The 288,358-nt window shown below is 41.2% G+C and overlaps 1 protein-coding gene across 12 annotated transcripts; it reads left to right on the forward strand.

The window, feature by feature from the left end:
- The first annotated feature begins 71,172 nt into the window (after window positions 1–71,172).
- On the forward strand, window positions 71,173–225,529 carry ELAVL4 (ELAV like RNA binding protein 4). 12 transcript variants are annotated; one of them, XM_077277297.1, is made up of 8 exons: window positions 71,203–72,007; window positions 143,337–143,577; window positions 160,676–160,762; window positions 183,149–183,252; window positions 189,274–189,427; window positions 216,314–216,539; window positions 221,910–221,948; window positions 224,784–225,529. In XM_077277297.1, the coding sequence occupies exons 1-8, from the start codon at window positions 71,891–71,893 to the stop codon at window positions 225,109–225,111; spliced, it is 1,296 nt and encodes a 431-aa protein (XP_077133412.1). In that variant the 5' UTR covers window positions 71,203–71,890; the 3' UTR covers window positions 225,112–225,529. The 12 variants fall into 12 exon arrangements, with proteins under 12 accessions (XP_077133422.1, XP_077133412.1, XP_077133414.1 ...); XM_077277299.1 differs by having other exon boundaries at window positions 71,203–71,476; XM_077277302.1 differs by lacking the exon at window positions 71,203–72,007 and adding an exon at window positions 80,011–80,478.
- Window positions 225,530–288,358: the final 62,829 nt, after the last annotated feature.

Raw genomic sequence — 288,358 nt, forward strand, 5'->3', positions numbered from 1 at the left:
GAGATCTAGAACTCCACTGGCCAAACACATAGTTTCACATTAAGCTAAATGGCAAAGTAAAGTAAAATGAATGAAGATTATGACATCTGCTCATCGGGAACCTTAACAGAACATAAACATTTACTAACACAGGAAGACTTAGATCTAATTAAAGCCTGCATTTCAGGGTGCAGGAAACTCCACCTCTAAAGGTGAAAAATGATAATACACCACAAACATTACTTGATTGGCTATTAGTACTTAATTGAACTGTGTAGTGAAAGCAGCAATAAGCAGCAAGGCTTGATAAACTGTCATGCAGCCTGCTATCGATCCAACTTTCATTGCACTAATGATCTAAGGTGTGAAATGGTGGCGATTAATGAGCCATTAATCGCTGACATACTGATGCGAATTCAGGTTATTATAGAAAAAAAAAACATTCACATTCTCACAACCCTCAGCTGGAATATAGGAGTACTCAGTATGAGCCGGGGCCTTCTGAATACAGAGGCAAACAATGTGCTGAACCCACCCACGCTAGCTCCGCTACATAGTTGTGATGGATAGTTTTTGAGAAGTGTTATTTTTGTAATTAAAAAAAAAACAATTCATATACAAAATGTTACATTGTTTAATTACAAATAAATAGAAAAATAATAGGAACTGGCCACCAGGAACGGCTCAAGCCAACTCGAGGCTTTATTTTTATGTGCTATTAAAGCTGGTTTGTCAGCTAAGGCATTAGAATGTCACCTAAATGATCTATTAACCCCTTAGTGACAGAGCCAATTTGGTACTTAATGACCGAGCCAATTTTTACAATTCTGACCAGTGTCACTTTAAGAGGTTATAACTCTGGAACGCTTTATCGGATCCCACTGATTCTGAGATTGTTTTTTCGTGACATATTGTACTTCAAGTTAGTGGTAACATTTCTTCGATATTACTTGCGATTATTTATGAAAAAAATGGAAATATGGCGAAAATTTTTAAAATTTTGCAATTTTCAAACTTTGTATTTTTATGCCCTTAAATAAGAGAGATATGTCACAAAAAATAGTTAATAAATAACATTTTCCACATGTCTACTTTACATTAGCACAATTTTGGAAACAATTTTTTTTTTGTTAGGGAGTTATAAGGGTTAAAAGTTGACCAGCAATTTCTCATTTTTACAACACCATTTTTTTTTAGGGACCACATCTCATTTGAAGTCATTTTGAGGGGTCTATATGATAGAAAATAACCAAGTGTGACACCATTCTAAAAACTGCACCCCTCAAGCTGCTCAAAACCACATTCAAGAAGTTTATTAACCCTTTACGTACTTCACAGGAACTGAAACAATGTGGAAGAAAAAAATGAACATTTAACTTTTTTTTGCAAACATTTTACTTCAGAACCATTTTTTTTAATTTTCACAAGTGTAAAAACAGAAATTTAACCACAAATTTTGTTGTGCAATTTTTCCTGAGTATGCCGATACCCCATATGTGGAGGTAAACCACTGTTTGGGCGCACCGCAGAGCTTGGAAGTGAAGGAGCACCGTTTGACTGTTTCAATGCAGAATTGGCTGGAATTGAGATCAGACGCCATGTCGCGTTCGGGAGCCCCTAATGTGCCTAAACAGTGGAAACCCCCCACAAGTGATACCATTTTGGAAACTAGACCCCTTAAGGAACTTATCTAGATGTGTGGTGAGCACTTTGAACCCCTAAGTGCTTCACAGAAGTTTATAACGTAGAGCCCTGAAAATAAAAAATTGCATTTGTTTTCACAAAAATGATTTTTTCGCCCACAAATTCTTATTTTCACAAGGGTAACAGGAGAAATTAGACCACAAAAGTTGTTGTGCAATTTCTCCTGAGTACGTCAATACCCCATATGTGGGGGTAAACCACTGTTTGGGCGCACCGCAGAGCTTGGAAGTGAAGGAGCACCGTTTGACTTTTTCAATGCAGAATTGGCTGGAATTGAGATCGGACGCCATGTCGCGTTTGGAGAGCCCCTGATGTGCCTAAACAGTGGAAACCCCCCACAAGTGATACCATTTTGGAAACTAGACCCCTTAAGGAACTTATCTAGATATTCGGTGAGCACTTTGAACCCCCAAGTGCTTCACAGAAGTTTATAACGTAAAGCCGTGAAAATAACAAATCGCATTTTTTCTACAAAAATGATCTTTTTGCCCCCAAATTTTTATTTTCACAAGGGTAACAGGAGAAATTAGACAACAAAAGTTGTTGTGCAATTTCTCCTGAGTACGTCAATACCCCATATGTGGGGGTAAACCACTGTTTGGGCGCACCGCAGAGCTTGGAAGAGAAGGAGTGTCGTTTTACTTTTTCAATGTAGAATTGGCTGGAATTGAGATCGGACGCCATGTCACGTTTGGAGAGCCGCTGATGTGCCTAAACAGTGGAAACCCCCCACAAATGGCACCATTTTGGAAACTAGACCCCTTAAGGAACTTATCTAGATGTGTGGTGAGCACTTTAATCCCCCAGGTGCTTCACAGAAGTTTATAACGTAGAGCCGTGAAAATAAAAAAATCGCATTTTTTCTACAAAAATGATCTTTTTGCCTCCAAATTTTTATTTTACCAAGGGTAACAGGAGAAAATGGACACTAGAAGTTGTTGTACAATTTGTCTTGAGTACGCCGACACCCCATATGTGGGGGTAAACCACTGTTTGGGCGCATGGCTGAGCTCGGAAGCAAAGGAGCGCCATTTGACTTTTCAATGCAAAATTGACTGGAATTGAGATCGGACGCCATGTCGCGTTTGGAGAGCCCCTGATGTGCCTAAACAGTAGAAACCCCCCAAAAGTGACCCCATTTTGGAAACTAGACCCCCCATGGAACTTATCTAGATGTGTAGTGAGAACTTTGAATGCCCAAGTGCATCACAGAAGTTTATAATGCAGAGTCGTGAAAATAAAAAATATTTTTTTTTTAACAATAAAGATTTTTTAGCCCCCAAGTTTTTATTTTCACAAGGGTAACAAGAGAAATTGGACCCCAAAAGTTGTTGTCCAATTTGTCCTGAGTATGCTGGTACCCCATATGTGGGGGTAAACCACTGCTTGGGCGCACGGCAGAGCTCGGAAGGGAAGGAGCGCCATTTTGGAATGCAGACATTGATAGAATTGTCTGCGGGCGTTATGTTGCGTTTGCAGACCCCTAATGTACCTAAACAGTAGAAACTCCCAACAAGTGACCCCATTTTGGAAAATAGACCCCCAAGGAACTTATCTAGATATGTGGTGAGAACTTTGAATGCCCAAGTGCTTCACAGAAGTTTATAATGCATAGTAGTGAAAATAAAAAATATTTTTTTTTCCCACAAAAAAGATTTTTTTAGCCCCCAAATTTTTATTTTCACAAGGGTAACAAGAGAAATTGGACCCCAAAAGTTGTTGTCCAATTTGTCCTGAGTATGCTGGTACCCAATATGTGGGGGTAAACCACTGTTTGGGCGCACGGCAGAGCTCGGAAGAGAAGGAGCGCCATTTTGGAATTCAGACTTTGATAGAATTGTCTGTGGGTGTTATGTTGCGTTTGCAGAGCCCCTGATGTACCTAAACAGTAGAAACCCCCCACAAGTGACCAAATTTTGGAAACTAGACCCCCTAAGGAACTTATCTAGATATGTGGTGAGAACTTTGAATGCTCAAGTGCTTCACAGAAGTTTATAATGCAGAGTAGTGAAAATAAAAAAATATTTTTTTTCCCACAAAAAAGAATTTTAGCTCCCAAGTTTTTATTTTCACAAGGGTAACAGGAGAAATTGGACCCCAAAAGTTGTTGTCCAATTTATCCCGAGTACGCTGATGCCCCATATGTGGGGGTAAACCACTGTTTGGGCGCACGGCAGAGCTCAGAAGGGAGGGAGCACCATTTGACTTTTTTAGCGCAAAATTGGCTGTCGTGTTTGGAGACCCCCCTGATGTACCTAAACAGTGGAAACCCCCAAATTATAACTCCAACCCTAACTCCAACACACCCCTAACCCTAATCTTAACCCGATCCATAATCCTAATCACAACCCTAACGATAATCACAACCCTAACCCCAAAACAGCCCTAATCTCAACCCTAACCATAACCCTAATCAAAACCCTAAATCCAACACACCCCTAACCCTAATCCCAAACGTAACCCTAATCCCAACCCTAATCCAAACCCTAATCCCAACTCTAACCCTAACTTTAGCCCCAACCCTAACCCTAACTTTAGCCCCAACCCTAACCATAACTTTAGCCCCGTCGTCACAAAAAAAGTTCAATGTAACCTTTTTTTTGTACGTCGCGTCCGCCATTTCCGCGCATGCGTGGCCGTAACTCTGCCCCCTCCTCCCCAGGACATAGACTGGGCAGCGGATGCGTTGAAAAACTGCATCCGCTGCCCACGTTGTGCACAATTTTCACAACGTGCGTCGGTACGTCGGGCCGACGCATTGCGACCGCCCCGTACCGACGCAAGTGTGATAGAAGCCTAAGGCTACTTTCACACTAGCGTCGTACTCGGCCCATCGCAGTGTGCCGGGCCACGTACCGACGCTAGCGTTGTAAGCGCCGCACAACGGGTGCAGCGGATGCTGTTTTTTCAACGCATCCGCTGCCCCATTGTGAGGGGAGACGGGGGCGGAGTTCCGGCCGCGCATGCGCGGTCGGAAATGGCGGACACGTCGCACAAAAAAGTTACATGTAGCTTTTTTTGTGCCGACGGTCCACCAAAGCACCACGCATCCGTCGCACGACGGATGCGACATGTGGCAATCCGTCGCAATGCGTCGCTAATGCAAGCCAATGGAGAAAAAACGCATCCTGCAAGCACTTTTGCAGGATGCGTTTTTTCTCCGACGCATTGCGACGGAAGCCAAAAACGCTAGTGTGAAAGTAGCCTAACCCTAACCCTAGCCCTAGCCCTAACCCTAAATTTAGCCCCAACCCTAGCCCTAACCCTAACTCTAGCCCTAACCCTAGCCCTAACCCTAACTCTAACCCTAACCCTAACTCTAACCCTAACCCTAACTCTAACCCTAACCCTAACCCTAACCCTAACTCTAACCCTAACCCTAACCCTAACTCTAACCCTAACCCTAACCCTAACCCTAATTTTAGCCCCAACTCGTCTTCTCCTGCCGGCCGGCAGATGGCAGCAGATGGCGGGCGCACTGCGCATGCGCCCGCCATAAGGAAAAAGCCGGCTGTCAGGAGAAGACAGAAGAGGACCCAGGGACACCGGGTGAGTATGCTAGGGTCCCCGAATCCCCCTATTTCTCTGTCCTCTGATGTGTGATCACATCAGAGGACAGAGAAATACAGATCGCTTTTTTTTTTTTTTTTTTTTTTTGCGGTCGCCGGTAAACTGTTAATTACCGGCGATCGCAAAACAGGGGTCGGTGCAAACCGACCCCGATCATGTTCTTTGGGGTCTCGGCTACCCCCGGCAGCCGAGACCCCAAAGATCTTCCGGGTGCCGGGCGGCGGGCGTACTGCGCGTGCGCCCGCCATTTTTTCCCGGAAAAAAGATGGCGGCGCCCATGGGGACCCACGAGGAGCACCGGGGGAGGTAGGTAAGTATCGGGGGGCTATTTGGGGCCATCGGGGACCCTATTTCTCTGTCCTCCGATGTGCGATCACATCGGAGGACAGAGAAATTAAACGGCACATTGCGTTTTTTTTTTTTTTTGTTGCGACCGCCGGTAAACGGTTAATTACCGGCGATCGCAACTCGGGGGTCGGTAAAAAACCCCCGAATCATGTTCTCTGGGGTCTCGGCTACCCTCGGCAACCGAGACCCCAGAGAAAATCCGACTCTGGGGGGCGCTATTCACTTTTTCCACAGCGCCGTTAATTAACGGCGCTGTGGTTTAAGTACCCTTAGCGGCCGCCGTTAAAAGGCGTATCGGCGGTCGTTAAGGGGTTAATATCAGAGCGGTTGGGATCTGACTCATGGCACCGACAGCTGATTGAGAGGATCTTAGCTGATTTAAGTCACAAGCCCACGTGTGTTAAAGGGAATCTGTCAGTAGGATCAACCCTCCTATGCCTTCTATATGGTCATGTACATCATAGAGAGTTGAATAAAATGACACCTTGATATCTGCGATCCGATGTATTATTTCAGAGAAATAAACGTTTTTCTTAATATGTAAATGAGCTGTTAGGATCTATGGGCCGGACATAGATCTCCCCGAGAATCTGCCCTCAGAGCTTATCTAATATATAAAGCTGAATGTGTGTATGTATGTGTGTATGTGTGTATGTCCGGGATTGGCATCTGCACCGTCGCAGCTACAACCACAAAATTTTGCACAGTCACACGTCTGGACCCCGAGAGCGTCATAGGCTATGTTGTGAGGCGAAATTTTAAACCCGCGCTTTCCAATTCACCAAACAATTTGGCCCCTATCTACATACAGGGGAAAAAGGCAGCTGCCAGATGTGAACGAAGGGGACTTAAAGAACAAGAGCGATGGCACCAAAGAGTATATACCGTACAGTTGCTAAGGTGGGGCCCCGACATGGGATAATCACTACACCACCACGGGGATATGAACACACACAAAATGCGCCACACACTACCACGTGCTCGAACACATATACCACCCTCAGCGCACATTTCACCACACAAACACCAACCTCGCCACATAAAAGTCGAAACACAAAAGTCACCGCTCAAAACTCGCCACGAGCAAAACTAGGCTCACGCAAAACTCGCCACACGTGCAAAACTCACCTCATGGAAAACTCGCCACACGCAAAACTTGCACACGTGGAAAAATTGCCACATGCACAAAAGTTGCAACACATGCAAAAGTTGCCTCACACAAAACTTGCACATACTCAAAAGGCACCACACATAAAACTCGACGCGCAAAACACACTAACCTGTCACATGCAACTCGACACACAAAAAGTTGCTACATGCATGTCACCACACGCAACTCAACACACACAACTTGACACATGAAACTCGCCCTAAAACACACACAAGTCTGGTATTATCCTTCAAAAATAAAAATCTGATTAATAAGCAGAAAAACTACAAGAGCAACAAATGTACCATATAGGAAATACGTCAGCTGTCAGTCACATGACCTGTGTATTATGTGTATGTGTGAGCTAATATATACTGCCAGGGGGGAGGACTTCCTGTTCGCTGGCATTTATCAGTCTGCCAATAGCAACCAATCACAGCTCAGCTTCTACTTTGCTACAGTTAATTAATCTGAGCTCTGATTGGTTAATATAGGCAGGACATTCTCAGTATAACAAAGCTTGTGTGAGGTAGTAGCATGTTGTTAGGGTGTGTTGGTGGAAAGGCTGATGTCAGTCACATTACCTCTATGTGAGAGGATATAGAAACTGCCAGTTACAGACTATTTTTACCACAATAATGCCTCATAAGAAAAGGAATTCCATGGCACGAATGTCAGCTGATGCGAAAAGAAAAGCTGCATTACGGGCCAATGAAAAATGTGAAGACCGAGACACAGGGCTGACACACATGAGAACAGCAGCTGCTTCCTCAAGAGCCAATGAACTTTCTGAGCAGAGGGAAGCAAGGCTTGCAGACATGAAAACAAGAGCTGCTTCCTCAAGAGCCAATTAACTTTCTGAGGAGAGGGAAGCGAGGCTTGCAGACATGAAAACAAGAGCTGCTTCCTCAAGAGCCAATTAACTTTCTGAGGAGAGGGAAGCAAGGCTTGCAGACATGAAAACAAGAGCTGCTTCCTCAAGAGCCAATTAACTTTCTGAGGAGAGGGAAGCGAGGCTTGCAGACATGAAAACAAGAGCTGCTTCCTCAAGAGCCAATGAATTTTCTGAGGAGAGGGAAGCGAGGCTTGCAGACATGAAAACAAGAGCTGCTTCCTCAAGGGCCAATGAGTCATCTCAGCAGAGAGAAGGCTGACTTGCCCCTAAGAGAATTGCTATTTCTTCCACCAGGGCACAGGAAATGGTTGGAGATTTGAAACATGCTGCCTTTTGTTACCAGTCAGAAATAAACTATCAGGATAATCCTAAAGTTCAGATAGGAAAAATGGATGTGGTCTGCATGTACTGCAGTGCCCTAAAATGGAAAGATGAACCGCCAGGTTTATGCTGTGCAAATGGCAAGATAAAACTTCCACCTCTCCTGTCACCACCAGATCCCCTAAAGTCTCTGATGACGGGTACCAGTACAATATCAAAGCATTTCTTGGACAACATCAGGAAGTACAACTCCTGCTTCCAAATGACATCATTTGGTGCAACAAAAGAAATGTTTACAACAGGATTTATGCCGACATTTAAAGTTCAAGGACAGGTTTACCACTCAATTGGCTCACTGCTTCCATTACAAGGAGAAGAACCTCAATTTCTTCAACTCTTCTTCATGGGAAATGCAGAAGCAGAGGCTCAGCGGAGATGCTCTTTAATTCCTAACACTCGCCTTGATATTGTCACTATTTTGCAGCAGTTCCTTCACTCCAACAATCCATATGTTCAACTTTTCAAGACTGCACTTGAATGCATGCCAAATGACGATTACAAGGTTGTCATTCGAGCTGATAAAACACCACAAGGTGAACATCAGCGACGTTTCAATGCTCCCACATTTGATGATGTAGCAATCTTGATTGTAGGCAATGATTTTCAAAGCCGTGACATTGTGCTTCAGAAAAGGAACAATAGTTTGCAACGAGTAGCAGAAACTCACAGGTCCTATGATGCACTGCAATATCCAATCATCTTTTGGCAGGGACAGGATGGCTATCACTTTGGAATACCTCAGACAGATCCTACAACAGGCAACCCTTCAGGAAAAAAAGTGTCTGCCATGGACTTCTATGCATATAGGATCATGACAACATTTGCAGAGGAAAATCACATCTTGAAATGCAAACACCTCTTCCACCAATTTATTGTTGACATGTATGCAAAGATTGAGAGTGAACGTCTTTTATATATCCGACTAAATCAAAAGAAGCTCAGGGCAGAGGAATATATTCACCTTAGAGATGCTGTTGCAAATGATGCTGATCCAAAAGAGTTGGGGAAAATGGTTATTCTTCCATCAACTGTCACTGGAAGCCCACGACACATGCATGAATACACACAGGATGCAATGACTTATGTGAGAAAGTATGGCCGTCCAGATCTTTTCATCACCTTTACTTGCAATCCTGCCTGGGAGGAAATTGGAGGGCACCTGTTGCCGGGCCAAAAAACAGTGAATCGCCATGACCTTATTGCTCGGGTTTTCAAACAGAAACTTTCAAAAATGATTACTCTCATCACAAAATCACATATTTATGGTGAGACACAGTGCTGGATGTATTCAGTTGAATGGCAAAAAAAGAGGCCTTCCTCACGCCCACATCTTGATCTGGCTGAAGCAAAAAATACAGCCTACCGAAATTGACAATATCATCAGTGCCGAATTGCCAGACCTTCAGATTGACCCATTGCTGTTTGACACCATCACAAAAAACATGATCCATGGTCCGTGTGGGAGTCTCAACAAAAATTCTCCCTGTATGATTGATGGCAGGTGTTCAAAACATTACCCACGATCCCTGGTCCAAGAAACCCAAACAGGACAAGATGGATATCCAGTCTACCGAAGAAGAAAGCCAGGGGATGGTGGTTTCACAGCAAAGCTCAAAATGCGTGTTGGATCATCACTCCAAGAGATAGAAATTGACAACAGGTGGGTAGTGCCTTACAACCCTTTGCTCTCAAAAATCTTCCAGGCCCACATAAATGTCGAATCTTGCCACTCTGTGAAATCAATCAAGTACAGTATATCTGCAAATATGTCCACAAAGGAAGTGATCAAGCAGTTTTTGATCTCCAGAAAAATGGACCTATTATTGATGAAGTGGAGGCATTCCAGATGGGCAGGTACATAAGCAGCAATGAAGCTGTTTGGAGAATACTAGGATTCTCCATTCATGAGCGCTACCCACCAGTTGTGCATCTGAGTGTGCACTTGGAAAATGGACAGAGAATTTATTTTAACCCAGCAAACTTGCAGCAGCAGCTCCTAACACCACCTAAGACCACCCTCTTGGCATTTTTTGAGCTGTGTCAACAAGACCCTTTTGCAAAAACAATTCTCTACTGTGATTTACCAAAGTACTACACTTGGAATGCCTCCAGAAAAACACTGGAATGGAGGAAACAGGGGCTTGATATTGAAGGCTATCCAGGGGTGAAAGCAACTGATACGCTTGGTCGCGTCTACACTGTTCATCCGTCAAATGCAGAGTGCTTCTACCTGCGCATGTTACTTCATGTTGTCAAAGGCCCTACATCATTTTCTGACCTGAAGACCGTCGGAGGCCATGTGTGTGAAACATTCAGGGAAGCTTGCCAAAGAAAAGCACTTCTGGAAAATGATGGACACTGGGACATGACCCTCAGTGAAGCAGCAGCCACACAAACCCCAAAGCGACTAAGACACCTCTTTGCTATTATTCTAACAACCTGTAGCATTTCAAATCCTCTTGAGATTTGGACAAAGTACAAAACTGATCTCAGTGAGGACATCCTCATGCAGATTAGAAGGGAAAATCCTCAGCAACTCATCAACTTCACTGAGGAAATGTTCAATGAAACTTTAATGCTCCTTGAAGATCAGTGCATAGCGATGTCAGGAAAAGCCTTACAGTTGCTTGGTTTGCCTGCTCCAATAAGAAATCCTGAAGGCATCCAAACGTGTAGGGAGATTTTCATAGAAACAAACTACAATATTGATGAACTGACAGCATGTGTGTCTCAGAACGAGCCAATATTGGTACCAGATCAAAGGGACGCCTATAATTATATTTTAAGTTTCAGTGAAACCAACAAAGGTGGGATTGTCTTCCTTGATGCTCCAGGTGGAACAGGAAAGACATTTGTAATTAACTTGCTCCTGGCAAAATTTCGACAACAAAAAAAGATTGCACTTGCAGTGGCATCTTCTGGAATTGCAGCTACGCTTTTAAATGGTGGCAGGACAGCACATTCGACATTCAAACTACCACTTAACCTGTCTCATAGTGACAGCCCCGTGTGTAATATTGCCAAGGGATCAGGACTGGCCAAATTGCTTCAAAAATGCAGTGCCATCATTTGGGATGAATGCACCATGTCACACAAAAGGGCTCTGGAAGCAGTGGACAGACTGCTGCAAGACCTGCGTAGCAACAAATATATCATGGGAGGAGTAGTTGTTGTTTTGGCAGGTGACTTCCGCCAAACACTACCTGTTATTCCAAGATCAACCCCTGCAGACGAACTCAATGCCTGTCTCAAAGCATTGTACCTTTGGAGAAAAGTAAAGAAAATGTCACTGAACACAAACATGAGGGTCTACATGACAGGCGATGTTTCTGCTGGACTGTTTTCGAGCCAGCTGTTGAATATTGGAGATGGCAAGGCACCAGTAAACTCAACCACTGGACAGATCACCTTCCCAAGCAACTTTTGTTGCATTGTGACTTCCATTGAGGAGTTGAAAGCAAAGGTTTTTCCAAACATTCAACTCCACTTCAAAAATTCTGGCTGGCTGTGTGAAAGGGCTATTCTAGCTCCCAAAAATGACAGCGTCAACAAGATCAATCTTCAAATTCTAAATCTCCTTCCAGGTGTGTGCACAACTTACAAGTCAGTAGATACAGTAATAGACCCTGCTCAAGCATTATTTTATCCAACTGAGTTCCTCAATTCCTTGGAGCCACAAGGACTTCCTCCTCACAACCTCTTTCTAAAACCTGGAGCACCTATTCTGCTATTGAGAAATTTGGATCCGCCAAAGCTGTGTAATGGAACAAGACTCTTGATTAAGAACCTGTTTCCACATGTAATTGAGGCAACCATTTTGACAGGATGTGCCACAGGAGAAGATGTTTTCATTCCAACAATTCCTCTCATTCCATCTGATTTGCCTTTTGATTTTAAACGCCTCCAGTTTCCTGTTCGACTGGCATTTGCTATGTCCATCAACAAGGCTCAGGGACAGTCCTTGAAAGTAGTTGGAATCGATTTACAATCTCCATGCTTTTCTCATGGTCAACTTTATGTGGCCTGTTCAAGAGTTGGAACAGCCAAAAATCTGTTTGTCTTTGCACCTGAAGGAAAAACTAAGAATGTTGTTTATCAAAAGGCTCTCGAATAAGTAGTAGAAGATTACTTCACATTACTTGGCCAATTTAGTTAAATCTGTGTGGAATATCTCTGGTGTTGAAATATATGTTGTAAAATGCTTCTATTAGCTTAGTTTTTGCCTTTTAATAATGACATTTTTATCTATTTTGTTTTGTGTTTTTTTTGTGCAGAATAAATTTTTATTAACACATTCTATTTTGCTAACAGCAGTTATTACCCCGGGCGAAGCCGGGTAGTACAGCTAGTTATAAATAAAAGGGGAATTACCAGTGTGAGACATGGAGATCAGGAAAACAATACTGATATCTGAATGTGTTAGAGCAGAGCTTATTATAGTATTTCTAATATTATTCACCGGCGCTGTCACTCAAAGAGGAGAGAACAACCTACTAGAAACCACGTAAAATCTAAACATGGTAAAACCAAGAACCACCAAAGCAGAGGATATATAATAAAAGGATATATCTTTATTCGAAATAAAATTATTAAAAAGGCAACAATAGAAAGGCACAATGTGGATGCGCACATATCAAGACATATATTAAAACATATGAACAACATTGTAGAAAACATTTTTTATATATAAAAAAGACACTGTATATATATATATATATATATATATATATATATATATATATATATGTATATATACAGTAAAATCATAGGGTGTTACTGGTGTGCTTATCTACTAGAAACCAGAAAGTAAGGAGCCTGCATAGCTCTGAGCTGCACAAGGGACAACTTCAGAATACCCCTTTGAGGGGTTGTACAAGTAGTGGAAACCCCTTTAAGGAAAGGTCGTCAGACTCGTCAGTATCAAAGATCCAGAAATAAAAAACAATATATAACTCCACAAAGAGAGTATTCTAAAGAGTCACTGGCTGCCAGTATTTGCTGTTGATACTTTCTGAATGTTTAGTAGATAGTTTTTCTGGTGAGAGACTCTGGTCCTAAAATGTTTGTTGTGTACTCACGATATATAATGTATAGCTGTCATTCCCTTTATGCTTATTGACCTCAGGGCTGAAATACCCACAGATTACGCATCATGGAACAAAGAAGGAATAGGACTCTCTTGATATAATACAGGATCCAGAGAGCAGGGATCACATGTGTCAAGGTGCGAAAACCCTCCCTAGAAAATCCATATGACATCCATACAACATTTCTCAGTATGGTCCATTTTCACATTCTCGGTTATTCCCTATTGGGTTTTGTAAATTCTATTTTCTTTGACTTATGTCTTCTGACATGGTGCACAACAGGATTGAAGCCTAATGTACACAAGGTCAGGTGTAGATTGCTATGTATTGTCACACTCTTTACAACATTTTGCTGTACGTCTACTTGCTGGATCTTCTTATCTTTTTAGTTAAGATGGTTTGACCCAGTTGTTTAAAATTTGTATCACATTTTATATCTTGTACTCATTGATAGGGCTGGATTTCTAATATCCAAGATCAGAATGAAATATGTTGAGGACATTAGAGGAAAAAATAATGTGAAGCCTCCTCAATCCGTACATTACTCATCCATCAACTTTGCTATATGATCAAGAGGTGAAAATTACTTATATTGTTGAATCAAACCGTAAGAAATACATGGACCCTAGTGACAAGTCATTGGATTCAAAGTTGCTTTCAAATTGGGTTCTTTTCTGATGGATCTTCAAAGCCAACTGTTATGTAAGAAGATAGCTTCACCGAAGGATCTTCCAGAAGACCAGTCTTTCCCTACAAAGTCCATGCACATAGTTGACCCTAATGTCCTACCACAACGAAAACTTTTCTTTTAAATAAAGGATTAGTAATAGATCACGCTTTATCCAGCACTGATCACATTAATACTCTAGAACAATGTTCCCCAACTCCAGTCCTCAAGAACCAACAACAGGTCATGTTTTCAGGATTTCCATACTATTGCACAGGTGATGGAATTATTGCCTGTGGAGGTGATGCAATTACCAACTAGGCAATACTAAGGAAATCCTGAAAACATGACCTGCTGGTGGCTCTTGAGGACTGGAACTGGGGAACACTGGTCTAGAACAATGTGCCCCAACTCCAGTCCTCAAGAGCCACCAACAGATCATGTTTTCAGGATTGCATTAGTATTGCACAAGTGATAATTCCAAGTGAGCAAATTGATCTATAAAATGTAAATTGCATTGATTTGAAGTTCTGCTCACTATGGATTTAGGAGTTAATTGTGTGGTTTCACTTAATGATTGGCAGCCTGTTTGAATGAATGCTACCAATAACGGAGTAAGACCACCCACTGGACTCTTAAAGAGAATGTCACGCTGCTGCAATGCAGGTAGGTGCAGGCTCTACTAGATGGCAGTAGAGTGGAAGCAGGACTGCACCTAAACAGAGCTGGCCTTCAGTGCAGCAGTGAGGCTACAACAGGTGGCAGCAGAATAGTCAAACAAGCCGGGTCAAATCCTAGACTGTAGTGCAGTACCAAAGGAATAAGCAAACTGACAGTTAGAGACAAGCCAGGGAGTCAGTAACGGTCAGGAGCGGATAAGACAAAAGACAGAAGCCGGTCAGGATACAAGCAAAGTCAAAACCACAGGGAGTCCGCACACTAAAGGGAAACATGGAGTCAAGACGGGAATAGGGGAAAACAGAGACACAAGTTCGACAGCAACGCAGCAGGACAAATCAGAGCAATCAGAGTCAGCTACAGCAGCACTAGGCAAAAACTATAACTGACACCACCTGCAGGAAAAAGCGTCGATAAATAGCCAATCTGAACCCAGACAGAGGCTGAGAAAGGTTAACTCTTGACATGACCAGACCGGAAAAAAGGGAAAAACAGGACTCAAAACCCGGTCTGGATCATGACAGAGAACTATACTTTCAAGTAACTTTTCAGAAATAGCACGTTCTGTTTGTATATAAGAAATAACACTATTTTCTGCTATTATATGACTTGTAGCCTGCATTTAAACCAGTTTTCCCCTCTGGTGGCTCTCTGTCTAATTTTCAATTAACTCTGAACTAGTAGGTTGAGACAAGCTGCCATGATGACTCTCTTACACCAAACAAACAGAAATAAGGATTCCTGCTATTTTTTTTCCTTTGGTAGCACAGAGAGAAACAGCAGCAGCACAGAATACATTATTCAGTTGTACTAAGCTGTGTGGCTGTGAATCCAGCTCCCAGGCAAGATATATTATTTGCTAGAGAAGCTTCAGTATGTACAGTATCTGTTTCTCTGCTTGTGTCTCCCTGCTCTTCACTTCTCCCCCTCTCGTCTCCATAGAGTATAATAGCAGTTCAATAGCTTTATTAGAGCGAAAGAGCAGTTAAGGAATAGAGGGGAGGCGATAATTGAATTATAAGTGGAGAAAAAGCAGATTTGTTTGATAATTTATGTTACAAAGTTTTTTGATTTATGCAAAGTTAACTGAAAGTAAAGATACCAATTAATCCAGGAGGGAGAAGGAATCAAATCAATATATTACAAGTTATACAGTTATACTGAATTTATATATTGTTCACTCATCTCTTATTGCTCTACTCTACAATATGCTTTTTGGAGATTGGACAGTATGGTCAATGTGTCAGGATCCCTTTAAGAACACGCTTTAAAAGTGTTTCTATATTCCCCCAAAAAGTATGAAAGAAAAATCGTTGTTAAGTATAGGGTATGATTATTAATGACAATGTGATCAATGAAAACTATAAAAAAATGAATTTTCTTTCCCTGACTAAGGCTAACTACTGAGAAAAATGTTACAGAAGAAACAGCTAGAACAGGACATGGAAGAGCGCATATCAAAGGCTCCTTACAAACGCATGTCACCAGCCTGACCTTACTGTAACCTAAAGGGGGTGTCCAGCCTCGGGGTTCAGGTCTGCAGTCACTGTGTGCTGAGAAAGCACTTCGCGAGCCAGCAGTGTCAATCACCAGTGAGGGTGGCGTGGCATGCAAAATCTGTGGGCAAAATGGTGCACTGAGCTTCTATCCTGCATTGAACAGGGGGTTGGACACGATGACCCTGGAGGTCCCTTCCAACTCTAACATTCTATGATTCTATGGTTGTTGGTCACGCCTAGGGTACACTGAGGACCCACTAGCACTGTCAATCATCAGTGAGGGAGGTGGGGCATGCAAAATCTGCGGACAGAATGGGGAAACCGAGCTTCTTGGTCACACCCAGGGTACACTGAGCACCCACTATGGCTGTCAATCACCAGTGAGGGAGGTGGGGCATGCAAAATCTGTGGACAGAATGGGGAAACCAAGCTTCTTGGTCACACCCAGGGTACACTGAGCACCCACTATGGCTGTCAATCACCAGTGAGGGAAGTGGGGCATGCAAAATCTGCAGACAGAATGGGGAAACCGAGCTTCTTGGTCACACCGAGTGCATATTGAGTACCCACTAGGCCTGTCAATCACCAGTGATGGAGACATGGCATGCAAAATCTGTGGAAAAAAGTGGTGCATTGAACATCTTGGTCACACTGAGAGTATACTGGGCACCCTATAGCACTATCAGTCACCAGTGAGGGTGGCGTGGCATGTAAAATCTGTGGGCAGAATGGCGCATTGAGCTTCTACCCTGCATTGAGCAGGAGATTGGACACGAAGACCCTGGAGGTCCCTTCCATCTCTAACATTCTATGATTCTATGGTTCTTGGTCATACTTAGGGTAGACTGTGCAACCACTAGTGGTATCAGCCACCAGACAGGGAGGTGGGGCATGCTAAATCTGTGGACAGAATGGTGCACTGAGCTTCTTGGTCACACCCAGGGTACACTGAGCCCCCCACTAGGGCTGTCAATTACCAGTAACAGAGACATGGCATGCAAAATCTGTGGACGGAATGGTGCACTGATCTACTTGGTCACACCGAGAGTACACTGAGTGCCCTAATATTTTGTTAATCTTGAGTTTTTGTTGGTTGGAGGTAGCTATAGAGACACTAAAGTTGCACATTTTAAAAGAGCTATGTCCTCTACAAGGCTATGCGCTTAGTTTATTATGGCGGTTTTATCTGACAGATTTCCTTTCAGTCAATCCTGCTCAGGACACCTCTCTATGAATCAGAGCGGGGTGGGGCATTTACATGGAAGGCCATTTATTGCAAAAAAATTAGGGAAGATCGGCTTTAGAAGACCCTCCTAGAAGTACAAAGAAGAAATAGGAGAATGTTGTAACATTTTTATAGGACCCGTATTATATATTATTTTATTACATTTATTTATTATCTATCTATTATTGGCGCTCGTTACTTTTAAGCTCAGCAGGCGCTGTCTTCTATGTACAAAAAACCGTCTCTGATTATCAATGTAAAAGTGTCTACAACTTTCATTGGATTTGTAATGCTCGTCCCTAAAAATCCCAAATCCTCACCTGGTGAAAGGTAAATCAAGTCCTGGGAGGAGCGTGTCTAACTTGTACTGTTACAGGCGGGCCCATCCTAGACAAAGAAGCAGGTGTACTTGTGTGAGGCCGTGAATGCAGGAGTCCCTGATTACACCCCATCTTCTCAGAGTATTCCTGCTGCACCCATGTAAGTTCCTCCATTCATTCTCCTTACAGTAGTGCTCCCGGCGTAGATGACATACGTTCATTTTGGACTTGTTGTATTTGTTGACAGAATGATTATCCCATCGGTTGTTTTCATGAAAAGCACCGAGAACACATGGTTATTGCTTATCATTATGACTAACACTTTCCATGTGGGAAATGGTAATGCTGCGCGCAGTTTTTTTTTCTTCTTTCCTTTATACATTCAGAGGGATCCTTGCACAGTTTTGTCTGTATATCTAAGATTGTATTTCAAGGCTTTATTCTGGGTGCATGTAACTATGTAGCGAAGAAGTGATATATACCAACCCATATATATATATATATATATATATATATAAATACATATATATGTACTGTACAAACACACAATATATACATGTATATAACTTCACGCCTGATTATTATCTATTCTGTATAGTTCATATCTATCTATTAAAAAAGAGTAGGCAACACTTCAATAAATTGTGCAAAAAGGGGGACATTTTATTTAGTCGTCCAAGTGCTAAAAAAAAAGTCCTCATATATGCACAATTTATTGGAGTGCTGCCTACTTTTTTCTTATTATTTTGAACTAGAATAGTATGTTATCATGTGTCCAAGAGACTGTGCAGCTATGTAACTATGTAATGTATTGGCACTGCTCCACTATCTATCTATCTATCTATCTATCTATCTATCTATCTATCTATCTATCTATCCATTATCTATCTATCTATCTATCTATTATCTATTATCTATCTATCTATCTATCTATCTATCTATCTATCTATCTATCTATCATCTATCTATCTATCTATCTATCTATCTATCTATCTATCATCTATCTATCTATCTATCTATCTATTATCTATCTATCTATCTATCTATCATCTATCTATCTATTATCTATCTATCTATCTATCTATCTATCTATCTATCTATCTATCTATCTATTATCTATCTATCTATCTATCTATCTATCTATCTATCTATCATCTATCTATCTATCATCTATCTATCTATCTATCTATCTATTATCTATCTATCTATCTATCTATCATCTATCTATCTATTATCTATCTATCTATCTATCTATCTATCTATCTATCTATTATCTATCTATCTATCTATCTATCTATCTATCTATCTATCTATCATCTATCTATCTATTATCTATCTATCTATCTATCTATCTATCTATCTATCATCTATCTATCTATTATCTATCTTTCTATCTATCTATCTAGCTATCTATCTATCTTTCTATCTATTATCTATTATCTATCTATTATCTATCTATCTATCTATCATCTATCATCTATCTATCTATTATGTATTATCTATCTATTATCTATCTATCTTTCTATCTATCTATTATCTGTTATCTATCTATTATCTATCTATCTATTATCTATCATTTATCTATCTATCTAGCTATCTATTATCTATCATTTATCTATCTATCTATCTATCTATCTATCTATCTATCTATCTATCTATCTATCTATCTATTATCTATCTATCTATCTATCTATCATTATCTATCTCTCTCTCTCTCTCTATCTCTCTCCATCTATCTCTCTCTATATCTATATATCTATCTAAAGTCATAAATATTATATACGGTAAATTGAAACCTCTTTAACACAACCACCCAAAAGTGCATTAAAAAGTGACCTTCGTGTGTGGAATAATCTTCTCAGACATAATGGCCATGGACATGTGGCGGAACGGAGATTATATCATAGGAAATCTGGCCTGAATGGTGGACTGGCCTTACATACATGGTATTTTGGACTGGTCTTCTTACATACATGGTCTTTTGGACTGGTCTTCTTACATACATGGTCTTTTGGACTGATCTTCTTACATATGTGGTCTTTTGGACTGATCTTCTTACATATGTGGTCTTTTGGACTGTTCTTCTTACATATGTGGTCTTTTGGACTGGTCTTCTTACATATGTGGTCTTTTGGACTGGTCTTCTTACATATGTGGTCTTTTGGACTGATCTTCTTACATATGTGGTCTTTTGGACTGGTCTTCTTACATATGTGGTCTTTTGGACTGATCTTCTTACATATGTGGTCTTTTGGACTGGTCTTCTTACATATGTGGTCTTTTGGACTGATCTTCTTACATATGTGGTCTTTTGGACTGGTCTTCTTACATACGTGGTCTTTTAGACTGGTCTCCTTAAATATGTAGTCTTTTGGACTGGTCTTACATACGTAGTCTTTTGGACTGGTCTTCTTACATACGTAGTCTTTTGGACTGGTCTTCTTACATACGTGGTCTTTTAGACTGGTCTTCTTACATATGTAGTCTTTTGGACTGGTCTTCTTACATACGTGGTCTTTTAGACTGGTCTTCTTACATATGTAGTCTTTTGGACTGGTCTTCTTACATACGTGGTCTTTTAGACTGGTCTCCTTAAATATGTAGTCTTTTGGACTGGTCTTACATACGTAGTCTTTTGGACTGGTCTTCTTAAAAAAATTACCTGTGCTGATGCCATTGGCCATCGATTGATTGCTGGGTCAATAGACTGGTGGTTCGGACTTCATCTCAACCAGTCTGACAGATATAGTTGGAACAGCAGTGATGGCGCTAAGGTTCCAGAGGAATCCAGTCCCAAATAGTCTTGTAGTGACCCCCAAATAGTTCAGTATGATGGGATTGGCTTCTATAGACAGAATTCAGTGATTTGTGGAAGTTTTGCAGCTTGAAAGCATATAATATAATATGATGCATGATATTTGTACAATAATTTGAAACAACTTGAAACAAAGCGTCATCATGAGGCAGAGGCTGTGGTCAACGCTGCAGACCCTGATCCCTCCCTGAAACAAGGAGTCATCAGTGACGCTCATTTCAGGGTCTTGGCTAGTCTCTGTGAGATGTGTACTGTGCGATTTGCACAGTGACAGTGCACTCTCTCTTTCGCCAGCTCAGATCAGCGATAACGAGCGTGTACCAGAGCGTACTGTAAGTGTACGTTCTAAATCTACCCAGAATGCAGAGACCAGCATCAACCCTGCAAGTGACATCATTTGCAGGGAGAGCGTAGCTGGTGTCTGCATGCTGGGTATTCTGTGTTGCCAGCTCGTTTCTGCTAATCTGAACTAGTGAGAGGGTGCACTGTCACTGTGCTTATTGCATAGTTAACATCACTCAGGGACTAGCCCAGTCTCTGAAACAAATGTCAATGATGGCACTTTGTTTCAGGGAGAGGGAAGTGGTTGCAGCAGTGACCACCATCTCCTCCCCCCTGATGACACTTCCTTTGAGCATCCCAGCATGCACTGGGATTTTCAAACAAAATGTCATCAAAGAGGAAGTAGTAAAAAAAAAAGAAAAGCAGTTAGATACTGTAGTTAGGAAACTGTTTGGAATTTTTAATTCAAGTGTATTAGGAATTAGTTTAGATTGTGGCATGAAATATATAGGTATTTAGAATGAAGATAATTTGGTATGTTAGACCACCCCTTTAAGTATCCATAATGCCGACCTTATCTGCAACCTATTATAGGTCACATGCTCTTTATCTGCCTGTCCGATGCATTTCACGGATCGTGTATGTCAGTGGTGTTCAGCTTGTGACTTTCCAACTCGTGCAGAACTACAACTCCCAGCATGCTGTAACAGCCATAGACTATCTGTATAGTATAAGTGTATCACAGACCCTTCTCTCAGCCGGACAGATGCTGAACAGAAGTTGCAGTTCTACAACAAAGGCAGAAATTAGTGACCGCTCATATAGTGACAGTTATTTGCTAGTGGTCATAACCTTGGATATCTACGCTTCTACAATGCACTGCACATTGTGTAAGTGACATAGCTAATCAGGAGAACTATACTACATTGCTAATTGGAGGTATTTGCTAATGTTAACATATTGGGATAGGATCTTGGAGATGAGAATACCTTTTTTAAGGTTCTATCTAACATTTCTGCAGTACTGAAAAAAATGCATATAGTAGGAGACAATGCCTATAAGGCTCTAGTCACATATACATTGGAGGCTCTGGTGGGTTATTCAGGGTCTGCCATCATTCTAGGAGCTAGCACAAGTCTGAACAGAGCCTTATTGTAAATCTCGATTTTAATCTTAGATTTACATTTCTTTGACCAACGTACAGATCTTTTTTGTGTTGTTCTGTTTTGTCTCATTATCAATCATCCCAGAGGAAAATGAACATAAATAAAAGAAAATAATTGTATGAAGGCAATTATCATATCAACTTTCCGATGTTTAGAAGCTTGCACATGCCATGTAATTTTAGATACCCGATCTACCACAATCCCTTTCCCTGAAGACGAATGTAGTCCCAAGAGATAACGCCAGGACGGGTAGAGACATTAAAAACAGTCTCTTACTCGGCAGACGGTCGTCAGACCTCAGGTGGGAAGAGGAGACGTAATTCTTCTAAATTACAGATTTAAAATAAGAAAGTTATTAGGTAAAAGTAGGCTGGAAACTGTGCAGCTGTTAAAGATAAAGTTACTGTCGGAGTATGTTATGGCCAAGCCTTTTATCAAATGGTTAAAGAAGTCTTTTAGCACTTTATATACCGTATATATGGCTTATATCGGAGAGGTAGGATCACAGCCTGTCAAAAATTAGGTGTCTTCTGACCTCTTTCCTTTTTCTAAAGATGTAAACTTCCATACCTTTCCTCATAGCTGGACGTAGCCTAAGATAATCTGTTGACTTTGGATTACGAGAGTTTGTAACAAACATAGCTGGAAGGTAAGACTGGATACAGCGGTGTAACTAGAGTCCAATGGGCTCCGAGGCAGAAAAATTTGGACCTGGGCCCCCACCTGCATGTTGGTCAGATATATGGATCCTTGTAGCATTCTAGAACCTATAAAAACATATGTGTTCTCCCCCACATAATAATGTTTTCCCTTCCTGACACCTTCTTGTGATAAACTCCTTCATCCTGGGCCCTTTCCAGTAATAATGCCCCCATGCTACAATATTTTCCCCCATTTTGAGCTCCTTCCTGATTTAATGTCCCCCATCCTGGTATAATGTCCCCATTTTGGTATAATGTTCCTTACTGTGGTATAATGTCCTCCATCCTGGGATATTGTCCCTATTCTGGTATAATATCCCCCGTACCGGTTATAATGTCCTCATCCTGGAATAATGTCCCCATTCTATTGTAATACCCCTCATTGTGGTATACTGTGCCCCATCCTTGTATAATGTCCCCCATTCTGCTGTAACGTCCCCATCCTGGTATAATGTCCCCATTCTGTTCTTGTTCCGTTGTTCTACAGCACATTTTAAAACAGAAACAAATTATTAATATCAACTTCCTCTGCTCCCATGCCATAAGGTGTCCTCTCTCTTTTGGAGCTGGCACAGGAGATGGCAGCTGCCTTTGGCATGCCGGCACGGGCAGCGCATGATGTCAGTGCCATGAGCCATGCATCAATGGCAAGTTGACATCTGCTGTTGGTCTCTGATTGGCCTCTGGCATGTATTGCATCATATGCAGCCATTGGATCTCTGCAGCGCAATAAATTTTACCTGAATGTGTAACTGAGGATAGATAGATAGATAGATAGATAGATAGATAGATAGATAGATAGATAGATAGATAGATAGATAGATAGAGATAGATAGATACAGGTGCTTCTCACAAAATTAGAATATCATCAAAAAGTTAATTTATTTCAGTTCTTCAATACAAAAAGTGAAACCCATATATTATATAGAGTCATTACAAGCAGAGTGATCTATTCCAAGTGTTTATTTCTGTTAATGTTGATGATTATGGCTTACAGCCAATGAAAACCCCAAAATCATTATCTCAGTAAATTAGAATACTTTATAACACCAGCTTGAAAACTGATTCTGAAATCCGAAATGTTGTCTTACTGAAATGTATGTTCAGTAAATGCACTCAATACTTGGTCAGGGCTTCTTTTCCATCAATTACTGCATCAATGCGGCGTGGCATGGAGGCGATCAGCCTGTGGCGCTGCTGAGGGGTTATGGAAGCCCAGGTTGCTTTGATTGCAGCCTTCAGCTCGTCTGCATTGTTAGGTCTGGTGTCATCTTCCTCTTGACAATACTCCATAGATTCTCTATGGGGTTAAGGTCAGGCGAGTTTGCTGCCAATCAAGCGCAATGATACTGTTGTTTGTAAACCAGGTATTGGTACTTTTGGCAGTGTGGACAGGGGCCAAGTCCTGTTGGAGAATAACATTTCCACCTCCACAAAGCTTGTCGGCAGAGGGAAGCATGAAGTGCTCTAAAATTTCCTGGTAGACGGCTGCGCTGACTTTGGTCTTCATAAAACACAGTGGACCTACACCAGCAGATGACATGGCTCCCCAAACCATCACTGATTGTGGAAACTTCACACTAGACCTCCAGCAGCTTGGATTGTGGCCTCTCCACTCTTCCTCCAGACTCTGGGACCTCGATTTCCAAATAAAATGCAAAATTTACTTTCATATGAAAACAACACCTTGGACCACTGACAACAGTCCAGTTCTTTTTCTCCTTGGCCCAGGTAAGACGCTTCTGGCGCTGTCTATTGGTCATGAGTGACTGACACAAGGAATGTGACACTTGTAGCCCATGTCCTGGACACGTTTGTGTGTGGTGGCTCTTGAAGCAATGACTCCAGCAGCAGTCCACTCCTTGTGAATCTCCTCCACATTTTTGAATGGCCTTTTCTTAACAATCCTTTCAAGGCTGCGGTTATCCCGGTTGCTTGTGCACCTTTTTCTACCACACTTTTTCCTTCCACTCAACATTCCATTAATATGCTTGGATACAGCACTTTGAACAGCCAGCTTCTTTAGCAATGACCTAGATAGATAGATTAGATAGATAGATAACATACAGATAGATAGATAGATAGATAGATAGATAGATAGATAAATAAATAGATAGAAGATAGATAGATAGATAGATAGATAGATAGATAGATAGATAGATAGATAGATGAAAGAGATTCCAGCTGGTGACTTTAAATCTCTAATCCTCTCTGTATTCTGCTGCCAAAATTGTGTGACACTTTATAAGCCATGATTTCCAAGCTGGAATATAGACCGTGGTGTGTGATTACACCGGGGTATCACTTATTAGTTATTTTGTTTCTTTCGGTGTTAGGGGGTGTCCTCCCCTCCCCGCTGCTAATAGTCTGTTCAGATCTGGGAGTATAAATATATAAATCCCCATAATCCCTTAGTGTTGCTGTTGGCAGCTGCAGTAGAATTGTCATAACAGGCCTTTCTTGCAAAGAGATTAGCCTTATGGGAATCTGTTGCTGTCATTTATGAATATGCAAGTACTTTTTGTGAACATTTTCAAGTCTCAAATATATAGAAAAATAGAACAAAGGAATAGTGTTACAAAATTGCACTTTTTATGTGCGTGGTGCTGCACTCAGTCTCTGGTGCCATATGCTCCGGTGGGTATGAGAAGTTACCCACCAGTACAAACCTTTGTTACATACCATTAATGGGATATCTGAACTTATCAGAGATGTTTTGCGCTGGCATCCCAATCTCATACTAATTAAATTACGCAAAATAAGCCAGAATTATGTGCAACATTCTGATTCTGCCAAATGAAAGTGACTTTTATTTCATTTTCATTTCTCTCTTATGTCGTTATTTTGCTATGAACTGAAAAGCAAAGCATTGTTCAATACATGTTACATTGTTATTTGCTCCAAATGTTTACTACAAACCTCCAGATTTCATAGTGGTTTGCCTTGGATCTCACCTGTCCTTACAATTTTGGACGATCTAAACTTTTAAAATTCAAATTTGCCCAGTCTGAGGAATTTTCCCCCAAAATTTGATTCACAGCAAATCCCAGGTACTCCAATTGCCCTGAAAAGATCTGTATACCACTCTAAAAGTCTTCTACTGTAGAACTTTAGACAACTCCTTTCAAGCTGTTTGTGGCACCCCAGGAGTCTGGTTGCCACAGTGGCATTGCCTCTCTCACAGGGAGTATTGTCATGCCTGGAAGCAAGGAGGAGTCCCCTTACCGGGCGTCAGTAAGAGAGAAGTAGAGCAGAACCTGGAAAGTGGAGCTGTGTTTAATCTTGCCCCAGAGCTGAGCGCTAGGAACCGGATACCGGAGTCCGTGGTTGCGTGGGTACTGAAGTCCTGGCAGCTAAATCCGGAGGGCAGGGGACTGTAGGTCTCCTGGCCTGATCTAATACCCGGTGTCACAGCAGCATACCAGAGCCTTGAGCCGACACAAAGGAGCGGCACCTGTGATAGGCTCGAGCTGCCTGCCATGCAGGCAACGGTTAGTTTTTAAAAACAGAGAGAGACAGTTAGCAGCAGGAGGGTGAGCTGTTAGGCAGCAAGAAAAAAAGAGAGGACAGGACAGAAGGAAGGCTCCGTACCTACCTGGCCAGGTGTATCCAAAAATTGCTTCCAGGCTGCCCAGTTCTCTTTTACGATCTGCTACCAGTACCCTGGTCTGTACTATCAACCATCAAGTAAAGGAAAAGAAAACTACAGCCCTTGTGTCATTCAGTGATCTCTTGCGCCCTGAGTCCTGCACTACAAGGTACACAAAGCCTGACATAAATGGGACCAGTAGCCCTGGAGCCCCGCTCCACCTGTGGGGAGCAGAACTATCCCAGCCCCAGCAGTCTTCTTTAGCAGTGTCGGCCATCCGTTGCCAAACACCAGAGGTGGAGTCACGTTAAATCCTATATACATATTCCCCATTTTACAGCACAGCCAGGGCCACAGAGTCAGGTCATGGCCCCGTGACTTCCCCAAAGAACTGTCCGACCCAGTTAGGAGTATCCCACTGCTCTGGTGGGTGTGTCATCTTTACTACAAACAGAGCCTTAATGTCGAAAAGACCTTTCCACAGGAATGGATGGTAGCACGATAGTAGACAACAACCCATTTAACAAGAAAGTGTACTGACAGACTTTTCACTTTATTTTTTTAATTGAAAAAAGTCCAAAAATTATCCTTTTCAGTCATTTGTGAGCAGGTAGATCATTCTATGGAGCAGAACACTGACTCAAACTGATGGTGTCGCTGTCAGGGGTAACATCATCCTACTGTGACTGAGACAAGTGATGTGCCATATTTTCCATTACTCCCGTCCAATAGTACACTTGCTGGAAGCAAAGGAGACCAATTGTGGCCTGCATTTGGTAGTACTACTGCCTGTACGACTGTTGACAGTGGTGGTATTAGGGTTTCTGTTTCTGCTAACATCTCCAGCATTCTTAGCCCTGCTTTGTTTTTTGTTTTTTTCTTTTACACTGACTCATGAGTTGCCATTGCAACTATTGTTTTTCACCATACATTACATAATTAATCATTTCAACCCCAATTATTCAACCCTTACCATAAGGATGTAACAAGAAATGCTAGGTAAGTACTTCAAGATGGCCACCGGATAGATTCTTGAGAAGAGATATGTATCATCGAGGTTGGTAACCTCGGTGATGTAGTCCTGGGAAAAGCAGGCTCCAGCACATATAGTGCTGAGAGAGTTAATAGGGCGTATCAGGGCCGGGTTTATGAGTAGTCAAATGTCTACATTGTTTTACTTTTTTTTCATTCTTTTTATCAAATGCAACTCCCTTCCTAAAAATCACATAATTAGAAATGTTAAATAGGGACAAGACCATAAAGTCAGCACCATAAAGTCAGCAGTGCATTATTCTGGTGCAGCATCTATGGATGTAAAATTTAACTAGTAAAACAGATGTGCAAAAAATTTTGGGGATTTTTTTTAATTTTTAAAAACAACTATTTACCTCTTTACAAATAGGTTTGCACAGGAAATGCAAAAATTCAGTATAGTCACATGTGACAAGCAAGAACATCGTTTCTGACTGACACTGATTTCAGACTTTTTTTATGGAAAAAATATGATGATGCATTGCTGCAGCTTTCTAATGCATTAAAAATGAAGAAATAAAATGTGCACGATATCACTGATTAATCACACCAAAGCTAGCATCTCTCCTATCTCTCACCTTTCCTTTCAATTTCATTTCTGTATTATTCACAGACTACTATACTCATCTGATTCGCTGCTGCTGATGTGCAACACATCACTGTCTGGAGTATTTGTCCAATGTTTTAGGGCTTTCTCTTTCTGTATCCAATTGCTGAGCTCTGGTGTCCTATCACTATTCTAATTCATTCTAAAATTGCTGCTCCCTTCCCTGCTTTGGCTTTTTTACAGGCTCTAATAGTCCTTTCTGAAGGGCTGCACTATACAATATGATGTAATAGCTGCAAATTATTATGGGGAAGCACGTGCAGTCACTGAAAAAATACATTAGCCTATTGTTTGATGCTGCAGCAGTGTGGGAAATGGTGGCGGGCATTTTTTTTTCTTATTTTTGCGAACAGCTAATCAAATCTTAAAGTGTTCAAATTCATGTGAAACCCCGATTTCAGGAAATTCGACTTGGATCAATCTGCTCATCTCTACTAGAGCATAATCCCCTAAAAGACTCAAAGTAAAAGTACATCTGATATAAGAGGGTGATCCTATAAAAATGGTACATATGTGTATGGATCTCAAAAGATGAAGTTAGTGTACACATTACCAAAGGACAGGTTCAGCGCAAATAGCATGAAGAACCTGTAGGAATAAAGCACCAAGGAACCAAAGGATAGAAAAATAAAACTATTAATTCATATTAAAAATTGTACAGGGTGTTATAGACAACGGCAATGACAAATGAAAGACCAACGGAATGGCACCACAGTAAGACAAGTCAGTTATAGATATATAAAATAGATAATGCAAGTTGTGTGTACAAGTCGCGGTGGCCACTCACCTCTGGATGATACCCTCTTTCGACATCCATCAGCATTGAATGCGCCAATCCATAGCAACATACCTTCAATAGGTTGGATAATGCCTCCTCTCATTGGCTCAACATAATGATTTAAACTCTACTTACCATTGAGATGCCACTTCCCCAGAAGAAGGCATGCCAGCAGAAACGCGCGTCGGGGTGGTGGCACCGCAATATCTTATAAAGGTAATTTATTATTAGTACTCACACATATGCTTCTGTAAAAGTGATATTTTTTCTATATGTGCATCTTAACTAATTAGGATTTTGGCTTCTCAATTTTAATTACACACGTTCATTGTGTTGCTTATAGGTGTTTTGCAGCCATCTATCCATGTCCTTACCCATATTTTCAGTGTACACACCTCTTACATTATCTATTGTATGTATCTATGAACTGCCTTGTTTTACTTAGGTGCCTATCATTTGTCATTGCCCTTGTCTATAACATCCTGTATAAATTTTAATATGAATTAATAAATATTGTTTTTTTTCTTTCTACCCTTTGGTTCCTTGGTGCATTTTTCCTATATGTTATTCATTTCTACTAGCGACAGATTACGCTTGACAACAGGCAGTAGACAACAACTTCAACAGATATGGAGGTACTTGGTGGTGGGAGGCACTTTGTACTAGTTACGACAACATAATTATAAAATTAAATGATTTGTTTATTGTCTATTTATCACCCTATCTATCAAATGAGATCAAATTGCCTGAAAGTATACTGACCATTTAGTCTTTAAATGACCACATTTTGGAATTTTGGAACTTTTCATCAGAAAAAAACCCTACATTCTAATCACTGCTGTAATAAGCACAAAATGCTGAAACTAAAAATAAAATGATGTCACCGGCAGACATTCAGTTCATCAAGCATGTTTGTGAAGACAGTTTGTAGTAACGATAAAAATTCACATAAAACTTCCATAATGTTAATCACAAAAGGTTACAATAAATTAGCCCCCCAACATTCAGTTTTCATTTTCTTAAATCCTATTATCTAGATATTTGTCAGGGGCACCTTGAATTAAAGTACAGAATAAAATAACTTCCATTAACACAGTTTCTGCCTTTAAGATTAATGTCGACAAATCAGGTGTTTTGATCATAAGAGGATTTATGCTCTTTAGCCCCATGAAGAAGTTGAGTGCGGTAAAGGCAGATTTAAGTCTCAGCCATGTAGTCTTGTTAAATAGAAAGATGGCTGAAAGTGATTATTAAAATATCACAAAACTAACTTTCACTCATATATCCATCAATTTAAATGTCACCAATACTGGTGACAAACAGCTCAGAATGACAATGACTCATGGGCTCTTTTTTTTTTTTTGCATATGTTGCTCCTGCAGAACTTTTACATTAGTTATAATAATATAATAATAATCTTTATTTTTATATAGCACTTACATATTCCGCAGCGCTTTACAGTTTGCACACATTATTGTCGCTGTCCCCGACAGGGCTCACAATCTAAATTCCCTATATGTCTTTGGAATGTGGGAGGAAACTGGAGTACCCGGAGGAAACCCACGCAAACACGGAGAGAACATACAAACTCTTTGCAGATGTTGTCCTTGGTGGGATTTGAACCCAGGACGCCAGCGCCTCAAGGCTGCTGTGCTATCCACTGCGCCACCGTGCTGCCCAGTTCTTTGCTGTCTTTCTATATATATTATATACATTAAATTCATGTATTAAAACAATTACCCCAGGGTTCTTCATGCATCTTTATATGTACAGTTGTGCTCAAAAGTTTACATACCCCTGCAGAATTTTTGCTTTCTTGGCCTTTTTTTCAGAGAATATGAATGATAACACCAAAACTTTTTCTCCACTCATTGGTTAGTGGTTGGGTGAAGCCATTTATTGTCAAAGTCCTGTGTTTTCTCTTTTTAAATCATAATGACAACCCAAAACATCCAAATGACCCTGATCAAAAGTTCACATACCCCATTTCTTAATACCGTATATTGCCCCCTCTAACATCAATGACAGCTTGAAGTCTTTTGTGGTAGTTGTCAATGAGGTTCTTTATTTTCCCAGATGGTAAAGCTACCCACTCTTCTTAGCAAAAGCCTCCAGTTCCTGTAAAATTCTGGGCTGTCTAGCATGAACTGGGCGCTTGAGATCTCCCCAGAGTGGATCAATGATATTGAGGTCAGGAGACTGACATGGCCACTCCAGAACTTTCACTTTGTTCTGCTGTAGCCAATGACAAGTCGACTTGGCCTGGGATATATGTCTCCATTCTGTCGGCAGCGAGGAATATTGTCCACTAAATCCCGTTACAATCTGATGTTATTCTTGCATCAAGCATTCCCACTACACTATCGCTTCAAGCACCCCCTCTTCCTATCACTATAATCCTATGTCCGGCCTGATATTCATTTAATTTATGCCTCTACCCCTAGGCCAGTATATGTGCAGCCACATCTGCTCTTCTATGTTGAGGCTACCCATAAACATCTCTATCTGGAGACCTGCTCTTCATAGCTGTTTGCTAGATCTGGTGCTAATTCACCAAGATGGCAGACAGCCGCGAACCACACACCATGGTCCCGCAAGCCACATTTTGGGGATCTCTGCTGTAGGACTTGCTGCAGATCCCACCCGCTGCACTTCTTGGTGGTGCTATCTATAGTCACCGTCAAGCATTGTCAGCACATCATGATTAAAAGATAATAAATCAGACTTTAAAATTGCAAAATAAATGGTTTGAAAGTCTTCAGCCAATGCATCTGCTATGGGATTCCTTAGAATGGAGAACGGCCAAAGAATACTTGCTCTATTTTCTTTTTCTATGTGTGGTATTCATATAGAAAGGACTCTGCCCCAATATCAATTTTCTCCTCAATACGAAGAAGTGTAAAATGCCGAAATGTAACGTTCTCTACATGTACCACTGCATGGTCCCTAGCAGAGGTGTTACTGTACAGAAATTAGGTTCATCCATAGGTTCTTGTTTACGAGACCAATGTACGAGACCACAAAGGATAAAATCAGTGCTATAAACACCACATAATGCTTTGAGGCCCCTGATGCAGGTTTTGCATTGAATCACGGAAGCTCAGGTTACGCCTTTCAGTTTAGTGGAGAGATCACGGTACCTGGAATAAAAATTCTTCAATGGTAAAAAATTAAAGGGTCTATTACACCACCACGTTTCAACACCAGACTGGAGCTTTTTTCAAGGTAAAAAAAACAAATGGTGTTTCAAATTTGTTATTTTTCATTGAAAAAGATGTCAGTCCAGGGTCGAAACGTGTTTGAGTAAAAAAAAAATGTTTTCATTATTGCAGCCCAGGTTCTGTGATGTCTCCACCAAAGTGAATTGCTACCTGGAAGACTTTTTCCTCCAGCCACGGGGCTGCAGCCATGGATGCTAAAGCTGTTATAGGTCTTGTGTCAAATAATGAAATGTCCACTGCACTATAGTGCAGAGAAATACCAAGTAACAAAACATATGGAACAATGCAAAGGTACATGAATCCGTGTTAAGAGTAAAGACAGATTTAGAAAACATGTAAATGTTGAAACATGCCACAAAATGGAGCCCGCAATGCCCTCCTGGGTCAACCAAATATTGAAGACCTAAGCGAAACGGGTGGTCAAAGGCAAAGTAATTTTCATTCTAAATCCCTATCTATTTAATGCCATAATCAAAACTATTTTGTAACATATTTTTATTAAAAAATCCCTATCCTTCCCTAACCACACTATCCAACTGCTTTTTTCCACTGCCTTTTTGATGTTGCTTTGTTTGAGAATTCCAGTGCAAATGAGAAAGCATTATCAGATGTCATCGCTGCAGCTTCTTCACCCTCTCTGAAATGAAGCGTCATCAGTTATGCTTGTTTCAGTGGCTGGTCTAGTCCCAGCGTGATTGTGCACAATGACAGCGCGCTCTCTGTTGTCGTCTCAGATCAGCATAATGAGCAGTGTCAGCATACCTTGCGTGCAGAGACTAGTGCCACCCCCACAAGTGATGCCACTAGTCTCTGTACATTGGGTATTCTGACACCGCTCAGTTTCCAGCTTGTTACTGCTCATCTGAACTAGCGAGAGAGAAAGAGAGCGCTGTCATTGTGCACATTGTACTGGGACTAGCCCAGCCCCTGAAACGAATGTCACTGATGATGCCTAGTTTCAGGGAAGGAGCAGAGGCTGTCACAGTGACCGCAGCTTCTGCCCCCTGATGATGTTTTATTTGAGAATCCTAGCATGCACTGGGATTCTCAAATGAAGCGTTATAAAAAAAAAAGTAGGACATAAAACAGTCAGGTAGTGTAGTTAGGGAACAGTAGGGTACTTTTTAATGCAGGTATATTAGAAAATGGTTTAGATTATGGCACTAAATAGATAGGGATTTAGAATGAAAATTACTTTGGCCTTCGGACTACCCCTTTAAGGAAAAATCCAAGGAAAATGTATATGTTCTGTTTCCTGAATATGTTAGTAGTTTATTGTTTATAACTGCATTAGTTATAAGGATTTCAGAGTTTTATCCCTTATAATGACGTTTGGCTGTTTGGAGTATAAAGTGCAGATAAACATTTTTCTAGCGCTTTTTATAGCCAATGCTTCGGTCTCAGCGAAGAATGATTCCATACTGCCTGCTATTCTTCCTGAGCCTCCGCTTCCCCTGGAAACCTGATGAGCTATCTGTGGATTACAGTGTAAAATTAACTGGATGGGGAATAATCTCTGTAACTCTCTCTAATGCAAACTTTAATCCACTTGAAAAGCGCATCCTCCGAAGCTTTCTATCCTCTCCTGGGATCATTAAACAAAACAAACAGATAATATGCTCTTCACAAAGAAATACATTAGTCACATAAGATCATTTGTATATGTGGAATCAAACCTATTTAATGGATAATCCCATTCTATCCCATCCCCATATTTTCCAATTGTTACTTTGTCGCTGTGGTTATTGCTTCAGGTCTGTAATTTGCCAGCGAAGCTTACTGATATTTATATATGAATTGCGTGTAAACTATATGCATGGAGCGAAACGACACAAATGGTTTTTTATAGCCAACCTGGAATATTCAGTGAGAATTTTTATTTATGGCTTTATTTACGGGCAATCCATACTTACAATTATAATTCGCTCAGTGCTTTGGTTCAATCGCTCCGTTGGATCGGAAGTCGCGACGTCCTGACTACCGGTCAACTGACCTTGCAGGTAATCAGAGACCACAGTAGTCAGGAAACTGGGTTGGAACTGCCTTGTTTCTTTCCCTTTAAATACATTTCGGAACATAAGGAATGGAGTAAAGCAAAAGATGAGACCACCCAGGTTCTAGATCAAAGCCCCCCTAACTTTGTTGCCTTTTTCTCTAACATTGCCTCTCCTGATCAGGCATTGTATTTGGAGCTACAATACAGTCTTATTTAGGGGAACAGGGTCGTATTTCTCTTGTCTGACCTTAGGGTACAAGTCTGCAGTCAGGCAATGTGACTGCAGACTTGTGATTCTTCACAGCTCGCACACTGCACACTGTAAGGATTCTCCAGCACCAAGAGTGGCAGGTGTGTGACCGCAAGTATGGAATTTACATACATGGGGTCACATGCCGTCTAGACGTGTGCGGCTTTGCTCAATAGAAGTGCATTGAGTGAGCCAGGAAAAAGTCTAGTCGGAATGTGTCAGGAAGTATGCAAACTGCATACTTGTAGTCACATGACCGGACACTCCTGCCACAGACAAATCCTGAGAGTCACATAGTACCCCACATTGTACCCAAAGGCCTGATAACCCCTTTAAGTTTGAGATTTGAATTTTTAAGGAAAAAAAGCCTTTTTTTAGTCATTGATGGTGTCCCATACCATTTTGCGTTCTTATATGTCTCCTTTATTATATCAAGTGTTTGAATGATAGATTACATGATAATATACAAAACAGTGCAATATTTTATTTAAAAAAAGTAATCAAAATTGCTTATTAATATCTATAAACAATAAAACTTTTATCTATGTACCCAATTAGGACCTTGGGAGGGAACTAAGGGGCACTTTCTAGGACACAACACTTATAGCTGAGCGCTACCATCACCTTCACCCCATTTTGTTCCTTACGGTACTGCCCTATCTGTGCTCACTTGTCCTGTTCAGATTTTCCCAAGTTTTTAGCTCTAAACATAAAACATTATTTCCATGATTCATTAATTAGTAACATTTTTTTGAATTATTTTTATTATTAAAATTAGGTAATGGTAAACCAGCAGTTAACATATTTTAACTTTCCATTATGGTGCTGCCCTTTTATTCAATATCATACCACTATCACCCTGACTTTTTCATTCCCTGCAAGTTCTTCAAACACAAACTCCATAAACTTTGTTTCAATTTTTTTTTTTCTTATTAGAAAATAGAAAAAAAATCAAATAAAAAAACACTTTTTTTTCCGGATTTGCAGCCTTTGAAGTGATGCATTAGTTAACAGGTCTCTGTATTGGTTTTTATTACTTTGTTGTAATTTGTTGCCTTGGATGTCATGTCAAATAACACAAAGACCGGCTGACATCTTTACATTCCATTTGTGTTGGGAAGACAAGTGGCCCTACAAAGCCTCGCTCCAAGAAGAAAAAATAAAGGACGCTTCTTCCTTGTTTCTTTTTCAAACTGATAAAATCTGACATTCAGACCTTAAATGGCAAAAGCCATAAAAGCAATTATTGGTTTTGTCTGTTGCGAACTGCCTATTAAGATGAAGATACAATGTGCCCAGGGAGATTTTTTGCATTGATCAGAGGCTCCATTTAAAAAAAACGACAATCCAAGATCTGTGGATAAATATAAGATTATCGTTGTTGCGATGCTATGTCTTTATCCTGTAAGATACATTGAGAACCACCACAATCTGGCATTTTACCATCTTTCTTGAAAAGGACATGGTCGGTCCATTCTTCCAGCCATTGTTTCCCACTAAATGTGGTGTTTGTTTAAAAAAGGAGCATCATTATGAAAACATTAACATTGTGTTTGTCCTTGGACAGATCCGTATCCTGCAAGAATTATGGTTTTTGTTTCTATAGTGGAACAATAAAAATGGAATTCCGGATGTTGTCGTAAATTTCGTCTTACCTGTTAACATAGCCATAAAGACATGCACCATGTGCCCAACGTGTGCACTATATTTGTTAGATTGGATAGATTGTTTAGGTATCGTGTCTCTTATCCCAAAGTGATCTGGTTACTGTAATTAAAAGTAAAGGCCGAATAAAAAAAAACTTCATTCATGATACACTTTATTTGAGTAAAAGGGTTTTCCTAAAATCATGTTATCCCTTATCCACATAGTTGGAATCCGCGAGAAAGCAAAGTAGAAACAGACATCTTGTAGCCTCGTTGTATTCCCAGTGGATGTTCCCAGGCAGAGTTGGTTTATCGATGCAAGAGGTTTAGGGTGCTTTCACATTGCATATAGGGTCACGTTAGCCGGTCCCGTTGGGGCCTACGTCCAAACCCACACCAAAAACGGAGTTCGGACGCATGCGCCGACTGGGCCATAGACTGTAATGGTGAAGGCATGGCGAACATGCTCTTTGCCGTGCATCATTTTTGGGAGTACACGTTTACAGGAGGCGGACACCCACTGTCTGCAGAAGGCCTCAGTAGTTTGCTTTGCAGACGAGTGGCCACCTCCCCCGCTGCTAATAGCCATACCTGGACCTGAGTGTTGATATACTTCCCGCTGGCTGCTTGCAAGAGCGGGTTATATTTCCATTTGCATTTCCCTGTTGAGGTTTGGAGGTGTAGCAGTTGGCTATCATCCTTTTGGAGTCTGGAGGACGTTGGTGTTTCTTTGGGAGTCTTCTCAAGCTAAGTTTTCCCTTGTTTTGTTTGTCTTTCCCAGTTGTCTTTAGCTGTAGTGAGGATTGATTAGCGCCTATCCTGTCCTTCACGGTGCAGGGCTTATCACCAGGGTCAGGCAGGGATTAGGTATCCTGCTTGGCGATAGGTGCAGAACCTATATAAGGACGATAGGACAGACAGGGTGACGTTATATCTGTCTAGGGTTCTCCACTTCTCCACTCCTTCCTTCCCTAGTGTTTGGTTCTCCTTCCCTTATCCCTTTGTGTTGCACTTAGTCTGTCCTACACTGTGCATCACACAGGGCCGCTAAATGCAATGTGAAAGTACCCGTACCCAGTGATGAGCAACAGGTTAGCAAAGCTGGGTTTGCAATGGAGTTTAATTACAGAGCTGGCATTGCCATATGACAAAGTTAACCCAGCAATGAGAAACAGGTGCATCAGTGTTGGGCTTCCAATCAACTGCAATAGCACTGTTGGCACAGCGATATAGCAGAGATAACAAGGAACAAGTGTAGTAGAGTTGGGTTTGCAATGGAGTTCAATAGCAGAGCTGGCACAGCCATATAGCAGAGATAGCCCAGCAAGTAGAAACAGGGGTATCAGAACTGGGCTTGCAATCAAGTGCAATAGTAGAGCTGGCACAGATTTATAAAAGAGATAACAAGGGACAAGGGTAGCAGAGCTGAGTATGCAATGGAGTTCAGTAGCAGAGCTGGCACAACCATATAGCAGAGTTAACCCAGCAATTACAAACAGGTGTATCAGAGCTGGGCTTGCAATCGAGTTCAATAGCAGAGCTGGCACAGCCATATAACACAGATAATGAGGGACAAGTATTGCAGAGCTGGATTTGCAATAAAGTCTAATGTATAAGTGCAGGCTTTACATAACAGCAAGATGCCTTGCCCACAGTAATGGCAATGATATCAAGATATCAAATACCTGAATACTCAGGCAAAGCTACGCTAGGCTATGTTTCAGGAGATTGACCGCACAACCAAGCAACCCAATTTGCAGAGGAACTGAGGGATGTGGCAGTAGGAAACAGGCTATGCTGCAGTTGCCTCTTCATCAAGGAGATGTTTAGCCCAAAACTGTGAAAAAAATATTTTATAGCCAGTTAAGAACTTGGAATGGTGAATGGAAATGGCTGAATTAATTATATAAAGCTTCGGTGATGTGATTCACTTGGACAGTGTGCAAAAAACATTGTATACCAAATCCAAGAAAACAAAATTAACATGCAAGCTGAAAGCGCCATCTAAAATGTTCATGAATCTCATTAAAAATCGAGACAATTAGGAGCATTTTCTCAGTTGACTAGTATTTGCATCAGTTTTATTATTTCAGATAACCCGAGAAATACATAAACCAGGATTATAATGAAGGTAATTAGCAAAAAAATAATAATAAAAAACAATCCAACGATACCTTTTTTTTTCGTTTTGACAGTTTGCTAATAAAGGGACCGAAAAGCAGGAATGTGTGTCATGCGCCTATGATTTATAATGTGTCTACAGGCATAAAAGGCCCATAATTTACTTTTGAGCAATAATTGTATAATTAAAATGTATTTGTGTCTGCGATGCATGTTTTGTAAACTGTTCACCTCCCGTATTTTTTAATTGAATAGCAATTCTCACTTGTTGGTGGGTGGATTCCTCTCTGTCTTCAAAACATTTCCACCGATCAGCTTTAATACGGGCTGATCTTGTTAGTAATTAGTGCTCTTGTGTAGAAATGTGGTTTTGTTTCCAACCCGGGGGAGTATATTGTTTATGTACAAAGGATACTTTGTTGTAGTAAATCGAAAGGTACGAAAATTGCATTTTTAGAAATCAAATTTATCCCTTTCAACCATGAAGTTAACCCACTAAAGAAACTACTTTCATCAGGGATATGATTAGGTATCAATGAAACATTCCAGAATAAGATTTCATTGTTACATACATTCTAGACTTATCAAAGTCTAGTCTTTTCTATTTTGAGAATGTCCTCTATTGGTTATCCCTGATGAAGGCCCTGGTCATAAGCCGCAACATATAATGTTTATTATTAAATGATGATTAACAACAAGACTTCATTGATTCCAAGCTTAGGGCTCACTCACACGATCGTATACTCGGACGAGTGCTCTCTGACATTTTACACTCAGACCAATGTTATACTTTGGGGCACTGCAAATCTGCTTTCTGCTTTTTTTTTCATACCGATTCTGCAGGAAAAAAAATTCTAAGAACAAGTTCCACTGATACATATCAATCAAAAAATCACAGGGATATACCCATAGATTGGACAACCATTGAATATTAAGGATATCACCTCTACCAAATATATCCTACAACAAAACTCGGAGCATATAATCCCAAGACCATTTCTTAAGAAAATGTAACAATTTAGTTTATTAAAGTAACCAAAATAAATATACAGACTTCATAGATAAGGTACAAACAGAGCTCGTATACGGAGGACAGAAAACACTGAAATTGCAACCTGGGTACAGTCTAACAAAACACTATGAACATGTCATACTGAATACATATATAGTAAACTATTTCAAAAAAGTGCATAGTGCCAGATAAAGTGCAACAGTGCATGTTCATAGTCTGGCCATATCAATGTCTTGTTGTGTAACCTATCACTGGTCAACAGCATTTTTGGTGCCAAAGATATTTCATCGAATTTAGGGTATTTTTGGGGTGCTGATTCTGAATATGTCATCAGTTTTGCCAGATTGGCTCAAGTTTTTGAGATTTTTGGTATCTTATTTATAGCACTTGTTGGTAAATGCGACGCATCATCTCATTAATTTCTTTGGATTAGTACTTGAACTGAGCAGTTCTCAATATAGTTTTGTGTTAATTAGTGTTCTAAAAGTTTGTTCATAGCTTGATTTTTGCACTAACTTTATGTTGTTGTCTGTTTTCCAGTGAAAAGCATGAACTCATCAAGAAGAAGTTGTCTTAACGATCCAGACTCATTCTGTTACATTTGTGGTGAATACACACTGCCAAAACATAGAAGAAACATAACAGACTTCGTAAAAAAAGTGTATTTTGCCTATTTTGGGGTTATGCTTGGGGACCAAGACAAGTTTTGGGCACCACACATAGTGTGCAAAGCATGTATCGAATTATTACGAAAATGGAGCAAAGGACAAAGAAAAAGCTTCAAATTTGGTGTTCCAATGGTGTGGAGAGAGCCAAAAAATCATCATGATGACTGTTATTTATGGTAAACACAGGTACAGGCACATCTTCACAATGAGGGACAGGCCTTCTTGCAGATTCCATGTTACTCCCATTTTCGTTTCTTATGCTTATTGAATCCTTGCACTTGCACTGCACAGAAATAACAGTCATCATGATGATTTTTTGGCTCTCTCCACACCATTGGAACACCAAATTTGAAGCTTTTTCTTTGTCCTTTGCTCCATTTTCGTAATAATTCGATACATGCTTTGCACACTATGTGTGGTGCCCAAAACTTGTCTTGGTCCCCAAGCATAACCCCAAAATAGGCAAAATACACTTTTTTTTACGAAGTCTGTTATGTTTCTTCTATGTTTTGGCAGTGTGTATTCACCACAAATGTAACAGAATGAGTCTGGATCGTTAAGACAACTTCTTCTTGATGAGTTCATGCTTTTCACTGGAAAACAGACAACAACATAAAGTTAGTGCAAAAATCAAGCTATGAACAAACTTTTAGAACACTAATTAACACAAAACTATATTGAGAACTGCTCAGTTCAAGTACTAATCCAAAGAAATTAATGAGATGATGCATCGCATTTACCAACAAGTGCTATAAATAAGATACCAAAAATCTCAAAAACTTGAGCCAATCTGGCAAAACTGATAGCATATTCAGAATCAGCACCCCAAAAATACCCCAAATTCATTAAAATATTTTGGACACCAGAAAAAAAAATTTTTTTTGTTGACCTGTGTAATAAATCCTTACATAGGAGAAAAAAGAGATAATACGGCCATGTTAATCTCACCCATAAAGTCTGTGCCAGTGCCTGTCCAGCAGCCCCGACGCGCGTTTCGCGTTGGGCTTCCTCGGGGAGCTGTGTGAAAAAAGAAATTGAAGCACGCGGCAAGTGGATCCGCAAATCGGTTTGCAAGCACTCATACAAGTTTATGGGTACGTGTATGTCATCTGAGTGCAGTGCGATTTCTGCAGACTCTGACAATGGAGAAGATGGAGAAATTAAGTACTCCATCTTCTCCACAGTTGTGGTTTGCAAGAAAATCGGATCGCACTAAGCTGACACTCGGATCAAACTCAGAGTAAATATTGAGCAAAATGTAATTGTACATAATCGATCCAATACTCTAGCATAGAGAATATACAATTATGTGACCCCTGGCCTTAAAGGGAGTCTGCCTGTAGGATTAACCCTCCTAAGCCATCTCTATGGGCAAGTAGGTCATAGGAGATGAATAAAATGATACCTTGATATCTGTGATTGGATGTCTTATTTCAGAGAAATCCATGGTTTTCTTATATAGTTGTTCAAGGTAATTTTGAGGACACTGATCAGCATGAGAATCTGCCTGCAGATTTTCTTTTTAATAAAAGGGTGAGTTACCAATGTCAGACATTTCTCTAACACAGAACAGTAGAACTGAACTTTGTCCTCGTACAAACCCAATTGCTGCAGCTCTCACAGCTCTGGACGCTGCAGATGTGTCAGGTATAATCACACACAGCTCTGCAGTGGGAACTCATCAATTTTATTCCAAAGTCTTCGCAGTTTTTGGGGCCGATTCATTAAAGATTTTTGGACAGGGAGGAGTTGCACAAAAATGTTTTGACTTGTGGCATTTTCACAGCAGTTTCTTACAACTCCGCCAAAATGAGCAGAGTTGGGGTGGGTCAATGGCGGTGGAAAGCCACAGCTTGACTAATTCATGAGAAGCTGTGGCGTTCCTTACTCCAGAAATCTTACTCTAGTTCCTAACTGGAGTAAGACTTCTGGCATGGCGCATGAAGGTGCATGCTACTCATCAGCCGATCCTGATTCATGAAGATATTTTGAGTCCTGCTATGCATCGGCCATGGATAACAATTACATTTTTGGAGTAATGATCTGAGGATTCCCAATGGGAAAGGCTATAACTCTTTCAGGAATTCAAAGTGTTGAATACGTAACCATGTGTTCACTGAAGACCCAAATTTATTCCAAATTGTATTCTCGACCCAGTGGGTTGACATTCCCTGTTGGACTCATTACAAAGCTGTTCTCATTAGGAATCCATGAATCTAAAATTTTGACCTGATTTCTTCACATGTTATGTCTCCTAAGGGAGACAACCATACCCCTATGGGCACATAGAGTGCCTATGGCTCTGTAATTATTAGTTCTTAATTAGCATTAGGCTACCCACCTTATGATCCATTCCGACCAATAAACTTAGCCATTTTACACTTTATGTTTAGTCCTTAGGACATGTATTGATGGCACCCAAATGGAATGGTAAATGATATATATACAGATGTGTCCATTCTTGCGTTTCCATGAATTTCGCCAGGGACTACAATGTCTCATGATACAAATTAAACACACTATTATGATATTATAGTAAATCTCTCAACAGCACGCAACTCATATCACAACCACCGGGTGGCCACACAGAGGCACATACAGCATAAACATCTCTGGACAAAGTATCACGCTTTGTTTTATTTTTTAACGAGCTGGTCATCTTGCTTCATTTGTCTCTGGTATATATTGAATTATGAGGACAGATAAGAAATAACACATCATATGTCAAGCAAAGTGACCAAAAGTTGAAAGTATCTGAAAAATCTGAAAAAAGAATATATACTGTGCATACAGGGTGGGCCATTTATATGGATACACCTGGGTGGGCCTTGTATATGGATACACCTAAATAGAATGGGAATGGTTGGTGATATGAACTTCCTGTTTGTGCAACATTAGTATATGGGAGGGAGAAAATTTTTCAAGATCGGTGGATGATCATGGCGGCCATTTTGAAGTCGGCCATTTTTTAATGCAACTTTATAAATGGCCCACCCAGGTGTATCCATATAAATGGCCCTCCCTGTATATATATATATATATATATATATATATATATATATATATATATATATATATATATATATATGAACCTTTTTTAACTAGAGTTCACATTTTTTCCATCACATTACAGGTCCTTCTCAAAAAATTAGCATATAGTGTTAAATTTCATTATTTACCATAATGTAATGATTACAATTAAACTTTCATATATTATAGATTCATTATCCACCAACTGAAATTTGTCAGGTCTTTTATTGTTTTAATACTGATGATTTTGGCATACAACTCCTGATAACCCAAAAAACCTGTCTCAATAAATTAGCATATCAAGAAAAGGTCCTCTAAACGACCTATTACCCTAATCTTCTGAATCAACTAATTAACTCTAAACACATGCAAAAGATACCTGAGGCTTTTAAAAACTCCCTGCCTGGTTCATTACTCAAAACCCCCATCATGGGTAAGACTAGCGACCTGACAGATGTCAAGAAGGCCATCATTGACACCCTCAAGCAAGAGGGTAAGACCCAAAAAGAAATTTCTCAACAAATAGGCTGTTCCCAGAGAGCTGTATCAAGGCACCTCAATGGTAAGTCTGTTGGAAGGAAACAATGTGGCAGAAAACGCTGTACAACGAGAAGAGGTGACCGGACCCTGAGGAAGATTGTGGAGAAGGACCGATTCCAGACCTTGGGGAACCTGAGGAAGCAGTGGACTGAGTCTGGTGTGGAAACATCCAGAGCCACCGTGCACAGGCGTGTGCAGGAAATGGGCTACAGGTGCCGCATTCCCCAGGTAAAGCCACTTTTGAACCATAAACAGCGGCAGAAGCGCCTGACCTGGGCTACAGAGAAGCAGCACTGGACTGTTGCTAAGTGGTCCCAAGTACTTTTTTCTGATGAAAGCAAATTTTGCATGTCATTCGGAAATCAAGGTGCCAGAGTCTGGAGGAAGACTGGGGAGAAGGAAATGCCAAAATGCCTGAAGTCCAGTGTCAAGTACCCACAGTCAGTGATGGTGTGGGGTGCCATGTCAGCTGCTGGTGTTGGTCCACTGTGTTTCATCAAGGGCAGGGTCAATGCAGCTAGCTATCAGGAGATTTTGGAGCACTTCATGCTTCCATCGGCTGAAATGCTTTATGGAGATGAAGATTTCATTTTTCAGCACGACCTGGCACCTGCTCACAGTGCCAAAACCACTGGTAAATGGTTTACTGACCATGGTATTACTGTGCTCAATTGGCCTGCCAACTCTCCTGACCTGAACCCCATAGAGAATCTGTGGGATATTGTGAAGAGAAAGTTGAGAGACGCAAGACCCAACACTCTGGATGAGCTTAAGGCCGCTATTGAAGCATCCTGGGCCTCCATAACATCTCAGCAGTGTCACAGGCTGATTGCCTCCATGCCACGCCGCATTGAAGCAGTCATTTCTGCCAAAGGATTCCCGACCAAGTATTGAGTGCATAACTGAACATTATTATTTGATGGTTTTTTTGTTTGTTATTAAAAAACACTTTTATTTGATTGGACGGGTGAAATATGCTAATTTATTGAGACAGGTTTTTTGGGTTATCAGGAGTTGTATGCCAAAATCATCAGTATTAAAACAATAAAAGACCTGACAAATTTCAGTTGGTGGATAATGAATCTATAATATATGAAAGTTTAATTCTAATCATTACATTATGGTAAATAATGAAATTTAACACTATATGCTAATTTTTTGAGAAGGACCTGTAAGTTTTTCTATGGTTTATCAATATTATATAGAAATTAAATACAGTTATGAGGTTATGAAATTATGTTGTTGGTGGTAATTAGTCCTATTGAAGAAGCAATTATCCACATGCACAGCAGGACTTACATACCTGAGCTTCTTCACCTACTTACACAGTATCTCAGTCTGACCCGAGCACATTGCTACTTCTCAGATGAATGCAATAACGTAGTGTTCAGTAGGTATGTCTATTGTACAAGGAAAAAAAGCATGTTTCTATGCCGCTGCATTAAAAAGAGCCATTCACATATTGTCTCGTATTTATAGTATCCTTCATACTATCTAAGGACAAATATTTCCTACACACTTGAAATGAGTTTGCTTATGTTACTGAAGTAAATAGCTAGAGAGGAGCATTATGTACAGGCTCAGCGTAAGATGGAGATGTGACAAGAGCAAGGCTCGGTAGTCTTAGTGGACACAATGGCAGCTCCGCCACTTAAAGGGACTCGGTCAGCAGGTTTTTACTAGGTAATCTGAAGACAGCAGGAGATAGGGGCTGAAACACAGAATTCAGAGATGTGTCACTTGTCAAAAGTACGTGCTGTTGTTTAATAACTGTGAAGGATTTATCAGTAAGGGATTAATACTGCTGAAATAGTCCGGCAACGCCCCCTCCTGTGATAAGCAGCTCACTGTCTATGGACTTTGTGCATGCAGAGCCTGGTGTGGGCGGGGTTAGCTTTCTCAGCTCTGCTTCATTCTAAATCTAAAAGCTCTGATTGTGTCTCAATAATCTAAGAGATACATCGTTGGATTCAGCTTCTCTTTGCCTACATCATGCTGCTCTCAGATGAGGTAGCAAAAATCTGCTCGCAGATTCCCTTTAAGATGAAAGTAGTATTGTTAAAGAGAATCTGTCACCACCAGGTGTTTGTTCCTGCATCTGAGAGCAGCATGATGTGGAGACAGAGACCCTCATTCCAGTGATATGTCACTGGGCTTTTAGCTGTAGTTTTGATAAAGCACTGTTTTATATGCTGCAGCTCTGCTAGTCCTCTCAGTGATAAGCTCATTCTAACCCGTCCCATCCCGTTGATTGGCAATTACAGTGTGCATAAGCAGAAAGTTGCCAATCAGTGGAGGGGGATGAGGATAGACAGAAAACATTCTTTGAGAAGGTAACCAGGAATGATGCATCTCAAATGACTAGTCCAAGGGGAAGGTTCCCAGCAGTTTCTCCCCTGCCTGCTCCCCAAGACTGACAGGTCTCTTCCTATGTATGTGTAGAGTGAGTGTTAGTCTTCGGCAGCAGAGCAGGAAGAAGCCACAGGGGATCTGTCTCAATCTAACAATCCAAGACACATAATTCCTGTTCAGTTTCTCAAAGTATGTTTCCTCTGAAACACTGTAGTATTTCTTAGTGAAATTACAGAGCTGCAATAACGCAGCTAGTGTCTGATTCATGCTGCCTGTGGTTCCAGCAACATGAATCAGATGGCAAGTTCCCTTTCAATGGAATGTGCTGTGATTTTTATTTTTGTGTTAAAAAATTATTGACTATATACCGTCTATACTCGAGTATAAGCCAAGATTTTCAGCCCAATAAAATGGGCTGAAAGTGCCCCTCTCGGCTTATACTCGAGTCATGGTCGGCGGGTGAGGGGGTGCGATGCCTGTCAAATACTCACCTGCTCCCGGTGCTCCTGACGCGGTCCCTGCATGTCCTACGGTCTTCGGGCACGGCAGCTTCTTCCCCTGTTCAGCGGTCACTGGTACCGCTCATTAAAGTAATGAATATGGACTCCACTCCCATAGGGGTGGAGCTGCATATTCATTACTGTAATGAGCGGTACCATGTGACCGCTCACTACAGGAAGAAGCTGCCGCACCCGGAGACCGTGGGACATGCAGGGACTGCGTCAGGAGCAGGTGAGTATTTCATATTCACCTTTCCGCGTTCCACCGATGCTGTAGTCATTCGTCGGCTTCCAGGCAGCTTGTGCGAGTGCTGTCCCGGCCGGTGACAGACGCGCGCGCGGCCTTTGTTTAAAGGTCTTTGCGCGGTGCAGCAGGACCTTTGATGACGTTCGGGTTACGTGATCATCAGTCACCTGATGCCCTTGGAGAAGCTACAGATCGCAGTGGGAGCCACAAAACCTCTGCTCCTAGCAATCACATGGTATGTCTTTCTGTCTGTTACTGGCCGGGACAGCACTCGCACAAGCTGCCTGGAAGCCGACGAACGACTACAGCATCCACCCCTTTCTGCCAGCTGACGGAATAGTACGTCAGCTGGCAGATCCCCCGCTTTGAGGTGGGCTCCGGCGGTGAACCCACCTCAAAGCCGCGACATGTCAGGTGTTTTATACAGCTGACATGTGCGCGCAATGAGCGCGAGCGGAATCGCGATCCGCCCGCGCCCATTAACTAGTTAAATGCTGCCGTCAATCGCTGACAGCGGCATTTAACTAGCGCGGCCGGAAGTGCTCGCACCGCTGACCCCCGTCACATGATCGGGGGTCAGCGGTGCATTGCCATAACAACCAGAGGTCTCCTTGAGACCTCTATGGTTGTTGATGGCCGATTGCTTTGAGCGCCACCCTGTGGTCGGCGTTCAAAGCAACCCTGCATTTCTGCTACATAGAGGTGATCTGTGCTTCACCTCTATGTAGCAGAGGCGATCGTGTAGTGCATGCTTCTAGCCTCCTATGGAGGCTATTGAAGCATGCCAAAATTTTAAAAAAAAAGTGTTTAAAAATATTAAAAAAATAAAAAAAATATAAAAGTTCAAATCACCCCCCTTTCGCCCCAATCAAAATAAAACAATAAAAAAAATCAAACCTACACGTATTTGGTATTGCCGCGTTCAGAATCGCCTGATCTATCAATAAAAACAAAGGATTAACCTGATTGCTAAATGGCGTAGCGAGAAAAAAATCAAAACGCCAAAATTACGTTTTTTTGGTCGCCGCGACATTGCATTAAAATGTAATAACGGGTGAGCAAAAAACATATCTGCACCAAAATGGTATCAATAAAAACGCCAGCTTGGCATGCAAAAAGTAAGCCCTCACCCGACCCAAGATCACGAAAATTTGAGACGCTACGGGTATCGGAAAATCGCACAATTTTTTTTTTTTAGCAAAGTTTGGAATTTTTTTTCACCACGTAGATAAAAAGTAACCTAGACATGTTAAGTGTCTATGAACTCGTAATGACCTGGAGAATCATAAAGGCAGGTCAGTTTTAGCATTTGGTGAACCTAGCAAAAAAGCCAAACAAAAAACAAGTGTGAGATTGCACTTTTTTTGCAATTTCATCACACTTGGAATTTTTTTCCCGTTTTCTGTTACACGGCATGGTAAAACCAATGGTATCGTTCAAAAGTACATCTCGTCCCGCAAAAAATAAGCCCTCACATGGCCTTGTTGACGGAAAAATAAAAAAGTTATGGCTCTGGGAAGGAGGGGAGCAAAAACCGAAAACGAAAAAACGGAAAAAGCTCCGGGGGTGAAGGGGTTAAAGCTAAGTACTCTGCTCTACAATTATCGTCTGGCACTCACGGACTGTTTCTAACCTATGCTATTGCATCACAGTCCTTGTCCCTATATAATCTTTGATTTGATCTACATGAAAACAAAGCAACTTGATTACTCTCTCTACCAAACAGGTAAGCAAATACCGCCAGTACTTGTCTAATGTTTGGAAAACAACCGTTGAATCCGAATTTGCAAAATTTATGTTTGACGATCATTTCTGAACATATTCGCTCATCTGTACTCCCATTGACTCCAATGACTTTCGGCCATGTTCGGCGAATATTGCAAATACAGCGATTGTAATCTGAACCGAATATTGAAATATTCGCTCATCTCTACTAGAGATGTAGCAGATTCATGCTAACCATGGTGCCTAGGGAAGCCGAAAGATTTTTTTGCCACCTAAGAAGACATCAGTAAAATATTAATTGCATGTACCGTAGTATGTGGAAACCATGTTACGGAGTTTGCATTGGAACCCAAGAGCAAGTTAGTCCCTTAGAATTATGGTACATGTGACTGAAATCATTATTGATGAATATTTTCTGCAATGTGTTAATAAAATGATACAGATACGCATGTGCACATAGTTCTCTATGTATGTCTGTGTGAGCACTCCATTAGATGATGGTTCTTGCGTCCAGCGACGGAGCATAAACAGTGACAAAAGCCTGCATGCCATGCTAGCATTACCACACAGGCTGTATGTGCAGCCCTAATCACATCACCGAGCTGTCTGCTAATGTAATGCAATAATGGATGATTAGAGCACGCTAATAAGATTCATTCTGAGCCCACATGCAAGAGGAGAAAACCCATGAAGATGCTCGAAATTAGCAGATGACTGTATGTATTAGGCTCCAAACTGCTTTAATGCTGATTGACAAAATGCCAGATTAATGTATATCATACAGATGTCTGCCTTTACCTTTCTGTAAATTTCACGAAGGACTCCAATTTCTCATGACACAAATGTGATACTTTGTTGCATGACTCATATCGCTTAAACAAAACCCAATAGATTACTATGATGTGTTGTTCACATAGCTGGTCATTTTGCGTCATTCATCTAAGGCCGGGATCACACATACGCGAGATACGGCCGAGTCTCGCAGGTGAAAACCCAGCTCTGGCGCCGGCACTCCGAAGCTGAGCGTGAAGCCGCACAGCAATACATGGAGCTGCACGCTCCACTCCAGAGTGCCGGCGCCAGAGGAGGGTTTTCACCTGCGAGACTCGGCCGTATCTCGCCTAAGGGATATTCTCAAGTTTGAAAGCCTGACCACTGAGACACCCACCGATCCTGAGAACCCTTGAATGGAGCGATGGTCGATAATTCGCACCGTTTAGTGATGAGAGAGTATACTCATTGTTCAGGTTTTCCAGAGCACGCTCGGGTGGTCTCTGAGTATTTGTGACTACTCGGAGATTTAGTTTTCATCGCCGCAGCTGCATGATTTGCTGCTGCTAGACAGCTTGATTACATGTGGGGATTCCCTGGCAACCAGGCAACCCCCACATGTACTCAAGCTGGCTAGCAGCTGTAAATCATGCAGTTGCGTCAACAAAAACTAAATCTCCGTGCAGTCACAAATACTCGGAGACCACCCGAGCGTGCTCTGGAAAACCTGAACAATTAGTATACTCTCTCATCACTAGCACCGTTGTTTCATTCATTCTTAATGGGATCCAAGCATCGGCTGGTATTTAGCTCTCACATGGGACTGAATGGAGGGGCAGTGCACTTGGGGTTTCTCGCAGCCCTGGTTCTCATTATTAGTGGGGGAGTTTCAGAGATCGGTAAGTTATCCCCTATCACTGGGATATGGTATAACTTTAAATAAATTGAGGCAACTGTTATGATCGTGTACACACTCAAACACAGGTAAAGGACATAGAGAAGTTCCACCACTGGGAGACGTTGCACCTACACCCAACTGGTCACTGTACAGACTACATAGGCCCTAGTAGCACAACCAAAAACACCACCTCGGACCTAACTCCCGAAAAGGCAGCCGAGGGGTTTCTCGTACCTCCTGAGGAACCATGGGGGAGGCCAAAACACACTGCCAACAAGGGGAAAGGGAACTGTGAAGAAAGATATCAAAACCCAGGCTGAGAAACTAAAACACATTCATATAGAGTAGAGAAGGAAAACTAAGGAGAACCAAAATAACAGGAACAAATAACCTCCCAGAAATCTAACAGTGGTAAAAGGAAAAGGTGCTGGAAAGGTAAACAAACAGACTCACTGCAGGAATACAACAGGAGTTTACCTAACAAAGTAAACCCCTTAGCTGAGGGCCTGGAAGTCCTGAACACACATCCACCAGGAGGTATAGCCAACAAGGAAGTGCAGTGAAGGATGAACATATAAAACTCCACCCAGAATGTTATAGGGCAAACCAAAATGGGAAAAAACACTTGGAGAGGAGCAAACCAAGAAAGGAAAAAATAGATGCTTGAAATCCCCAAACTGAGGCATAACAGCAATTGCTTAAAGGAAGCACACATTTGGACTTCACCACTTGGACAGTGATTAGCTGCAGTGGTCAAATATACACATGGACCAACTCTATATATCCTATTCTGGTCTTATATACATTTGACTGCTGCAGGCAATCACTGGCCGCATTGGTGTTCCATCACATGGAAGAAGAGGAAGAACAAGAATGACTGATGGAGGACCCAGACTACTGTAGAAAACCACCAAAGGAGGGATCAGTAAATTAAGCTTCAACATCTCCCAACAGAGTATTACAAAATAATATTTTTTTTCAAAGCTGATCCTCTTATCACATCTGAGGCTATATGAAGCCAAGAGAAGAACACAATATGGCACGTGATTGTGCATGATACAATTTCTTTACTCAAAGGTTTCTGCCAAATCAGAAACATACAGAAGTAGACCAAAAGGCTACTGATCTCCAATCCGGCCATGTGCACGAGCCCTTAAAGGTAGAAAACAGATCTGTCTCTTTTGTAAATGAAGTCCATTGTCTACAGCACATAAAATGACATGTGTCCTGCCCGTACGCCATCACAATGCCAATCTTCAGACTTCCTTCCGTAGACAATCTTAGACAGTGAACATTAGGGATGACACATTACTTTCTTTGTTTCCTCACACAGCTGAAATTCATTCTGAATAGGAAACAAAACTTGTCCCATGTGCGTATTTGCAATCAGACAGGAAGCACGCTGCTATTTATCCTAATTTATTAGAAAAGGACTATTGACCCGGTGGTTACAACCCGGAGAGGCCATTAGTCCGAGTGGACACCAAGGTTAACTATTTGTCATGTATTCTTCACTGATCCAGACGTTCTTATCACAACCAATAGGTGACTCCAGGAATATTAATTGGGGTAAAGGGTAAAAGGTTAATAATTCATAACGTGAAGCTTTTCATGTGGCGGTACTGTACTCCTGGCGTCTTCCCACTAGAGATGCATCCCTGTCATTTACTGTACGAATGATCTATTACAGGACAGAGCTTTGAAGTGACACGGAAATTCCAGAGGGAAATGTATAATGCAAATGTGCAGGAAAAGGGGGTGCAAGGAACCAGCAGAATCATCATGCACAAAACAGGGATGTAGTTATAGAGAGATATAATGTTATAGGTATGAATATGTCTGAATAGTTTTTAACCAAGAGCCTAATCGGTGAGTAACATTATCAACAAACCACAGGAAAACCAATACAAAGTCAATGAAGCAAAAAAATAATTATATTATTAGCATACAAGTATGAAAACTGTGGGCAGACACACAGACATAGGAAAAAAGGGCACAAATCACATAAGGGTAATAAAACAAAAATAAGACAGGAGGTAATCTGCATAATTAATAGCAAAAATGCATGCCAGCTGAGTAAGTGAGCTATAGATGGTCAAATGAATATAGGTAAGAAGTATATAATAATGTATAGTAGTACAAATACATAATTATTCATGCATCTATACACCACCACATAACCAGCAATATTAAACCAGTGATAATGGTTAACACATACCAGGATAGCAGCAGGACCTCCTAAGTGGTGCGCACACCCTGACGCGCGTTTCGGAGATGCCTTTTTCAGGGGATGACCAGAAATAGAATTAATGTGTTCTAAGTGTTTAGAAATTGAAGGAATTTGTCATCAGTAAATGATCTATTGTTTCAGTCAAGTTTTTAAATCTATATTTTTTTAATTGTTCATTTTTTTTTCAGTTTTTCAGGTCACTATCTTTGTTCAGAAAAACAAATCTTAAAAGTTTCACATTAAACCTAATGCTGGATTCAGACTGACTTTCTGTCATGACCCTGGATGGGCTGCTTCTGACTCCGTCCTGGTCAGGTCTGGGTTAAATTAGTCCGCCTCTCTTTGGTTCTGGGGCGGCTATTTAATGCTGGTGGTTCCTGGGTTCTGAGTCGGTTATACTTCCGCCTACACGGTTTGAGGTAGCTGACCCAGGTTATTCATCTGTAATCGTTGTTCCTCTGTGTGTGTGTACCTTGCTGTGTTTGACCCGGTGTGCCCCCTGACAACTGCCCCTGTTTTCTGCTTGATACTTCTCTGTCCTCACTTTCTGACCCCTTGGCTTGTCTCTGACTAATCATGCTGTTTTGCCCCTTGGTACCTTGCTTCCGTCTGTCTCCCGACCTTCGGCTTGTCCTTTGACCACGTCTCTGTCTTAGTACTCTGTGTCCTGCGTTTCTTGCAGACCCTCCGTTCCTTGCAGACCCTCCGTTCTTGTGTGGTAGCTCCACCCCATCGTCCCTGCAGTGATCATGTGACCAGCCTAGTTCAGGTCCTGTGTGCTCTTTGTGCCTCATTCTTCTCTGTGCTCCCACTAGCGCCCCCTTAGACTGCCTTTCTACGACATCAGGCAGCGTCATTACACTTTCTACCTTTTTTGTACTGATCACTTTTTCATCAGTCATTATCATTCCAATAAAAGTAACAACTCAAAATACAGTAGATAAAAGAGGATTCACCAGTTACAATAGGTGATGTCACAGCTCACCTCCTCCCCCTGTACAATGACTGATAACACATCTATATACAGTAGATAACACAGGATCCACCATTCACAATAGGTGATGTCACAGCTCACCTCCTCCTCCTGTACAATGGCTGATAACACCTTTGCATAAAGTAAATAACATAAAATCCACCATTTACAATAAGTGATGTCACAGCTCACCTCCTCCTGTGCAATGACTGACGATACATCTCTATATACAGTACATATCACAGGATCCACCATTTACAATAGCTGATATCACAGCTCAACTTCTCCTTCTGTAAAACAACTAATAACTTCTCTATATACAGTAGATAATAGGATCTACATTCACAATAGGGGATGTCACAGCTCACCTCCTCCTCCTGTGCAATCACTGATAACATTTCTATATACAGGAAATAACAAAGGATCCACCATTCACAACAGGTGATGTCACAGCTCACCTCCTTCTGTACAGTGACTGATAACATCTCTATATACAGTAGAGAACACAGGATCCACCATTCACAAAAGATAGACCAATCACAAAAGGTGATTTCACAACTCACCTCCTCCTCCTGTACAATGACTGATAACACCTCTATATACACTAGATAACACAGGATCCACCATATATAAAAAGTGATGTCACAGCTCACCTCCTCCTCCTGTAGAATGACTGATAACACCTATAAATACAGTAGATAACACAGGATCCACCATTCACAATAGGAGATGTCACAGCTCACCTCCTCCTCCTCCTGTACAATGACTGATAACACCCTTATATACAGTATTTAACACAGGATCCACCATTCACAATAGGTGATGTCACAGCTTACCTCCTCCTGTACAATGACTGATAACACCTCTGTATACAGTAGATAACACAGGATCCACCATTCACAATAGGTGATATCACAGCTCACCTCCTCCTCCTGTACAATGATTGATAACACTGCTATATACAGTAGATAACACAGGATCTACCATTCACAATAGGTGATGTCACAGCTCACCTCCTCCTCCTGTACAATGACTGATAACACCTCTATATACAGTAGATAACACTGGATCCACCATTCACAATAGGTGATGTCACAGCTCACCTCCTCCTCCTGTACAATGACTGATAACACCTCTATATACAGTAGATAACACTGGATCCACCATTCACAATAGGTGATGTCACAGCTCGCCGCCTCCTCCTGTACAATGACTGATAACAACTCTATATACAGTAGAGAACACAGGATCCACCATTCACAATAGGTGATGTCACAGCTCACCTCCTCCTCCTGTACAATGACTGATAACACCTCTATGTACAGTAGATAACACAGGATCCACCATTCACAATAGGTGATGTCACAGCTCACCTCCTCCTCCTGTACAATGACTGATAACACCTCTATGTACAGTAGATAACACTGGATCCACCATTCACAATAGGTGATGTCACAGCTCACCTCCTCCTCCTGTACAATGACTGATAACACCTCTATATACAGTAGAGAACACAGGATCCACCATTCACAATAGGTGATGTCACAGCTCACCTCCTCCTCCTGTACAATGACTGATAACACCTCTATATACAGTAGATAACACTGGATCCACCATTCACAATAGGTGATGTCACAGCTCACCTCCTCCTCCTGTACAATGACTGATAACACCTCTATATACAGTAGATAACACAGGATCCACCATTCACAATAGGTGATGTCACAGCTCGCCTCCTCCTCCTGTACAATGATTGATAACACTGCTATATACAGTAGATAACACAGGATCTACCATTCACAATAGGTGATGTCACAGCTCACCTCCTCCTCCTGTACAATGACTGATAACACCTCTATATACAGTAGATAACACTGGATCCACCATTCACAATAGGTGATGTCACAGCTCACCTCCTCCTCCTGTACAATGACTGATAACACCTCTATATACAGTAGATAACACTGGATCCACCATTCACAATAGGTGATGTCACAGCTCACCTCCTCCTCCTGTACAATGACTGATAACAACTCTATATACAGTAGAAAACACAGGATCCACCACTCACAATAGGTGATGTCACAGCTCACCTTCTCCTCCTGTACAATAACTGATATCACCTCTCTATACAGTAGATAACACAGGATCCACCATTCACAATAGGTGATATCACAGCTCACCTCCTCCTCCTGTACAATGACTGATAACACCTCTATATACAGTAGAGAACACAGGATCCACCATTCACAATAGGTGATGTCACAGCTCACCTCCTCCTGTACAATGACTGATAACACCTCTATATACAGTAGAGAACACAGGATCCACCATTCACAATAGGTGATGTCACAGCATACCTCATCCCTCTCCCTTCACAATGACCTTTGCCTATATCAGAACATACCCAAAAATCACTCTAATACAAGTCAATGCATCAGAGACAATTTACATCTGCCTATGTCCATGTAGGTGTTGAAAAGAACAGATTAATATTAATTTAATATTAGGATTCGACACCAGTGTGGAAATTCACATTTTTTTTATATAGTGATATGGAATATTAAAAATGTTATCTTTTTTAATGCATTTAACATAGAAACCTACTTTAAACAATAGGTCATTTTCCGATTACATGTGTCCTTTGTCTTAACACTGCATTTTTAATTTTTATTAAATGGAAGTTTTTTCCTTAGGAAATAATTCTACATCTGAATGACCATATACATATCAAATGACCGCATTCAGTCCATCTGCAGAAATCTTCAACTTCCTTCCTTTCCAGCACTTCCCATAGTGTACACTTTGCTGGAAGCATAATAGGTAACCAAGAGGTGTGGAGATGTTTTTTTCTTTTTTCGGAAAGAAGTAGTCATGTTTTTTCAATCTCACCAAATATTTGGAATCCTTTGTTTCAGCGAGTTTTGCCAATTTCTGTAATCTAGCAAAACCCAATCTGGATGAGATCCTGGCGCAGATTACGCGGTGTGAAGGATACAATCGCCTGCAACATTTCTTTTTTTTTACCACTGGTCTACGTCTTTATCAGTGAGTACTGACCCCGTAGGCATGACTAATCTACACTAACAGGCTGCAAGGGTCACAGATGGCAATGAAATGAACGTGAAAAGCCTCATTTACAGTTTTATAGCCCGAGAGCCCAGTTGTGTCTCTTTACTGGAAATCCATCCATAGGTGGACAATGGGGAATGAAAGCCGAAACGACGGCATATGTTACCGGAATGTAAGTCTGGTCTGTCTGGGAGAGGTTGGGAAAATCCTCCTTTCCTTGAGACTATGATTAAATAAATGATGAAACGAATTAATGAATATATTGGGGTTTAGAAAATGGGTGCAGACATTGTGGAAAAAAAAGCTACTGTGTAAGGTAAAGTGGACAACAGCAACAGAGTCATTGCAACGCCATTCCAAAAATGGGGAAATATCCTGGACTCTCCTATTAAAGGGTCACCCTATGTACATCATCAAGGGGGGTCTCAAGTCAGGTTCCATCTCTTCACCTTGTCTGATCTGTTCATGTATTGCATGAATGGCCAATATTTGGAATGGAATGCATTACTACAGAACCCATGCGGCTAGCTGCAATGTTCCTCCTTGATAACAAGTCATTGTGGATTTTAGGCGGTTAGGCCCATGGCGCAATTTTTAAAAAGAACTGTCATGGTTTCACAATCTGCCTATAAAACAGTGTGGGTTTGCATTACCCTAAGAGTATGTGTCCACGTTCAGGATTGCATCAGGATTTGGTCAGTATTTTACATCAGTATTTGTAAGCCAAAACCAGGAGCGGGTGATAAATGCAGAAGTGGAGCATATGTTTCTATTATACTTTTCCTCTAATTGTTCCACTCCTGGTTTTGGCTTCCAAATACTGATGAAAAATCCTGACCAAATCCTGATGCAATCCTGAACGTGGACACATACCCTAATATGCTGAGAATGTCTGGGCGCTCATCAGATGTCCATATTGTGCAGCCATTTGAAGGAACTGCAGAATAAGCAGTTCAATATGTTTATTGATTCTTTCTGATATCCAAACGTTTGGGCATCCCTGATCAAAATTACTGTTATTGTGAACCATTAAGCAAGTTGAAGATGAAATGATCTCCAAAAGGCCTAAAGTTAAAGAAGACACCTTATCAGGTTATCATAAACTTGATTTATCAATTATTTATTTTACTTGGGTAAGACCCTATTTGCTCTTTTTTTTGCTCTTCGTTTCTTGAACACCACTTCCTTATGTCACTGGAATTATATCTCTCATAACTATAGGACTTTTGCCTGTCACAAAAATTTTATTTTTTCATAACTGGAATCCGATGTCGAGGAGTCTACCATCATTGGCCAAATGTTGCTTTGAAGACAGGAAAGTTAGCCATACAGGAGGGAAAAGTCTCACCTCCCAGCCTCTTGACTCCCCCCTGACGAAGGATAACGGTTTTCCGAAACGCGCGTCGGGCGAGACGCAGGCACAGGCTGTATCCCCCTCAGGTGAATATACTGCTGCTATATAGGCTATTTAAACACGTGGATTTAGCATAGGCTGTCACTGTTTGCACCTATTGAGTGGTTTGCAAACTCCTTTTCACTTTGGCACTTTAAAAACGATTATATTTGGATTTAATGCACTTGGCCACTTTATTTATGCAAATAGTTTTGCACCTTATTATATATTTGTTATTTATTTCTTTGTTTTCACAGATTGATTATTTACTAATAGATTTTACCACGTGAAATGGAGTGTTTTATATGTAGCATAATGGAGATTATTCTGATATAGGAGGGGGAAAAGGAATATTAGACATACCTTATAATCCTGGTGCCGCGCCATTTTTTATAATTTTTATAAATAATTGTATTAATTGTAAACATATGATATATAAATTCTAATAAATTTTGTAACCATTGCCGCACCCATAAATAAAGGCATATTTTAATAATAATTTTTGCCTTGGTTTCTTCATCTGGAGTTAGATTCTTCCTGTATTGTTTTGGTTCTAGTTCTTGTACACACTTTATGTCTGCTTTTCTTCGAATAACCCACTTCAATTACCTGTTCGCGGCAGGGGGTCACAGCTGTACATTGATTAGATGAAGTGTTAGAGTGCTAGCTCCTGTTCACTTTACAAGTTCTGGTGAAGCCATACTTCAATCCTCTATATACGATATATGATGTAGAGATTGGTCCTATTTTACCATTACATTTATGACAACATTTTGGATTTAACTCTTCGTCAGACTTTAGAGAATTACAGAAGAAGAGGTTATGGAAGCGCTCTGGTGGTGTGAGGGAATGTAAATACTTGTGTGTCATGCTTCTGGATACGAACCCTCGATTCTGTGTTATGTGGTTGGAGTCTCCTTCCGCTGAGCCACAGAGCATACTCCTTTTCTTTGGATGTTTTAGTTCTGTTATCTTTGTTACTGTCAGTTTTGGGTAACAGTTGTGTTAGGGGTCGAGTTCCCGCCTCTGCACAGGGGGAATCTCGGGCAATCTCCGCTGCGGTCTCCCATTCTTCTTCTGCCGCAGTGGAGCCTGCCCAGCGGAGACGTCAGTCCCAGCGTCTCGCTCAGTCTGACTCTGTACAAAGAGTTACTGCTGCTTTTCCTGCTTCTGCCATTGAAGTCAGTGCCGGGCAGCGGCGAGCAGACGCTTCTGGGACTAAGTCCTGCTTTTCTCGTTCTGAGCATGCCCACAGTAAGATCTCTCAGTGGAGATCGAGGGTCACATGATCAGATTCTGCAGCTAAGGCCATTGGTCCTTCAGGAAGGTCCTGTAGGTTCTCACGCTCTGTGGAAGCCTCTCATTGGTCCTTCTAGGAAGGTCCTGTACATGCTGCAACTATTTAAGGCTCGCATGGCCACACGGCCATGCGCTAGTATTGTTCTATGTTATGTGCTTTGCGCCAGTGTGGTCATGTGAGTTTGTGTTCAGGGACCCGGCTGAAATAAGCCCCTAGAATGCTGGCACCTCCGGCGAGGAGATTTTGTGTGAATGTATTCAGGGACCTGGCTGAAATAAGCCCCTAGAATGCTGGCACCTCCGGCGAGGAGTTTTTGTGTGCATGCATGACCACTGACTGCTCTCAGTTGAGTAGTTAGCCTGTGCCACTGTGAAGTCAAATAGGGCGCAGTGCTTTGAGTTTCGGCTACTCTGTGATGTAACAGGGTAAGCTCATACCGCCATATAGTTCCGCCGTTTGCTAGCAGCAGGTTCTCCTGCACGGTGGACCCCGGGCTGCGAATGCATCAATTATAATAAAACCTCTATATTTACTCGGTGCGTTCCGCTAGCCCTAACAAGTTGTTTTTTATTTACTCTGTTTTTCTGTACTATCACCTTTCAGGTGCAGCTTTAAATACCTTCCCCTACTGGTGTTTCATGATGGTGATAGACTTTGTTGGATTCATTCACTTTGCTGCAGTTTGTGCTGGTTGCAGTAGTTTTGTATATTCCTTAGGGAACTGCTGCACTTGCGATCCTAGGAGCTGCTAAGGACATTTAGGGTAAGCCGCCATCAGAGCTGGGGCGCCATAACGTTGTCTTACGGTGCCTAACTCTGTGGTCAGGTAGGGACAGACCAAGGTCAGAGAAGAGTTTTTTCCTACTCTGAACAGGGACCTGTAGGTTCAGACATTTGTCTTCTTGGTTTGTACGTTACCTGTATTAAAGTCCAGGGTGGAACTCCCCAATGGTAGACTTCGAATTATCACGCTTCCGGTGTGCAGAACTTTATCATGTGCAGATATAGAAAAAAACATTGGTGCTTAAATTCTAAAAAAAATCTGCTTGCTCTATTTAAAATGAAAAACATCCATGGAGTCTGTCAGGTTCTTCCACTTTTTGGGCAGCACCAACCTTAGCCTCCCAGACACTGATCAGAGCTGACTGTTCGCTTTCACCGTAAATCTCCTGTTTAATAAAGGCCCAGAAGTTCACAATAGGGTTTGGTCCAGTGGGGAAAGGGCCGTGTCTAGTGTTGAGCATTCCGATACCGCAAGTATCGGGTATCGGCCGATATTTGCTGTATCGGAATTCCGATACCGAGATCCGATACTTTTGTGATATCGGGAATCGGTATCGGGATCGATATTAATGTGTAAAATAAAGAATAAAAATAAAAAATATTGATATACTCACCTCTCCGACGCAGCCTGGACCTTACCGATGTAACCGCCAGCTTCCGTTCCTAAGAATGAGCGCTTGAAAGACCTTAGATGACGTCACGGCATGTGATTGGTCGCATTGCGGTCACGTGACCACTCCGCGACCAATCACAGGCTGCGACGTCATCTAAGGACTTTCAAGCGCTCATTCTTATGAACGGAGGCTGGCAGTTACAACCAGGGCGCGTCAGAGGGTGAGTATATCAATATTTTTTTTTTTATTCTTTATTTTACACATTACTATGGATCCCAGGGCCTGAAGGGGAGTTTCCTCTCCTTCAGACCCTGGGAACCATCAGGATACCTTCCGATACTTGGTGTCCCATTGACTTGTATTGGTATCGGGTATCGGTATCGGCGATATCCGATACTTTTCGGGTATCGGCCGATACTATCCGATACCGATACTTTCAAGTATCGGATAGTATCGCTCAACAATAGCCGTGTCATTATTCTTTCATCTTTAAGGTCTTCACTGACAGCTGCAGTGGAGACTTTGGTGCTGCATTGTTCTGCAAAAAATCATGTCTTTTTTTAAAGATGCAGACTTTTTCCTCTGCCACTGCTTGAACAAAGAATTTCCAGTAGATTCAGAAACCAGTTTTGCATCCATCTTCAACAAGAAAAGGTTTAGCTAGCTTATCTTTAATAATCCCAGCCCATAGCCGAACCTACTTCCACCTCACTGGTATCTGCGTGGAAGTCGAGGTTTGTGCCCATTACTGATCAGCCAGGGACAGTGACACCAGCTCTTCAGTCCATGAAAACGTTGAACAATCTGTCTTCAGATATTTCTTGCCCAGTCTTTACGGTCTTGACAGTCTTGATTTTAGCCTAATCATCTCGGCGGTGTCTCTGAGCACTGCACACCTTGTACTTATGTGTCTTGCTCAGTGGTGGTCGGGCTCAGCCTCCTCACCTTGGCCCTTGGCCATGTCTCTGAGCACTGCACACCTTGTACTTCTGTCTTGCTCAGTGGTGGTCAGGCTCAGCCTCCTCACCTCAGCCTTGTGTCTGAGCACTGAACACCTTGTACTTCTGTCTTGCTCAGTGGTGGTCAGGATCCATCTCCTCACCTTGACCATGTCTCTGAGCACTGAACACCTTGTACTTCTGGACCTCCAGGGAGGATGCAATTCTGGAATATAACAGCACTGGAGGATAATGGCTTCCTGGTGGCTTAATGTTTGATTCTCCTCCCATCTCGGTCAGTTAATGTGTGACTTTTTTTCAGCACGTTTTTTGCGCCCTGATGATGACTGTCTGCAAAAAAACTTTTGATAGTTCTGTGATTCCCCCAAAGTCTTAGCAATTTCATGAGCTGCACACTCTGTAAGTCAACGAAACATCTTTTTTGGCCCTTTTTGCACAAAGAAAGAAAGCTGTCTAATAATTCTACACCCCCTAATAAAGGGTGTTGTGTCCTTAGGCCACACACCCCTCATTACTCAAATATACATCACCTGATCTGTTTCTTCCAATCAGCATTCAAGGTAGGTTAAACGGTGTGCAGGGCCAGCGTTAGGGGTAGGCAAACTAGGCATTTGCCTTGGACCCCACTCCCTCAGGGGCATGCCGCTAAACATACGGATTGGAACCATACTCAGGCATCTCATCTATCTATATCATAGTACCTTTTATGATTTTTATATGATATTGTGTGGGGACAGATTGATCTACTAGTGATCTTTCTGCCCCCATCATTCTTCCTCAGCCAGTGTAAAGAGGCCGGGAAACATGCGTAGAATGACTACAATATTGTCGATCACACTCATTTAATGGCCTGAACTCAGCGCATGTAAAAACAACCAAAATGTTTCTGTGTGATGGTGCAATATGTCAGCATTTGGGGTCCCATTTTAAACTTTTGCCCAGGGCCCCACTTTATCTTGAACCGGCCCTGACAGTGCAGAGTTGGAAAATCTGCATAAAAGTCCATTAGTTGAGATCATGTTTGCACTAAAAAGTGAGACCTTTGTAAATCTCAACAACTCCTTCTTCTGCTCTCGCATTAGTAGACCAGATGCGACACGCTCTTCAACTAGACGTCCGCATGAAGCCCATTTCGAGTCAAGTGATTTTTCCATTAAACTTGAAAGACAATCACAATGGACAGGGTGCCACTCTTTTTTATTTTTTGACAGTGCGACAAGTCCGCGACCCTGATGTCATGGGATCCATCCTTTCAGTCTGCTGAATCTTATGTACAATTTGCTAAGTGGGGCTATGACTTTAAGAGGCTGAGATAAGTCTCTTTATAACAGTTGAGTTGCACTTAGCACTAGAGCGAGGCAGATGGTGTAATGTCAATGGGGAATGGTTATTATTGATCAGATAAAGCATCCTGGGGGTGCGGAGGAGAGGAAGACATTCGTTTTTGGAGGCTCTTTTTTTATGCACGTGTCTTTCTTTCATTATGCTGATTAATTAACCCCTTGCTCCTTGGGAGGGACAGTGCAACGGTGCTGTCAAAATAAATAATCAGGAGGGAACTTAAGATATTAGATGCAACATTAACACTTGGGAAGTGTTTTAAGCAATCTCTCATCAAAGCCTCCTTTTTCTATTTTGTTGTGCTGTTTTTTCATCTCCGGATAGCTTTCTCCAAATACAAGGCGGGATCATTTAGTCTTATTACATTTAAAAAAAAAAAATAGGACAAAAGTTAGTTTAGAACTTTGGGGTTTAAAATGTTCCAAAAAAAAGCTGGGAATGATGTCCTGTGACAAACTTGTCCTACACTTTATAACTCTACTGGTTGTTTTAAAAGTAACAAAAAAATTGTCCGTCAGCTTCACAAGACTGAAGCTCTGATTCATCAAAACGGGCAATTTTCACGTCTTGGTGAGGAGCATGTTGGAATAAGACGCTACTGATTCATTAAAGAAGCACTCCTCCTCCCATCAAAGTGTTTCTCTTCTTAATATATTGCATTCACCATATCATATAGCACGGTGTACTTACAATTGCTCTTTTTGCCTTTTTACCCAGATAATTCTTCTCTTTTCCATTAGGTCTATGATATGACGTGATTAAAAACAGACTAACTGAATCCTTCTTAAGCGCCATGTAAAAAAAGGTGGTTAATTTTCCCTGCATGGGTCATGAGTCACTGCAAAAGTCCCTGGCAGGGGAGAATAGAGGAGCATCTGGGTCAGGAGTTGCAGAGGGAGATGACTCATGCAGAGAAAAGAGACTTCCAGTTTCTACATAGAGCAGAGAAAAGAGAAGAATTAGCTGGGTAGAAAGGCAAAATGAGCAATTGTAAGTGCACAGTGTTATATAATATGATGACTGCACTATATTAAGAGGCTAAAAACTTTGATGAGAGGAAGAGTGCTTTATTACGAGATGCGCACTTCTTAATGAATGAGGCGCATCTGACGAGTGGAGTGGACCTCCATGCGCCTCACCACAAATCTTAAGTAAATGGATCATATGCGGCACTCTAATAGAAGGTGATGTGGTGTCGAGTAGGGATACAATCCATGATTAATAATAGTAAAAAAACTCAGCACTTAATTGGATAATTTACAAAAGAATGTGGATTTTATTGACAAACATGAACAGTCCATAAAAAAGCAGGTAATGACATTTTGGTTAATTGTGGACCTTCATCAGATATTCGCTCTATTGTTATTTGTGAGAATGCATAACCAGGTGCTGGTAATGATAATGCGGACAGCACTTGTTGAGAAGATAAACGCTGTCTGCGCTGGTGACTGGTGACTTTGGCCATAGGGGATGGTGCTAGGCAAGCCAAAATGCTAGATTACTTTAGATTATCATATGACTAATTGCTCATCTATAGTACATTAAGCCAATGTAGTGCCAGTGCGAACCTTTAACATAATTTTGTACAGGAGATTCTCAAGACAATGGGTAATAGTGGTGATAGGAAGCAGAAACCTCCTGCATATTGAGACTTTATAGGAATCTCACAATGGTACTTTGTAGGTAGACTGAGCAGGCACTGAGTTTGGAAGAAGTTGAGCCATTGAACAGATACATTTTGCATACTGAGACTTTATAAGAGTCTCACGATGGTGCTTTGTGGGTAGACTTAGCAGGCACTGAGTGTGGAAGAAGTTGAGCCGTGGAACAGGTACATTTTGCATACTGAGACTTTATAAGAGTCTCACGATGGTGCTTTGTGGGTAGACTTAGCAGGCACTGAGTGTGGAAGAAGTTGAGCAATGGAACAGATACATTTTGCATACTGAGACTTTATAAGAGTCTAACGATGGTGCTTTGTAGGTAGACTGAGCAGGCACTGAGTGTGGAAGAAGTTGAGCCATGGAACAGATACATTTTGCATACTGAGACTTTATAAGAGTCTAACGATGGTGCTTTGTAGGTAGACTGAGCAGGCACTGAGTGTGGAAGAAGTTGAGCCGTGGAACAGATACATTTTGCATACTGAGACTTTATAAGAGTCTCACGATGGTGCTTTGTGGGTAGACTTAGCAGGCACTGAGTGTGGAAGAAGTTGAGCCGTGAAACAGAAACATTTTGCATACTGAGACTTTATAAGAGTCTCACGATGGTGCTTTGTAGGTAGACTGAGCAGGCATTGAGTGTGGAAGAACTTGAGCAGTAGAACACATACAACTTTGGCAGAGAAGTCAAAGTGTGCTGCCTCATGGACAGAGGCATAGCTATCGGGGTCCAATCAGGGCTATGCTACTTTTAACTATATCAATATGCGCAGTGCACCAATACAATTAAACTCTGCAGTAGAGCATTGAGACACTATCTCCCTGCACTACTGCCAGTGGTGTCAGGCTGTGCAGCCGCTATGGTGCCCATGAGCTGGGGATGTGCTGGCACCAGATCTCCCACCGTCATTGCAAGTTCAACTGTATCGGCATTCTGGATGCCTCGGTGTCTGACATCTCAACACAGCGGGCCTGTAAGGTGGTGGCCATAACTCATATCGGCCAAACCTGGTCACAAGTTCGCTTTAAGTCAAATAATGGCAGATAAAAGTTTAAAAGATCACCGATGGAGATTAGTGTTTCATTTAGGATGTGATGTCAGAAAGTCGTGCTAATAGAAGTATATTGATAGGACAAGGTTATTAGGTTGGTGTATCCACTAATATGCACATAGAGTAGCAATAAGTAACGACTGCATGTATAATCGGGATCTCTCTCTTTGGGTATTGCATATTCTATATATTGAATTTAACAAAGCAGCATTACTCATGTTTTATACCTCAGCATTATGCGTTTTTAGTGAGAACCCAAAAGAGAATCTGATGTGAATATGCCCTAAGCTGGAAAAGACCACTTTGTGAGCACTTTACCAGGGTTAAACTTATGTTAAAGCTTTGTGCTAGTAATAAAGCTATTAACTTAGTTTAGACCATTATCAGACACAACACACAGCCCTTGAGATGCACTTAGCAGTGTGATAAGCCCTTTGTCAGGTATTGTCACATCTCCAGGAAGAAGTACTTACTGTACAGTGGAAAGAGATCTCTGTATTGTTCTAAAGAACATAGAAATTCGCACCACCCTTGGCTATGTGACAAAAAATGTGCATTAATGGTGCATTACTTATATAACACTGGTATGGGTACAGGAGTTCCTTCCTTCCCATCTGATCTAATAATGTAACATATCCAGTACATTAACATGATTACATTATTTTCTTTCCAATACATTCTTAAATTTGTCCAGTGACAAGCAGAAAAAAAGTTGGACCCACTTTGGTGTCCAACTTTGCAAACCAAGGCCATGATTTTGGTTTCTACAATCCATGACCCTTGGGCTACCTCCAATATACTAACAAAGCAGTTAATCTACGAATAAGAAAGTTCTAAGAAAATGGGAATTCTGCATACTGTTGATGCCCACCATCTAACTGCAAAGTGGATGGTCCAAGGTGGTCCTCCAAGGGTCATATAGCAGCCACTTGGTTTACCTCTATAGTACATACACTATTATAGGACTTTAATTCTCTAGCTTTGGATGGTATTCTACAGTAAGACAAATAGAATTATTTTATCATATTCATGGATGCTATCCTTCTAGACCAGAACACATTTGAGATGAACAGAGACGAACTTGAAGTTGTAAAGGACTTCAACCTACTCGGATCAATAATAACTCGAGATGCAGTGATGACTACGGTAGTCAATAAGACAATAGATATAGGCAAATCAACAATTAAGTCTCTCGACAAACTCTTCAAATAAAGGAACATTTCACTGGCAATGAAGACATGGCTCGTACATAGCTTGGTCTTTTCTGGCCTATCATACGGATGCGAAACCTGGACGATAAAGAAACAAGACAGCAGAAGAGTTAAAGCCTTCGAAATGTGGTGCTGGAGAAGGATATTGTCAATAATGAATGGCAAGAAGAACAAACAAATCAATTTTGGAACAAATCAAGCCAGACATGTCACTTGAAGCAAAGATCACCAAGCTACGATTTGCCTACTTTGGACTCATCATACGAAGAGAGCGATCACTGGAGAAGGACATCATGGCCAGAGAATAGAAGAAACAAGTCAAAGAGGAAAATAGATAATCCGATGGCTTGATACAATCAAGATAACAATGGAGAAGATCCTGGTGGACCTATCTAGACTTACACAGGATCAATCTTCCTACAGAGCGTTCATCCATCAAGTTACAATGGCTTGAGATCGAGCCGAAGGCTGTTAAATAAATAATAAATCCTTCTAGACATAGATGTAACTAGAATTCATGGGGCCCCAAATGAAAATGTGATGGACCCCCACCAAAAAATTAATGGTAACATTATCAAAGGCATATACAGCCATAATTAAGGTATGGAAAAGCTTAGCGCTAGGTAGCAGAAAGCCACCAACTTATACTTTCCCACAGAGAGGCTGAGCCCCCTCTAACACTGGAATTTTTGTCTTGGACCTTACTTTTCGTTGCCCTTCTAAAGGTAAATTAAGACATATTTCATAGTATTAAGCAATCTCATCCTATAAAGGGTACCATATAGCATTCTCATGGTATGCCGTTATGGTGCATAAACACATCATTAGACTTTAGTTTTGGTTGGAGTTCTATCGTCAAATGAAAAGTTGTAATGTCATTGTGGTCAGCCACCTTGTCCTTCTAGAGTTTAAATCTAGATTCCTTATCAGTATGTCTTTGGAGTGTGGAAAGAAACCGGCGAACCCAGAGGAAGCCCCCGCAAACATGGGGAGAACATACAAACTCCTTGCAGATGTTGTCCTTTCTAGGATTTTAACCTAGGACCCCAGCGTTGCAAGGCTGCAGTACTAACCAATGAGCCACCGTGCTACCCAGTATAGTACTGTCGAGAGATGCGTCCTACCAGAATATTCATGTAAGTTTTATGCAGTTCTTCGGAGTGGTACAATCACATCATTTGGCATTTGGACCAAAAAAAGGTTGCACACCTCTGATCTAATGCGTATTTTGGTGGAGCAACTCTCCGAGGTGGAAGGAAGAACCAGGCATATTGAATTTCAACATGCATGATAAGCCAAAGCTAAAATTATCTGGCAGTGACTTGTCTTAATTTTCCCACTATGAAACCTGTACACTGTGCTCAGTGGAATAATACTAAGGCAAAATGAATTTCAATATTGTTTCTAATCACATTTTTTAGTTTATTGAATACCAAACTATAAGATTCAGTATATAATAAGCTTTAATCACATAATACAAAATTTTTCATACCTTTCATGAAAATCGCGTGCACCATTTGCATCTCCTGGTCTCATCAAATCGATATATATTGCCAATCAATTATTTTAGTAAAACTCTTCTAGAAGAACTTGGATAACTTCTGCCCAATCGGTATAATTTGGACTGCATCAGAGGTATCAGTTTTCAGATGATTACATTATCTTTTGACGTCTCCGCTTCCGTCTTGTCTACTTTGACATAAACACAAAGACCCGGCAGGTGAAGACGCCTATTAATGTTGCAGTATTTCAAACATGTAATACTATAGATGCCTTTACACACTTTTTTTTCTGCATTGAATATTTCATGTGGCATAAATAATTTCTGTAAATGGTTTTGATTAAAACGTTTGAGCAATTTTGTTTCTACAGCTTGCATGTACATTGCAAGCTGCTCTATTCCGTTCACTGTCGCTGCTGACAGTGGGGCTCTGCCTGTTTTCCCTTTTTCCCTAAACTTGAATCTAAGCTGAAATCTAATAAAATTGACTGAAGACAAATCAGATTTAAGCTTAGAAAGGAGAGAGAGGGACTAGAGAAAAGGCAGCCTGATGTCACAATTAAAACTGTACACAATCAAGCAGCTTGCAATGTATTGTAATACGTGCAAGCTGAAGAAAAGAAACAATTAAATTTTTATTACATGATACAGTAAAAAACACTTTCCAAGTCATTTACAGTTTCTTTTCAGAATAAGATGTCATGTGTGTACACGAGGAACAAGAATATTTGTCTTCTACATTTTTTCACCAGTTGTCCACTCTGCAGGCCCGTCTCTACTTTTTAATTGTCTCTTAGATAGAAGGTGCAGATTAACTTCTTTGAAGGCTCCTATATATTGCACACGCAGACAGAAAAAATTCTGTTCTCTTGCCTATATGTTGCACCTAGACAGAAGCAGCAGTACTGAGCAGTGTAGATGTGAATTCAGCATTGAGATGAGATAAATCATTTACTACAAAGTTACAGCACCGTTTGGCTTTGTTTTTCCCTCTGCTCCTCCCTGATCCCTTATTGTGCTGCCAACCCACCTTGTTTAGATCAAGGCAAATTTTAGGTGTCTTTTCCCAAAGTGAATGATAAGTACAGGAGGAGCAAGTGAGAGAGGAGTGGCTCATAAGTGGAGAAAGAAACATATTTCTTTGATAAGACACATTGCAAAGTTTGTTATAGTCGCTTGTACTATTGATTCATGCAAAGTTTGATCGTTAACATTCAGCACCACCTTGTAGCTAACATTGCGGCTTCTCTGGGGAGCAGTCTTGTGCTCAGGCAATGAGGATGTAACTAGGATTATGCCCCATATCACTTCAACCAAAGAAAACCAACAGCACACAGCTGAAGGCTGCACGCTCCAAAGTCCAGGGATCCAATGGGACCAATACTCACAATAGATAAAGAAGGAGCAGCAACCATTCCAGGTGAAAAAATGTCCAAAGTCTTTATTCCGCCATAGTAAAATTACAACGTTTCGGCCATGATGGCCTTTATCAAGTATAAAATTAATCACATGTGGCCATCTTAAATAGTGTGGAGCCTATACAGCCACCAATCACCACTAAGAGGCGGCCTTTATTAAACATGTTAAAAGACAATATAATATACGTCTGCACCAAAGTTCAAGTGAAGTACATATTAAATCACATTTAATTACATGCACATCATATAAAAACTATATCTGAAATACATAAGGGAAACATGTTATCCCAAAAAGAAGCGCTGAAACTCTCGCTATCCAATCATCACATACCTATATGATAATGTCCATGAGGCAGCGCACGCCAGCGCCTGCGCACACACAGACACCCGGCAGAAGATCACATGACCACCACCGGAGTGCGCCGAGCGCATGCGCCGATCGTCGCCTACCTAAGCGTCATCACTGGGAGCGCCCAGCCGGGTAGACACGTTTCCCGAGTGAGCGGTTCTCCGCCCCCTGGTGGATCACGTGTCTACCCGGCTGGGTATCATATAGGTATGTGATGATTGGATAGCGAGAGTTTCAGCGCTTCTTTTTGGGATAACCTAGGATTGGCTAGGGGGTTTGTTTATTGTATCCACGGCCAGGGATTGGTGGCATTATCACCATAACAACGGAGGAGCTGTGTTAGGATTGGGGCAGCGATGTGTTTACGTTGATAACATGTTTCCCTTATGTATTTCAGATATAGTTTTTATATGATGTGCATGTAATTAAATGTGATTTAATATGTACTTCACTTGAACTTCGGCGCAGACGTATATTATATTGTCTTTTAACATGTTTAATAAAGGCCGCCTCTTAGTGGTGATTGGTGGCTGTATAGGCTCCACACTATTTAAGATGGCCACATGTGATTAATTTTATACTTGATAAAGGCCATCATGGCCGAAATGTTGTAATTTTACTATGGCGGAATAAAGACTTTGGACATTTTTTCACCTGGAATGGTTGCTGCTCCTTCTTTATCTATTATGCCCCATATCAGTCATATGTTTGTTATGATGAGCGGTACGACTACGGACGTGGTTGTATACATCATAGACGTTGAACAATAAAGCTATGCTTTCTTTTCAAACTGGATGGATCACAGTCACTAAAGGGATTTTTTTTTTCGATTCGCCTACATATTTCCAATTTATATCAGTTTTAACACATTTTATTTTTAAGGTAAAATGCCATTAAAAATGAAGAGCAAAATCTTTGCTTTCTTAGGGTGCTTTCACATCGCGTTTAATTACACACTCTATGGCCCCATCATGACATACGTCCGAACTCCCCCTCCAAAACCGGATATAGATGTATGCGCCTATGGGGCCATAGATTATAATGGTGGCGGTAGAGCCAATGTCCGCTCTGACATGCAGCATTTTTGGGCACATACGCCTACTGGAGACAGACACTCAGACGTAGTGGACTGCATCTGATTGTCTGCCTCCAGTTGGCGTATACGCCCGAAAATGATGCACGGCAGAGGGCACGTTTGCTCTGCTGGCACCATTATAGTCTATGACCCCGTTGGCGCATACGTCAGAATCCTGTTTTGCAGGGGGGTTCCGGACATAATCCCCGACGCTGAACGTAATGTGAAAGCACCCTTAAACTTTTCACAATACCAGCTCAGTATCTCTTCCGGCACCCCTAACATAGTTCATTCCAGGAACATCCATAATACTGACACTATATACACGGTGACGGATTGTCATTTCTTTTTTTTTTTAAGCAGTAACGCATTCAGCATGCTATGTGACGAAGCAGGGCCGAAGAGTGATCTATTCTATTTGCATCTCCATCATTTTACGCCTTATTTTGTGCCGTCTGGTTTAATTGCGAAGCTCGGCGGACTGCAGGTGCAATGCAACCATTTGCGAGGCATGCATCTGCTCGCTCGATGGAATTAACCTCCGGAATCTACGGAGACTGCGAGCAGTTTCTTCTTCGGGGAAAGGAAAGGGTTGGATAGCAGTGGGCAGTGACGAGTCATTTAGTATACAAGGGGTGATTGGAGGGACAGCCGGCAGGGGTGCATACTGCTAATATACCTGTTTTCGCACATCCAACCAAGCTCCAGGTCCCTTTTTTTTCTACCCAAGGTTATTTGCATGTTTGCTCTCAAACCACCTAGTGGATATGCTTTGAATTGTTACTTTGAAAGAATACTTTTAACACCAGCCATGTTTGTAGCAGTGTAACCTTGCAAGAGAGCAGTCCATGCTGCTTTATCCATCTGTACTCTGTGCGCTTGATCAGGGGGAAAATCCACCGAGCCGAATAGAAGCTCTGATGTGCGAACTCTAGGGAATCTTCCTATTGACTCTCTTGGAAAAAAAAAAAAAAGAACAATTCGGACAGACCCTTTGCAGACGGAGCATAAGCAAAGGCTCCTTTTTCTTACTCTCTGGCAAGATGTTTGAAATCACCAGGACCCTTAATGCTGCTTTATTAAATAACGAGGTAACAATTTGACACTTTCTAACCTTTTTGCGTGCTGACTTTAAACTGCTGTAATGAAGAATTATTCTCAATTTTTCTCCCAAATGAAGACAAAATTAACCTGATTTTGACATTTAAAAAAAAAAAGGTTTTGTTGTTTTGTGGCTTTTACGAAAAATCAAGATTTTTTTTTTTTTGCCCTCCTGTGATCTTGAAACCTCTTTGCAGCCAAGGGGGCTTCTTCCAGTGTATTGCGTTCCTAGTCCTTTTGACAGCGTAGAGGTTAATGAGTGCGTCAGTCGCCTGCTGTTGCCTATGGTAGTACGGAGTATGACTTGCAAGCTGCCCAGAGTAGGTGTTTATTAATGCTGAATTGGCTTGTGGTGTAGCCCATCTGGACTATAAGAGACGCTGCAGATTTCTTGTGATGTTAAGATGTCCGTACCATTTGGAAAGGATGTTTGCTGGAGACAGGCTGAGAGATACGCTATGAATCCGTCCCTTTTACATGCATCTGCTGCCGCTAATGACTTACAAGGCTGCTCATTTAGGGTAAGGCAATCTAATCACCTTTTGATTTGATTTCGGAGGAATCGTCTGTGCACGAGTTCCTCGTCTCTCTCCTTTTCTCTCTCTCTCTCTCTATACATATATATTTTTTTATTTTTGCAGCCGAGCTGATCTTAGCAAATGTAGATTCCTAATATTTTCCTATATGTTGCCAACTTTATACGTACGGGGGCTATCCTCAATGTCAATGCAGAATTTTGTATACAGAGGCTTGCAAGTTACGGGATATAGACAAATATTATGATAAATGACGCTTTGCTACAAATGATCTTTTTAAGATATATTTAATATCATCCATTATGCATCAAGGAGGGAAAGTTGTACATTTAACTTTTAAGATCAATCGGAATATATACTGTATCCCTAATGTCCCGGGACATTTTTTTTGACAATTTTTGGATAAATTAAAGATCAGATCAAGGTGTGTTGCATTTTTGTTGCATTGTCCCAGTACATACTTGCAAGCTGTATCTATACAAAGTATCCATTTAATGCTATTCTTGATATTCTTACGATATTGCATTTCATGTGCTCGTTCCATCGTGTGTCTATTGGCGTGCTCGTTGTATTGCTATGTGTTTTGCCATAATGTCATGAATGGTGATTATTTCTTCTGGCTACGACCAAGAGCACCTATCGGGTTAGCTTTAGTATGTGTGGTCTTATTTCACTGCCTCGTGGAACATTTAGGGTTAACAGGGTTAACTGATAACTTTCAGACTGGACTGATAGCGCCCCCTCACACTTTATAAGGGCACTTTAATTCTGGTGTCACTCGGGGGTGGGGATGATGGAAAGCAAAGTACGGCCCATGATTAAAATATTCAATCTATCGTATGAAGGTTTCATCGTAAATGAATAGTTTCCATATTCAGAGCAAGTACTATATGGCACAGACTGATTTACTGTATACACATAGCATCTGCATTGCATGGCCAGTTATGGTGGTTATGTAATATTTACATTGTGTAATATCACGTTTTACATCATCACCATCACCAAATCTTGTCTACATAACCCAGAGGAATAATATGGCTGTAAACACCTGTGCATTGCCAACAGCGATTGCCGGAGCCCATACCGCCATCTTCCAATAGCCATACTGTCGTCATAGAATGGTTATGCTTCAGCGGTTGTGTTTTACTTTCCGATCATGTCTACATACAAATGTGAACTGCGCCACCTTGACTAGGGCGTCACTCGCCAATCTTCTGAGATTGCACGGCAGTGTAGACCATGGAAGGAAGAAGCTGGATGGTTCTTGGAAGAGTAATGCAAGTTGTACTGTTAAGGAGATAGATAGATAGATAGATAGATAGATGGATGGATGGATGGATGGATGGATGGATGGATGGATGGATAGATAGATAGATAGATATGGGATAGATAGATAGATAGATAGATAGATAGATAGATGATAGATAGATGATAGATAATAGATAGATAGATAGATAGATAGATAGATAGATAGATAGATAGATATGGGATAGATAGATAGATAGATAGATAGATAGATAATAGATAGATGATAGATAGATAATAGATAGATAGATAGATAGATAGATAGATAGATAGATAGATAGATAGATAGATAGATATGGGATAGATAGATAGATAGATAGATAGATAGATAGATAGATAGATAGATATGGGATAGATAGATAGATAGATAGATAGATAGATAGATAGATAGATAGATAGATATGGGATAGATAGATAAAACAAGAACAGCACCAAAAAGCCACAAGTTGGGTGCAAAGCCCCCCAGGCAAAGACCAAACCTTATGTAGAGATTAAAAAATTGGTGTCAGCACACCATTCAGAGTGAAAAAAAGAGGATCTTCTGTTTAATAGCCCATCATGGCGATGTTTCAGTTCAAGAGTGAGGCTTGAAAAAGGTTCTCACTCTTGAACCGAAACGTCGCCATGATGGGCTATTAAACAGAAGATCCTCTTTTTTCACTCTGAATGGTGTGCTAACTCCAATTTTTGAATCTCTACATAGATAGATGATAGATAGATAATAAATAGATAGAATGATAGATAGATAGATAGATAGATAATAGATAGATAGATTGATAGAAAATAGATAGATAGAATGATAGATAATAGATAGATAGATACATAGATAGGTAATAAATAGATAATAGATAGATAGATTATAGATAGATAATAGATAATAGATAGATAGATAATAGATAATAGATAGATATAGACAATAGATAGATAATAGATAGATAGATAGATAACAGATAGATAATATATATATATATATAGATAGATAGATAGATAGATAGATAGATAGATAGATAGATAGATAGATATAGATAATAGATAGATAATAGATAGATACACTCCCTGACAGAAGTTATGTCGCTTATCCATGTTATGTAAATAAAAGCTTATAACCTGACGTTAAATTCATCCATTGGTTGTATAAATTATTCTTTTGAAAGCTGAAACCCTCCAAAATGTGGTTTAGGTTAAGAAAATAAATTGGCTTCAATGCAGAAATATTGATCAGTTAATGGACACAGAATGGTCAGATTTTGGCAAGACAAAAGTTTTGTCGCCTGGTCATATAATGCACCCAATCCTAGTTTACATCCTCACCTGTACTCTTTAAATGATCGGTTAATTAGTGTGTGTGTATAAAAAGAAACCGAGCACCCCAGACCTTAACTTGAACTGCAACTTGAGCTCTGACAACATGCCAAAAATCCACCCTGCGACCAAAGCCTGGATTATCAAGAGGCTGAAGACCAGATCCACTGCAGAGGTGGCTGGCACCTTTAATGTGTCTCAGTGTCAAGTACAAAGAATTAAAAAAAGATTTGAAGAGACTGGACATGTGTTTGACAAGCCCAGGTCCGGCAGACCCAGCAAGACAACTGCTCAGGAGGAACGTTTGTTGGTTAGAAATTCCAAAACAAGCCCCTCTTCCACTGCAGCAGAGCTCCAACAGGCCTGGTCACCTCAAGTCCCTGTGTCAACTAGAACAGTTTGTAGGATTCTGTCTAGAAATGGCCTCCATGGTCGAATCAGTGCCCAGAAGCCAGCACTAAACAAAAGGCAAATAAAAAACCGTGTGGCATTTGCAATGTCCCACAGCCTACTAAACAGATGGACGCTGGAAAAGTGTCAGAAGGTGGATTTCTCTGATGATTCTTCAGTAGAATTACGCCACAACCACCACAAATACTGCAGGAGACCTACTGGAGCCGTATGGATCCAAAATACACCCAGAAAACAGTTACATTTGGTGGTGGAAAGATCATGGTCTGGGGTTACATTCAGTATGGGGGTGTGCAAAACATTTGCAAGGTGGAAGGCAATATCAATAGCCTAAAATATCAAGAAGTATTAGCTACCTCTTATATTCCAAATCATAACAGGGGTCCAATTCTGTAGCAGGATGGTGCTCCATCTCATACATCCATCTCTACAACAAAGTTCCTCCAGGCAAAAAAGATCAAGGTGCTCAAGGACTGGCCAGCCCAGTCACCAGACATGAACATCATTGAGCATGTTTGGGGTAGGATGAAAGAGGAAGCTTGGAAGACAAAGAATCTAGATGAACTCTGGGAGGCATGTAAGACTGCATTCTTTGCTATTCCTGATGACTTCATTAATAAATTGTATGAATCATTGTTGAACCACATGGATACAGTCCTTCAAGCTCATGGAAGTTGCACAAAATATTAAATATGACTCTAATAGCACCACAACTTCATTCAACAATGTTATGCAACATATATTTGTATTTTAAGTTACTTATTTGATTGAATATCACCTTACTTTCTGTGGGCGACAAAACTTTTGTCTTGCCAAAATCTGACCATTCTGTGTCCATTAACTGATCAATATTTCTGCATTGATGCCAATTTATTTTCTTAACCTAAACCACATTTCGGAGGTTTTCAGCTTTCAAAAGAATAATTTATACAACCAATGGATGAATTTAACGTCAGGTTATAAGCTTTTATTTACGTAACATGGATAAGCGACATAATTTATGTCAGGGAGTGTAAGCTCCTCTTTTTTCACTCTGAATGGTGTGCTGACTCCAATTTTTTAATCTCTAGATAGATAGATAGATAGATAGAAAGATAATAGATAGATATATAATAGATAGATAGATAGATAGATAGATAGATGATAGATAGATAGATAGATAGATAGATTATAGATAGATAATAGATATATCGATAGATAGACAATAGATAGATAATAGATAGATAGTAGATAGATAAATAATAGATAGTTAGATAGAAAGATAGACAGATAATAAATAGATAATAGATACCTAGCTAATAGGTAGATAGATAATAGATAGATAGATAATATTTAGAAGATAGATAATAGATAGATAGATGATAGATAATAGATAGATAGATAAATAATAGTTAGATAGAAAGATAGATAGATAGATAGATAGATAGATAGACAGATAATAGATACATAGATAATAGATAATAGATAGATAGAATAGATAGATAATATTTAGAAGATAGATAATAGATAGATAGATAGATAGATAGATATAGATAGATAGATGATAAATAGATGAATGATAGATAATAGATAGATTGATAGATAGATGATAGATAATAGATAGATAGATAGATAGATAGATAATAAATAGATGAATGATAGATAATAGATGATTGATAGGTAGATGATAGATAATAGATAGATAGATAGATAGATAAATGATAGATATATAATAGATGATAGATAGATAAATAGATAGATAGATAGATAGATAGATAGATTGATAGATAATAGATAGATAGATAGATAGATAGATAGATGATAGATAGATAGATAGATAGATAGATAGATAGATGATAGATAGATGATAAATAGATAATAGATAGATAGATAGATAGATAGATAGATAGATAGATAATAGATAGATAGATAGATAGATGATAGATAGATAATAGATAGATAGATAGATAGATAGATAGATGATAGATAGATAATAGATAGATAGATAGATAGATAATAGATAGATAGAGCTTGTGTAGACATTGATGCTATATGTGGCACTCCTAGTATTGTCGGTGTCGTTACCATCCTGTGCCCCGTATACGCGCTGTATACCTCGTCACCATCGCCGGCCATGTGGCATTGCATTGGCAGATGTTATAGCTGAATTGTATTTTTCAGTGATATAATGTATCAATATAATTTAATCCATTGCAGGAATCAGAGAGACGCTGTGGCTGTTTTGTCGCCTTCCAGTCCCAGTCCCAGCACCGGTGTGCCTTGTAGCTCTCCCCCATTAGCGGAGTCCACGCCCGCTGAGTAACACACATGTACCGCCGTCTTGCCATCCAGAGCGGCCATATAATTCATAAGTGTATCTTCAAGTCTTCGCAATGTACTAAATGTTTCCCTCCATCACATCTGACTCACTAATTTAGTGGAAACGTTCTGTGCTCTCAGCATTTCTGCACCGTAATGACTTTTCTCTCAGTTTACATTAATCAATAAGGAACAAAAAAAAAATCCCTTAAAATGTTTCCTGCACATTATGGAGCTTCTTATATTTGTGTCTCAAGGGAGAAAATACAAATGTATCAGGAAACTAAAAAAAAGTAGAAGCGATGGTGTAATGTTACAATAACTCGCTTTCTTCTAAGCAATTTGCTATTGATCCTCAGATCAGTAATATCCAAGAATTGTCCCGAGATCCTTCCTGTAAATATGAAGTAACTAATGGACTCAGAAGTGGAGGCTTTCTCGTGAAGAGCGGCTCTGCGCTCGGGGTCACAGTTCACTTCTACCACTTTACATAATGCATGCCTGAATAATGCACTCTATTGGATACTGTATATAGCATTGGGGGCAACACGACCCATAAATTGTACGCTAAGTCTCATCGATCTACTTTATAGAATGAGAAGAGATACAACTTATTGGGAAATTAATCTGCATATTAGACTGGTCCATACTCATGTTTTTGTCTTGCATTTAGGCCATGTCCATCTATGGATGTATTTACCATGCAGGCAAACTAGGCACATGCCTAGGGCGGCAAAGTTTAATTCCTATTAAAGGCTACTAGTTCCACTTAGCATAATATATGTGTTATCGATAACGAAGGTGATGTAGGATGATAGGGCATAATAATATTGGGTTTTTTATTTAATTTAAAGCCCCCTTTATTCCTTTTTGCTGCATATATTATATGAATGAGGTGCAAATCAGGCTTTTGTACTCGGTACTTAGGGTATTTCTACATTCACCAGCTCTTACCTCGACTATCACTTACCATCATCATAATCGTGGATGAACTATGCATTGGCCGCCCAATCGGTCCCGCACCCACCCTCAACGGGGTTTGTACAGTCACTCTCGTCTACGGGTTTTCTGTGAATGTTAGAGGTGGTGCGTCTACATAGATCAAGCCCAAATATTGTTTTTTTTTTCAGTTTTGCATTGAGTATATATGTATTCAATCCTCAAAGCCAAAAAAAGTGGCAGAAAGACGGATGACCTCCTGTCGAAATAATTCCCATTATGGTCGGTTGCCCCATAGTCACTATATTGGCCCCATGGATGAATCACGTTGCTCCATGCACAGTCAGCCGATTTCATCCACCTTCCATTGTGGTTTTTTTGCTTTCTTCTAGGGGGTCAGTCCCCCTCTTGATCTGCACAGATGATACTTTACCCCCAAAAAATAATCCTAAGATGCTTCCATATAACACACCCAAGTACCAATACCAAAAGGAAACCATAGCGGACAACTCCCACCCACAGGCTCTTCCGGAATTTACTAATAGAGTAAAAAAAGAAAACCATTACCGAAGGTCGGAGGACTGACTTATGTTACGCCCATTGCACTCTAAGGCGGCTGATGCAGAACATCTTGGCATGCAAAGCGGACCTTAATAATTAAATAGTCAGCCTATCACATGACATCAACAGCTTGCTACTCCTTAGGCCACATTCACACTATCAGTATTCGGTCAGTATTTTACATCAGTATTTGTAAGCTAAAACCAGGAGTGGGCGATAAATCCAGAAGTGGTGACGTGTTTCTATTATACTTTTCCTCTGATTGTTCCACTCCTGATTGTGGCTTACTGATGTAAAATACTGAGCGTGTGAACGTGGCCTTAGATATAAAAAGTATTAATAAAAAATATTTTTGTTAGTCGAAATACATAAACAACCTAAAATAATAATAATAATGACAATGTAATATTATTTATTAATAATAAAAAAAATAATAATAGTAGCAATAATAATAATAAAATAATAGTAAAAGAATAAATAGTAATAGTGGTAATAATAAATAATAATAAAATAATTAATAGTAGTAGTAGTAAAGAGAATAATAATTAAATAAAAAATAATACATAAGAATGAATTATAGTAGTAACATAATAATAATAATAATAATAATAATAATAATAATAATCTAGTTCTCAGTTTTGAGTCAGGTGACTTTTTTTTTAATCTAGACCTAATTTATTTTTGTTGCAAGCTTCTAAAAAAAATTTTCTATAAAATCATCTCATTTTTCCCCCCTCCTCCCCACCATCATTGTCCTGATGATTTTTGTTGTTGTTTCCTTTAACCCACACTGTAATGTTAAAATCAATAAATTTGGATCAGTACAGACACTTTGCATGCTGGAAAAGACCCGTGAACTAATACTGTGGAGGCAAAAGCGCCCAGCTGGTCATTAATGACAAAATACAAAGCATATTCCAGTGACCGTCACCGAGCCATTAACCCCCGGGGCTCCAGCAGCAGCGTATTGAATAGAACCCACAGCAAAGCCTTCTGCAGCAGACAAAGAGTTAAGCTCCCTAGCTGTTAGAAGGCAATTTCAATAGCACCTTGCATAACCCCGCCTTCCCCAGCTCCCTCGGCCAATCAGAGGCAGCCGTTATCTGACAGATAGTCCCATAAATGCATGCAAGCAGCCAGCCAATTTTCTAGCAAGGCTCTATCCAATTTTCATATCTACACCCTACTTTCGAGAGGCATCGACACAGTCTCTTTCTCTCTCTCTCTGTGTTTTTTTCTTTTCTTTTTTTTTTCTTTCCTTATTTTTCTTTTTCTTTTTCATTTCCTTTTTTTCCCCTTTATTTCAATTCTCACAAAACACCCGATATAGTTTACTATTTATTTATTTATTCATTCATATATTGCTTTATTATTATTATTATTATTATTTAGCTGGATATCTTGTTGGGTTTTTTATTTTTTTTTTTTGCTTTTTTTACCAGTGCAGTTCGTGGATTTAGGAGGAAAAAAAAAAAAATAACAACAAAATAACAAAAAAAGACATCAAAAAATACACAAAAACTTTTTTTTTTCTTCCAAAAAACGTACAATAAAACATTCTCGAAAAATTAACTGTTGCAAGGAGAAAAGTCGGAGGTCGCGCGGCGCGAGAAAATTTTAACAGTTTAAGAATGGTGATGGTAGGTATGGCAATCTCTTTCTGTTCTTGAGTCCCTTTTGCTGTGTCGATATGTTGTGTCTTGCGTCTCTTGTTCTATGGGCATGCTGGTGTTGCTGCTGCTTTTCGTGATTGGTATTGGTGGGCTGATTTATTTATTTATTTATTTATTTTTGGTTCCCTGTGTGATAGTATCGGTGGGCTGACTTATTTATTTTTGGTTCCCCGTGTGATAGTATCGGTGGGCTGACTTATTTATTTTTGGTTCCCCGTGTGATAGTATCGGTGGGCTGACTTATTTATTTTTGGTTCCCCGTGTGATAGTATCGGTGGGCTGACTTATTTATTTTTGGTTCCCCGTGTGATAGTATCGGTGGGCTGACTTATTTATTTTTGGTTCCCCGTGTGATAGTATCGATGGGCTGACTTATTTATTTTTGGTTCCCCGTGTGATAGTATCGATGGGCTGACTTATTTATTTTTGGTTCCCCGTGTGATAGTATCGATGGGCTGACTTATTTATTTTTGGTTCCCCGTGTGATAGTATCGATGGGCTGACTTATTTATTTTTGGTTCCCCGTGTGATAGTATCGATGGGCTGACTTATTTATTTTTGGTTCCCCGTGTGATAGTATCGATGGGCTGACTTATTTATTTTTGGTTCCCCGTGTGATAGTATCGGTGGGCTGATTTATTTATTTATTTTTGGTTCACCGTGTGATAGTATCGGTGGGCTGATTTATTTATTTATTTTTGGTTCCTCATGTGATAGTATCAAGGGGCTGATTTTTAATTTTTCATCTATTTTTTATTATTTTTTGGGGGGGTCCTTCGAGTGATTTAATAGGCTGTATTAGAATGCATATTATTGTCAAGGTCATTCCGGTCTTAAGACAAAAAGCACCCTACGTGCTGGGTATAGCATCGCGATCATCTGTCTCCATTTATCCTGTGAAATTGTGTGTGTGAGGCTTCTTTTCTGTCATTGTGTTCCTGCACAAAGACTCTTTGGAAAAAAAAAAAAAAGAGAAAAAAAAATCCCTTTAAAAAAAAAAAAAAAAAAAAAATCTCGCCCCTGCTGCTAATTTCGGTTGGTCCTCTCCTTTCCCGAATGGTAATCTTTCATCGGAGTAATATATAGAGGCTTGGTAAATGCTGCATATTGTATTTCAGAGTTTCCTGCCGTGACCTCATAAAGGAGGAGGAGGCTGGCGTGTGGTTGAGCGCGCACTCTGTGTATGTATGTGTGTGAGTGTGTGCGCGTGTGTCCTTCCTAGCATCTCTTGCCAGCGGTACTGTAAGGAGGAATGTCAGTTTTTACATAACGCTCTTTTTGGTTTTGACACTGTGACAAGCTTGAAGGCTCCATCTCGATAGTCACAGATGGAGTGGAATGGCTTAAAGATGGTAAGTGCATTCTATCCATTGCTATTCTTTCTCCTTATTTTATTTTTTTTTTTGGGGGGGGGCGATTAATTTGAAATGACGTCTGCAATTTCTTCCGGCTTTGGATTTTTTTTTTTTTTTTTTAATATGGGTAATTCACGTCGAACGCGTGACTCGCCGTGTTGCCTCCAATCTAGGATAGGACCTTGACAACTATAATGTCAGTGCACGTCTATCACGGAATTACTTGGTGCTGTGTAATCTTCATTTGAATTACATGAGTCTTTGGCCGTGTCGGGATTTTTTTTTTCTCCCTGCTTGCTGCTGCTGCTGCTGTGATTGCCTTAAAGCAAAAAAAAAAAAAAAAAGCCTCCCTTTAAAAAAAAAAGAAAGCATTTGCCGCAGAATGCCCATATGTTTAATAAGTGCAGCTGGCTTTTCCTTCCTGTCCCCAAAACACTGAGCATGTAGCTCCTTGACGCTCCTTTTGTGTGCGGTTCTCACAATGGGTGTAAAGTGCCACACTCGAATCTTTGCAGTCGTGACCTGCATGGCATTTCATTGAACGCTGCAGGGAGGCAAGGGCAACAATGTAACCTACGGTTTCCTCCAAAATCCCTTTGGAAGACGTGGACCTTTAATGCCCCCCCCCCAAAAAAAAATAAGCACTTTCCCTTTCCTTATAATTTGAGGATTCTTCATCTCCTTCAAACGCCTCCTTTTTTTTTTCTTCATTCCGTTCTTTAAGGAATTGTCTTTGTCTGCTTGTTTTGATGGGTGTAAAACAAACAAGATTAGATGGAGCATTCTAAGCGAAAGCTATCGCTCCGAGGGGAAGCCAGAGAAAGGTTGCCCAGGAAACGACTAGGGAAAGAGCGGAGATAGGGGAGCAGGTGGCAATCATTTGGGAATATAGCAAGCGGCGTGAAAAAAAAAAGGACTCGGGGTTACCGCTATTATCTGCACTGCTTTAGAGCAGTCACAACTTTAATTATTCTGTACATATAGGTGCTAATTACATCTCCGCACAGATGAACGGTGAATTTGCTAACCACTATTTTTAAGCATCTGCCTCTCTGTGGAACCGCGTTTCTTTTTATGCGTTATGCATACTGAGCAAGAAGAGCGAAACCCTCGACCAACAATGTAGCAAGCACCTATATTTATTTACATGTTTGTAAACGTATCAATGTTAAACGTATCGTAGGTGGTTACATCTGTATACGTCTCGATCATCTACTTTTAAAGGGCATCATCGGCTACGTACGATCAAGGTGGATCTTCTAGAGCAAAATAGTGATTTTAGATATTTGAAAATGGGCTTTACGGCACCAGCAGGGGGTTGAGATGAAGCGGCGCATCCCCCCCAACACCCAGTTGGTTTTAAGCCGATAGCAGAGAATTGTAGCAACCATCCTTCTTCAAGGAACCCATATATTACCTTATGGTTAGGGTTAGGGTTAACACTAACCCTAACCCTTTCACTCACTTTAACATTAGGTAGGAATGGGAGGTAAGAGGCAGTCTGAAAAAAAATGGAGAAAAAAAAAAGAAAAGACATTCGGGGTCTACGCCTTGCAACCTATAGTCAGAAAGTACTGTAAGAATTAACATATTCCGATGCGATTGTCCTTTTTCCGTAGAAACATTCCAACTCGACACCATTGGGTTTTGTAGGGGACAATGTGATGATGCTTTGACGGAATTTTTCTAGGCTGTGTTTTTGAAAGTTAAGAAAATAATGACATTTCGAGTCTTCGTCGTCTTTGTTGAGTAAGGAAATACATTCATACACAAGTACAAGGGGACGTATAAACCCTGCAATCAAAATATATGTTTTACTGCAGTGCACAAAACACCTCAATTTTCCATCTTGACTAAATGAATAATGGGATAGAAAGAAAGTCTATAGTCAATGGAGAGACAGCTGATAATGGAAGGGAATTGTTACGTCGTATTCCTCTGTGCGGTGCAGCACATCCTATGTTGCCTATTTGTGCACAATACTAGTTGTGCGTGGTTTGTGCATTCTGGTTATCATGTGTTTGGGGTGTTGTGCATTGTTGCACTTGGTTTTGGCCTTCGATATGGATTATTTTGTAAATCGGTCATTTTGTAAATTGCAATATTACCATTTCCGGTGTATTTTAGGAGGATATATGCTACCTTGTGTCACAGGTCTAAGGTAACAAGCTCAATGTGGCTGTGAGTAAGTTACCATCACCGGACTAATACTTCCTGTTTGTCCATTACATTGCCCAGAGCTTCCTGGAGAAAAGGGGAAGAAACATGGAGTGATGGCAACTTCTACGAATAGAAAAAAAGCTGTTATTACTTATTGAGATTGGACCTGGTTGTGCAAGTGGCTTAGGTTTCAATGTTGCTGGCTTGTCCTTCAGTGTGCTGGGCAAGAACCCTCAATCACATACTCCATGGGAGGTCTGATCAAAGGATGTAATATCAAAGAACTGGAGAGTAGATGGAAAACAATGCAGTAAAAGTCTTCTCCAGTTTTAATGCATTCTCTGTATATGTTGGTTGTAGTTTTAGTGCACTTCCTATTTGTGCTAGTTCTAGTTTTAAGTGTAGTTTTAGTGCATTTTATGTATGTGCTGGTTACAGATTCAGTGCATTTTATGTATGTGCTGGTTGTAGTTTTAGTGCATTTTATGTATGTGCTGGTTACAGATTCAGTGCATTTTATGTATGTGGTGGTTGTAGTTTTAGTACATTTTATGTATGTGCTGGTTACAGATTCAGTGCATTTTATGTATGTGCTGGTTACAGATTCAGTGCATTTTATGTATGTGCTGGTTGTAGTTTCAGTGCATTTTATGAAAGTGCTGGTTGTAGTTTCAGTGCATTTTATGTATGTGCTGGTTGTAGTTTCAGTGCATTTTATGTATGTGCTGGTTGTAGTTTCAGTGCATTTTATGTATGTGCTGGTTGTAGTTTCAGTGCATTTTATGTATGTGCTGGTTGTAGTTTCAGTGCATTTTATGTATGTGCTGGTTGTAGTTTCAGTGCATTTTATGTATGTGCTGGTTGTAGTTTCAGTGCATTTTATGTATGTGCTGGTTGTAGTTTCAGTGCATTTTATGTATGTGCTGGTTGTAGTTTCAGTGCATTTTATGTATGTGCTGGTTGTAGTTTCAGTGCATTTTATGTATGTGCTGGTTGTAGTTTCAGTGCATTTTATGTATGTGCTGGTTGTAGTTTCAGTGCATTTTATGTATGTGCTGGTTGTAGTTTCAGTGCATATTATGTATGTGCTGGTTGCAGTTTCAGTGCATGTTATGCATCTCCTAGTTGCAGTTTTACTTGTAGTTTTAGTGCATTTCCTTTATGTGCTGGCTGTAGTTTTAGTGCATTTTATGCATGTGCTGGTTACAGTTTCAGTGCATTTTATGTATGTGCTGGTTGTAGTTTTAGTGTATTTTATGAAAGTGCTGGTTGCAGTTTCAGTGCATTTTATGTATGTGCTGGTTGCAGTTTCAGTGCATGTTATGCATCTCCTAGTTGCAGTTTTACTTGTAGTTTTAGTGCATTTCCTTTATGTGCTGGCTGTAGTTTTAGTGCATTTTATGCATGTGCTGTGCTGGTTGTAGTTTTAATGCATTTTATGTATGTGCTGGTTGCAGTTTTAGTGCATTTTATGCATGTGCTGGTTGCAGTTTTAGTGCATTTTATGCATGTGCTGGTTGCAGTTTTAGTGCATTTTATGCATGTGCATGGGTGATGCACAGCAAAGCAGAAGCAATAATCCTATACTTTGCTGGGGTCGTTACAAGACATAAAGACAATTTGGGATATTGTGAAGGTTTGTGCAGATAACAATAATTACCCCTGTCGATTTACAGCGGTGACTTGCAGAAATCCAGGACGTAGAACAGTTCAAATCCTTTCTGAATTCCTTGGTTGCTGCAAAGGTTTATATATTGTTAGAAACTCACAGTTTGCCATGGACACCTCGGCAAATGATCCCATACCGTTAACAGTCTATTGATGCCCTCCATGTGAGTGAGAAGATAAGATCCCTACATTGTTTTTCCTATAGATTATTTTGGCTTTTCTTGATGTTCACAGTTCAGCACCTTGGTCAGCAGCCTTAGGGCCTAAGTATTCTTTTCGAGTCTTCGCTACGTTGTGTTTGCTGTCATCGGATCCATCTTCTTTCGTGACTTTAAAATCCAATTGCTCCCATTCCCTTTGTTCTGAAATGATCAGTGTCTCTCAGCCGCCACTGATTTCCATGAAGCCCCCCTCCTCCCTTTTTATTCTTTACCTCTTTGTTTGCCAAATGCACAGAGCATCGACCATTGCAATCTTTGCTTGTCCTGCCCGGATCACCACCACTACCTTTCCGCTGTGGACCGTTGAGTGGAGTAGTGTCCTTTCCCCGATGTGTGTTTAGCCTCTTGGCTTGTAACTAATAGGAAGGTGCCTGAGCAATAAAATAAATATATATGAGTAATATAGGGGTGGGGGGGATATTATGATACCACGCCTGGCTCGCTCTTGGAGCCGCATACCTTTCACAAAGTCATTTGTCTACGGGACAGTAGAATGTGGAGACGTATTGAATAAGTGCTGCAATGCAGTATTTTTTTTTTCTTCAATGTCATTAGGGTGGTTAGGGTTAGACGAAGAGGGTGGTATTTTGGGGGACGTCGTTAAAAAGCATGGCTAATTTCAAGCTGCCTGTCAAATGGGGAGAAGCGGTGGAGGGGGGGACAAATCCTCAAATTTCTCCTCCCTCCGTTTTTTGTTGGCAAACGTGACCAATTATCCACAAAGATGACAGCCAGTGAAGGTTAAACTGGGGGATTATCTGCTGCTAGTTTATTATTTCCTAAAAATGTCATGGACCCCTCCAAATAAACTGATGACTTCATCATTGGTCCATTATTTGATTTACTTTGTAGCAAAGTAATACAAAGTGTCAAATGGATTACGAAGCGCCAATAGTGTTACCTTTAATTTTCCATAGGACCATGGATAAATATATAGTATCAGCGATCACACACCAATTAAGATATGGGAATGAATTATGTGTAAGAAACCCCCCAAAAATATTGTAGATTATTATATGTTATAAATGGTTATTTCGCATCGTCAAATCCGCCTCTAAGAAAAATCTGAAAAGTTATGGAATCCGTTGCACTAAATGAATGGAATCCCATCCGGTTATTCTGTTTCCAATATTTCCATCCAATGATGGAACATAATAAAAAAAAAAAAACAGTGCCGGAGAAGAAGCGCTGCAGACGTCTGACAAGTGGGCCCCAAATCCCCTATAAGGGCCGGCAGGTTAAAATAAACGCTTTATTGAATAAATTAGACGTTCTTCTAGTCCTTCTAGCTCCGGGCTCCGTCTTCCATTGGGGACAGGCTTTATGTATTGCGTAGTCAATTGTTTCTCATTACATTGATTCCAAGGGACTTCTAAATGTGCGCTCTCGTAATGACCCCTGACCCCGGGCTCTGTCACATTTACGGCACCGTAAAGGACAGTCTTATAACGCTATAAACATAACTGTTTGGATGCAGCCATCCGGAAAACAAGAAAGAGCTGATGCATAAAGGGAAGGATTAAGATGCAAATATTTGCAGCTCTATGACAGCTCGTAAAAGGGAGGAAAGACTTTTGTCAAGTCAAACGGACATTTCCGACAATGTCTGCTGTATTCTGACCCATAAATACAAGGATTAATAGGATTGGGGGGCTAAGAAGAAAAGCAAAAATCACTACTGTATAATAGGCCTATGGGAAGAAGTAGTTATCAATACCCCACCTTATTTATAAGACCCCCATATGATCATGTGACAGCAGAGATTGCCCCCTCATTCCAAAATGATTGACTATAATAAAACTTACAGTAGTTTTCTACTTAATTAAAAAAGTTGTCTAACTTTGGGAACTTTTTTTTTATACTTAAATGCACGTATATGGGGCTAAAATCATTCTTGCAATCAGGGTTTCGTTAAAAATGTTGCATTGTTTCGCTTTTACAGGCTGTTTCCTTGCATATTCAATTCTGAAGTGGTCTGTGGTCATAAATCAGCTGAGAGAAACTCAGAAAAAGACGGATAAAAAGTTAGAAACTCCCCCGAATGAGCTTACTGGTGGATCCCCAGTTAACTCATTCTGCAGCCAACAATAGAAAGTGCGGAACAGAGGCTACAGGAAGCAAACGGTGCAATATTTTTAAAGAAACTCAATTGCAAAAAATAATTTTTTAGCCCCAAATGCAAGCATTTCGGTCATAAAGAAAATTGTCATCTTTATTTTTTTTAGTTATTAAAATCCATATTTTAATGTTTTGAGATAACGGAGCAGAGTTGGTGAATGGCTATGAAGAGTGTCTCTGGTTCTAGAGGATCTGGGATGTCCACGCATTTCTTCAGGCAGTTTATTCATTTTAGCGGAAGTCACGTAATACCTTATTTCGCCTGTGGGGGTGCTGCAGAAGAAATAGCTGACTTTAAAATGTTGCAATGTTTTATGCTTTTTTTCCAGGCTCTTTGTTTCTCTATCTATTCAACTTAGGAGTGATCTGTGGTCATAAATCAGCTTAGAGGAGCTCAGAAAAAGACAGATAAAGGAGTAAGAAGCTCTCCCATTGGATTATGAGAAAGAGCTCACTGACAGATTCTCAGTTAACCCGTTCTGCAGCCAGCAATAGACGGTGCAACACAAACCCTAACCCATATATTACAGCTGAGGATCACAGCAGGAGAATGTAATTCAGCTATAGACCAAAAAATAATTAAGCTGACCCTATATGTTCTGCCGGAAATGTAGACCATTACTATGGTAATCCTCCATGATATATAGGAATTCATTAGCTATTGGCTGGTTATATATCCCCGTCCTATAGCAGACACAGTTTGCAACATATGAATAGAATCTGCAGGGACACTTGTAAAATGAATCTGTTCCTAAGTAATAAAATATTAATATCTTTATCGTACTAGTTAGTAACGTTGATATCTGCGCAGGGCGGTCAGTGTTACAAGCAGGACGCCTGGTAGGGAAATTGGCAGCATCAAGGAAATTTGGAATTTTTTTTCTGTACAGATGTGACAGTAACAATAATAATAGTCATCGTGTAAGAATTATTATTATTATTATTTTACAATTAATATATTATTATTACGTTAATTATTACTTCATTGCTTTACAATTCTTATATCATTATTATACTATTATTTTATTTTTATATTTTCACTATTACAATATTAATATTACTTACCTCTATTGTACATTATTATACAATTAACTGCAATTATTGTCACAATAATAATAATAATAATAATTGTTATTTAAAATAATAATTATTATTCTTATTATAAAAAATATAAATTATTATTATTATTAATATTGTAACAATATAAAATGAAATAATTAATAATATAATAATAGTAAAGTAATGAGGTGATAAAAAATATAATGATTATTATATATTAATTTTAAAATAATAATAATAATAATAACAATAACTTTTTCTGCTTGGCTATTGAATAAGAAGAGTCATTGCATAATATAAGTGCACTTTTACTATGTTGGTCACCTACTACCTACCTAGAACCTATCTAGATCCATGTTTGTCATACCCACTATGGCTGAGATTTGCATCATGCCTTGAAACGTGGGACCCAGACATATGCAACTTTATTGCATCTGTTAAATCACATTTGCCAATGACTCACGTGAAGAGGAAAATGCTAATTTTTGTATATACTCGTAAGGAGACCACTCAAATGCGCCCAGGCCTATATATACTGACTTATACTGGCCAGATATGTCAAAAAAGGGGCACACTTTTTGAGAAATGTCCAGCTAATGGTAGTCTATGGGCACAGTAGATGTTCATTTGGTAGCATCTGCCGCCAGAGGCGCTGGCCTGAAAATTGACCCAATCCATTGTCATGTATAATTGAGCCACCTTCATTATAACTACGTTTAATGCCATCATTCCTACCTGGGGAAAACATATATTATTAGTTTTTTTTTATATTTTTAGTACCAAACATCTGCCATATATATACATGTGCTGGTGCATTATATAACCATTCCTAAAAAAAAAAAATTAAAAAGGGCCACTGTTTTGCGATATGTCCAACTAATTGTAATCTTGGGCCAAAGAAGATGTTTATTTGGTAGAATTTGCCGCCAGAGGCGCTGGCCTGAAAATTGACCCAATCCATTGCCATGTATAATTGAGCCACCTTCATTGTAAGTTTAATGCCGTCATTTATATGTGTTTAAAATACATATTATTAGGTTTTATTACGTTGTTATTACCAAACGTCTGCTGGTACATCATATAACCATTTCTTAAAAAAAAAAGAAAAAAAAATTCCCTCCTCTCACATGAAGGGGCAATGAGATGCTTAAATGGCCTTTCATTTACTCGGCCTTGCATAATTTGTACCCAGACTTATTTCAAAGAAGAACTGGAAGCTCGGAGTTTCCCCCTGCCCTGCTCCACCATCCTTCATTATTCTGCATCCCCAGAGGATCAGGTGATCTTGAAAGGCTGCGGAAATGTTTAGAAGCACACAGAATCTTTAATTAAATCGGATGGAGACATGGCAAAGGGTGAATGTGCGCACTGCGAGGGACGGGGGTAATAGGGTCGGAGAAATGGATGTGCACGCACATTTGCAAAGATGTGACTGCAGCACGGTACAAAATGCAGAGCCAGCTAACCAAATGCTGCCCTGCACTCGCTCTGCCGCAGGAAAGGTTAACCCTTTACCATCTGATCTTTTTTTTTTTTCCCGCCTAGATGCACTTTCTCTCCATCACTGTATTTATATAAGATGCCGTACTTCCTTACGCAGTAAAGTCACCTTACAGATGGATCAGGGCCGGAAAGCCCATCGGGCTGTGTCGTTTGTGCATTGTGATTCCTCTTATACATTTACCTGCAGTTTTCGGATTGACGTAGTGTGATATCGCTATACCGAGCCCCCTCTCGGCTCTCCTGTATCTCTGATATACAGTGCTGAGGCTGGGTTTTTTCTGAAAAATATTCCGATTTTTAGCTCACAAATGGCCTACAATTCCTGCAGATACATTAAACAGATGTTACGTGAATTATCTAGGGAAAGGAATGTTCTGTTTACGGAGGCATGGCAAGGCTCAATCTCCGGGGGACTAGTTGCCACCTGGGCAGTGAGTGGTGCTTGTTAAGAAGGGGACATGGTGCGGGAAGATACTGTGTGTCTATTAGTATAAGTGCAAGACAATGCATATATATATATATAATGTCGGACTGGGATGCCAAGGGTCCACCAGTAGCCAACTCCAGGGCCCCACTTTACAGCTACACGCAAATGTGACATTATCCTCAGTCACAAATTTATATAACAAAGTATTGGGTAAATTGTTAGATGAATAAGATGTCGCCTCTGTCTGTTCATAGTGATTCAAGTATATTGTGCCAAGTACTGCTCATATAAGAGGGTGATGGCCCACCGGAGGATTCTCCTGTTCTCCGGTGGACCAGTCCAGGCCTATTTCTCTCTCTCCTCTGTCTCTCAAAAAGAACCAGCACCGACACAGTCTAAGGCCTCATTCAGACGTCCATGTTGCGCGTACATTTTGTATACTTTTTCTTGACAGATACCCCAAGTACCCATCAGAGCCTATGGTGCTGTGCACATGTTCGTGTTTTGGCATGGACTATGTGTCTGTGCAAAACAGCCAAAGACATGTCCATTTCTTTTCCGGCAGCACGGATGACAAGGGCCTAATTCAAGTCTATGGGTCTGTGAAAAACCCATAAGCACACGGTTGACACGCGTGTGTCGTCTGTGTTTAACATTGCAAGGTATAGGGGAAGCTTTGTAATTTATTTCTTTATGCATACTGGAAAAACACTGATGACACACTGATGGGAAAAGCATACACACGGATAACACATTGACCCAAAACACTGATGATAGCAGTACTGCTTTCATGGGTGTGTGAAGAAGGCCTAAAGGTGCAAATCCAAGTCTGACCTCAACCAGGTCCATGATAGATAATATCCAAAAAACAGCAATACTTCTCCATTAAATGAAAAAAATTAAGTGCCTATAATAGTGCATATCCTATAGCATTACACTTATGAATTCTGTAATTTTCAGTTACTTTGTAGATGGATACATTTTTGTTCCACGGGTAGCATAGAGCTTTTGACAGAGGCATAACTCTTGTTAGTGTGCGGGTTGCCATTACATTCGAGTCCTGTAGCCTAGAAGAGACATAAAAAGCCCCTTTGACCTATATGTGTCACACTGTGACGGTCTTCGGTAACTAAGTGGGGCCTCAAACTAGGACTGGGACCCTAACTGCCCCTATCCCGGGGGTACTCTTAAAGGTAGAGAGGCCTGAGTCTCCGATCTTACTGTGCTCCTGTTAATATCCTAAGCTGTCCCCTCCCAGAAGGCCTGGGACAGATATATTAATGCATATACACGTAAGACAAACAGGAATAACAAAAAGCAACTTACATACACAAAGACTCACCAAGGGTAGAGAGGAATAAAGGGAAGAATAGGAAGGTACAAACCAAATGGGATTAGGATAATGGAGAAAGCATACACCCAAAAACAGCAGACAACAATCTCCAGCAGCAACTACAAACGCCAACTTCAGCATACCAACTCCAGCAAGGAAGGAAGCAAAACTTTCACAGGCAAGGATGAGAAGGTTTGGCCAGGTTTTATAGAGAGACAAAAGGAGCAGGTCAGGAACTGCTGTGAGTTGGAGCTGCATGTCTCTAACCAGCATACAAAGAGTCGTTAACATCTTCACCACCACCAAAGGAAACAAAGTCCATTTAATATGAGAAAACACACAGGCTAAATGTAAAATTTGCAATTCACAGTATGTTAAGATCACCTAACCCCGTATCTCCCAGGGGGATGTGACACATTTGTGACAATATAAGAGCAGTACTCACTGGGGGACACATACAGAAGAGGCCCCTGTGCAAAAACATTATTTAGTCCTTTTGTGCAGTCCAATAGTTCCTCATAATGCACAGTTCCGGGGCCCATATGTGGCAGCACATGTTGCAGCAATGATATGTCCGCTCCTGGCAATATTATTAAAGGCTCTAGATTTGGGGATTTTGCATTGGTATCTCTGAGCTTTAAGTTATTCCTCAGCCCTTTGATGTTTTGGTGATGGAGTCGGTACTCAAAGCTCTTGTATAACTTCTTTGTAGACCACTGAGCGTCTTGATCACATTTCATGGCCTGGTGTGAAAGGTTTCTGTAATTACAAAGTTTTACTACTAGTAAGGTTGAAAAATACACAAATCCATCAGTTCCAACCTAATTGATGAAGCATGTTATTCTGTATACTCTGCTAATGGTCCATCCTCATATATCTACTACTACTTTGCTGCTTTGATATAAAGCTTCACGCACACAGTGGTATCATAAACCTGTGCTAAGCAAAGATGTAATACGGTGCCCGTGGCTTGCTATAGTCCTACATTGTACCTCTAGGTTTTTTTTTACCAAATTGGCGCAAAATATCACTTGCCATATTTCAGAGGTATTCTACTGCACAAGGAATGGATACAAAGGCTGGTGCCTACAGCGCAATAATATGGAGACTCCAAAGGACACTCCTCGTGAAGAAAGATCCATAATATAACAAGTGATGGAAGGTGACACGATCCCAGATCTGCAGACAGTACCGCGGTCCCATAGCACTTTACCATGCTGATGTTAACCATAGATAAGTTGAGGCTATGTTCTCACCACTATCTAATGCATGCACAAGGAAAGGCTCCTGATCCATCACCAATAGACTCATGCTAAAAAAAGGATCCATTTAATAAATATATTTTCTTAATGGATCCTGCAGAATGGGAAAGTGTAGTCTACTTTGCTTACTTTTTTTTATACCGGCCAAGCAAAAGCCAAAAAGACATTTTTTTGGTCTCCTTCTGGCTAAAGAGCCCTGTGGACAAATTAGTGTCTACATCAGCAGTTTACCTAGTGTAAAAGCTAAACGTAAGGCAAAAATGCAGTATGAATATGATCATGAGCAAAGCTAAGGAAGGAAGGAACCTTGGCGGGAAAATTGTCTTGTGGTACTTCTTGATGGTCTATCCATTAAAGAATGCATTTATCATTCATGAATTAGAAAAATTGCATTGAGGAAAGTTTTCTGGGGTTTTATAGGACTTTAATATTGATAATTAGAGTTGGTATAACCCGATTTGCCCATCCTAGTCTATTGGTTGCAACAGTAATCTGTGGCCACTGGAGGTGAGCAGGAGAACCTCCTCCTAACTGATGGCACCCATGGATCTTCTATTGAAAAAGCCACACTTGTGACGTCGTGCCTGGCTGACTAATCAAAAGGAGGGCTGCGGATACCGTCAGGTTAAGTCAGGTCTCCTGCTCTCATCCAGCGGCCACAGACCGCTATCATGGCCGATAGAGAGGGATGTACAAAATGATTCTCACCGACTCTATCCATGACTCATCCTTACGCTAGGGTCAGACAGCAGTATATTCTCTCATCCAAGAGAATCCGGCCGATAATGCAAATTACACACTTATCAATCTGTGATCAAAGTATGATCATAGTGTTCTCCAATTTTCTCGGATGTGTAGAAGATGGAAAAATGAATTCTCCATCTTCTCCATTGTGTTAGTCCATTGCAATCGCACTGCACTCAGTTGTCATCTGAGTACGGGCCGATGGTTTCCACGGACTCATTGACTTGCCTGGCCGAGTGCCATCCGAATATCGGATAAAACTCACTCAGACATCTAGCCATTATTTTCTTGGACCATCTCAGTCCGAGGAAAATATCAGACATGTGTACAGACCCATAGAATGTTTTGTCAATGTTTTGTCGAATTGCACTCGAACCAAACATACGGCCATGTGCATGAGCCCTAAGGATAAGTATTAATATCAGATCAATAGGAGATCACCTCCATACTACCGGGGGTCTGACTATTGTCACCAACACCAACTAGCTGACTGAAGGTGCTGGATCTTTCCCAGCTACATATATTGTGTTGTTGCTACAACTACCACTGCAAGTTCTCTCCTATTTGCTTGCATGGAAGAGAGAGTACCAGTCACGGCCACCAAACAATGTCCAGCGCTGAGCCTGCTCCGATGTGCCCTACCACCTACCGTCAGCAAATCAAAAACCCTTTCAATATGTGTCGTACTGATCTATTCCATGCCCCGTGATGAATGGCGCCACACATAAATTTACTCTCCTAGATATGTCATATCTAATAATCCAATTTTCCAAACTACAATATATTCTTTTCATCTTGGTCCTTTGTAATCTTAGCTATAATCTATCTGAATAAGATGTTTTTGTTTTGCCAGATCGGAACTCTCAATGTTCTATCTGCCGCTCAGGCTCCATTTATCACTTTCTGTACAAATACCATATATAAGAATGCCGGTATATGATATCGTGCTTTTTCTCCTCGCAGTATGTGAGGCTTAGTTATCAGCTAATTATTATCTCTACATTCACAACAAAGATGGAGCAGGAGTGGGAGAGAACTGGAGTCCTCTGCTTTTTTAGCTTTCTCTCAGTATGTTTCTGGCTTCACCATCCACCAGCTTGTCCTTAACGTAGTCATTAAAAACAGCAGAACCGTATTGAGCTGATGGAAATGTAATCAGACGCTATAGGGGAGACAGTGGCTGATGGAGGCTTTTTTCAGGTCTATATTGTCTAGCGATATAGTATTTCTGTCTCATCGCCTCCACGGTATTGAAGGCCGAGCAGAGTAAATTATTAGTTTCCAAGCTAATGCAAATCATTTGTGTGCAATCTGAGGAAATATTGATGTTGCAGGACCCGATTTGTCAATTAATTGTTGTGCATCATGCTAAGTGGCCGAGCAAAGCTCATACATATGGCACAGGAGCCTAGAGTATGGAGGAACGTAGATTGCCTTCATAGTATTGAGGCGTCTCATATACGGCCGTATGGTGTAGGACACCTTGCAGGAGGTTGATCTTCCCTAAAAGCAGCCTGAAAACGGCATGCCATAGCCCTATAGGCTGCTGTGGATGATGGATTGCTTCTAAAGGGGCGCGTATATAGAGCCATAACATGGCCATGGACAAGAGCTTTTCTGGGATCCTAACAAAATAATGCAAAAGGAGGGATCATTCTAACTCCGTAACTCAGCTGCCATTTCAGTGGGTCCTATTGGTCTTTGTTTAGTTGACTTCATCCAAGTCGTCCATCTCATTCTACCAGCTTAAGCCAGTACTGAGTGAACCCAATTAAGTACCCATGGTTTTTGGGGGAATTACTCTTCCCAGGTATGAATTTGTGACATCTGCCGTACATGTAAACACTGTGCAAATGGAGTGGACTTGGGATCTGAGCCTATTGCGTACAGCTCGGATGCCGGATGTGTTATACAATGGGCAACCGAGTCTAACCGCTAAGATCAGAGCTGGCTCTAATTACAAGGGTTTAGATGCCACGTCAATCCTGACAGCAGCATTTAAGAGGTTTAAAATGGGGGAAGATGTCTCCTTAAATGTCCGTCACCAATACTTTCCCTCGCAAAATGATTGGCATTCTCATGCCCCCATGTCAGCTATGCTTGTACACTTGAGCCTTGGTTCGTAGGAGACTGGTAATTTTACAGTACAATGAAATATTACCGCATAAGAACAGACAAAGCAATCAAATAATTGAGGCTTCAAGTCTCCTTTGGTTGCTAATAAAAGTAGAACTAAGAAAAAAAAGAAATAAAAATTATATATATATATATATATATATATATATATATATATATATATATATATATTATTTTTTTAATAAAATTTATAAAAGTTCATATCGCCATCCTCTCTCTTTTTGCCAGAACATAATGTTAGTGAAACTTAAAAATAAAAAAAGTTAACTTAATTAGTATCGCCAAGCGCGTAACTGTCCAAGCTATTAAGATATCACAAAAAATTTACGACAACATGAAAAAACAAAAATCAAATTGGTCATTTCACCTCCCCAAAAAGTGGAATAAAAAGAGATCACAAAAGACATATGGACCCCAAAATGATCGTGATAAAAACTTCAGTTTTTGGCGCAAAAAAAACAATCCTTGATATAACTTCATCAACAGAAGAATAAAAAAATATATATAGTTGCTCTTGGAAAGCGAGGAGGAAAATCGAAAGTGAAGATTGTCCCACGAAGACTGTGTTGTGTAAGAGCTTGCATAAACCGGGAACCGAGTCGGCAGCGGTTCACTGGCCTCGGCGGTCTTTTGCCGTACTTGCTGGCCTTCCTGATAAATGATTGGCTGCAGCCGTCATGTACGTAGACGAGGAGATCTTCAGAGCTGTGGCTCCTGAGCAGGAAACAATCTTGTTGGTAAGCACAAAATCTCAGAAAACCCTTTCTGGGTAATGCGTTGGCTACCGGCAGCTACTTACAGATGGGATGATAAGTTGTTGCATGCTGCAATAAAAGCTCAGCTCTGCTATATTTGGAGAGCATGGGGGTCAAGTAGCAGATCAGCTATGTGCACTCTCCAGTCTGTTTTTTGCATTATACCATTAGTTGCTATAGATATATTTTTTTTGAACAGGAATCTATTTGTCAACTTGATATCCTCCAGGTATACAATTATTAGGCATTTGCACTGCGCTAAATCATCACCCCCTGAGAGTTTAATTAACACTGTGTTCTTAATATTTCTATGTTTTATTTAATTTTCAAAGACTCCTTTCCTGCTAGTTTATTCATTTCAAATTAGCATTTTTTTTTCTTCCCCAGAATATCATTTGGTATTATTAAAAAAAAAAAAAAAAACAGATTATGTATTGGACTGTTTTTCATTTCATATTGAATTTGTCCTTCCGTGATTGAAATTTCAAAGTATTGTTTGCGCTGCATAAATTAGTTTTAATTGCATAATGGTGTGGATGTTAATTACGGGTGGAGGAAGCAGTTGCCCTATGTGTTTGTATTTTATTTCAGGGAAATAATCTGCACTAAGTGACGGTCAGGTCCGGGTTCTTTTGGTGGGTTCACATGGTGCGGTCTTCATTCGAGAATGTAGTAGTCATCTTAGGATAACAGAAGTGTTGGATTGTTGTGAATTTATAGCCATAAATGTGGGTTTCTTCATTTCTTTCTAATAAATTGTGAATCATTCTTATGCATCAGTTGAATCGGCCATTAAAAAATGAAAAATAATATTGATAATTGGCTTGAAAGACCATAGATATGTGTTGTGGTCGAACCCTGGCTTGGCCAGTCCAAACTATCTCGGCATACATATGAAGACAAATACTATAAATGATTCATAGTAGAAAGGGACCGGTTACAGATTTGACATTGGTAGCCGGATTTTATGAAGCTTTGGATAGTGCTGTTGACTTTATGTTGTAGACCAGTGATCCCCAACCTTTCTTACCTCGAGAGCCACATTCAGCTCTGAGAGAGGGTGGTGAGCCACATCCAAAGTCCACCCTCCCCACTCGTATAGGGATATCATGCTCCTGCCTCCCCAAGAGTAGTGACACCCAAAGCCCCCATTATCTACATAATGACAGCCAGGGCCGGACTGGCCATCGGGCAGTTCTGGCAAATGCCAGAAGGGCCGGTGGCAGTAGTGGGCCGCTCGAGTGTGCCGCTGTCGGCACACTCTCCCCGCTGTCGACGCACTCCCGGCCCCGCATTCAACTATACCGGCGTCATAGACGCCGGTACAGTTAAATGCAATGATGGAGGAGAGAGCGTCTGCTGACGCTTCCTCTCCCATCATTCCCCGCTCTGCCTGCCGCTGACACTGCGGGTGCGCGATGACGTCATATCATCGCGCACCTGCTGTGTGACCGGGCGGGCAGACTGCGACTGCTGAGACCAGAGCCAGAGCAGTGCGGGGCAGGAGGAAAGGTGAGTAGAGTGTTTGTTTTTTTTTATCAATGAGTGATGACTGGATTGTGGAGCTATTGGGGGGGCTGTGCTGCATTCCATTCTATGGGCCTCTGCTGCATTATATTCTATGGGGCTGTGCTGCATTCCATTCTATGGGCCTCTGCTGCATTATATTCTATGGGGCTGGCTGCATTCCATTCTATGGGCCTCTGCTGCATTATATTCTATGCGGCTGGCTGCATTCCATTCTATGGGCCTCTGCTGCATTATATTCTATGCGGCTGGCTGCATTCCATTCTATGGGCCTCTGCTGCATTATATTCTATGGGGCTGGCTGCATTCCATTCTATGGGCCTCTGCTGCATTATATTCTATGGGGCTGGCTGCATTCCATTCTATGGGCCTCTGCTGCATTATATTGTATGGGGCTGTGCTGCATTATATTGTATGGGGCTGTGCTGCATTACATTCTATGGGGCTGTGCTGCATTATATTGTATGGTGGCTGGCTGCATTACATTCTATGGGGGCTGTGCTGCATTACATTCTATGGGGGCTGGCTGTATTACATTCTATGGGGGCTGGCTGTATTACATTCTATGGGGCTGTGCTGCATTACATTCTATGGGGGCTGTGCTGCATTACATTCTATGGGGGCTGTGCAGCATTACATTCTATGGGGCTGTGCTGTATTACAGTCTATAGGGGCGTGCTGTATTACATTCTATGGGGGCTGTGCTGTATTACATTCTATGGGGGCTGTGCAGCATTACATTCTATGGGGCTGTCCTGTATTATAGTCTATGGGGGCTGGCTGTATTACATTCTATGGGGGCTGGCTGCATTACATTCTATGGGGGCTGTGCTGCATTACATTCTATGGGGGCTGGCTGTATTACATTCTATGGGGGCTGGCTGTATTACATTCTATGGGGCTGTGCTGCATTACATTCTATGGGGGCTGTGCTGCATTACATTCTATGGGGGCTGTGTTGCATTACATTCTATGGGGGCTGTGCTGCATTACATTCTATGGGGGCTGTGCTGTATTACATTCTATGGGGGCTGTGCTGTATTACATTCTATGGGGGCTGAGCTGTAATGCTGGATACAGCTGTGATTATATGTTATATAGTCGTGTTACACTCCCCTCACTACTTGTAGCCTACAAGTGTACAAAGATATTATACAGTCACCATGTGACAAGTGGGCCTGTGTGACTTCAAATGCCAGGGCTGAATTTTAGTCCCAGTCCGGCCCTGATGACAGCCATGGCTTCCCCACAGAAAGCATGCCAAAGCACAAGGGTGGACATATCATTGATGAAAACTGATCAGCCACGCAGTGACCCAAGAGTTAAGGGGCCCACTACCACTTTCAAAGCAGATGGAATTGGGCATTACGATGAGCTATTGTACTGCAAAGGTCCCATACGCTGTTTTTGCACAGGACCCTCTTCTATCTCTGTCCACCAGTGCCAAGTCAGTTTACGTACATCCAGAGGTTCCCACATTACCCTCATTCCTTATTCAAGCATTCCCACCACACTATCACCTCCAGCTTCAAGCACCCCCTCTACCTGTCATTATAATCCTATGATCAGCCTGGTATTCATTTAATTTATGTCTCTACCCCTAGGCCATAAATATTTTTATTTTTTTTACCTGGTATAAATGTCACTGTTCTCCTGAATCCAGTGATATTTTTCTTTGTTCCTGTGGGTTTGATCTTTAACTCTTCTGCATGGGTGTCTTCTTGAGGACCACATCCAGTTGGCTAAAAAGACCAAATTTTATATGCAAGGAAGAGGGGACCATGTCTCAGAAATGGAGAGGCGCAGGAATAAAAAAAAAACAACAATGCCGGATTCAGGAGAACAGCGGAATTTGCACCAGGAAAAAAAATTATATACTTACGACAAGTGATAGGTCCTCTTTAAGGTCAACCAGTGGAAATGGTTTTGGATCACCACCCTCAGTCTTTACAGAATGAGTCTATAGCCACTACTAATGGCATCATAGTTGTATTGTTATCATTGCATATAAAAAACCATAATGAATCAGTGCAAATAGATTATTTGTGAGTTAGCTATATGAAAAAAAGCCTTGTTGGGAGAAATTGTCTGTAAGGTCATCTCCAAATGGGTTTGACTTTTAAAGCCTTGTTGCATTAGGGGCTCATTATCATGCCTGGCCTAGCAATTTGAGGATTTTTTTTGTACTTTGGTCAACCCCAATACCTCGTGATAAAGGTATCAATGACTACATGAAAAAAACGGTCTATAAAATCCACAAGATGAGACCTTCCTTATCGTTCCTTTGGCTCAAGATATCCAGAGATGAGTGTTGCGACCGAATTTAGTCTGTGTGAGAATGTATCAATTTTGTTTTGTAAGAGTCCTAAGGCTAGGTTCACATTGCGTTAGGGCAATCCGTTTAGCGCTAGCGCTAGCGGATTGCGCTAACGCAATGTATTTGTAGGGGTCACGTTTAGGGGTCGCGTTAACGTCCCCGCTCTCGCAGATCCCCGATCTGCGAGAGCGGGGAACGGACCTCGGGTGCGCCGCGGACGCTGCAAGCAGCGTCCGAGGCATGCCACAAAAGAACATAAGAATGGCACATCGCTAGAGCGAGCCGAAAAATTATAGACGTTTTGTTAAATATTGACTATTTTTTATATCTAAGCCGCCTTCCTAGGAAGTTGAATATCTCGACTTGTTTTAGTCTGAAGTCTGATGTGCCAGATCCTGGAATAGTAAAGTAGTTATCACATCCACACGGAAGTTGTCCTATCTCCGAGCTTTCTCCAAGCTCCCGATGTCTTGCAGAACAGCCTGGAGCAAAGCAAAACTCAGTTTTGGATACTTGAGAGAGGAATGATTCGAAATTTATTTACCAATGAGAACATCCAGTTTTCTTCCCTAAAACATTAACCATTGAGGTTCGACAATGGCATGATTTTATGTTACTGACCCTCTGTGTTTTATTACATGGAATGTGAGCTTTTTGTTTAAAGGGAAACTGTCACTCAATTCATGGTGCCTAAACTATGAGCTGCATGAGTCAGATCCTGGCTGCAAGATTGGAGCCAGGTATATTTTTCTGTCAAATGATCTGGAGTTTCAGAGAAAACATGGTTTAAAAAGAGAACTAGTCTGGTGCCGCCTTCTCCTGCACAGTTCCTGGTGATTGATAGGTCTCTCCCTATGTACACACATGGGAGACACGTGTCAATTAATTGGAGAGTTCCAGGGCCTGCACCAAGCTAGTTTAGTCTCTCCCAATAGTTTCCGGTTGGCTTTTCAATCTCTGTTTTCTCAGATACAGGAAAGATATATATATATATATTTTTTTTTTTTCTCGTTAGCCACTACATAAGAAAATATTAGGATTTGAGAGTCCTCAGGATTCTCAAATTTTTATATTTTTCTGTTTTCTCTGAAACACTGTAGTGATTTAGAGAAAAACATACCTGGATCTAATCATGCAGGGAGGATCTGATTCATGCTGCCTATGGCTTGGGCAGCATGGATTGATTTCCAGGTTCCCTTTAAGTTTTGTGCTGCTTACCTAAAACCAGAAGACCCCAACAATTTACAGGTGGAGAACCACTTTCCAATAGGAAAGGTGGTGTTTAGCCATAATGACTATTAGAGGTAATGATCCAACAAAATGATACACATACCTTTTTATTCCATGTGTGTAATGACATATACAGCATTTCATGGCCCCATGCAAGAGTTACAAAAGCTTGATGTCTCTCCTAAGTCATTGGAGAACATTGTGGTTTCGCTGGCTCATTCCTTAAGGGCAGGTGCAGGCGGCCGTAGATTCTTTCATCCGCGAGAATTTGACCGATTATGCAAATGACACACTGATCAAACTCTGATTACAGATTGATTCCTATGTCAGCAAAGTACGATCCAGTTCTTTCGAATGAAAGCATCGAAGCACACTATCGGAAGAGGGAGAACAACATTTCTCCATCTTCGCCATTGTGTCAGTGCGCAGAAATCGGACTGCACTCAGATGTTCCCATAGAATAACATTGGTCCGAGTGCCACCCATTGTTTTGTCGGATCGCACTCGAACCAGAAATACAGTCATCTACATCAGTCCTAAGAAAAAGTTGTTAACTTACATAATGGAAGCAGTGCCTACGTCAGATCTCCGCTATGGGTCTTTGTCCAATCATTGACTAATAATTGACTAATGACTTCAACATTACTTTTTCAATAATTAAATTAATAACTCGAATTTTAAATTATACCAATTTGATGCATTATTGTGACATACAAGCAAAACCCTTTGACAGAGCGCAACTCATATCACATCCAAAGGGTGGCCATTGATAGGCACGTATAAACCTCTCCTGACACTATCAGAAAATCGAGTATTTTTTTTTCAAAACTGATTATCTAATGCCACATCTTGGGATATTAAACATCAAGAGAGACGATAAAAAGAACACTGTACATAACAAAATGAGAACCATATCAATTCATAAACTTCATATGAAAAATGAGACCGTCCAGCTAAATATGCTAAAGTTAAGAAAGACCCCAGTGTGCTGGGCGGAAACGTTGTCCATTAGTGAGTAAAATATTCTTACTTCAGTATTTTGTATAGTCACAAAGAGACACTGATTCATTAAGGATTTGTGCTTCTTTCTTATTATTTTGCAATGCTACTTTGTTTTTTAGCAGTAAATTAAAAAATTTTATATTTTGAAAAATAAAATTATTGAGTCCAAAACTAAACTCCGGTACCCTTACCATTGGTGAAATGTATGGTAAATGTGTGGTCAGTTGTTCTTATGTACTTGAGTTTAAAACTGGATCAATGGTTGACAATGAGTATTGTTTTTTGTTCCTTTGTCCCTTTGGTGTTGTAGTCTAAGGGGTAACGTTTCTTGTTGAGAGTGACAAACCAAGCCTGGCATGGCAGAGTGAGGAGACTTATAGGCCACGCATGCTCCTCTGGGAAATGAAATATGCAAATTGTCTCTTCAGAGAGGAAAAGGACTAGAACTCTAGCGCCACCTATCGGAAACAGCTGAAATGTTCAAATATGAATTACGGAAATTAGAGTATTAGTGGAGAATAAAGAAAGGTTCCAGGGCTCGGCACATTTGGGCGTTGCATGGACATCACATTGATTTAAATAAAGATTGTGTAATGCGTTATTTATTGTAGAGGCTATACAATGAAATTGAATATTTATGGCCAGGATCCTCCTTAAGTCATTCATCCTATTGTCTAGGAAAACTTGATTATCCAAAGTATGACATCCTTTAAGGCGCAGTTCAGACCAAGTCTGTATCCTAGCTTATGACTCCATTGGGGCTACCAACTGATTCCCAAAAAAACAGAATTCAATAGAGCCATTGACTTTGATCAGCCAGTTACCTATGGCATTGTTTCCAGATTTTCCAGAAAGTAAAACAGTCTAAAGTTTAATGTCTCGTCCTCAGTTTGTCTAATAGAAGTCAATGGCTACGTAGGGAAATGTCTGAATCCCATTTTTTGGAGATTCAGACAAAAGCCCTGAATCTGATGGAATCATAAACTGGGGCTCAGACGAATTCTGACCCAGTCTTAAAGGGTATGTCCAACGAGACAAAATCTAATCCCCGTATTCATCTACCATCTCATCATTATTTACCATGGTAAATAATCAGGTACCAACCAAAACATGAACATGTACATTTGTACAATTTCCTATTTAGTGGCTTCAATATTCTACTGAAATAAATGCAAATCGAGTTTGACAGAATGCAGTGTGATATTTATTTTGATTATAATGGAAGAACTGAATGCATCGGAGTTTTCTATTTTATGTTTCTTGTTTTATACGTAAAGAAATAAAATAATCTGTACATATAGACATATTTAGAAGTTCATGGAATGTGCATCGTTTTATGCCGAGTGAGATGTTTTATACAACACCTTCATCATTTTATTATAATTTTTTTTACTATATTCTGCAGAAAAGAATATACACAAAACATTATATATGGTATATATATATATATATATATATATATATATATATATATATATATATATATATATATATATGTATATATATACAGTACAGACCAAAGGTTTGGACACACCTTCTCATTTAAAGATTTTTCTGTATTTTCATGACTATGCAAATTGTACATTCACACTGAAGGCATCAAAACTATGAATTAACACATGTGGAATTATATACTTAACAAAAAAGTGTGAAACAACTGAAATTATGTCTTATATTCTAGGTTCTTCAAAGTAGCCACCTTTTGCTTTGATGACTGCTTTGCACACTCTTGTCATTCTCTTGATGAGCTGCAAGAGGTAGTCACCGGGAATGGTCTTCCAACAATCTTGAAGGAGTTCCCAGAGATGCTTAGCACTTGTTGGCCCTTTTGCCTTCACTCTGCGGTCCAGCTCTCCCCAAACCATCTCGATTAGGTTCAGGTCTGGTGACTGTAGAGGCCAGGTCATCCGTTGACAAGAACGGAGGGATTTTTAATTGTATTATTTACTGATCGTTACGTAGATTAATGGACACTTCTGTTCTGTATCAGCAGTTGCCAGTGTCCTGGACAATGAGTTCAACGCTGTCAGGCTTTTTGCTATAGAACTTGTAAGCGCTGCTCTGAATCTTGGCTGATCACTGGATCCAGTCAACTTCTTTGCACTTCTTATCCTCCAATGCTGCAGAGACAAAGTCCATTAGGAGGTGTAGAGTGGTGCAGTCCCCTGAACGGCAAGATAAAAAAAAACCATTTAATGTTGGTTATAGGGTACTAATATATTCAACTTTGAAGAACCTAGAATATAAGACATATTTTCAGTTGTTTCGCACTTTTTTGTTAAGTATATAATTCCACATGTGTTAATTCATAGTTTTGATGCCTTCATTGTGAATGTACAATTTTCATAGTCTTGAAAATAGAGAAAAATCTTTAAATGAGAAGGTGTGTCCAAACTTTTGGTCTGTACTGTGTATATATATATATATATGTATAAGCAGCAAGGGCACTGTCAAAGGATACATTCATACGTTCAGTATTTGTAAGCCAAAACCAGGAGTGGATGATGCAGAAGTGGTAGAATGTTTCTGTTTTACTTTTCCTCTGATTGTTCCTCTCCTGTTTTTTGAGGGGCTTACAAGAAACACTAATATAAAATGCTGACCAAATACTGAACGTGTGAACGTGGCCTAAGGGTGAAAATCCAAGTCTGACCTCAACCAGGTCTATGGATAATGTCCAAAAAACGGCAATACTTCTCCAATACTGGTAAAAATATAAAGTGACTTTATTAGTGCATATTTTGTAGGAGTGCTGTGTTTTTTGGGGAGATATATATATATATATATATATATATATATATATATATATACACATATAGTCTCTGACTGGCCCACAGGAGAACAGGTGAATCCTCCGGTGTCTCCAGTGTTTGTCACATGATTCACTATGTACAGAACAAGCCAGGATCTCATGATTCATTCATTCATTCATTCAACAATCTACCCAGCTTATTATTATATGGAAGCACACTGTACGTAAATTTGTGAATGAGAGTAATGTAATATTTGCATGTAGCTGAACAAGAGGCCCCCAGAATCAATGTTAATGGTTGGTCCTTGGCATTCCAGTACAACACTATATATATATAAATATATACATATATTATTATTATTTATTATTATTATAGCGCCATTTATTCCATGGGGCTTTACATGTGAGGAGGGGTATACATAATGAAAACAAGTACAATAATCTTAATCAATACAAGTCACGACTGGTACAGGAGGAGAGAGGACCCTGCCCGCGAGGGCTCACAATCTACAAGGGATGGGTGAGGATACAGTAGGTGAGGGTAGAGCTGGTCGTGCAGCGGTTTGGTGGATCGGTGGTCATATATTATATAATATATATAAGTATATAATATCCACACTGTCCCCGATGGGGCTCACAATCTACATTCCCTATCAGTATGTCTTTGGAGTGTGGGAGGAAACTAAAGAACCCAGAGGAAACCCACGCAAACACGGGAAGAACATACAAACTCCTTGCAGATGTTGTCCTTGGTTATTATATATATATATATATATATATATATATATATATATATATTGTGGTAGACTTGCTCACTCGGCTGCTCACAGATGTAGGCACAGGAACATTTCTCGTCTGAATCTTCTACTGGTTTATTAAAGTACAGCATACGTCAAAAGAAACACAGCCTTTCTGGCATAACGGGGAAACACAAGATAATGCATAGTACGGTCCATGTGGTTGTGGGTATTTGCCCGCCCAGGAACAACAGCAGAGTTCAGCTCAGTATAACATAACAAAGCTCTGGAGCTCAGAAGGCTGACTATTTACCTCCTAAACCACAATCTGGGGTGGAGATATGGTGAACAGCCTCCCATCCACTCTTCAGCTGTTCACAAAAAGAAACCTAGCCTTTATAATGTCCGATTAACCCCTTCTCAGCACTTCGCGTGCTGGAGCATTTTCCCTAGGTTTGTATCACTGAGTCTAGTAACCTCAGTGATACATAATTGCCATCCAGAACTTTACCAGTGACTTTGACACTATATATATATATATATATATATATATATATATATATATATATAAAATGTATAAGGGAAAAATAGTATATTGTGTGTCTATATGTAATGTTAACCTCCAGGCATCATCTTCTGAGCAGCTCATGTTAAGCCTCATTTAGAAGTCAGTGATTTTTTTTTTCATATGCAAAATACTGTCCGAGTTTCATTAGTGTTTTTCTTTGGTCAGGATCTCAGTTTATACTATCTGTTTTACTCAAATGAAAAATTTTAAAAAATGGAGGTTTCTCAATCTTCTCCCATCAAACAGTCCATGAAAATTGGACAGCACATGGATGGTGTGCTGTCTGATTTTTTTTTTTAATGAACCCATAGACTTGTATTGACTCAAGATTGGTCCGAGACTTGAATCAAAATTGGACTGATTTTATGTGGACCGCTTGATCCGCAAATACGGACATGTGAACGACCTCATAGACTGTAATGGGAACATGCTCTAACCGTGAAAACCACAGATCGAACTCGTAGGCAAAAACTGATGTCTGAATGAGCCTATATAGGTGTATGTATATATACATACATATATACAGTATATATACATATGTAAGCAGAAAGGCTGCTAATGAGGTCTATAAGGCCGTATCTGTAGGTAAAATGCACATTAGCTCAGAAGCCTTTTACACTCCTGGTTTAAAAGATTATGTTAATAGAAATGCAAATTCTACTTCACTAAACAGTTTCCTCATTAATATGCATTTTTTTTGTTACCATTTCTATTTTTATATTAACCTGAGGCAACTTTACCAATAATTTTGATTAAAAATATCCTACTGTTTTCTGTATACAGCTCATATACAAACCTATGTGTCTCCACGGTTACAAACAAACGTGCAGACATGTAGTGCTCCTCCACGGTCTCCTTTCACTCTTCTTGTTTTCTTACGGGAACCCTTAGAATAATGAATACATGGAACTTTAGTTTTGCTGGAGGTTCTCTTTAGCTGTTTTTATTATTTAAAGGGGCTGTCTGGGACTGACAAATTAATGGCTGATCAGAAGGATAGCTAATCAATATGAGATCGATTGGGGTCGGCAACCATACCGATCAGCTCGGATGTGTTCCAGCAGTAGCTGGATGTTGCGGTAGATAACCGCAACACATGCCTGTTTGTTTCCTGCAAAACATGCAGCCGCAGGGTCTCAAATATATTATCCGGGCACGCCGAGATCCTCTAATAACACCTGAGCATGCTCGATAACCCGTTATCCGATCATATTCGCTCATCACTAGTCTCCATATCTTTGGCAACCTCTAATCCCATCATTCTACAACAGCAGTTTTGTCAAAAATTACACATTTTTCTCAACATTTTTCCTTTTTTGGTCTTTTTTGGTACCATTTGTTCACTTTTTGACTCCATGCCATTTTTTTTTACAAAATACAGCATACTCTGGGTGTAGTTTTTCTTTTAGGCTTCTCTTTAGGTAAAATAACTCTCAAAAGCGTGTATGTTAAAAACACATGAATACAAAAAAAAAGCAGCAAAAAACCTTTTTAAAAAAAGAAAAAGTGGGAGTCTATTAGTACAAAATGACTAGCCAAACCAAGCTCAGGTACTTGGTGCACTGCACACTAAGCTTGGATTACCAGCTTAAAGGGAACCTGTCACCTGAATTTGGCGGGACCTTTTTTCGGTCCGATGGGCGGTGTTTTCGGGTGTTTTATTCACGCCTTCCTTTCCCGCTGGCCGCACACTGGCTGCAATATTGCCTTGAAGTTGATTCGCTTTCCTCCGTAGAACACACCTGCGCAAGGCAATCTTGCCTTGCGCACGCGCAGTATGTTTTGCCCAACTGTGGGCAAAGCCGAAAAGCATTAGTGTGCATGCGCCGGCGCACTATGTCCAGGAACACAGCGAAATACTTCCAGGACTTTTCGGCTTTGCCCGCAGGTGGGCAAAGCATACTGCGCGTGCGCAAGGCAAGATTGCCTTGCGCAGGTGTGTTCTACGGAGGAAAGCGAATCAACTTCAAGGCAATATTGCAGCCAGCGTGCGGCCAGCGGGAAATGAAGGGGTGAGTAAAACACCCGAAAACACTGCCCATCGGACCGCCAAATTCAGGTGACAGATTCCCTTTAATGCATCTTCGCCCTTACTTATTTTCCCATCTACCGCCATCTTTTTTTTCTACAGCTCTAAAGTTACAGGAGCCAGAAAATGGTGGAGAAAGATTAAAAACAGGAAGGTGCACTCAAGTGACCGAGCGCCTGTGCTTAGTTTGAACAGTTGTTTTGTGCTGACAGAGACTTTTTAAAAAAGACTGCAAACAAGTGTTTGTGTATGAGTGTGTATAAGACACCTAAAAAAAATGTTAAAAAGAGCTGAATTATTATTAAGTTTCTTCCTATTGTACTGGTAAGTCCACATGGGCCAGGGTGTCATGTCCTTGATGCATCTGAAAAAGGGCACCGTCAGAAGGCCGAATAAATCTGACCGACATCGGAATGCAGTGCACGGACTGGCCGGCGGCTCTTCTGCCCCGAGTGTGTCAGCTGCACAGAAGTGCATGAAGCTGTCACACTCAGGTGGGGAGAGCCGCCGGCCAGTTCGTGCATTGTGTTCCGATCTCGGTCAGATTTATACGGCCTCCTGACTGTGGCCAAAGGCTGTAGAGTTTAGTCGCTGATTTGATGGGACGGATGCATTATTTTGCCAGAAAACAAATGTTTCACCTGTAAAACTGGACTGGAATTACAATCAGTTGGCCGTTTTGCGGTTTACAGTCCTTGCATCCCCGTCTGTTTTTTACCTTTCAAAAAAAGTCTTTTCTTCTGCTCCTACTGATGGAATCATACTTACGTCAACGGGTGGATTTTCAGATAGTTATATAAATTGGCACTTTTTGTATTTTATCCTGTCTCCATAGTACTTGCTCTACTTACAAGGTTAGATGCGGCGTATTAGCAAATGAGCGTCCCTGGCTTATAGTAAAGCAGTACAAATAATTTCTTTGTCATCCAGTTCATTCCACAGTCCTTTCTTCTCTGTGAGCTAGTTTTGTCTTTACCTCTGTCCTTATATACTCGAGAAGCACAATAGTTTCCCCGTCAAATTATTCATGTGACATTTGGAATACATGTGGACTTCCAGCGAAGGAATCGCGTCGGACGCATACGTTATCAGCTTATGTATCATAACAATCACCGATTCTTCCCACGACAAAGGCTTCCATCAGCACCGCGATATAGATCCGAAATGAGAAAATGTAGCGTCCTCCTAATGTGATGAAAAGAAAGGAGATATTTCCCATTGTCATCATTTACGGGTGTATTGTGTAAAGCATGGAGTTAGCAGTGAACGGTTACAGATCTAGGCGTTAAATGACCTGTTTAATAGTCTTAAAGGGATTGTTCATGCATATGACCAAATTATGGAGCCTTACGACCTTTGTTCTAATTGAACCAGGAACAGTAAATACCGAAACAAAATATTATGGAAGAGTTACACATATTCTGTGCTTAGGTTTTGCTTTTGAAACTCGCCCATGTAAAGTGGTCTTAAAGAGCAGGGACGCCTGTTAAGCTAAGTTCATTCAGCTTCTTACTGGCAGCAATGGAGTTACCAGTACCTTGCAAATGGAAGTATTCCACCCTTTAGTACCAGTGTACACGTTGCAGATTTTTCGTGTTTTTTTCTGTGCAGATTTGTCGCGAAACCTGAAGGCTAAGTTCACACTAGGCGTTTTTGCAGCATTTTTTTTTCTGCGTTTTTTTTAATGCAAATTTTCAGCTGCATTTTACAGTACCAGAAAAGTCTATGACCGACACAGGCGATGCAATGCAGTGATGTCTTTGCACCGCATGCCCAGAGAAGCCAGAAGTCCAGGGCGCATGCCCAAACATGGATCTTCGGTGCTAGAAATTCTATTCTCTTGGGTTGCAAATTTCAGGGAAAAAAAAAGAATCTAGTACTTTTTTTTCTTTTGAAATGTTGCGGCTCTAAAAATTTTGGGGCCGATGGCCAACACCCTTGTTCTCTTCCCTTCGTGCTCCAACACTGGCTGTCGGACCAGCCTCATGGAAAGGTATTGGCTAAATGAGGCAGTAACTCACAGTTCGGGGGGGGTTAGCAAAAGCCAGAAATAGAACCAGTAAAAAGAAGCAGAGATTGTTTCATACTTCATATTGCTTATTAATTCATTTCTGGTTTTAAAAAAACTATGTCAAAACTTCATGTGTTATTCCAACCTTAAAGGGGGTATCTGGTAAATCCAGAAGAAATTTCAAAATGAAGAAGAAAGACATTTGCAACAATAACCCACCTGTTACAGTATATCCCTATCACTCCAGTCCAAATGGTTTCCTTCATTATTTGTTTACTTGCCTGCAGTGGGGACATCTGCATCCATTGACCACTGCAGCCAATCACTAGCCTCAACCCTATCACTGCTCTGACTGTCCATGATCATAAAGCATATTACATATAGGATCCTATCACTGCTCTGACTGTCCATGATCATAAAGCATATTACACATAGGATCCTATCACTGCTCTGACTGTCCATGATCATAAAGCATATTACACATAGGATCCTATCACTGCTCTGACTGTCCATGATAATAAAACATATTACACATAGGATCCCATCACTGCTCTGACTGCCCATGATAATAAAGCATATTACACATAGGATCCCATCACTGCTCTGACTGCCCATGATAATAAAGCATATTACACATAGGATCCCATCACTGCTCTGACTGCCCATGATAATAAAGCATATTACACATAGGATCCCATCACTGCTCTGACTGCCCATGATAATAAAGCATATTACACATAGGATCCTATCACTGCTCTGACTGTCCATGATCATAAAGCATATTACACATAGGATCCTATCACTGCTCTGACTGCCCATGATCATAAAGCATATTACACATAGGATCCTATCACTGCTCTGACTGCCCATGATAATAAAGCATATTACACATAGGATCCTATCGCTGCTCTGACTGTCCATGATCATAAAGCATATTACACATAGGATCCTATCACTGCTCTGACTGTCCATGATCATAAAGCATATTACACATAGGATCCTATCACTGCTCTGACTGCCCATGATCATAAAGCATATTACACATAGGATCCTATCACTGCTCTGACTGTCCATGATCATAAAGCATATTACACATAGGATCCTATCACTGCTCTGACTGCCCATGATCATAAAGCATATTACACATAGGATCCTATCGCTGCTCTGACTGCCCATGATCATAAAGCATATTACACATAGGATCCCATCACTGTTCTGACTGCCCATGATCATAAAGCATATTACACATGGGATCCTATCGCTGCTCTGACTGCCCATGATCATAAAGCATATTACACATAGGATCCTATCGCTGCTCTGACTGTCCATGATCATAAAGCATATTACACATAGGATCCTATCACTGCTCTGACTGCCCATGATCATAAAGCATATTACACATAGGATCCTATCACTGCTCTGACTGCCCATGATAATAAAGCATATTACACATAGGATCCTATCGCTGCTCTGACTGTCCATGATCATAAAGCATATTACACATAGGATCCTATCACTGCTCTGACTGTCCATGATCATAAAGCATATTACACATAGGATCCTATCACTGCTCTGACTGCCCATGATCATAAAGCATATTACACATAGGATCCTATCACTGCTCTGACTGTCCATGATCATAAAGCATATTACACATAGGATCCTATCACTGCTCTGACTGTCCATGATCATAAAGCATATTACACATAGGATCCTATCACTGCTCTGACTGCCCATGATCATAAAGCATATTACACATAGGATCCCATCACTGTTCTGACTGCCCATGATCATAAAGCATATTACACATGGGATCCTATCGCTGCTCTGACTGCCCATGATCATAAAGCATATTACACATAGGATCCTATCACTGCTCTGACTGCCCATGATCATAAAGCATATTACACATGGAATCCTATCACTGCTCTGACTGTCCATGATCATAAAGCATATTACACATAGGATCCTATCACTGCTCTGACTGCCCATGATCATAAAGCATATTACACATAGGATCCTATCGCTGCTCTGACTGTCCATGATCATAAAGCACATTACACATAGGATCCTATCACTGCTCTGACTGTCCATGATCATAAAGCATATTACACATAGGATCCTATCACTGCTCTGACTGCCCATGATCATAAAGCATATTACACATAGGATCCTATCACTGCTCTGACTGCCCATGATCATAAAGCATATTACACATAGGATCCTATCACTGCTCTGACTGCCCATGATCATAAAGCATATTACACATGGAATCCTATCGCTGCTCTGACTGCCCATGATCATAAAGCATATTACACATAGGATCCTATCACTGCTCTGACTGCCCATGATCATAAAGCATATTACACATAGGATCCTATCGCTGCTCTGACTGTCCATGATCATAAAGCACATTACACATAGGATCCTATCACTGCTCTGACTGTCCATGATCATAAAGCATATTACACATAGGATCCTATCACTGCTCTGACTGCCCATGATCATAAAGCATATTACACATAGGATCCTATCACTGCTCTGACTGCCCATGATCATAAAGCATATTACACATAGGATCCTATCACTGCTCTGACTGCCCATGATCATAAAGCATATTACACATAGGATCCCATCACTGTTCTGACTGCCCATGATCATAAAGCATATTACACATGGGATCCTATCGCTGCTCTGACTGCCCATGATCATAAAGCATATTACACATAGGATCCTATCACTGCTCTGACTGTCCATGATCATAAAGCATATTACACATGGAATCCTATCACTGCTCTGACTGCCCATGATCATAAAGCATATTACACATAGGATCCTATCACTGCTCTGACTGTCCATGATCATAAAGCATATTACACATGGAATCCTATCACTGCTCTGACTGCCCATGATCATAAAGCATATTACACATGGGATCCTATCACTGCTCTGACTGCCCATGATAATAAAGCATATTACACATAGGATCCTATCACTGCTCTGACTGCCCATGATAATAAAGCATATTACACATAGGATCCTATCACTGCTCTGACTGTCCATGATCATAAAGCATATTACACATAGGATCCCATCACTGCTCTGACTGCCCATGATCATAAAGCATATTACACATAGGATCCCATCACTGCTCTGACTGCCCATGATCATAAAGCATATTACACATAGGATCCTATCACTGCTCTGACTGCCCATGATAATAAAGCATATTACACATAGGATCCCATCACTGCTCTGACTGCCCATGATCATAAAGCATATTACACATAGGATCCTATCACTGCTCTGACTGCCCATGATAATAAAGCATATTACACATAGGATCCTATCACTGCTCTGACTGCCCATGATAATAAAGCATATTACACATAGGATCCTATCACTGCTCTGACTGCCCATGATAATAAAGCATATTACACATAGGATCCTATCACTGCTCTGACTGTCCATGATCATAAAGCATATTACACATAGGATCCCATCACTGCTCTGACTGCCCATGATCATAAAGCATATTACACATAGGATTCCATCACTGCTCTGACTGCCCATGATCATAAAGCATATTACACATAGGATCCTATCACTGCTCTGACTGCCCATGATAATAAAGCATATTACACATAGGATCCCATCACTGCTCTGACTGCCCATGATCATAAAGCATATTACACATAGGATCCTATCACTGCTCTGACTGCCCATGATAATAAAGCATATTACACATAGGATCCTATCACTGCTCTGACTGCCCATGATCATAAAGCATATTACACATGGGATCCTATCGCTGCTCTGACTGTCCATGATCATAAAGCATATTACACATAGGATCCTATCGCTGCTCTGACTGCCCATGATCATAAAGCATATTACACATAGGATCCTATCACTGCTCTGACTGCCCATGATCATAAAGCATATTACACATAGGATCCTATCACTGCTCTGACTGCCCATGAGGGGAGATGATGCTGACTTTTGGAGAAGTAGACACTGTAAGTTTTGGCCTGGATTTAGCTTTGCTCTGATATTAGTATTATATATTTAAATGCCTTCCTTATGGCTGGGTGTAAGACATGTTTTCATTAATGAAGAGCACAAATAATAGGAAATCAGAGCTTATGAATAGTTCATGAGCGCAATTTACCACAATCTCTTTTCCTGGCACAAAGGTGCAGTGAACAATTTCTTATGCAGAGATAATATTTTGGACTTCTCCATGCTGCTAGGAATAGCAATCTGTTCTCTGAATCGGATGGTAACAGCATGTTTTCTGTCTTTCCCCTAATATTTAACTTCTTTGGAATTCTGTTCGGGTGATATTTTCCCAACAAACTAGACTTGGACACTTATAACTAGATGTACCCGTGTCAGATGCACGCATCACGATTACTATACTCTACTATAGACAATCAGTTATCTATATGACCTGTTATACATGTACCCACCTCTGTGTTTTGGCACGTTGCTCTTTTTGTCATGCATGCTAATTTGGCCACTAGGGGCACTATTACATTGACATATAGTCCCTCTTTTTTTTTAATTATAGTCTAGTTTTTTTACATTAGTATATACCATTTCAGGATGATTAGTAAGGCTAACAAATCAGACATACATGTCAGTCCTGATTTCCTGCAAACAGAATAGACAACGTTCAACATGTGCTTTGGAAATGTAACCAAAGGCCCCCAATTCACTCTACAAAGACTAAAAGAATGTCCTTTGTCAAGTTAGTGCCATAGTTTTTTTTCACTGTATATGAAAGACCGTGCAATTCTATATTGTAGGCCAATGGAAAAAAAAACATATTCAACACTGCATATTTTTTTGCTTTGGCCAAAAAATTCCATTCTATTGCTATAGGAATTGCAGGTTTACGTGTAGGAATTTTCCCAAGGTCTGATCTATACCCCAAATGCAATAAATATTGGGCATGACAATATTGGATTGGGTGCAGGGGAGTAACTATATTAGATGCAGGGGATGCAATCTCACCTGTGCCCTGGAGATTAGAGGGCCCAAAAGGTCACTTTGCCCCACATGAAAAAACTAGTACTATTAAAGACCAGTGTGAGTTGGAGGCCTTGTTTGAGATGTTGCATTGAGGCCCACAAACTTCAGGTTACGCACCTGGTTGGGTGATGTACCATTTTATCATTTCAAAAGACGCCTTGGATTTTCTTCATTCACCCTTAGTATTTGTATAATGGATGTGTCAGTCATACTTGTCTATACGGAGGAGAAAGTTGTACGGTGAAGTGTCGAAAAATCCTTTTAAAGTCAAGTGACTTAAATCCATATAAATTAAGATGTACATAGTTATCAGTGGTCTGTTTAATGCCAAATTCATGTCTGAAATGAAAGGGATACAGCCCATGGACAAGAAGGGGCACTTTTTCTTGTGGAGGGTAAGAAGTGTTGACATATGCAACAGATTAGGACTTATTATAAGTGAAAGGAGGACTTTACACTAACCAGACAGCAGATGGCGATAGTGTGTAAAGTTATATACTTGCTGTAATGTGGGGAGGGAAACTCTCAGTTGTTGGTTGTTTTTCTTACTTCCTGATTATTCTTTCTTCTTCTTGAATGTGTTATATGCCTCAGTGCACGGATTGTGTGACACTGAATTGTATCTCATGTTTATCCAGTATGAAGTAAATACTGTTTACTCAAGATATCTTGCTGATTGAAGCTCTCGTAACTACAGCGTGACTGCAAGAAGACGCACTCTGCAACAAAAAGATCATCTGTATTTCAATCTTAGCCAATGCCCCAATGCCTTTAATTTTCTTTTACCAATTTTATTACTCCAAACCCAGAGTTGTTGAATTGGGAGTCTTTTATGAGGCCTGTTTGCCGAGTGTCAAGTCAAAGCTAGATTTTTCTTCACCCAAGGGAAAAGATTCATTTTTTTTTTAACTTGAAGAGTTTTCCAACTTATTTTGAGAAGTGAGTAGAGGGAAGAAAGAAAAGGCTTTCTTACTTGTCTGAACTCTCACCGCTTCAGCATTACTGCTCCGGTGGACTCCGCCAGAACTCGAACTGATGATACCCATTCAGTTGCCTAATTACTGAGGCAGCTGATTGTCGGGAGGGTCCGGGGGCTAATGGACAGGATGGCATCCCACCAAAAGTAATGTCCCGTCTATCAGTTATACCTGACCCTGCAACCAATTAGCAGCTTTAGCAGTCTACATCAGTTCTTATTCCTGTGGAGTCCATAAATCTACTATACTTCTAGCCCCTTAAAGAAAAATGAGTAGAAAACCCCTTTCACTCTAGATCTAAATAGCCTTGCTAAGAGCGCAGCCAGACGGACATATAAATCCTATCGAGATCAGAACGCAGTGCAAGGACTGGCTGACCGTTCTCCTGACCCAAATGTAACCGCCTCATGTCTTTCTATGCAGCTCTCACACTTGGGTCTGGAGAGCCGCCGGCCAGTCTGTGCACTGCAAACTGTTCTTGGCCATCTGACTGCACCCTAAGGCAGAGTGTTTTATCGACTCACCCAGCGGTATGACTATAATAAGGGCAGGGATTGCAGTTGCCTACAGGCCCTGGACCATACAGGGGTCCAAAATGTCCCTTTGGCCCATATGAAAGGGCTAGTTATGAAGACCTGTTGGAAATTTTGCATTAGTGCCCACAAGCTTCAAGTTTTGCCAATAGGCACTCAGCCTCCACGACTCATGCCCAGCCAACATCATCCTTCAGATACACATAAGATATGAAGTAATGTAAAAAGTAAAGTGTATGGAGGAATTTATCATTCGGTTCCTTTACATTGCCTCTATTTCTACTTTATAGGAAACTCATCCTTATCTCCGTGCAGCACTCTTGGCATATGTACATAAGTATGAGTCTGATGTTCGGCACGACTACAATGCTCTATGCTTAAGACTTGGGTAGAGATGAGAGTGCAATCTACGATCTGTCACAGATCAAACCGATTTGCCTGCTTTCAGAACACAATTGTACATTCGTTGTCTGGCAAAATTCTTATTTTAGTTTTCTTCCATTTTAAAACACAAGTGTTTCCGAATCATTGCCAAATTTGGTAACATAGAAATGTATTTAACTCGACTTGTGTGAGCATTTGCATAAAAAAAAAAGCAATGGAAGTTGGTGCCATCTTATGATTACCGATGGAGACTCTTCGAGTTGTTTCTTACGACAATAATCAAATTTAGATTACAGTTGGTGCCAATCACTTTGCAGGACCCGATCCATCGGCAACATCAATATTCTGCAGCCATTGGACGGGATCCCTGAGAACCGTCGCTTGCCTGACGTCATCCCTGACTCCTGTATTAATTAAACTTGCCCAATTTCATCGATTTGCACCAACTCTAATTTAGATGCATTGTGTCCCATATAGTAATAAAACCCAATGTTCCTGATTTGTGATTTGCAAGTATTTTTTGTCATTTTATTTGTCTCATCCTTTTTTTTGTGCAGACAACTTTTAAACCAAATTCTTCAAAATGGAAGCAAAATATTTGATGAATTGATGCACATTGTACGATGCTTATTTGTTGGCTTTTTTGAGCCTTTTTGGAGTTAAAATGAGAAAATACAAAGACTCCCACATTCATATGTATCCTATGGACTGCCAAGTACATATGTGCTATCAGTAGGGAAGAGGAGAATAAGTTGTTACCAAAAACCTCTGGCAGCCACCTATCTCCCTTGAAAACAAAGGATTGGGCATGTTGAAATTGAGCATGCCATTTTTTGTATCTTCTGCCGGACAATTTGGTACACATTAGATGTCCATCCAGTCCTGTCCAAATCAGCAAGTTCAACTGACCTTAGTCTAATCTAATCTAATCTAATCTAAGTCACACGTAAGAAAAACTCCAGCCAGTATTTTTGTATTTTAAAATTTTAAGGCCCCCTATACACATTAGACAAAAGTCAGCAGAACCCTCTGTTTTTGACAGGATTGGCTGACAATATAATGTGTACTGAGACCTTCTGATTCTCCCCAGCAAATAATGTCAGGGGAGAGAAAGATCCGGTTTGTTGAATTTCAGTGGCCGATCCTTTTGATCAATGCAGAAAAAAGTTACTCCCAGACCCTCTCATAGAGAACACGGGAACCCTGGGCCAAGACAAAAGTTCCTGTGTAAGGGAAATTCGGTAGAGATAATTTTCAGTTGAATGATTGTTTGGCCAATAATTATCTAATGTGTATGGCCCGGTTATAGGAAATATATCAGCATGTTTTTGTTATGTAATCTGAGAACAGCATGAGGTAGGGTGTTGTGAATTCCGTTCTCGAACTCCCTCCTGTGGTCATGAATGGTACTTCAGTGAGTTCTGTCCGTGGACTCCCTCTTGTGGCTGTGAGTGGAGCTGCTGGTTCTGAGATTCCTTCCCCACCTGCCCTCGTTTAGGACTAGGCTGGATTCTCTATTTAACTCCACTCAGATCGTTACTCCATGCCAGCTGTCAATGTTCTAGTACTGGTTCAGATCTCTCCTGGATCTTTCTGAGGACCTGTCTACTCCAGCAGAAGCTAAGTTCCTACTTGTTCATTTGTTTCATATGGTTTTTCTTGCTAAGTTCTAGTCCAGCTTGCTGTCATGAAACTGCCTGGCTAGCTGGAAGCTCTGGGGGTGCAGAGTTGCACCACCGCACCGTGAGTCGGTGCGGGGGTATTTTTTGCACACTCTGCGTGGTTTTGTAGTTTTTTGTGTTGACCGCAAAGATCCCTTTTCTATCCTCAATCTGTTTAGTTAGACTGGCCTCCCTTTGCTAAAGCCTATTTCATCCTGTGTTTGTGATTTCCTCTTAACTCACAGTCAATATTTGTGGGGGGCTGCTTTTACCTTTGGGGAAATTTCTCTGAGGCAAGTGAGGCTTTGTTTCCTTTCTTTAGGGGTAATTAGCTCTTAGGCTGTGAAGAGGCGTCTAGGCAGAGTCAGGCACGCTCCACGGCTATTTCTAGTTGTGTTTATAGGAGTAGGGTTTGCGGTCAGCAGAGTTCCCATTTCCCCAGAGCTCGTCCTGATTCCGTGTTTAACTATCAGGTCATTCCTGGTGCACCTAACCACCAGGTCCATAACAGTAGGGGTTAAAACACTGATTTCAATCATGTGTCATATGTCAGGGTGTGTGGTGTTGTTTACTTAGAGTGAAGGATTTTTGACCTGGTGGTCTGGACTACAGCAGCGCATTCATGCTAGTCCGACTCCACCCCTTCTGTGATAAGCAGCTCACTGCCTATAGACAATGGACACAGAGAGCCTGGTGTGGGCGGGTTTAGCTTTCTCAGTTCTGCTGCATTCTAAATCTAAAAACTCTTGATTGTGTCAGAATTGCTGTACCCAGTAAACTAAATAATACATTGTTGGATTCAGGGTCTCTGTCCCAACATCATGCTGCTCCCAGATGAGGTGTGAAAAAACTGATGACAGATTCCCTTTAAGATATACACGTATGCAGGGATGGACATATTATTGGTGCAACCTGTGCAGCCACACCGGGACTTAAGTGTTAAGGGGGCCCATTTTTAACTCCAAAATAGGTAGAATTGCGCATTACAATGAGTTATTGGACTGCAAAGGGCCCATTTACTGTTTTTGGCTCCTGCCTGTGTCCACTAGTGCATGCATGTAACTGATAGGGTACTGTTATGATTTTCCCAATGGCAGGGAAATCAAAATAACAACGGACTAGCTCTCAGGTGATGGGAACTAAAGTGACCGTGACCTGAACCTGACACGACACTGGAAGTAGCCGGGGAGTGTTTCCTACGATGCCCTAGACACCACGCGCCAGCCGGAGATCTAACTACCCCTATCAGAGGAATATACAGGCCTGCCTTACCTCCAGAGATGAACCCCAAAAGGAGATAGCAGCCCCCCACAGATATAGACGGTGAGTCAAGAGGAAAAGACATACGTAGGATGAACAGCAGATTTAGCACAGTGAGGTCCGCTTACTAGATAGCAGAAGTACAGGAAAGAGTCACTTCACGGTCAACTTCAAAACACTACTCAAAAACACCATCCTGAAATTACTTTAAAACTCCAGTGACAACTCATGCCACTGGAGTGGCAATTCCAGTCCACGAGAGCTTCCAGCTACAGAGAGTCACATTGCAAATAGCTGGACAAAAATAGAATAAACTAGAAACAAAATTCAACTTAGCTGAACAGGATCTTGAGGCAGGAGAATGCAACAGAATGCTACTGATACATTGTTGGCCGGCATCAGACCAGCAGCCAAGCAGCCTTAAATAGGAAACTCCCCTAATGGGTGTCAACAGGTGATCAAGGATAGAAGAAGGCAAATAAGTGGCACTACCATAAAACACCACCGGGGGAGCCCACAAACAGAATTCACAACAGTACCCCCCCCTTAAGGAGGGGGCACCGAACCCTCACCAGAACCACCAGGGCGATCTGGATGAGCACTATGAAATGCACGAACCAAATCAGGAGCATGAACATCAGATGCTGTCACCCAAGAATTATCCTCCTGACCATAGCCTTTCCACTTAACCAGATACTGAAGTCTCCGTCTGGAAACACGGGAGTCCAAGATCTTTTCCACCACATACTCCAACTCACCCTCAACCAGCACAGGAGCAGGAGGATCAGCAGACGGAACAACCGGCACCTCATACCTCCGCAACAATGACCGATGAAAAACATTATGAATAGTAAAAGATGCTGGGAGGTCCAAACGAAAGGACACAGGATTGAGAACCTCCAGAATCCTATAAGGGCCGATAAACCGAGGCTTAAACTTAGGAGACGAGACCTTCATAGGAACAAATCGAGAAGACAACCAAACCAGGTCCCCAACACAAAGACGAGGACCGACACGCCGATGACGATTAGTGAACTGTTGAGTTTTCTCCTGGGACAACTTCAGATTGTCCACAACCTGTCCCCAAATCTGATGCATTCTATCAACCACAGCATCTACTCCAGGACAATCCGAAGACTCCAATTGACCGGACGAAAAGCGAGGGTGAAACCCTGAATTACAAAAAAATGGAGAAACCAAAGTGGCAGAACTGGCCCGATTGTTAAGGGCAAACTCTGCCAATGGCAAAAAATCAAGCCAATCGTCCTGATCAGCGGACACAAAACACCTCAAGTAAGTCTCCAAGGTCTGATTAGTACGCTCAGTCTGGCCATTAGTCTGAGGATGGAATGCAGACGAAAAAGACAAGTCGATGCCCATCCTGGCACAGAACGCCCGCCAAAATCTAGACACAAAGTGAGTACCCCTGTCAGACACTATATTCTCAGGAATACCATGCAAACGCACAACATTCTGAAAAAATAGAGGGACCAGCTCAGAGGAGGAGGGCAATTTGGGCAAAGGTACCAAGTGAACCATCTTGGAAAAACGGTCACACACCACCCAGATGACGGACATCCTACGAGAAACAGGAAGGTCAGAAATAAAGTCCATAGAGATGTGCGTCCAAGGCCTCTTAGGAATAGGCAAGGGCAACAACAACCCGCTGGCCCGGGAACAGCAGGGCTTAGCCCGAGCACAAACATCACAAGACTGCACAAAAATACGTACATCTCGAGACAAGGAAGGCCACCAGAAGGACCTAGACACCAGATCCCTGGTGCCAAAAATTCCAGGATGACCTGCCAACGCGGAAGAGTGAACCTCCGAAATAACTCTACTGGTCCAGTCATCAGGGACAAACAATCTACCAGGCGGACAGCGATCAGGCCTATCCACCTGAAACTCCTGCAAAGAGCGCCGCAGGTCTGGGGAGACAGCTGACAATATCACCCCATCCTTCAGGATGCCAGTAGGTTCGGAATCACCAGGCGAGTCAGGCTCAAAACTCCTAGAGAGGGCATCTGCCCTCACATTCTTAGACCCAGGCAGATATGAAACCACAAAGTCAAATCGAGAGAAAAACAACGACCAGCGCGCCTGTCTAGGATTCAGACGCCTGGCTGACTCAAGATAAATTAGATTTTTGTGGTCAGTCAAGACCACCACCTGGTGTCTAGCACCCTCAAGCCAATGACGCCACTCCTCAAATGCCCACTTCATGGCCAAGAGCTCCCGATTTCCAACATCATAATTTCGCTCAGCGGGCGAAAACTTTCGAGAGAAAAACGCACATGGTCTCATCACTGAGCAGTCAGGACCTTTCTGCGACAAAACTGCACCTGCTCCGATCTCGGAAGCATCTACTTCAACCTGGAACGGGAGCGAAACATCAGGCTGGCGCAACACAGGAACAGAAGAAAAGCGGCGCTTAAGCTCCCGAAAGGCCTCCACAGCCGCAGAGGACCAATTAGCAACATCAGCACCCTTCTTGGTCAAATCAGTCAAAGGTTTAGCAATGGCAGAAAAACCCGCTATGAATCGGCGATAGAAATTAGCAAATCCCAAGAATTTCTGAAGACTCTTTAGAGAAGTAGGTTGTACCCAATCACAAATAGCCTGAACCTTAACAGGGTCCATCTCCATAGATGAAGGGGAAAAAATATATCCCAAAAAGGAAATTCTCTGAACCCCAAAAATACACTTTGAGCCCTTCACAAATAGAGAATTAGCTCGTAAAACCTGAAAAACTCTCCTGACCTGTTGAACATGAGATTCCCAGTCCTCCGAAAAAATCAAAATATCATCCAAATACACAATCATAAATTTATCCAGATATTCACGGAAAATATCGTGCATAAAGGACTGAAAAACGGAAGGGGCATTCGCGAGACCGAAAGGCATTACCAAATACTCAAAATGGCCTTCAGGCGTATTAAATGCGGTCTTCCACTCATCCCCCTGCTTAATCCGCACCAAATTATACGCACCACGTAGATCGATCTTAGTGAACCACTTCGCCCCCTTTATGCGAGCAAAAAGATCAGTCAGTAAAGGTAACGGATACTGGTATTTAACTGTAATCTTATTCAGAAGTCGATAGTCGATACAAGGTCTCAATGAACCATCCTTTTTACCCACAAAGAAAAACCCTGCCCCCAGTGGAGACAAAGAGGGGCGAATATGACCCTTTTCCAAAGATTCTCTGATATACTCCCGCATAGCAGTATGTTCAGGTACAGACAAATTAAACAAGCGACCCTTAGGAAATTTACTACCGGGAATCAACTCAATAGCGCAGTCACACTCTCTGTGAGGAGGGAGAGAATCAGTTTTAGGCTCCTGAAAGACATCATAAAAATCTGACAGAAATGCTGGGATCTCAGAGGGAGTAGATGAAGAAATGGGAACCAAAGGTGCATCCCCATGAATCCCCTGACATCCCCAGCTCAGCACAGACATTGATCTCCAGTCCAAGACTGGATTATGAATTTGTAACCATGGTAATCCAAGTACTAATACGTCATGTAGATTATATAACACAAGGAAACGAATAATCTCCTGATGGTCTGGGGACAGATGCATAGTCACTTGTGTCCAATATTGTGGTTTATTGCTAGCCAAAGGTGTAGAATCAATACCCTTTAAGGGAATAGAAACCTCCAGAGGCTCTAAATCAAACCCACAACGCTTGGCAAAGGACCAATCCATGAGACTCAGAGCGGCGCCAGAATCCACATAAGCATCCACCGTAACAGATGATAAAGTACAAATCAATGTCACGGACAAAAGAAATTTAGACTGCAAGGTACCCATAGAAAAAGATTTATCAACCTTTTTATCAACCTTCTTTATGCGTTTAGAGCATGCTGATATAACATGAGCTGGATCTCCACAATAGAAACACAACCCATTTTTGCGCCTGTAATTCTGTCGTTCGCCTCTAGACAATACACTATCGCATTGCATATGCTCTGGTGCCTTTTCAGAGGTCACCGCCAAATGATGCACAGGTTTTTGCTCAGAAGATACCGCCATATGGTGCACAGGTTTTTGCTCAGAAGATACCGCCATATGGTGCACAGGTTTTTGCTCAAAAGATACCGCCATATGGTGCACAGGTTTTTGCTCAGAAGATACCGCCATATGGTGCACAGATTTGCGCTCCCGTAAACGCCGATCAATCTGGATAGCCAATTTCATGGCATCATTCAGACCTGTAGGCACAGGGAACCCCACCATGACATCCTTCACGGCATCAGAGAGACCTTCTCTGAAATTAGCTGCTAGAGCGCACTCATTCCATTTAGTAAGCACCGACCATTTACGAAATTTTTGGCAGTATATCTCAGCTTCATCTTGCCCTTGAGAAAGAGCTATCAAGGCTTTCTCAGCCAAAATCTCTAAATTAGGTTCTTCATAAAGCAACCCCAAAGCCAGAAAAAACGCATCTACATTTAATAACGCAGGATCCCCTGGCGACAATGCAAATGCCCAACTTTGTGGGTCACCCCGCAATAGAGAAATAACAATTTTAACCTGTTGCGCAGGATCACCAGCAGAGTGAGATTTCAGAGACAAAAACAATTTACAATTCTCTCTGAAATTCAAAAAACGGGATCTGTCTCCGGTAAAAAATTCAGGCATAGGGATCTTAGGTTCAGACATTGGAGCACGTATAACAAAATCTTGTAAGTTCTGGACCTTTGTAGCCAGGTTATTCAGACCTGCAACCAAACTCTGTGGATCCATGATTCAAACAGGTGTAACCAAAGCCATTCAGAGATTAAGAGGAGAGGAAAAAAAAAAAAAAAAGGCTGAAGACTGCAGTTTAAGCAAGGAGTACAAATAAGCACTAAGGTGCACTTTCCAAACACAGAAGGAAAAAAAACCTTTTCATATCCTTTCCTGCTTTAGTGCATAGTTTTAACACATGTGGGTGGCCGGCCAAACTGTTATGATTTTCCCAATGGCAGGGAAATCAAAATAACAACGGACTAGCTCTCGGGTGATGGGAACTAAAGTGACCGTGACCTGAACCTGACACGACACTGGAAGTAGCCGGGGAGTGTTCCTACGATGCCCTAGACACCACGCGCCAGCCGGAGATCTAACTACCCCTATCAGAGGAATATACAGGCCTGCCTTACCTCCAGAGATGAACCCCAAAAGGAGATAGCAGCCCCCCACAGATATAGACGGTGAGTCAAGAGGAAAAGACATACGTAGGATGAACAGCAGATTTAGCACAGTGAGGTCCGCTTACTAGATAGCAGAAGTACAGGAAAGAGTCACTTCACGGTCAACTTCAAAACACTACTCAAAAACACCATCCTGAAATTACTTTAAAACTCCAGTGACAACTCATGCCACTGGAGTGGCAATTCCAGTCCACGAGAGCTTCCAGCTACAGAGAGTCACATTGCAAATAGCTGGACAAAAATAGCATAAACTAGAAACAAAATTCAACTTAGCTGAACAGGATCTTGAGGCAGGAGAATGCAACAGAATGCTACTGATACATTGTTGGCCGGCATCAGACCAGCAGCCAAGCAGCCTTAAATAGGAAACTCCCCTAATGGGTGTCAACAGGTGATCAAGGATAGAAGAAGGCAAATAAGTGGCACTACCATAAAACACCACCGGGGGAGCCCACAAACAGAATTCACAACAGGGTACATTTTAATCAAAGATCTTGCCAAATATAAGATTAAAGGGTCTGCTGTTTTTTTTCCCCCCAGAAATAGCGCCACTTTTTTCAATGGACTGTGTCTGGTACTGCAGTTCACTATAGTAGGGACAAGCTAGAATGCCAGATGGAAAAGGTGGCCAATATTTCTGGAAGAAAAAAAGCAGATTTTGTTTTCCCTAATTCTTGAACCTTTTGATTAAAGCTCTATGATATAACTTGTAATGATAAGACAGTGCAGCCTTCCTATAGAGACGCTTACCCCAGAGATCTGTGTGTGAGCTAATTTGGGATGCGGTTGGCAGCAGAGCCGGCTGGTGACACACAATTCCTAGGGGCGCCCTAAAATAAAAATCGTGATCAAGAGTTAAATGTTTCTTTGTCAAAGATATAAAATGTAGTATTGTACGTTAATGCGGTAGAGCATCTTTTTCCCCTTTTTTTTAGCTTTTTTTTTTTAGATTTTATCGAATACGTGGTGTTATTTTGAGATTCATGCAGTGAAAGGTGAGGGATTCAAGATATGTGGTGGGAATGGATATTAGTTATAGCCGCAGGGGTTCCTTAGTAGCATTGAGTTGGGTGAGTCGTTTGATCACTGTTTGAAGAATCATGTGATCCTGTATATTTGGGTCACTAGTTGCTTGGCACTGGAACAATTTAGCACATTTGGAAAAAGGAAATGCAGAAATATAAAATGGCTTTATGAATATAGTGCTGTCACCGAGTTAGACAGCTAATAAATGGACCTTGTTGCGCTGGGTGCATTAGCCACAGAGTTTGGAATATATTATTACTAGCAAATTGCAACAATTGTGTTTTCCATTTCATATGTTTATATACTGTCATAAGCAGTAATTGTGTTTACTCCGGCTGGAAATGAACTCCTGACTCCCCAACTCTTTAGATGGTCACTTTATTTTCTTTTCGTCTTTTGTATTTGAAGCACAATGGATTTAATGATGTATTAGTGTAAACCAAGCTCTACTTTACAGTACATTATTTCAGATGAGAAAGGAGACGGAGATGGAGAGAAGTGCACTTTATTAGGCTAGTGTAGACTACTACAATGAAACCTCTTCGAGAAACCCACCCCCTTATCCAGACCTGATTTCCCGTTACAGATTTTTAGTTCTAACATGTAGTGTGCATACAGGCGTCTACTATGAGAAGATGCCAATCTAGAAGACCACTTTTCAATGACATTTTGGCCGGTCGTGTCAAGATGATTTGTATATTGTGCCATCATTTATGGCAGGGCTAGGACAAGGGATAGGCACAGATGCCGGCCACCACAAGAAGAAAGAATGACAATTAACAGATTCATAAATTGACCATAAATCTTTGGAGAGATGGGGTAATTCATTTAGTAGTTGTCTATCCAACATCTATTGTGGTTTACTTCATGATCCAATGGTGGTTGGGTGCCTTAAAAATCCCCTTCCTTGGTGACATGGGTGCTCGTCAATATATGAACCAAGTTGTTGGGTTTCAGCCAGTAAAGTAGCTCAATGCCAGTAAAAAGATATTTCATAACAATAAAAGCCATAGTATTCCTATGTTAAGATAGTCGCATAGCCACAATGTGCTCATACCGTACTCCAAATATAGTTAAAATAGTGACTCCATAACAGTATCATCTGCCATGCCCCAATATTAAGTCACAGCATCACAATGTCAGTCCAACGCTCTTACAGGAACCAGTCCTTGTAGCAGTGATGCACCCGAGTGCCCTCATGGTGATGCCTCCATAGCAATGCTGCCAACAGCAAAGTCTCCACTTTATTACTTTTGGGAATGGTCTATAGATGATCTCTTCCTTAAGTTCAGTGGGGCTTGGGAAACATGGCAGTCACATAAGTCAGTGGTTGGCCATAAGTGACCATATGGATAACAATCATTACTCTTTGCTAGTGAACAATCTCTGTATTTCTCCTGAAAAAGAAGTTGTCATACTTCGAAACGGGTTGAGGATAAAGCGCACTATCAATACTTTCACTTGATTCTGACCTCTTGATCGGATGTACACCAGCAACGTAGGTCACCTCTTATTTTCTTACTACCCACAATCATTACTCTTGGCTCAGTTATGTTGTTGGTCTTATTTCCATGCGTCTGATTTTGGAATTCTGAAAACTAATTAGTGATTGAGCAACATGTACTGTATTCCACATAGATATCCCAGTGTACATAGAATTGTAGGGAGTAGGATACTCTTATAGATGGCCGTATTCCATTATCCACAATCATATTCTGTCTATATGTTTTCATGGTGAGGGTCATATTTCTATTATCTGTTACACTACTGAATAGCATATGTGATGGCACTGTAGACAGTTCTCTTCCTAGTGAAGCAGATCTCTTTTTCTGATTATGAGTGAAGAGAGCCAGATTATTATATATTTATTGTTCAATTTTTTTTGTCAATATCAAAATAAATCTTATCAAGCAATGAAGCCATATGCCATATAGAAGGCAAGCTGCCTGGTTTTTTTTTCAGCATATCATATCCTTCCCATTTTTGTCAACTTCAAAGGGAAGACTCAAGGGAGTGTAATGAATTGAATTTTCTGAAATACCATTCACAAAGTGTGTTGGTTTTGAGCATAAAGCAGTTTTTTCATCCAGATTGGACTTTAATTTGTTCTGTTGATCTTAATGGGGATAATTGCAACATGGAAAACCACAAGTAAAAATAGTGATTGTGGTTTGTCTATACAGTACTAGAATGCTATATTCTTCATATTTAATAGTGTTAGGAATATTTTCAAATTTTCCAACATTTTCTGGAATTTGTTATGGTACCGTAATGGGGCATGCTTCTATCCCACAAAAGCGATACAATGGTTCCATAACATGAACTCGTAGGTACATCAATGGGCTGCAAGTGGTGCTTCTATGGACCATTACCCCCATGATATCCAATTAAATGCCATAATTAATATTATCACAAATCCAGTAGGAGGGCAATCTTTAATATGAAATTGGAAGCACTGTAAAGGTATTTATGTAAGTATATTTTACAGATCCATGCAACTTTGATCTCTAATAAGGTAATTTGCAGGGGAGTGACTATTAATATAGCAGCCATAATGGCTGCTATGGGGGCCCATGGTGACATGAGGACCCGGCTATGTAACACTCAAGAAATGTAGAATGGAGGCTTGGCGTCATAATTTCCATTACAGCATGCAGCCAAGAGCACAACTATAGCCATAGAGGCTGCTTTAGGGTCCACAGTCTCACAGAAGAGACTGGTATAATGAATATGCAGGAATAACAAATGTATACTCATCACTACTGGGCTTCCTTGAAGTCCCACTCACTCTAACATCCCTTTCCCCGTTCATCACCACCAGGTGGACCAGCCGGCAATGCAAGTATGGGGTGTCAGAGTGGACAGCACTGTGCTAGAGCTTGGTGGCGATGAAGGGGGCACCATTTAAATTTTTGTTATGAGGGCCTGGCTCTATCAGTTAATACCCTGGTCATTTGCAAGACCTTACTGCAACAAACTCACATACCCCTGGATACATTTTCTCTTGCAGCAAAATCGTCTGCATTTATTGCCTGGTCTTGTAATTTTGCCGTAGTTTTTCAGTTGCATCTTTGCCATCCACCTTTGTCGGCATATAGGAACATAGCCTTGTGAAATGCAAAGAATGAGCAGTGCATTGTTTTCCGGTATATAAATTGCAAAGAGTACCTGTATTCGTAAAAATCTATTTATTTTGTATGAAATGCAATGGGCAATTGCTAAATCTAATTCCAGATAGATGTAACTTTTTAAAAAATGATTTCAATATATTTATTGTAATTAATCAGCTTTGCATTTTAAGTAATAAAAAGGTATGATTCAGATTTCCAGACTGCGCCGTTTCCTGCATAAATAATTCAAGTGTAAATTAGAGATAGGGGTCATGCCACAACTTAAATCATTAGCTGCTAGAATTAATTTGCTTTTTTTTTTAGAAGCATTCAGACACGGAATAATTTGTCTTGCAGCCTAAAAAGCGGTGTTCTGTAGGAAAGTGGGAAGAAGGGAATAGAAATTATAGCAGGCGGCGCACTGGCTTACGTGCTCGAACGTTACTAACCGATAGAAAGATTTCTCCAAATGAATCATAGTAACGAGATCAAGAAGTAGAATTACTGCACATAAGAGGCTGCTTTGTCTGGAGCGGGATGACAATTTATCAATGTTGAGACAGGTTCGTCTTAAACCCTGGAATCAAACGCATGTATTGACAGAGCTGTTGATTTGTAAGGCAAGAGACACATAAATGTTTCTAAAGATAAAAGTAAATGTAGCTGCTCACAATATGATGTCTCATTTAGATGGACACATGCTGATTTTGGTCAAAACATGATATTTCACTATAGCACAATTATGGAATACTTTTTCATTCTTCATTTTGCAAAATTACCTCAAATCAGTGAGATCAATAACGTGCAATCCCAGATATACATGGCAGGTGGATAGAACTGGCTGCATGAATCCACAGACGGGATGTAGAGGAGGGATGAGATTAGATTACAGACGGGATTTAGGGTACCGTCACACATTGAAATTTCCATCGCTACGACGTTACGATTCGTGACGTTCTAGCGATATCGTTACGATATCGCAGTGTCTGACACGCTACTGCAATCAGACACCCTGCTGAGAATCGTACGTCGTAGCAGATCGTTTGGAACTTTCTTTCGTCGCTTGATCACCCGCTGACATCGCTGGATCGTTGTGTGTGACAGCGATCCAGCGATGTCTTCGCTTGTAACCAGGGTAAACATCGGGTAACTAAGCGCAGGGCCGCGCTTAGTAACCCGATGTTTACCCTGGTTACCCGGGGACTTCGGCATCGCTCCAGCGCCGTGATTGCAACGTGTGACCGCAGTCTACGACGCTGGAGCGATGATTATACGACGCTGCGACGTCACGAATCGTGCCGTCGCAGCGATGAAAATTTCAATGTGTGACGGTACCCTAGAGGTGGGATGAGACTGGAATATAGTCGGGATGTAGAGGAGGGATGAGATTGGAATATAGCAGAGATGTAGAGGAGGGATGAGACTGGAATATAGTCGGGATGTAGAGGAGGGATGAGATTGGAATATAGCAGAGATGTAGAGGAGGGATGAGACTGGAATATAGCAGAGATGTAGAGGTGGGATGAGATTGGAATATAGCCGGGATGTAGAGGTGGGATGAGATTGGAATATAGCCGGGATGTAGAGGCGGGATGAGATTGGAATATAGAGGGGATGTAGAGGTGGGATGAGATTGGAATATAGCAGAGATGTAGAGGAGGGATGAGACTGGAATATAGCAGAGATGTAGAGGTGGGATGAGACTGGAATATAGAGGGGATGTAGAGGTGGGATGAGATTGGAATATAGAGGGGATGTAGAGGTGGGATGAGATTGGAATATAGAGGGGATGTAGAGGTGGGATGAGACTGGAATATAGCAGAGATGTAGAGGTGGGATGAGATTGGAATATAGCCAGGATTTAGAGGTGGGATGAGATTGGAATATAGCCGGGATGTAGAGGTGGGATGAGACTAGAATATAGACGGGATGTAGAAGAGGGATGAGATTGGAATATAGCCGGGATGTAGAGGTGGGATGAGATTGGAATACAGCAGAGATGTAGAGGAGGGATGAGACTAGAATATAGCCGGGATATAGAGGAGGGATGAGACTGGAATATAGCAGAGATGTAGAGGAGGGATGAGACTGGAATATAGAGGGGATGTAGAGACGGGATGAGATTGGAATATAGCCGGGATGTAGAGGCTGGTTGAGATTGGAATATAGCCGGGATGTAGAGGCTGGTTGAGATTGGAATATAGCCGGGATGTAGAGGCTGGTTGAGATTGGAATATAGCCGGGATGTAGAGGTGGGATGAGATTGGAATTCAGACAGGATGTAGGGGTGGCATGAGATTGAAATTCCTTTTAAATGGTACCAATTATTTAATTTATTTATTTCTATTTTTCTATTTCCTTGTTAAATTGCCGCAGATCGGTGGTGGTCCGGATCCTGAGACCCCCAGTGATCACTCAAAAAAAGTTCTGCAACACACTACTAAGCAGGCCGAGGTGCTGAGCTCCTGCATCGGAGGGAAGTACTGTCCCATTTACTTCTGTGTGCACTTGCACAATAGAGGAGCTCAATGTTTGTGCCTGGCAAGCAGCTGGGTGCAGAACATTTTATGAAGTGATCGGTGGAGGTCTCAAGTCCTGGACTCCCATGGATCTGCTGCACATGTTAGGGAGGGACTAGATATTAAATTAAAGATAAAGCAATAGGTTCCTTTAAAATATATTCTATCTATTGAGGAAAAAACAAAACATTTTTTCCAGAAACAGTGCCACGCTTATCCATAGTCAATGTCAGGTATTGCAGCTCATCCCTTTACCTTTGAATGAAGCTCAACCGAACCCGCCGATAATGTGCATAGAGGATGCCAGACAGATGATGTTGGGGGAAATAAGGATCCGGTGTGTCCAATTTCGGACTACAGATCCTTTTGTTCTCGGCGACATAAGCCGCCAAAAGAGGAGTCTGGAGCGAGTGCTCCTGTGTGTGGAGGTAGCTGGGGAGATCGCTGCCGGTCAAACGATCAGCCAAACCACCAATCCTTCAACAGTGTTCTATAGTGTATGGACCCATTTATTAAAACTGATCACTATCAATTTGAAAGGTCAAAACTGATCACCAGAAAGGTCAATTTGGGGGCAAACAAACCTTTCTGGGCTGTATAATACACTGGATCCTTCACTGATCTCCACAATAGGGCTTTGCATAGTCTCCTATAAATGGAGCAGAAGTCAAGTATGCACAGGGTTTTTTTTTTTATTTAAAGGACTGAAACACAAACTCCTGCATATACAGTATATACGATAGATAGCAGCACAGCATATGAGTGCATGACATAGACTTCGAGAAAGAGAAATATGATATGTCATGGATTTCTGTAGACCCCACCTTGGATGTCCACCCCACATTCCCGATCCCTATTCCCTACTGTACACTTGTTTTGATAAAAATTAATGTGTATTTAGTCCTGCAAAATAAAGCTGCTTTGAATTAGATAGATAGATAAATAGATAGATATATGTGCACTTTGTTGTTTCTGAAGGCCATGGGGTGAGGCACAATGTACCAGCAGTAATTTAATCTGAATTATTAGGCCAGGACCAGACAGCGATTGTTAAAATCAGTGAAGTTGTGGACATGACGGCTCCAGTGGCTGCCCCATACTCCCTTTGTCATCAGTGTTGGGTGCAGGAGGTGCCCCCAATTTCATGCGCTATTCTTGCCCATGGGGCAGACCGGTCATGATCCGCGCAGACAGTTGCTTGCGTGCACTGCTAATATCGGTCTGTGTGCTGTCCGTTGAGCTCGTGGTGTTACACGTATGATATGACATGGCTGAGACTCATACTTAATGATGACTCCTCGGGTTTAGGTGACATTAGATGTCAGTTCAGATTCTGGTAGAAGAAGACAGACGGCCATTTCTACATTCACAGATCCTTCTTTATGCTCAAAGGTCACGAAAACAGGACGCCACCTGGCCACACGGCTCCAGTAATGCAATGAAGGGGTTAATAAATAGACCTTAAAAAATAAATAAATCCATATTTCCAGTAATATGTTAAGCATTCATAAGGGCATGCACATATATACCGGGGGTAGTTAAGGGACCTCAATCTGTCTGAGAGGATTCCTGATATGAAGCGGCAAGCGTGAAATTAGCAGATCTGCAGAGCAGGTGCGAAGTGGCACCGAGTGTCATACACACATTGAAAGATTTGTCTTTCCACACTAATGGAGGCGGCTTCACAAGTGCCATTACCGGGGATGGTGGGCAGCCAAATAAATGCTGAGGTCGGTGAAGTGAGAACCAGGGAGGGGGTCACGAGGTGGCTGCCCTAGATGCGGGTGGCTCTGGATGAGCCCTAGTTATCACAATGGCTGGAATAGACCTGCCAGGGAACCGAGGAGATGTGACCGAGCTGCCGTCACTTCAGATGCTTCTGGGAGGATTTTTCTGCATGATGCATGACAGCAAACGAGAGCGCATTTACTATTTCTGGGAAACGAGAGCAGTCTGTTACTGTGGGAACTTTACTTCACAGAATACGGCCTTAAGCCTGAAGTCAAAATCATTCCTCTGATATAATATGACACCACGGCTTAAAAAATGTACCTGAATGTTATTATATATATCTTTCTGTAACACCTATACGGCAGTGGGTGCATAGAACAGGGGATGTAGGTTTTGTAGACTTCATTTTTATTTCTGCTCTTTATATAGAACTAGGAGCCATCATACCATAGGAGCAGCAACGCAGGGATGGGTCCAGAAGACAAGGTCGCCCGCCAGCACCATAGAAGATATAAAACATATGAGTGAATCGATTTCACGTGAATAGAATTGGTGATTAATTTTTAAATTTGAACAATTTGCGATTTGCTCTAAATAAATCACCAAAAAAGTCAATTTTACATATTGCACAAGATTGTATCAGCCGGAGAACGATCACATGATCTTTGGTGGGCTCCCCCAATAATGCCTTGCAGCGATCAAATCACATGGCCATTGATCGAGGAAGTATCGTAGCGCGTAAAAAGAAAAGCAGAAGTAGGAAATGTGGCGAATCTGAATAGTGAGAGGATGTCCCTGCTCACAGCTTAGCCATAAAGATAGGGAGTAAAAGCCATAAAATACTGAAGAAAACTGTACAGTGAGTGTGTGTGACAGCAGAGCAGTAAAGGAGATTAGTGTGTGAGGAAAAGAGAATATTGTCAGGGGTGTCTTTTCTTGGCAACTGGAAGTTTTCCAGTACTTTCGTATTCATGGCAAATTGATTCATCCTAAATAAAATTTACTGAGAAAATCTGGCAAAGTTTTGAATAGCTAGCATATTTCCCAACATCTTGGTTGGCTATATTTTTAAGTCCTGCTCCCTGAACCATCCCTAAAACACCCCAACCTTCACGGAAATATCAATTTTACCTAAGTTCCAACCCTTTCCAAATTTAGATATGACCAAATATGCCAGGATTGTTTTAGAAAATTCAGGACTGTCAGCAACCATGAGCTTGGGTTTCCTTCACCGGCTGGGGAAAAGAAGTCTACACACTGTGGTCAAGGCTGAGTGGCTTGTTGTTGCTCCCCTCACACCTAGGACACATATGCCTCCAAACCCCCTATCTGTAGCCCAGAATTGTGCTTCCTTCTAGGTTGTATTGTTCCCTTGGCTCACAATGTCTCACATTGTCTCATGGCTCACAGAAGAAGGATTTGTTAGGAAAACAAGAGAGATTCTCTTGAAAATCAACTGTGAAGGACCTCACACCCATCAGATGAAAATAGACTAAACCCGCTGATTTTTGTAGGAGTGGACAACCATCTTATGTGTATGGGGCTTTCTGACTCTTCTCCCCGACAAATAATGTCAAGAAGAACTGGATCCAGGCTGTAGAATTTCTATAGCGAATTTGGTGGGACCAAGGCCATTGACCAAGTCTGGCAGAGGCTATCCCATAGGAAGCACAGAAACGCCAAAGCCAAATGTCAAAGTGTATGGAGAGCTCGAAGAGATATCTGTTGACCTGACCGCTCACTTGACCAACAGCTACCTAACATGTATGTTGAACAATAACTGATCCACCAAGGGATGACAATACTGTAATGAACATCAAATCCCTTAAAAAATATATTTATTGCAACATCTAAAAAACACACCAAAGAAAAAAACCTGTGCAGGTGTATGACCGTGTATTATTAAATTTATGAAAACTGATAAAAATGTTGACAGTCAAAAAAAACCCCTGTATAATATTATCCTAAACCTTTTGCTGTGACTGCCTACCATCTGAAGTTGGCACCCTAAGATATGGAATAGGCTCCTCCGCTCGTTGGCGGCTCTCCCACAATTGCCTAGTATTATCCTGTCACTAGATATAGATAGGTAATGAGTTGAAGAAAGAATAGGTATACAAATGGCTATGAGTCTTAGGTATTAATAATGGTATTGAGATAAGATAAACACTTCAATTAGTCTTTGTTACTTGTGTGCGTCACTCCTTGGCTCCCACCCCACCTCCTATAGTGCTGATATAACAGAAAAGAAGGGTGGAAAAAGACATGGAATGTGTATACATACATAAATACTGACTCAATAACGAACCGCTGCAAATATGGATATCAATGCATCCATCGAATCAAAAAGAAAGACACTTATCGTGTTGATAAATTGCCTTGACGCATTTACCCATAGTTTTGGTTCAACGGGAGGCCATATGGATGACATTGAAAAATTGAGTGGACTGATGAAATTGCACTTTTCCTTTCTGCCGTGCTTGGAATGCACCAAACAAAGATTTAAATATGGCTCCATAATTAAGGCACTAAATATACGCATAGGCACATAATGACAACATCTACATCATAGAAAACAAGTATAAGACAACGGCTCATTGAGGCCTTTGGGGGATAGAGACTACATCCGGAATATCCACTCAGATTCTCATTTAAGGATAGCCTTGTCCAAGTTTCCCCCCTAATTTTGGCTTTAATCAATTCAATCATGCAAAAAGAAATGTCCGTGAGACGTCCCCCATGACATGTATTAATGTGGCATGCATGTTTATTATGTACATCGCCCAGGTGTTCTCCTACCCGCTTTCTTAACTCCCTAGATGTTTTCCCAATATAGTCCAATGGGCAAGTATAGGTAGCCTTATAGATGACATCGGATGTCTTATGATTACCAAAATCTCTTGTAGAGAAGACCTTCCCAGTAGCCGCATTCTTAAAGTAATCATCCACTCACACCTGCTACAATTTCCACACTTGAAAAATCCACAGGGTTTTCTATCCAACCAGGTCCTCGATCTCATTGGTCTCAGGTACAAACTATGTACTAACCGATCACCGATTGATCTCCCTTTTTATGTATGTGATACTTGGGGTTGATTCAATTTACCTTCTCAGATTTGGATTTGCCAGTAGGATCCCCCAACATTTCTTGAAGATTCGATATACTCTTTCTGCTTGATGATCATATGTCCCAATCATTCTTGTAATATGAGAGTCTTCTTTGACCTTCGTATTAGTGAGAAGAGATCGTCTTTCTGTGTTTAAAGCATAGGAATACGTTTAATTAAGGACCTAGTGTGGATATCCCCTATAGAGAAACCTCCGATACAGGTCATTGGCTTGCCTTTTGAACATTCCAGTGCCTGTGCAGTTCCTCTGAATGTGGAGGAACTCACCCTTAGATATTCCCCTTTGTTCAATGTAACGTGTCTGCCCAGTTTTAGATCTGTAAGGAGGCCTTCTTCTGTCTATGTCAACCACTGTTTAGAACAGAGACAAGGGGCGTAACTACAATATATGCAGGGGTTGAAATCGCACCTGGGCCCTGGAACCTAAGGGGTCCAAAAAGTCCATTTGGCCTATATGAAAAGATCAATACTATGAAAGACTTTCTATAAGTGGGGACTCCACTGGAGCTTTTGTATTGGGGCCCATGAGCTTCAAGTTACGCCATTGAACAGTGACGTACCTGTTCAATAAGCTCCGAGTCCCTTATTCAAAATCTGTTTCCAGGGCCCTTCACCTACCATGTGATAATATGATAGAGAGTCACATGAGATCCCTTAGGCACCAGGGCCGAGGTGTCTTCACTCTCTAGCTCTATCTTTATGACTTTGATGGTCTTCACAGTCTTTTTCTGCACTACTAAAACACGATATCCAGTGCTCCAAACGGATCCTACAGAGAACGTCGACATTCATGGTCTAGAGCAACATTGTTGATCCCTGTATTGTTTGGTTGTGTCATAGTGATAGTCAATGGGGATTATTGTTTCCAATGCCATAGATTTGTATTGGCTTCGGAAACTCTATGTGTAAAGTTCTTATAGCTGAAGTGCTCTTATGGTATATAACACAACTGCATTTCCTATGAAATACTATTTGTAACCAGGTAAGCCTCTCAATAAAGGGAATTTTAGCTGGTAAATAGTCTGATGGACTTCCCTGCTTAAATAAAAGGAATATGTGTACATTTTATAATGTATGTATTCGTTCAATAGGCTGACATGTAAATTACCTTATTGAGGCTGTCAACAGGTTAAGTGTGGAGCAGATAACTAGCAGTAATATTCAGTGGATGCAACACTAGAGTTCATGGATTGGGGGTGAGATTTATAGAAAAATTAGATGAGTAGAAAAACTCAAAAATTATTTGTAGATTAACTCTATTAGATTACAATGTATTATTATTACGGTATTAGTAGTAGTATTTATTATAGCGCCATTTATTCCATGGCGCTTTACATGTGAAAAGGGGTATACGTAATAAAAAACAAGTAGAATAATCTTTAACAATACAGATATATATGGTTATGTATGTCTACACTCATCCATAGATGCAAACTTTTTCACCTACATATCTACAAATTTCTTTTTGGTTGTTATGTATATGAATACAATTGTAATGAGTATATGTTAAGAAGAAAAAAATAATTTTATATATATAATGTATATATGTGACATTAAGTCTAGTCCAGTCTAAAGCTTTACGATCAGTCCTTTTGATTAAAAGAGTGGTCCGAAACAAATTACTTTTTGATCAACACGGCATTCCAAATTCTGATGCAAATTGGATTTCAGTGTCATAAGGATGTAACTTTTTGTTTTTCACATAAACTCATGGATGGTTTGTATCTCGAAGCTTTTTGGATCACAGAAATCAATCTCAAATCCCTGTGATAATTAGTTTCTTAGATGAGCCCAATTAAAGGAAAACTACTTAAGATGGATGATCCTCATTATTAAGCAGGCCACTGGTTTCAAGCATAAAATAGCGCAAGACCTTGGACAAGGTATGAAAGCATTAGATAGTTCATGAAAATGTAGGCTTGACCATTGTACTGCGAAGAGATTTGTGGCTGATACAAAACACAGACTGGTTCATGCAGATAAAGGCATAATGAGGAAGGTTTTTGCCAGACAAATTCTTTGGTTGAAGAGAGCAGCTGCTAAATACCATTACAAAGAAGCAAACAAGTATTTGAAGCTGCTGGTGCTTCTGGAGTCCCACAAATCTCAAGGTATAGGATTGGGCAGCATGGTGGCTCAGTGGTTAGCAGCCTTGCAGCGCTGGAGTCCTGGGTTCAAATCCCACCTTGGACAACATCTGCAAGGAGTTTGCATGTTCTCCCCATGTTTGCATGGGTTTCCTCCGGGTTCTCCGGTTTCCTCCCACATTCCAAAGACATACTGATAGGGAATTTAGATTGTGAGCCCCATCGGTGACAGCAATGATAATGTGTGCAACCTGTAAAGCACTGCGGAATATGTTAGCGCTATATAAAAATAAAGACTATTATTATTATTATTATTATCCTCCAGAGGTTTGCATTTGTGCATAAACATACTATTCGGCCACCCCTAAACAGTGCTCACAAATACAAAAAGTTGTATTGGGCCCAGACATACATAAAACAGTGTTGTCTGCTGATGAGTGCCGTTCAACCCTGGATAATCCAGGGAGTAGTGGATGGTTGGTGGATGGCCACCAGGTCCCAAAATGGCTGCAAAGGCAGCAAGAAGGTGTCATGTTTTGGGGCGAAAGCTGGTGTACCCCTTTAGGGTGAAAATGACCTCAGCAAAGTATATAGAGTTTCAGACTGACCACATGTCCCAACAAGGCTGTGACATCAGTAAGAAGGTGGCAGAGTCATGTTTTGCGCCAGAATCATGAGAAGAGAGCTGGTTGGCCTTTTTATGGTCCCTGAAGATGTGAAATTGACCTCGGCAAAGTATATAGATTTTCTGACTAACCACTTTCTTCCATTGTACAAAAAGAATAACTGTGCCATCCATAGCAAAATCATCTTCAGGAATGACAAAGCACCATCTCATGCTGCAAAGAATACCTCTGAGTCATTAGTTGTTATGGGCATAAAAGGAGATAAACTCATGGAGAGGCCTCCATCCTCCCCTGACCTCAACCCTATAGAGAATTTTTGGAGTATCCTCACGCAAATGATCTGTGAGGGTGGGAGGCCGATCACCTCAAAACAGCAGCTCTGGGAGGCTATTCTGACATCATGCAAAGAAATACAAGCAGAAACTCTCCAAGTTCAATGGATGCAAGAATTGGGAAGATGATATCAAAGAAGGGTTTGGAAACTCCGTTGTGCAGAATAATTTGAATCAGTGCATTTTTACTTTTTTTTAGTTTTGAAAAAGATCCTGTTATCATTGGAAGTTTCCCCAATAAAATGTGATTTATACTCTAACAATTGATGATTTCAACATTATACTGACTCGTTTGGATTGACCATTAAGGAAAATCAGAGAAAAATAGCATTTGCATAATAATTTGGTATGCGATGTGAATGCCTAAACCAATTTTATGCCATAATTTAATCTATTTTCTAATATACTTGAATTAAGCTGGGCTAGTTCTTGCTCTACTGAGCATATGTCAGTTGTCAATTGTGTTGGGTGCTCAGTAGATTTATTTCACTGTGCGATGTGCACAGTGACAGTGCGCTCTCCTGCTCTAATCACAAGTAACAAAATGACAGCAGAGCGCACTGTCAGGGCACGTTGTAAGATGATTACTCGGCTCGCAGAGCTCACGCAAGGGTCTTTTGCTTCAAAAACTCACCATGAAGTCATTCTTTTTATAAGTAATTTAAAGGGGTCATCTCAAGATTTTTCTTCCTGTTTGCCGGTGGATGGATTGACGGTCCAAATTAGAGGCTTTGTCATGCCGCTGACCCCAAGATATGTGCTCTCCAATACTGCAAGGAGGCAGCTTTAATTTTGCGGCATGAGGAAGGGCAGGGATCCAACCAATGAGTAATTATCACTTTAATTTCAATGCAAATGAGGCAGTAAGTGCTCTGAGCATGAGACTCTGCCTCCCTAGGTTGTTCCTTTGCCCATGTGTTATTTCAGGCACTAGGTAATGAAATCATACAGTTAGCTATCAAGTCAACCTAAAGAGGTTGGTGCTGGGCAGGGAAACAACCTGGGGAGGTACCGGTTCCTTAAGTGCTCTGTCATACCTGGAGCACCTAATTCCTCATTTGCACATGAATAAAAACGCTGATTTCTTGGGAATGCAGCAACAGATAAAAGATGTAAAGGAAGGTGGCGATGGATTTACATTTCAAATATATGCATGCACATATATGTGTATTGGGGGTGTTAAAATTAGTGACAGATTCCTTTTTTGAAAAAACAGCAATACTAAAATGCTGCTCACAAAAAATATAACCAGACCGGTCATTTAATGTTCTCTGTCTTTCCCCATTTAATCAACCTCATGCTGCTTCTTATATAATATCACCTTATTATTGTTTATGTGGCTAGATTTCGCTACAAGAATGTCTTATTCTCAGGAAAGTCGGCATATTCAGTAGAGGCCATTTATTTTTATCACAGACTGTCAAGGACAGCACAAAAAAATGCATATTGGTTTTGTAGAATTAATGCTGTACTTGCATTTCAGGTCTGTGGCTATATCGAGCAGACAGTGCATTGTGCTGATTAGCTGTATACTAGTCCTCAGACTCAGGGCTCGGGAGTTACAATCATTTGCATGAGAATAACCTATTAGTAGCCCAGTGGGTTGCATATAAGAAAAGGAAAAAATAATACTGATGGTTTACAGATCGTTGGCTTAGGTCATTTGAAGCGTACTTGTCCATGCCGCACATTGTCAAGTTTATTTACTACTTTCTATTAAATTCAAATATTTTTTAAGAATTTTTTTTTTTCTATACAATCATTATCTAAATTAAATATTTTTTTTAAAAAAAAAAAACTAAAACCCATTGAGCTCAAGTGGATATTTCCTGTTCTGGAGACATCACTTTTCAGCAGTCTCATTATCATCACAGTCAGGACTGCAACCTATATAGATAACACACAAAACAGTATTTATAATAGGTTATTAATAATAATGTTACTAATACTATTATTAATAATACTAATATTAATAATATATAATTTTAATAATAATATAATATATTATGGCCACAGCTCACCTCCTCCCTCTGCCTGCACAGTGATTTCTGCATGTCCCATAGAAGTGAATGGATAGCTCCAGACTATTGTTTTTAATGAACCATGTAGATGCTGTAAAGCATATATCTAAATGCTGTAATAAAAAGCTTTGGTAATAAGTTTGTAGAGAAAATGGAATAAAATAACAGCTGCAGTCAAAATATATAAAAAATAATAATTGATAAATAATATATTATATATATATATATATATATATATATATATATAATAATAATCCGTTTCATATCCTTCATTGCAGATAATTAGCACCATGGAACCTCAGGTGTCGAATGGCCCAACTTCCAATACGAGCAATGGACCATCCAGTAATAGTCGGAATTGTGCTTCTCCTATGCAGACAGGGGCAGCTACAGATGACAGCAAAACTAACCTCATAGTCAACTATTTGCCGCAAAACATGACGCAAGAAGAGTTCAGGAGTCTGTTTGGCAGCATTGGAGAGATAGAATCCTGCAAGCTGGTGCGGGACAAAATCACAGGTACGTGTACGGTTCACTTTCTGATTTCTTCCAGGTGTTACATCGACAGTAAGTACCAGCAGTAGAGTGGGAAACCATTGCCATTTCCATTCATGCTGATGTGATTGACTGACTGTAATATCTTGTAATCGTTTCTTTAGAATTTTGACCTAAAATCATCTTAAGTCTTTATATTCGACTTTTATTTCAAAGCATCTGCCAATAAATATATAGGGAACCCATGATAGGATAATAGTTCCATCCATAACTGGAAGAAAGCAAAATTTGATTGACTCCATCCCTCGCTCCCGCAATGTGTTTCCACGCTCTTAGTTTCTCTGACAGCCTTTCCTTACGCATTTATGACTGGTTCAGACAAGCGGACATACCGTATGTTCTCAGATTGGAAAGAGAAGTAAGCCACATCTGGTGGTCTATTCCAAGTGAGAACAAAAAGGATGGGGCATGTTGAAATTTAACATGCCCATCCATTTTTTTTCCCGTGATATTTGCCATTGGAGGAAAGTTGACACACCCCCATACACATTGGTTGGCTTCCAATCAGAAGGTTTGACCTACATTCATTCCATGTGTATGTCCACCTTAACTCTCTGGCTTAGCTAAAATCGAATGTTCTCTTCTACAGAGAAGTAAGAGGGAGTATCAGCAAAAAAAAATCCTCGTTAGTTGCTTTATCCCCCAACAGCAAACGTCACATGGGGATTCTTACACCCTTCATACATATTGGAGGATACCACCAGTAAATGGCAGTCTAATGTATTGGACATGACCACGTGAGGTCTCAGAGTGTGGAAGAGCTACTTTTGGCCAAACAAGTCACAGTGAGACATCTCTCAAAAGGAGTCTGCCAACACAAAATGACTGTCCAAACCAAGCACAGGCACTGGGTGCAGCCTTGGCGTGGTCAAAAAAAGCTCATTGCACCTTCGCACCAACTCTATCTCCACCATCTTCGGTCTCCTATAAAGATTGCGCTGTCAATCCAGGAAAAGGAGGGCAAAAATAGACGGACAACAAGTAGGTGGGAAGTTGACTGAACTGTGCGGCCACACCAAGGGTGCACCAAATGCCCGTGTTTCATTCATCACTTAGTGCTCACTCCCTTTAACTTTTTAAGACACATTTGTGTTTGTCTCGAGTGTCATTGACCCCACAAGTCCAGTAGATGGTATCCTAGTGCCGATGGCGGACTTACCATCGGTGTAAGCCTGGGGTGCCGGTAAATTAATGAAATGAGCCCTCACAGGACCCTGATGCCTGGCCCTTGCCTTGTACTATGGGCTCTTTCAGCTCTGCGAGGCGAGAATATATGTCCACACAACAGGCTGAAGCCAACACTAAGAAGCTGCGAGATGATTAGTGGTGAAGGGGCCCCGGCGGTGATGTTGAGGTTATTGGGAGGGAAGATCCTGGGTTATCAACCACTGCTCCTTTATGTCATCTCAGCCTGTGATTTATATAATTCTAAACTGAATAGTTGGGTAAATAAATGATGAGTTGCTGTACACCCCCTCGGTCTGCAGACTGCTCACGTAGGTGGGACCGGTGCTGGGGGCTCATTTATGGACAGCACCCAACGGGGCATTTACCTGTTCCCCCCATGCGTCAGTCCTAGTCTACTTTCCGTCAACATAGTTGCAGCCAACAAGCTGCTAATTACAGTAAAAGAAGGCGATATGACTTCAGGAGCCCCGCTCAGAGCTATTGCTTAACGTGTTATTAAGTTGTCACCATTTATACAATAGTTTAATATATTAGTGCAGGTGCATATACTTTTAAGTTAAAAAAAATTGGGAATTGAGCTGAGAACCAACATTGAAGATGCCACATAGAGCGGCGAGGTACCTTCTCTATTTTTTTTTTAACTATTGGATCCATAAACGGAACAGCAGTAAGATTTTGGGTATGGACCTATGTTTCTCACATGGTTTTTGGAGCGTAGGGGTGAAAATGGAAGTAAAAACTTCTCACCCATTTTAACAGCGGAAGATCAACTTTAGGCCCCAGATTATTCAGCCCCGGTTGTGAAAACCACTTTGACAGTGTCTTGACACTTTTTGAAGAAGCTTCTGTGCAGATTCAGCTCGGAATTTGTGATGGGACTTGCATTTTCCTGTTGAATGGGGCTACTTCTTTTGTAAACAGTAAGGACTGCAAATCCTCAGCTGAAATCCGGGGGTCCGATAGGGTAATTAGTTTCCGTCACCTTTGGGGCCCGTGAGGACGATCGTATTTTTGGTCTGAGTGGGATCGTCCTCGGACTGGTGTAATTCTATGGGGCCGTGCATATGTCTAATTTTTCCCCAAGTTGCAGCATGCACAATTTGCCTCCGATCATGGGATTGCGCTCGGCCAAGAAAACCAATGGGTCCATCAAAAAATTCGGACCGCACTTGGATGATATCCGAGAGTTGTCTGATTTTCGCAGACTGACACAATGGAGAAGATGGAGAACATTTTTTTTGCATCTTCTCCATACCCTAGAACATCAGATGTTGGTGAGAGTGTGATTAGCGCAATTGACCCAATTGGACCAATACGGATGTATGACCCTAACCTTAAAGAAACAGCCTGACCAGACGGGACTGATGTATCCAGATCCCTCCGCTCATCTTTAATAATTAAAGCCCCCACTGGACGAAGAAGCACTGAATGCAAAGTAGACAACTGGTGTAAAAAAAAAAAAAAGCCATTAGTCATGGGTCAAAAATGATTCCCTTTAAAAGCAATGAGTTCCATTAAGACGTCAAGTTCTGTCCCTGGCGGATAATGGCAGGCGTGAGACTAGGGATGAGAACATGGTTGTCGTGGAGGTTCTGCTTTGTGTGATGATTTCATTATAAGTGGTTTAATGATATTGTTAATTGGCGGATATCTTAGCATTTCCCATTTTGTCACTTAAAAGACGTATATTGAATCCCACCCGCTGTGAGCTCAGCCCATCAACAACCAAGACTACATAAAGACACGAGAAGTAATGGACAGGGATAAGTGAAAACAAACGCATCAATGCGACAAGTGTGATTCATATCGGGTATTGTCTTGTAAAGACGCTGAGATAGAACAGGCAGGAAAGACACAATGTAGCCATAAAGTGAGCTTATTATAACTTTCATTTCCACAACGTAATTAATTCTGGCTTTTTAAACTAACAATAAAACTGGTCCCTCCAGGACCCTTGGCGTTGTACAGAGGCCAGGATGGAAGGAGATAAACTTTCTTACCTGTTCAGCAGAAATTAGATGATTAAATGAGGCCATGGTGAAATGAACAGGCGCTGGGTCCTGGCTCTTCATAAACTTGCCTAATGGGATTGTAAAGGGGCCCATACGTTGGAGAATGTACGTAGTGGGCCCATTGTGATAACCCAGAACCACTCGCGATGAGTTATAAAAGCTAAATTTACCATTTAAAGGGAATCCGTCATGAGGTTTTTATTCTATGTCATCTGTGAGCAGCATAATGTAGAGGCTGAGAACCCGATTCCAGCAATGTGTCACTTGCTGGGCTGCTTGCTGTCATTTTGATGCAATCACATTGCAGATCTACAGTGCTTAGAATGCTCAGCTGTGTATAAGCCCGCCCACATCACTGATTGGCTTAATGCTGCCAATCAGTGGCAGGGGGCGTGCTTAACACAGAGTAGGAGGACTAGGAGGCCCGAGGCACCTAGTCTTCTAGTGATAATCTCCTGCTAAAACACTAATTTTATTGAAACAGCGACACACAGCCCAGTAAGCGACACATTGCTGGAATCAGAGTCTGAGTCCCTACATCATGAAGAACTCAGATTACATAGCAAAAACCTGGTAACAGATTCTCTTTAAGTATTTGAGTCCACTTGAGAACTGAACATGGTTATCTAGGAAAGGAAAAAAAAGATATGTTCCCCCCCCCCAGGAACAGCACCACATGTGTTCAATGCTGGTATTGCAGCTTATCTTTATTCATGAGACTAGGGTAAATAAATTGAATCAAACACATCCCATAGAAAGAGGAGGCAATATTTTTGAAAAAAAAAAGATAATGCTTTTCAGATTCTGTTCGCATCTCAGTTTTGGCTACATTGGAGGTGGGGAGTATTCCATCATGTCAATCTCCATAGGCCATTAAGCATTTCAAATATGTCAAAATAGCATTTTTTGCCCTGCACTGGGCTGAATAGCAAACTGTAGTTTACTGTGCTTTCCTATACTGATGGCATCAGCAAAATAAAGGTATACCGCCTGCAGACATTGTTCTGTAATGGTGGTCAATGGTCAACATGTATCACTGTATGTTTATACATTGGGATTAGAGTTTCACTGTAAGGTATATTTTGGGAAACATTCCCGCTGTATACCTCCAATAAAGCCAAAAGTATGTAAGGTTGAGTTTATACTGTCCAGAAAGCTCATTTCCTGAACAGACCACTGACCACCTGACAAACGAGCGAAACGCTCATTTCTTGAATGAAAGCACCTGACAAATGAGCGAAACGTTAAGTGAATGCAGGTGATGGGTTTCTGAGAACCACAATATTCCAATAGGATCTGTGCACACGGAGGCGCCTGTCTAAATAGACTCTTAAACCACCGCGGCTTACATGTAGCCATTTGACAGCCTCAATCTGCCAGTGTACATATGCCCTAAAATATTTCGATTTACCTGCAGCCCTAGGAAAATCCGTAATGATACATCTACATCTATAGCCTCACTTTATTAAAACTAGTTACGTGCAGTTACTAATACCAGGCAGGGATGGCAAGATATTAAAACATCAGACATCTAATAAAATTCACCTTTACAAAAAATAATGACTGCCCAAACCAAGCAGAGAAGCTCGGTGCACCCTTGGTGTGGCTGGGTATTTCAATGCACCTTCCCACCCACTTGTTTTCCATCTATCTGTGCACTCCATTGGATCCTGTAAAGACAAAAAAATAATTTAAAAAAAAAATCTACGTTCTCCTTTCGATCTGTCCTCGACAATCGGATCCGAATGCGGTCTGATTTTTTTTTTTCAAGGACCCATAGACATAAATGGGCGAGTGCCATCCGACTTTCGGAGGCAAATCGTGCATACTGTGACTATTTCTATGGATCACTCGAAAAAAATCAGACATGTGCCCAGCCCCAAAGAATAACATGGGGATTAGTGCCGGCTGTGCTTGGCTTTACTGAAAAGAGCTCAGTTTCAGTAGGTGCAATACCCAGTATAGCCACCATAAAATGTATGGCGCTGTTCCTGGCAGGCAATGAAAATTATGTGGACTTCTCCAGTTATCTGATTGGTGGCTGGTGAAAGTAGTCAGACTCCTATCAATGTAAACCCTTCACCTTTGAAAACTTTTTCTTTTGCTTAAATACATGTATATGGGGCTAAAAATATTTTTTTACTATGGTGTTCATTAAAAATTTTGCACCATTCGCCTTTTATAACCTCTGTGTTGCCCTGTCTATTGAATGAGCTACCTGAGAATTCATCAGTGAACCCACTAAGACGATCTGTAACTCTTTTATCTGTCTTCTTCTGAGCTCCTCTCAGCAGTTGAATCTGCACAGAAAGAAAGTGCCTGGAAAAGCCAAACGGTGCAAAATTTGTAATGAAACCCAATGGCAAAAATTATTTTTACATGCATTAAAAAAAAAAAAATTATCCCCTGAATGTGGAGAACCCATTTAAATCACTTGCGTCACCTCAATCTAATCCCATGTTCCCATCTCAGACATCCATAGAGGTTGTATATGCAGGGTGGGCCATTTATATGGATAGACCGGGGTGGGCCATTTATAAAGTTGGATCCAAAATGGCCGACTTCAAAATGGCCGTCATGGTCACCACCCATCTTGAAAAGTTTTTCCCCTCCCATATACTAGTGTGCCGCATACAGGAAGTTGATATCAAAGACCATTCCCATTTTATTTAGGTGTATCCATATACATGGCCCACCCAGGTCTAGCCATAAAAATGGCCCACCTGTAGACTGGCTTCCTTTTCATAGTAAAGACCTGACCTATTCAGTAGCAAAGCATGAAGCTTGTGGGGCCCGATGCAACATCTCCAAGGGGCCCCTATTAGTATAGGTCGTTAATAGCATTAGTCTTCTCATACGGACCATAGGAAACTAGTGGTCCCTCATTTGCTTCGGGGTGCAACGGCAACCCCCTGCGCCCAGTCCAGCTGTCCGGACAGCTGTTCTGTACGGTGCCGGTTTAAGCATAAAGATTCGCATTTAGGGAGAACGCTTTTCTTCTCTAATGCTGTATTCAGAGATAAATGCTGATTACATCCATGCAAGAAAACGCCCTGTAATGAATTACTATTGTACAAGTACCCTGCAATATCCTGCATCACTCACGGGAGACCTGCAGACATGTGATGTAGATCTAATGAGCTGCTTTCTCAAAGAGAATTAGAATCTATACATTTCCAGAGAGCCGGAGATAAAGCAATATGCAGCGTCTGTGCCAGTCAGCATCATTTGCATAGGAGGGGGTAGGGAAGGCAGCTGTCTAAAAAAAAAAAAAAAAAAAGCCCCTCGCCCCCCCTCCCTAATACACACAAACACAAGTGCTGCTTCAGGGCCTGGGGGTGGCGGTGGGGATGAAAAGTCTTTACATTGCCAAACAGCTCAAGTGACAGACAGTGAGCGCGAGTCATGTCTGATCTGGGTTAATAAGCAGTCTGCATCGCTGTACCTGCTGCACCACGCGAGATGAATGCATGACAGTTAGGTGTTATCTGAGCATGCTCTGGTGCTAGTCAAGCATTTCGGCGTGCTTGAAAAATATGCTTGCGTCTGCCTGTGTCACAGCTGTTCGACAGGCGCAACACATACAGGGATTGTCTAGCAAGCAGGGAATCATTGGATGTAATGCAGCTATCGAACAGCCGTGGATATGCAGCCATCGGGGACTCGGGCATGTTTTTTTGAGCCCGCCAAAATGCTCGATTAAGACACAAGCATGCTCGGATAATAACTTATCCGAGCACACTTGCTCATCACTAATTGTAATGCATTCATCTTGCATTTTGCAGCAGGTACAGCGCTTGCAGGCTGCTTATAACTGGTGATGAGCGAGTGTACTCGTTGCTCGGGTTTTCGGGTGACCTCAGAGTATTTTTTAGTGTTCGGAGATTTATTTTTTATCGAATGATTTACAGCTACTAGCCAGGCTGAGTACATGTGGGGGTTGCCTGGTTGCTAGGGAATCCCCACATGTAATCAAGCTGGCTAATAGCTGTAAATCATTCAGCTGCTGCGATGAAAAATAAATCTATGAGCAGTCATAAATAATTGGAGACCACCCGAGCACACTCGCTCATCACTACTTATAGCACCTTATCCGAGCACGCTCGCTCATCACTATTTATAACACCTTATCCGAGCACGCTCGCTCATTACTACGTATAACACCTTATCCGAGCACGCTCGCTCATTACTACGTATAACACCTTATTCGAGCACGCTCGCTCATTACTACTTATAACACCTTATCCGAGCACGCTCGCTCATCACTATTTATAACACCTTATCCGAGCACGCTCGCTCATCACTACTTATAGCACCTTATACGAGCACGCTCGCTCATCACTATTTATAACACCTTATCCGAGCACGCTCGCTCATCACTACTTATAACACCTTATCCGAGCACGCTCACTCATCACTACTTATCACACATTATCTGAGCACGCTCGCTCATCACTATTTATAACACCTTATCCGAGCACGCTCACTCATCACTATTTGTAACACATTATCTGAGCACGCTCGCTCATCACTATTTATAACACCTTATCCGAGCACGCTCACTCATCAGTACGTATAACACCTTATCCGAGCACGCTCACTCATCACTATTTATAACACCTTATCTGAGCATGCTCGCTCATCACTATTTATAACACCTTATCCGAGCACGCTCGCTCATCACTACTTATAACACCTTATCCAAGTACGCTCGCTCATCACTATTTATAACACCTTATCCGAGCACGCTCGCTCATCACTACTTATAACACCTTATCCGAGCACGCTCGCTCATCGCTACTTATAACATCTTATCCGAGCACGCTCACTCATTACTACTTGTAACACATTATCCGAGCATGCTCGCTCATCACTGCTTATAACACCTTATCCGAGCACGCTCACTCATCACTACTTATAACACCTTATCCGAGCACGCTCACTCATCACTATTTGTAACACATTATCTGAGCACGCTCGCTCATCACTATTTATAACACCTTATCCGAGCACGCTCGCTCATCACTATTTATAACACCTTATTCGAGCACGCTCGCTCATCACTATTTATAACGCCTTATCCGAGCACGCTCACTCATCACTATTTATAACACCTTATCTGAGCACGCTCGCTCATCACTATTTATAACACCTTATCTGAGCACGCTCGCTCATCACTATTTATAACACCTTATCTGAGCACGCTCGCTCATCATTATTTATAACACCTTATCCGAGCACGCTCGCTCATCACTATTTATAACACCTTATCCGAGCACGCTCGCTCATCACTGCTTATAACACCTTATCCGAGCACGCTCGCTCATCACTGCGTATAACACCTTATCCGAGCACGCTCGCTCATCACTGCTTATAACACCTTATCCGAGCACGCTCGTTCGTCACTGCTTATAACACCTTATCTGAGCACGCTCGCTCATCACTGCTTATAACACCTTATCCGAGCACGCTCGTTCATCACTACTTATAACACCTTATCCGAGCACGCTCGCTCATCACTGCTTATATAACACCTTATCCGAGCACGCTCGCTCATCACTATTTATAACACCTTATCCGAGCACGCTCGCTCATCACTACTTATAACATCTTATCCGAGCACGCTCGCTCATTACTACTTGTAACACATTATCCGAGCACGCTCGCTCATCACTGCTTATAACACCTTATCCGAGCACGCTCGCTCATCACTGCTTATAAAACCTTATCCGAGCACGCTCGCTCATCACTGCTTATAACACCTTATCCGAGCACGCTCGTTCGTCACTGCTTATAACACCTTATCCGAGCACGCTCGCTCATCACTGCTTATAACACCTTATCCGAGCACGCTCGTTCATCACTACTTATAACACCTTATCCGAGCACGCTCGCTCATCACTGCTTATATAACACCTTATCCGAGCACGCTCGCTCATCTCAAATTACAATCTATGCCAAGCCCAGCACGTACATTACCGGCCATAACCCTGCTACAATGTTGCATTTAGTAGCAATTTTGCATATGGAGCTTTTTATGAATAGAAATGTGCAAATCCCCAAAGATGTAACAGTTTTTCCTTTTTTTTATTACAATGTAGCGAACAACCATTAGCGATACTTTAATAGAAGGACTAAGTGTTATCTTCCCCAGCGTGCAGATTTAGCTATAGGAATGTACCGTAGTCCAATTCTACAGAGGGAAGGACACAAATGGTGGTCTGCATCAGCCCCCTGCAGAGACCGGAGCCCGGGAATCAATCTGACTGTTCCTTTCAGCACAGTCCCACTCATTCATTGAGATCACGTCGACTGATCCCACTCACAAATACATGACGTTAGTAGGAATATAGCGATAGATATAGTCCAGCGCATATACCGCATGGGGACCCAATATTCAGTGCGTGGTTTTATCGTTATCAGTGGATCCTGTGTATTTTACTTTTGCAAGTTTTGATTGATATAAACCCTTTTTTCGAGGGGGGGGGGGGAGGGCTTGTTTTCCTCCGAATGAGAGGTATGGACACAACATGTAACAACACGTGCTAAGACAGGGTGTAAATTTGGAAGTTTGCTAACAGTAATAGAATCATATTTTTAATAAATCCCAATTACACGATGTATTCAGGGATGTTAATTGCAATTATACTAGAAATATACATTGCCTGAAATTTAAAGGGGTGATCCGAATCCACTTACTTCCACATCAGGAGGCAAGCGGGGCCAATGATGTCGTCTCTACTGTTACCTGCTGGCTCCTTTTAGAGTAGGACAGATGCTTGATATCCGCCACTTGGGCATTAGAATCGGGCATCATTGGAATAGGACAGGTGCCCGTTACCTACCACTGGTGAATTAGAATAAGGCATCATTAGAATAAGACGGGTGCACCTTTCCTAGCACTCGGGCGTTAGGACAGGTGTAAGATACCTAGCACTCAGGCATTAGGACAGGTGTAAGATACCTAGCACTCAGGCATTAGGACAGGTGTAAGATACCTAGCACTCAGGCTTTAGGACAGGTGTAAGATACCTAGCACTCAGGCATTAGGACAGGTGTAAGATACCTAGCACTCAGGCATTAGGACAGGTGTAAGATACCTAGCACTCAGGCGTTAGGACAGGTGTAAGATACCTAGCACTCGGGCTTTAGGACAGGTGTAAGATACCTAGCACTCGGGCGTTAGGACAGGTGTAAGATACCTAGCACTCGGGCGTTAGGACAGGTGTAAGATACCTAGCACTCAGGCGTTAGGACAGGTGTAAGATATCTAGCACTCAGGCGTTAGGGCAGGTGTAAGATACCTAGCACTCGGGCGTTAGGACAGGTGTAAGATACCTAGCACTCGGGCTTTAGGACAGGTGTAAGATACCTAGCACTCAGGCGTTAGGACAGGTGTAAGATACCTAGCACTCAGGCGTTAGGACAGGTGTAAGATACCTAGCACTCAGGCGTTAGGACAGGTGTAAGATACCTAGCACTCAGGCGTTAGGACAGGTGTAAGATATCTAGCACTCAGGGGTTAGGACAGGTGTAAGATACCTAGCACTCAGGCGTTAGGACAGGTGTAAGATACCTAGCACTCGGGCGTTAGGACAGGTATAAGATACCTAGCACTCGGGCGTTAGGACAGGTGTAAGATACCTAGCACTCAGGCGTTAGGACAGGTGTAAGATACCTAGCACTCAGGCGTTAGGACAGGTGTAAGATACCTAGCACTCAGGCGTTAGGACAGGTGTAAGATACCTAGCACTCAGGCGTTAGGACAGGTGTAAGATACCTAGCACTCAGGCTTTAGGACAGGTGTAAGATACCTAGCACTCGGGCGTTAGGACAGGTGTAAGATACCTAGCACTCGGGCTTTAGGACAGGTGTAAGATACCTAGCACTCAGGCGTTAGGACAGGTGTAAGATACCTAGCACTCAGGCGTTAGGACAGGTGTAAGATACCTAGCACTCAGGCGTTAGGACAGGTGTAAGATACCTAGCACTCAGGCGTTAGGACAGGTGTAAGATACCTAGCACTCGGGCTTTAGGACAGGTGTAAGATACCTAGCACTCAGGCTTTAGGACAGGTGTAAGATACCTAGCACTCGGGCTTTAGGACAGGTGTAAGATACCTAGCACTCAGGCTTTAGGACAGGTGTAAGATACCTAATAAAGAAAAAACCTAGCACTCAACTGATGCTTATGTGCAAATTTTATTGTAGTACCCAAAAACGTTTCGGTCCCTCAAGCGGACCTTCATCAGTTACGTACTAAACTGAAGCTCGGGCATAAGAGACAATATTGTCTCAGGGCACTTGTACCTGCAGCGTCTTGGCAGAACGCTGTACTGGATAGAATGCTGTGGAGGATCAGGCATGATGTGCTTCTGTCAGACGCGGTGGACAGGTGTAAGATACCTAGCACTCAGGCTTTAGGACAGGTGTAAGATACCTAGCACTCAGGCTTTAGGACAGGTGTAAGATACCTAGCACTCAGGCTTTAGGACAGGTGTAAGATACCTAGCACTCAGGCGTTAGGACAGGTGTAAGATACCTAGCACTCAGGCTTTAGGACAGGTGTAAGATACCTAGCACTCAGGCTTTAGGACAGGTGTAAGATACCTAGCACTCAGGCGTTAGGACAGGTGTAAGATACCTAGCACTCAGGCGTTAGGACAGGTGTAAGATACCTAGCACTCAGGCGTTAGGACAGGTGTAAGATACCTAGCACTCAGGCGTTAGGACAGGTGTAAGATACCTAGCACTCGGGCATTAGGACAGGTGTAAGATACCTAGCACTCGGGCGTTAGGACAGGTGTAAGATACCTAGCACTCGGGCGTTAGGACAGGTGTAAGATACCTAGCACTCGGGTATCTCGACACTGAGACCTTGATTCCAGCCATGTATCACTTATGCTACGTTCACATTTACGTTTGTGCGGCGCAGCGTCGGCGACGCAACGCACAACGCATGCAAAAGGCAGCTTTTTGTGACGCATGCGTCCAATTTTGGCATGATTTTCGGCGCAAAAAAAATGCAACATGCAGCGTCCTGTGCGCACTGACGCTTGCGCCAAAAATGACGCATGCGTCACAAAACGCAAGACAACACATGTCCATGCGCCCCCATGTTAAATATAGGGGCACATGATGCATGCGCCGCTATGCGTCGCCGAACCTGCGCCCGACGCAACGCAAATGTGAACGTAGAGTTACTGAGTTGCTTCCTGCAGTTTTGATACAATCTGTTTTCTCTGCTGTAGATCTACCAGTGCTTTGACTACTGAGCTCTGTATGATTAGCTGATTAGCAGCTTTCTCTGTACACTGTGCATAGGCAGAAAGCTGCTAATCAGTGGTGTGGGGCAGGGTTATACAGAGCTCATGAATATGGAGGACTACCTGACTGCAGGCTTACTAGTCCTCTAATGATCATCTTTTGCTGACAAAACCGTGATTTTATCAAAACTACAGTAAGGAGTCCAGTAAGTGATACTTCTCCGGAATCAGGGTCTCTGCCCCTACAACATGCTGCTCTCAGATTAGGTGGCAAAAACCTGGTGACAGATTTATTTTATCTTTTGACATATCATGTTATTGCAATTACAGTCTATAGACACTGCTATGTACTGCATCTGCTGTAACGGGCACACAGAAAAGAATGACGAGGAATCCCTAGCCGGCAGCAATGGCGTAAATGCAGCGAATGCTTGTATCTCTCTAATGCATGCAATGCATGCCGGGAAATCCCCGTCAATATCTGCTCAGGATATAATTCATGCTAAGATGGTGGAGCATCTTACAGAAGCGTTAAGCTTTGTGATCTTTTCCTTGATGCATGAGATGAGGATGAAATCCTGCAAGGCCCAGTCTATTGCTTGTGATGGAGCCTCCATTGGCAGCTATAATTGCCAGACTGCTCGTCTCCGCTCTCCTTCTCTCCCCTCCTCCCCCCCATTCTGCATCTCAAAATCAGGCTTTTTTTTCTTTTTCTTCTCAATCACAATCAGATGTGTTTTGTTCCCAAGTGTGGGACATTACAAAAGCACAGAGGGGCTTGTGAAGGAAATGGCAGCTGTCTAGATCCTTCTCCTTTACGACGATCAACCATAAGATCTTCATAACAAAAAAAAAAAAATCTTCCCGTCTTAAATGGGTTTAAGGAACTAAAAAAAAGTGGTCTGCATTTTTTTTTTTAGTAGAAACAGCCACCACTGCGGGCTGTGACTGAGCTGCAATACCAGACATAGCCTGCAGACGAGATGGCGCTATTTTGGGGAGAAAAATATACACTTCTATTTCTATAGTGGTATAAGCAACCCTCTACCCTGGCACTGGAAGTATATATTTCACATGCAAAATCACCCCATCCATTTGCCTCCCACTGCCTCGTCTGTGGAGTCCGAAATTCCCATCTTTCTCCATCCAAGATGGTATGGAAAGTAGAGCGGTAAGCCTGGACTATTCATCGCCTCCCTGTTCCTTTATGTTGGAGGCGATGATCAGACTTACCACGACTCCCTACGCCAATGCGAAAGCCGGATGGCCTCAATGCCAGTCTCAGTGGGAGGCAAAAAGAAGGCACCAAGGAGGGTGACTACATGTGGCACATATATAGTCCCATTTCAGGGACTGTCCCTTTAAATGTTTTAGTGTATAGGCATTCCCAAATATGAAATTATAAAGTTTCATTCCCAAAATGTATGAAATTTGGCGCTGGAGAAAAGGGTCCTTGCCGTATTGCCAAAATATCAAGATTCTCTTTTAGAATTGCCTATATAATAAAATAAAAAAAATTGTGTCCGATTATCCTTTTGTTCTTATGGAACCAAGATCTTACGCAAGCAGCCAAAGAAACCACCAAGCCATCAGTCTGTGTGATACTATTCCAATATTATCCTCCAGCCCCTTTAAGCAAATGTAGCAAGATGTGTCCTTGACATGAATAGCTGATACATCTGTTTTCTGGTATATGGTAATATAATGTAATATGTAAGTCGATGTGTCTTTCCTTTTCTTTCCTCTTAATGTGAAATATCCCAAGGTGATGAAAAAAAATGTTTGGTATAACTCCTGTCGGGAGTCGTTTCTGCTACATGTGTCTGGAGCACAATGTATCAGGTTTATGTTGTGAGACATTTGTGGGAAGGTGAGGGCTGACACATCAATAGGGGGTCAATGTTTAATTAATGGTGGATCATTTATTACTTGTTTCTAGTCTTCAGATCCATCGTTTTCCCCCAATTATTGGATCATTTATACCCAGTTTTCTACTTTCCTTCGCATTTAAAGAGGACCTGCCACTTTTCATCAATATGTATTTGGTTTATCTGTGCTAAAGGGAACCTGATGGCTGATACATGGTACCCGAAGCACAGGAAGAATGTATCAGAACGAAGGCAAAGAAAAAATATCACATCAGCTCGCCCTGTCCAGGTATTGTCCAATCTAATAAGAGTGCGGTGCACGGACAGAGGCCACGGGCCGCTCCAGGTGAAAATGATCAGGTAGAAGGAAGGAAGACATCCAGCAACCGCAATGGAAAAGACTCTAAAAACATTATTTATTAGTAAACACTATACCTATGGGTTTTTAACACTAAGACACTTTAGCACACTAGTCCTACGCGTTTCGAGCACCAAGCCTCTTAATCATAGCCTTTGATTAACAAACTAGTCCTACACATTTTGAGCACCAAGCCTCTTAATCCTAGCCTTTGATTAACACACTAGGCCTACGCGTTTCGAGCACTAAGCCTCTTAATCATAGCCTTTGATTAAAGCACTAGTCCTACGCGTTTCGAGCACCAAGCCTCTTAATCATAGCCTTTGATTAACACACTAGTCCTACGTGGTTCAAGCACAAAGCCTCTTAATCATAGCCTTTGATTAACACACTAGTCCTACACGTTTCGAGAACCAAGCCTCTTAATCATAGCCTTTGATTAACACACTAGTCCTACGCATTTTGAGCACTAAGCCTCTTTATCATAGCCTTTGATTAAAGCACTAGTCCTACGCACTTTGAACACCAAGCCTCTTAATCATAGCCTTTGATTAACACATTAGTCCTACACGTTTCGAGCACTAAGCCTCTTAATCATAGCCTTTGATTAACACACTAGTCCTACGCGTTTCGAGCACCAAGCCTCTTAATCATAGCCTTTGATTAACACACTAGTCCTACACGTTTTGAGCACCAAGCCTCTTAATCCTAACCTTTGATTAACACACTAGGCCTACGCGTTTCGAGCACTAAGCCTCTTAATCATAGCCTTTGATTAACACACTAGTCCTACGTGGTTCGAGCACAAAGCCTCTTAATCCTAGCCTTTGATTAACACACTAGTCCTACGTGGTTCAAGCACAAAGCCTCTTAATCATAGCCTTTGATTAACACACTAGTCCTACGCGTTTCGAGCACCAAGCCTCTTAATCATAGCCTTTGATTAACACACTAGTCCTACGCGTTTCGAGCAGCAAGCCTCTTAATCATAGCCTTTGATTAACACACTAGTCCTACGCATTTCGAGGACCAAGCCCCTTAATCATAGCTATGATTAACACATTATTCCTACGTGTTTCGAGCACCAAGCCTCTTAATCATATTCTTTGAATAACATACTAGTCCTATGTATTTCGAACACTAAGCCTTTTAATCATAGCCTTTGATTAACACATTAGTCCTACGCGTTTCAAGCCCTAAGGCTCTTAATTAAAGTTATGATTTACACACCAGTCCTACGCGTTTCCAGCTCTAGGACTCTTAATCATTGCTACGATGTAAACACCGGTCCTATTAATTTTGAGCACTAAGGCACTTAATCATAGATACGATTCACACACTAGTCCTATGCATTTCAAACATTAGGCCTCTTAATCATAGCTATGAATAACATACTATTCCTACGCGTTTCGAGCACTAAGGCTCTTGATCATAACTATGATTAATACACTAGTCCTATGTGTTTCGAGCACTAAGGCAAGAGCCTTACTTACAAGGCTGATCCCCAGTGGCTTCTCCCCCTGTTCCTCTTGAGTGACTGGTTTCTATATAGGGAGAGACCTGACATCATTAGCAGTGATCTGGGAGAAACCGCAGAGGATCGGCCTTTTTGACTAGTCTGCTGTGCTATGAAATGCCGCAATGTTTCAGAGACAAACATACCTAGCTGAAATCATAAAGTCAGTGTCCGATACACGCTGCCTGTGGTTCGGGGATCATGTATCCTCTGTCAGGTTCCCTTTAAATGGCACTCTTCTCCTGAATCTGTCATTGTTTTCTTTTGTTCCTGCCCCTCTCCGTTCCTGAGATACGGCATTCTCTAATCTTGTTGGGCAAGTGGGTGTCGAGTTCAAGAACACGCCCACAGACAAGAGTTAAGGACTACGCCCCTTTGGAAAACATAGGATTAGGGAAGAAGTGACTATAACTCAGGAATGGGGAGGCGCAGGAAGAAAAGAAAAACAGCGCCAAACTTAGGAAAACAGCGACGTTTACATTAGATAAAAATATATATTTATGGCAAGTAATGTGTCCTTTTAAATTGGGTGTAATTTTATTAGCAGTCTTCCACCATCAATAAGGAGCAGTGCTAAGCTAACCTTATTATTATGCAGGATCAACCTTACATTGACTCCAGAAGGTAAAGTCTAGAAATGATACGTATGAAATAACTATAGAGAGAATGTATATGATGGTTTTCCTGTAATATACGCTATTGTTATATTTTCGATTCTCCTGTATTTCTGGAGGAGGACTATGCTCCCGAGTGTTCGTATTGTGCATGCATGAAATATATATTAATAATATATACACTAAATATACCAAGCTGTAACTGTTATTGGGCCCTATTCACTAAGGATTTTTGCCATAGGCCCACATTTGGAGGAACACTTGAAGGATTTAGCCACTGGCACAAAATGGAAATCCCTTACTGAAGAGGGCCCTATCTTTGGGAAAGGTCAGTAGTGTTTGTTACTGCTTTTTAATACAATCTAAGCTTGGTGACGGAGGGGTCTACAATGTACGACACATTGAAGGCTCCTTGCACTCGGGGCCGTTATGTGAATGTGATACTAAATCGAGCATTTCATTGTATTCATTGAGCTCGTAGTGAACTTCTATTGGAGATGACTTACATTTCGTTTACTTGCTCGTAGCATGGCAATGCTCAATGCTAAAAGAGAAGTCCTCCCAAATTTGGTCCCTTATTCTTTCCCCGAAAGCCAAAAAAGTGGGGCTTAAAAGAAAAAAGTCTGAATGACACCACTGGATCTCCACAAGTTTGTGCAAATGCATTGGTGTCCCTGATGAATAATCACTTGTTTTCTTTTATTTAGTTAGGAATTTATATGAAATATTGTAATCTGACCATTCTTCTTCTTCTTCTATCAATTTACCAATACTAAAATGTTCATTTGTTTATTCCCATCTCTGCAAGTTATCACCTTTCACATGAGCTTGATACCTGAACCTGACAAGTCCCTGTTCAGACTAGAAAAAGCCCTTCTCTGACCCTGGTCTGTCCCTTCCTTGACCGCGGATGTTGGCACCCTGAGATAACGTAATGGTGCCGCTACTCGACGGCGGTTTGCCCTGAATATCGTTAGCAGCTCCTAGTATCGTTAGAGTAGCAATTCCCTAAGGAGTTAAGGAATCACACACAAAACAGCTGCAACCAACACTAGCTACAGTAAAATGAATGAATCCAACAAAGTCTATCACCACCAGGAAACACCAATAGGGAAGTACTTAAAGCTGCACCCGAAATGTGATAGGACAGAAAAAAAGGGCAAATGAAAAACACTTGTTACCCAAAACCGACAAACAAGGATAACAGATTCTCTTAGATGAGAGAATTTATGATCCTCTGTACTTATTCTATGGATCGGTGATAACTTAATAATAATAATAATAATAATAATAATAATAATAATTATTATTATAATTTTATTTATATAGCACCAACATATTCCACAGCGCTTTACAAATTATAGAGAGAATTTGTACATACAATAGACATTACAGCATAACAGAAATCACAGTTCAAAATAGATACCAGGAGGAATGAGGGCCCTGCTCGCAAGCTTACAAACTATGAGGAAAAGGGGAGACACGAGAGGTGGATGGTAACAATTGCTTTAGTTATTTGGACCAGCCATAGTGTAAGGCTCGGGTGTTCATGTAAAGCTGCATGAACCAGTTAACTGCCTAAGTATGTAGCAGTACAGACACAGAGGGCTATTAACTGCATGAAGTGTATGAGAACGTGATGTGAGGAACCTGATTATGGTTCAACTCTTTTGAATGGGCCACACAGGGATAGTTAGGTTAATGCGTTGAGGCGGTAGGCCAGTTTGTGCAAATGAGTTTTTAGGGCACGCTTAAAACTGTGTGGATTGGGGATTAATCGTATTAACCTGGGTAGTGCTTTCCACAGAATTGGCGCAGCACGTGTAAAGTCATGGAGACGGGAGTGGAAGGTTCTGATTATTGAGGATGCTAACCTGAGGTCATTAGCAGAATGGAGGGCACGGGTAGGGTGGTAGACTGAGACCACGGAGGAGATGTAGGGTGGTGCTGAGCCATGGAGTGTTTTGCGGATGAGGGTAGTAGTTTTGTACTGGATTCTGGAGTGGATGGGTAACCAGTGTAATGACTGGCACAAGGTAGAGGCATCGGTGTAATGGTTGGTGAGGAATATAATCCTGGCAGCAGCATTCAGTATAGATTGGAGCGGGGAGAGTTTGGTAAGAGGGAGGCCGATTAGTAGAGAGTTACAATAATCCAGCCGAGAATGAATAAGTGAAACAGTAAGAGTTGTTGCAGAGTCGAAAGTAAGAAAAGGGTGAATTCTAGAAATGTTTTTGAGATGCAGATAAGAAGAGCGAGCCAGTGATCGGATGTGGGGGGTGAATGAAAGCTCGGAATCAAGTATGACCCCAAGGCAGCGGGCATGTTGCTTGGGAGTAATGGTGGAACCACACTCGGAGATGGCAATGTCAGGCAAAGGTAGGTTAGTAGAGGGAGAGAACACGAGGAGTTCAGTTTTTGACAGGTTCAGTTTCAGATAGAGGGAGGACATGATGTTAGAGACAGCGGTAAGACCATCACTCGTGTTTTCTAAAAAGGCAGGCGTGAGATCAGGAGAAGAAGTGTATAATTGGGTGTCGTCAGCATAGAGATGGTACTGGCAACCAAATCTACTGATTGTTTGTCCAATAGGGGCAGTATACAAGGAGAAGAGAAGGGGGCCTAGGACTGATCCTTGAGGAACCCCAACAGTAAGGGGAAGGGGAGAGGAGGAGGAACCAGCAAAACATACAGTGAAGGAGCGGTCAGAGAGATAGGAGGAGAACCAGGAGAGAACGGTGTCCTTGAGGCCGATGGAACGGAGCATAGTGAGGAGGAGCTGATGATCCACAGTGTCGAATGCTGTGGAGAGATCCAGGAGAATTAGCATGGAGTAGTGACCATTAGATTTAGCTGTTAGTAGGTCATTAGAGACTTTAGTGAGGGCAGTTTCAGTAGAGTGTAAAGAGCGGAAACCAGATTGAAGAGGGTCGAGAAGAGAGTTATCTGAGAGGTAGCGGATAAGACGGGAGTGGACAGGCATTCGAGGAGTTTAGAGATGAAGGGAAGATTAGAGACAGGTCTGTAGTTAACGGCACAGTTTTGATCGAGGGATGGTTTTTAAAGTTATGGATGTATGATGGCATACTTAAATGAGGAGGGAAAGATACCGGAAGAGAAAGGTTGAATATTTTTGTTAGGTGAGAGGTGACAGCCGGGGAAAGGGACTGGAGGAGATGTGACGGAATGGGGTCACTGGTGTAAGTGGTTGGGCGAGAAGATTCAAGGAGCCTGATTACTTCTTCTTCTGTAACTGGTTCAAAGTCAGAGAGTGAACTAGATGCAGTGGAGGATGGAGGACAGTGCATGGTATGAAGAGATTGGGAGATGATTTCCTGTCGAATGTGGTCAATTTTTTCTTTGAAGTAGTTGGCCAGATCGTCAGCACAGAGATCCACGGTTGGGGCCTGCTGTCTTGGGTTGAGTAGGGAATGAAAAGTGTCAAAGAGACGTTTAGGGTTATTTGACAGCGAGGTGATGAGGGTGTTGAAATAGGTTTGTTTGGAGAGGTGAAGGGCAGAGTTGTATGTTTTTAGCATGAACTTATAATAGATGAAATCTTCGGGTAGATTAGATTTTCTCCACAGACGTTCGGCGCACCTGGAGCACCGCTGCAGGAAACGTGTTTGCAGCGTGTGCCACGGTTGTCGCCATCTGTGTCGAGTTGCTCTATGTATAGGAGGAGCAGCTTCATCCAGGGCACTTTGCAGGGTTTCATTGTAATGCTTCAGTGCAGAATCAGGACATGAGATGGAGGAGATTGGGGCCAATGAGGACTGCAAGTTCTTCATAAGTTTCTGGGTGTTAATGGCCTGTATGTTTCTATAAGTGTGGAAAGTGGGGGTGACCTGAGCGGGATGGCAGTTCTTGATAGAGAATGAAAGAAGGTTGTGGTCAGAGAGCGGGAGAGGGGAGTTTGTGAAATCATCCACTGAGCAAAGCCAGGAGAAGACCTTGCTAGTCTTTGGGGTCAGACCTCCGAGTTTCCCACTGATCCAGAGAACTGTATCTCAAAATTGTCTATGGGTCTTACAGAGATACCTGATTGCTGTATTCAACCATTAGGGCTCGCTCATACAAGCGTATATATAGGACTAGTGCTATCCGATGTTTTATCGTTATCACTCGGACCAATGTTATTCTATGGAGCAGTACTGATCGGCGTTTATTCGCTCATGCCAATTTGGCATGAGAAAAATGTTGTAACACAAATCAGATGGCACACATCCTTTCATGTCTATGAGTTTTTGGAAATGAACAGGCTGCACTCGGATGACATCTGAGTGCAGTCTGATTGCAGCACACTGGCAGAATGGAGAAGATGTAGAAATGTTGTTCTCCATCTTCTCCCCACATGCTGACATTGATCAGAGTTTGATCGGAGTGTCACTTGTACAATCGGCCCGATTTTCTCGAATGATAGACCCTACGGCGGCCATCTGCACAAGCTATTAGTTCCAAAAACAATGAATGGAGAATAGGCTCTATTCCAATATTGTATTTCAGAGCCCAATTCTCTGGATCGGTATGGGGTGCTAGTGGTTGGACTGCCATCGATCAGCAAGTTATTACCTAACTTGTTCACACTAGCAGTATTTGGTCAGTATTTTACATCAGTATTTGTAAGTCAAAACCAGGAGTGGGTGATAAATGCAGAAGTCGTGACGTGTTTCTATTATACTTTTCCTCTGATTCTTCCACTCCTGGTTTTGGCTTACAAATACTGATGGAAAATACTGACCAAATACTGACCAAATGATGTCAGAGGCTTATATGGGTGCGTGTGAGCCGAGACTCGGTGTAAATCGCAGCCCAGAAAACAACCGCTGATGTGAGCTGCCCCATAGATGAATACTGGCCTGAGCGCTATGCGATGTTTTATCGCATAGCGCTCGTCCTTATTTATCGCTAGTGTGACCCTCAACTAAATGTGGCTCTTGGTTAATGAGGATGCATGAATAGTCTATTGGGGCTGTCTCTAAGTCGCCTATCGTGGTCCTTCTAAAAGGGGACACGTCATAGTGCCATTCTCCTTTAATTCATGAGCATGCACAGGAAAGGATAGAATAGATGATTAGGCATTATCCTGCACAGATCTGCTTGATTGCCTTAAGTATGTGCCTGGCCTGATCTCTGCTCAGTCCTCTTCCTGCATGTTCTACATAACTACATTTGATGTGATGTGGAGGCTGCTGTTACTTTTAATCAGTATAATTAATAATTATTTTTCCTAAGCAGAGCAGTTCTATTAGAAGCCAGTATCATACACTGCTACACTGTGCCAAAACATAATAAAAATAGATTACATCATTATATGTGTTTTTTTTTTATAACACAACCCATAAGTTTAGAGTGAACTAATGACTTCAATGAGATGTAAGGTCTTATGTGTGTCTTATGCATGAGCAATATGTTTTTATTTTGTTTTTTTGTCCTTTTATTTATACTATTCTTTTGTTTCAATGTTTTTATTTTGCTTTATGTCCTTTTATTTATCTTATTACTCTTATGTTTCAATGTTTTTATTTTGATTTATGTCCTTTTATTTATCTTATTTTTCTTTTGTTTCAATATGTTTTTATTTTGACTTTTTTTGCCTTTTATTTATTTTATTATTCTTTTGTTTCAATGTGTTTTTATTTTGCTTTTTAGCATTTTATTTATTTTATTATTCTTTTGTTTCAATGTTTTTATTTCGCTTTTTATCCTTTTATTTATCTTATTATTCTTTTGTTTTTTATTTATTTTATTACTCTTTTCTTTAAATGTGTTTTTATTTTGCTTTTTTTGTCCTTTTAGTTATGTTATTTTGTTGTTCCAATGTGTGTTTAATTTGCTTTTGGTCCTTTGATTTATTTTATTATTCATTTGTTTCAATGTGTTTTTATTTTGCTTTTTGCCCCTTGATTTATTTTATTATTCTTTTGTATCCATGTGTATTACTTTGCTTTATGTCCTTTTCTTTGTTTGGTTTATTTTTCTTTTCTTTCTTACCTCTAGCATTAGTTTTATTTATGTTAGCCTTATTTAATACTAGTATAAAGATCCATTTTCCAAAAAAAGCAACACATCCGCACAGACCCAAATGAAACAATGGCGACTATCAGATTTCTGCTATTTTTGACTCAGTAATAGCTGTACAGACCTTACAAAAATTGCCATCAAAATATCAGAAGCCCCTGTGTTGGAAACCTATGAGTGATAGCTTAAAGCAGACCTGTCAACTGGTTACATGTGACAAATTTTTGCTCATATTTTATTCCTTCTGCTCCCCTGAGAATTCCGTATTCTTCATTTTAAAATCCGCCATACGGTCCCAGTGATATAGGCTTTTTCATTCAGTGATCCATTTTATGGTGTTTGGCAATGGGGCGTGGCACACAGAATTCCCAGGGGGCGTGTCTTTAGGCTGATCTGTAGGCACACCCCCTTGTAAAAAAAAACATTAAAATTAGCACTTAAAAAAGGCTCAGATCTCTAGAACCCTATGGTAGATTTAAAAAAAAAATAGGACACTAAAAAATAGAATACTTGGGGGGCATCAAGCAAAAACTGGCCACTTTTGACCTGGCCACGGATCCTCTTTAAACAGAGCCTCATGACATTCGTTTTTTATTAACGTATTGTCAATAGTTGACTGGATGGGTTGGCATCATGTGGCTTCACCCAAGTTCATTTATGAGACCCTCCGAAATTAGCTATTTTTGGGTGATTATATAGATAACCATTAGTTCTAAATTTGTCATTGTCCCAATACAATGAATTCGAGAGGTCCTTCTACACCAATGGTCCTTCTATACCAACCGCAAGTATGGATATAGCAAATATTAACTTGGAAAGTGATACATTAAGCGGCATGATTGTGCAGACCTTAACTTGATATTTTCAATTGCTTGTGCTGTGATAAATGTCAAGTTCAGGTTCACCGCCTTATATTATGTTAGCATGCTGAGTTTCAAATCAACACTTGCTAAATCCGTATATCTCCTTATGGTACAGCACTTTAATTAAACATCTACAGATTTAAGATTTTAGACTATTTTAGATGTTGGTTTTAAAATATAAAACTGTTTGAAAAGTTCTATTTCTCCTCGCGGAGAATCAGCTGGTGTAGTGAGGCCTACAGGCTAGACCCTCTGGGAAAAGTATGTAAAATAGCTCTTGACCTTTTACCAGTCTTTTTGACTGTAAGACTCTCAATGCCACCTGGGATTCCGCAAAGACAACTAGAACCTTCTTCTAAGAGCTTTTTCAGCCAGCCTTCCAAAACCCTACTTTGCACTGATGAGGAGTAAAAAATCCCTCTGAAACAGCGGTCTACAGCTGGTGCCTCAGTCATGGTTCCATTATGGGTGGAATATTGGCCTTCAGGGATGATACTTTCAGATGGCACTAATGACACGGGGGGGGGGATTTCATCAACGATTTCTGGCATAAAATGCTTTTAAATGTCATAAAATGGTTGTGCAACAAGAAGTTGCACACAAATTGGGTGACTTTTTGGCACTTTCATGACACTCTGAAGCAGCTCTGTCAAAGAGAGTTGGAGAGGAGCCTGGTGGTATGGGGGGCATGGATCCCCCATTAAACTCTGTAAAAGTGTCTGTGATTTTTACCCCAGAAATGCTACTCCAGTTCTTGACTTGAGTAGAATTTTTGGCGAGGTGCACGGATTCACCGAATTCATTAAAGGGGTTGTCCCACGAACAAAGTTCCTTTAAATCAATAGATTTTTGAATAATAATTTTCACAATTGCATGTGTTTAAATAAAAAAGTTCCTGCTCTGAGATAATCTTATAAATGTGCCCCTGCTTTGTACGGTGTAATGGTCATGCCCGACCGTGCAGGAACATGGTCTGATCATACGCTCCTGGGCAGGGGAGGATGCAAAAGAGTATACAGACATTACAGTACGGGATCCCAATAATCCTTTTTTTTTAGGTAAAACATTTTTTGAAAAGGCAGGAAAATGCTTCATCTCACAGCTGTGATCTCATGCTGTCCTGTCTGTATACTCTTTTGTGTCCTCCCCTGCCCAGGAGCTGTGGTATGATCAGACTATGTTTCTGCATGGTCGGAGACGACCATTACACAGTGCATAGCAGGGACACATTTATAAGATCATCTCAGCACATGAAATTTTAAACACATCCAAGTGTGGAACTTATTATTATTCTGAGATCTATTGATTAAAATCAACTTTAAAATTAACTTTGTTATTGGGAAAAACCCTTTATTGAATTCTGCACATCATATTCCAGAGATCCCTTTATTAAGAAAGGTAAGAGCAGCACCAGTCTTAATGTATACCCCCTCCCTGCTTTCTTTTATAAAAACTACAGTATATGTATGCTTTTTACTACGGGCGAGCCAATGAGTTGTAAGTGAACAAAATCCAATTCACAAAATTAGCAAATTCTAGTGAATCCAAATTTTTGGAAATTCAATTTGCTCGAATCCAGCAAAATGCTTGTCAGTTGCCTACCATTTTACTTTATTCATACACCCTGTGAAGGGGTTAATAGATAATAAGGAGTCATAGTTACTTACCCCTCACCTGTCTCTGTCACCAGAACTTTCGCCTTCTCTTCAACTTCCTATGCCCCCTCTTCGCTCAGGCACCAGTCTACTCTTCGCTCTCCACTGGACCTTGATGCACGTTCGGACGCCATGACATGTGTGACCGTGTGGGGTGACAAACATTCTGACATTATGATGTCAAAAAACATGCGTCAAGACCTAGCTGGCACCAGAAGAACTGACAAAAATGAAGATGAGACTGGCGCCGTAGGTAGGCAGGGGTTTAGGATGCCAGCAGTTGACTGGCGATGAGCTGCAGGGACAGGCGAGAGGCTAGGTTAGTATGATTTTTTTGTGTTTTTTTTTTAACCCCATTCCAACCCATCCATCCAGTATACTTTAGGGTCGGGAGATCTCAGAGCGTAAAAAAAATGGCCTTTTCATTGGCAATTGGGGCTTTTTCAATTTGCATCAAGCGGAATCTGAATTTTGACAGATTCGCTAATCTCTCCACATATATTGGCATTGTATGCGGTGCGCATTGTCCGCTTGACTATGTGTCACTCAGTCCATCCGTCCTAGGTTGACCTAAGTCGTGTAGAACACGTTGGATGATACTCATCAGTAACAATACAGTGTAGGCCATTTTTCTCCCACCCATTGTCTTGCATTGTGGTCAGGAGGACCGATCTAACACATAATATTACTCAGATCCATTAGGTGAAGTGTGCGCAGGTCCCGTTTTCCAGCATTTGCTTTTATCCGTGTGATGAGTCGGACGCTGAGAGCCACCAGTCTGCTGCCGGTGACATTGGACAAGGACTGTGTGTTATCAGCAGAATACAAGGGAGCGGCAGAATGAATCTGAGTCTGCTGTCTCTGCGTTAGAGCAGGGTTATTTTTACCGTTTGATCCCTGTGGATTGCATTATTTTAACCTTAGAATTACACTGCTGACTCTTCTCTATGCACATCTGCTGCCGCCGCCTTCTGCACGGCATGGGGCTTGCATTATTCATGAGCGAGGCTTCCATTTGTGCAGCAGGAATCCAGTAATAGCCAATGTGCAATGTATGTTCTGCGCCTATAGAGATGCACATAGGCCATACTGCTCATGTACAGTCACGCTTGTGTTATACATAGGGGTGTGCCGAAATGTATATGAGAGTATTGAACATATGCAGACAGTAGATCAAGGCTAATAGGCTATAGATGCCCGAAAGACACAGCTGTGTCCTTACAAATCTAACAAATCTCAAGAGATTGTCCATTGTGTGTACCGTACTATATAACTTCTTGGTCATAAGAGTCTTAAAAGTAATATACACCCTTAAAAAAACATTTTTTTTATTTTTTTTATTTTGTGCTGATTAATTTACTATTTAATCCTTATGAGTTTTTTGTTTTTTTTCTGATAGCGAACTCCAAATTTCCAGCATAGACAGAATTAAATTCTAACATTTTTTCTGCATACAGTACAACCACTAGAGGGAGCCGTGGAGCTAATTGCATACTGTTTTATCATTGACTTCTATGTAAAAACAGTATTCATGAAGTCCCTAATCTCCCTCTAGTGGGAGACAGAAATGTATCAGCTAAGGGGTTGTTGTCATCTTCTTTTCTTCAAGGGTGCACTGCTCCCCTGCCTCTCGGCTTCCTGATTGCTGGGGGCGGTGCGATTCTGAGGATTAACAGTTCTGACCAGCACCATGCAAGTTTTTTAATGCTTCAATTATGCAGGCAATTTAAAGATCCTTATCAGCAAAAAGGATTTCCAACCTATGGACACATTTTGGACACATTTGACATTTTTTTGCAAATTTGTGGTGGAATTTATCACATACTGTTGGAGCTAAAAATAATATCATGTTAAAAAATTGACATATCCTTTAAATAAGTTCAATAATTGCTCATATGTGTCCACCTTTACCTTTCTTTCGATTTGGTTGAGAGCTCATTATACAAAATCCATACATCATTGTGACATATTAGCAAAACCCTCAACAAAAACATATTATAACCACTGATTTGCAACATATAGACACATATAGCATAAATATCTCCCAATTTTATCAATTATACATTTATGTTATATAAATTTATTAATTTGATATCAATAGGAAAATCTATTTTCTCACTCAAAATGACTTATTGTTTAAATCTGGAGTTTTTTGTGTGTTAAGTGTATTAAAAATACATACACAAAAATAAAAATACATACACAAAAAATGTTTGGCAATTTTTTTTCCCCCATATCAGAATCTGTATTAAAAATAATAAATCAAAATTTAGCAATTTTCACACTGGCCACTAGGGCATTTTTAAATTCCAACTTTCTGTTCTTTCAGGAAATAACACGTACATTAGCAGCAGTGCACAGACTCTGACCCTATCTTTTGTAATAAAGCACCTAATGAGTGTGTGCAAAGGTCATTGTGAAGGGAGGGAGAAGAGGAGGGTTGGCTGGGACATCGCCTATTGTGATCCCACGATCCTGTGTTATCAGCTGTGTATAGAGGTTTTACTTGTCATTGTAATCCTCTGCCTCTGCTGATAAGGAAACTGCTGTAAACTCTTCCTGAAAGGGCAGGAAGTATGAGTCTAAAAAAATAAAAATAAACAGTGGCCAATGTGAAAATTGCAAGATTACTAATTTAGTTTTTAATTTTTTTAATTGCTTTTTTTTTTAACTTTAGATGATAAATGTCTGGGAGGTCCATGTTCCCGTGCAGCTGTCAGAGGCAGACTGACTCCTAGAGAAGTCGGAGATGGCTTATTACTGTCTCTGCCTTCCCGATTGCTGTATATGCTGACAGCACTTCCTTCTCCGGATCCAGTGATCATATGATTGCGGGGTGTAGGGATTGAGCAGGAACTGCTGGGTCCTAGGAGACTCAGTCAACTCCAATATGTAGCCAAGAAGCTAAATTTCCACTGTAACTGGGGCTAACATACCAGCCTCCTTCACAGGGGAAATCTGATTTAAAAAATGTATTTAAGTGTTGAATTGTCTTTTATGACTTTATAGGGGGGCGCAATGTGTGAAATAAATAATTTCAAAAAGTAGCTAAAAAATAAATTAAATATATCCAATATATCAAATAATTGTAACCGGAAAGCACATGTATTTCCATTATTTTCCCACTGCTATCGGCACAAAAGAAAGCTGTATGAAAATAATTTAAAAATTAGGTCCTACGGATCAGGAAAAAAGTTACAAAAATTATTTGAATATCCAAAAAATTTTTTCCAGATCTTTAAACTACATGTGCGAAAAGAAAAGAAAAAAATGTGCCCGGTCAAGAATGGGGGTAAATGGGTTTGTCTTCAACTGGTTAAAAAATACTGTAATGTGAAGAATAAAAACATTGCCTTTTTTTTTTTCTTTAAAGACAAGTCATGGCCACCATACACATGAAATGGCTGTTGGCTGAATTATGCCATCCTTGAGATGACTGTATTTTCGGTCCAAGTGCGAAAACACTGGATCGAACTCGGACCAGTCTCAGCCTATGAGGCCGTGCACATGTGTGATTTTTTTTTATCAAAGTCTGTCGAAGGAAAAAATCCCAGGATGATCAAGTTTGATTTGATATTCGGATCACACTCGGCCATGCAAGTCAATCAGTCGGTGGAAAACATCCGACTGCACTCGGATGACACCTGAGTGCAGTCCGATTTGCACAGATGGACAGAATGGAGAAGATGAAGACATTTTTTTTCTCCATCTTCTCATCCGAGAGAATCAGATCCCAAAAACTTTGATCAGAGTGTCGACCCAATGAGAGGATATACGGTTGTCAGCACCTGCCCTTAGAGTGTTGGCTGAAACCTTTAATATTGGCAGGTGTGGTGTGTATGGGGGTCGTTAGACAAGAACCTGATGTAAACAATAGGAGGATACATTCCCTATAAGAAGGGAGACCTCTGTATGTTGATCTTCGGCCCCAAAATAAAGACATATCGAATTTATAGAATTGTTGGGTCTATTATCTCGTAGAAAAGGGACAGTATAATCTATTGGCATGAAGGGTGGTTCTATTCTTACGTATAGTTTATAGACCCCAGTAGGCGTGTCCCTGAGAAGGTTATCCACTGACGGGATCCCAGTCTCTGAGGACTGACTGCCTTACCCGATATCTTATGGTTGGCTGGATGCCACTACATGTCCTTTTTTCTTTTGTTAATTCTTTGGCTAAAATGTAGGTGGCATCACAGGAAAGTAAATATTTATTTCTGATCTTTGGCGCATTGGCGGTGTTATAATAACACAGTCACCTTCAAATAACAATAGTGTCATCATTTTTTGTCCTGCACATCCTGCAACATTCACCAGATACGCGGTTTTAGCTCTATCAATGCCTATTTTGCCTTTCGTGTTTTCTTTGTGTTGCCCTTGGATACCAAGCTACAATTCTATTCACTAGACCGAGCACAAGGAGAAACCGAGTTTCCGAATAATTTGGCTTCATAATGTTAATGTGTGATTGAGGTGCATGGAAGAAGGATGGAAACGTAGAGCATTACATACAGCAAAAATGCAAATGTTTTGTGTTTGGAAGCTGTCAGTAAAGCTGCAAATATTAAGCACAATAGATCGGTTTAGGATTTGGCATCATCGGCCATGTTTAGTAGAATGACACGTGTCTGCACACAGCATGAGGGAGATTTATTATCGTGATTGGGCCTTATTATCAGTTTTATCGTAAGTAAAACTTTGTTGCCCATGACGACCAATCACGGTGCAGCTTTCATTTTGCCAGAACAGTTTAAGAAATGAAATCTGAGCTCTGATTGGTTGTTATAGGCAACAATAATTTTATCAAACTAGTGAATCTCCGATAGACAAATCTCTAACGGGGCCCCCTATCATGGATCTTTAACAATACTGGTCTTCTCATATGGGCCATTGGGACCTTTTGGGCCCCTCTAGGCTCCAGGACCCAGTTACACCCCTAATAAAAGCATTCTCAGAGAAATGCTGTTTGTTGCCCATGGTGACCAATCACTGGGCAGCTTTCATTTTAGCAGAGCTGTATTAGAAATGACTTCCGAGATCTCATTGGTTGCTATGAACAACAATGGATTTATCGAAACAGCGTCAAAGAAAAACTGTTCTTGTTGCCCAAGGCAACCAATCATAGTGCAGCTTTCATTTTAGCAGAGCTGTTTTAAAAATGATAGCCCACCTCTGATTGGTTGCTATGGACCACAAAGACTGTTTTGATAAGCGAGGCCTACGGTATTCATTGGCGAAATGTGTTATGGTCATGCTCATAAGCAAGGTCGTGTTAGGACTGGAGTTGAAGTGAATCTGTGAAGGGTGTAGTCTGGGGCAGACGTATCATTGGTGCAACCTGTTCAACTTCACAGGGGCCCAAAAAGTCAGAGGACCCAGCTGTACTTTATGATGATGAGCAAAGGGCCCATGTACAGGGGCCGTCTTCTGTCTGTGTCTGCCAGTGGGTGTAGTAGGATTTAATCATGGTTGGAATGGGTTGGACATAGTGATGAGCGAGTGTACTTGTTGCTTGGGTTTTCCCGAGCACGCTCGGGTGGTCTCCGAGTATTTGTTAGTCTTCGGAGATTTTGTTTTCATCGCCGCAGCTGCATGATTTACAGCTACTAGCCAGCCTGAGTACATGTGGGGGGTGCCTGGTTGCTAGGGAATCCCCATATGTATTCAAGCTGGCTAGTAGCTGTAAATCATTCAGCTGCGGCGATGAAAACTAAATCTCCAACACTAACAAATACTCGTAGACCACCCGAGAGTGCTCAGGAAAACCCGAGCAACGAGTATACTCGCTCATCACTAGTTGGACAGTGTAAACTTCATGTGTAGGGCATAAACGAGTTGTATTATGTTCATTTACGTTGATTGATCGTCTACGTGTACTGGAAAGTAATGTTGTGAGGTCTAGCTGGACATTGTAGTTGCATTGTTTTTTGATCATGTATAGTGGTCCGGTCTTATACGCTAGGCCTCGAAAACCAGAACCATGCTTCCATTGAGTAGTTTGCACTACAAGAAATGCTGGTAGTCCAAGTGTCCATCCATGATCGTATCCAGCAGTCAGTTACAATACCCCCCATACTTCTGTTTAACCCCTTTCTCTAACCCTTACATTACACTGCTGACACTCGGTGACTTCATGTAAAGTGATTTCAGTACAAAATGATATGTTGTTTTCCGGACGTGCTCCAGCTGGGATAATTTTTTGGTGTAAATTTCCTCAACCTTTTGCAATCGTCTGCAACAATGATGTTGTTGTCTATTTATTTTCTTTTTATATTTTGGTGAGTTCGGTGGGGTTTTTTTGTTTTTTTTATTTGTGCCACATTCACCTTTCCATTTTGAAGTTTATTTTATATGCGTTTGCCTTTGTTTTTTTTTAGTTAGAGTCTAGAGATTCAGTCTTTTCAAAAAGTCACTAAATTTGTCGTAAATCAAATGTAATCCAGTCCCCCTTCCTGGAGTTATTTTATGTATGCCAGGTACTTTGGTACAATTTTTGCAGCAAGTTTTCACAACTTACAAGGTTTTGCTCAAAGGCTGGAATCACACTAGCGAGTTTTACGGACGTAAGAGCGCAGAAAATACGTCCGTAAAACTCGCCAAACAAACGGCACAATTATTCTCAATGGGTCTGGTCCTATCAGCCGTATATTACGGCCGTAGTAAATCGCAGCATGCTGCGTTTGTCAGCGTATTGCGCAAATAATACGCCAATGAAAGTCTATGGGGGCGAGAAAAATACGGATTCCACACGGACCAGCAGTGTGACTTGCGAGAAATACGCAGCGGTGTTAGTGAAAAGCCAGTAATTAAATTGCCGGCTTTTCATTTCTCCTTCCCCAACCCGACAGGATATGAGACATGGTTTACATACAGTAAACCATCTCATATCCCCTTTTTTTTTGCATATTCCACACTACTAATGTTAGTAGTGTGTATGTGCAAAATTTGGGCGCTGTAGCTGCTAAAATAAAGGGTTAAATGGCGGAAAAAATTGGCGTGGGCTCCCGCGCAATTTTCTCAGCCAGAGTGGTAAAGCCAGTGACTGAGGGCAGATATTAATAGCCTAGAGAGGGTCCATGGTTATTGCCCCCCCCCTGGCTACAAACATCTGCCCCCAGCCACCCCAGAAAAGGCACATCTTTAAGATGCGCCTATTCTGGCACTTGGCCACTCTCTTCCCACTCCCGTGTAGCGGTGGGATATGGGGTAATGAAGGGTTAATGCCACCTTGCCATTGTAAGGTGACATTAAGCCAGATTAATAATGGAGAGGTGTCAATTATGACACCTATCCATTATTAATCCAATTGTTTGAAAGGGTTAAAAAACACACACACATGATTAAAAAGTATTTTAATGAAATAAACACACCGGTTGTTTTAATATTTTATTGCTCTCTCAATCCATTTGAAGAGCCTCGCTTGGCAAAATAATAAACCCACAATATACATACCCTCTAATGACCTGTCACGTCCAACGAGGTAATCCATCTGAAGGGGTTAATTATTTTGCAGCCAGGAGCAGTGCTAAAGCACTCGCTCGTGTCTGTAATCCCCCGGGTGCTGAAAGGAAAGCTGAGTGATCTTTACTTACATTGAGTTGCGGTGAGGCGCCCTCTGGTGGATGTTCTCATGAACTGGAGCCTTGGAAAAGTTCCCATGCTCGAGTTCATATGAGTTCATCCACCAGAGGGTGCCTCACCGCAACTCAATGTAAGTAAAGATCACCCAAATTTCCTTTCAGCACCCGGGGGATTACAGACACGAGCGAGTGCTTTAGCACTGCTCCTGGCTGTAAAATAATTAACCCCTTCAGATGGATTACTTTGTGGGATGTGACAGTTCATCAGAGGGTATGTATATTGTGGGTTTATTATTTTGCAGAGTGTGGGTCTTCAGGTGGATTGAGAGAACAATAAAATACTAAAACAACCTGTGTGTTTATTTCATTAAAATAATTTTTAATCATGTGTGTGTGTATTTTTAACCCTTTCAGACAATTGGATTAATAATGGATAGGTGACATAACTGACGCCTCTCCATTATTAATCTGGCTTAATGTCACCTTACAATAGCAAGGTGGCATTAACCCTTCATTACCCCATATCCCACCGCTATACGGGAGTGGGAAGAGAGTGGCCAAGTGCCAGAATAGGGGCATCTTCCAGATGTGCCTTTTCTGGGGTGGCTGGGGGCAGATGTTTGTAGCCAGGGGGGCCAATAACCATGGACCCTCTCTAGGCTATTAATATCTGCCCTCAGTCACTGGCTTTACCACTCTGGCAAAGAAAATTGCGCGGGAGCCCACGCCAATTTTTTCTGCGATTTAACCCTTTATTTTAGCAGCTACAGCGCCCAAATTTTGCACATACACACTACTAACATTAGTAGTGTGGAATATGCACAAAAAAGGGATATGAGATGGTTTACTGTATGTAAACCATGTCTCATATCATGTCGGGTTTAGGCAGGAGTAATGAAAAGCCGGCAATTGAATTACCGGCTTTTCACAGATATCGCGCTGAATTAAATATAAATACAGAATATATATATATGTGTCTCAATGACATATATATATATATATATATACTGTATATATGTTTTACCGAACATTTGAGCACATAAATCCATTAGATGTCGGTTTTGCAAGCCTGCGAGAAAATCTCGCAGTACGGATGCCATTCGGATTACATACGGAGGATGCCATGCGCAAAATTCGCTGACACACCCTGACTACGGATCACTATTTTGGGAACATTTCTCCGTATTACGGCCGTATTACGGCCGTAAAAAACGGACCGTATTGTCTTACGCTGAGTGTGACTCCAGCCAGAAGGTTAAAGAAAAGAAAAGAGCATTTTTGTCAAAATTCATAAACCATGTGCGCTATTTTGAAAAATTTACGGCACAAAAAAACAAACAAATACCATATGAAAAAACAAGAAGTGATTTAAAATAAATAAATTATGAATCGGGGACTATGTGTACACAGGCCACCACTACCACAATATGCCATGTTGGACATACAAGCAGCTCTACTGCCCTTTGAAGAGAACCTTCCGACTGGTAGGAAGACAATGATGGGCCTCATTCATTTCTTACACCGCTTTGGTAAAATGGAAGCTGAGCTCTGATTCATTACTAAGGGCAATAAAGACAGTTTTACTGTAAGACCGTTCTTATGAATGAGGCCTGATAAGCTTCACTGAAATAGGGGGCAATTTTTGGTGGGTCAAACTGTAGAAATCATCTATAATTAATTTATATTGTCAAACGCCTCATACAGACATCCGTTTTTCACGTACTTGTTCCATCTGCGTTTTTACTATTTGGTCAGTAGGAAAAGCTTGGAATTGTTCTTTTCTCTACATATGAGAAAAACGAATGCCACATTGATGATGCAAATTGACGCACAAAAACTGATAAATATTGGATCAAGTACACTGACAAAAAATGTTCAATTTTTCTTATGCAAAAAACAAGAAGCGGACATCTGAATGAGTCCTATTAGAGTTGGTGCGAATCGATTCCAGTGGCCACGACAATGGTCTACGACCACTGGACAGGAGAAGAAATACCGCCCCTGACCATCCGTCATCTGTGGCTGTTCTTTTGATTAGCCAGCCTGGCGAAATTTAATTGTTACGAAACAATGCACATGTGACATTGCGCCGAATAATTAGAAGAGCGGCAGACGCTTCCAGGTAGGATGGGGTTCACTTCTCCTGTACACCGGTCATAAAACTGTCATAGCTGATGGAATGCAATGGAACAAATTTGCATCAACCCTAGTCCAAATGGTTGTGTTCATTTGTCTCGGAACATTGAGAGATGTGGAGTTTTAGGTCTGCATGGCATGTAATAAATTGTATTGCATTTATGTCCGGTAGTCCGGGCATGTTGGGAGTCGTAGTGTTGTGTATAAAATAGTACTGTGATAATATCGTACAGTATAGACTTTTGTATTCAGCGGATATCACATTTTGCAAATTTTTACCCAAGAGAAATAAAACTATTGTTTCCATACTAAGCGGAAATAGCTCCAGTTCGTTTTAGAAATCATGCTTCACTGCCGAGACCCAATTTCCTATTTCTTAGACCAGGAAGAGATTATGGTTATTTCTGAACACAAGAACATACCGAGCTGCAATTGTTACTTGCACAAAAGCAAAAAGCATAAACTTCTCTAGTCTTCAAAAGCACAAAAATGAGTATAATTTATTCAACTTTCTCGAAACATCAATAAAACTGAAATATTCCTATTATTTTTTTTACATGAATCCATGTTTATTTTTATGATGGCCCCGCAAGTGGTAGACATTTAGGGCACGTGCTACTGTTTTTAGTATATTGTAGAGTATGCTATCCCAGCAACTTAGTGGTCAATCATTTAGGCTGTAGCATAGATTTTGTGATGAATCTGGACTGTGAGAGGACTTCAAAGCTCACTCACTGCTTAGCTGTGGATATACATAGAGAAAGCCATAAAATACTCAGCAAACAGTACAGATTATGTGTGACAGAACAACAGTGAAGAACGGTTACCATCCGTTTACCTATAGCCATATATACACTGCTCCAAAAATAAAGGGAATAATAAATCCCACATCCTGGATATCACTGAATAAAATATTCCAGTTGCAAATCTTTATTCATTACATAGTGAAATGTGTTGAGAACAATAAACCATAAAAATTATCAATATAAGTCAAAATGAATATTCCATGGAGGTCTGGATTTGGAATGATGCTCAAAAACAAAGTGGAAAATCAAATTACAGGCTGATCCAACATCAGTGGAAATGCCTCCAGATGAGAAAATGATGCTCAGTAGTGTGTGTGGCCTCCACGTGCCTGTATGACCTCCATACAATGCCTGGGCATGCTCCTGATGAAGCAGTGGATGTTCTCCTGAGTGATCTCCTCTCAGACCTGGATTAAAGCATCAGTCAAATCCTGGACAGTCTGTGGTGCAACGTGGCATTGGTGGATGGAAGAAGATGTGATGTCCTAGATGAGCTCGATTGGATTTAGGTCTCGGGAACGGGTGGGCCAGTCCATAGAATCAATGCCTTCATCATGCAGGAACTGCTGACACACTTCAGTCACATGAGACCTAGCATTGTCTTGCATCAGAAGGAAACCAAGGCCCACTGCACCAGCATATGGTCTCACAGTGGGTCTGAGGATCTCATCCCGGTACCTAATGGCAGTCAGTGTACCTCTGGCTAGCACATGGAGGGCTGTGCAGCCCTCCAATCAAATACCTGCCCACACCATTACAGACCCACTGGCAAACCGGTCATGCTGGAGGATGTTGCAGGCAGCAGAACATTCTCTGGTGTCTTCAGACTCTGTCACATCTGTCACATGTGCTCAGTGTGAACCTGCTCTCATCCGTGAAGAGCACAGGGCGCCAAAGTTGAATCTACCAATCTTGGGGTTCTCTGGCAAATGCCAATCAGCCTGCAGTGTTGGGGTAGAAGCACAACACCCACTTGTGGACATTGGGCCCTCATACCACCCTCATGGAGTCTGTTTCTGACAGTTTAAGCAGACACATGGCCGTTAGTGGCCTGCTGGAGGGCATTTTATAGGGCTCTGGCGTTGCTCCTCATGTTCCTCCTTGCACAAAGGAGGAGGTAGTGGTCTTGCTGCTGGGTTATTCCTCCTATGGCTCCCTCCATGTCTCCTGATGTACTGGCCTGTTTCCTGGTATCTGCTCTATGCTCTTTACACTGTGTTGACAGACACAGCTACCCCTCTTGTCACAGCTCGCATTGATGTGCCATCCTGGATGAGCTGCACTACCTGAGCAACTTCTGTAGGTTGTTGACACCGCCTCATGCTACTGTACAGTACCTCTAGGAGTGAGAGCAGTGACAAAATACAGAACAGCCAAAAAGGATGAGAACAGAGAAATGGTCTGTGGTCTCCCCCTGCAGAACCACTCCTTTTTAGGGGTTGTCTTGCTAATTGCCTATCATTTCTACCTGTTGTATGTTCCATTTGCACAACAGCAGGAGAAATTGATTCACATTCGGTGTTGCTTCATAACTGGACAGGTTGATTTCACAGACATGTGATTGACTTAGAGTTACATTGTGTTGTTTAAGCGTTCCCTTTATTTTTTGAGCAGTGTATATACTTGGATATCACTAAGGCTGTACTTGCATTAAAGAACTTGAAAAGGATTGGATGCATTCCTAGGAGACCACAGAGTGTTACATCTTTTTAGGGCAATTGGAGTGCTTGAGATTCGTGGCAAATAGGTTCGCTTAGAATAGAACTTTTGGAACAAATTGGCAAAGTTGGAGAAAGCAAAGTTCAAAAAAATTGCTTCTTTCTATTATAAAGCCGTGACCTTTTTCTTGAAAAACTAGGGGTGCTGACTGGTACTGCACGAAACTATGACATCTGCAATGAGAACTTATTGGATATGGATAACTGTTCTCATTTGCACAATTATATTAATCAGCCATTTATATGATGGCAGTAACCTTAAGTACTTCATTTTTAATCACATACTATGTAAGAGTATGCACAGGAAAAGACAAGTTGCCAGCCATTAGTTGCTACGGAGGAGGGTGTTGAAACCTGTAGGCTGTAGTGGGAACTGATGATTCTGAATGTGAAGGGAACTGGGCAGTGAATACTCGTTTTAATACGGATAAATTATAGACCTCTTATTCTTATGAGTGGGTAGTGACTGGGTTGTTATTCTTCCATAGGCTTTAAAATTCCTTTCTGCAGACCAAGTAAAAAATTGGGGTATTTTTCAATGTCCAGCAAGTAAAAATCTGCAGAAAACAGAATATTTGATACCTCTGCACCTTCTTTCAGATTGATCTGTTTGTGACCCAGCCATGAATATACAACATATATAGAGAACCTTAGACACTTACATTTTACCAGTTTAGTATCCTTTGGGCAGGTACAGATGACCGACCGAATGTTCTCTATTATGCTAATCAGACTGTGATCAGAGTTTGATCAGAGTTTAATCAGATATAGATAATTAAAAAAAAATAAGTTTCTCCATCTTCTCCATTCAGTTTGTCCGTGAAAATCAGACTATACTCGGATAGCACTCAGTCCATGGAAAAAATTGGACATGTGCAGTGCCTCATTGAATAGCATAGTGTTTTGACGGATCACACTCAAACCGATACTGCGATCGTCTGATCGAGCCCTTAAAGAGGATCGTATTATATAATTTGCAAGACAGATGAAAAGATATAAAACATTTATTATTGGGTGAATCAGCAGACCAATTCAAACACCCTGAGACCTAACTAAGGCGTAGCATGTGCTTACCGCCAGTAAGTGCAATGTGATTTAGCAAGGATAAAGCTCTTTTACCCCAACCGGTGGAAAATGATGCTTGGTGCCTGTCCCCAAAAAATCCCTACATGCAAATCCATGTGGATCTGCATAAATGGATTTGTAGCCCGGTTTCTCTCTTTATTTCTATTGTGGAGCTAGTAGCTGTGATGTCCTTTCTTCATGCAGATTGATTAGAAAATAGCTGCTGCATTCCCTGCCTTGGCTTTTATATGGAGTATGATAGTCCCTCCTCATTGGTTGTGCTATGCCATGTGATGTAATAGCTGCAAGTCCTTTTGGCAACTGCATCTGTAGTCACGTGAGCCTTCTCTGGCTCATGCAATCTTTTGCTTTGTGTAAAATGATGGTGGGCATTTTTGGGGAGCGATGTCACATGAATCAAATCACAAGTTCTTCGAATATACCCTTTCCAGTGAATTTTCTAAAATTCTACACAAATTTACTAATTTATTGTTCATCTTTATTTAGTATTTTCGGTAGAATTCTTTGCTTTGACTATGCGATCATAGTGCCTCGGGACAGCTTTCCCGCCGCAAACCAATAAATGTCATTAAAACCAGAAAACCTTCTTCTACTAAATACATTAAAGACCTTAGTCCTCTCTAATTTTACATGACAGGTTGAAATGTTTTATCTTTTCAGATAATTTCACATTTGCCTCCTAAAAAGATTCAGCATGTAGCTTTCAAGCTTCTGTTCTGTCATACCAAAAAAAAAAAGTCCTTTGACCTTCATAGCTTAGTTGACCTTGGCGAAGATCATTTCTATGTAAATCATGTTCCGACTGATAAGATGATTGGTCCCTAATTTGCTGTTTCTTTTCTCATCTAGGGCAGAGCCTAGGATATGGATTTGTTAATTACATTGATCCAAAGGATGCAGAAAAAGCCATTAACACTTTAAATGGACTCAGACTACAAACCAAAACCATCAAGGTGAGGATATTTTTATGCCAGTAATTAAAATAGATAACGGTGTGCTGACAGCTTTGCTGAAATCTTGTTTTACCTGATCCTTTTCCATCAACTTGGGTGCAATTACATCTTCTACACGACTCCCAAAGTGTCACATTCAGACGTATATTTTTTCCGTTGCATTTTTGGTGCGGAAAATCCACTGCGTTTAACAGTTCAAGCAAAGTGGATATGATTTCTTAAAAACTCCTGCCTACTGTGCGTGTAACAATACTGTTGAATTGTGCATTATTTTTTACCCTAAAAGCTTCAATGGAAATCCTAAAAAAAAAACAACAATTTTTAAGTGTAGAATCCCAGCACTTCTCTACTAAAAGAACATTGAAAAATGGTGTTTCTAATCTTCACTAAAACGGATAAAAAAGGGAGAAAATGTGTAGAAGTCAAATTAAAAAAAAAACACAATAGCTGGAGCAGATTTCTATGGTATATTTTGGGGAAAAAAAGTGGTGAAAAAGCAACGTTTTCTGGATATGGAAATGGACCTCTCGTGTGGCACATTACTCGAGGGTTGTAGAAAATTTGCAAACAAGAATTTTCTAGCCATCTGTCCTTTGGGAAACGTCATAGTGAAAAGTTGATAAAGGTCTTCCCCCATTAAAAGACCAGAAAAGAGCAGTGCTCGACTATATGCTACAGTTGATTCTTTCTTACAGTTCTTCTTGGACTGATATTCCGAAATAAACAGTTCTAAAATTTGCGCTACTCTGTCAAGAGTTGTTTATGCTAAATGTGTCTAAACATGGTCAGCCAGTGGCTGTGATGGGAATTGTACCCTGTTGATGGTTTTGCTACCCCCTAATGATAATGCATTCAATCTATAGCATGAGGAATTGAATTGGAGCCGTAAAAGGGTTGACCGGTTTTGTGGTGAAAGTCTGCAGTCACTCTAAAGTCTTATGAATCCTTACAGGGCGCACACTGCACAATGTTAGGATTTTCCAGTGTCGCTGCCAAGACCAAACAGTCATGTGATAGCAGGTATGTCACGGTCACATGCCATCTAGACTTGCTCAAGGCCAAGCACATCTAGTCGAAATGTAGCCCAAAATATGCAAATCGCATACCTGTGATCACTTGACTGCCCAGTTTTGGCAGCGACACTAGAGAATCTTGAGAGCATGCAGAACTCATAGTCATAGAGTGACTGCAGACTTTCACCACATGATCCCTTTAAGAATTTATGTAATAGGAAGGCTGGACACATTTGTAATGTGCTGCCCCCTACTGTAAGAAAAAAGTATGATTTCAATCAATTTTTTTAGCCTACCCTTTTTTCCAATTTTAAGGTGGGTTAAGTAAGTGCATCGGTAAATTGTACCCATTAAAATCCCCCATCCTCCCCACCCATTTTCTTATTTGAGGTGCAACTTCTGGAACCCCACTGATTTCTAGAACAATATGGTTAGGAAAGTGACTTCACTTTATCTTTACTTTTTTAAAGTATGGAGTTAAGGGAGTCAGCCACTTTATTATTAATGTATACCAATGTGTGTAAAGGGTTCTTTAATTGCTGAAATTGCAAAGTGTTTGTAAACGGAAACAACTTTGCAATCAACTTCTTATTAAAAGTCTTCTCCGTTGACAAGAACGGAGGGATTTTTAATTGTATTGTTTACTGATCGTTACGTAGATTAATGGACACTTCTGTTCTGTATCAGCAGTTGCCGGTGTCCTGGACAATGAGTTCAACGCTGTCAAGCTTTTTGCTATAGAACTTGTAAGCGCTGCTCTGAATCTTGGCTAATCACTGGATCCGGTCAACTTACTTGCACTTCTTGTCCTCCAATGCTGCAGAGGCAAAGTCCATTAGGAGGTGTAGAGTGGTGCAGTCCCCTGAACGGCAAGATAAAAAAAACATTTAATGTTGGTTACAGGGTAATAATATATTCATCTTTGCAGTCCTGCTATTTTCTGTATCTTTGAAGTCATGCTCCCATACTCAGCCGACATTCTGGAGTTTCCATCCGTGAGATGTCTACTGATAGAGGGACATCGGATCTGACTTGTCATTTAAGGCAACCTGTTAGCATGATTTTACAAAAAGAATTAGTGGCATTGTGGTATAGCTGCTTGTCCCCCAATAAAAATTATACCTTTTTTTGTAGAGATCTCACGTGCTAATAATGAGAAATCTAACATCAAAGTCATATGCAAATCAGGATGGAAGTGCACTGAAGGCGTGGTAATGCATTTGATCGACTTTTTCCAAATGCATTCACACGCACTGAGTGCACTTCATATCAGATCTGTATATAACTTTGACAATATATTTTTCAAGTCTGGAACATAGGATCTCTATAGAACAGGTATCATTTTTTTGGGGGGGGAGAGGTGCAAAAACTTATACCACTACTTCCATATCTAAAAACGTGACCAGTTCCCTTTAAGCATCCCCTATACTAATGCGCTATGCTTCTAAACCACAGCACAGTGATGAAGGATGAATGACATCTAGTCATGTACCCCTCTATCAGCAGCCATCTGGGAATGGGAGAAAGGTCCAAATGGACCAAAATCTTGGCTGAGCAAGGGAGTTGAGAAAAACTGCAATATATATATATATATATATATATATATACTGTATTAGCAACATATAATCATCATTAATATACATTAGCAATAAAGTGGCTGACTCCTTTAAAGGATAAAAATCTGACTGCCTCACACCATCCCTGGGGTCGATGTATAACAGTATGCAGTGAGCTCCTACACCTCCCCTAGTGGCGGCTGCAGGCTGTCTAAATTTTATTATTTCAAGCTATCTGTTATGATAGTGTAGCAACTCATTCGATAATATAGATAACACACTAAAAAAACTGCACCTGACCCTGCCGGTCCCTGTACAGACTAGAGATCCTGACCTCCCAGTCCCTACTGGATCCCGCAAGAGCTGAGATATCCCTAACCACAGACTAGTTGATGGGAACTTGGTCCTATGCTGCCTGAAAGGCCGTCAAGTGATTCACATTCCTCCTAAAGAACCGAAGGGCAGAGCAGAGTGTGAATTACCTACAGAAGAGAAAGTGTGCTGAAATAGAAAGATCCCAGAGTGAGTAAAACATCCTAAAATACAAAATAATGGATTAAGTTCGTACGGCTAGAGTTGCCTAATTACTGAAAAGAAACAGAAGATAGGTGCAGGGTAAAGAACATGAACAACAGAGAGATAAACCCTAGCTGGTCTTTCACTGACTGGCTTAAACTAGATCAGTATGGCAGGACATCCAAATGAAACATCACCAACAGGGAATACCAGCAGGGGGAAAGCATATAAAGCCGCACCTGAAAGGTGATAAGGGCAGACAAATGAGTAAACGAAAATACCTGTTACCTTAAAAAGACTGAAGCAAGGAAAACAGATGCTAAGGCAGAGAAGCCAACCTCAAAGCACAGGCTCAAGGGTTCGAACCCAGACTATCTTCATGCAGAGGGTTTAGCTTTTTATTAGAAAAATTGAGCTAGGAAATGAATGTTGACAATGTTTAAATCTATCAAAGTCATTGATGTTGAAGGGTGGACTTTCGCTTTAACCCTTAAATGCAGAACATCAGGGGCGTGTGGACATTAATACACACATAACGTGTCTACCTTATATGTCTTATGAAGAATACACCTAAAAAGGATCTACTGATCTGTGGGACAAAACAGAAATATGATTTTATTTTTTATTTTTTTAATTTGACCTCTTTTTCTGTTCGCTGGCTTTCTTGCTCTCCGGTGTTGCTGCAATTCCTGCAGAGTGGAAGCTGAAATTACAGAGCAATATTTGACCTACAAATGACATTTGAGATACATGTTTCCAATGTTACAAGCGGTATTTACAGTTACTATGAGCGCTGAACTAGAAAACCCGCATTCAGCCAATCATACAAAACTGCAAGTTTGTCTTTCTCGCTCCGTTCTGCTGAATGTAACATTAGTCACATTCTCTGTGTTGAGTCAACAGCTATTTTTATACCACGGAGCAGATAAAGACTGAATCTGATCATTTGTGTTTTGGGGGATGGTTGGACTTGATGGGTCTTAAGGGGGATCTCTTGGATAGCAAGACTAATGGAAAGAAGTTTCTATCCCTGTTGTTTTATTTTCTTTTCTCTGCGTCAATACTTTTGTGAATTTCCAATGACTGCAACTTGGAGCTATTTTATTTCTAATTATCCATACAAATATAGTTTCTGTGGAGTGGCACAAATGACAATTCTTTAGTTAAATTATGATCATTAGTTCCAATTTAAAGGGGCTTTTTCCAGAAGACTATAACTGCCAATATTCTATTTAAGGCATATAGAAATCATACAGAGGGAGATCCCTTGTGATCCTCAAGGTATGAGCCATAATAGAAAGCCGCTCAATACAATGTCTCCCATTCTGGATGACTCAAGCCAACCTTGTATTACAAGAACGGTCATTCATTTGAGTGCTCACCATGTAATTTTGGAGAAATGCCTGAATAGCCAGAGTTTCCGCTTCCAAAGTCAAATGTTTGCTAGGGATCGGGGTCAGGTATATCATATGTGCAATATATGCAATTAAATAAGGACCCAGAAGGTAAGAACGGCCACTGTTCACTTAAATGCAGAGTGCTAAAGCTGGGAAATCTGCTGGTCGCCCCAAGGAATGCATTGTGAAAGAGGTTATCTCTGATAAGACAACCCCTTTAATTTTACAGGGCTGTGGTTGCCTTCTTTGGACATCCCTTTAACAGAGAGGATCGAAATCCAAGGCTGGATCATAATGTGGAGTCAGCAAATCTCCCTCTGTGATGTTCATAAACTCTAAGGGTATGTTTCCACGTTCAGTATCGGCTGCGGATTGGAAGCTGCGTACTTCCGCAGGGTCCAATCCGCAGCGGACAGATGTTACAGCATAGTGGAGGGGATTTTATGGAATCTCATCTCCACTATGCGTGTAGGGAAGCCTCCAGCATCCCTGCGTAAACGGACATGTGGCGCGTTTTTCTAGATTGCAGCATGTCAATTTATTTTGCGGAGACGCTCAGTCTCCGCAAGATAAATATCACCATCCTATGTATAGGATGCGGTGATTCCGCATGGATCAATGAACACATGCGAAATCACCGAGCGTACGAAAGCCGGCAGCTGTGTCCAAGCTGGACGGAGCTGTGTCCAAAGCGCTGCCGATACAGACTGTGGAAGCATATCCTTAGGCTACATTCCTACCAGGAGCTATTTAATGCACAATGCCAAGTAGCTGCCACAAAGGGATTATTCCACAAATTAAAAAAACATTTATTTATCCACAGCATAAGTAAAAATGTATGATAGCTGCGGATCCAGTGGAATCATTAGAAGGGGAGTCCTTTAAAATGGAGCGGTGGTAACCCATATGTACGACCTTGCCACTCAATGTCTATGGCTTTTCAGTTTGGACAAATAAATCATCAACTTTCTGTATCCGTTTCTCAAGGTTTTTAAGATCTCTGCTTGCGGCAAATAATTGGAAAATTGATAATGTGCCCCCCCCAGGGTCATGTGACGATGACAAAAGTGCCAGGCTCGTTACAATACAGTTATGAATGGGCTGTGCAAAGGACGTGCAAATTACAATAGGGGTTGCAATTGCACCCGAGACATGAGTCTAGGAGGCCCCAATGGTCCCTTTGGCCCATATAAAAAGACCATTGCTGTTAAGGATCTGCAATAGATGGGGGCCCTGTTGGAGCTTTTGCATCGGAGCCCACAAGCTTGAAGTTACTCCATTGGTTGTGCACCAGTGTGATCATCGTGGGACCAGGACAGAAGCCATACACTCAATGAACATAAGCGGAAATTTTGAAAACGGATTGATACATAAATTATATTAGAAGCCGATAAATCAGTATACAGTGAATACGTTTTATATGATGATACTGGAATACCCCTTTATAGTGAATGTTACTCCAGCCATCTTGTGCCTAACACCATATAATTTGTCTATTCTTTACCAGTGATCTGATGACAAACTACTCATTTTTGTCAGGTTTCCTATGCCCGGCCCAGTTCTGCATCAATTCGTGATGCTAACTTGTACGTCAGCGGCCTTCCAAAAACCATGACGCAGAAGGAACTGGAACAATTATTTTCACAGTATGGCCGCATCATCACCTCAAGAATCTTAGTGGATCAAGTTACAGGTAAGTGGTTTTTGAATTGGTTTTGTTGGTTACGGATTAGTGATGAGCGAACGTGCTCGGATGAGGTGTTAATTGAGCATGCTCCGATGCTAACCAAGTGCTTTCGGCGTGCTCAAATAATATGTTCGAGTCCCCGCGGCTCCTTGTTTCGTGGCTGTTTAATAGCTGCAACACATGCAGGGACTGCCTGTTTACTAGTCAATCCCTGTATGTGTTGCGGCTGTCGAGCAGCTACGAGACATGCAGCCACAGGGTCCGAACATATTATTTGAGCACGCTGAAGACACTCAGTTAGCACCCGAGCATGCTTAGATAGCACCTTATCCCACCACGTTCACTCATCACTATTACGGACCAAGCAGATTAAAGGGCTTACGCATGTAGAACTAGCGGTCAACCATTATATGCTGCTGTTCCTAAGGGGCTGGCGCAATCTGCTGTACATGTATAGTGTGATCTTCCTTCAATACTTTGGATTGAAAATAACCCCAATCCTTGCCTTTCAATAAAAACGACAGCATCACAGCGGTTAGGCAAAGTGATGAAACACGCTCCGTCACACCATCTCCCTTAGTAAGGCAATAACCAGTTTCGGTGAAATAGCCATTTTGACTTTTTTTAGCAGACATATGGTGCACAAGCTGCACCCTGATTGCACAAATCTCTGGTTTATAAATATAACTGATATACTTTATACTTACTTTAGTGTCTATGGTGCACAAAAAAAAGTAAACTTTGTCGTTTTTATTGCATTGTGAATGCTTTAAAATTAATCTAAAAATTACAGAATGGCTTTAACCCCCCAACAACCAAAATAAATGTATTAAAGATTTTATGTCCTCCAAAATGTGGTTTAAAAAGTACAAATTATCCCCCCCAAAAAAACCTTGTACAACAAAAACAGAATAATAAAAAAAATATAAATCTCTATAGACAGGGAAAACTTTTTTTAAAAAAGATTACAGCATCCTGAAGACCAAAATAATCCTGAAATGGAATATATCAACAGAAATGATTTATTTTTATTAGGTTTTTCTGTTAAATGTATTCTTTAAAAATTTTGTTAATTGTTTTTTCCATTTTTTTATATTATTAGCTGCATAGCAGAAATCTAAAAATCTGTATAACACAAATAAGAAAAATAGAGATCTTGCTCTTATTGCACTGGCTGCTAGGCCATATACAGTATTTGAATCTTCCTGTTCTTTACAGATGACTTTCAGTGCCCTTATTATCATGTCAGGCAGCATTACAATGACCGATAACACCTCTATATACAGTAGATAACACAGGTTTCACTATTAACAATAGGTGATGTCACAGCTCACCTCCTCCTCCTGTACAATGACCGATAACACCTCTATATACACAAGATAACACAGGATCCACCATTCACAATAGGTGATGTCACAGCTCACCTCCTCCTCCTGTACAATGACTGATAACACCTCTATATACAGTAGATAACACAGGATCCACCATTCACAATAGGTGATGTCACAGCTCACCTCCTCCTCCTGTACAATGACTGATAACACCTCTATATACAGTAGATAACACAGGATCCACCATTCACAATAGGTGATGTCAGAGCTCACCTCCTCCTCCTGTACAATGACTGATAACACCTCTATATACAGAAGATAACACAGGATCCACCATTCACAATAGGTGATGTCACAGCTCACCTCCTCCTCCTGTACAATGACTGATAACACCTCTATATACAGAAGATAACACAGGATCCACCATTCACAATAGGTGATGTCACAGCTCACCTCCTCCTCCTGTACAATGACTGATAACACCTCTATATACAGTAGATAACCCAGGATCCACCATTCACAATAGGTGATGTCACAGCTCACCTCCTCCTCCTGTGCAATGAATGATTACACCTCTATATATACAGTAGATAACACAGGATCCACCATTCACAATAGGTGATGTCGCAGCTCACCTCCTCCTCCTGTACAATGACTGATGACTCCTCTATACACAGTAGATAACACAGGATCCACCATTCACAATAGGTGATGTCACAGCTCACCACGTCCTCCTGTACAATGACTGATAACACCTCTATATACAGTAGAGAACACAGGATTCACCATTCACAATAGGTGATGTCACAGCTCACCTCCTCCTACTGTACAATGAATGATTACACCTCTATATACAGTAGATAACACAGGATCCACCATTCACAATAGGTGATGTCACAGCTCACCTCCTCCTCCTGTACAATGACTGATAACACCTCTATATACAGTAGATAACACAGGATCCACCATTCACAATAGGTGATGTCAGAGCTCACCTCCTCCTCCTGTACAATGACTGATAACACCTCTATATACAGAAGATAACACAGGATCCACCATTCACAATAGGTGATGTCACAGCTCACCTCCTCCTCCTGTACAATGACTGATAACACCTCTATATACAGAAGATAACACAGGATCCACCATTCACAATAGGTGATGTCACAGCTCACCTCCTCCTCCTGTACAATGACTGATAACACCTCTATATACAGTAGATAACCCAGGATCCACCATTCACAATAGGTGATGTCACAGCTCACCTCCTCCTCCTGTGCAATGAATGATTACACCTCTATATATACAGTAGATAACACAGGATCCACCATTCACAATAGGTGATGTCGCAGCTCACCTCCTCCTCCTGTACAATGACTGATGACTCCTCTATACACAGTAGATAACACAGGATCCACCATTCACAATAGGTGATGTCACAGCTCACCACGTCCTCCTGTACAATGACTGATAACACCTCTATATACAGTAGAGAACACAGGATTCACCATTCACAATAGGTGATGTCACAGCTCACCTCCTCCTACTGTACAATGAATGATTACACCTCTATATACAGTAGATAACACAGGATCCACCACTCACAATAGGAGATGTCACAGCTCACCTCCTCCTCCTGTACAATGACTGATGACTCCTCTATATACACTAGATAACACAGGATCCACCATTCACAATAGGTGATGTCACAGCTCACCTCCTCCTCCTGTACAATGAATGATTACACCTCTATATACAGTAGATAACAGAGGATCCACCACTCACAATAGGAGATGTCACAGCTCACCTCCTCCTCCTGTACAATGACTGATGACTCCTCTATACACAGTAGATAACACAGGATCCACCATTCACAATAGGAGATGTCACAGCTCACCTCCTCCTCCTGTACAATGACTGATAACACCTCTATATACAGTAGATAACACAGGATCCACCATTCACAATAGGTGATGTCACAGCTCACCTCCTCCTCCTGTACAATGAATGATTACACCTCTATATACAGTAGATAACACAGGATCCACCACTCACAATAGGAGATGTCACAGCTCACCTCCTCCTCCTGTACAATGACTCCTTTATACACAGTAGATAAAACAGGATCCACCATTCACAATAGGTGATGTCACAACTCCCCTCCTCCTGTACAATGACTGATAACACCTCTATATGCAGTAGATAACACAGGATTCACCATTCACAATAGGTGATGTCACAGCTCACCTCCTCCTCCTGTACAATGAATGATTACACCTCTATATACAGTAGATAACACATGATCCATCACTCACAATAGGAGATGTCACAGCTCACCTCCTCCTCCTGTACAATGACTGATGACTCCTCTATACACAGTAGATAACACAGGATCCACCATTCACAATAGGTGATGTCACAGCTCTCCTCATCCTCCTCCTGTACAATGACTGATTACACCTCTATATACAGTAGATAATGCAGGATCCACCATTCAGAATAGGTGATGTCGCAGCTCACCTCCTCCTCCTGTACAATGACTGATAACACCTCTATATACAGTAGATAACACAGGATCCACCATTCACAATAGGTGATGTCACAGCTCACCTCCTCCTCCTGTACAATGAATGATTACACCTCTATATACAGTAGATAACACAGGATCCACCATTCACAATAGGTGATTTCGCAGCTCACCTCCTCCTCCTGTACAATGACTGATGACTCCTCTATACACAGTAGATAACACAGGATCCACCATTCACAATAGGTGATGTCACAGCTCCCCTCCTCCTCCTGTACAATGACTGATAACACCTTTATATACAGTAGATAACACAGGATCCACCATTCACAATAGGTGATGTCACAGCTCTCCTCCTCCTCCTGTACAATGACTGATTACACCTCTATATACAGTAGATAACGCAGGATCCACCAACCACCATTCAAAATAGGTGGTGTCACAGCTCACCTCCTTCTCCTCCTGTACAATGACTGATAACACCTCTATATACAGTAGAGAACACAGGATTCACCATTCACAATAGGTGATGTCACAGCTCACCTCCTCCTACTGTACAATGAATGATTACACCTCTATATACAGTAGATAACACAGGATCCACCACTCACAATAGGAGATGTCACAGCTCACCTCCTCCTCCTGTACAATGACTGATGACTCCTCTATATACACTAGATAACACAGGATCCACCATTCACAATAGGTGATGTCACAGCTCACCTCCTCCTCCTGTACAATGAATGATTACACCTCTATATACAGTAGATAACAGAGGATCCACCACTCACAATAGGAGATGTCACAGCTCACCTCCTCCTCCTGTACAATGACTGATGACTCCTCTATACACAGTAGATAACACAGGATCCACCATTCACAATAGGAGATGTCACAGCTCACCTCCTCCTCCTGTACAATGACTGATAACACCTCTATATACAGTAGATAACACAGGATCCACCATTTACAATAGGAGATGTCACAGCTCACCTCCTCCTCCTGTACAATGAATGATTACACCTCTATATACAGTAGATAACACAGGATCCACCACTCACAATAGGAGATGTCACAGCTCACCTCCTCCTCCTGTACAATGACTCCTTTATACACAGTAGATAAAACAGGATCCACCATTCACAATAGGTGATGTCACAACTCCCCTCCTCCTCCTGTACAATGACTGATAACACCTCTATATGCAGTAGATAACACAGGATTCACCATTCACAATAGGTGATGTCACAGCTCACCTCCTCCTCCTGTACAATGAATGATTACACCTCTATATACAGTAGATAACACAGGATCCACCACTCACAATAGGAGATGTCACAGCTCACCTCCTCCTCCTGTACAATGACTGATGACTCCTCTATACACAGTAGATAACACAGGATCCACCATTCACAATAGGTGATGTCACAGCTCCCCTCCTCCTCCTGTACAATGACTGATAACGCCTTTATATACAGTAGATAACACAGGATCCACCATTCACAATAGGTGATGTCACAGCTCTCCTCCTCCTCCTCCTCCTCCTCCTGTACAATGACTGATTACACCTCTATATACAGTAGATAACGCAGGATCCACCAACCACCATTCAAAATAGGTGGTGTCACAGCTCACCTCCTTCTCCTCCTGTACAATGACTGATAACACCTCTATATACAGTAGAGAACACAGGATTCACCATTCACAATAGGTGATGTCACAGCTCACCTCCTCCTACTGTACAATGAATGATTACACCTCTATATACAGTAGATAACACAGGATCCACCACTCACAATAGGAGATGTCACAGCTCACCTCCTCCTCCTGTACAATGACTGATGACTCCTCTATATACACTAGATAACACAGGATCCACCATTCACAATAGGTGATGTCACAGCTCACCTCCTCCTCCTGTACAATGAATGATTACACCTCTATATACAGTAGATAACAGAGGATCCACCACTCACAATAGGAGATGTCACAGCTCACCTCCTCCTCCTGTACAATGACTGATGACTCCTCTATACACAGTAGATAACACAGGATCCACCATTCACAATAGGAGATGTCACAGCTCACCTCCTCCTCCTGTACAATGACTGATAACACCTCTATATACAGTAGATAACACAGGATCCACCATTCACAATAGGTGATGTCACAGCTCACCTCCTCCTCCTGTACAATGAATGATTACACCTCTATATACAGTAGATAACACAGGATCCACCACTCACAATAGGAGATGTCACAGCTCACCTCCTCCTCCTGTACAATGACTCCTTTATACACAGTAGATAAAACAGGATCCACCATTCACAATAGGTGATGTCACAACTCCCCTCCTCCTGTACAATGACTGATAACACCTCTATATGCAGTAGATAACACAGGATTCACCATTCACAATAGGTGATGTCACAGCTCACCTCCTCCTCCTGTACAATGAATGATTACACCTCTATATACAGTAGATAACACATGATCCATCACTCACAATAGGAGATGTCACAGCTCACCTCCTCCTCCTGTACAATGACTGATGACTCCTCTATACACAGTAGATAACACAGGATCCACCATTCACAATAGGTGATGTCACAGCTCTCCTCATCCTCCTCCTGTACAATGACTGATTACACCTCTATATACAGTAGATAATGCAGGATCCACCATTCAGAATAGGTGATGTCGCAGCTCACCTCCTCCTCCTGTACAATGACTGATAACACCTCTATATACAGTAGATAACACAGGATCCACCATTCACAATAGGTGATGTCACAGCTCACCTCCTCCTCCTGTACAATGAATGATTACACCTCTATATACAGTAGATAACACAGGATCCACCATTCACAATAGGTGATTTCGCAGCTCACCTCCTCCTCCTGTACAATGACTGATGACTCCTCTATACACAGTAGATAACACAGGATCCACCATTCACAATAGGTGATGTCACAGCTCCCCTCCTCCTCCTGTACAATGACTGATAACACCTTTATATACAGTAGATAACACAGGATCCACCATTCACAATAGGTGATGTCACAGCTCTCCTCCTCCTCCTGTACAATGACTGATTACACCTCTATATACAGTAGATAACGCAGGATCCACCAACCACCATTCAAAATAGGTGGTGTCACAGCTCACCTCCTTCTCCTCCTGTACAATGACTGATAACACCTCTATATACAGTAGAGAACACAGGATTCACCATTCACAATAGGTGATGTCACAGCTCACCTCCTCCTACTGTACAATGAATGATTACACCTCTATATACAGTAGATAACACAGGATCCACCACTCACAATAGGAGATGTCACAGCTCACCTCCTCCTCCTGTACAATGACTGATGACTCCTCTATATACACTAGATAACACAGGATCCACCATTCACAATAGGTGATGTCACAGCTCACCTCCTCCTCCTGTACAATGAATGATTACACCTCTATATACAGTAGATAACAGAGGATCCACCACTCACAATAGGAGATGTCACAGCTCACCTCCTCCTCCTGTACAATGACTGATGACTCCTCTATACACAGTAGATAACACAGGATCCACCATTCACAATAGGAGATGTCACAGCTCACCTCCTCCTCCTGTACAATGACTGATAACACCTCTATATACAGTAGATAACACAGGATCCACCATTTACAATAGGAGATGTCACAGCTCACCTCCTCCTCCTGTACAATGAATGATTACACCTCTATATACAGTAGATAACACAGGATCCACCACTCACAATAGGAGATGTCACAGCTCACCTCCTCCTCCTGTACAATGACTCCTTTATACACAGTAGATAAAACAGGATCCACCATTCACAATAGGTGATGTCACAACTCCCCTCCTCCTCCTGTACAATGACTGATAACACCTCTATATGCAGTAGATAACACAGGATTCACCATTCACAATAGGTGATGTCACAGCTCACCTCCTCCTCCTGTACAATGAATGATTACACCTCTATATACAGTAGATAACACAGGATCCACCACTCACAATAGGAGATGTCACAGCTCACCTCCTCCTCCTGTACAATGACTGATGACTCCTCTATACACAGTAGATAACACAGGATCCACCATTCACAATAGGTGATGTCACAGCTCCCCTCCTCCTCCTGTACAATGACTGATAACGCCTTTATATACAGTAGATAACACAGGATCCACCATTCACAATAGGTGATGTCACAGCTCTCCTCCTCCTCCTCCTCCTCCTCCTGTACAATGACTGATTACACCTCTATATACAGTAGATAACGCAGGATCCACCAACCACCATTCAAAATAGGTGGTGTCACAGCTCACCTCCTTCTCCTCCTGTACAATGACTGATAACACCTCTATATACAGTAGAGAACACAGGATTCATCATTCACAATAGGTGATGTCACAGCTCACCTCCTCCTACTGTACAATGAATGATTACACCTCTATATACAGTAGATAACACAGGATCCACCACTCACAATAGGAGATGTCACAGCTCACCTCCTCCTCCTGTACAATGACTGATGACTCCTCTATATACACAAGATAACACAGGATCCACCATTCACAATAGGTGATGTCACAGCTCACCTCCTCCTCCTGTACAATGAATGATTACACCTCTATATACAGTAGATAACAGAGGATCCACCACTCACAATAGGAGATGTCACAGCTCACCTCCTCCTCCTGTACAATGACTGATGACTCCTCTATACACAGTAGATAACACAGGATCCACCATTCACAATTGGAGATGTCACAGCTCACCTCCTCCTCCTGTACAATGACTGATAACACCTCTATATACAGTAGATAACACAGGATCCACCATTCACAATAGGTGATGTCACAGCTCACCTCCTCCTCCTGTACAATGAATGATTACACCTCTATATACAGTAGATAACACAGGATCCACCACTCACAATAGGAGATGTCACAGCTCACCTCCTCCTCCTGTGCAATGACTCCTTTATACACAGTAGATAAAACAGGATCCACCATTCACAATAGGTGATGTCACAACTCCCCTCCTCCTCCTGTACAATGACTGATAACACCTCTATATGCAGTAGATAACACAGGATTCACCATTCACAATAGGTGATGTCACAGCTCACCTCCTCCTCCTGTACAATGAATGATTACACCTCTATATACAGTAGATAACACAGGATCCACCACTCACAATAGGAGATGTCACAGCTCACCTCCTCCTCCTGTACAATGACTGATGACTCCTCTATACACAGTAGATAACACAGGATCCACCATTCACAATAGGTGATGTCACAGCTCTCCTCATCCTCCTCCTGTACAATGACTGATTACACCTCTATATACAGTAGATAATGCAGGATCCACCATTCAGAATAGGTGATGTCGCAGCTCACCTCCTCCTCCTGTACAATGACTGATAACACCTCTATATACGGTAGATAACACAGGATCCACCATTCACAATAGGTGATGTCACAGCTCACCTCCTCCTCCTGTACAATGAATGATTACACCTCTATATACAGTAGATAACACAGGATCCACCATTCACAATAGGTGATTTCGCAGCTCACCTCCTCCTCCTGTACAATGACTGATGACTCCTCTATACACAGTAGATAACAAAGGATCCACCATTCACAATAGGTGATGTCACAGCTCCCCTCCTCCTCCTGTACAATGACTGATAACACCTTTATATACAGTAGATAACACAGGATCCACCATTCACAATAGGTGATGTCACAGCTCTCCTCCTCCTCCTCCTGTACAATGACTGATTACACTTCTATATACAGTAGATAACGCAGGATCCACCAACCACCATTTAAAATAGGTGGTGTCACAGCTCACCTTCTTCTCCTCCTGTACAATGACTGATTACACCTCTATATACAGTAGATAACGCAGGATCCACCATTCAGAATAGGTGATGTCGCAGCTCACCTCCTCCTCCTGTACAATGAATGATTAAACCTCTATGTACAGTAGATAACGCAGGATCCATCATTCACAATAGGTGATGTTGCAGCTCATCTCCTCCTCCTCCTGTACAATGACTGATAACACCTCTATATACGGTAGATAACACAGGATCCACCATTCACAATAGGTGATGTCACAGCTCACCTCCTCCTCCTGTACAATGAATGATTACACCTCTATATACAGTAGGTAACACAGGATCCACCATTCACAATAGGAGATGTCACAGCTCACCTCCTCCTCCTGTACAATGACTGATGACTCCTCTATACACAGTAGATAACACAGGATCCACCATTCGCAATAGGTGATGTCACAGCTCCCCTCCTCCTCCTGTACAATGACTGATAACACCTCTATATACAGTAGAGAACACAGGATTCACCATTCACAATAGGTGATGTCACAGCTCACCTCCTCCTACTGTACAATGAATGATTACACCTCTATATACAGTAGATAACACAGGATCCACCACTCACAATAGGAGATGTCACAGCTCACCTCCTCCTCCTGTACAATGACTGATGACTCCTCTATATACACTAGATAACACAGGATCCACCATTCACAATAGGTGATGTCACAGCTCACCTCCTCCTCCTGTACAATGAATGATTACACCTCTATATACAGTAGATAACAGAGGATCCACCACTCACAATAGGAGATGTCACAGCTCACCTCCTCCTCCTGTACAATGACTGATGACTCCTCTATACACAGTAGATAACACAGGATCCACCATTCACAATAGGAGATGTCACAGCTCACCTCCTCCTCCTGTACAATGACTGATAACACCTCTATATACAGTAGATAACACAGGATCCACCATTTACAATAGGAGATGTCACAGCTCACCTCCTCCTCCTGTACAATGAATGATTACACCTCTATATACAGTAGATAACACAGGATCCACCACTCACAATAGGAGATGTCACAGCTCACCTCCTCCTCCTGTACAATGACTCCTTTATACACAGTAGATAAAACAGGATCCACCATTCACAATAGGTGATGTCACAACTCCCCTCCTCCTCCTGTACAATGACTGATAACACCTCTATATGCAGTAGATAACACAGGATTCACCATTCACAATAGGTGATGTCACAGCTCACCTCCTCCTCCTGTACAATGAATGATTACACCTCTATATACAGTAGATAACACAGGATCCACCACTCACAATAGGAGATGTCACAGCTCACCTCCTCCTCCTGTACAATGACTGATGACTCCTCTATACACAGTAGATAACACAGGATCCACCATTCACAATAGGTGATGTCACAGCTCCCCTCCTCCTCCTGTACAATGACTGATAACGCCTTTATATACAGTAGATAACACAGGATCCACCATTCACAATAGGTGATGTCACAGCTCTCCTCCTCCTCCTCCTCCTCCTCCTGTACAATGACTGATTACACCTCTATATACAGTAGATAACGCAGGATCCACCAACCACCATTCAAAATAGGTGGTGTCACAGCTCACCTCCTTCTCCTCCTGTACAATGACTGATAACACCTCTATATACAGTAGAGAACACAGGATTCACCATTCACAATAGGTGATGTCACAGCTCACCTCCTCCTACTGTACAATGAATGATTACACCTCTATATACAGTAGATAACACAGGATCCACCACTCACAATAGGAGATGTCACAGCTCACCTCCTCCTCCTGTACAATGACTGATGACTCCTCTATATACACAAGATAACACAGGATCCACCATTCACAATAGGTGATGTCACAGCTCACCTCCTCCTCCTGTACAATGAATGATTACACCTCTATATACAGTAGATAACAGAGGATCCACCACTCACAATAGGAGATGTCACAGCTCACCTCCTCCTCCTGTACAATGACTGATGACTACTCTATACACAGTAGATAACACAGGATCCACCATTCACAATTGGAGATGTCACAGCTCACCTCCTCCTCCTGTACAATGACTGATAACACCTCTATATACAGTAGATAACACAGGATCCACCATTCACAATAGGTGATGTCACAGCTCACCTCCTCCTCCTGTACAATGAATGATTACACCTCTATATACAGTAGATAACACAGGATCCACCACTCACAATAGGAGATGTCACAGCTCACCTCCTCCTCCTGTGCAATGACTCCTTTATACACAGTAGATAAAACAGGATCCACCATTCACAATAGGTGATGTCACAACTCCCCTCCTCCTCCTGTACAATGACTGATAACACCTCTATATGCAGTAGATAACACAGGATTCACCATTCACAATAGGTGATGTCACAGCTCACCTCCTCCTCCTGTACAATGAATGATTACACCTCTATATACAGTAGATAACACAGGATCCACCACTCACAATAGGAGATGTCACAGCTCACCTCCTCCTCCTGTACAATGACTGATGACTCCTCTATACACAGTAGATAACACAGGATCCACCATTCACAATAGGTGATGTCACAGCTCTCCTCATCCTCCTCCTGTACAATGACTGATTACACCTCTATATACAGTAGATAATGCAGGATCCACCATTCAGAATAGGTGATGTCGCAGCTCACCTCCTCCTCCTGTACAATGACTGATAACACCTCTATATACGGTAGATAACACAGGATCCACCATTCACAATAGGTGATGTCACAGCTCACCTCCTCCTCCTGTACAATGAATGATTACACCTCTATATACAGTAGATAACACAGGATCCACCATTCACAATAGGTGATTTCGCAGCTCACCTCCTCCTCCTGTACAATGACTGATGACTCCTCTATACACAGTAGATAACAAAGGATCCACCATTCACAATAGGTGATGTCACAGCTCCCCTCCTCCTCCTGTACAATGACTGATAACACCTTTATATACAGTAGATAACACAGGATCCACCATTCACAATAGGTGATGTCACAGCTCTCCTCCTCCTCCTCCTCCTGTACAATGACTGATTACACTTCTATATACAGTAGATAACGCAGGATCCACCAACCACCATTTAAAATAGGTGGTGTCACAGCTCACCTTCTTCTCCTCCTGTACAATGACTGATTACACCTCTATATACAGTAGATAACGCAGGATCCACCATTCAGAATAGGTGATGTCGCAGCTCACCTCCTCCTCCTGTACAATGAATGATTAAACCTCTATGTACAGTAGATAACGCAGGATCCATCATTCACAATAGGTGATGTTGCAGCTCATCTCCTCCTCCTCCTGTACAATGACTGATAACACCTCTATATACGGTAGATAACACAGGATCCACCATTCACAATAGGTGATGTCACAGCTCACCTCCTCCTCCTGTACAATGAATGATTACACCTCTATATACAGTAGATAACACAGGATCCACCATTCACAATAGGAGATGTCACAGCTCACCTCCTCCTCCTGTACAATGACTGATGACTCCTCTATACACAGTAGATAACACAGGATCCACCATTCGCAATAGGTGATGTCACAGCTCACCTCCTCCTGTACAATGACTGATTACACCTCTATATACAAACCAAAATAATATCATCAAGTTATATTTATTGAAAATTTATAAGACAATAAAAACCATCATATGTATAAATATCACAAAAGTGAAATAGTGACTATATCAAAGTGCGCCTAAAGTTCCAGGTACATAGGACAGAGCAATAATGTCCAAATTATTACGATAGCTGCAATTCATACCACATGTGTGGCAGCAATCACTTTGTATGTGTGCTCACATGTGTAAACTAGTGGTAACATTACCTCCACTATATAGCACACCATACATTATATATATGGTGTGCTATATAGTGGAGGTAATGTTACCACTAGTTTACACATGTGAGCACACATACAAAGTGATTGCTGCCACACATGTGGTATGAATTGCAGCTATCGTAATAATTTGGACATTATTGCTCTGTCCTATGTACCTGGAACTTTAGGCGCACTTTGATATAGTCACTATTTCACTTTTGTGATATTTATACATATGATGGTTTTTATTGTCTTATAAATTTTCAATAAATATAACTTGATGATATTATTTTGGTTTGTTTAATTCATTAGACTCCTGTTTCTCCTAATTAGCCATGTGTAATTGAGTCGTAATGTGCAGTCATTTACTGACGTTTTGGTTTATATATATTCACAATAGGTGATGTCACAGCTCTCCTCCTCCTCCTCCTCCTGTACAATGACTGATTACACCTCTATATACAGTAGATAATGCAGGATCCACCATTCAGAATAGGTGATGTCGCAGCTCATCTCCTCCTCCTGTACAATGACTGATAACACCTCTATATACAGTAGATAACACAGGATCCACCATTCACAATAGGTGATGTCACAGCTCACCTCCTCCTACTGTACAATGAATGATTACACCTCTATATACAGTAGATAACACAGGATCCACCATTCACAATAGGTGATTTCGCAGCTCACCTCCTCCTCCTGTACAATGACTGATGACTCCTCTATACACAGTAGATAACACAGGATCCACCATTCACAATAGGTGATGTCACAGCTCCCCTCCTCCTTGTACAATGACTGATAACACCTTTATATACAGTAGATAACACAGGATCCACCATTCACAATAGGTGATGTCACAGCTCTCCTCCTCCTCCTCCTGTACAATGACTGATTACACCTCTATATACAGTAGATAACGCAGGATCCACCATTCAAATTAGGTGGTGTCACAGCTCACCTCCTCCTCCTCCTGTACAATGACTGATTACACCTCTATATACAGTAGATAACGCAGGATCCACCATTCAGAATAGGTGATGTCGCAGCTCACCTCCTCCTCCTGTACAATGAATGATTAAACCTCTATGTACAGTAGATAACGCAGGATCCATCATTCACAATAGGTGATGTTGCAGCTCACCTCCTCCTCCTCCTGTACAATGACTGATAACACCTCTATATACAGTAGATAACACAGGATCCACCATTCACAATAGGTGATGTTGCAGCTCACCTCCTCCTCCTGTACAATGACTGATAACACCTCTATATACAGTAGATAACACAGGATCCACCATTCACAATAGGTGATGTCACAGCTCACCTCCTCCTCCTGTGCAATGAATGATTACACCTCTATATACAGTAGATAACACAGGATCCACCATTCACAATAGGTGATGTCGCAGCTCACTTCCTCCTCCTGTACAATGACTCCTCTATGCACAGTAGATAACACAGGATCCACCATTCACAATAGGTGATGTCACAGCTCACCTCCTCCTCCTGTACAATGAATGATTACACCTCTATATACAGTAGATAACACAGGATCCACCATTCACAATAGGTGATGTCGCAGCTCACCTCCTCCTCCTGTACAATGACTGATGACTCCTCTATACACAGTAGATTACACAGGATCCACCATTCACAAAAGGTGATGTCACAGCTCACCACCTCCTCCTGTACAATGACTGATAACACCTCTATATACAGTAGAGAACACAGGATTCACCATTCACAATAGGTGATGTCACAGCTCACCTCCTCCTACTGTACAATGAATGATTACACCTCTATATACAGTAGATAACACAGGATCCACCACTCACAATAGGAGATGTCACAGCTCACCTCCTCCTCCTGTACAATGACTGATGACTCCTCTATATACACTAGATAACACAGGATCCACCATTCACAATAGGTGATGTCACAGCTCACCTCCTCCTCCTGTACAATGAATGATTACACCTCTATATACAGTAGATAACACAGGATCCACCACTCACAATAGGAGATGTCACAGCTCACCTCCTCCTCCTGTACAATGACTGATGACTCCTCTATACACAGTAGATAACACAGGATCCACCATTCACAATAGGAGATGTCACAGCTCACCTCCTCCTCCTGTACAATGACTGATAACACCTCTATATACAGTAGATAACACAGGATCCACCATTCACAATAGGTGATGTCACAGCTCACCTCCTCCTCCTGTACAATGAATGATTACACCTCTATATACAGTAGATAACACAGGATCCACCACTCACAATAGGTGATGTCACAGCTCACCTCCTCCTCCTGTACAATGAATGATTACACCTCTATATACAGTAGATAACACTGGATCCACCACTCACAATAGGAGATGTCACAGCTCACCTCCTCCTCCTGTACAATGACTGATGACTCCTCTATACACAGTAGATAACACAGGATCCACCATTCACAATAGGTGATGTCACAGCTCACCTCCTCCTCCTGTACAATGACTGATAACACCTCTATATACAGTAGATAACACAGGATTCACCATTCACAATAGGTGATGTCACAGCTCTCCTCATCCTCCTCCTGTACAATGACTGATTACACCTCTATATACAGTAGATAATGCAGGATCCACCATTCAGAATAGGTGATGTCGCAGCTCACCTCCTCCTCCTGTACAATGACTGATAACACCTCTATACACAGTAGATAACACAGGATCCACCATTCACAAAAGGTGATGTCACAGCTCACCACCTCCTCCTGTACAATGACTGATAACACCTCTATATACAGTAGAGAACACAGGATTCACCATTCACAATAGGTGATGTCACAGCTCACCTCCTCCTACTGTACAATGAATGATTACACCTCTATATACAGTAGATAACACAGGATCCACCACTCACAATAGGAGATGTCACAGCTCACCTCCTCCTCCTGTACAATGACTGATGACTCCTCTATATACACTAGATAACACAGGATCCACCATTCACAATAGGTGATGTCACAGCTCACCTCCTCCTCCTGTACAATGACTGATGACTCCTCTATACACAGTAGATAACACAGGATCCACCATTCACAATAGGAGATGTCACAGCTCACCTCCTCCTCCTGTACAATGACTGATAACACCTCTATATACAGTAGATAACACAGGATCCACCATTCACAATAGGTGATGTCACAGCTCACCTCCTCCTCCTGTACAATGAATGATTACACCTCTATATACAGTAGATAACACGGGATCCACCACTCACAATAGGAGATGTCACAGCTCACCTCCTCCTCCTGTACAATGACTCCTGTATACACAGTAGATAAAACAGGATCCACCATTCACAATAGGTGATGTCACAACTCCCCTCCTCCTCCTGTACAATGACTGATAACACCTCTATATGCAGTAGATAACACAGTATTCACCATTCACAATAGGTGATGTCACAGCTCACCTCCTCCTCCTGTACAATGAATGATTACACCTCTATATACAGTAGATAACACAGGATCCACCACTCACAATAGGAGATGTCACAGCTCACCTCCTCCTCCTGTACAATGACTGATGACTCCTCTATACACAGTAGATAACACAGGATCCACCATTCACAATAGGTGATGTCACAGCTCACCTCCTCCTCCTGTACAATGACTGATAACACCTCTATATACAGTAGATAACACAGGATTCACCATTCACAATAGGTGATGTCACAGCTCTCCTCATCCTCCTCCTGTACAATGACTGATTACACCTCTATATACAGTAGATAATGCAGGATCCACCATTCAGAATAGGTGATGTCGCAGCTCACCTCCTCCTCCTGTACAATGACTGATAACACCTCTATATACAGTAGATAACACAGGATTCACCATTCACAATAGGTGATGTCACAGCTCTCCTCATCCTCCTCCTGTACAATGACTGATTACACCTCTATATACAGTAGGTAACACAGGATCCACCATTCACAATAGGTGATTTCGCAGCTCACCTCCTCCTCCTGTACAATGACTGATAACACCTCTATATACAGTAGATAACGCAGGATCCACCAACCACCATTCAAAATAGGTGGTGTCACAGCTCACCTCCTCCTCCTCCTGTACAATGACTGATTACACCTCTATATACAGTAGATAACACAGGATCCACCATTTAGAATAGGTGGTGTCACAGCTCACCTCCTCCTCCTCCTGTACAATGACTGATTACACCTCTATATACAGTAGATAACGCAGGATCCACCATTTAGAATAGGTGATGTCGCAGCTCACCTCCTCCTCCTGTACAATGAATGATTAAACCTCTATGTACAGTAGATAACACAGGATCCATCATTCACAATAGGTGATGTTGCAGCTCTCCTCCTCCCCCTCCTCCTTTACAATGAATGATTACACCTCTATATACAGTAGATAACACAGGATCCACCATTCACAATAGGAGATGTCACAGCTCACCTCCTCCTCCTGTACAATGACTGATGACTCCTCTATACACAGTAGATAACACAGGATCCACCATTCACAATAGGTGATGTCACAACTCCCTTCCTCCTCCTGTACAATGCCTGATAACACCTCTATATACAGTAGATAACACAGGATTCACCATTCACAATAGGTGATGTCACAGCTCTCCTCCTCCTGTACAATGACTGATTACACCTCTATATACAGTAGATAACGCAGGATCCACCATTCAGAATAGGTGATGTCGCAGCTCACCTCCTCCTCCTGTACAATGACTGATAACACCTCTATATACAGTAGATAACACAGGATCCACCATTCACAATAGGTGATGTCACAGCTCACCTCCTCCTCCTGTACAATGAATGATTACACCTCTATATACAGTAGGTAACACAGGATCCACCATTCACAATAGGTGATTTCGCCGCTCACCTCCTCCTCCTGTACAATGACTGATGACTCCTCTATACACAGTAGATAACACAGGATCCATCATTCACAAAAGGTGATGTCACAGCTCCCCTCCTCCTCCTGTACAATGACTGATAACACCTTTATATACAGTAGATAACACAGGATCCACCATTCACAATAGGTGATGTCACAGCTCTCCTCCTCCTCCTCCTCCTGTACAATGACTGATTACACCTCTATATACAGTAGATAACGCAGGATCCACCATTCAGAATAGGTGATGTCGCAGCTCACCTCCTCCTCCTGTACAATGAATGATTAAACCTCTATGTACAGTAGATAACGCAGGATCCATCATTCACAATAGGTGATGTTGCAGCTCACCTCCTCCTGTACAATGACTGATAACACCTCTATATACAGTAGATAACACAGGATCCACCATTCACAATAGGTGATGTTGCAGCTCACCTCCTCCTCCTGTACAATGACTGATAACACCTCTATATACAGTAGATAACACAGGATTGACCATTCACAATAGGTGATGTCACAGCTCTCCTCATCCTCCTCCTGTACAATGACTGATTACACCTCTATATACAGTAGGTAACACAGGATCCACCATTCACAATAGGTGATTTCGCAGCTCACCTCCTCCTCCTGTACAATGACTGATAACACCTCTATATACAGTAGATAACGCAGGATCCACCAACCACCATTCAAAATAGGTGGTGTCACAGCTCACCTCCTCCTTCTCCTGTACAATGACTGATTACACCTCTATATACAGTAGATAATGCAGGATCCACCATTTAGAATAGGTGATGTCGCAGCTCACCTCCTCCTCCTGTACAATGAATGATTAAACCTCTATGTACAGTAGATAACACAGGATCCATCATTCACAATAGGTGATGTTGCAGCTCACCTCCTCCTCCTCCTGTACAATGACTGATAACACCTCTATATACAGTAGATAACACAGGATCCATCATTCACAATAGGTGATGTTGCAGCTCTCCTCCTCCCCCTCCTCCTGTACAATGAATGATTACACCTCTATATACAGTAGATAACACAGGATCCACCATTCACAATAGGAGATGTCACAGCTCACCTCCTCCTCCTGTACAATGACTGATGACTCCTCTATACACAGTAGATAACACAGGATCCACCATTCACAATAGGTGATGTCACAACTCCCTTCCTCCTCCTGTACAATGCCTGATAACACCTCTATATACAGTAGATAACACAGGATTCACCATTCACAATAGGTGATGTCACAGCTCTCCTCCTCCTGTACAATGACTGATTACACCTCTATATACAGTAGATAACGCAGGATCCACCATTCAGAATAGGTGATGTCGCAGCTCACCTCCTCCTCCTGTACAATGACTGATAACACCTCTATATACAGTAGATAACACAGGATCCACCATTCACAATAGGTGATGTCACAGCTCACCTCCTCCTCCTGTACAATGAATGATTACACCTCTATATACAGTAGGTAACACAGGATCCACCATTCACAATAGGTGATTTCGCCGCTCACCTCCTCCTCCTGTACAATGACTGATGACTCCTCTATACACAGTAGATAACACAGGATCCATCATTCACAATAGGTGATGTCACAGCTCCCCTCCTCCTCCTGTACAATGACTGATAACACCTTTATATACAGTAGATAACACAGGATCCACCATTCACAATAGGTGATGTCACAGCTCTCCTCCTCCTCCTCCTCCTGTACAATGACTGATTACACCTCTATATACAGTAGATAACACAGGATCCACCATTCAAAATAGGTGGTGTCACAGCTCACCTCCTCCTCCTCCTGTACAATGACTGATTACACCTCTATATACAGTAGATAACGCAGGATCCACCATTCAGAATAGGTGATGTCGCAGCTCACCTCCTCCTCCTGTACAATGAATGATTAAACCTCTATGTACAGTAGATAACGCAGGATCCATCATTCACAATAGGTGATGTTGCAGCTCACCTCCTCCTGTACAATGACTGATAACACCTCTATATACAGTAGATAACACAGGATCCACCATTCACAATAGGTGATGTTGCAGCTCACCTCCTCCTCCTGTACAATGACTGATAACACCTCTATATACAGTAGATAACACAGGATTCACCATTCACAACAGGTGATGTCACAGCTCTCCTCATCCTCCTCCTGTACAATGACTGATTACACCTCTATATACAGTAGGTAACACAGGATCCACCATTCACAATAGGTGATTTCGCAGCTCACCTCCTCCTCCTGTACAATGACTGATAACACCTCTATATACAGTAGATAACGCAGGATCCATCAACCACCATTCAAAATAGGTGGTGTCACAGCTCACCTCCTCCTCCTCCTGTACAATGACTGATTACACCTCTATATACAGTAGATAACACAGGATCCACCATTTAGAATAGGTGGTGTCACAGCTCACCTCCTCCTCCTCCTGTACAATGACTGATTACACCTCTATATACAGTAGATAACGCAGGATCCACCATTTAGAATAGGTGATGTCGCAGCTCACCTCCTCCTCCTGTACAATGAATGATTAAACCTCTATGTACAGTAGATAACACAGGATCCATCATTCACAATAGGTGATGTTGCAGCTCACCTCCTCCTCCTGTACAATGACTGATAACACCTCTATATACAGTAGATAACACAGGATTCACCATTCACAATAGGTGATGTCACAGCTCTCCTCCTCCCCCTCCTCCTGTACAATGAATGATTAGTGATTACACCTCTATATACAGTAGATAACACAGGATCCACCATTCACAATAGGAGATGTCACAGCTCACCTCCTCCTCCTGTACAATGACTGATGACTCCTCTATACACAGTAGATAACACAGGATCCACCATTCACAATAGGTGATGTCACAACTCCCTTCCTCCTCCTGTACAATGCCTGATAACACCTCTATATACAGTAGATAACACAGGATTCACCATTCACAATAGGTGATGTCACAGCTCTCCTCCTCCTGTACAATGACTGATTACACCTCTATATACAGTAGATAACGCAGGATCCACCATTCAGAATAGGTGATGTCGCAGCTCACCTCCTCCTCCTGTACAATGACTGATAACACCTCTATATACAGTAGATAACACAGGATCCACCATTCACAATAGGTGATGTCACAGCTCACCTCCTCCTCCTGTACAATGAATGATTACACCTCTATATACAGTAGGTAACACAGGATCCACCATTCACAATAGGTGATTTCGCCGTTCACCTCCTCCTCCTGTACAATGACTGATGACTCCTCTATACACAGTAGATAACACAGGATCCATCATTCACAATAGGTGATGTCACAGCTCCCCTCCTCCTCCTGTACAATGACTGATAACACCTTTATATACAGTAGATAACACAGGATCCACCATTCACAATAGGTGATGTCACAGCTCTCCTCCTCCTCCTCCTCCTGTACAATGACTGATTACACCTCTATATACAGTAGATAACACAGGATCCACCATTCAAAATAGGTGGTGTCACAGCTCACCTCCTCCTCCTCCTGTACAATGACTGATTACACCTCTATATACAGTAGATAACGCAGGATCCACCATTCAGAATAGGTGATGTCGCAGCTCACCTCCTCCTCCTGTACAATGAATGATTAAACCTCTATGTACAGTAGATAACGCAGGATCCATCATTCACAATAGGTGATGTTGCAGCTCACCTCCTCCTGTACAATGACTGATAACACCTCTATATACAGTAGATAACACAGGATCCACCATTCACAATAGGTGATGTTGCAGCTCACCTCCTCCTCCTGTACAATGACTGATAACACCTCTATATACAGTAGATAACACAGGATCCACCATTCACAATAGGTGATGTCACAGCTCACCTCCTCCTCCTGTGCAATGAATGATTACACCTCTATATACAGTAGATAACACAGGATCCACCATTCACAATAGGTGATGTCACAGCTCTCCTCCTCCTCCTCCTCCTGTACAAAGACTGATTACACCTCTATATACAGTAAATAACGCAGGATCCACCATTCAGAATAGGTTGTGTCGCAGCTCACCTCCTCCTCCTGTACAATGACTGATTACACCTCTATATACAGTAGATAACACAGGATCCAGCATTCACAATTGGTGATGTCACAGCTCACCTCCTCCTCCTGTACAATGACTGACAGCTCCTCTATATACTGTAGATAACACAGGATCCACCATTCACAATAGGTGGTGTCGCAGCTCACCTCCTCCTCCTGTACAATGACTGATAACACCTCTAAATACAGTAGATAACACAGGATCCCCCATTCACATTAGGTCATGTCACAGCTCACTTCCTCCTCCTCCTGTACAATGACTGATTACACCTCTATATACAGTAGATAACACAGGATCCACTTTTCACAATAGGTGATATCACAGCTCACCTCCTCCTCCTGTACAATGACTGATAACACCTCTCTATATACAGTAGATAACACAGGATGCACCATTCTCAATAGGTGATGTCACAGCTCACCTCCTCCTCCTGTACAATGACTGATAACACCTCTCTATATACAGTAGATAACACAGGATGCACCATTCACAATAGGTGATGTCACAGCTCACCTCCTCCTCCTGTACAATGACTGATAACACCTCTCTATATACAGTAGATAACACAGGATCCACCATTCACAATGGTGATATCACAGCTCACCTCCTCCTGTACAATGACTGATTACACCTCTATATACAGTAGATAACACAGGATCCACCATTCACAATAGATGATGTCACAGCTCACCTCCTCCTCCTGTACAATGACTGATAACACCCCTATATACAGTAGATAACACAGGATCCACCATTCACAATAGGTGATGTCACAGCTCACCTCCTCCTCCTGTACAATGACTGATAACACCTCTATATATACAGTAGATAACACAGGATGCACCATTCACAATAGGTGATGTCGCAGCTCACCTCATCCTCCTCTCTTAACAATGACTTTTGCCCATTGGACATGCTCAGTTTACAAGCTCAAGAGGCTTCTATACAAATGATAGGATCTGAGTCAGGCTATAAGTGCATGAGAATAACAGGAAATAGGAATCTAGTTAATCCTGGTGACCAGTGTGAAAATTGGAATTTTTTTTAAATTTACTTTAATATGGTGAAATAAAAAAAATTAAATATAAAACATTTTTTAAAAATACATGTAACATGAAAACTTAACCTAAATACCAGGTCAATTTTTATGATACATCACTTAAAAACATAGCAGAGCCTCCTACTGGACTGGAAAGCCAAAAATGAACAGTGATTTAAATGGCTAAGTGACAACTTATACTGACTCTGTTCCCACAAACCAATATGTCAATCTGCTGAACTCCTCCTGCTGTACGTGATGCCATGACGAGAAGTTCATGCAGTTATTGTCCTATCCACATCGAGCTGTACCTTGGGTTTTAATAAAATGGACTTTGGAGTTCAAAAGGCATATATGTCGGAGGAACCTATCCTTCACTGAACACTAGTGCATATAGTTTAGTAAGAAAATGGTTAAAACTACACGTCACAACTTACTGAAGCTGGAATTATCTTTTTATATTTATACTAGCTGAAGAGCCCGGCGTTGCCTGGGCATAGTAAATATATGTGGTTAGTTATAGCACCTCACTTCTCTTATTTTCCCATCATGCCTCTCATTTTCCCCCTCACATCTTTCATTTTCCCCCTCACATCTCTCATTTTCTCCCTTACACCTCTCATTTTCCCCCTCACTCCTCTTTTTTCCCCCTCACCCCTCTCATTCCCCCCTCACTCCTCTCATTCCCCCCTAACACTTGTCATTTCGACCTCACATCTGTCATTTTCCGATCACTCCACTATTTTTCCACACTCCTCTCATTTTGCACTCACACCTTTTCATTTTCACCTCACACCCCTCATTTTCACCTCACAACTCTCATTTTCCCCTCAGTATATACATGTTTGTCATCTCCCTTATATATAGTATACACCTGTATGTCATCTCCTGTATATAGTATATACCTGTATGTCATCTCCCCTGTAAATAATATATACCTGCTGTATGTCATCTCCTCCTGTATATTGTATATACCTGTGTGTCATCTCCTCCTGTATATAGTATATACCTTGTATGTCATCTCCTGTATATAGTATATACCTGTATGTCATCTCCTCCTATATATAGTATATACCTTGTATGTCATCTCCTGTATATAGTATATACCTGTATGTCATCTCTCCTGTATATAGTATATACCTGTATGTCATCTCTCCTGTATATAGTATATACCTGCTGTATGTCATCTCCTCCTCTATATACCTATGTGTCATCTCCTCTTTTATATAGTATATACCTGTATGTCATCTCCTCCTGTATATAGTATATACGTGTGTCATCTCCTCCTGTATATAGTGTATACCTGCATGTCATCTCCTCCTATATATAGTATATACCTGTATGTCATCTCCTCATGTATATAGTATATACCTGTAAGTCATCTCCTCCTGTATATAGTATATACCTGTGTGTCATCTCCCCTGTATATAGTATATACCTGTATGTCATCTCCTGTATATAGTATATACCTGTGTGTCATCTGCTCCTGTATATAGTATATACCTGTGTGTCATCTCCCCTGTATATAGTATGTACCTGTATGTCATCTCCTGTATATAGTATATATCTGTGTGTCATCTCCTCCTGTATTAGACCTCGTTCACACGTTATTTGGTCAGTATTTTTACCTCACTATTTGTAAGCTAAATTGGCAGCCTGATAAATCCCCAGCCAACAGGAAGCCAACCCCCTGGCAGTATATATTAGCTCACACATACACATAATAGACTGGTCATGTGACTGACAGCTGCCGTATTTCCTATATGGTACATTTGTTGCTCTTGTAGTTTGTCTGCTTATTAATCAGATTTTTATTTTTGAAGGATAATACCAGACTTGTGTGTGTTTTAGGGCGAGCTTCGTGTGCCAAGTTGTGTGTGTTGAGTTGCGTGTGGCGACATGCATGTAGCGACTTTTGTGAGATGAGTTTTGTGTGGCGACATGCGTGTATGCCCCTCTGGAGAAAGCCTGTTCTATGCTTCTCTGGTGGCGTGATCTTTTTTTGCCCTGTAACCTCTTACTCTTAGTAAAAATTAAGATGCCTACTTCATGCATTTTTTGCTGTTTTTTACATAAACATGGTAATATTCTTCAGACACATTTTCGTAAAGTCATGGTAATAAAAAATGCACCGCAAACACATTATCTGAACATGGCTAGTTCTTCCAAGAGCCATCATTTTTTATTTTTTTCCGTCAGCATGAACTGTAGTTTTCAATTATACCATTCACTTTATCATATAATGTACTGGAAAATGGTAAAAATTCCAAGTGGGATGAAACAAAATTTAATTTCATTGTTATTTTTGGGGTTTTGTTCTGTAAAAATGACCGGCGACCAGGTATTTTGATTCTTCATACCATTCTTCATTTTTCTGTCCATGGAGCTATGTTAAGGTTTGTTTTTTTGGGGAAAGCTGTGTTTTGTATTTATACCATAAAATGTCTTGTTTATTTCTATAGCATTTTTGGAGGAAGTACTGCATTCGAAGCATTTCAAATTCTAGAGTTTACCTTACGGGTTAATTATTGTTACACTTTGATAGATTGGACTTTTGCAGATGTTTTGATACCAAAAAATGCCCGTTTTTGTTTTCTCTACTTTTGTACTGGAAAAAAGGCGTATTTAGCTTTTTTAACTACTTCTTTAATCATTTTTTATTTTTCATTTTTTGGTCCATTTTGGTGCATTTTTTGGTCCCTTGCCAATTTGATCACCTGTGCTATAACCCAGTATTGCAGTAAAAACTAAAAATCATGGTCTGCTTTGAAGACCCCAGGAGCGCCAAGATGGTTGCAATGGGGACCTTCACTGCTGTAAGAGACAAGTGCTGGCTGTGTAACACAGAAGGCAGGCACCTGTCCTATGTGGATGGACTAAGGTCCCGAGCTTCCTCCGTAGACATGTAGGACATAAAAGTACATCATGGGCCGGTAAGGAGTTAATCAAAGGGGTTGCAAGAGAAAAAAAAAATTACCAGCAACAGCCAGCACCCCCAAAGATGGGTGACGCTGTCTTTATTATTCAGACTGGTATGTATTGACCAATACTAAAGATAAAAGCTACTGAGGTTTTACGGAAAGGACTCACAATCTTTCCGTTGCAGGTGTGTCTCGGGGAGTCGGATTTATTCGTTTTGACAAGAGGATAGAGGCCGAGGAAGCCATAAAGGGTTTGAATGGACAGAAGCCAAGTGGAGCAACTGAACCGATAACTGTGAAATTCGCCAACAACCCCAGTCAGAAAACCAGCCAAGCGCTACTGTCCCAGCTCTACCAGTCCCCCAACAGGCGCTATCCGGGCCCTCTCCATCACCAGGCTCAGCGGTTCAGGTAACTAGAAACCCGATCCAGTCATTTATATACAATTCTGTTTGTAGCCTTTAATCATTAATGTACTGAATATTCTATCGTTTCACTAATCACCTTATAATAAATCACTCATTTTAATTCAATCCATTAAGAGCAGCGAGGCCTGGTGAGACATATGTAGCGACAGCACAAGACGTTGTTTATGCTAATATCTGTATCTTCTGTCATTGATTTGTTGGCTAGTTTCCTCCTCTGTATAGTAAGCGATTACTTACTGTACGACTGGCTGGAAAATATGCAAATAAAGACCAAAGTGTCTGGATATGCAGCACTCATACAATGAAAAATGTGCGCTGCTGAAAAACCAGGATAGACCATTTTCCTTTTGCTCTAGTGTTATCGAAGCCCAACGTCTGCAGCATTCAAAGGGTTAATCCAATTTTATTTTTTTTTTCTTTATTTATTTTTTTTTCCCATGGAAAGAGGGTAATTCGGTGTAAGTGAGGATGTCTCCTTATCTCTGTGTAAGATAGATTGATTATTCACTCAGACCCGCTCAAAGGCCCATTTTATTCAAGGCTGAGAACTAATCTTCTGCCAAGTTTCAGAAGGTATTGATCAACCTCTCTCCAATATTCTCCTGTGGTGCTTCAGAAAGCTGGCAGGCAGAGCTGGGAAGCCGAAATCCTTTACTGGTCATCATTTTTTAATATCTGTGCATGCAGAGCCTGGAAAAAAAAAGATTAATTATTGCTTTCCTTCTTCCTAAAATGTATAACTATTTTTGGTGAGTGCACCCTCCTTCTCCCCTTCCTGCCTCTTCGTCAAACCCTCCCAAAATGTAACATCCTGTACTGCGTTCTGAAACTGTTCCAAAAATGGAGCAACTGGCGAAACCATCTCAATTCTGACAGCCGAGGACCAAAAATGCATAAACCATTATTCTCTGTCGATCAGGGAACAATTCAGGCAGTACATATAATTAACATTTTCTGACTTTGAGATGAAAAAGGCAAATTGAAGGCAGATTGTGAAGCTATTTTGCACATTTTTGCATATTAACTCAATGTTATGTGTTCCTCTATACCCCTCTATAAAGTATTTGTAATTAAGAAATATTAATGAAAACCACACAAAAAAAAAATCTTACTAAACGAGCAGGGACTATTTTTGTAAGGGGTCTTATAGCTCATTTAAAGAGGATCTATCACAAGGTCAAAAATTCTGTTTTTTGCTCTTATTTTATTCTTATTGCCTAAGTATTAATTTTTTTGGTGTTTTTTTTTAATCCATCATACAGTTCCTAGAGATAAGGGCCTTTTTTTAGTGCTAGATTTTATAGTCTTTATCAAGGGGGCGGTAATAATGCAAAGCAGCCTAAAGACACACCCTCATATCACCATGTAGGCCATGCCCCCATGGTAAAGTCCATAAAAATTTTAATTAATGAAAGAGGTCCATATCTCTAGAATCATATGTCGGAATTAAGAAATAAAACATATTCAAAACACAATAGGACATGAGATAACTTGGGCTTATTCCATCAGCAATGGGTGCCAGGGTATAATATACAGTGACAATCAAAAGGGTAACAATGTTTTGAACTTTTGACTTTCATATCTCCATATCTCATCATCCACTACTCCACTACTGCTCTGAAGGTGAGACTACCATCATTTTATAGACAATCATTTTTACTATCTCATACATAAATTTAATTTACAACTATTTTGCATATGATAAAGCTGGTTTCACATTTGCGTTTAAAAACGCAGCGTTTTTTAAAAAAAAACGCATGTGGTGAAAAAATGCATGTAAACTCGTGCAAACGCTGCGTTTTTTAGAAGCATGCGTTTTTGCATGCAGAAAAAAAAACGCAGCGTTTTGCTGCGTTTACATGAGTTTTTTCCTGCGTTTGCGTTTTTGAAACGCATGCTGAGAAATGTGTGACAGCTGCCAATCATCAAAATCAACAAGAAAACCCACTATAAATAGAAATAGCTAGGGTTAGGGTTAGGGTTAGGATCCCTAGGGTTAGGGGTAGGGTTAGGGTTAGGGGTAGGGTTAGGGGTAGTGTTAGGGTTAGGGGTAGGGTTAGGGGTAGGGGTAGGGTTAGGGGTAGGGTTAGGATCCCTAGGGTTAGGATAAGGGTTAGGGGTAGGGTTAGGATACCTAGGGTTAGGGGTAGGGTTAGGGGTAGGGTTAGGATACCTAGGGTTAGGGGTAGGGTTAGGGGTAGGGTTAGGGTTAGGGTTTGGTTCCCTTTATCACCTTGATGGTGGGGGGTGGCTTATAAGTGTGTATTCTTGTTTTTTTCTATAAAAACGCATGCGTTTTTAACGCAAACAAACGCATGTACTTAAAAACGCATGCGTTTACATAGACAGCAATACGTTTTTTTGCGGCAAAAAAACGCAGCTAAAAATTACTACAGGTTGCATTTCTGCAACAAAACGCAAGCATAAAAAAATGTGTTTTTAATGTTAAGTATAGAAAAAAAAACGCATGCGTTTTTTAGCGCTAAAACGCAGAGGCAAAAAACGCAAGTGTGAAACCAGCCTAAGTTATGCAGATTCTCGTCATGTCACTGCATTGTTACTGTTTTGCTCCTGGTGGTGGAAAAATCTTTTTCTTCCTGTCTACTACAAAATACAAACCTGCTCTCACATTACCGAATAGCTCAATGTGTTATTAGGTTGATTCCAAAGCGAAAGGTCATTGGTTTGAATTGAGGAGCAGCTATGAAGAAGATTTTCCAAGAAAAGAGAAAAAGCATCATCCAGCCCATTGGTCTCCCAGCCAAGAAAATTGCCAAACTGCATCATCTACGTGTCATGACAGTTGGAAGAATACGAAATGAAGTTCCGTCCAACCATTCAAAATTTGGGAGGTGGATGTCCAGGCAAAATATTAGAGTCAACAAGTCGGCTCATCACGAAGGCAATCAGTTCTGGCACGATAAACACAGCAGTGGGGGTGGCTCTTATGCTTCATAATAGTGAGATCACAAATGTCCATGCGACACGTTACACAAGTCTGGAATGATGGCCCGAAAAAAGGTGAAGAAGCCTCGACTTCAATATCATCATAATAAGCGTCAGCTCCAGTTTACAAAAAAGTACAAAAAGTGGACAGTAAAAGATTGGAAATGGGTGATTTGGCGCGATGAGCCAAAAGTCAATAGACTAAGCTCTGACGGGTGCAAATTGGTATGGAAGAAACAAGGGAAAAAGGATTGAAAATGGATTGAGAAATTGAAGGAACTGTCAAGTTTGGTGGAGGAAGCCTGATTATATGGGGTTGTTTCACAGCCAAAGTCGATGGATTCGTTACCATTATCGATGGTGGTCTCAATGCTGAGCTATATGTGAGTATCCTACAAGACAAGTTACTTTGTACATTCGAGTACTATGGGTATGAAAAGGACAGAAAAAAAAGATTTACACCTATATGGTTTGTGCTGAAGTTTGTATCCTCTATGTTACAAGTTTGTGAATAAAGGAACTTTGTTTTCACGGATTCGGTGAAGCTGGACATTTTCTTCTTTTGGATCCTATACGCCTGGACACAGCGAGTCCGTGCTCCCGAAGTTCAACTTATGCATCACGGGTGAGCTGGTTTATATTCCTTCTCCTCTATGAAAAGGACAACATAGTGTTCCAGCAGGACAACAACTCAAAGCATACGTTGAGATTGGTGAAGAAATGGTTCATTGACAAATAAATAGAGGTGCTGGATTGGCCCCCACAGTCCAAAGACCTCAAACCATTCAAACAATTGTGGGTAGAGTTGAAGAAAAAACTGTATACATACCTAAGTGAATCGACTAGTATGCACCAACTTTGGGAAAGTGTAGAAGAGACCTGGGATGAGATTTCGGTTGAGACAAGCTTGAATCTAATGAAGAGCAGCCCAGAAGGATTCAGACAGTGCTGAAAGCCAAAAGTGGATTTACAAAATACTAATACAATAATTAAATTTAAAATTTAGATTTTTAGGAGCAAAACAGTATGTATGAGATAGCCAGGATGATTATCTATAAATGATGTTAGTTTCGCATTCGAAGTAGCAGTGGATGGTGGTATATGGAGACTGAAAGTCAAAAGTTCAAAACATTGTTACCCTTTTGCTTGTCACTGTACATTCCACATCCCAGTTAAGCTGCTGTGATTAGTCTGGTTCCTAATCTAGACATTGAACCCCTTAGAAGTCTATAGTGACATCAACATCTAAGGTGTCTGACAAAGGACTCCCTGTGTTAGCATAGTGGCATCCCACAATGGGATTGCTGGTTCTGATGAGTTTCCACATACGAGGAAAACTGACCAAGTTTCATCAGTAATTTCGGTCAAAGATTTATCACGGTTATATTTGAGTTTCATAATTTTTTTCGAAAAGTTTGTTCACCTTCTCCTAACAGTCCGTGAAATTTAGACCACATGCCACACAAGACTTATAGATTTGCTTTGCCAATTTCGATCAGACACGCAGATCACTATGGGACATGTCTTCGTGATTTTTCATGGACTTCTCAGTCCGAGAAAAATCACGGACAAGTGAATGGCCCCATGCACTACTATGGGTACGAGCACTATGAAAAAACAAATGTCTGAGTGAGGTCTAACTCTGGGGTACTGACCAAAGCCCCAGGCCAACTAGAGGCATCTGTCTAATATTGCCTGCCAATAAAGTTTCCAAATGCTAAATGACATTATGATCTTCCAGTTGTATTTCTAATATAGCCCTAGCCTAACAACATTCTTATAGGGGTTGTCCGGTGAAAACAGGTTGCCACCTATTCAGAAGATAGGTGATAACTTGTTGATTGGTGGTTGTCAAACCATGAGGTTCTCCACTGATCTGCAGAATGGGAACATTTATCGCTGTTGGAATGGAGCAGCAGTGCACATGCTCTACCACTGCACCATTCATTCCCTTTCGGACTACCAAGCATTGCATTTGGCTTTTTCCTAATAGAGAATGAATGGTCAACCAACCTGCTGCTCCATTTTGTAATAAAAATGTCCTGATCTGACAATTAGTATGGGTCTCAGTTGTGTGGCGTGCACTGGACAACTCCTTAAAGTCGCACAAACTAAGTGTCTTCAATTGTGGCCTGTTTAGAAGAAGTAACGACTTCCCAAAGTCAACCTCTAGCCAAGGCCTAATGTGCAGAACAAGTGTTAAAAAACGGCATGCTACATTTCTGGATTTTTTTTTTGGGAGTATGAAAAGCGGCTTGATTGACTCCTTCAGGCTGAAGCTCTATCCGCCTAATCAAATGGTAGAAGATTTGTCTTTCTGTTGAAAAGGGACGTCATTAATAACAGCTCCATTGAGCTCTCTTACCATCTGTAAGACATTAACCCAAAGACACTCCTTCTCTTTCAGGCTGGACAATTTGCTTAATATGGCCTATGGCGTTAAGAGGTAATTAGAATTTCACAGAATGCCAGATGTCCATGTTGGCACAGATTGGCGCTATAATTTATTTCTTTTCTATTTGTTTTGTTATTTTTTTTCAATCCACTAACTTTATTTGTGTTTGTTTAATTGCTCTTTTTTTCCCCACCAGCATGTGACATTCTGTTCTTTTACGTTGGGACTTATGTTGGTTTTCATTTATGAAGATGCCAGTACATTGTGGTGTTCCATATTTTTTTCACTATTTTGTTTTTTTTTCACAGGTGGGCTTCATTGACAGTTAAGGTTCCACAGTTACATGGGTTGTTAGATGCACTGATGAAGGGTAGTTAAGGAGGTATTCCCATCACAAACACTTGTAGCATATCCACATATTAGGACTTGAAAGTGATTCTACATGTAGAGCCACCTCTCTTTTCCAAAAATGGACCCTGTCCTGGAGATCAATGCAGGTCGTCCCATCTATATATCAGAGATTCATGGCATATCCTGTGGATAAATCATGCCGTAAATGATGGGAATAGTTCTTTAAGAGTAGGATCACAGTAGCCAGTTGATTGCATCCCCTATAACTACAGGCCTGTGCTAAAAGCATAGGTTGCAGTGGCACTCAGACCTTGGCATCTGAGGGCACACAAAGCCCTTTGGCACATAAGGTGACCAGTGGTGGCGCTGAAAGATCGATACAGATTTTGAGTTGGCGCCCAGGAGTTTCAACCAACGTCTTGGTATTATTAGACAGCAGCGTCTCCAATATTATGACTGGTCCATGGAGCTGTCGGCACCTTAACTGTCGCAGAGTTTTCTTTTATTTGCAGGTGTAATGACTATTATAAAATGTTTAGATTATTTAATTTGTTTTGTTTTGTTACATTCTGTACACCTCTCCAAGCATGACGTATAAATGCAATGAAGCTTGCAATTTTAATTGATACATACAATCTTTATAAACGACCTGTAGTCAGAAAATTCAACATTAATTTTTAGTTTGGTCATAATGCAAAATGTCATCTCTAATTGTGCACAATATTGAATCTTGATGTCATTATCAGCAATCCGGCTGGCAAATATTGTGGCGTGTTTTTGGTCCAAGGTCAAGTCAAGGGCAACTAAGTCATGTACAGAAAAGCCAGAATTTACTAGTTAATGAAACCGTACATCAATTTTTAGAGCAGCTTATTATATATTATCTTTTTCCACCACAAAGACAACCCGAGTCGTGATACTGGTCCAAGTTATAAAAAAAATGAAAAAAAAAAAAATTTCATCACATTCCTTTGTATTCAGGGCTCATTTTATATTATTCTAGGCATAAAGAATAGCATACTCTTAAAAAAGTAGAAACATTTTTAAAAAAATGACAAAAAAATAGAAAAATGTAAAAAGAAAATAAAATGCATTGCAATCGCATAAATATCTATTTAGATTAACGAAAACTGTTAGGGACAGTCATGGGATCTAACAGATTCCCTATTTAAAAAGCACCCAAAAAAATTAAATGGTTTTCCAGTTTGAAAAAAAGTTGTTCGTAAAGGCAAAAAAAGCTAAATCTTACTTTCTTACTTGAATTAAGAAATATCTAAAGTCCCAGGTACTTAATTTCGGGTTTGCATTTATACCTTTCTCAGCATTGTGACCAGTTACATGTATGAAGAGGGCTGGCTGAAGGGTTCATTTCAATAGGTAAGCCCACCTCTTTCTCTGTCATGACTAATGGTAGCTAGAGATGGGCTCTGGCCTTAGCTATTGAAATGAATCCGTCAGGCAGTTTCCTTCATTTATATCATTGGTCGTGTGCTCTCATGGAAAGCTCATTCATGTGTCAAAGCAACGGAAGTAAAGATGCCGAAGCTCAGGTCCAGGGCTAATATCTTATACCACACATACCTACATAGGTCAGTTTTATCGAAAGGTGATTATCCTATGAAGATGATAAGAAAAAAATTGAAATAAACCTACAGAAAAATTGTACAAACACATAAGGGCCAAGTACTCAAGCTTTTTCCACCACTTTTCCAGAGTTACACAGTCAAATTATGCGACTTTTGGTATTTTTACAAAAAACAACTTTTCAAAAACGTGGCATAACTTAGTAGAAATGGGCGCACACCAACAGAGTCACTCAAATTTATGCAACAAAAGGGGAGTAAATTATATCAGAAATACATTCCAGTCTATGAACAGTGCTCATATTCTGATACTGTCATGAGTAGCCGAGAGATGTGCCAAACTCAATAAGAGGCACTAACTTTTGTCGGTGAACTCTGGCTCAAAACTGGTGTACAAAACTCTAGTCTTGATGAATTTCCACCATAAATTTGACAAATTCATTTGCTTTTATACCTTGACAAAGGTGCTTGTCCGGCACTCAAAGGCGTCGGAACAATAAAGAACCGTTTTGGAACCCAAAACGCTTCTCAGTTACCGTAGTGCAGTCCTCCTCTACTAAAACCCATAACTTTAGATTTGCGAGACTGCAATAATACTATAGCAGCTCAAATATTTTTGTTTTTTTAAAGGCTTGATCACAAATAAATAAGGAAAGAGAATTCCCTGTAAAGAAAAAAGCCAACTAGATGAGCTCAAGGGAGTCGGTTCCCCTCTGGATATATCTGAACAAGACCTAAAGATTAGTTCAATCTGACCTTATTTAGTAGTAATACAATTTACTGGAAATGTGTACAAAATTGTCTTTATTCTTATTATTATCATCATTTTTTTACTTATTTGACTGTTTTTGAACTCAAAGATTGGGACGTGACCCTATAACATTTTTTTTTCCTTTTACTATGCCTTTTATATTATCTTATCATTGATGATCTCTACTTTCTCTCCTTCTAGGTTTTCTCCAATCACTATTGATGGAATGACAAGCCTGGTTGGAATGAACATCCCTGGGCACACGGGTACCGGTTGGTGTATCTTTGTTTACAACCTCTCTCCCGACTCAGATGAGAGTGTCCTTTGGCAGCTTTTTGGCCCATTTGGGGCAGTCAACAACGTCAAAGTCATCCGTGATTTCAACACCAACAAATGCAAGGGATTTGGCTTTGTCACAATGACCAATTATGATGAAGCAGCTATGGCTATTGCCAGCCTTAATGGATACCGCCTGGGAGACAGAGTTCTGCAGGTTTCCTTTAAAACCAACAAAACCCACAAGTCTTGAATTTCTAGCCTATCTACATCAACCTGTTCACGAACAAAAAGAAGACGGAAAATTTAAAAAAAAAACAAAAAAATAACTGACTCTCGATGGCTTATAACCAACCATGGACTTTATAAGCCAATGTTGCCTAAGTATTACCATTGGACATCCTGTGATAAACCGGAAAGGATTTTATAATGCTTAGAAAAAAGAAAATAAGAAAAAAAAAACTTTGATGCATTGAATGTTCTTTCATAGCTGTTGTCGTTGAATATAATATACATAGATTACAATGAGCAGGGCTTTTTTAACCCAGCCGGCTAGTTTTACACCTTCTTTGAAGGTGGCTGTTTTTAAGATGACCATGAGTTCATTTGAAGAAGTAAAAAAAAAACAAAAATAAAAAAATTATTAAAAAAAAACTTGAAAAAAAAAAGAATTTTTACAAATGTAACACTATAAAGAAAAGAAAAAAGTGTGTTTTTTCTTTTCTTTTTCAGCTTTCTTTTCTGTTCACTGAATAAATCCTATCAGATTAGTGACCGGTTCCCCCCCAACACTCCTTTCCTGACGTCCTTTTAGTGTGGGAATATAGCAAAGGTTCTGACACTCAAAGGGTAATTTAAAAAAAAAAAAAAAAAAGAAACAATATAGTCATTTTGTGCAAAAAGGGAACAAAAAATAATGACTTTTGCATTCAATTGTATTGTTTCTTGACGTAGGTGTTGAAAGGAGATTTCCGAGGGGGTGACCATTATAGGTCAGAATACCTGATGACGCAAAACAATTTAAATAAATGAACAATGTTGCCAAAGAGTTTGTCTCTTTGCTGAAAATGGGTTTCCAGAAAAATCTATTTTTATAAAAATATAAAGAATTTTTACAAGAGAATCTGGATTTGAGAAAAAAATAAAATAATATTTTGACTGGCTAATTTAGGGGAAAATTGACAACTTTGTCATTCATACTGCACTGGTAACTTTTTAGAGAACAAGATATGTTTTAAATTGGATTCGTAGAATGTTTTTTGAAAGATGGGTTACAAACAGTTGGTCTTCGTATCTTTTCATAGCATAATGCAAACTATATTATTGAGTGAGGGAGAGTGTACTACACAGGTCCCCCCCCCAAAAAAAAAATAAACCACACAGTCAAAACCCAAATCAAGCAAGAGGTGCATTGCAAGACAATTTTTTTCTTTAAGTCATCAGTATGGGATATCTGCAGAACAAAAGAAAACTTTTCTTGTTTTTTGTTTTTAATTTTTTTCGTTTTTGTTCTTTTTTTTTGGGTGGGGCAAAAACTTCCTTAGTTTGAGCTGTAGGTGCTACAAAATCATTTACATATCTTAGTATCATAGTTAAATGTAATGTGTTTAGAATAATAAAAGGAAACATTTGCTTTAAATTTGTTAAAAAAAAAAAAAGGAGTTTTCGAGTTCACTTTACGGCCCAATTCCAATATAACGGGGCTGCGTTGGCACATTTTAAAACACTGTTTTTATGTTGCTTGCAACACGTATTTATTTAATTGCTGATGTAATGCATTTGGCCAATATCAATTATAGCAGGTTTGGCTAGTCTATTTATTTGTTTACTTAAACTATGGGAAGAAGCATATTATTGTGTCATTTCTTGTGTGTGTACGTGTATATATAATATAAATATATATATATAAAGTTATTTTCTTTTTTGAATTTCTGTTAATTTATTATTAAGTTGTACTCCTTTGCTAGTTCTGTTTGTATATGTCTTAAAAATGTTTTTCTTATGATACTTGATTGACAAAGCGTATCAAGGTAACTTGTGTAGAAATATTGTTTGATATGTTGTCATGTTTGTCGTGAATATTTTTTCTTAATGCACAGTAGAAACAAACAAACAAACAAACGAAAAAAAAAGATTTAAAAAAAACTGGGTCTTTATTTTTAATGTTCTTCTGATGGATACAAGAACAGAGCTATGGGCTAAAGACGAAGGAAGAATCGGCTCTCCCACATCCAGTGCACTGATAATTTTAGTATGTTTGTGCTCTGTACCGTTCTATATTTTAAAAAATAAAACATAATAAAAAATGTTCTGCTCTTCCCTGAGTACTAGGAAAAGTTACTCGCTATGCATAATCTAGTTGATAGTTAAAATTTGCTATTGCTTTTTCTTGTCTTGTTATATCAAATCTTTTCAATACAAGTTTAGTCTTAATGGTAATAAAACGTTGTTATGGTTATATATAACGTGCTTACTTTGTGTATTTTGTTAAACAAATTTTGGCTCTACCTATAAAAACGGGAGTTTTATAAATATTTGTTTTCCTCATTTGAAGAATCACCGTCGTAGATAAAATGGAAATAATGGGTAATGATCACAATTAGAATGGTCAACCTATAGGGCTTATTTTCAGTCCGGGGGCTGTCTGTGAAAATAACACTCAGACCAATGTTAGTCAATGAGGCCCGTGTGGTTGAGTGATTTATTTTTTTCTCTGACCGAATTTGCGTGTGAAAAAAATCACAGCGTGAACTAGTTTCTTCCTTAAAGGTAACTGGTCACCAGTCATGTCTGAACTAAGGCTAGCACCTTAATCAGCACCTGTGCTGCTTTCCATAAAGGGGTATATGACCCCTTGACTCCACTTGTACCCCCCAAAAACCTTTTGACATTCTCCCATGCTCTATGATCTGGTAGGTGTCCTTGCTGAGGCATCTATCCCTCCTCCCGACTTCTGGTAGTCACCCCCTTTCTCTGACTGACGTAGATGATGCCTTCTGCGTCATCCACATAACTGGGCAAAATCTCGCGACTGCACAGAGGCATCGCCGGCTCGCGCTTACATACCTTGCTCTTCCCTACTCGAGCAAGCTCCTGATCATAATAAACATATTTTTAAAAAAACACTTCCGTTCACCTTACCGCTCACCTCTTCTGTCTCTCTGCTCCTCACCATCACCCACCCAGTCCTCATTGCGTCTTGTTGTCACTGCCATGAGGGCTGAAATCCAAAGCCTCTTCATGTAAGGCTGAGACTACTGGCACTGATAAGAATCAGGTGGTTCTGTGCATGCGCGTAACGTCACAGCGTGACATTGTGACTTTACGCATGCATGCGCAGAACCATCCCAGACCTCATCACTGCCAAATGTACCTGCTTAGTGTGAAGAGGCCCGGGATTTCAGCACTCGCAATGGCAGAAAGAAGATACAACTGGGACCAAACGAGGGGTGGTGAGAAGCAGAGGAGAAAGGTGGGCAGTGAGGTGAATAGAAGTATTTTATTTGTTTTTTTACCACCATTTTTCAAAATCCAAATTTTGTAAATGTAAATTTTTATAAAAGTTGAGTAGAATTCACCAGATGAAATACTGAGGGTGAAAATGGACGCTGACCAAACACTGGTGAAAATCTAATCCAGCACACTGATGAAAATTGGTCTATTTTTTACGTATGCATAAAATAGGATATCTGAATTTGTTCTTATTAAACTGATTCATAAAACAAGTTATTAGAATTTATTTATGAGTTTCTCCAGCTCAACAAAATTGATGGAATATCCATAGAAAAGCCGTCAATGTCAGATCACCGGGTAACAACTCTCTGCACCTATACCAATCAGATAATCGAAGGGGTTGAGCTGTTTCAGCAGCATCTGTTTGTGTACCAAGCACAACTCTGTACTATTAGTGATGTTTGGTCCTGGTTAGGGATGAGCGGACTCGTGGAAGTTCGGGTTCTGGTACCTGACCCGAACTTTAGTCCAAAGTTTGGTTCAGATACTAGAACTTTACCAGACCTTGAACCAGAACCCTATTAGAAACAATGAAGACCCGAACTTTGGATCTGAAAAAAAATTCTCTCTCTCGGCAACAGACTTCCCCTGGAACTCCGAACATTGCAACTGACTTCTGGGAGAGGTCTGTGTTCGACGTTTAGCACCGGACACTAAAAGTTTGGTATGAACACCGAACTTTTAAGTTTGGATTCGCTCATTTCTTGTCCTGGTCTTGCAGCTCAGAGCAGTTCAGTCTCTTTAAAGAAGACAGAAGTGAGCTGCAATCTCAGACACAGCCAATGCACCATTTACGGCACTATGTCGCAGCTCTCAATGGTTCCATCATTCGGATCAGATTCGGATCAGATGGGGCCGAAAATGATGCCCCCAAAATCTTAAAGATGGGAAATCAATTATGCTGACCTGAAGAATCCCTATTATGACTCTTGTGAGGACCCGCCTCGCTGTGTGAGAAACACTGGATTCGGATGCCATTAAAATTAAACATTGCACAAGCTCAGTATAGATGGAGGGTGGGTCCTCACAAACATTTCCGTTCGGTTTGCCCAAATATTCCCAAATTTATATTAGAAGAATTGAAACAAAATGTCTGGAAATTTAGATTTTATGAGAGGTTGAATGACGTAGATTAGCCATTTTGTCTAATTTAAAAAAAAAAAACATTAAATTTTTTTGTATTTTCATTTCATTTTTTTAAAACACAACAGATACAATCTTTAAAAACAAATTGAAGAAAGGATTTATTATTACATTAATAATTGCCATTTCCATGCAAAGTGTGGCACTTTTAAAAATAAAGCACAAGAAAAGAAAATCATTCTACGCTTTAAAAAAAATGACAAAAAGTTACAAAAATATTTTAAACAGAACTTACCAATTGAAGTTACTTTACAACATCTACGGCCAACAGACAAAGCTTCAGTATAAGGGTATGTGCACATGGCGTTACCCGCATCGATTTTGAACCAGAAGACACTTGAGGGAAATACCCTGAAGCGTCTTTTTTGACAATTTTAACATGTTAGGGCATGTTAGGTTAGGCTATGGGTTGAACTAGATGGACTTAAAGTCTTCCTTCAACCTTAATAACTAAATAACTATATATGTAATTTTTTGGATGTCTTTTGCGGTACATTTTTTTTGTAATACTTCTACTATGCATTCTTGTAGATAATCCATATTCCCATGAGAAACTTGTATATAGAGAACGCTAAACTCCATAAAGAGTAGACTGGCAATCTATGCGATGACTAATTGTCAGATGGTAATAAAAGGTAAACTACTAAAAAAAAATTCAAATGTTTAATGTTAGACTTTAAAGCAGATTAGATATATGTGTGGATTTCATTTACTGATTTCTTGAGAAAATAGCAACCTTTTCTACTAAGGGAAAAAAGAATATAGATCTTTTCCTGACAATACCCACTCATGCTGTACTGAAGGAAATTGAGACAACTAGTGGGGTCTTATGTAGCCAACCTTGTGTCCAGCATGTTCCTGGTTATGACAGCCTGCCTGGTGTAACAGGTTGTATATATACAGTAAAACTAGACAATTTCTAATTCACTTTGTCACAAAATACACAGGAAGATCTGGATTACCCATCAGTTTTTATTTGCCAAGAATGTAGCCTTCAACATATTTCTGCACTCTGCATACTGCCAGTATAAATATGGGAATGATGACCCAACCCCATTCCTCTGTTGCTTTTAGGGCAGGTGCAGACGAGCGTATTTGCTGTCCGAGCGCGATCCGACAAATCATCAGATTGCACTCATATTAGTCAATAGGGTCTTGCGCATGTACAACTTTTTCCTAGTTTGTTCTGATGATCAAATTGCACTCGGCCACGCAAGCCTATGAGTGCGTGGGAACCATCGGACTGCACTCAGATGACATCTGAGTGCAGTCCGATTTCCGCGCACTCACACAATGGAGAAAATAGAGACCGTTTATTCTCCATCTTCTCCTCATCATAGAGAATAGGATCACACTATGTTGACACTCTGATCTGCACAAGCCCTTACAATGACAGAAAACTGGGATTTTGAACTTTTTGGAACCTATTAGAATTATATAGAATTTTTATGAAAAAGAAAAGTGAATAATTGAAGGAAATCAAGATGTATAGATTTTTTATCTTTCTTCTGCCTACCAGTTCCACATGGCGAGGTAAGAGGTGATGCTAATATAGCATCACTGGCCGCCTGCCAGGTATCGGCAAACATTGTGCACGTACAACAGATGTTGTGTACTTGATCCAATAATTAGAACTGGATGCATGCATTATACATGATTGGCAGTACATCAGAGATATCAAGCAGCGATCGATGCAACGGCAGCAGCGCCTCTCGCCTACGGGTGGACTGGATAGCCCCTTTAATGACCAATTTTGTTTATTTTATTCTTTTATCATCACATTTCAAAAGCCATGACAATTTTTATTTTTCTATTCTTCCATTGTCATAGCTGTTGGAAGACTTCTATTTTAAATGCCATCATTTTGGGGGTACATACAAACTTTATTACGTTACTTTGGGGAGAGAGAGAGAAAAAAACGCAATAATGCCATTACTTGTGGGATATTATTGGGTTTTGTTTTTACGGTGTTCACAATGGGGTGTAAATAATATTATGGCAAAAACACATTTCTATACTTTTTCAACAAAGGAAAACGCAATATATATCGTTTTCTTCTTTGTGTTGCTGCATTCCAAGACAAGACCCATAACGTCTTTACCTTTGTCAACGACACTGTATGAGAGACTATCTTTGCAAGACGACTTGGAGTTTTTGGATGTATTTTTGGGTAAATAACAGGTTATTTTGGAATGAACGAGCAAAGAACAAAATCGTATGTTTCCGTTGCTGATGTTTCATTATGTCATGGAAATGGTGTTGCGAAGAATCCCACAGAAATAAATTAACATGAGAAGATTCCGGTTGGGTTAATTTTCCACCATTACTAACCTTACTTTGATCCCATGATTTGGAGATGTAAATAGAATTTTCCTTGCCTGATTTCCTTAGAATATGATCATCATAAAGAGATTGGGAACCTGCTCTGTTTGATCTTCAGAATAAGGCTTTGTTCATATTGCATTTTACCCTCACGTCAGTGGCTCTGTCCCAGTTTATACCTGAAGCCCTGGAAAATGGGAAGCGGACATAAGTGCTGATGGGGCCATTGACTATAATGATGCAGATGTAATCACTATGTGCTCTGTCGAACACCATTTTTGTTCGTGTACACTTATTTGACGAAGACACCAAAATGAGGTTGACTGCACCTGGGAGCCTGCCTCAAGTAAGTGTATACGGATGAAAATGGTGTTCAACAGGCTGACCCTCAGATTGGCACTGCATGATACTAGTGCAATTCACAAGGGATGATCTGCATTAGGCTTAAAGGGCTTGTCCAGGCTTGGGGTACAAGTCTGCAGTCTCTATGTGACTTCAGACTTGTTAATCTTCACAGCATGTAGTGTGCACACAGTCATGATTCTCCGGTGTGATTTGTATACATGAAGTCACGTGCCGAGTGGTCGTTCTCGCTCTCTCTCAATGCAAGTGTATTGAGCGAGGCTAGACACATCTAGTGGAATGTTGCCGGAAGTAAGGAGATTGCACATGACGGACTGCTCCCGGCACCAGAACTGGAGAATCCTGACAGCGTACACGGTGCGTGTCGTGAGTATTTGTAAATTTGCCATCACATAGAGTGACTGAAAACTTGTACCCCAAGCCGATTTCTTTGAGGTAATCCCTTCTATCCATTACGACTATCGCTCTCCCCTTGTCGGCAGGTTTGATTACTAGACTGGAGTCAGATTGAAGTGACTGTAGTGATTGGCGTTCACTTCGGGTGAGATTGGGGGGATAGTGGAGGTGTCCCAACTCCATTTTATTACGGAGTCTGCCAAACGAATCCTGAATAAATTGTATAAATGTTTCTAGGGCGTGAGAGCCTCCCATGCTTCAGGAGACCCCGTAACCTCAGGGATTCATTGGTTAGAGCTGATCTAGGATCCGACAGAAGACCACCCACACAAAGGTTCCTTCAGAATCCTAGAGTAGGGACTTTTCCGTGTCTTCACTGCGCCCAGTGCAGCAATGTCCTGAGGGGCAATACATTCCACCATCCACACTCCGGGAGGTCCTTCCCAATTAAAGTCTACTTCACTTGTGAAACATCATACGTAATTTACGTTATTAAATGTCCATGTGGGATGCTATATGTGGGAGAGACGACCCGGTCTATCCGGGAGCGTATCTCTAAACATAAATCCACGATTAGATGTGGGAACAAATTACTACCTATCCCACAGCATTTCATTTCCAAAGGCCATAACATTTCACAATTAATGTTTCAAGTAATCGAACAGGTCTCACTCCCCAGACGTGGAGGCGACAGACTGGCTTCCCTCAAACAAAGGGAATCCTTTTGGATCCATACTCTCGACACCCTGCATCCCAGGGGTCTTAACAGAGAGTATGACCTCACTTTTACATGAGGTTGGATACCCCCCTTACTTTTCTTTTCCCCTTTAGCTATATACCACCATCCTCATAGAGGTTTTATTATCTATGATCATTCCACTATAAATCCATTGCATGCTGTTATGCTGTTAAGTTTCAGTACTGTGATTTCAATACTCCTAATATTTTCTATCTGTCCTCCTAGAGCCGACTTTATTGAAACCTCCAGGACTCAACTTCCACTCTGCGGGGCACAGTTGGAATTAGCACGTACCACCCTCCTCATCACGTCACCCTCCTCATTCACCAGCGCCATCATCAGCTCAGGCTCTTTCTGCAACTTCTGTACGGTATCCATGCAACAGTGCACAGATCTAGTAGTCTCGTCCTTTCACAGTCAGCGTCCTCTGGTTGGCTGACACACTTCTGTCAGACACGACAGCAATACATGGCCACTTCCGGTTTATCATTTCCGGTCTGGCAGTAGCACACTTAAGGAACGCCGAACAGGCACTTTCACACCCGGGCAGCACTTTTGACAGCGGTGGACACCGCGCATAGACCCGCACTCCATCAGGTAATGTCCCCACCACTGCTTGCTACCATGGCGCTGACTTAATAACTTATATCTATCAGTCTGACCTGGATTATTTACTTTTATTTCAGCACTCTGACGTGCTCTCTACTTGCCAGTAAAGGCACTACCCAGGTACCACTCACCCCACTGGGGGATTTCATGTTACGTGCACATATGCACCTCACAGCTGATGTCTCTTATTTCTAATATAGCGGACTCCTTTTTTTGTTCCTTTCAACAACCTAGATAATCATAGGACCATCATATCCACTGAGTGGACGCTCAGTTAATCTGCTGTACGGTATGCACATTTTCATGCTCTCTCCACCTTACTCACCTAAGTTAGGGGGCTCTAGGTGCTTTGGTCGACTCTTCAAAGTTGTATGAATATTTACAGTTAGTCACTCATTATGACCGTATTATTTACTGTATATACATTGTTTGCTTGTTCATTATTTTGGTTTTGCATCTTATTTTTTCAATTTAGTAAATATTCACATATGTGTTACAGATGGATGTAATCTTTATTTTATTTTATTTTGCCTGTAATTTTGTAGTTACTGACGAAGGCCATACCAGGCCGAAACGTTTTGACCGTACTACAGAATAAAAAAACCTTAATCCAAGTTGAGTGCCAGGTTCTTTATAATTATGAGGTTGCCATGGTCCGGGAGAAGTAGAAAATAATAATTCTCGAAGCTTAGATATCTTTGCCCCAGCTCAGACTTTGAGGTACAAACATATAATTGTATTTTTGGTTCTTACATAAAGATACACTTTTAATATTTCAATATTTCATCCTAATGTTAACAGTTTACATTTACATCAAACCTATCAAAAATCATCACTTTTGTGAAAGATTCTAGAGAACCACACACATTGGAGTAAAGTTGGCCAAACCCACCAATTTCAGTGGGACTGGTAAACCATCTAATTTGTAAGGCAGATGATGATGAAGGAGAGAAGGATCGAGTATTTTTAATTTAAAATTCTAAATCCTTTCATTTTCGGGGCAATAAGACAAATGTTTGTCAATGGTCTACTTTAATCACAGAACACATGAAGGCTGAACTAAGTGTAAATGTGTATTGGTGAATCGGGATAGTTGTTGGTCAATTGAGTGTTTGACCGTCAGATAAAATTTGGTTCATGGTTCAACAACCATAGAACTGATGTTTATCTGCTTAACCATCACGTATGTGCCCATTCACGTTTTAAATAATTTCGGCTAATACAATCACTGGCCATACATGTTCCCAGACATGGGGAGAGGGATGAGCTTTCTTTTTGGTAAGTTTTTCAAAGAAAGATCATTTGTGAACATTGAGATCTTCCGTCTGTTTCAAAAAGTCAAACTTGGTCAATGTCAACCTAGATGATGATGATGTCGCATTACAGCGCTGGGATCATGGGTTGAAATCCCACCAAAGACAACATCTTCTAAGCATGTTCTCCCGTATTTGCGTGGGTTTCCTCCAGGTTGTCCAGTTTTGTCCCACAGTCCAAAGACATACTGATAGCGATCCTAGATTGTGAACCCCTAAGGAAACAGTGCCGATAATGTCTGTAAAAGCGCTGCGGAATATGATGGCACTACTGTATATAAGTACTCATATATAAGTATACATATATATGTTCGTTATGGTTGAAATAGTTTATTTTCATCCATTGTTGTCTACTATGTATGGTCACCTTAAGTCTCCCGTTGAGTTTAGTGCTAAAACGTTGACATCATTGCAGTTTAGTATCAAAGCGACTTAGTTGTAAACTTGAGTCTTATTATTAACCTGTCAACAGCGTGACAAACATCCACTGCAATTCTCAGGTCTTCATCCTCATTGCAAACCCAAGCTATAAAGCTCAGCGTTTAGCGGTGACCTTGAGAAAGGAAAAGCCTGGATGTCAGTGATCTTTGGTTAGGAAATTATACTGGATTGTTCAACCAAATAATGTAAACCTCAAATGTGCTTTCTCCTTGGGTCTGGTCCTTGACCCGTTCTATTGTTGTGTTATAAGGTCACCATCTTCCTAAGCATGAAAGTGTTAATGAGTGTGTTTCCTGCTGCCTGTCCATGAGATAGAATACATAAAACACATTTTATCTTCCTTCTTGACCAGTTTATTGGTCACATTAAGGCAGTGGAGTGTGCCAGCCCTGGCTGTACGACCTGTACTGAGATGAATAATGATATTTAAACTGCCTCCTGACAGCCAGTGAATACACAGATACATCAGTCACCCGGCAGTATTACTGGAAGAAAAGAAGCACTTCCATTTGTCCTGTGATTTTTATCATTTTGGATATATAGACTTTTTTTTAACTCATTCGCATTTGGAAAGGAGTAATTAAATAGAATGCATAAATTTATTGCAGCGCCTCATGCTGGATAAATTTGATGCCACTTTAAACACTTTACTTTTGTACCACTTCTTAGTATTACTTTGCACCACTGGTAAAGTAAAGTTGGCTTACTTTGCACCAATGTTTCGGACATAAATTTGGAAGCACTTTGGTGCATGCTGCAAAATTTTAAGCCATGCCTCCTTTTTCTTTAAGCCACGCCCCATTCCCATTTCCGCCATATAATTTTCTCTGTAAGTCAAGCCATCTTGTGCTTAAAACACAACCTTGATTTGACAATTTGCACAAAAAATGACCACAATTTGATGCGTTTACTGCCAAAGACTAGCACGTACCATGACCTATATACTTAAAGGGGGTGTCTATTACTGAGCAATCTATTTTGTAAATGCACCATATAAAATGAAAAAAAAAAATACTTACCACATAGATCGACACTTTTCCAGAGATATAGACACTGTGATTAATGGTGCTCACGTGTCAGTCGTAAGACTGCTGCAGACTATCGGCAGTCACTGATGAATTCTATTAGATGGAACAGTGAAGGGCGCAGTTTATCCACGGCTGTTTAGAGGTTGCAACACTCATGTGACATAACCCTATCAAGTGAGCACAGAAAGGTTAGTTTATGTTTTATTTTATTTAATATGGGGCATGTAAACATTTTAGAAGGGTTTGTTAACTCGTTTAAAGTATCTTAAATTAAATTAGAAGTCCCGTCTTTGTTTTTACATTAAAGCAGATCACTAGCGGTTTTCTTTTTCATTGCCGGAGTGGTGCTTCTAATGCAAGGACCCTGCCCCCTCCGGGTCTTATACTCACCTTCCGGCATCCTCAACTTTTTTCGGTCCCTTTCTGGTCCTGTGGCTTCATCTTGTGACCGCAGCTCCTGATTCTCAATGCCAGAATGAGGCCCTCATAGACTTTTTTGAGTTGTGACGGACACAGAGCGGCATTGCTAAAAAGGTGAAGACGCCGGCAAGTGAGTATAAGAATAGGGTGAGGGGCATTAGATTAGAAGCACCACTCTAGTGGTAAAATAAAAAACATGCTGGAGTGGTGCTTTAATGGTGCCACTTTTGTACAGGGGCTTTGTCTGCTATTGCAACAGAACCCCATTCCCCCCTCATTTACCACCTTAAAGGAGGTTATTTATCCTGGTATAGGCAGAGATATCTTCTATATTTCAGAGTGGAGAGCTGCTAATAAAACCCTGTTAAAGGATTCCCCAACTTCATTCTTTCATGAGTTATTTACAAGTTTATGACCACTTATAAAATGTGTCCAACGTGCTGCCCATTGTGTTGGATTGTCAATGCAACCCTCTTCTCCCACTCTGGACACACTGATAGCAACACCGCAGAAGAAATGCTAGCACAGGCTTCCAGTATCCGTTGATTCAGATGCTGCACATCTCGTATCTTCACAGCATAGACAATTGCCTTCAGATGACCCCAAAGATAAAAGCCTAAGGGGGTCAGATCGGGAGACCTTGGTGGCCATTCAACTGGCCCACGACGACCAATCCACTTTCCAGGAAACTGTTCATGTAGGAATTCTCGGACCTGACACCCAAGATAGTGCAACACATTGTCACATGACCCTCTTCTCATTGAAAAAAATCAAGTTGGATCCAAAATGGCCAACTTTACCAACCATTCCCATTTTATTAAGTGTATCCATATAAATGATCCACCCTGTAGAATCCTCCGGTAGGCCACTGTGCAAGACTACCTCTTATGTGAGCAGTACTGGGCACTATAGACTTGAATTTCTACGTACAGATAGAGGCGGCATCTTATTCATTTAACAATCTACCCAGATCAATGTTATATAAATTAGTGATTGAGGATAATGTCACATTAGCATGTAGCTGAAAAGTAGGGCCTTGGAGTTGGTTACTGGAGGGGTCTTGGTACCACAGCCCGACACTGGATCAATCTATGTATGAGCAACCATTGCTACATTTCCAGTAGTACATATGGCCAACCACACCTCGAATGCTTAGTTATCTCAGTTAGTCCCATTGACTGGTGGCAGCACATGTAAACCACTGCTCTGTCCACACAGGAGCTCCAAGAACCATTGTTCTTGTGAACAGTGGAGGTCCAAGTAGTTGAAACTCCTGAAATCACATCTATTCTATGGATAGGTCATCAAAGTCAATGTTATAACAAGCCCTTAATAATAGTAGTGTCTATAAAACATGGATGCACAGTTTTGGCAGCAGATTCACTTGGCAGTGTGGAGAAGAGCAACCTGTCCATGTGGATGACTGGGCTATGTATAAAATAGTATCGCATGCCTTATAAGTGACATAATCGACTGATGTAGTGCAGTTGCTAATGACATCCAGGAAAGCAAACAAGAAATGATAGAAATGTTGAAATTGTAGACCAGAAAAATAGATAGCACCTGCACAGGGAAGGAGGAGGATGATATGAAGAAGTAATGGAAAGGGAATGAAAGAGGTTAAAGGCGAAAAAGAAAAAGAACAGAATCTTCCATGCTAATGTGAAGGATATTAATAAATGATCTCGTAAAGATATAATGAGGCAAAACAGTGTCAAGGGTCAAATACCAGAAGAGCATGATCGACATTTGAACTAGATGTATGAAAAGCGCCAAAACATCAAGAATAGCTGTCATAAATATTCTATGTGTCAGTACAAAAAGCACCAAGAAAAATACAAATATTAATATTTAAAGAGACCGTCCAGCCAAGATCTCAAAAATCAGATGTAAGGCAGTAGCGATAGTGGAGGATGTACTGCCATTAATTTTCCTCACATCTTGCTGCTTGGCTGCTTGGCTGCTTTTTAGCTCGACTGCATTAGGACAGGCCTGTTATCGGTCACTAAAATTTAGCTACTGTGTCTACAGGAAGTCAGACGTAGTCTGAGACACACCCCCAGCTCGACATTGGTCTATGCTGCTGCTCTCTCCGCCCACCTGCAGATCTCTCATATCTGATTGGCTGCTGTGTATAAACACAATCTCACAAATATACTGGAAGAAATGAGCTTTTACATGACAGCCATGATAGACTAACAAGAAAATCATGTGAACCTTATCCACTACAAAGGTTTTTTTATCCATTTTATGTTTTAGTTGTGTAGTTCTTATTCTCTATACTATAATGTATTTAGCAACACCCAGTGGTATAACTAGAGTCTGATGGGCCCCTGTGCAAAATTTGGACCTAGGCCCCCAACTGCATGTTGGTCAGATGTATGGGCCCTTGTAACTTTCTAGATCCTATCATGACTTGCGTATTTGCCCCGTGCCACATAATAATTTCCCCCATCCTGGGTGCTTCCTGTAATAATCTCCCCCATTGTGGCCTCCATCCTGTAATAATGTCTCTCATCCTACACCCTTTCCTGATAAAATGTCCCCCATCCTGTGACCCTTCCTATTATAATATCCCCTGTCCTGGGCCTCTTTCTGTTATAATGTCCTCTAGCCTGGGCTCCTTCCTGGTATAATGTCCTGCTTCCAGGCATAATGTCCCACATACTTGGCCCCTTCCTAGTATAATGTCCTCCTTCCAAATATAATGTCCCCCATCATGGGCCTCTTCCTGGTATAATGTTCCTTCCTCATTCAGGTATAATGACCCCTGTCCTGGGCCCCTTTCTGGTGTAATGTCCCCATGTTGGGCCACTTCCTGACTTAAGGCACCCCCTTCCTGGTATAATGCCCCCCATGCTGAGATCCTTCCTTGTGTAATGCCCCCATCCTTAGCACCTTACTTCTATAATATCCTACATCCTGGGGCCCTTCCTTGTATAATGCTCCCCCTCTTGGGCCCCTTCCTTGTATAGCTCCCCATCCTGGGCTCCTTCCTTATATTATGCTTCCCATCCTGGGCCCCTTCCATCTATAATGCTCCCCATCCTGAGCCCCATCCTTGTATAATGCTCCCCATCCCATCTCCTGGCATAATTTTCTGCTGCTCTTTTCTAATACACTAAATTAAAAAAATAAACAATTCTTTTTTCCTTCTTCCGCTCTCATAATGTGCGGTGTCCTCCTCTGCAGCTGACTTCAGTGTGCTGGCACAGGTGGGTCCCTGCACAGCAATGAAATAGGCGCTTGAGTCGGTACTTGCACCCTTTATGATCACGATTGTTATGCCCCTGTCAACACCAACAGGGGCATGGCGAAAGTATAGATTGTAAGCTTGCGAGCTGAGGCCTCACTCCTCTTGTGATGTCTTTATTATTTGTACATATCCTCACTTAATTGGAAAGTGCTGTGGAATATGTTAGCGCTATATAAATAAAATTATTGTTGTTAAAATTATGGTGGAGAACTGGTCTGAGTAGCCGCATAAAGAATGTATTTCCAAACTCTGCCAATGTATTTTATGGTGCATAGTCCTCATTTCTAAATATAGTAAGGGCTCGTTTTTTTTATAAGAAGGGACATGTTAACTTTTAAATAAATTACAGTGGTTCCACCCCATGACCTCTTAAAGATTATAGCTGTCATCTTTGTTCAAATCCTTGAGCCTATGCTTTGTGGTCGGCTTCTCAGTCCACCGAGCCACCGCAGATACACTTTTTCTCTGAGTGTTTAGTTTCTGTTTTCTGTATCCTTACTTCAGTCTTTTTAGGGTAACAGGTGTTTTCATTTACGCATTTGTCTACCCTATCACCTTTCGGGTTCAGCTTAAAATACTTTCCTCTGCGGGTATTTCATGCTGGTGATAGTCTCATTTGGATGTCCAGCCATACTGCTGCAGCTTAAGCCAGTAAGTGGAAGACCAGCTAGGGTTTATCTCTCTTCTGTTTATGTTCTTTACCCTGCACCTGTCTTCTGTTTCTTTTTAGGAAGTAAACAACATATTTTCTAACAGTACATGCTTAATTCTTTATTTTGCATTGGGTGGTTTATTTTACTCACTCTGGCATCTTTCTATCTCAGCACATCTTCCCTTTTGTGGGTAATTTATATTATGCTCTGCCCTTTGTATCTTTAGGAGGAATGTGAAGTACTCGATGGCCTTTCAATCAGCAAAGGTCCGAGTTGCCATTGTCTAGTCTGTGATTAGGACTATCTTAGCTCATGCAGGAACCACTAGGGATCTCTAGTCTGTTCAGGAACCAGCAGGGTCAGTTGCAGTTTTTAGAGTGTTACCTATTCTTCTAGTGAGTCGCTAAAGTATCATAAAAATAGCATACCATATCTTCAAAATATTATGCTGCATGATATAGAATAACATGATTGTCAACATATATTGAACCTGGATGACAAGGTGGTGGCGGCTTGTTAGCCTAAAACTTTTAAAACTTTCTGATAGGTTCCCTTTAAGCTTTAAAACTTGAGAAACTAGAGAAGAACACATTATTACTTAATCTTCTAATTGTAAAGCTGTAACATGCCCAAAAGCACAACCAAACCACAATAACAGGTGGCACGTTCTGCGCTCGTGGGCTCGAATTCAATCAGGGCAACATCTGTCTGGAGTTTATAGGTTCATGTGGATTTCCTCTAGTGCTACAAAAAAATCTTAGGTTAATTGGCTTTTTGTGAAATTGGCCCTAGTGTATGTGTATGTGACAGGAAAATTAGATTGCGAGCTCTTTGGGGAAGTAGAAATAGTATTAATGTTACACTTTCTGCATTTTTTGTTGGGTTCTTTTGCTGGTTTTTTTTTTGGGGGGGTGGTTTGCTAAATTGAGGACTATACCAGTGTGAAGAAACAGGAGATGCCCTATTTGTATCTTATTTGCAATATTTATAGCAAAACCAAAGAAATGAGCCGTACTATAAGCTGGTATAAATGCAAAGTGTAAGAGCACGTTCACTCTGTGGCCATTTCACAGACAAAACCCAAGAAAAAAAACAAAATAGGCATATACCCAGCAGTAAGTAAATAAATAAGTAAATAGTAATACTACATGTGTGAAGATACGGGGGTCAGTGGGTGCTCTATTCCACTGGCTTGATCCTGCATGAACCAGGGATCATCCTACTGAATGACTGCTCTCTTTTTACTGTGGGTATAATACTACTCAGACAACACAGGATGAGGGTAAAACAGTGTGACAATAATTTACTGAACCACCAACACACAATAGCATATAGAACAGTACCCTCATCATTGGCTCCCCGCTTTTGGCGGTACCCCACAGTGAGGAGGTAATGACAAGCTTAGGAAGCTGACAGTCCATTGATGTATGTGGCCAGGTGACTTGATGGTCCCAACCTGGATTCTCTAAACATCTTTGAGGGTTCAGTGATGGTCAATGAAGCAGCTCTGTATTTCTTCGGTTGGAGCCATGATGCCATGGCTACTGTAATGTAGAGTCTCTCTGAACACAGGCAGATCCTCCTTTTTATAGGTCACAACTTCTCATTTTGGCATTCCACACACATGCTTGGGGGAAAGTGGAAGGAGGCCATCTTTCACTACTGGAGTGTTCAAACAACATGCATAGATTGTCCTTCATATTGGAGAGCACGAATAGGTCATCGACATATTAACAAACATTCAAACAATGTGCCTTTGTTTCCCAGAGATAGTAGAACAATACTAAGACTGCAATACTAGGACAGATACAATAGCCAATCAGCAGCCAGTCAACAAATGACAGCCATTGAGCGTTAATTCAATGACAATAAGGGTCCACAGTCATTCTCACATGAACTCCAGCTCATGTCCATGGGAAAACTGAAATAATACATCTGGATAATTCAGATAAAATGCTGTATCGCTACAACATGTAAATAATATAGGGCACTTGGTTAATGCTATTTTGATTTTTTTTTTAAAAAGCATAAAAGTCATCCCACCATGACAAGGTGTACCCCTTGGGACGGTCCTATCCTGTCTCTAGTATTAAAACCACCTTACCATGTGTTAAACGTTGTTTTTTTTTTGCAATATTTATGTATGAAAGCATAATTAATGATAATATTCACTTTGGCGCTTATCACGTTAATCATAGTGAGTTGAAAATGTCTCCTGTAACTTCCAAAACTAATTAGGAAAACATTTGAAAAATGAAAAATAAAATATTGTTTCTTATTCTTTTTTTCTCTTCAAGACAAGGTATAAGATTTCGCCTCCGTAGAAAAACTGATTTATATATTGAAGTCAACACTCGAGGTGCATAATTAACTTTTTAAGCTTAGAAATCTGTCTAAAATCCACAGTTAGACTCCCACACATAACCATCTGCTGCCTAATATTACATGTCCACCTTACAGGGAGTCCTAAAACTAAGTACAGCCAAAAGAAGCGCCACGAATATGTGAAGATACTCAAGAGTACAGGAACCCCTAAATTATAGTGGGTGTAGTACTATGAAATAAACAACCTTTGGTTACGTACCTTGTACAGAACAATCAATCTACATTATTTTTCTTCGTCCCTAACCACTTATGCTGTAAGAATAATTGATTTAGTACTGAATATTTGGAGGCAGAAGATTTTCCCTAGAGCAGCTTCGAGAGAAACATGAAGCTAGAAGTCTGTGTATAATTGTAAGCGAGCGCAGAGGTAATTTTGCTCAAGTAACGGAACGTCCAGAAGAAGTCAAGAGTTGTATCAGTGGAAAGGATCAGCAAAACTTCCTGAAAAATGGTAATTTAAAGGTACTGTCCACTACCAAAAACATACTATTTGATATGCTCCTCAAAGGATTATATAGAATTTACTAATACGGTTTTATTTTGAAAGGTGTCACGATCTGAAGATATCAGCTTTGTCCTGGTTTGGGCAGCTCCACTTCTGGTTCAATACAGGAGAATGTTTACTGTGTAGTCACAATATCAGTCCCGTGTGTGAAGGGGGCTGGTTGACTGCTCATTTTAACATTTAAGCCAGCCCCTTTCTTTGTCTGGGCGTCTGTCTGTTGGAATGAGATGGTCAGCTAGCCCCCTTCACACACAGCACCCATGATGTGCCAACACATGAAATGGTGATTGAGACTTCCGAACCAGGGACCAGGAACCAGGGACTAGATTGGGCACCTGTAGTTTTGGGGTACCTTTGGAAATAAAAGTGTATTAGTAAATTCTATATAATCATATTAAAAACACATCTAAATGTCTAATGGACACCTCTGACAATTGTAAATATGAAAAAACCTTCACCACACACAGACAGAGTGGAAATTGATTCTGAACCGTCTAATAGTTAAAAGCCCCTTACACATCAGATTAAGGTCGGCTGAACCCGATTTTGAAAGGGCTAGACTATCAATAGATATGCATCTGACACATAACAATGGGAGAAAGAAGGATTGGGCATACTGAATTACAATGCCCAATCATTTAATTTCCCTAAGAGATAAAAAGCTACCAAAGGTGTCCAGTCATTGAAAGCACAATTATGCTCAGTTGAAAAAAACATCCATGTATCTAGGGGAGATAGAAGAGATCAACCACTATCTAAGGTGTATAAGACCCTTAAAGGGTTTTCTCTTCTTCTTAGATTGATCTATAGACAGTGAAAATTACTTTTTATTATACATTTCCCCATTTCTTCTGATATTAATAATTGTATATTTTGTTATTTACAGCAAGTGACTGTCCACCTTTGCTGTTTAGGAATGAACATGCCTGTGCTCACATGCTCTTTCCTACTGAGCTTGTAAGCACTGCAGTGAGTCCAGCTAGGAGCAAAGGATAGTGATTAGCTCCTAATCTTGGCCACTTCTCTCCAACTCCACTTCAATTCTGATTATGTAGAGACAAAGCTGCCCAAAATAGCAACATTGAAAGCTCACACAGTCCAGCCCAGAAGGGAATGCTTCTGGCCTGACCTGTCACGCAAGCAGGAGAACCTGCACACCCATCAACCAGGAAGACCAGAGACTAGGTAGATCTTCTGAACAGAAAAGATGTGACTAATCCAAGATGGAAACCAGATCAGGTCCTTGAAACTGTGCCAAACTGGCCCACTAGAATACAAGATAATCATTTGGTGGAGCTAAACTCTCACTGTAGAATTCAACCACATATGGTTTGTAACCAGTTGGTTGTCAATATGGCCTCTTTGTTATGGGATGATTCACAAATAATATTTTGATTTTCCTGATTTTATGACCTCTATGTAGAATGTCTTCTGATGGACCTTTAGACACCTTATTTTGTAAGAGCTTGGACCCACCAAAAGATTCTTTAGTTTTCTGGAAGGTCAAACCAACCCAGAAAAAAGACTTACTGGTAGAGTTTTGTTGAATAACTTGTAACCCCAAGCTAGAAACATCTTTAGTCGTGATCAATGTGTGACAAAGTCACTGGTAAAGTACTGGATGGGAGATATGTATCACTGAGGTTGTTAGCGTCAGTGATATGAATCTAGGGAAAATGTTCCAACACACTAAGTGCTGAGAGGAGTTAAGCAGCCATTTTAAGGGCCAGGGTTTTTGTGAACAGCTGAAGAGTGGGTGGGAGGTTGTGCACCATATCTCCACCCCAGGGTGTGGTTTAGAAAGTAAATAGTAAGCCTGCTGAGTCTACAGGGTGAGGTGTGTAAGGAGGCAAGCTCCATAGTGTTGTTTATGCTAAAACCGACCTGAACTCTGTTGTTGTTCCTGAGCAGGCAGATACCCGCAACCATGTGCACTGTGCTATACTTTATCTTTTGCTTTCCAGTTGTGCCAAAAAGGCTGTGTTTCATTTGATGACATTTGCACTGGTTTATGTTGTACTTTTTAATAAACCAGGAGAAAATTCAAACGAGAAACGTTCCTGTGTCTACTTCTGTGAGCAACCGAGTGAGCCTATCCACCACAACAGTGATCCAGAATGTAATTACTTATGTATTATCAGTGTTCTCTCAATGTTAAAAAGCCGAGCACCCCCTACTGAAATAAATGTCATGAAAGAAATCTACCTTGCAGGCTATCATCAAACACGGCGCTGCACCTAATAAATCCACAGCATGGGTTGCATGATGTGATTGTACAACTGATGTCGCGCTGCAAGCTTCTGGGCAGGATCGTCTCTTTCCATTCAAAGTCTATGTCTTTTCTAATATAAGTTGTAAAGCGTTGTGGTATATCTTGTTGCTAGAAAAATAAAGAATAATAATAGCACACTAGTACGAGGTGTGAATGATGTCATTGTGATGCAGTGACAGTGCTTCCACATGATGAGATGACTCATGGGATTACACAGAAATCCCAAAACCCCAAAGCGGAAGTCTAAAAGGACTCTTAAGGTGAAAAAACGCATGTTAGATGACAGAAAAAGCTGTATTACAATATATAATAATAGCAGCTATACTGCATATATTATAATAACGCTCTAGAGTAGAGTAAATCATTGAGCATGAATGCATTACTCCTTGTGTTGGATCATGCTCTGTGCTCAGGGTCGACTTTAAGGAATAGTAGGAGACAATTGCGAATCCTAGAAAACATTTTTGGAGTTTTCCAATATTTATGAACAGATTATACTCACCTTTCTCGCTCTCATGCTCTTCTTCAGATGTACTACTGATAAGACATTGTCCAAGCATGCTCGGGTGTTCTCCGAGTATCTTGGTGTGCTCATATATTATGTTCGAGTCCCTGCGGCTGCGTGATTTGTGACTGTTAGACATCCTGAACACAGCCTGAAGGCAATCCCTGCATGTATTCAGGCTGTCTAACAGCCGCAAATCATGCAGCTGCAGGGACTCGAATATAATATATGAGCACACCCAAGATACTTGAACAACACCTGAGCCTGCTCGGATAAGACTGTAGGCACCACTGCCTGTCCAGCACTGGGACATGACTGCATCCTATCGGTGCAGTAGCCTCTTGTGTAGTCTGCAGCCTGATATTCCTCTGCAGTCTACCGTCTCTGTATGCTAGTATTATTGATTATATAATATTGGTGCTTGCATATATCAAATCTTATTTTCCTTCATGTGTTGACAACGTGTGATTTAAGTAAGTGACTGTTGCGCGTTGCTATTTTTCCAGCCATCATTAGACTTTAATCCTACATTTTCCCCTTCTTGTGCATTATCTTCTATCGGAGACCCCACTGTGGTGCACAATTGATGTCCAAAAAAGATACCACACTAGTCCATATAGTAGAGAATAGGGCCGGCACTAATCCCAAAGAAAGGATGAATACATTGGGATAGAACCAGTATTCACATGTGTGGTGCACAATATCTGAGAGATGTTCAAGAGTAACATATCAAAACATTTGATTGGCACTCACCATATAGTATAGTAAAGCAGCTGTTTATTTCTTTGCATGGTCGGGAGGTGTTCAAAAAGAACAATATTCAGGACGTCAGTAGACAAACAGTGCCAAATACTATGTGCCAGACAGTGCAATGATTAAATAGTAACGTATGTTGGCCAAATAACGCACAAAATGACTTTAAGCTATTTGAGTGGCCATTTAAAGTGGGGTATGACCGCTTTGGTTATCCACAGCTACCCGGTTCTGTCATTGCATTACTTAAAGGGGGAACCTGTCACCTGAATTTGGCGGGACCGGTTTTCTGTCATATGGGCGGGGTTTTCGGGTGTTTGATTCACCCTTTCCTTACCCGCTGGCTGCATGCTGGCCGCAATATTGGATTGAAGTTCATTCTCTGTCCTCCGTAGTACACGCCTGCGCAAGGCAATGTTGCCTTGCGCACTTGCAGTATGCTTTACCCAACTGCAGGCAAAGCCGAAAAGCATTAGTGCGCATGCGCCGGCGCACTATGTCCCGGAACACAGCGAAATACTTCTGGGACATAGTGCGCCGGCGCATGCGCACTAATGCTTTTCAGCTTTGCCCACAGTTGGGCAAAGCATACTGCAAGTGCACAAGGCAAGATTGCCTTGCGCAGGCATGTACTACGGAGGACAGAGAATGAACTTCAATCCAATATTGTGGCCAGCATGCAGCCAGCGGGTAAGGAAAGGGTGAATCAAAAACCCGTAAACCCCGCCCATATGACCGAAAACCGATCCCGCCAAATTCAGGTGACAGATTCCCTTTAAAGAGTAAATGTACTTTCAAGTAACTTTACAAAATAAGCTGTCACGTGTGTGTACACGAGGATTCACACTATTTATGGCCATGAATTGCATCCTACATTGAATTGCATCCTACATTACCATATTTACCAGTTTTGACCACTGTATGCTCTAAACCATTGGGCTCAAACATGACTGGGTATATGGGCCGCACATAGAAAAATTTTCAATTTGACGGGCCGCATTCTTTGCATGGCGAGATGACAATTTTAGTGATACCATTTTTTTCTACACACCTTTTTGATTATTTTTTCAACATTTTTGGCATGTTTCTTATTATATTTTTTTTAATGTCTTACAATTAGCACTATACAGTAATTTTTGCCAACATCTTGTAGTAATGTCCTAATCCCGGTCCCTACCCTGTAGTGATGTCCTCCATCATCGTCCACGTCTTGTAATAATGTTTCTATCTTGTAGTAATATCCCCCATCCTGGTCTTCATCTTGTAGTAATGTCCCCATCCTGGTCCTGATCTTTTAGTAATGTCCACATCTTGATTTTCATCTTGTAGTAATGTCCCCATCATGGTCCCCATCTTCTAGAAATGTCCCTATTGTGGTCCTCATCTTGAAGTAATGTCCTCATCCTGGTCTTCATTTTGTAGTAATGTCCCTATCCTAGTCCTGATCTTGTAGTAACGTCCCCATCCTGCTCTTCATCTTGCAGTAATGTCCCCATCATGGTCCTCATCTTGCAGTAATGTCCACATCCTGGTCTTCATTTTGTGTAATGTCCCCATCCTGGTCCTGATCTTTTAGTAATGTCCATATCCTGGTCCTCATCTTTTAGTAATGTCCACATCCTGGTCTTCAACTTGTAGTAATGTCCACACCCTGGTCCCCATTTTGTAGTAATGCCCCACACTGTGCCATTCTTCATATACACATACAATATATATATATATATATATATCTTTCTCACCTGACATTGCTCCCTCAGCAAACAAAGTTCTCTTCTCTTCCACAGCGAGGTGGCACATGGCAGTGACGGGCACAACAACGTCAGCTACCGGCCTCTGATTGGCTGGTGTCTATTACTGGTATTGCGGTGCAAAGTGCGGGTCTGAGGACACACATTCAACTGAACTGAACCACTGGAATCGGCGGCCCCAATACTGGCCCGCGATCGTCACTGGAACCCCTGTGTCTGTGAGCTGCATGATGCAGCCTGAGGCCCCATGTGGCCCACAGCCCACGTGTTTGAGACCCCTATTGTATATACTGGAAGCCTCAGCAGTTTCTCTTTGTGTCTCTCTCTGTCTCTCTGTCTCTCTCCAGCTCCTTTTTCTCGCCACATACTTCTATAGGCAAAAAGAGTAATTTAAACCCTCACTGCAGACAGATTTGTAGACAGATTTGAACAGTTTTTGAGCGTAAATGATCAGTGTAAGAGAAAAGAGACTTTTAAGTGAGTTAAGAGGCATTTTATCTGAAAATGATATTACAAATTTCCTATTTTCACTTGTATTATTGATTTATGAAAAAATAAAAGACTAGTTACTCTTTAAGACTGTAAAGACTAGATTTTGGAGGCCAAAAATCCTTTAACCCAGAAAGTCTTGCAGTTGGTCCCTGCTGCATTTTGCATATCATACATAACAACTAATATTATCCTCATTGTCTTTATGCAACGTATTCCACTTAATAAACCAGCTCTAGAAATGACAACACAATGTGACATTTGCCGTTCAGAACTATTTCACTGTACAGGGATTCCAGCCTTGGGACTCACTACAATTGATCTTCAGGATATTACAATGTAAATGTATATAAATATTGATTATTCAATTTTCCCTATAGGTTATTTTTCCGGACTTATTTGTGTTGCCATTAAATTTAATCTAGAAAGTATCCTTTTGTGATCACCAAGAGAGACATTTCCTCATTGCATTTTTTTTTTTTTTGGCTTTTTGGTAATACGTTTTGTATGACTCCAACATTAATATTTTATGATCAGTTATGTAGTTTTGTTCTTATAATGAAAGATCACAAGAAAAATATGAAAAAAAAAAATCTTCTTCCTTACTGAATAAAACACCGTACTGGCGAGCTAAAATTAGAATTATTTCCATTTCATTGTAATATGGAACTGATTGTATATTCATTGCTTCACAGGACACTCATAAAATGAATATACAGTGATAGGAGCTGGGCTCATGAACTAAATATCAGGAATGCACTCAGTGAATGTTAGATATGGTAGAGAAAAAAAGCAATGGGAGCCGTAAGGAAAAGAGCATGTGGTGATCAAGCCGACGGCTGGCGGTATAATGTAGTAACACTTTTAAGGGAAGTAATCATCCAAAACATTATTTCATCTAGGCAGTACTGCAGTATTAAAGAATATTTTCATGCGCAAGAAAAGTTCAGGATAAATTCATTGTTGGCTCACCATCTTCCCTACTGCTGAGGAATAAAGAAGGATTTGTTGGAGTATACAACAGCTACAGGCTTATGCTGGACAGAGAGCTGATGGCAATGTGTTAATTCTTAGTTTGTTTACAGTGGCGTGCTCGAATAATACGGTATGCTTGAGTCCCCGTGACTGCATGTCTCAACACATGTAGGGATTGCCTGTTTGTTAGATAAGTTCACAGCGTTTGGCTACATGCATGCCTGCACTGGCTGGATCTACTTTTCTTTTCACTTAGCTGTGCAGATTTCCCTTGTTCTTTTGTTGCAAGGGTTAAACAGTTCTGTTTGTTTCCTAAAGTTTTCCATTCTGGATTATCTCAGCTGTTCTGATTTTGCCACTCCCCTCTGGTATAAGTACTCACTGGCATGGTCTCGGCATGGCGGTGTGAATTGCGGAAAGAGAGTCATCTCCAGAAATTACTGTTTGGAAGATTATTTGGTGTCTTCTTTTCCTTTATCTCCCTTTTGGTTTGCCTAATCCTTCCTTTTCCTTTATACCTTTCCCTAGGCTGGGTCGGCATTGAGTGATTGATTCTTTTACCCTTTTCTGTTTCTCTATGTGTTTTAGATTTTAGAGCAGGACTAGTGTTCCTGCTGCCCAGCGCGCCAGCCAGGGCTGTGCTTAGGGTAAGATGAGGATAAGAAAGCAAGCGCCACACAGGGTGAAAGAACCCTTCTAGGGACGTCAAGGAGCTCCAGATTGTGCAGGACAAGTTTCAGGGGTTGCTTCCCTTATCTTTCCTTAGTGGCAGTGCTCCCCTTCCCATCCACTTCGCTGTGCATCGCCTGGCTCCTTGGTAGACCCTGGCATCTAGAGACTGCCCCGGAATGGTGCTTGGAGTCTGCCGACGGCCAAGTCCCACCTCCCCATCAGAGGGCAAGTGAATACCCAGTAGGCACAAGGTCCTGCCCCTCCAAGGAAAGCCTTATCCATCACGCAATGAGTCTACACACCCGCCGGTGTGACAATTACAAGCTATAAAAAGCATAGAAACTGTTTTACTATCACAACAACGGAACAAAGACTAAAACTAAAGACAATTAATAGGGTTAAACCATCACAATATAATACAACCAATGAATAATGATAAATACTATCAGAAATAAATACAGTCAATAAGATACTACACAGGTTATTGTGACGTAATCTCAATATAATATAACCTATATACAGAAATAAAGAAACATGAATCTACTGTGATATCATAACAACAGAACCCTGCCTAGGAAAATAAAAGAGACAAAAACTACTAAGACATCACAAATAAACAAATAAAAGCACATTGTTGTGTGGTCATCAATAGAGCGTTGCCAGTGACTAGAAATGAAGAAAAATGGAAATGTGACATTATGACAATAAAATACAGTAAAGGAATAAAGATAATCTGTATTAGGACATCATCACAATGAAATACAGATGAGAAATAGAAACAAACAGTAATCAAAAACATCATAACAATAGAACACAATTCAGGAAAATGCAAACATTATTGTGACACTATTACAATTAATATAGAGACTTTGCCTTCCAACTGAGATAAAATGGATTCAAAAAGAAGACAAATGTACTTTTGTGACATGGTGAGAGGCAGGAAGAGGGATGAAGGAGCTTACCACGCTGAGAATGTGTAGCTGGAAATTTAGCCCTGAGTTCCTCCTTAGGGTGCCGCTTCCACTGGTGATCACTGGAAGGTAGATGAAAAAATGGGAAAGATTCGGCACAACCATCCAGGGATAAAATGGATTCTGTATTCAAACGTATTTAAAACTCTTATGGTCAGTGGGATCCTCTCCTGTAGAGTGTAAGCTCTTATGGTCAGCGGGGTCCTCTCTCTCTCTCCTGTAGAATGTAAGCTCTTATGGTCAGTGTGGTCCTCTCTCTCCTGTAGAGTGTAAGCTCTTATGGTCAGTGGGGTCCTCTCTCTCCTGTAGAGTGTAAGCTCTTATGGTCAGTGGGGTCCTCTCTCTCCTGTAGAGTGTAAGCTCTTATGGTCAGTGGGGTCCTCTCTCTCCTGTAGAGTGTAAGCTCTTATGGTCAGTGGGGTCCTCTCTGCTGTAGAGTGTAAATGGATCACCCCCAGTGTAGGGCAATGGGGAACTCGGTACCGGGTCCTGCGGTTCGGGGGATGTCACGGTGGCTGACCCGGTCCGTGGCCCTCAGGGGTATCCAGTAAAAGAGTTTATATATGGGCAAGGTGCAGTAAAGAACGAGGAGACAGGTTTGCAGTCTTTTACCTTGTTTACTGAAGACTTCAGATGGTATCCTCAGCCCAGAGCGCCAGATGACAGGGCAGGCAGAGTCCGGTCGGTCTGAAGGCAATTCCAGAGTCCCCTTATCCAGGTGGAAATCAGTAGCCTTCCTACTAGCACCTGTGTGTTGCAGTACCTCCCTGCTGAGCCTCTCGGTAAGGTCCTCACAACTCTTGTAGATGTTCTAGATGTTGTTATTTCTTCCTCTCTGTCCCCCAGATGGTATGGATAGGACAACCCGCATGACTGGGATAGCCTGGGGCTTGTTTGTAGGGACCCTAGAGACGCCCCGACCCCCACAATTTGCAACCGTGTCTTCTTAGGCGTTAAGGTCGGGCAGCCAACTTGGAATTGACTATCCTGCCAGTCTCTGGAGTAATGCGTAGAGTCAATTACTCCCTCGGTGTTCCTGGCTACCGGCTTCTGTGCCTCAGAAAGGAGCAGCTTGTTCCTGGCTGATCTCCCTCTGATATTCCTCTCCTGTGCTCTGCTTTCCTGCACACCCTCTGCAGTATGTTCACCTTTTTGTGTCTTTTTCCAGGAGTTGCAGCACTTCAGGCCAGCAGCGCTCCACTTCTTCTGTCTGCCTGACAGGAACTGAACTCCCTTCTCCCCCAGACCAGGATGTCAATAGGGGAGCTCACCCTAAACAGGCTTAGAGCTCCCCCTTCTGGTCTGGAGTGTGAACATGTTGCATGCGTGTAATACCTGATTGTGGTTGTCTTTCATTGCCTTCAGACATGACATCACTTCTCCCCTGAAAGGATAATGACATCACTGCGACGACCAGGACACTGGGGCGCCGCATAGGCTCTTATGGTCAGCAGGGTCCTCTCTCTCTCTCCTGTAGAATGTAAGCTCTTATGGTCTATTGGGTTTCTGTCTGTCCTCTCCCACATGTGTAATTCTCGAGCAATTACAAGCTTTTCAGTATTGAGATTTGGGCAAATTGATTCACCTTGAATAAAACATTTTGGGAGAATTTACCTCTACTGACCAGTCATCCCCTTCTACAACTGCTCATATAACTTAGTTGACCATAATAAACTGTTTATTACGACTATGCAATACAGCAACACAAAAGGAAAAAAATGATGGTGGCAAGAACAAAAGACTAAGTAACGGAAATTATGTGACTTGTGCAAGCGCTACGGACCATACAAACAGAATATATAAAAGCACAATGTGAGGAGATAGAATCTAGATGTTTTGGAGCCTTTAATAACAGAACGCCTGCTGTGCCATTTCCTCTAAATTTCAAACTTATTTTAGCAGGCTGACACAAAGGTATGAACAGACCATGAGTATGACTAAAATGATTTTGGTCTGTCCCAGTGATAGCAGAAATAGTATCCAGTTGTCAAAGTATTCATAGATTTCGATGATTTCGAGATTTTCCGTGTGTTGTAAGCCAAGAGGTGCTAACAAACTGCTCTAACTTTAGCCACGACATGTAAATTCTGAGTTAGAGAAAAAATAATAATTTTTGCTTTAAAAGAATGCCTAACTTGATCTCTGCATTGCAAAGAGAAACGACAGAGTAATTTGAAATGTAAATTTCTAAAAAAAAATGTACTCCAAAATGGTTATTTAATGAGGGAATTTACTAAATTAAATATGTCTTGATTGCATTAGGATGACCAAGCACCCTCTTACTTTGGAGGAACCAGCAAACCCAACGAGTCCATAGATATTTATATGTGACTTGCAGTGGTTTATTTGTTCTGAGATGGCGCTGCAGGAAAATTTAATTCTAGCTGCCACTTTCCCATGCAGATTACAGCCTTAAAAAAATTGTTGAAAGTGGACTATTCCTTTAAATTTTTTATTATTTTTCTGATTTTTTTTGCTATTTTGTATAATAAATATGTTAGGATATTTCTAATATCTTGTACAATAATACATAATATTTTGTTGAATGCATCGTCCCTTCTCATCGAGCTTTAGCAATCAACCATCACAACGAGATACAGCAGAGCAATATGTAAAAACACGCTTGTATCTCAACCAATTTTCTTTGTGTGGTCTTGGCCATGCAGAAAATAGCTGGAATTTATGATAAAAGATACAATAGGAGACACCAAAGGAAATTAAAACAAGAAAGGATAAAGCTCTGTCTGGTCCAGACATAATGAAAAGGCCTTTGAGGCTCAGAACCCGACAAACAGGAAAGGGACTTTCAGAATAAGTAGAACATCTCTCTTGCAGAAATAAATTGTCCTGTTATTGAGTAAGGAAACAGTGTCAGGATCAGGACGTCAGGATTTATGTTCCTGGAGATATCTTCGAATTGAATTTCCGTGGTTACACACCAACCAAATGAAAGTCCGCTGCTTTCCCCTATCTTAGGAAATGAATCTCCACTGATTAATAAATGTGATGCAGCCATGTGGGGTTACTAAAATATCTTGAAGGGAGAAAGAACCATAAAATGTGATAAAATGTGCTTGTTTGTTTCCCCAGTGTAACATGGTGTGCTTTGGCACGATAGAGTGCAACTTTTTTTTGTATATTGTATATGGAGGTAGCTGCTCCTGGTATGCGCCTATTCCCACTAGTTTGGATGCGCCAGTCGTTTTTCTGTCATTTCTATGTTAGCTTACCCTGAAGTATTCATTCACATGACCTTTTCCACATTTTTTCAGGTTACACCCACAAACTTAAATGTATTTTATTGGAATATAGCAATACAGAGTAGCAAGTACCATATATACTCGTGTATAAGCCGAGGTTTTCAGCACAATTTTTTGTGCTGAAAACGCCCCCCTCGGCTTATACATGTGTCAATTGTCCAGAATGCTGGCAGGGGAGGGGAACGGCGTAGCAGAGGCAGGAGCCGGCGGCTGTGGAACAGGGACATCTGCAGCTGCAGCCAACGGCTAACAGAAGACATCATACTCACCCTCCATTGCTGCATCTCTGTTCCTGAATCTCCATTGTCCCGGCGCCGGTGGCTTTCCTCTCCTGTGCTGAGCGGTCACGTTGTACCGCTCATTAAGGTAATGAATATGGACGCGTCTCCACTCCCATAGGCGTGGGGCGCATATTCATTACATTAATGAGCGGTACCATGTGACCACAGAGGAGAGGAGAGCCGCCGGCGCCTGGATAACGGAGGTGCAGGGATGGAAATGCAGACATGAGGAGGGTGAGTATGATGGGGAGGGGGGTAATGTGGGCCATGCATGCAACCAGGGGAAGGGGGGAGCTGAGCCATGAGGACCGGGGGAGCTGAGCAATGTGGGACCGGGGGAGCTGAGCAATGCGGGACCAGGGGAGCTGAGCAATGCTGGATTGGGGATGCCATGCATACAACAGGGGTTGCCATATATACCAGGACAGGACAGGGGGAGCCACATACCAGAACAGGACGAGGGGAGCCACATACCAGGATAGGACGAGGGGAGCCACATACCAGAACAGGACAGGGGGAGCCCACATACCAGGACAGAACGGGGGGAGTCACGCATATCAGGACAGGGATGAAGGGGACAATGCATGACAGGCTTATACTGAAGTCAGTAAGCTTACCCAGTTTTCCGTGGCAAAAGTAGGTGCCTCGGCTTATACTCGGGTCAGCTTATACTCAAGGATATACGGTATTTGTAAAATGTAAGGGAAATGATAAACGGTTTTCTAAGTATTTTTTTTTAAATACGAATCTTAAAATTGTATTTGTATTCAGCTTTCTTAAGTCAATACTTTTAGAACCACCTCTAGCTGCAATTACAGCTGAAAGTCGTTTGAGCTATGTCTGTCCCAGCTCCAGACATCTAGTGGCTGAAATTTTTGCCCATTCTTCTTTGAACACTAGCTCTAGCTAGGATGGAACAGGAGAAAAGGTTATTGAAACTACTCCACCAATGGATAGCCTTTCCCTAGAACAGTTCAATGTTTACGGATATTATTATAGATTCTGTACATTAATGGGTTGTATGAAAGTGCAAAGGGAATCATTTTTCCTTGGTTTCTGCCTCTGTTGGTGGTGTGAGGTTTCTTGCAATGTTCTAATACTTTCGTGGGACAGCCTCTCTCCTCAAAGGTATGACCAGTCACCTGCATTTCTGGCATACTTGTGTATCTGTTGTAATGTAAGTTACTCTGTTAAACTGGGAAAAGATTGTCTCATAGCTCTAGAATGCAGCTGGAATAAAGCAGGAGATTATTCCTATTGGTTTCTTTGGTGTTCAAATCAATAAGTAATTCTCTCTCGTTTATATTGATGATGGCGATGTCTAGAAAATTAATTCTGTGTACACCATAATTAATTATAAATTGTAATTTGGGCCAGAAGCTATTTAGAGAATGAAATTTCATTAGGGGTGTACAGTGGGCCTCAGCATTATATTTTCAATATAATGGTCCTATATGATAACGTCTTTAAACAGTTCAGAGTAAAAAATTAAATGTTATTCAAAATAAAACATTATTATTATTAATTATTAAAACTTATAGCAGTTTACATATTTGTGGTGTAATGTTGGACCCCATGGCAGTCCTTTTTATTTTTAGATAATAGTCATCCTGAAAAAGAAATGAATTCTCTTTGAGGATCAATGTTAAAAGTTCCATGCAGAAACTTATAACACTAGGTGGATTTTACCAACATCTCCTTTCCTGCCTATGATCAAAAGCACAACAGACAAGCAGTTGAGTTTCTGGAAGACTGAGTGTAGAATAATTTAGTGAAATGTTTACCACCGGGATTTACATTCAGAAATGCTTAAATCCATTAGCCAAGGTTAAAAGGTCTATCTAGAAGCTTAAGACTATCCTGGAAGGTGGATCTTACCAACATCTCCTTTGCTGGCCATATTCTCTTCATATGTTGGATTGAGGTATATAGACTATTGACCAGGAAGTTTGTTGTGGAAATACGCCCCAAATATTTAATGAGACTTATGTGTTTATCGGTATCGAGTAAGAATGATGGACTATTTTAAATTAGTGATGTTAAAATCTTTTCAAGTAGGATGGATAATGGTGATAGACGGGATTCCATTGATGCCACTATAGGGCATCAATGAAGAGCAAAGGAGACAAGCAGGTACTTTTCAGGAAGACTGAGAGTATTTCATTTTGCAGAATAATTACATACACAACTTAATATATCCCCAATTCTGAGAAGTTAACATTAAGTAATCTTTAAATTCATATGTTTAAACTGTGATGTGTATTTGCATCTCTAGTCTAAGTTTAGAGTCTAATGGGCTTTGAACAGAACTATAATTGAGCATCTATAGACGTTCATAGGATCTTCTCTGTACCACCAAATTCTTGATTTCACACAGAGGTATAGAGAGGTTTGTTTTTGTCTGGACTTCATGTGTAGTAAAACTTCTCTTTTACAGTTTCTCTTGATCATACTTTCCAATTCTTTGATGGAGAAGTGCCTATACTTTTTTTCCCATAGCTACGCCCCTTTGACCGAAAATTTTCTGTAACCCATGTTTCAATGCCGAGGCTCTTTTTAATGTCATCCACATATAGGTACCTTCCTGGCAGTATTTTGCTGGAAATTCCAAGAAGCTTCTGCGGCACCTCAGAGATTTGTCAACTTTTCTAGGAGCTTGTGAGGTCCTTTCTTTTTCCAGGAGCGTCCGGGATGTTTCAGGTTAGCTGGCAATTATACTATAGACACACAGTACCGTGGATGTAGCAAGTTACACAGACTCATGCCACAGGCTCAGGTATATATCCTTTTCCTTTTATTTGGCATATTTTATGTACCCGCAGATGTAATCTTTTTTACATCTAATTACTAGTGATGAGCGAGTATACTCAGTACTCGAGATTTCCCAAGCACGCTCGGGTGTCCTCCTAGTATTTGTAAGTACTCGGAGATTTAGTTTTCTGCGCCGCAGCTGAATGATTTACATCTGTTAGCCAGCATAAGTACATGTGCGGGTTGCCTGGTTGCTAGGGAATCCCCACATGTACTTATGCTGGCTAGTAGCTGTAAATCATTCAGCTGCGGCGCAGAAAACTAAATCTCCGAGTACTTACAAATACTCGGAGGACACCCAAGCGTGCTCAGGAAATCTCGAGTACCGAGTATACTCGCTCATCACTACTAATTACCATTTCTCACTGCTGCCTTCCCACATGGGGATTATGTATAGGCACTATATTATACTTTCCATTAGTTAGCACTTGCACTTTAGTATATAGATTACAACCATATTTGGATATAAGTTTATACCTAATGCATTTATATTTCAACTATGTTTCAACTACACGGATACATAATATTTATTTTCTATGGGATAACTATATGAGATTTTGATATCCATTTGCAATTATTTTTCCTAGATGGGAGTTATTATATTACTCTATCTGCACTGGCACTTTGACATTTGTTTGGCTATATATACGGTATGTGTATGGCAATAGTCTTACATAGAAACATCTCAATTCGTCATGCCTTTATAGCTATATATTTGATTTAAAATAACTGTTTTTCTACATATAGGTATTTTTTTTTATATCTTTTTCTTTCTTGTAACATTCAAGAATTTTATATACTATTTTAATGGTATTTTTGGTAATTTTTATGATGCGCTCCTGCAAATCCTTTACATGCTGGCAATATTTATTGATTAAATAAAATTTAATCTATATGACCACATCTTAATTTGTTCTCCCTGTGTTAACTATAGACACACAAAATCTAACAGAGGCTGCATAGCTTTACCAGAGTCATAACTTGAGCAAGAGCCCAGGTGCAACTGCTACGTATCCACACCATACAACAGGGGTGGGGAACCTCAGGCCCATGGGCCATTTTTGGCTCTTCATGACCTCTGATTTGGCCCCAGTGCAGATTCCTGTGGCCTGTGGTTATTGGTCCGGCAACTGTATTTTCATAGCCGCCTGCCCATTAATTGCTCTGAGAGCATACGCATGCAGTGCTCACTACTGAGCGCTGAGGCGCATGCAATAAAAGATTACATTCAGACGCAAGGCCAGTGTCAGGATGTACTTTGGGGGCAGAGTTGGATGGCCCCTGAAGGATGGCTTAAATATCCAAATGGCCCTTGGCAGAAAAAAGGTTCCCCACCCCTGCCCTACAGCTATGACTATGCACTGTGCACTGTCGATCCATAGAGACTCCGTCTTCTACTATACAAGCCCCGTGCATGGTGCTCTGCCTTCCACATGAGCCTTTACTTAACTATTTACTTTAAATTTAGCATTCCTTTAAATTAAAGTCAATGAAACGGATAATTAATTAATACTGGGCCATCAGCGACAATGATTAACCTTCAGAAAGCCTACAAATATCTTACTTTGCAGGATAAAAGTTAGAACATGAATGCTTTTTAATCCACTTTGGCACATTTCTCCAAAAATGTAGAGTAAGACTGAGATCAAATGACCGAGCAGTTCTGGGTAGTGAAGTTTAAAATATAAATGAATCAGTAATTTACGTAATTGATGTTAAATGATAAGAAAGTTCTCCTAAACTCATCCCTGTGGAATGTACCAGCAAAGAATGATGTGCAGATGAAATGTACGGAGCAGAAAAAGAAGAGTCAGCAGTTGGCTTTCGATTTCACATTTAAATATGACACTTAAGTTCTTCCTGATCTATGCAGGCAACAATGGGGAGATATTTCAAGCGGAACTTTGGTTCTGGTCTTAAGAAAAACACGGACTGTTAAAATTGGGACTGTATCTCAGGACACCTGGGGGCTAGTTCATTAAAATTCTTTCTGCCAGAAAACACTTTGAAAAGTCGTAATTTTTCATGCTAGTTTGAAGCAGTTCATGCAAAATTAGCAGAGCAACCAGGATGGAACGGGACACAGCAATGCCTGCCCACCAAATTCAGCAAGCGTGCCGGCATTTCTTATGCGAGAAATGATGCTCCAGTCCTTGACTGTAGTAGCATTTTTAGCATGGTGCACGGAGGCACACGCCACTAATAAAATGCTGCAAATTCTCTAAAAGGGTTATCTGGGACTATTTTTTCACAATGTGCCTAAGAACTAACCAGCAGATAATTGCTAACTACCTGCCTCTTGTGCCCTGCGATGATCTCTGCGTCACAGCGCAGTAATAGATCGCTCCTGTTCGGCATTTCAGCGGCTTTGGTTGTCGTAACATCAGCAGAGCAGCTTCTTCTCTTCCTTTCTGCTCTGCTGACAGGACGTGACTGCCGTCGTCATGTTGATTGACAGCTGCCTAACTGCGGGAAGCCGGATGTCAATCAGCATGATGTTGGAATTCACGCCCCATCTACAGAGTAGACCAGAAAAAAGAGAGCTGCTCTGTTGATGTGGAGCAGTTGAATTGCTGGCAAGAGCGGTTAGTAACAACTCTGAGCCGGCGCCGGGTGCAACAGGCAGGTAGCTGCCACTGTTAGCAAACTTTAAAATTCCTATGGGGACTTTTTTTTTACTTAAATGCTTTTCTTTGGGGTTAAAAATCTTTTTATCATCTGTTTCATAAAAAATTTAGCACGTTTGGATTTTATGGGCACTTTGTTTCCCTGCATATTCAACTGTGATGCAATCTGTGTTCATAAAACAGCTGAGAGGAGCACAGAAAAAAACAGATACAAAAATTAAAAATTCTTCGTCAGACTATATTATAATGAGCCAATTGATGGATTCTCAGTTATCCAATTTTGCAGTCAGAAATAGACAGTGAAACACATAGAGAACTTAGAAGGCAAACAGTGCAAAACTTTGCACAAACCCAATTGCAAAAATGAATTTTATCCACAATTACATGCATCTAACTTAAAAAAGTCCTCAAATGCTTTTAATGTAAATTCTGCATGGGAAAGCCAGACATTACCTCTATGAAATTGCAGTGGGGCAATGTATGAGCTCCAATCTGGCTTATGCCTTGCCCTGAGGAAGTGCAAAACCCAGAAACACAGTGTCTGCAGATTCTGTTTTCCTGCTTGACTGGTGAACCCACCCCTGTTGAACTCCACCTAATTAGATAATCAAATGGATTCTGAAACTGATTGTAACGCCGGTGGGTTTGTGCTTTGTTTATCTGGCATTACTCTGCATGTCTCTGCTTTAACCCTTTGCTCTTCTCCCCCTAACTTGCAGGGATACTGTTGTCTGTTACCTGTATGGAAGCTGCTCAGTTCCCTGCTCCGCTGCGTAGCTGCACATGTGTTGTGATGTCTTTGCTCTGCCGCATGACCATCCGCATGTGCGGTCCCTGGCTACCGCTGTGGAAGATATTCGCGAGTTGCAAGGTCCTCTGCAGCTGGTGCATGACTTTCCACGTGTGTCCAGGCTTGCAGCCGCTGCCAGGTGCCCTAAGCCTCAGTTCCTGTACTGTCTGTGCTGTAATGTTTTCTGTTTGTGCTTAGGGTGCATGCGGCCACACCTTCCCCGCTTTTATTAGGGTTAGTGTGTGCACCTGAGTTGCTTTCCCCAGCCTATTGCTGAGGGGAAGCTCCTATATAAAGTTACTATTTCCTGTTGGGCATTGCCAGAGCTTCGCATTAAGTTTCTGAGTCTTGCCATGTGTGTTTGGTGTTCAGCTCCTGTTCTGCCTGTGTTCAGGTATAGGAAAGCTGATGCCTGTGCTTCCGCTTGCTCTGGGGACTGAGTACCCAGATCTGTTTGTGTCTTGTTTTTCTGCCTGCCCTGGGGGCTGAGTACCCAGATTCACCTGTCCTGGAGGCTGCATATCCAGGCCCTTTTCTGTTGTGTTTTGTTTTCCGCCTCCCCGAGGGCTGCATTCTCAGGCCTGAGCTCTTGATCTTGATCCTGTTCCTGTACCTGACCCTGTCTGAACTGTGTCCTCTGTGTTATGTTCCTGAAGTCCCTCTGTGGAACCCTATACCCAGTGACTGTGAACTACCTGGGTTCATCTTTTAAAGATGGAGCCCGGTGTTTTTGCTGAGTGTTTACTATGCTGTGCTCAGCCTGCTATGCAGCGCTAACTCTGTTCGGACATGGTCCAACCCGGCGGTGCCTGCACCATCCTGCTTCTATTCCTTCATAGGTCTGATGCCCGGAGCCTGACGACCGTAGTTTGGAACCTGATGACCGCTGCCTGGTGCCCGGAGCCTGACCACCGCTGCCTGGTCTTGTGCCATCTGTGTCTCAGCCGTTGACCTGAGCTGTCACACCAGTGTTCCTGATCCTGTGCCATCCGTGTCCCAACCAATGACCTAGGCTGCCACGCCTGTGTCCCAGATGTCTTGCCGGTGTCCCTGATGCAACCGATGACCTGGGCTGCCATGCCTGTGTCCCAGATGTCTTGCCGGTGTCCCTGATGTAACCGATGACCTGAGCTGCCACTCCTGTGTCCCAGATGTCTTTCCGGTGTACCTGATGTCCTGATGTAACCGATGACCTGGGCTGTCATGCCTGTGTCCCAGATGTCTTTCCGGTGTCCCTTATGTCCTGATGTCCAGCCTGTGTTCTAATGTCCTAATGTCCAGCCTGTGTCCTGATGTCCTGATGTCCAGCCTGTGCCCTGATGTCCAGCCTGTGCCCTGATGTTCAGCATGTGCCCTGATGTCCTGCCTGTGCCCTGATGTCCAGCCTGTGCCTTGATGTCCTGATGTCCAGTCTGTGCCTTGATGTCCTGATGTCCAGCCTGGGTCCTGCCCTGAGTCTTGATGTTATGCCTGTGTCCCAATGTTCCGCTGGGTCCCCGGGGTCCACCCTGTGATGACGTCTGTCCTGGGTCGGAGTCTGATGTTCTCCTGCTGAGCCTGTGCTATGCCTGATAAATACAATAAAACCTGACACTCAACTTTATAAAGGTGATTTTTTATTCTAAGCGGAAGTGCAGTAACAGCAATTTCCCTATGGGAGGTGGAGCCGCATATTCATCACTGTAATGAGCGGTACCACGTGACCGCTCACACAGGACAAGCTGCCGGCACTGAGAGGAAGCATCGCGGGAGCTGGGTGAGTATTTTAATGCAAGCGGGCGGGCGCACAGGGGGTGGGAGGCGGAAGGTGACCCCAAACTTTATTTTAAGCAAAAAAAAGTTTAAAAAAACCTTGATTTTTCATTCCTTCTCTCCAGTGAACGCTGCTGGGAAGAAGGAATGAATGCCGGCTTCAGCACCAAAAGCAGGGGACAGCGCTTAATTCTAGCGCTGTCTCCTGCACGGTCCGTGTGGTCCTCAGTTGGCACACGGGCTGCACACGGCTGCCGCACATGTGCCACACTGATATGCCATGTGAGCACACGGACATGGATAACTCCGGTACCGATTTCTCCGGTACCGGAATTATCTGGACATGTGAGACTGGCCTAAAAAAAACTGCCATGTGAACGAGCCCTTATCTTGTAAAATCTAAACAATACTAATGATAGATAAAAGGAGTATGGTATATAGAGAACCAGTGATAACATTTTTCTTTTATTCTTACCCCCAAAAAATATAAAAGAAGCAAAAAATATATATATACAGTATATAAAATCTGAAATGACAAAAGAGGATTTTAAATTATAACTCTGGCTCACAAAGTGTAGATGATTAAAGAAGATGGGACTGAACTATGGGATTGTGATGGAGTCTTACACACGCGCCACACAATGGTCGATACACGATACCATTAGTGAATCAGAAATTACCTTCACGTTGGTTGTGCTCATCTTACACAAGAGTCAAACATTTAATGAAATCATTTCATAATATATTCATGGCCCTGATGAGCGATCTAGCTAATGATTACAATTCAGAAAGCTTGTGTAAAGAATGAACAAACAAAAAAATGAAAAAGAAAAAAAAATTGGAGGAAGCGACGTTCTATCATCAAAATGAAAGGCATGACTTGTTCCTGTCCCAGAGCTGTGCGTGTGATCCTGGAATGGAAATGTCAGACAACGTCTAATGACAAGTGATGTGCACACCCTCGGTCGTCTGACTCATCTCTGCTGGAGGTGAAGAGTCCAGAAATGGAGCGAGCATAAGATTCAGGCTGCAGAATCAATGTCTGCCTGGCTTTACCAGCACCCAGAGACCCAGCCTGCTCAGCCCTAGGGGGGCTCGGGCTTCTTCATTAGTGTGATTTAGATGACAGCTCAGTACATACATTTTATTTGCTGCCAGCTTGTACCTGTGCAGGAGGTTTATTCAGATTTATGCAGATGTGCAGAGCTGCATATAAATTTATCCAAACATTTATGCAGACGTGTTATTCCAGCTCCTACTGACACGATGTATTGGGCTATAGACCAAAAAAGGCAACCCACTTGATTTTAGTATTCTGAATGCGTGATCTTCACTAGGGGTAACTGGGATTGTGAAGCGTGATTGTTTCTTGCTTCTTTACTCCACAGTACAACCTCCCATATATAACTACAAACATGCCGAGGTGGCTATCAAATGGTTGGGTATATGTCTGCAGTCACTCTACGTGATTATAGAGTTGTGAATTCTTACATTGAGTCACGGCACACTGTGAGGATTCGCCAGTGCCAGTGCCAGCTCCAAGAGCAGGTGGTCATATCACTGCAAGTATGCGAAATACATACTCCAAGACACATTCCAACTAGACTGTGTCTGGCTTCGCTCAGTACACTTGCATTGAAACAGTCTAGTTGGAATGTGCCCAGGAATATGCTTATGGCATACTTGCAGTCATATGATCGCCCACTCCCGGCTTTGGAGAATCCTGATAGGGCGCAGTGATAGGATTCGCAACTCTGCAGTAATATAGAGTGACTATAGACTTGAACTTTAAGGCCGGACAATCCATTTAAGCCCTTCACAACATGCACCGTACTGTATATATACGGCACTGCAAAAGCTGCATTCCCACAAACTGCAGTATGATGATTGCGTGGGCTCATGCTGATCGCCGCCACGATCACATGCAGGTGTCAGCTCTATATCATAGAATCATAGAATGGTAGAGTTAGAAGGGACCTCCTGGTCATCTGGTCCAACCCCCTGCTCAAAGCAGAATTCACTAAATCATCCCAAACAGATGTCTGTCCAGCCTCTGTTTGAAGACTTCCATTGCATGAGAACTTCAATATAACAGCTGACACCCGCAGCAATGCCCACGATCAATGCTAGCACCATTCGCAGGTGTTTAACCCATCTGATGCTGCTGTCAATAATCACAGCGACAAAGAGGAGCATCACAGAGGGAGGGAACTCCCTCTCTGCTCCCATTGGCACAACGCGATTGTGATCGCCTTGTGCCAATGGTCTCTATGGTGACCCTGGACCAAAAGATTGCCACGGGGTCACCCAGGCATGGTGGCCCGTAAGCTCCTGCTCAGAGCAGGAGCTGACACGACTCCTCCCTGTGGGAGAGATGCCGATCTAATGCCTTGCATTGCAGGATATTAAATCAGTGGTCATTGCAGAGAAAGTTGATGTCCCATCCTGGGATAATGTGAAAAAGTAGAAAAAGTTATTAAAAATTGTAAAAATATATTTAAAAAAAACACAAAATAAAGAACAAAAACAAAATGAAAAAATATTAATCCTATAAATACATTTATCGATGTAAAAACAAAAATAATTAAAAAAGGTACACATATTTCCTATCGCCATGTCCTGAACAAACCAACCTATAAAACTATCACACTGGTTAATCCCTTCAGTGAACACCGAGACACCGAGAGCTGTTACTGCGCATCTTGGAGGAGGAATTTTTTTTTCTTCTCCAGTAAGATGGAGTCGCCGGCGCATGCGCAGTAGCAGCTATCGGAGCCATTTTCAAAGGGAGAGGCTCCCTTTAAGTTTGGAGAAACCCATGAAAGTACCATAAAAATATACTGTACATCGGAAAGCTGTTTTTCAACTGGAGGAGGCAGATGAACCGGGTTCCTGCAGCAGTATACCCAGTGATCAGATTATCTCATGGGACCCTACTAACAAAACGAGATATCAGTAGTTGAACACAGATAACCCCATGAACCTCATCTTTCATTTAACAATTTAGTACAGAATAGCCGTTCTGTTACATAATGTAACCACAGTCATTTCCTAATCCCACTATGTTCCCTTTTTGTATCAGTGGGAGCTTTTGCTGCATAGGGACACCAGGAACATGGCGTTAAAACTTCTGTCCAGGAGTTCACGTTTTATTTTAGGCGACCTAAGGCAAGTGACTATATGAATTTTTATTAAAACTTATCAGATTGTATTACAAATAGATGAAGATGAGTACAAGCTGTTACTCGTGGTTATTAAAGGTTTGCTTCAATTTCTATGCAGAGTATATTAAAGGAATTATCCGGAATAGAAAAAATGTAACTAAAGCATATGTCATTATAAATTAATTCCTCAATACCTCAAGCCCTTGTAACTCCACACTGGGGTCTATAGAGGGGACTCAGGAGCAAAGCACACTAAACGCTGATGCAGCGCCCCAGAGTCCTGGTCGTTGCAGTACTGTGGCTCCGCCACTAAGGGGAGCTATGGTACGTCTGATGGCACTGAAGGAGTTCATCTGATCAGGTATCACAGACACCAATACATTTCACAGCCGGGCCTCCGGGGGGAGCTAAGGGTTCTATTCACTAGGCCACTCCCCACCATAGTGGGTAAACTGGGGGTCAGGCAGGAAGTTAGATCAGAAAGCTGACTGGGTTGGAACCAGGCAACACCTTGTGGCAGAGGGTGTTGTGGGGGAAGATACAGTAGGGTCTCTGTCAGGGGTGGGATCCTGACAGAGGCTTGGCAACTTGAACGAACGTAACGGGACCGTGCCTGCTCCGGGTAGCGGCGGTGCCCAAGGAAGGATTAGAAGAGAGATAGATTGTGCTGAGTGAGAAACGAGATCACGCAAAAGGAGAAATACCAGTAGGAGTCGTGCTGTAAGACCGAAGCAACATCCTACTGAGGCGCACTACCGGTGGCCGGAACGCCGAGGGAGTATCATAACATTCAGCTTCAAGCAATACTTCAAACAGCGGCAGGACAGTCAGTCTAAGGCGGGCTGTCTAACTTATATCACCTATGCAGTCTTGGGGGGCAACTTGTGGAGAGGGGCGACTCTAGGGTCCCGGAAGAGCTCCGAGCCTACCCGTCAAACGGGTGCCGTCCCAACCAGAACACCAGGGAGGGACGGAGGATTAGCAGAACATCATCTAATCGAGTTGTGAGGGAACTTAAGAAACAGACACAACAGTTGTGGGGACTTTCTGTAGGCACAGCAGGGAAGGACCACAACACATAGCGCTAGAAGGAAGGCACCGATTTCCACCTGTGAGGAGAACTCTGGAGGTGCCATTGGACCGGCCGGACTTGCGCAGCCTGGTGAACCGTGTTCTGGACTGAGGACCCAGAGATCTTCAGTAAAGAGGTAAAGAGACAGCAACCTGGTGTCCTCGTTATTTACTGCACCGCACCACTACAGCTTCATCACCACCACCATCATCCATCATATCTATCCACATCATTGACTGCGCGCCCCTCGGCAGGGTCACGGACCGGGGCCTAGCCACCGTGACAACCCCAGAGCAGAGACTCAGAGGCCCGGTACCGGGTACCCCTCGGCCCTGCGGCGGTGGGGGCGCTACACTCTGTGTTACACAGCAGACATCTGACGGTAACAGTAGCGAGCGGAGCTTGCTGCTGGTGTTTAAAGAAGCAGTCCTCCACCTCCTATCAATGTTTTTATCCCCTTAATATATTGCAGTCATCATACAGCACTGTGTGCTTACTATTGCTCATTTTACCTTTCTACCCAGCTAATTCTCCTTTTTTCCATTAGGCCTATGACATCACGTGATTAAAAACTGACTACCTGAATCCTTCTAAGCTCTATGTAGAAACAGGAGGTAAATTTTCTCTGGCATGACTCTTGACTACAAATAAAAAACCCCAAAAATAAAAAATAATGGAGAAATTGAATTTTTTTTCTCCATTTCAACCCACTTGGTATTTTTTTCCCGTTTTACAGCGCATTGTACACTAAAATGAGTGTTCCTATTCAAAAGTTCAACTCGTTTTGCAAAAGACCAAGCCCTCATATGACTATGTCAATGGAAGGTCAAAAAAAGGTTGTACCTCTTGAAAGAAATAGTAGAGGAACAAACAAATGCACAAAAATGAAAAATCATTCTTAAATGGCTAATTAGAACATCATCCTTGTTTAGTCACTCTTGTTATTGCATTAAAATAGCTGCTGTCTTATTACACAGACAGAAACCTAATAGAATAGTAATAGAACAGGTGCATGCGAGCATGTGCAATCACTCGCTTCACTGCTGTGACCTGCAAAGAGTCTATACCACATATTGTCAATCAGCCAGCTTTCAGATAGACAGGGTGGTCAGCAGTGTAAGAAGCCTCTTCTTACCTCAGCACCCTGGCATCTCCAGTATTAGATCAGATAGACATGGTGGACAGCAGTGTGAGGAGCCTCTTCTTACCTCACCACTCATGGTATCTCCAGTATTAGATCAGAGAGACAGGGTAGACAGCAGTGTGAGCAGCCTCTTCTTACCTCAGTAGCCCTAGTATCTCCAGTATTACATCAGATAGACAGGGTGGACAGCAGTGTGAGCAGCCTCTTCTTACCTCAATACTCATGGTATCTCCTGTGTTAGATCAGATAGACATGGTGGACAGCAGTGTGAGGAGCCTCTTCTTACCTCACCACTCATGGTATCTCCAGTATTAGACCAGAGAGACAGGGTAGACAGCAGTGTGAGCAGGCTCTTCTTACCTAAGCACCAGTGGTATCTCTAGTATTAGATCAAATAAACAGGGTGAATACCAGTCTGAGTACCCTCTTCTTACCTCAGACATGGTGGACAGCAGTGTGAGCAGCCTCTTCATAACTCACCACCTCTGGTAACTAAAGTATTAGATCAGATAGAAAGGGTGGGCAGCAGTGTGAGCAGCCTCTTCTTAACTCATCGCCCACAGTATCTCCAGTATTATATCAGATAGGAAGGGTGGACAGCAGTATAAGCAGCCTCTTCTTACCTCAGTAGCCCTGGTATCTCCAGCATTACATCAGATAGACATGGTGGACAGTAGTGTGATCAGCCTCTTCTTACTTCAGTAGTCCTGGTATCTCCAGTATTAGATCAGATAGACAGGGTGGACAGCAGTGTGAGCAGCCTCTTCTTAACTCATCACCCCCAGTATTTCCAGTATTATATCAGATAGGAAGGGTGGACAGCAGTATAAGCAGCCTCTTCTTACCTCAGTAGCCCTGGTATCTCCAGTATTACATCAGATAGACATGGTGGACAGCAGTGTGAGTAGCCTCTTCTTACAGTACTTCAGTAGTCCTGGTATTGCCAGTATTAGATCAGATAGACAGGGTGGACAGCAGTGTGAGCAGCCTCTTATTATTTCAGTGTTCCTGGTATTTCCAGTATTAGATCAGAAAGATAATCTCTACAGATTATGGCTTAGATTTAAATCTAGACATCTCAATATTGTACTGATTGCACTTTGGTGAAAATAATGGTGGATACTCTATTTGTGTCTAGTGTGTACTGAAGATTAGTATGTAATATTGGAGATACTGTTATTAATACAAATAAGCATGTAAGACATGTGAGAGTATCTCTGTTTATTAACTCACCACTCCAGTGGTTGTTTTTATTTCACACCAGAAGTTGCATCACTAATGTCTGTTCTCTGCCCGTAGTAAAATACTAGCCGTCATCTTCTGCTGTTCGCAACAGTGCTCCGGTCCTGTTCCGCCATCTTGTGATGGTCCCACTCCAGAAGCTCCTTACTGACCGGAAGTCACAGCTAATGGTCACCAGATCTACAATATGAGAAACTCATTTTGGCTCTCACAGACTTACATTAAAAAGTGATCTCCGGACCATCCAGAAAACATTGGAGCGATCTGTAAGGTCACAACTTGCAGAAGATGACCGGAGCAACGCCAAGAACAGAAGACGGCAGCCGGTAAGTATATTACAAGGGGCAGGGAACTTCCATCAGTGATACCACTCCGAGAGTGAATTAAAAATAAAAACATAAACACCGGAGTCGTGTTTTAAACGAGTATTTTTGGGTACGTTTTTGGCCTTTAGTATGTTTTAAACCAATTATGTAAAGAACTCACTCACATACACTTACAATTTCCTGTGTTTCATTACACTCTGATGCTTTCCTTTCATCCACAAAAGTTAAAATATTTTTATTATATTAGTATCTCCCTTATTTGTTTAATTATTTCATATAAGGCAATTATAATGCTATAAAAGTAATGTAATATTCCCCTGTCCATATAAGCTGCTATTAGCCTCTGGATAGAACTTAGGTGGTGGATAATTGCACTTATGTCCTAGTGTAATACTGTGAAATGCAGTTGCCGAAGTTTTTTTTTAACAGGCACAGCCTTGAGGTTTAGAAAAATCCTTCCAGTTCGGACACCGAGTTCAGACTCCTGTGGTGATATTATCTAATTCTTAAAAATCTTCACACTTTGCCCTGCCATCATGTGAAATCTTTTATGCATGGATACTCTCGGAGCTGCGGAGGCAGTTGCTACGCAACAGATGATCCGACTCCATAGGGTCCTGACATTAGTCAAAAGCAAATTTGGCCACAGGAGTACTAATCTGCCATGAAGAGCAGTTGATGCAACTCTTCTTTTTTTATTTTCATAGCAAAACCCCATTCAATAAGAAGAACATTCCTTAGAAGTGTCCAGCATTCTCCGGGCAAGAGACAAATGGACCTGTGATTAAACAAACTTCTCATTTAATTTCCTACTGAAGTCGTGAAGTTAAATAGAACTTTTTGCCTTAATGAAATTCAAAAGTTGAGTCAACTTTTATTGGGGAATTAGAAATATTAAAATTGATATATCTACTGTATGCTATTGCTTTTTATCCATTTCTCCGAAGCTATAGCTGATTTATTTTCAAACCAATCATAAGGATTTTCACATCTCAACACACTTTATATCGTGCAACCAGGAACAACACAACACAAAAAGGAACATGGAAGTTCTCACTCAATGGGCAGGTGCAGACGGCCAAAGATTCTCCAATCCGAGAAAATCTGGTCAATTCTGAAAATCAGAGTTTGATCATCTTAGGATCTGATTCTCTCGGATGTGGGGAAAATGGAGGAAAAAAAATTCTCCATCATCTCCATTTTATGAGTCCGTGGAGATATCATCCGAGTGCAGTCCAATGGTTTCCAATGACTCATTGAATATCAGATCAAACTTGGACATGCAGTGATTTTTCCCTCATAACATCTCGGTCTAAGGAAAACATCTAACATGTGCACGGCCCCATAGCTTAACATTGGTCAGGATTAAGATCTTGGGGACATTGCTATTCATTGTCGAGACCTACAAGCAGGTGGAAAGAGACTTATGGACCAGGCAAGGTTCCCTGGGGAAATAGTATGCAGATTTACTCTCATTGAAGAGGAAGAAAACTGGCTTTTTAGTGCCACCTATTAGAGGTAACCACCCTACAAATTAATGTCTAATAATAAAAATAATAATAATAATAATAATGACTACCTTTTAGCAAGTCTCATCACTGATGATCAGCAAATAAATTCAAGAAGAATTGGATTCTACTAGAATTGAACAAAAATTAGCATTTGTCAAAATGCAAATTTTTAGTAATTTGCTTCAGCGTGGATTCAGCAAAATGATGGTTGCTGGCCACAAATTTTGTGAACCATGTGGCAAAGCTCATTAACCCCTTAACTTCCAGAGCTTTTTTTGGTTTTGCGTTTTCTTTTTTTTGCTCTCGTCTGTCCCAGAGCCATAACTTTTTTATTTTTCTGTCAATATGGTCATGTGAGGGCTTATTTTTTGCAGAACAAGTTGGATTTTGAACGACACCATTGGTTTTACCATGTCGTGTACTAGAAAACAGGAAAAGAATTCCAAGTGCATTGAAATAGCAAAAAAAGTGCAATCCCACACTTATTTTTTGTTTGTTTTTTTGGCTAGGTTCGCTAAATGCTAAAACTGACTGGCCATTATGATTCTCCAGGTCATTATGTGTTCACAGACATAAAACATGTCTAGGTTATTTTTTATCTAAGTGGTGAAAAAAATTAAACAATTTGCTAAAAAAAATAATAAAATTGCACAATTCTTCGAAACCTGTAGCGTCTCCAATTTTTAGGATCTTGGGTTATGTGAGGGCTTATTTTTTGCATACCGAGCTGACGTTTTTAATGATACCATGTTGGTGCAGATACGTTCTTTTGATTGCCCATTATTGCATTTTAATGCAATGTCGCGGCGACCAAAAAAACGTAATTCTGGCGTTTTTAATTTTTTTCTCGCTACGCTGTTTAGCGATCAGGTTAATCCTTTTTTTTATTGATAGATTGGGTGATTCAGAACACGGCTATACCAAATGTGTGTAGGTTTGATATTTTTATTGTTTTATTTTGAATGGGGCGAAAGGGGGGGTGATTTAAACTTTTATATTTTTTTATTTTTATCATATTTTTTAAAACTTTTTTTTACTTTTGCCATGCTTCAATAGCCTCCATGAGAGGCTAGAAGCTGGCATAGCCTGATCGGCTCTGCTACCTAGGAGCGATGCTCAGATTGCTCCTATGTAGCAGAATTACAGAATTGCTATGAGCGCCGACCACAGGGTGGCGCTCACAGCAATCAGGCATCAACAACCATAGAGGTCTTCAGAAGACCTCTGGTTGTTATGTCAATGCATCGATGCGCGCATTTCCAGCCCGATGGCCGTAAGGGCTTGTTAAATGCCGCTGTCAGCGTTTGACAGCAGCATTTAACTTGTTAATAGCATCGGGTGGATCGCGATTCTACCTGCCGCTATTGCAGGCACATGTCAGCTGTACAATACAGATGACATGTCCCAGCTTTGATGCGGGCTCACCGTCGGAGTCCGCAACAAAGCAGGGGATCTGCCATTGGACGTACTATTCCGTCCGATGGCAGAAAGGGGTTAAAGCCTTGCCACATGAGTAGGATGGCCAAATATACAGTCATGGCCGAAAGTGTTGGCACCCTTGAAAATTATTGAAATTACACATGTTTTGTTATACACATGTTTATTTCCTTCATGTGTATTGGAACAACAACAAAAAATTAGAGTGAAAAAGGCAATTTGAACATAATTTCATAGAAAATCCCTAAAATGGGCCAGGCAAAATTGTTGGCACCTTTCAAAATTGTGGGTAAGCAACTTTGTTTCAAGCATGTGATACTCATTCAAACTCACTTGTGGTAAGTAACAGGTGTAGGCAATTTGAAAATCAAACCTGAAACCAGATAAAAAGGGGAGTAAATCTTTGCATTGTCTGTCTGTGTGCGTGACATTAAACACGGAGAACAGAAAGCGTGGCATAGAACTGTCTGAGGACTTGAGAGACAAAATTGTTGAAAAATATCAACAATCTCCAGGTTACAAGTCCATCTTCAGAGATCTTGATGTTCCTTTGTCCACGGTGCGCAACATATTCAATACGTTTACACGACTGTCACTGTAACTTTATCTCCCTGTATGTGGACAGCAGAGAAAATGGGCAGCATGGTGGCTCAGTGGTTAGTCCTGCTGCCTTGCAGCGTTAGGTCCTTGGTTCAAATACCACCAAGGACAACTGCAATGAATTCGTATTTTTTCCCCATGTTTGCGTGGGTTTTCTCCCACACTCCAAAGACATACTGATAGGGAATCTAGATTATTTGCCCCAGTGGGGACAGTGATGATAATGTCTGTAAAGCGCCGTGGAATTAATGTCACTATATAAGGCTGGGTTCACATTGCGTTAATGTGTGCACGCTAACGGACAGCGTTGCATGGCGAAAATGTCGCAATTAATGCCGTGCAACGGGTCCGTTAGCGTGCCCATTGACAGCAATGTAAATTTCTCCTGCAGCGCATCACTAGCGCGTGCCTTTTTCGGCTCGCGCTAGTGATGTGCCGTTCTTCTGTGACGCGCCTCGGACGCTGCTTGCAGCGTCCGCGGCGCGCCCGAGGTCCGTTCCTCGCTAGTGCAGATCGGGGATCTGCGCTAGCGGGGACACCGAACGCGGACCCTAGGGAAGCATTGCGTTAGCGCAACCCGCTAGCGCTATGCGCTAAACGGATTGCCCTAACGCAATGTGAACCTAGCCTTAGTAAGAAAAATAAATAAATAAATGAAAGTTGGCAACACAGGATAGTAGATAAGCAGCCCCAATCAAGTTCCAGAGAAATTCAAGCTGATCTGCAAGCTCAGGGAGCATCAATGTCAGTGCAAACTATCCATCAACATTTGAAAGAAATGAAACGCTATGGCAGGAGCCCCAGGAGAACCCTACGGTGGACAGAGAAACATAAAAAAGCTAGACTGCAGTTTGCCAAACTGTACATGAATAAGCCAAAATCCGTCTGGGAAAGCATCTTGTGGACAGATGAGACCAAGATGGAGCTTTTTGGTAAAGCACATCATTCAACTGTTTATCAAAAATTGAATGAGGCCTACTAAGAAAAGAACACAGTGCCTACAGTCAAATATGGTGGAGGTTCAAAGATGTTTTGGGTTGTTTTGCTGCCACTGGCATTGGGTACCTTGACTGTGTGAAAAGCATCATGAAATCTGAAAATTACTAAAGGATTTTGGGTGGCAATGTAGTGCACATTGTCAGAAAACTGTGTTTGCATCCTTGGTCATGGGTTTTCCAGCAGGACAATGACCCCAAACATACTTCAAGAAGCACCCAGAAATGAATGGAAAAAGATGGAGAGTTCTGAAGTGTCGAGCAATGCATTCAGGTCTAATTCCCATTGAACATCTATGGAGAGATCTTCAAATTGCTGTTGAGAGAAAGTACCCTTCAAATATGAGAGACCTGGATCAGTTTGCAAAAGAGTGGTCCAAAATTCCGTTTGGGAGGTGTGTTGATGGTTTTAAGAAGTTATTTATTGAAGTTATTTATTCCAAAAGGTGTGCAACCAAATATTAAATTGAGGGTGCCAACAATTTTTTCCAGCCCATTTAGGGGTTTTTGTGTTAAATGATGTTCCAATTTGCCTTTTTCTCTGTTTGTTTTGTGTTTTCCAATACACCCAAATGAACTAAACATGTAACAAAAAGTGTGTAATTGCAATAATTTTATGGGACAAATACATAATTTTCTGGAACAATTTCAAGATTGGTAACACTTTCGGTCATGATTGTATGAGGACAAAGCCTTAAATAACTAACCTGTAAGTCAATGACAAACTCTAGAAAATAACTTAGATTTAGATTGCCGAAGGCAAAGTGGCCTGATAGCGCCCCCTGACACCTACCACCCAGCACATAAGGTCAACCCCTTTAGTTAACCCTATGAACAGCTAACTAGAGACATCCAATTGTGTATGTTCTTATTCAAGTGGTGCAGATATAACTTGGTCGTTCATCAAATGTAAGAGGTCCAAGAACCTTTGGTGAGGAAAATTTGTGGGGGGTTAAAAAAATGCGATATTGAATCTCCACTCTGAATTTTCACTATCACTGAACACATATATAGAGCATAACCAGTGAATATGCTATAAATATACAACATGGGACAACCCCTTGAAGGGTCTTCAACCTCTTACCAATATGTGACACACAAGTAAATCACATGTCGGGTTCTGGTGTATGGAGCAGGTTCAGGAACTGTTATACAGATGGCATTTGTTGATAACAGCAGTGACCAGAGCTAACTCCAATCACTGCTATTTAACCCCTTAAATGTCGATTTCTGACACAGGCATTTAAGTTGTTCTATCACACTGTCTCCACAATGGAGAGAAGGGAAATAAAAAATGTAAAAAAAACTTTAATTCTGCAGAGACTATTACATTGTGTGTCCAGTTCAGGATGAAAAATTTGGTGAAAAATTACCATATGTCAACAGCCCGTACCCTCATCGAAAATTGTGATGTGTGGTCACTCCAACAATAATGGAATCTGTATGAAGGAAGAGTGAACGATCATATATATGAAAATTGTCCCGTAATAAGCGCTGATCGACAATATAGCAAGAAACTTTAAAATGTATTATTCTTGTTTTTGAAATTCTGCACAGAAGCTCTTTGTCATACAGTGATCACAGATTGGATCAGTAGAATGTATGATAGGAATCACTTTTTATGTCGACGTTCAAATAAAATGACTTCGACTGAAGATAAACCGGATTGAATTGTGACGTTCAACTTTTTTCCGCTCCGTTCACTGACTAACAAGAGAACAAACTGATCTTGCATGTACTTAGATGACTGTTATCGGGACGTGGACTAGAATGGAAGCTGAATGTAGCTATATTTGGGCAGTGATGATGGCCAGGCTCTATCTGATTGCTCTTTTCATGCATAGCTTTACAGAGAAATTGCAGGTCAGCAGTTTTATCCGCGGAATTTTCAGTAAGAGAACATTGTGATTGGATAATGTTGTTGTCATGGAGACATGTAAGTTCTAAGAAGACGTAGACTGACTCGGAATGTCCGCTACTCAAGGAGGTTCAATACTATCATTGACATTTTCACACCATGTGTAGGAAAAGGAAATTACTTTGACTAAAACGGTTTCCAGGCTAGCACCAATTAGAAGAAGGTCAGACATTATAGAAGATCTACCGAGGGCTCAATAACGTAGGTAATATCTTCCTCAAAAGTTTCCGACAAAAGAGTTCCCACCTCATAAAATTATTTTTCAAAAGCGGGACCTTAAAAAAATATTATCGAAGACCAATAGAAGAGTTTAGGTTTTCTTCAGACATTCTTGCTTTTCTACGGGAAGTCTTAGATTGATAGAATGCTTAATTTCTCGGAAGAAGATTGTAATTATAGACAGGAAAGAGGACAAGCTCGGTGGTTAAGGACATTGACTGACACCCGAAAGATGCACTTGATGATTCCTTTGTCTTCCAGGCACCAAAAATACCATGGTTAAGATTAACTGCAAAGAGGGATGAAGCCCATAAGTCTCTGTACTTAAAAATAGAAACGGATGGTGATGTAATGCTACTCTGTAAAATCAGAGCAAGAACTCGGAGTATCACAACTTGTTTTACACTTCTAGGTTCTGGATAAAAGCATTTTTTTTCACAAGCTCACAAAGGCACCAGCAATATGTTCACATAAGAAGACGTTGAACTTGGTCCTGCTGTGGGTTTTCCCTTTAAAGGGTTTATACCAGATTTTTAACCCTTAGCCATAGATTAGAAGATGACTTACTGTTCATTGGTGGTCTAACCACTGTGACCGCCACCAATCTTGAGAAGAGTCATCTTTAGAGACCAGATAAAATGGAGCATGGATTGAACATGTGCACCTACGCTCTATTCATTGTAGATAGACAAGCGTTGTACTCATCTATTTCCTACCACTGACAGTCACAATGAGAATGTGTTGAACTGAGATGCTCATGCTAAACTACCACTTCATTTAGTAAAAGCTCTGCAGAGTCCCATTTTTGAGACCAGTGGAGGTCCCATCAGTTGCACTCAAAGTGATCAATAAGTCATCCCCTATTCCATGGATAGACCATAACTTCAAAAGTTGGTACAAAATCAACATGTCAAACCATTTTACATAGTAAAAATCCCATTTCATTTACAATAAATTAGCACTCACTTAGAAAAGAAGCAATGAAAAGATGGTAAAAACAAACAAAAAAAAAGGATGCAGCAATTTTATAAAGCTTCCTTTTTATTAAATTGATCAAATATTATGAGAGTTGTCCTGTAAGGGAGTGGAGAAGCTGCAAACACCCCACTTTAAGATCTGATGGTTATATAATGCATTGCCATTTTTTTAAATGTTGATTTATCTGGTTTGTGTTCTGCAACAGTGAGTTAGCTCCATACAGAGTCAACAATTGGGACCCTGCTCAGGATGGCAGGAGTTTTATGGACATAGGAAAAGCAGTTTCCTGTTGTTAGGCAGATAGGGAAAAGTATTGATAAGTGGAAAAATCTGTGGTCTTGCTGCTTGCAGACCTGCCTTCAAACCAGTGTATGTATGCCAACAAGGGGTGGCAATATTGTATAGCATGTTCTGTAGGAAATAAGGACTGAGTGACAGATGGATTCCTGAACACAAGCAAAGGGATCTAAAGCAAGGACTAAGCAGAAGGAAGGATTTCTTATTATTTCATCTTATTCAGTAAAGAAAAGATTATTTTTGGACTCTGGTCTCCCTCATTAATCTTCAATTCCTGTGGTCCTGACCTGCCATGTCAGGTGGCAGCATGCGGTCAGTAGGCGAAGGATGGGCACCTTGGTCACGGCTGCCGTCCTCCACGTTACACTCCAACCACTTGATATTTAACACAATATGGTGTCAAATATTTAGAGAACTAAGACTTACCTTACTGATACCCCACTCTTCTCCTTTCTGATATTTATCGGGTCCTTTACTGGCCTTCAGAGGTCACATATATCTTGCCAGTCTAGATGGACATGTGACTAGTGGGCTAGTGACTCCAGACAGAATGGTAAGTACAAAAACACGCTGGACTGGCCTAGTTGAGGTATAAAAAAATTTAGGAGTCTGGCCAAAAACTTCCTGCCTAATACATACATCCCCTAAGCCTGTTTCCAACTTCATGACAAGGCCAATGGATCCTACTGATTCCGAGATTGTTTTTTGTGACATATTGTACGTCGTGATAGTGGTAAAATTTGTTCAATATGACTTGCGCTTATCTGTGACAAAATTGGAAATTTGGCAAAAATTTTGCAATGTTCAATTTTTTTATTTTTATGTCGTTAAACCAGATAGTTATGTCACACAAAAATAGTTAATAGTTTTGGCGCATGGCGAGGCTCAGAATGAAAGGAGCGCCATTTGTCTTTAACACAAAATTGACTAGAATCATTAGCAGACACCATGTCACATTTGGAGAGCCCTTGACATGCCTAAAAAGTGGAAACTCCCCACAAGTGACTCAATTTTAGAAACTAGACCCCTCTAGGAATGTATATTGATGTGTGGTGAGCACTTTGAGACCTCAGGTGCTTCATAGAAGTTTATAACGTTTAGTTATGAAAATAAAAAAATCACTTTTTTTTCCACAAAAATGTCCATTTAGCCTGAATTTTTTTATTTTCACAAGAATAACAGGAGAAATTGAACCATTCCATTTGTTGTCTAATTTCTCCTGAGTACACCGATACCCCATATGTGGTTGAAAACTACTTTTGAGGCATGGTGCACAGTTCAGAAGCACCATATTGGAGCCTGAGGTGCCAGAACAGCAGAAACCCCCCATAAGTGATGTCATTTTACAAACTAAACCTCTCAATTAATTCATTTAGGAGTGCAGTGAGCATGTTGACATCACTACAGTAAAATGTTGTTTTAGCCCCTCATTTTTATAAGGGCTAATAGGAGAAATTGGACCTCTCAGTTCATTGTACAATTTCTCCTGAGAACGCCAGTACCCTACTTAAAATTGGGAACTACTTTGGAGGCACAGTGCAAAATTCAGAAAGGAAGGGGCACCAAAATTTAGTGCAGATTTTATGGTTTGTGGGTGCCATGACCCACTGGAAGAGCTCCTGAGGTGCCAGAACAGCAGAAACCACCATAAGTGACACCATTTTACAAACTACACCTCTCAATGAATTCATCTAAGCGTGCAGTGATCTTATTGACACCAGGGGTGTGTCACAGAATTTTATACCATTGGGCAGTGAAGGAAAGATAATTACATTTTTACCACAAAAAATAAGTTTTCGTCCCAAATTTCACATCTTAACAAGGGGAAATGGATAAAAATGGCACCAACATTTGCCACAAAATTTCTGCTCAACTTGGAAGTACCCTATATGTGGCTGTACAGTACTGCTAAGCCACACAGCGAGACTCGGGAGGAACGGAGCGCTATTTGCCACCTTGAGAGCAGATTTTCCTAGAATAGTTTGCAGACTCCATGTACAGAGCTCCTAAGTGCTAGACGAGCAGAATACCTCCCTCAAGTGACCTCATTTTGGGTTTGGCTGTTCTATAATGAAATACTTGTGAGTCAGTTCCCACTGTCAGTCAATGTTTGTGCTACCTAGCTTTACCAGTGCGCTGTGCTTCAGGTGTTTCTTCCTGATCTGATTTATCCTGTTCCCTGACCTCGGCTAATTTATTGACAATTGTACCTCACTTACCTTTTGGTTCTGACCCGGCTATGTGACTATCCTTTTTCGCAGATTGCGCCACCATTGAGCAGTAGACTCTGTGGCCATAGCCTAGAGACCCCTCTATAAGTCCAGATCCTGTGCAAGAGATAATGGGTGAAGGCCTGGGTTCTGGAAAATGGAGTAGCTAGCGCCAAGCCTGTTTGCGGTCACCATTTTGGAGATGCTAGGTGACCATGAAGAGTGCCCCCCCATAACAGCCAACAAGGGCTGATTGGTGGGGGTGCCAGGTGTCAGAGTTTTGCGTCAACTAGACCATTCTGGCTTTTTGGGTCCCATCCATTGTGTGTTGCCTAGATGGATCTGACAACTGCAGTCAGTCACTGGCCAAAGGTCCAATGTCTTGCTGGTCTCTGTACTTCCTATTCCATCTTGATGGACATGTGAACAGGTCATCATGATCAAAATCCTGGAGAACCCCTATAACATTACAGCAGCATTCATTAGCCTTCTGAATGAGCACTCTCCCTTTTAGCCACAGGTGTTTTTAATCACAGCAGGGCCACTACCCCTCCACAGAGATATAGATTTTAGTCTAACCGAGGATTCATGTTCCCATACAGATGAAAACTTTATTCTAAGTGAGGAAAAGCATTGCTAGGTCCTGGTATGTGAGAGACGCCTTATCGTGGCTACCAAGTATACATGAATTGGCTAATTTATGCGCTAAACTTTCTCAATCTTTCATATTTCTAGTGCAGTAATGCAATTCAATTTTCATATTTCATGTTTTCAAGTTTGGGCTCTACAGTGTGCTGCCTTATTTATTTGATTGTATATGAGTTGGTGACTCTAGGTTCAGCAGTGCACCTGTTCACACTTAGTCTACGTTTCGATGTGATGGTCAGTTTTTTGAAATTTAAAATTACAGCAGCACCATCACAGGTAAAATAAAACAGATTTTGGTGCCCATTTAAATTATTAGATTGACATGAAATGCATACACATGCTAAGTTCTGCAGAGAGAAAAAAAAAGTCCTGTTTATAGCCCTTTCCTTCTCCGGCGGAAATGATTATTGATGAGATGCAAAATTAAGAGCTTTCCAAACTAGCCCTTTATGATATCTCCTTGTAAACTACCTCCACTTCCCCTACTCCTTTAGATACTGGAGATCCAGGTCTTTCATCAACAGTTGCAGCATGATCTTGCTTGTCTGTGATCGGCTCCAGATTACCCTCCTTCATGTGTTTGTTATACAAAATTAAAAAAAAGAAAAACCCTCATTGTTTAGCATCGCTGTAAGATAGTCGTGTGATCCCCCGCATCACAGATCATCAAACTATGAATCCGGTTCATTAGGAAGATCTTTTTTTTAAGGAGTACAGAGTCGGCTCCACTCCCGGAATAACAGCGGCACCTTCAAACAGAAATAGCACGTCTCAGTTTCTGTAATGACTAATATCCTTTGTTGAAATACTTTGCTTGCATTCCTGTAGCTGTGTAAGTTAAACAAAGCTTTGAATCCACGCTGAAATATTAAATTAAGCAGATATGCCTGGAGAACGTGCTTTTTTGAAGAAAAAAAAAGAGAGAGAAAAGGAACAAATAGCTAAAAATAATCTAGTAGCTCTATGACAGGAGAAGAAATTCTTTCTTGTAGACTTTACTGGATATTCTTCACTTCTCAAAACTGGGGCAGTCAATTGTTCTATTTAACGGTTTTTGCCCCAGCTGAGTTTTCATCTGGGCTTTCCCAAAACGTATGGTCACGTGACGTACTCATAGAATCATAGAATGTTAGAGTTGGAAGGGACCTCAGGGGTTATTGTGTCCAACCCCCTGCTCAATGCAGGATTCACTAAACCATCTCAGAAAGATGTCTCTCGAGCCTCTATTTGAAGACTTTATGGAACCATACACTTACGCACTAAAGCGGTTTCATTTGTTTATTTTTAATTCATGAAAAATGTAACTATTTCCATCAGTCTTTTGGATCAGATTTTTATCGGTCTTTGGTCAGTGTGTCCGTTTTTACCATCTATGCATCATCAGCCTCTTCCGTATGCAAAAAAAAAAGTGATGGCGGTCACCCAAGCTTCTCCTATGAAGCAAACATAAAAAATGGACAGTACTAGGATAGAACTAGCTATCAGTGTACTGTCCAAATTTTTCACTGACCCCTTTGTTTGGTTAATAAACAAAAAAAGTCACACACTGTAGTGATAAAGCATGTCAATGCGAAATATATGAAATATGAATAGCAATACTGCTTTTGGATACTCAGAAAAAATGAAAAGCGTAGCACATAATTTGGCCAATTCATGCATGCCCATCAACCAATGACAAGGTGGTCTCAAAACTGATGGATCTTATTTAATATATTTCACATTGACATGCTTTAGCACTACAGAGTGCGACTTTTTTTGTTTATTGTATGTGGAGGTAGCTGCTCCTATTTGGCACCTGTTCACATTAGCTTGGAAGTGCCAGTCAGTTCTTTGTCATTGTATATTAGCTCCCTGATTCCGCCCTTCACCATGTGGTGGATTTTAATTGCAACAGGATCCTACCTACCCATAAAATCAGACTTGGAAGAGAGGTATTCACATCTACCCAGGAATTCAGACTTCAGTCTTAGAGAGGTATTCACATTAGACAAGTTAGGGCCCATCAGTTTTGAGACCACCTTGTTGTTGGTTGATGGGCATGCAGGAGTTGGCCAAATTATGTCCTAAGCGTCTCATTTTCTCCTAGTATCCAGAAGCAGTATTGCTATTCATATTTCATATATTTCACATTGACATGCTTTAGCACTACAGAATGCAACTTTTTTTGTTTATTGCACATGGAGGTAGCTGCTCCTAGTTGGCACCTGTTCACATTAGCTTGGAAGCGGCAGTCAGTTTTTTTGTCATTCCCTTTGTTTGGTTGACTTATATCCATAAATTGGATCAAAATTGGACATGTCTTCTTTTTTTTTCTTTTTTTTTTGGGGGGGTGAGCAAAAAATGAACAGATGAATACATGGGCATGTGTTCTATCCATGAACCACAGAATATTTATGAACAAATCAAATGCATGAAAAGACCTAAGAAATATTCTTAGCGGATATATCACATTGATAAATACAGAATTATCCTTTGTTAAACTATTCAGAAATGGATAAATATTCCATTGCCCGATACCATTGAAGGGTCTTTGGCACTTTTTTCAAGCTAAAATAGCAGCCATGCTTCCGCCATTTCCCTCTTAGTAGAGCCAAGGTCCCTACGGTTTACTTACTTTCTCTTCTGGCAGTAGACAGCATGTGACCGCTGCAGACATTGATTGGCTGCAGCTGTCACATGCCTGAAAAGGATTTTATACCAATTGTGCGGACATGTGACAGGTCAGTGATTGTGACCAATCACTAGTCACAGCAGTCACATACCATGGCAAGGCACAAGAGGATTGGAGGGGAATCCTATTTTGGCTAGACATGTGACTGCTGTGATTAATCACAGACTGCAGTGTTCACATGCTGCCGCCACTGGAAGAGAAAGCAAGGAGACTGGAAGAGAACCGGGGCACCACTAAAAGGGGAACGACAGGTATCGATAAGTGAATATGTTATATTTTTTATTTTTACACTACAATCATTTCCACCTAAAATAAGCAAATTTCCTCTTCAGGTGGCACTAGAGTTCTAGTCCTCTTCCTCTCTGAAGAGGCAATTTGCATATTTAATTTCCCAAAGGAGAATACATGGCCTATAAGTCTCCTCACTGTAACATGGCAGGCCTGGCTTGTCATTCACCACTTGAAGAAACGTTACCACTTGGATCCGCAACTAAAATAAAACATACCGCAATAAGTTACTACAGTCATCGGCTGTACTATTTCTATTTCTCCTATCGTGGCTTTACAGACTATAGACAGTTCTAGAGAAGCCTTTACCTCTCACAACACTGGTGCCCTTCTATTTACTTTCAGTCTCATTTTACACCATCCCACTTAGGTTTTCTGTTGGGGCGTGGATGCAGCTTGCAGATTTATTACTTTTGTAAGTTACCATACTGTTAGAATGGGCAACAGAGATTTTCCTAAAATGTTGATTGCAGCACCCCAGAGTCCTGGTTGCTGCAGTAGTATTGTTCCTCCACCAGGGGGAGCAATATTACGTCTGGAGGCAATATAGGAGATCTCCTGTCCAGGTATCACAAACACACCACACACTTCACACTCCAGTCCACCAGGAGGAGCAAAGGTTCTATCTATTAGGCCACTCCTCACAGATAGGTAAAACAGGTGGGTTGGTTAGAAAGTTAGAGAGTTCCTGGCTGGAGACTGAGAGAGAAAGGTCTCCAGGCTGAGCTGTCTGGAGTGATCTCCAGCAGATCCAGACTTTGGTCTGAGGAGGACGAGGGTCCAAGGAGCTGCGCCTGCCCCACGTGCGGCAGCATCCAAAGAAAGAGACATTGAAAGGAAGCGTGTTCTAGTGAGTGAGAAACGAAGGCATAACAACAAGTGGATACTAGAGAGGATAGTAGACAAGAGGAGCTGCATCCTTCTGGTGCGCGATCCGGTAGCCAGAATACCGAGGGAGTAAAGTGCTCTACGCCATTGCTTCAAAGACTGGTAGGATAGTCAATTCCAAATTGGCTGCCCGACCTTAATACCTAAGAAGACAAGTGGCAAACTGTGGGGGTCAGGGCGTCTCTAGGGTCCCTATAAACAAGCCTCAGGCCATCAGTCATATGGGTTTTGTTCTATCCAACCACGGGGAACAGAGAGAGAAGAGTAATAACAGTGAGGACTTCATTAGAGCTTAAGCAAGTGAGGACCTACTGTGTTGCTGTGCCCATAGGAAGGCTATTGCATTCCACCTGGATAAGGAGACTCTGGATTTGCCTTCAGACCGGCCGGACTCTGCCTAGCCCGTGATCCGGTGCCCAGGACTGTGGACACTGAAGCCTTCAGTAAAAGGTAAAGAGACTGCAACCTTGTGTCCTCTGTTGTGAATTCCATTTCTCGGACTCCCTCCTGTGGTCATGAATGATACTTTGGTTAGTTCTGCTCTTGGACTCCCTCTGCTGGCTTTGAGCGGAACTGCTGGTCTCTGAGGTTTGCTTTCTCAGCTGCCCTCGTTTATTGTTATGCTGGCTTCCCTATTTAACTCTACTCAGATCGTTACTTCATGCCAGCTGTCAATGTATCAGTATTGGTTCAGATCTCTCTTGGACTTCTCTGAGGACCTGTCTACTCCAGCAGAAGCTAAGTCCCTGCTAGTTCATTTGTTGTTACTGCTGCCTGAATATATTTCTTAGTACTGCTAATTTCTAGTCCAGCTTGCTATCATGATATTTCCTTGCTAGCTGAAGCTCTGGGGTGCAGTGTTGCACCTCCACACCGTGAGTCGGTGTGGGGGTCTTTTTGCATACTCTGCGTGGTTTTTGTAGTTTTTGTGCTGACCGCATAGTTTCCTTTTCTATCCTCTGACTATTTAGTTAAGTCTGCCCTCCTTTGCTAAAACCTGTTTCATTCCTGTGTTTGTGACTTTCCTCTTAACTCACAGTCAATATATGTGGGGGGCTGCCTTTACCTTTGGGGAATTTCTCTGAGGCAAGGTTAGGCTTCTATTTCTATCTTTAGGGGTAGTTAGCTCTTAGGCTGTGAAGAGGCGTCTAGGGAGAGTTAGGTACGCTCCACGGCTATTTCTAGTGTGTGTGATAGGAGTAGGGTTTGCGGTCAGCAGAGTTCCCACTTTCCCAGAGCTTGTTCCGATTACTAGTTTACTCATCAGGTCATTCCGGGTGCTCCTAACCACCAGGTCCATAACAGTCCTCATTATTCACCGCGCCTTACACCATCACCATCTACACTTCTGGGAAGCCCTGGGGATACACTTCACCTGTGGGAAGGTATACCATCTAGCTGCCATAACATTACCCCAGCAGACCCCTAAGCAGCGTTGGTCACCCTGACCGAATACCACAGGTGGCGTCACGAACATCATACAAACTTTCCTTTTCATTGGACGTCCCTCAAAGGGCCACGGATTGGGTCTGGCCACCGTGACATCCACCGAACCGAGGGACCCGGTACCGAGTACCCCATTGCCCTTACGTGGGGTGATCCATTGATTAAATATGACTCTCTGGCATCAGTTACCATCACATATTTGTAAATTTTATGTGTATGGATTTTCAGACTATTTTTTAATTGTAAACAAGACAAAAGGGTTTTAGAAAAAAAGAGTCATCCGTACCCGCGTTCCTTAAGAAAAGAAGTGGTGGTGAAGCCAAGGAGAGGACAGAAGAACTAGGGTAGCGTCATGGTATAGGACATGGTTCATGTCCTGCTCTCTCAGGGTTAATATTGCTGGCCTCTCTTTGGATCTGGGAGGGGTATTTATACACACTCCAGACTAGGATTCCCTGTCAGCTATACTTTCGTTTAGTCTGTGTGTCTGACCCTTTGAGTATGTTGTCGGTTTGCATGTACTTGCTTTTCGCTCCATGCTTTACTCTGCTTGTTTGTTCTGCTGGTTTTCTGACCTTTGGCTCCCTTTCTGACTATTCCTCCATCTCACCCCTTGGTTACCTTGTTATGTCTTGGTTTTGGCCTTGGCACTTTTAACTACTCTGTGTATATCATCTCCTCTGCACCCCGGCATCTGGCACCGCCCTCGACCACCTCCTTCCCTGTCACGTGGTTCAGGTCCTGTTTGCTACCCGGTGAGTTCCCCGCCACTCTGCTCTCAACTCTCCCTGCAGCAGTAATACCCTGGAGTCATGACAGGTAGACGACATTGCAAGATGCTTAGGCTATGTTCACACCTTGCGCTTTTGCTACATTTTTTAATGCAAATTTTAACGTGTTTTACAGTACCAGCAAAAGCTAAGAGATTTCAGAAATCTCATGCACACACATTGGGCTTTTCTTCCTGGCTGAATTAGAAAACTGCTGCGTTTTGGAAAACTGCGGCATGTCACTTCTTTATTGTGGCATTTTTTCACTCATAGAAAGCAATGAGTAAGTGCAAAAACACCGCAAAAAAAGCAGGTATCAGGTTTTTAGTGATAAAAGCATCTACAGCAGATTCTGAAACCCATTTCTTTTTGTGATTTTTCCCAAGTTTAAACCAAAATGCATTGGTCTCCTCACCTGAGAATGGCAGTTAGGATTAGTAAAGTTTAATTAAATTAGTGATATGTGTAAATTAAACACTGTCTGACCAAGGTGTGAAATTGAACAATACCTGACCAAGGCAAGGGCCAACCAAAGTGTGAAAGCGAACAGTGTCCTACAAACTCAATTATCTGGCAACATCTTAGGTAAACTATTCCTGACCAATTCAACTGCCCCGCTGTTACATTTGGTAAGGTAAACAAGTAGTAAGTAGGGTTGAGCGAAACGGGTCGGCAATTTTCAGA

This window comes from Ranitomeya variabilis, chromosome 8 (genome assembly GCF_051348905.1).
Source record: "Ranitomeya variabilis isolate aRanVar5 chromosome 8, aRanVar5.hap1, whole genome shotgun sequence".
Taxonomy (NCBI): Eukaryota; Metazoa; Chordata; class Amphibia; order Anura; family Dendrobatidae; genus Ranitomeya; species Ranitomeya variabilis.

Bases quoted from the DNA above. Each gene is read 5' to 3' on its own strand.
- ELAVL4 (XM_077277297.1), top strand. From the start codon at position 71,891: ATGTCCGTACCATTTGGAAAGGATGTTTGCTGGAGACAGGCTGAGAGA. The intron at 72,008-143,336 runs GTAAGGCAATCT...CCTTCATTGCAG, and splicing joins TACAAGGCTGCTCATTTAGG to ATAATTAGCACCATGGAACC. The intron at 143,578-160,675 runs GTACGTGTACGG...TTTTTGCCATAG, and splicing joins GGTGCGGGACAAAATCACAG to GCCCACATTTGGAGGAACAC.